This window comes from Cupressus sempervirens, chromosome 8 (genome assembly GCF_028749045.1).
Source record: "Cupressus sempervirens isolate cs-2001-9-10 chromosome 8, ASM2874904v1, whole genome shotgun sequence".
Classification (NCBI taxonomy): Eukaryota; Viridiplantae; Streptophyta; class Pinopsida; order Cupressales; family Cupressaceae; genus Cupressus; species Cupressus sempervirens.
In genome coordinates, this window is record NC_143125.1 from 334,895,788 (window position 1) to 335,184,145 (window position 288,358).

Below are 288,358 nucleotides of genomic sequence, written 5' to 3' on the forward strand. Positions count from 1 at the left end.
ATAGATGACGCTAAAGGGCTAGAATTAGGATGGATCCATCTTTTCTCTAGCAATTCCTAAATCATCTTTTCGATCTCATCTTTGAATTTCTTAGGATGACAGTATGTGTGGTTATGATCGGCTTGACTCTTGCTTCCAACTCGATAGTATGTTCAAACCCTCAATGAGGTGGTATGCCAGGAGGAATGTCCATGAAAACTTTATCATGTTTGCTTAAAATATCCTGGAGTTCATCATCTTGTGAAAGTGTCCATTGTCCTTTTATAGGTTCTATTGAGATAAACAATGTGCCACCCACGCAACATCATCACGCTGAAAAATTACCTCCATCTGATGCTTAGAAATTTCCTTCAGACCTTCATTTCTCATTCCATGGAGGACAACCTTCTTTCCATAGACAAAAAAAGTGAAGTCCATCCATTTGAAACTCTGAGTGTCTCCATCCACTATATGCCTAGAATAACCTCCATGTTATCAAGGTCCACTATGAAGAAATCCTCAGTCACTGTGTGATTCACCATTGTGATACTTAGCTGAGGAACAAGGTGCGTGTAGGGCAGAAGAGTCTATCTGGCAACCTTGACTTCAAAGCTTGTGTGCATCTCCATAGGTAGACCTCTTCACTTCACAAGAGATGAGTTAACAAAGTTTAGAGTGGCTTTGCTGTCAAGCATTACCAAAACCCTTTGTCCTTGAAGGATTCACTGTACACAAAAAATTGTGCATCTCAGGCTATCAGTTAAGGTAATAGTTCCTTAGTGTCGTATCAAAGTTGTAATTCTCTTCATATGATTTAAATTGACCATGTTGGTGTCATTGTGAGGTTGGTTGTCTTTGGCCAACATTTCTTCCTATTCATCCTTATCATCGAACACAACCTCAATGTAATGGATCTTCCCTTTTCTGAGGCATCTGTGGCCAAGCTCCCAAGGTCTCTTGCAATTGAAACACAACTTCTTCCTTCAATGTTCCTGTTTGGTAGCTTCATCTAACGATGACTTCCTGGGTAGAGGTTTGTCCCTCAAAAATGCTGGTGGTTTGAAATGTGAGTAACTTTGAGAGGATGACATCGATGACGATGCCATACTCTGTGCTTTATTGATTGCTTTCGATAGGGTGGCAGGATTGAACCCCTTTACCCAACCTTTGAGAGGTTTTGTCAATCTATCCATGAAGAGCACTACCCATCTTCTTTCGAAAATGTTTGTGACCAAAACAAAGAGTTTCTAAAATTCTACAATGAACTGATTGACTGATCTAGTTTGTCTTTGTTGTGTCAAATCTTTGAAATTGAGTTTCGGATCTTTACCATCAAATCACTTTAGCAATCTCTCCATGAGTTTCACATAAGTATTTATTTGATCAATGCCCTAATGTGATGGTGTTGTGATGTCACCATTCATGCGCAACTCCCTCCAAGTGCAACACCACAAATTTGATTGCTTCTTCTTTTGGCATATGATTCAGCTAGAAGTATCAACCTTCATTACCCATGCTTGCGCAAATATGGAACCAAATCTGTCAAATGGAGATAGATTTACTTTACCCAACTTTCTTTTGAGATCATCGTTAAAATATCCTCTATTTCTACCTCCCAAATATCTCATTCTCAGATCCGTGTAATCTTTGTAGTATATATCTTCCTCAAGATTTGCACTCTTCCAGTCTTCCCTCAGTTGTTCTTACATCTCTTGAAGGTTGGTTGTTTCCCTCCGTGTTGTGCCTCTGATATTGAGTTTGCACTATGACCATTTTGTTCTTAGAATATTTTATTATCTGCCAACTTCTTGAGAGTCTCTTCCGTGAGTCGCTAAGTATCAGTGATTTGTGCCCGATTCCTGGCAAGTTCCCTCAGTACTGGCATGAGTTTGGTAGTTGTCAGTTCTGATTCGACAACTATTTGATCAACGAAATGTGTCCTTCTTCTCTTCCGACTATAAACTCTCATTCACTGTCCACAAGCTAGTAGGATCAAAGCACTTTGATATCACTATAATGTTTCAACCTAGGAATATGATAGTTGTACAATCTGATTAGAGCAATTTCTTTATTTTTAGGTCATAGAGTTGGATCCGTACGGTAGTAGAGGGTGTATCAAGTGGCCATACGGTGGGAGTTACATGCGGGAGAGGTACGAAAGAGTCCGTACAGGAGTTCTAAGGGTTGTACGATGTGTGTACGGTGGACAAATGGAATCCATATGATATACAAAGAAGAGGCACAAAAAATCATACAACTGCAATTAGAGGGTGAGCCATATGGAGGTGTGTGGCTGTATGGTGAAGACACCTAGAGGGCCATAAGGTGGATTTGTCATACACCAAACAACCATGGGGAGTGCAGAAGGCCGTACGGTGGTCTTAGGAGGACCATACGGTGAAGAAGTGACAAAATGGAGGGTGAGAATGGGAGGCCATGATGACTAGAGATGGATGGTCAGAATGTGTATGGTAGTGCACAAAGAGTTTTGCAAAATAACAGATAATGTGACACAAATATCAAGATTTTATACAGATAAACAACAAATGGAAATACACCAAACAAAGAGTAGATCAAACTAACACAGTAGATATTTGCAATATGATGATGCTTTGACTTGCCAGATCTGAGCGAAGTGTTACAGGTGATAGAATAGGGTGAAGGTTGAATCCCACCAAAACTAGACAAAACCAAATAGGGAATGTCTTTCACTTCCAAAATAGTGATCAACAAAGAATCCCAACTAAAATTCATAATACAATAAATAATCCAAATTGCATATCTAAAGACTACTTCTATATCGTGCTTAAATACCCATTGGGGAAAACTTTCAGATGGTGTACAAAGATAGCTGACGATGACACAAACTACAGAAACAAAAATATAATGGGTCTGAGATACATAAAATCAATCGACCCATTACAATATTTTGATAAATGAGTTATTTTATAATGGGAACATTACATCTGCCCTTCTGGTTTTGTTTGGACCCACCTTCACATTTTTTCTTATATCTTGAGCATATAGACTTTATTTTTCACAAATGAGAAATTGCCAGAAAGCTGGTTCTAAGCCCATCACAGTAGTATAGGTAATTTTTAGTTTTGATGCTTGCTTGATGGCTTTTTCTGCTGTCAAAGTTAGGGGTTCTAATTTTCACTTCGAGAGACATATATTGAGCATTCGATCTTTGATTTGAGAATTCCTTATATCATTGGAAATATTTTTCAAAGCTCTTTTTAGTGATGTTGGTTATTTTTCTAAATTTTTCTCCAAGCACATTCTATTTAGTCTTTTGCATTTTTGCATTTTGGTAGATATCTTGGTTGTTTCAGATTCGGAGATCAATTTTATTGCTTCAGATGATTCTTCATGGTTTGTACTATGTATTATTTTAGCCTATGTCTCTTTTGGTCTATTTAGACATCACTTGTATGAGTTCTTGCAAACACATTGAGATAAAGTGCCATATTGCATTTATATTTTCGTTTCAGTAGTTTTGCTTTGTTTTGCCTTTTGTTTCGAGCAATCTCATCTAAGGACACTTGTACAGATTATTGTACTCTCAGGATTGACCATATCTTTTGCCTTATTGTAGATGCATTACTCTAATTAAAGTGCTATGGGGGGTTGATGTTTTGCCTTTGTTTGCCATCTTCCTTTGTTTAGTGAGTTTCCCTTCTGTGACATTAGCCACATGACGTGTCTAAGATTGATCACCTCAATACACACATATGTACTCTTTTGTGCATCTTGATCGTGGTTCCTTGACATGCAATTTTTTTAGCCCACTTTTCTAGTTGCCTATCACCTCACTCTTGTCTGCATTAGGGGGGTTCTTTTATTGTGTCTCATGCTTCATTGATTTGATAAAGTGAGCTATATATTTAGTATTTGTTCCTATGTACTAGGTAGGTGTAGTGGCCGAGTACCTAAGCATTTCAGTGAGATGGATCATTTACCATATAGACACTCTTCTTCTCATTCCAACTTTGGTTGTAGCCTTCTATGTTTGATTGATCAACTCTTTAGGCTTTGGTGTCTCATGTCATTTGTATCTTTGAGTTCACTTGTTTACCTTTGTGTGGCTCTCGATTTAGTGCAAATTATAGTCTCTACTTGACCATGTTCTATTTCAGTGGAGGTTCTTCATATCAATAATTACTTTTGATAGAACGTTGCAACTTCTACACGCTTCAGTGGTGTTCTTCATGATCTCTTTTGTTCCTATCTTTTGGGACATTCCTTAGTTTGGAGGTTTCTTCAGTCCTTCACTAGTTCTTTTCAACATTATTTCCATCTCTTTTTGGAGTAAGGTTTTTCCCATATGATTTTCTCTATTTCTCCTCTTTTTCAGAGATTTGGTTGTGCTTGGGTACCTCATCATCGGGAACTAGATTCTATTTTTAGTAATAGTTTCTAGATTTTTAGCTACTCCCTAAGTTTATCTTAAGTTGGCGGCGGGGGGGGGGGGGGTTAGAGTAATTAGATATTTTTAAATTAAATCTATTCTATTGAAGCTAAACTTTAGGCGTACAATAATTAATTCTTTTATTAATTATTATCATGCAACCTAGGTTAACTATTTGTTAGGGTTTTGATCTCCTTATAAGGACGATCTCTCTTTGTAATTATTACATTGATTTATTTTTGATAATAGCAATATATTATTTGCTCATCAAGAATGTCTTATCTATGGATCTGAGAATTCCAACCTCCACACCTTTTGCTTCTCTCTTTTTTGTGACAGGTGTTTGCATGCAAGTGATTCTTGGGAGCTATGGGGTTGATCTTTTATCAACTTCAACAATTATCATTTATATTTGGAGAAAAAAATAAATAGCAAAAATTGCGATAATCATAAATCCATGGTAATAGAAGCAAGCATGATTTCAAATTTAAATTTGAATGTAATATTAGATCCTAGCAAAATATTATTATTCATATGACAATATATTTTTTAATTCTCCTTTATTAAAATAAATTACAATTACATATCCACATAAATGATGCTCTTTATTTTCCCACTGGCTAAATTTAGATTATAAATGATTTAAATCCATTTTAACAATAGTGATTATAAAATAATAATTAATAAATTAATAAATTATTTAAACAATTAATAGATTCTCAATGTGCAAAAATTTGATGTCTTTCTAATGAAAATTAATATTACATATCACTAAGTACAAAAATTCACAACTGCTAGTAATATAAAGTTCAAAAAACTTTAGTAGGGTTCTTCTCATTTCCATGAACAAGAAAAAGAAAAAAACGACAATACTACTTGTCCTATAGATTAATTCATTCTCATAAACATTTAAAAGACTTAATCTATCTATCATAAACATAAATTATTCTCATAAACATTTAAAAGACTTAATCTATCTATCATAAACATAAATTATTAGTTCCTGCCACGACATGAAACTATAACATTCAATGCACTTTTACTTTTTATTTTGTTTATCCAATTAGAACACATTAGTATTTAATTACTTTTTGAGCTATAAAGTTCTCATGTTTATTGTATTTAAAATAATTAGCACAATATATTTAGTGGTTGTTTTGTGGTACACTAGAAAGTGCAACTTTTTCTTTTATTTGTTTGTCCAATTAGAACAATCTACTATTCAATTAACTTTTGGAACTATAATATTATATTTGAAATAATTCATAAAAAATATATTTATTAATTGTTATTTTGTAAGATTTTTAATTATTTATACACAAACAAATTAGAGACTTTATACATTTGCATAAAATTCATATTATTTTTCTTATTGGAAGGAACTAAATGCTATGCGTCTTGTTGATCTATCCGTATACTCTAATTAATTTGAATTATCTACTCCAATTAAATTAATTTGTTGATCTATCCGTATACTCTAATTAATTTGAATTATCTACTCCAATTAAATTAATTTGAATTATTTTCGACTCCCTAATTTTTACTCCATTGGCGTGGTACCCTCTAAAATTATATAGACAATATTATGGTAAAGTTAAAAAATCTTTGCTACCAGTCCACGTCAGGCTTGTCCTTTTACCCTCTCCCCCGTACCCCGACGAGAACATTTCACAGGTGAAAATTGAAAGCATTTTTAGTTCTCCTCCTTTGCCGTAAGTTGAGAAAGATTACTATAATGATCTGTAATTCAAATCTTAGGGGATATCTCTTCGGTTTAAGAGCTGTTTGATTGGGACGCCTGCACTAGTTCTTCGCTGTGAAGGCCGAGCGAAAAAATAGTGAACACATCCAATCCATTCATATTACTATTCGTATCAATGGAGGCAGTGGTAATTGACGCGGGTTCGCAACTTCTCAAGGCAGGCCTAGCTCTTCCTGACCAAGAGCCATCCATGGTATGTATGATCTCTCCATACTCGGTGAATTTCTACAGTCTGTCACAACTTAGGGTATTTTACATTCTAGTCAACTGCAAATACTGGCAATTTTTTATTTTCTTGATTTGATACAACTGATAATGCGCGCAAAGACAATTCATAAATACCAGTAGGCGAAGACATAGATAGCCTGTGAGAGAAAGCACGAGACAATGTAGAAAACACGTTGTGCAGTGAAAAGCATGGACATTTATTTCGTAAGCTGGAAAATAAGGTGTCCCATACCAATAGGTGTCTGTTTCTGTCATTACAGTCATTGTCAAGTCCGCTATGACAACTTCTTTCACACTGCACAAAGTTTAAAGACAATCAAACTTGGCCTATGCAAAGCAAAGAAGTATCAATTTAATATCCAAATGTCAAAATGTATGGGAACTATGTAGAGCATCTTTGCTTTAAACAATATTCTTTTGAGAAGGTACTAAATATGCACAATATTCTTTCATGTCTTATATCCGTGCACTTTTTGAAAAGATTGTTATGTGCCAAGCGTTCAAGTGTTCGCATGCCAAATATGGATTGCACAGGATTGCATGATACCAGATATAAATGAGATACAACAGTAGCATGGAATAACATAGAATCACATTACCCCATAAATGACAGTATGATATATCTTTCATAGCATAATTGTTCCAACATTTACCACACCTTCCACTTGTTTCAGACTCCATAGAAATAGACTCGACAGGGTTGGTTAAGTCTCCAACTGTCACCAACTGATGACACAATTGACACCCCTTCGGAAGATGTTTTATTATATTAAAGAACAAAAGTCTTATTTAACTATTGCTGACATAATTCCCACCTACAAAGATCGAGGGTTACTCTCTATCATATGAGCCAAAAGTATTTAGTTGGCTTGATAAACCCAGTGGGCTGTACATGTCAACAACAAACTGTAGAAGTGCTACTCCACTATGATCTGTGAGAAAAAACCATACTAGAAGATCCTACTTTTAACAAGATGAGTTCAAAAATCAAAAGCTCCAAATCGAGTTGTTCCTTAAGCTTCTTGTTATGGAGGAGTTTTCTTCCAAATTAGGAAGCAAAGGAAGGGCACTGAGTGATAGTTTAATGGCATCAATAGAACTCTCATCATGTATAAAGAGATAATGAATATTGTGCAGGAGAGGATAATAATTGGTGTGAAAAAAGATAAGTCCTTGTTAAAAATGGAATGCCATGATCATTAAAAGTAGAAATTTTGATAGAAAAGTTTCTAAAGTGTCATGTGCATCTAAGGTAGGAATTGTAGGATGAAAATTACTGTCATGCACATCTTTGGAAGAAATTATAGTTGGTAGAGTTACTAGAGGAGATAAATATGATTGACAAGTCATAACATGCTGAAATTGCGCTTCCTCATTATGTATTTGTTGTGATCATTGTGACTTAGGTTGACAAGTTTTGCCACAATAAGAACATTTAGGTGTAGTTAAACCAAAGCTTCCTTTGAATTCAACTCATTTTATAATGGGTCAATCAATATCTTCAAAGTGAAAATGTTGTTTGTAGCTAGAAATGGGTAATACAAGAAACAAAGTACTTTGTGAGGCTTGTTAAGCAACTTTTTGTCATTGCATTTATCTAAATGTACATGTTAATGTTGAAAATAAACCCCCAAATAATTGCATTGCTAAAGCAAATTGTAGAGTCATAATAAAACATTAGCATAATATAGTTTTGACTAAGGATTGTGATGCAGGAGCATCTTGCATGGGAAAATTAAATTATTAGAAAAAAAAAAAGAGAGGGAAAAAAAAAAAAATTGTGGAGGAGAGAGAAAGTGACGAAAATAGAAGGAAAAATAATTAAAAAATAAAATAAGGGAAAATGGAAAAAAGAGGAATCTCTATTTTCAAGGTGCATGGGTGGCATAAATAGAAAATAATAAAAATAGTTGTCATTCCATTAATCGAGGTGTGTAGGTGGCAAGTTCCTTAAATCATGCATTTAATATTTGTTGGGTGCTTAGTTGTATTTGGGTGGGAATTTAATATTTATTTAAAGGTAGTTGTATTTACCTTTTATCCCACATTGCTTGTGTTTGTAATGTCTTGGGTTATAAGTGCCTATTTAAGCAAGGCCTATTATCATTTGTAATCAAGTTGAAGGAATGGAAGTTCAAGAAATGGAAGCTCTTCTAATGGAAGTTCGAGAAATAGAAATTCTTGAATTGTAAGCTCTTCAAATGTAATCTCTTCTAGTGGATTTCAAGTATTAATGGATGCTTTATGAAGCATTTTTTTTGTCATCTCTCTATCTCCATCTTGTTGCATTTTTGGTTGTGAGTTGGTTTTCTTAACCAGCCTAGGATATATTTAAGGACTCTTGAACATGAAACATGTATGAATTAATTTTGGAAATAAATAAAGAAAACTATTTTCCCTTGCCTTCATATGGTAATAAGTTCTGTTTGTATTATGGTACTACTACTGTTATATGTTACGGTTGGTATTGAGCATTAATAGATTGAATTCATGATTTGGTAATTTGTGGTATAACCCATCTACATTTTTGGTGACGTCGCCTAGTTTCAAACTTGAAGGTCTTATGACAATAAAGGCAATGTAATAATGGGCTGGCCATTCCTACAAGTACTAGTCACAAACAATGATGGGGAGGAGGAAGAAGTTACAAGAGAGAATCAAGCAACACGAGATTTGTTGGAGACGTGGGAAGTTTCTATTGACTAGTACGTGCAAAAGGAAGCCTGAGAGAGCGGTTCCAGAGAGTATAATATAGGACGAACTTTCAAGTCTCACTAGTAGTGTACGATCTCCTTGGACTGATACCTCTGTAACTGGTAAGGAACCTAGTACGATCTCCTTGGACAAATACCTCAGTTTATGGCAAGGAACCTTGATATATTCTGTAAAATCCTCACCTACATCACTATTCCTTACTAGATCTGCACTATCTCTTAGTTCCTCCACACCCCTTGTGCTATATCCATAAACAATGTTGAAGGGACTCTTTTCCACACTTCTATTGATTGAACCATTATAGGCAAACTCTACCTGTGGCAATGTTATATCTCATTGATTTGGTTTGTCACCAAACAAAGAGTGCAACAAATTATCCGAATTCTAGTTTACAACTTCAGTCTAGATGTCTAACCATCTATTTGTAGATGGTATGCTGAACTGAAACCAACTGTGTGCCTAACTCATTCCACAATGTATGCCAAACATGGCCAACAAACTTCATATCATGATCTGAAACAATGTTTTTAGGCAAACCAAATGAGTTGGCAATATGGGAAGCATCACTAGTTTTTTGACAGGGAATAAAATGGGTCAGTTTAGAAAACCTGTCAAGTACAACAAAAACTTAATAATCACTTTTGATTAGATTCATGAATGTCATTACAAATTTTGACAATTTTTTCTTTGTCACGCCTTCTATCCTATAAATTTCCACAATGTCTCTGTTATATTCTTTTCAAAATGCATTGTATTAAACAAATGCACGATTTGGAGGTCCTCATAATAGGGGCAACCTACTAAATTGTTTGGGATAACATTTTAGTCCCTTCGGAAGGTGCTAAACAATGCCTTTACGACCTTCACGAACATCAATTACATTGTTAGTAAACAAAAGACAATTTCAAAGTATAAATTTCAAACAAAAATCATCAGATGGAATGATATTACTTTGACGATTTATTCTATTGTATTCCAACTTCCATAGGTGAGGTGTCATTCTTTGTGGCTTTGATGTTGTCTCTCCTTTCCCATTGAAAATGTGTTATTTGGTAGTTTGATACTTATGACTTCTGTGGAGGAAGTGCCTATACTCATCAAACACATGTTTTCCTAAACTTTTTGAATAACAAGATTTCATCTTTGGACCACAAATTGGACAAGCATATTTTCCCTTTGTTTGAAGACCTACAAGATAATGATACAACTAGATTAAATATGTTAATTTAAATAATTAGAATTATCATTTGCAACTTGAATTCACCACAACATATCACAAAAATGTGTCAACCCTGGGGCATCATGTATTGTCCATACAAGTATTGCATGGAATTGAAATTTTCTCTGTCTAATTGGTTTAGAGATGACACCATTCTATAACTCCACCAACTAGTCGATAAGAGGCTCAATATATACATTCATATCTTTAACTTGGTACTTGCCTAGTTCAATGAACAACAACATTATATAATTATTGTGACCATTTTGCTGCAAGACTTATAATTACATGTAGATAACTATAAAATGATAAAATACCTGGAACAATCATTGCCCACATAATGTGCTCTCTCTTTATTGATATCCATGGAGGAAGGTTATTGTTGATAACAAAAACAGGTCACACCGAGTAAACCGATCTCAGCTCTCCAAATGGATTAACACTGTTTGTTGCCAATGAAAGCCTGAGATTTTGAGGTTCTTTAAAATGTAGCCACTTTTCCTCTATGTCCATAAATGTCAAACCATCCGCATGCATTTGAATAATGTCATCTCGAGTTCTATTGTGTGCATGGTTATCCATAAATTGTGCCAGGCTACTGCACCTGAATAATTGTGCAAATGTGGAATAATGGGTTTGTAATGAAGAACCTTGTGAGGCACATTTTTTGTTATTGGCTCTGGTCAATATCTACTCATATGACATTTAGGGCATTCTATTGCAAATTCATGTTATTTATGGTAAATAATATGGTTATTGGGACAACCATCTATTGCTCGATACTCTATTCCACTATCTTTCATAGTGACACTGTACACATAATTCTTGGTATGAGCGAGGGTGATAACAGAAACTTGCCAATCAATCTACAACAAAAAGTATAAGTTGTTAATATAAACAATATTAATGGTACATGTTTCACCCTTTATTGACAATAATGATATATATATATATATATATATATATATATATATATATATATATATGTATGTATATATATGTATGTATATATATATACATACATATATATACATATATATACATACATATATATATAACGCTTAAGCATACGTGACATTATCTTGGATAAACCATTCATAATCTTCAAATTCACCAACAAGAATACAACAAAGAGAAGAGTTGTTTGGGAGCCTTCGTAAAGGGCTGTGTTTGTAGTCTCAAGTAGAGTTATATCATGGACGACATCAACGTCATTCATGATGATGATGATGATTAGTTGCGTTAGTACCAAATGTGTCATGGATCAATGTATTTGAGTCATCATCTTCAAATGTGTTTTCTGGCGCGTGATCTTCAACTTCCATGGAATCATGATCTTCAGCTTCAATATACAGACCTCCATGTTCCTCCACTTCCAAAACCATTTTCCCTGGGATGTGATCGCTCATATCACGCATTGCCCTGAGGAGATTGACCCATATAAAAACGATGAACATAAAGAAACCATGATCATGATCTCATCAGCGAGTGATTTCATATGTATATTAGTTGTTAAAACAATATAATGAACAACTTACCAATGGACGATATTTGAACCCTCCTTCAATGTGACCATTGCCCCTACAATGTTTCTTAGCTGTTTTATTAGGAGTCTTCTAGTGTTTAAGCCCTTACACCTTTTGTAGGAACAATACCATTTTCCATTGCCTTCTCTTTGAAAGTTAGACACCAATGTAGCGATTGTCTTCCTATTTCGATCTAATTCACTTCTATTATCTGACATGATCCTTCTTCATAGGAATATCTTATGCTTTTACCCTAATTCAATTGGTTGTACTTGCTAGATCTATCATTGATAACCATTTCACCAAATGAACATCCTTTCATGGAATTCTAAGGGTCCTAGAAATCACTCAAAATAATTTTTTGAAATTGTTGATAATAGTTTTAAATTGCATAACTGAATATTTTACGATGTAAGCTGAAAAAAAATCACAATAGGGATCATCCAGAATAGCCGAGAAGGGCTGAGATGATGGTGTGGTCCATATGAAATGGACAGATGGATAAATTGCAAAATTATAAAGATGAATCAAAACTAAGGAAAATAACATGATTGACAAGTCGAGTGGTGGTGATCAGGCTGTTCATTTGCCCATCTAAATCTTTGGCCAAGGTAAATTAAAGGCATGCTTGCCTAAATGGATCACTAAGAGGTTGGTGGTGCCAGTTGACAGGGAGAAGGTTGGTGGAGGTGTATCTTCAACCTTGTCTGTTGTTGAGCGGACACTCTAACACCATGATGCTCGGATGGCAGGACCAAAATGGTACATGTGCTTTAACCCAAGAGGGAGGGCCATTCTCAGTAGAGAATGAGAAGATTTCACTAGGTCCAAACGTTGAGGCTTTTAGAATACAAACCAGTTACCATAACCTTGATGCGGTGTTATCTAAACCTTGATGATGACTATATATTTCTTTTCAGCATTCCTGTTCTTGTGAGATGGTAGTTAATATTTTGTTTTCCATTTTTGGACTTGAATTAAAGGGAAAATAAAATTGTGAACCATGATTTTGAGAATTCTTTAACTTGAAAATGATAATCCTTTCTAATGTTGATTAAATGACAAGAAGGCCATTTTGTGCTCCAGTATAGAGTAAGCACACTTGCATAATTGAAACTATCAATGCTTATTTATAGAGGTAACTTTTGTTTGGCTTAAGTTTTCCTTGAAACATCACAACGACAAGATGGGCATGAAAGTCTAAGTCACGCAATTGGGAAAGATAAATTTCCAAACATTTATAGGTGATTGGTGAGCACGCTTAGATGAGCTACTCGATAAAAACCCTATGTAAATTTGTTTCAGATGCTTATGATCAATTCATGACCCAAGGATGGGTTGAGCTAAGAAATTTCAGCTCTAGAGTTCTATGAAAATGTGAGAGTTTTGTGGACTCAGAGTCTAAGCCACAATCGGAATATGGTAGACAAAACAAACATGCATCAAGGCTACACCCTATCTCAAGAATTGTGTGTGGGTATGTAGCCCAAGTACTAGGAGATTTAGATACATATTGTTTAGTACCATGTTAAACATAACCTAAATGATCTTGATTGGATGTATGATGATCTTTAATAGTATATCATGTTTTTACCTTTTGACACATTGCTATGCATGTATAATACACATGCGATATTGATTTTATGGTAAGGAAAGAACAAGACATACTGAACTGTTTTTTATTGTTTTAGAGATGAAGTATATTTTTATCACGAGATGATTATTCTAATGAGAATGCTATTATGATAAGATGGGCATGAAGGCCGAGGTCACATAAATGAAAAACATGGATCCACTAACCTTTTTTAGGTGATCTATGAGTTTATAAGGATGATCTAGTCATTAATGAGTACCATATGCCATATAGTTTGTATGAGTGATTTAAATTATGTGAGCAAGTTATGATCAAGAACATGTTAGTTGAGGAATTGCAATTTTAAATGTTTATCATACTCTCAATTATTGAACACTGAAAAATTCTGTTATATGAGATATTAATATGAGAATTGAACTAAAGATATTGTGAGTGTCTACATGAGTATGATAGGAATATGAAATAGAATATACTAAAACATGATCAACTTAAGTGAGGTTGAGGTGACTATAAGTACGGTAAAGTAAACTCAGGTAAGTGTGTGTTTAATTTTTAGTTTTATGATATCATACAAGCATCTTTTTGGAAGCATTTGTAACATCCAGTTTTCTCGGGTCTAAAATAACATCTAACATACTCAAAGGAGTACAGTTATTACTTCGTTTCATAGGAAGTAGTTATTTCTTTCACTTGAAATCATAATGACTATCTTACCATTTTGCTAGATTATAACAATTTAAACTGCCAACTGACTTCATGGGAACCTCAACAGCTATATTTCAAGCTAGGTCAAAAATTGGGATGTAACAACATTGAAGTAAATGATTAATAGACCTCAATTTTTGGTCATGACTTAGATTTTGATTCAATTTTGAAATGAAATGATTTCATGATGCTATATATACACCTTGTATTTGGAATATTCTTTTAGTGTCATCGAGGATGATGAAACACAAAGGGGAAGGGTATGTTAGATCCCAATTTTAAATGCTCCTTTATAATGTTCATTAAATTTTCGAGTTCATCAAGGACGATGAAACACAAGGGGAATGGTATGTTACATCCCAAATTTTGACCCAATTTAAAATGTTCGTATAGCCGTTGAGGTTTCAAATGAAGTTGGTTGACAGTTAAAATTTGTTATAGTCATGTGAAATGGTAAGATGGTTAATTGTTATAATTTCATATGAAGATGACATGCTAGTCAATTGTTATGATGATATTTTAAAGCCATCTTAGAAAGTTGGTTATTTATCATTGGAAGTGAAAAGGCGGTTAGCCATTGTGATTATTTATAATTAATAACCTGTTATGGTAATTATTATTATATTGAGGAATATGATTTAATTGTGGAGAATTTCCTTTTAGGGAACACGTCAAAGGGGTGGAAACATTTCCAAAAAAGAATTGGGCATAGGGGCACCACCATCATTGGGTAGATAGGTATGAGCCTTGAATCACCATGGCTAAGGGTAAATGAGTAGGCAAGGAAGAGTGTAAATTGGACGACCATGAGCTAACCTGTTAAATTACATATCATTTAATAGTAAAAGAGATCATTAACCATGAATTGAAAATTGAACAAGTTTGTACCTTTGTAATTGTGTTGTTGGTTGGAGCCTCCTGGTGTATAAGCATGTCTTATCATATTGACATCATGATACCTAAATATCTATAAATGTACACACACACACACACACACACACACACACACACACACACACATATATGTGGACATACGTAAACCAATTTTATATATATAAGAATGTATACGCATATTTGATATTTGGCATATACGTAAGAAATATATGGTTGGGGTTTACACATGTACATGTATATACATAGATACACATATAGGTATCTATAAATACCATGAGACTATATACTAAGACAATATTATTTCTTTCACCTTGGCTGTGGCCTAATATTTACTTCACGTGTGTCAACCTTTTATATTCTATTTTATTTTCTGTTGGGCCTTATAATTTGAGATGGCCATTTTAAATATTGGTGCTGATGACTCCTTGTTTGCATTTGTAGCTCTCACCGCTACCCTCTTCTTGTAATTAAGATTACGTACAAATGATTTTTCTTTATTATTCTCCCCGTTGCTTGGGAAGCAGGCCTCTTCCTCTCGCAATTGTCTGAGTTTATATTTGTTTTGCAAGGCACAAACCTTCAGAGCATGGATTATCTTCTATGTTTTGCTTCGTTATTCCTCAGAACTATAGCCGGAGTTCTTACATCTGCTAGACACAAATTCTTCCTACATTCTGTGTTCATATTAACCCCAAGTAGAGTCATTGGAAAGTGGTGCTTGTCGTGCATCTTGGATTGACAGAACACAACAAAAAGTTGTATGAACCGACTCCAAGCGGAGCACATTCCAGGTCTTGTTTTGCATTTCATGTTTGAATCTTGATGTGAACTTCGAAATATGTGCATCTAAATTTGAAGCCATTTCATGGCTCGTGTGGTATAGGCAGCCACCCGGTGGGTGAGTATGTAAGTGAATAAGGCCTCTTTTCTTAAAGCTCTGATATTGAATCAGAATGCCAATTTGATGGCAAACTTTGATTCATATCCGATTGATATCCACAGGAAGGCACATCCATCAGTTTGAATAATGAATTACAACTGATTGTTAGTGATTTCCATTTAGAATTAATCTCATAGCAATATATGATTTTGCTTAGTCAAATCTGTGAAATACACTTTATATAGGGACATCTACTCTTTAGTCTGTGAGTTAAGGACAATAAGCATAAAAAGATACAAGTCAAGTAAATATCATGATTTTGTGATGAGTCCAGAAGGGACATAAGAAATTGATTGTGACTATAATTCAGAAAGAACACTTAAACTTACACCTAGAAAATCCATCCAGGGGGGCTATCTTGGCTGAGATGAAGGGTGAGTCGAAAATAATTGAACCATAGGATTATTTCTGGCATGAAAAGAGATGAACCATTAATAATAGTAATTGTAAGCTCAAAAGAAAAGAGATATTAATTAGCAAGAGCCGGCTCATGGTAGTCCAATATTCAGAGCTTTATGCTTAGTTGAGCAGTGGGAATGATACCCTAGTACTAGGATGCTCAGTGGCTAATCAAGGTGTTCCATGTCTATTTCCAGGTAGGGAGGGCTTTTCTTGTTAGAGAAAGTGTGGGGATAAGTTTAAGGTTTATGGTTGGGAGGTTAAGCCCTTGACAATGTTTCCCCTCTCCAGAAGATGGCAAGACATGCACCAGACAAAAATAAGTTATGCTATAAACATTTGTTGGTAACAGGTTTTTTTACTTTTATGATGTTTATACAAGTAGAAGATATGATGGATTGATTTACATCTTCGATATAGTTATCTCCTTAAATGATAACAACTTTTCTTGTCAATGTAATTGGTAACTAGTTAAATTAGTTGATCTTTCAACTGAACATGGAATATATCTATATGCAAGAGATGGGGTTATCTGATGGATTGTTATTCTAGTCTTTCATTTATATGAATAATGAATATGGGCGTATCTTCTAATGATATTTTATGCCCTAAATGATACAATGGTATTAGTCATTTTGATAAAGTGGTATAGCTATTTGTTCCTAAGCGGTATTTATGGACTAAATTGGGTTTTGCAGAAGCATCCCTAGACGATTTTTGGTGTTGAATTCTATAGTATGTAGTTTTTAAATTCCTTGTTAAATTCATTGATGGTGTCTTCAATTGTTACTTATGAAATTTTTTGTTTAACTGATTGTAACCATTAATCTCATTCACATGAACATATCTGTTATAACAATCTTCCTATGAACATGAACTATTAATTGTATTTCCTTGATATAATATGATGTTAGTTAAAACTGGAGCTTCAATAGCCACAATAGCTACAATATATTTATATATTTTGCTTTTTTTGTCCCTGCCAATCTTGTTGATGAAATCTACTTGTGCAGGGTTTAAAGCAGTTCGTGTGAGAACGTTCAGATCAACCTATAAGAAGCTTACTAGCTCCATCCCAGAAAAACCCCATCCTTCCTAGAAGGCAAGCGAGGGCTTCAAGGTATTCTCCAAGGTACAATAGAGAAGCCTTGGTGATTTTATTAGGGCTTTAATGAACACCTCCTGGGACTGAAATACAGTCTTTAGAAACTCCATTGTGGGAAGAATGTTGTTCTCAAGGGTATTGCACAACAAAAATGGATTTCTTGCTGAAAGATTGGCTAGATCTGGACCCACAAAACCGAAATCTTCCAACAGTTTGAGCTTAGGTTCCATTTTTTAGAGCTAATAAGCTAGGTTTTGTTCCTTAAGATATTGACAACTTGGAATTCAGTACAGCCGTGCCGAATTGAAAACCTTCTCTACATTGTCGAGGGTTTGAAGGTTTAATAGTTGGGGTTGCAACTTGGAAATTTGAGCGATGTCGGCCTCAGACATGTTTAGTTTGGAGGAGGCAATCTGTGAAAATAGGGTCTCTGAATGGGATTCAGTTGAGAAAACATTGTGGAAATGAAATGGGTGTATAAAAGGCAATTTGCAGCATAAATTGGAGTTCATGGAAGCTGCTGCAACAACAAGAAGTTTGCGGCACAGCATGGAGTTCAACATGGAAGTTGTGACTATTGAAGCTCTAGTTTTATCTTTATATCCTCCCAAAGTATATATATATATATATATACACGTATGTTAATATATATGAGCTTGGGTAATTTAATACCATGGTGGCATTATACTTCTATACATATGTGCATTTATTTATGTATATAATGAAATGATAAGGATACTGACATAAATCATCAAAGGTATGAATTTTGATTATGTTTAAATATTTAAATGTTTTATATATTATCCAACTAGCTCATGGTATTGTTCAACGTATACTCTTGCTTGCCTAGTCGTTTACCCTTAGCCATGGTGATTCAAGATTCACACCTATTTGCCTAGTGATGGTGGTGCCCCTGTGCCCAATCCTTTTCTGACAATGCTTCCACCCCTTTGATGTGCTTTCTCCATAATTAAATCATATTACCGTAACAAGTTATTAATTATGTTACATCCCAACTTTTGACCTAATTTAAAATGTTCATATAGCCCGTTGAGTGTCACGTGAAGTCAGTGGACAGTTGAAATTTTTTGTAATCATGTGAAATGGTAAAATGGTTAATTGTTATAATTTCCTATGAAGATGACATGCTAGTTAATTGTTATGATGCTATTATATTATTATCTTGAAATCTTAGAAAGTTGGTTATTCATCATGGGAAGTGGGATGGCGGTTTTTCATTATGGTGGTTTATGAATAATAATTTGTTATGGTAAATTGTTATTATATTGAGCAATATAATATAATCGTGGAGAATTCCCTTGTAGGAGCACGTCAAAGGGGGAAAGCATTACTAGAAAGGAAATTGGGCATGGAGGGGCACCACCATCACTAAGCAAATAGGTACAAGCCCTGAACCACCAAGGCTAAGGATAACGACTAGGCAGGCAAGAGTATACGTTGGACGACCATGAGCTAACTTGTTAAATCAAATATCATTTAATAGTAAAAGAGATTACTAAGCATGAATTGAAAATTGAACAAGTTTGTACCTTTGTAATTGCGTCGTTGGTTGAAGCCTTCTAATGTATAATCATGTCTTATCATGTCGACATCATGATACCTACATATCTAAACATGTACATACGTAAGCCAACTTTATATATATAAAGATGTATATGCATACTTGATATTTGGCATATACGTAAGAAATATATGGTTGGGGTTTACACATGTATGCATATATGCATACATACATATATATGTATCTATAGATATCGTGATGCTTTATACTAAGGCATTATTATTTCTTTCACCTTGGCAGTGGTCTAATATTATTTCATGCGTGTCAACCTTTCATATTCTATTTTTATTTCCATCGGGCCTCATAAGTTGAGATGGCCATTTTAATTTATTTATGCCGATGACTTCTTGTTGGTATTATAACTCCTCCACTGCCACCTTTTTGTTCTTTTTTATAATCGAGCATGGATTGCTTATTTAGTTGGAGACTCTTACTGTTGTGGATATAGATATACCTCAACTTGCTCCCAATCGGAGAATCGATCAATTTAAAATCTCTTATTTTGTTTACACGTGAAACCGGATTGTAGTCCTGTGATAGCATTTGTGATCTTTGAAATGGAATCAAATTCTTCTCTTAGGTTGTAGAGTGACGAGACATCCTTGTTTGATATGGTGGATTGGACCACAAACCAAACACCTAGTAATGAACCAAGCTTTACCCATGATACGGGTTCAACTCCTGACGACATCATTTATGGTTCTTTGGTATAGCAATTTATTTACTTGATTATGGTTTGTTGAGCCTCAATCTTTGCCGCTTCTTCATATATTTCCTAGATCGCATTGTAGGTTTCCATAATAGATCAAGATAATCACACTACTATTCCTCTAACAAGGGGTAATCTATCCATCTTGAGAACTATCTATTCTACTATGAAAATACATTTGAATTGTCAACCCAGGGACGTAGGACTTGAAATGGGTCAGCACAGTATGGGCACCAAGTTCCTTAAAGAGTCTTAACACCTATGCTGCAGGAAAGTAAAATGCATGAAAGGAACCTATACTACTGATACAGAACAGTAAGCATACTTGAATTATCAATAGAGAACTGTAGAAACTACAGAAAAGGGAATTCTAAACTAGTTAACAGTTCAAATATTCACTATGACAGTTTTCCACAAGTGTTGCAGGAACCTTCACAGTAACTATGCTACAGGATTAACAAAGTGAATCTATCTTAAACAGGAAATTACAAGAAACAAATCTACTTTACCTAAATCTATTCCACCTCCCAAGTGGGCCCCCTTGGTTGGCTTTGACTAATTAAGAACACAACAGATAATCCAAAATCACTTTCTCATTAGAATTTTGTTTTTGTTACATGACTGAACAATTCATAAGGAACAAAGAAAACAACTTCAGAATCTTCGAATCCCCTCACTAACTCTAACTTTCCATATATATAGAGGATTGGAACTTATTACAAAAAAATAACATAAAACTTGTAAGCAAACATCATTAGTAGAAAAAGGGCAGGATATCAACCATGACTTTAGAACATTGATTGAGTAACAGAGTAACGGCCCGCAGATAATGTAATCAAGTTAGCTGTCTAAAATAACTCGCGGCTTATTACCCGGAACTGATCCGTGCTTCTTATGCCATGACCGGTCTTCATTACTACTTTATGTAGTGTTTGCCACTCTTCGTGCCACTTCCTCATTTCCTGTGAATTTGAAACATTAGAACATATACAACAACATTTCTACTCTCATTCAAATATTAAAACATAGCTTAAAACATTTATATGAAATACTGCACTTTATATATAATATTAAGCAAGGTACGTCATATCCACTATCCATAGGTTTAATAGGTTCTGACTGCATTCAACATAAGACATTTAAAACAAGTATTTGGAAATGTTTTCTTATGGCTCAAAGAGTAAGTTCAGACTATATAAAAACTATATCAAGTTTGAGACATTAATTTGTCTCATCACGTGTGTTAAATTTGTTGTCAATACTAGCTTATGTGAACTTGTATGTCTCACTGGGATGCTTCCCTGTTAATTTCATATATAAAATCGGCATGGAATTAGATGGGTATTGGTACATTTGAGTTATGCACCTCAATGGTCTGGGTCAGTTGTATTCGTATGCAAAGGCTTTCTTTCATTTTGGCTGTATATGCATACTTTCGTCAACAAATGGTGATTCACTTAGTGTTCTCTCTTAAATTGATTTTCTTTACCCCATATCATGCTGGTAACCTGGATTGTTTTCTTGTCATAGAGCTCTCACTATGATGAAGAGTAAATAAGTGACACTTTGGTTTGTTATGAGAAAGATATGTGGCCATTAGCTGCTACCATTTGTTTCTGAGGTATAAATTGTGGTTCCCATCTTTATGACAATAGCATTTAATCTCTATCCTTTTCCTTATCACATGGTTATGGTGCATGACTTTCATGATCCTACTCCACTACCTTTCAAAACACTGACATTAGCGGATTGCTACTGGAAAGTAATAAAAGTCTCATATGTAATGCTTCAGACTGGATTTGGGCATAATTGGGATGACTATATTTTATAAACAATGATCAAGTTCCATTCGAGGAACCACCCAAGAATTCATCCATGAGGACTAGCATGGTCAAGATGAAGGGTGAGAATAGAAATACTTCTGCACAATAAAGTAAACATAAATCAGAAATGAATAATTACATCTAAACATCTAAGTCAGCTCATGGTAGTCCATTGTTTAGTTCTTGATGCCCAATTGAATGGTGGGATGGCACTCTAGTACTGAGATGCTCGATGGCTGGTTAAGTTGCTCCATGTCTATTTTTGGGTAGGGAGGGCCTTTCTCATTAGAGATTGTGTGGGGATAAATTATGGTCCGAGGTTGGGAGGTTAGGCCCTTGACAATGTTTCACCTCTGCGTGAGATGTCAGGACGTGCATTAGCTAAAGATAAATTGAGCATTCAAACCTTTATTGGTAACAGGTATTTTTACTTTTATGATATTTATACAAGTAGAAGATATGATGGATTAATTTATATCGTTAACTTCAATTATTTCCTTTAATGAAAGCAACCTTTCTAATCAATAACCATCGGTTAACCTTCCAACTGAATATGGAATATATCTATAGGATTGTTATTTCAGTCTTTCATTTATAAGAATAATGATTATGAGAAAATCTTCTAATCTAATGTTATTGCCATAGTGAGCAATAGGAAGAAAATGAATGAAACAGAGGTATTTGACGCCTTAAATGATACAGTGGTATCTAATGTCCTAAATGATATAGTGGCATCTGATGCCCTAAATGATACAAGGGTATCTAATGTCCCAAATGATACAATGGCATCTGATGCCATAAATGATCCAATGGTAATTGATGCCCTAATTAACACAGTGGTATTTGATGCCCTGAATGATCCAATGATAATAGATGCCCTAATTGATACAGCGGTATGTGATGCCCTAATTGATATAGTAGTATTTGATTGTAATCATCATTTGATTTTGATATAGTGGTATTGGATGGAAATCGTCATTTGATCCTATGAGGTATTTGTGGACTAACCTGGGTGTTTGCAGAAGCATCCCTAGATTGATTTCAGTTTCGAGTTCCATGGTATGTAGATTTTAATTTCCATAGTAAATTCATTGATTGTGTTTTCAATTGTTAATTATGAAATTTCCGTTTAATTGATAGTAACCGTTAATCTCATTCACATGAACATAACTGATATAACTGTCTTCCTATTAATATGAAGTGATAACTGTATTTCTTTGATATGTTAGTTGTTAGTTAAGACCCGAGAAAAGTGGTTGTTACAAATCATAAACGATTATAATGCCTAACCGCCTTTCCAATTCCTATGAATTCATGATAAATAATGAACTTCCCAAAATAGCTTTAAAATATCATCATAATGGTTAACTAGCATTTAATCTTCATATGAAATTATAATGATTAACCATCTTACCATTTCACATGATTGTAACAAATTTTAATTGTCAATTGACTTCACGTGAAACCTCAACGGCTATATGAACATTTTAAATTGGGTCAAAAATTGGGATGTAACATACCATTCCTTTTGTGTTTCATCGTCCTCGATGAACTTGAAATTTTAACGAACATTATATAAAGGAGCATTTAAAATTGGACAAAAAATTGGGATGTAACATACCATTCCCCTTTGTGTTTCATCGTCCTCGACGATCTCTGCAATTTTAGACACTAAAAGAATATTTCAAATACAAAATGTATGTATAGTATCATGATATCATTTCTTAGCAAAATTGAATCAAAATCTAAATCATGATCAAAATTCAAGGTCTATGCTTCTAGAAAAAAGTCTGCATCATATCATAAAATAAAAAATGGAACACACACTCATTTGAGTTTACTTTACTATACTTGTGGTCATATCAGCATCACTTGAGTTGATCATGTTTTAGGATGTTCTTTTTCATATTTTTGTCTTACTCATGTAGACACTCACCATATTGTTAGTTCAATTCTCATATTGATATCTCATATAAGAGAATTTTCAGTGTTCAATAATTGAGAGTAAGATAACATTCAAAATTTGTAATGCCTCAACTAACATGTTCTAGATCATAACTTGATCACATAATTTGAATCACTTATACGTACCATCTAGCATATGGTACTCATTAATGAGTAGATCATCTTTCATAGATCACCTAGAAAAGGTCAATGGATCCATGTTTTCCATTTATGTAACCTCGACTTTCATGCCCATCTTATCACCATAACATTTCATTAGAATAATCATCTCATGATATAAATTTACTTCATTTCTAAAACAATATAAAGCAACTCATTATGTCTTGTTATTTACTCATCATAAAATCAATATCGCATGTGTATTATACATATATAGTAGTGTGTCAAGAGGTAAAAACATGATATACTATGAAAGATCATCATCCATTCAAAGATCATTTAGGTTATGTTTAACATGGTACTAAACTACATGTATCCCAATCTCCTAGTACTTGGGCTACATACCCACACGCAATTCTTGAGATGGGGTGCAACCTTGATGCTTGTTTGCTTTATCCACCATATTTCGATTGTGGTTTAAAGTCCAAGTCCACAAAACTCTTAAATTTCCATGGAACTCTACCTTTCATGCTGAAATTTCTTAGCTCAACCCATCCTTGGGTCATGAGTTGATCATAAGCATCTGAAACAAATTTACATAGGGTTCTTATCGAGTAGATCATCTAGACGTGTTCGCCAATCGCCTATAAATATTTGGGAATTTACCTTTCCCATTCGGGTGACTTAGGCTCTTAATGCCCATCTTCTCACCATAATGCTTCAAAGAAAAACTCAAGTCAAACAAAAGTTACATATATAAATAAGCATTGATAGTTTTTGTTAAGTGTCCTTACTCCTACTGGAGTACAAAATGGCCTTCTTGTCATTTAATCAACATTAGAAAGGATTATCATTTTCAAGTTAAAGAATTCTCAAAATCAAGGTTCACAATTTTATTTTCCCTTTAGCTCAAGTCCAAAAAATGGATAACAAAATATTAACTACCATTTCATATGAACAGGAATGTAATTGCATAAAGTATAATGCTGGAAACATGCAACTAGAAAAGAAATATCTAGTCACCATCAAGGTTCAAATAACACTGCATCAAAGTTGTAGTAATTGGTTTGTATTGTGCAAGCCTTAGCATTTGGACCTAGTTGAATCTTCTTATTCTCTACTAAGAATGACCCCCCTCTTGGGATAAGGCACATGTACCATTTTGGTCCTACCATTGAGCATCTTGGTGTTAGAGTGTCTGCTCAGCAATAGACAAGGTTGAGGATACACCTCCACCAACCTTCTCCCTATTAATTGGCACCACCGACCTCTTAGTGATCCATTTAGGCAAGCATGCCTTTAATCTACCTTGGCGAAGGATTTAGTTGGGCAAATGAACAACCCGATCACCACCATTCGATTTGCCAATCATGTCATTTTTCCTTAGTTCTGATTGATTTTGCAAATTTATTCATCTGTCCATTTCATAAGGACTACACCATCATCTTAGCCCTTCCCGACTATTGTGGATGATTCCTCGGTGTTTTTTTTTTTCTTTTTCCAGCTTACATTGTAAAATATTTAGTTATGCGATATAAATCTCATTCAACATTACATTATCAATTCCTCTAAAACAGTGTTGGGTCGAAAGTTCAGTGTCGAACTCAGAGCTCTGATACCATACATAACATCTACTTCTTCCGAGTCTTAACTAACATCATATCATATCAAAGAATATAGTTAATACTTCATATTCATAGGAAGATAGTTATAACAATTATATTCATGTGAATGAGATTAATGGTTTCAAAACAGTTAAAAGAAAAATTTCATAACTAACAATTTGAAAACACCATCAATGATTTTAACAAGGGAAAAATCTACATACCGTAGAATTCAAAACCTAAATTCATCTAGAGACACTTCTGCAAAACCTAGGTTTATACATATATGTCGCTTAGGAACAAATAGCTATACCACTTTATTAAAACACCATTACCATCAAATACCACTGTATCATTTGGGACATCAAATACCACTGTATCATTTGGGACATCAAATACCACTGTATCATTTAGGACATTAAATACCACTATATTATTTAGGGCATCAAATATCAATGTATCAATTAAGGCATCAAATACCACTGTATCATTTAGGACATCAAATACAATCGTATCATTTAAGGTATTAAATACCGATGTATCAATTAGGGCATCAAATACCACTGTATCATTTAGGGCATCGAATACCACTGTATCATTTAGGGCGCAAATACCACTGTATCATTTAGGGCATCAAATACCACTGTATCATCCCTTCTGCTTCCATTGCTAACTATGGCAATAACATTTAGTTAGAAAATACGGTCATATTCATTATTCACATAAATGGAAGATTGAAATAACAATCCATCAGATAAACCTATCTCTTGCATATAGATATATCCCATGTTTAGTTGGAAGATCGACTGATCTAACTGGTTACCAATTACATTGATGAGAAAAGTTACTTTCATTAAAGGAAATAAATGAATCGATGATATAAATCAATCAATCATATCTTCTACTTGTATAAACATCATCAAAGTAAAATACCTGTTACCAACAAATGTTTAAATCTATAACTCATCTTTGTCTGGTGCATGTCTTGGCATCTTGTGGAGAGGAGAAACATTGTCAGGGGCTTAACCTCCCAACTTAGACCTTCAAAATATCCCCACAAATCTCATTCGAGAAAGGCATTCCCTACCCGGAATATACATGGAATACCTTGTCCAACCATTGAGCATCTTGATTCTTAATTCCACCACTTGACTTGGCAATATGGTACATATTGGACAAACATGGGCTTATTGAATAGTTCTTTAAAAATAAAGTTATCATATCAATTCTGATTTCTGTTTTGCATTATTGCAGAACTTCCTTTCCACCTCTTCATCCTCTCTCTTGGCCATCTAGCTGGGTTGAGTCTTGGGTATATGTTCATAGAGGATATCAATTCATTTGCTGAACTTAGTTGATGGAAGATAATATTTTAGTACTGACATGAAGCCATCGTTGAGACTCAAGGACTTCTTTCAAGAAAAATCGTAGGATTATAATTCAGAAATTAGAAGACAAGCTGAATCGAAAATGGAAACATAACATGACATATTCATTCGGTTTTAGACTCAACATGGTTAGATAACTTGGTAAGCTTGATCGAATGAACTATTCGATAGTCTTATTTCACTTCACAATCAAGCATTGAACGAATAACATTGGAAATCCTTGAAACTTCCTTGCATCTAGATTTCAGATGCAATAAATATACCAAATAAAGAATAAAAGCTATTCACATATCTTGATCAATGATGGATCTGAACTTGGTTAATCTCGATTGGCCGGCTCTCAAAAATCTAGATTGCCAACACAAATTTCAGAATACTAAGTCCCTTTGATAACAAAAACAGTAAGCTTAGATTCACTTCCAATATCGGCCCCATGAAGGAATGAGAAAATGAGAAAAGGAAGAATGGTGAAGGAAAATAGTATCGATGATAGCTACCAAACACACTATCGAGTTCAAATGTAAAACAATATAGAAGGCTTCAATTGAAGCCGTGACTCTTGATGGCAGTTATAAGAAAGATTATAGGTTTCTGGGTTCACCGATTCAAAAGAAAGAAAGTTGCCAAGTGTACTCATTGTCTCTCATAGAGACTTACAATTTTAAAAGAAAGAATTCGAATGACTCCTTATTAAAAGAATAACTTATAATTATGTATATATATTTGCATATATATATTATTTTTGAATGATGTCATCATACTATTATTGTGTCCAAGGTTATACCTATTCGGATACACATCTATATATGTGCATAATTTGGAAAATTTATTTTATCTTCATAGCCTACCAAAGTACACACACACACACACACACATGTATGTTAATAGAGACGAGCTTGGGTAATTTAATACCATGGTGGCATCATACCATTATACATATGTGCATTTATATATGTATATAATGAAATAATGAGGATACCAACATAAATCATCAAAGGTACAAATTTTGATTATGTTTTAAAATTTAAATGTTTTATATGTTATCCAAGTAGCTCATTGCATTGTCCAATGTACACTCTTGCTTGCCTAGTCGTTTACCCTTAGCCATTTTGATTCAAGATTCACACCTATTTGTTTAGTGATGGTGGTGCCCCTGTGCCCAATTCTTTTCTAACAATGCTTCCATCCCTTTAATGTGCTCCCTACAAGGAAATTCTCCACAATTAAATCATATTATCATAACAAGTTATTAATTATAAACGGTCATAATGGCTAGCCGCCTTTTCAATTCCCATGAATTCATGATAAATAATCAACTTCCCAAAATAACTTTAAAATATCATCATAATGGTTAACTAGCATTTCATCTTCATATGAAATTATAATAATTAACGATCTTACCATTTCACATGATTGTAACAAATTTTAACTGTCAAGTGACTTCACGTGAAACCTCAATGGCTATATGAACATTTTAAATTGGTCAAAAGTTGGGATGTAACAAAACCATTCATAACGTTCAAATTGACCAACAACAATACAATAGAGAGGAGTTGTTTGAGAGCCTTCATAAAGGGTTGTGTTTGTAGTCTCAAGTAGAGGTATATCATGGACGACGTCAACATCATCGTGATGATGATGACCATCAGTTGCGTCAGTACCAAATGTGTCATGGATCAATGTATTTGTGTCATCATCTTCAAATGTGTTTTCTGGCGTGTGATTGTCAACTTCCATAGAATCATGATCTTCAGCTTCAATAAATGGACCTCCATGTTCCTCCACTTCCAAAACCATATTCCCTGGGATGTGGTTGCTCATATCATGCCTTGCCTTGGGGAAATCGACCCATATAAAAACAACGAACATAAAGAAACCATGATCATGATCTCATCATCAAGTGATTTCATATGTATATTAATTGCTCAAGCAATATGATGAACAACTTACCAATGGACGATATTTGAACCCCCCTTCAATGTGACCATTGCTTGTACAATGTTTCTTAGCTGTTTTGATTAGGGGTCTTCTAGTGTTTAAGCCCTTACACCTTTTGTAGGAACAATAACATTTTCCATTGCCTTCTCTTTGAAAGTTAGACACCAATGTAGCGATTGTCTCACTATTTCGTTCTAATTCGCTTCTATTATCTGACAGGATCCTACTTCACAGGAATCTCTTATTCTTTTACCCCAGTTCAATTGGTTGTACTTGCTAGATCTATCATTGATAGCCATTTCACCAAATGAACATCCTTTCATTGAATTCTAAGGGTCCTAGAAATCATTGAAAATAATTTTTTGAAATTGTATCTTGAAATAAAACTAGCCATTTGTAATAGTTATATTGAACACTCAATTGAGTCTGTATGTTGTCTTTGTATTCTTGACATTCATGTGGAAAATCTCGTTTTTTCACATTCTAAATGTAAAAGGTGCATATATATGTACATTCACCATCTAGTTTGTGTAAACTTTTATAAATATTTAGTCTCCCAATTCTAAGCATTGAGCTGCTATAATTTTTATATTAAAATGACTTTTAATATACTTTTCACATTTGTCAACACGTATGCTCCTAACTCTACTTCTTTAATTAATATTTCTTCAGTTAATATTGCATTATGATTCTCTTTTGAAAAATGTTAAAATTTTTCAAGCCAGAAAACTTAATAATGAGGACATATTGCAACATAGTCCTAATAGAGTTTCTTATAACATTGAATTTATTGAGTGATGGATCCAAACAAAGAATTGGCGGGATGACTTCGTAGAACCTCCTTAACAACCCTAGATTATTAAGGGAAAAGTATTCAAGGCCAATAAAAAAAATTCATTTTGTAGATTATAAACATGGTTCATTTTTCAATAGGCTTTTTGGACAAATTTTAATAATTAATTTTTTTATATTATTCAAATTTTATGACTCCCCTTTCAGAATGGATCCATCATGTTTGAGTTAACAAGATATTAAGCTCTTATGAGTTCCTCATTTGAAACTTATTTTGTTCACTTGGTTTACCAGGTTTGATTTATCCTTCAAAGGTTTTTTTTTGATGTTTTGGATGCTTGCTTTGAAGAACAAATGCAAATAAAAATAAAATATGGAAGTATCATGCAACATATAAACAATATCTTTATCGTACCTATGTTATTGCAAGCTGATGTAGGTTTTTATAGAGAAAGGTTGCTGCCTGATCTTCCTTCTCCATTGTTAAAGATCACTGCAGAGACCTAAATCACAAGGGCACAACAACAAACAAAATATATATTCACTTCTGAATCCTTAAAAAATGAATGAATTAAAAAACTAGGGCATAGCTTAGATTGACACAATTTTAGAAGTGGGCATGTTAGTAGAAAGAAACTATAAAGACATTGTCTATAGATGAAGGTATGAAATAGATGATTTTGGAGTACTCTGTATAGACAGCATTCAATATGCATATATCATCATCCGAGATCAAATTGCCCCATGTGAATTCCACAGCCAACAAAACCCTTCCTTTTCCTTTTCCCTTTCTTCCTTCTCGTCATTGTTAAAGATCACTATAGAGACCTAGATCACAAGGGCACAACAACATACAAAATATGTATTCACTGCTGAATCCCTAATAAATGATTATTATGAACTAAAATGAGCATGCGAGTAGGAAGAAGCTAGAAAGACATTGTGTATATCTAGATACTCACCATTTTGTATGCACGTATCGGTCCTAGCTAGGGCAAGATACACCAAACGGACGGCAGGAGACAAACTCATGGCAAGAGACAAAATCTATATTCACTCCTGAATCCTGAATGAAATGAATGAATCAAATAACCAGGTGGGGGCATAAACAATAACAAAGCCATCTGCAGATTTTAGCCCTTCAACAACAGTTTTACATGTTCATATTGATTGCAAATGTTAGCCACAGTCTTTCATATTCATGCGCGCTGCGAATTTGGGAATGTTTTTGTGTTTCACGTGCTCGACCTTCGCAGAAATATGTTTGGGAACTATGGTTTTGAGATCTCATTTCTTTTTTTCCTTATATTTGTGCTGCCGTCGCAATATTGACAACGCTGTCGCAATATCGACGCCGTCGAGCATAGTCCCTCGCAAAATGGCCCCTAATGTTGTAGTGGATTGTCTGTGGAGAGGTTGAGTGATCTTATCTTTGCTTATTAGAACCTCTGTCTCAGGACCAAACAAATTTTGGACACTAACTCCTCTCCGATCACTCTAATGGAGTTTGATCCGAAGTCTGAGTAGATCACTAAGTCTACCGATCCTGACTTTATCAAGGAGGACCATGAGTGGGTTGACCAAGCAGACAGAGAGGTTGAGTTTGTGGCTATGGGAGATGAGGATAGAGTATGATCAAGCACAACTAATGTTGATCATTGAGGCACCTCATTGATGGAGACTATGGCTACTCACTCATCTAAAACCTACCTTAGATGCCTTTTTAGGAGGCAGACAAACTACTCTGAGGTTGAGTTTGAGCTAGAGGCTGAGCCATAGACTTTTTTTTGTTTATAGGTACACATGTTTGAGAACATTTGAGGTCATGGATATTCATTGATTTTTTATATATTTGACAGTATTTGTAATTTTATATGTCTATGTTTTCTATTTCCTTCAACCACAATTTATGTTTGTACTTATGTGATGGATGTATGTTTATGTATGTAATCAAATTAGCTTCTATTTGATGGTGTTATTGTGCCTTTAAGCTCTATTCAATAATGGATGCATGGAACAAGTTTCAAATTGTTAAAAATCTCTTAACTTTTTAATATCCTAATGTATATTTGTCCCAACTTTTTCACCAACAAATTTCAAAAAACAACATATATCTTTTTGCAAATAAAACCAGCAATATTAACCAGCAAAATGCTCATATTAAGATCTTCAGAAAATGTTATTGCATCATAAAGCAATGATTCAATAACCTTAAATATGGTATTACAGTCAGATTGGAAATACTAAGAAAGAACATGTATGTGCATTGTGAACTCCGTTTCAAATCCATTAGAAAGCTGAACCGAGTTTGCGTCTGATAGAAAAGAAGAGCCTGAAGGTTTCCATCCTTAGGATCATGAAACCGAAAGCAAAGCTTCCACTTCCTCAAAGCGAAAACTGAAAACAGTATCCAAATCCAAGCATGCTGAAATGAGCTATTCCTCCCTCTTTTAAGCACCATTCAATGACTCACCACCTTCCCCTGCCTGTCTCTTCATTTCTATTCTCTTTTCTTTTTAATTTGACCTTTTTCCACTTAGAGAGTAATTCACCATATAATAATAAAGTGTAATGAGCCTTGCTGGCTCACTCTGTCAGTATGCTGAGAAGTCTTTGTTTTTTCTGTTTTGAGTTTTTGAGTATTTATGGTTTTTTTTTTTTTGAGTTTTGTCAAATATATAGGAAAATGCTAAACTTAAATGTAAGAATGGAGAACCAATTCAACTCGAACTTGATTGTTATAATTCACTTGCAAATATTTGCAAATGCACACACACATATATATGCAATGAATTTGTTTAAAGAACTTGTTGAAGAATGAAGATGGATTACAATTTTCAGCAGTATATATTTAAGTCCACGCCAAGCTCTATAACAGATTGCAGCCTTTGTATAGAATTTTCTGCCAGAATTTGGAATGAAACACTGCTATAATACCATAACCGCAGCCTGCGGGGAAAGCCACGCCACACTATGTGGCCGATTGCATATGGAGTAATTCAAACACTGCTATGGCAATATTAATTGCAGCCTCAATAAAATACTCCCAACAACATTAATGCTGATGAAACTTTGCAGAAAATCTAGACGCCAAAATAGCATATCTTCCTTACTCCAAATATCAGCAGTAGTAATTGATAAATCCTCAATTAAAATACCTTTACTCTCAGATTGGAAACACAGACTAGAATCAGTAAGAAGCACAATTCATTGGCAATGAAAGCCAATTCAAAGTGCAGTCCAGAAATGAGGAAATCTTCAATTCCTCCAAACCCCATGCCAAACTCTTGGAATTTTACCAATTTCAAATAACAAGCATAATGAGATGGATTGGTCCTTGGAAGGCATTATATTTATAATCATTTTAATGGAAAGGCTTCTTAACACTCAACGCCAAGATTCTTCGTGAGCACAGTTTTCACTTAGATGCCCTTTGCATTATACTTAGGTACATATTTGAATAATAACATCTATTAACCTTTCTTGCCTCAAAAAATGACCTTTTCATAAATATCATGATACTCTGACACGCAAGGTCATTGTTTCTTGTGCCCAAGATTTAAAACTTTTCAACTTGGTTCCAATGAGCTATGACACTAAGGTGACCAATATACAATACCAACAAAATTAGCAACCTTAGCGCATTTAATAAAATAATTATCATAATTCACCCGTCTTGCGAATATGATTGAAGAAGCATCAGAGTCAAAATCTGATAGCACACAAGTAATCATGATGAAAAACGATGAATGAACCTGATAGGGCAACTTACTAAAAATAGACTCTCCCTCCAAGATTCTTGGAGCCCAAATCAGAACCTAAAAATAAAAACTGAGAGCATCATTCAACTCCTCTAACTCATCTGAGCTCATTGGAACCATTCGTTGACTTGAAGCCAAAACTCACAATTTTCCACTGGAGAGCTAAACTCCAAAACAAGGTCCTCTAGTCACGAGTCTCAACCTACAAGGACCCAATGATAGGCTAAATCGATTAACTCTGATGCAATTCCAAAATGGGGACATTACATAAAGTGGACTTATTAAGATACACTTTAATTTAAAGGTCACTTTATTAAAACTATGTAGTCTTTGTGCATTAAAAAATAACTAGTTGAACTCTGAAAAGCACTTGTGATAGCTCATCGAAAAGGGCTCGTTGAGGCGCTTCAAGTCCAACACTAAAAACACTAGAAATGCGGATCCCTGCCAACTTACTACAAATATTAAGTATCTGCAAACCTTGTTATCACAACTCCAATATGCTTGAAAAATAGAAGATGCCAAAGTCGTATCTCACACTAATCCTTGCAAAGTCTTAGTTAGCCCATGAGACCATGGTGAAAAGGGCTAATAACGTTTTTAGAAATAATGGCTAGAAAAAGGGGACACTACAATTTTATGGTTTTTTCATTATGCCGAGTAGTTGCTGAGTTTGAGTCTAGGAACTTTGCATACACCAATGATTTAACAATTCCGTGGTGGTGAAGGTTTTCTTTGGCATTATACCTGACATGCAAAGAAGTATGCGAGCTCGTGTTTTTGATTGAAAGCTCACTTCTTTGCCATTGCCTTACAAGATGTAAAAAATTGTCTTGGGGCAAATAAAAAGGGTTGCCAAAGGAATAATTATTCACTTGTACCAAAAAACAAGAGGATGTTGACATGACTTTTATAGATAAAGGCTCTTGTACAACCCCTTGCCAAGAGAAGTTTGTAGAGACCTTCTAGTGGCTTCTCTCACATGGCTGGCCAACATCCTTTCATGTTAGCATCCTCGGAAAAAGAAAATGTTTAGTTTTTGCAAAAAAGAGGCCCATTGGACAAGGCCTTCAAAAATGAAATGAAGGAGGTTGCACATCAGAGCATTGCTTGTTGCATTTATAGCAGTGGTTTTCCTTTCAAGATTGTTAGATTAGCCTATTGGAGGGATATGGTGAAGACCCTTTGCAATACACCTTTTGATTATGCTAGTCCTAGGCATGAAAATGTGTGAACCACCTTATTGGTAGAGGAGAACATTTTGGTAGAGACATCGTTGAGAGCAATCAAGGATAAATGACCTAAAAAAGGTGTGTCATTGTTTTTGATGGATGGGAATATTGCAAAAATAGACAATTTCTGTAATTGCCACCCACAAACTTTTCAAAAATTGCATGAATTGAAAGTGACACTACATTGCAATGTCTTCCACACTTTTTGGTCACCTAGATCCCAAAGTGGGTAAGTTGAGAGCATAATACAACGCTTCTGACCACACAACTATCTAATTGATGCAATTACAAAGTATTGGTGACAAACCAAACCAAGCATGTAGGCGGCATAATCAGTCTTATCTACACCTCTTCAATGGATTGCATGAATACAATTAAGGATACTAGTAGAATGTCTAAGCTTGACTCCTACTATAATGGTTTATATCAGCTCATTCAATGCCAAAATGAGCTATATTGGCACAAATGGTGGATTGTGAAACGCAATTAGAATTGGTAGTAAAACATCCATTTTTACAATATCATTTGCATGAAAGTAGATAACAAACTACTTCAACTTGTCTAGTAGCGGGTGGTTACAATGAAAACCACTTGTTTAGTCGGGCAAGTTTTAACAAATTAACTAAATCAACTTATTTGTAGTATTGGCATCGAATGTTACAACTGAAAATGCATGAAGGGAATGATTTCCTATGGTATGCCCATCCAAAGCTTACAAATATATTGACATCATAATCAGCATAATAAGAGGATTAGTTGCTGATAACAAGTGTGTAATGTCCCCATTTTTTGGTGAGCTTTTGCGAATGGTTGAGTCAGTTCATTATAGTGACCCTCATGAGCCGACAGGTGGATTAGGGGGTCCCAGTTGTGGACTTACTATTTATAGTAAGTCTATTTTTGGTAGTTGCCATTTTTGGCAGTGCAGTGGGTGGCTCTGGCTATTGGATGTGGTTATCAATTGTGTGAGCTCATATTAATTAATTAATTATTAGAGCTGCATTATTATAATAATGTCATTAAGAGATATTATTAAAAGAGTTGTGTTGGAAAGTTTTTGGGGTTGAGTTCTTTTGGGAAACTTTTGCCAATAAGGGATTATAAATACGAACTCATTGCATTGGAAAAAGGCATCCGATTGCATTTTATTTGCTTTTGTGTCTTTGTGACTTTTCTGAGTTTTTGGATCTTGTGCCCTTGCTGAGATATAAGGGTCTGAAGCTGGAAGTGAATTTGAATCACTGCTGAGGTATAGTTATTCAATTTTGAATACAGGATTGATCTTGAGTTGCTTTGTAAATTGTTGTTAAGGTAAAATGATTTGCCATCACTTCCTTACTGTTATTCAGTGCGTCTATGGAAGGATTCAATTACTGTGATTGAGAAATCGTTTATGACTGAAGAAATCCTAGTAGTCTGGGAAAGAATTTTGGTTGTACATTGAAATATAGTACCTGCGATTTTGATTTCAGAAAATCAGTGTGCACTGTGGTGCTGTACAAAATTAAATATCACTTTTCTAATACATTTATTCATCATAGATATCAAGGCTGGATTGTTCAGAGATTTGATTGGCTACATCGTTAATTAGGCAAAATCTATTTGCATTGTTTTAAGAACTCCAACTGGTTCAAACTCCACAAACACTAAATTCTTTTCAATTTTAGATGTTTAACATTTTGTCAAACACTTTGCATGAACCCTTTATCTCGCTGTCTTTTATTTTCAGACTGTATTTGCTTGCTTGAAATGATTTTACATGAAGTTTAAATACTTGCAAATGATTACTAGGAAATCTAGGCAAAGATGAAACACAAATGCAATCCTTTTCAACCATTTGAATGCATACATATGATTTTTACATGTTAAATGTGCATCTACAACCAATAGACATTTTTCAAACAATTGGCATGCAATCTAACTTATTAAATAGAGAACCTGGATTGCCCTTGGTGTTAGATTTGTTGTAGTTGAGATAAAAGGAAAATTCCACACTAAGAGCCCATTTGATTGTTGGAATACAACTGGATCAGGAATAGGAAATTAGAATATGTTCTGTATTCTCTGTTTGGTGCGCCAAATTGGAATTGGGAATAGGAATACATATTCCCATTTTGCCCCTAAAATGAGCATATGTCCATTCCAAAAAATACTTGTTATTGGAATAGGCCATTCCTATTCTCAATTTGACCTTCCCAAGTTATATAGTGTTTTCAGGTCCGTGGTAAGTGTTGCATTTGCATCCTTCACTTGTGCTGCATGGTGCAATGCTGTTCTCTTCTGGCCGTCACATTCTGGCGTCCATTAGGAGTGTCGCTTGACCAGAGGAATCAGTTGCATGAATCCACTTTTGACTTCTTGTCTTGATCGTTCCACTAGTTTCTTTATCGTTCTGCTATCGCCTTTCGATGCAGCTATGTGCAACAAGGCCCTCCCATGGTCGTGCCTTTCACAACATAAAAAATGTGCACAGATGAAGAAGTAGACTCCATTATATTGCAAAAGACCCTCTGAATCACAATCCCCTTTCATTGTGCAATGAAGAATGTTTGTTGTCGAATATATTCTGACGTCAAATGACACTAGCGTATGAACTGCCATATGTTTGTTAAAGTAGGAGAAAGACTTGTGTGTGAAGCAAGGCATAATGGAAGTGCGTATTTTGTTTGTCATCCACCTCAGCTGGGAGCACATTTTACTTTCAAAATTCATTGCATGGTGATCAATTTGTCATTTGTGTTCAGGAATAGTAAATCACCCTCATACTCAGCTGCTGTAAATCAATATGTTGACACACATTTGGGGATTATGATTGTTGTCAACTTCTTTTTATTCACTTCTACATGATTCTTAATCATCATAATGATGAAATTTGTTGTATAATTCAAACTAGATTTGGTAATTAATATGCCTTTATTGCTTTGATTGAGATAATCATGTACTATTTTATATTTTTCAGATATGGACTTCAGTATACAGTAAAACCTTACGGTTTTAAAATGCATTCATATCGATCAGTCTTGTCAAATTTTGATTGCAGCTTTCAGCTATGTATGACAGTAAACATGAGTAATGTATTATGTTCCACTTAGTGATAAGTTTTATACAATTGTTATGCTATTGTTTTTCCACTTAAACACCCACTTGCAATGATGCCAGGACATGTGCAATTTAGACTGTTACTCTTGTAGTTACTATGAGATGTACTTCATTCTATGATAAACAAATGTATTACATTATCCCAATTCATATAAAAGTCGCAATTGTGATAGGCTAATGTTCACTGCTTTCTTATCCTTCCTAGCTTTTGCAAGTACCTGTTTAACATACAGGTGAATGCAAATGATTGTATTAAAAACTCTCTGTTTCTGGTTCAATTGCTTACTATTTTTGGCTTTTGTGAATGAGTCTGCATTGATATTACATTCAGAGAGTGGTAGCAAAAAGAATGATTTTAAGGCTTTTTCACGGAGTAAGCAGATAGTATTGGCTGCTTTTGATTTCAATTGTGAATGTTTTTTCAATGGGCATTTCAAATGACATTGGTGTGATATCCTTTGTGCAAGCTAAAAATATAAACTTAACCTTATTCAAATTCCACTTTTGTACAACCAAACATTGGATTAACATATTCCCAATCAAATTCTAGGTGAACCAAACGGGATTGGGATTGTCCTTTCCCATTCTCATTTTCAATTCTAATTTCCAATTCCTATGCCTGCAACCAAATGGGCCCTAAGAGTAAGAACCATACAATGCTGCACAATATAGGAATACAAATTGGCCTATGATCACAGGCTAAATTTAAACAGTCCCAAACACCAACTGTCAATGCTGCCCAACAATATGATATTGTGCAGATAGTAAACGTCAATTTGCAGCTCTCTTCAATTCACCTTCAAGCCATAGTAGAAACAATAATGTAGGTTGAATGTGAGGTGTTCAAATAAGTAAACCCTCTGATAATAATAGCAGCAATTAAATGCAAAATTGGTATACTTCGACACCGATTAATCAACTGAAGCCCAATAGCAGATATAAATTTCATAAACTCACAGCACCGAAGTCTTCTGACAACAATAATTACTGTATGGAGGACATCTGCATCTCAGATTGCCAAAATCAGAATATTTTAATCCACCATACCTCAGCAGTGGATAACACAAATAAATTCACTTCTTAGCTACAAAAATCACACTAGGAGAAGTCACAATCTCCGATCCAATCCGGCAATGGATAGAAACTCACAACTCAAAAACCCTCATGAGAGATAATCAAAAGCAAAATAGTCAATTAGATGATCTATTTGCTTCACGAAACCACCTTTTATAATGCACTTGACTTCACCAACACACCATTAATTAGATGCTTCCATTAAATTCTTTTATTAAATAACTTTTCTAGCACATGGTTTCATGAAGACGCTTTTCACTTAAGAGGCTTCAACTTTTAAATATAATAACTCTTCCATGTTTATATTTAAAACTTGACTTAGGCATAATTAATTAATAAATGACCCCTTCCAGTGATGACTACCTTGGTCTCCACCTCTGTTAGTGAATCCGGGTCGCTCCTTCGCTATTGGGTCAGGGCTTAACTCACTCCCTCTGTACTGGGCCTTGCTAGTGAAATTATAAAGTTAAATTATAACTTTATAATAAGCCATTTAATGAATTAATAATAATTTGGCCACTAAAATAATAATAACTCCCAAAATACTTATCCTTTAAATATGCCATTTGAAACATGAGTCACTCCTATTATTTCCCCATGTGATCAAATGCACTTTCAAAAAATAGAAAGGGCCCCTCTCAATCGCCACCCGACTTGCCATAAATAGTAGGTGCATGAAACAAAGCCCAAACGAAGTCCAATCTGAGTCAAATGAAAACCAAATTGGAATGTATTGAATTGTGAAGAAGACGAGACCCTCCCATAGCCAAGCCTCTGCCTTAGAAGACCGTCTATCCACAATGATTAGCCTACGAGAATCACAATAATAGGCTAATACCTCAGAGTCTGATGGTGTAAAAAATGAGGACATTGCAATTGTGCTCAAGACTTTAGCATTATAAATAGTGATAAAAAGATTTGCTTGCTAAGTGTTTGTTAATATGTCAACCTTATCAATGGGTAAGGAAATTGATGTTGATAAAATTAATTTGGTTAAGCCATAACCGAAATTGGGTTATTATAATGATATCAGAGTGGTTTCCTGCCAACCTGCAGAAATTGGGATCAGAATTATTTGATCAGTGATTTGTTTAGGAGTTGATTATTTGTTTGGTTTGACATTTAGTAGTTATGGATGGAGACAGGAGATTCATTCTGGGTAGACATTATACCCGCTGAGGGTGTACTTGACCACCTAGGTATGAAGAACTTATGATACAGTTTGGTCCTCTGAAACAGTTGAATGTGTTAATAAATGAGTTGAATCAAAATCATGAACAGATAATCTGATTGATTTCAAATTCGAGATTTGAGCAAAGCGTGATATCGCTCTTTCGAAGAGAGAAATGTGATGATACAGCGGTGGCTACAAATGTGCGGGATATTTCTTATGAGACACCGCATCAGTTGGACATAGTGGATGTGGATTGTGATGAGAATACATATTAGGTTGAGTTGGATGATGCAGTTGTTGGCATGAGTTCCCAGGATCATGCATTTGATGGCAATGCAACAATAGTGGGAGTAGAAGCATGTGATGATACAATCATATTGACAACTGCTTCTGTGCTTGTTGAGTCATCCATTGAGGAGTTTAGTGATATGCATGTGGTTGTTGATGTGTGTTGTGATGATAGGGCACATGTTGATGATTATAGGGTGAATGATGTCGAGACAAAGTCATGTTATATTACACATTAATTCAATCTTAAGATTCACCTTATGAAAAATCCGTTTTTTGAGATTGATGTTAATCGCTTACCTGAGTGGAGTTGGGCTCAGTTTTCACCATCTGAGATCCGGTTCAGTTCTCTATTGTGACAATTGGTGATTTTTTTTTGTGTCTACAAATTTTGATGTGGCTACACCTATTGTTGATACTGTTGGCATGAATGCATATGGTACTCCTGTAACTATATCATTTTCAGGGATTATTGATGATGATCAGGATTCTAGTCCAACATATATTATGTCGGTGGATACAGGGAAGAAGAGGATGCTAAGATCTTCTTTGGAGTTATCGTTTGGTGATATCCTGACTTCCTCATCATCAGCACAAGTTTTGGGTGCTAAGTTGTAGGACATGTTGGTCCTGATGATGGTGATATGCAATTGGTTCAATGTCGACAGGAATGTTACACACTTCTTCATTTGGGATCCAAGTGGCAGTTGGAGTTCACTGTGTTGCCGGATTGCTCGAGGACAATCAATCTCAAGGACAAAAGGCTGCAATGTCCCCATTTTTGGCAAGCTTCCGCGGATGGTCGAGTCAGTTCATTATAGCGACCCTCGTGAGTTGAGAGGGTTAGTAGGGGCTCTCAGTTGCGGATTTACTATTTTCAGTAAGTCTGTTTTTGGCAATGCAATGGGTGGCTCTAGTAGTTGGTGGCCACCCATAGTGGATGTGGTTATTAATTGTGTAAGCTCATATTTATTAATTAATTACTAAAGTAGCATTATTATAATAATAATATTTTATTATAATAATGTCATTAAGAGATATTATTAAAATAGCTGTGATGGAAAGTTTCTGGAATTGAGTTTTTTTGGGAAATTTTGCAGTTTCTGTAGTTGAGTTCTTGTGGGAAACTCTGGCCGACAAGAGATTATAAATATGAGCTCATCTCATTGGAAAAAGGCATCTGATTGAATTTTATTTGCTTTTGTGTCATTGTAGCTTTTTTGAGTTGTTGGTTCTTGTGCCCTTGCTGAGATATAAGGGTCTAAAGTTGGGAGTGAATCCAAATCACTGCTGAGGTATAGTGATTCAATTCTGAATATGGGTTTGATCTGGAGTTGCTTTGCAAATTGTTGCTGAGGTAAAATGATTTGTCATCACTTCCTTAATGTTATTCACTGTGTCTAAGGAAGGATTCAATTACTGTGGTTGAGAAATCATTTTTCGACTGAAGAAATCCTACTGGTCTGGGAAAGAGTTTTGGTTGCACATTGAAAGTTAATACCTGCGATTCTGATTGTGGAGAATCAGTGTGCATTGTGGTGCTGTCGTTCCATCTTGTACCAGTGTTAGAACATTCTCAGGGCCTGTGTTTCTTTTTCCAGGCCCGTGTCACCTTTTTGAAGGCCTGTGCTTCCTTATTCAGGTTCTACGTTAGATATATTGGGCGTCTAAAAGCAGATTTGTGACCAGTATATAATCACCTATGACCTGCAATTATTATCAGGAGGGCTGCGCCTGATATCAAAAGGATTATGTGTATGATGCTGGGTCAGTGTTGGGCATTTTGACTGATATTGTTATTGATGAAAGTAGCATCCAGCTTGGGGAGAGTCTATGGTCTGTTCGCCCAATTCTGGAGCTGTACATTGAGATGGGAGGAAGGAATCCTATGGATCATTAGCCGCTTGAGAGCTTTGATTCATTTACCAGTTTCCATTTCCTTGATTGTAATTTTCACTTGCATGCAATCAAAAAATAAAGAGTTTCATCTGGCTTTAGAAACTAGTGCATGTTTCAATATTTCACTGTGGCAAATAAAACTGCGATGGGAGTGAAGGGTCATATCCAATTATAAATCATTTGTCATGACTAGAGCATAATTTCAGAATTACAGCAATCCTGTTGTGACATACTTAAATATCAGTTTTCCAATACATTTATTCATCATAGATTTCAAGGCTGGATTGTTCAGAGATTTGATTGACTACTCTGTTAATTGGGCAAAATCTATTTGCATTGTGCTCAAGACTTTAGCATTATATATAGTGATAATTAGATTTGCCTGTCAAGTGTTTTTGTTAAAATGACAGCCTTATGAATGGGTAAGGAAATTGATGTTGATAAAATTAATTTAGTTAAGCCATAACCGGAACTGGGTTATTACAAAGTGCTGATATGGACGTAAATGCTGAAATACCTCCAACGATATCCCAAATCATGAAGCTAGTTCACTCAACTGAAATAACAATGCTATACCTTGAAGATAATTGCTAGAATGCTTAGAGGCAAGTATAGAAACCACTCACAATCTTGGTTTCGTAATAGCAGGTCCAATATAGCAGTGAATACTGCTGCTGCAAGTCTAGCATCCAAGTTAAATCCTCAAACATCACTAAATCTAGTGAAGTCCATCCTCTATTTATGCCAAACACCAAGTAACATTCTCGATGAGACCCAAGGAGTGATAGCCACCATAAGAAAAAGGGGTGAATCATGCTCTATATCTCATGCTAAACCTACAGGTATGTAGTATTCATGAACAACAGGTATGGAAATACAAATGCTATCACATCTTAATAGAAAACAGCAAACCTTTTGCCAAACCTCATGAAAACTTGTTTGCAGATCTGGACGACCCCTTTCATCAAGGGAAAATCCTTGAAATCTAGGTGCATTGCTTCCGTATAGCGCACTCCACCACCCAGCTAGGTATGACCAACAAATACAATGGTACCACATGGCATAAATTTGCTTGCTATGCTCTCATAGATGCTAAGCCTGCAAAGACAAATAGAGGCATTGACAAACAACGAGAATCACATAATTTTTTTCAACTTCAATCATTCAACATGAGATGTATGTTTTAAACAGGAAATTATCTGACCCACAAGGATTCAACTCCAAAATCTTTCAAGAAACTCTCTCAAAACCTTAAGGTACTCTGTAAATATCTGCAAACTAAACACACCAAAAACATCTGTGGTTGGAAACAACAAACTAAACTTCATTTTGCACCATGGTTATTCCTGAAATGAAACCACACCATTCTAGCTAGCAATTGTCTTTTAAATACAAAACTAGAAATCTAAAGAGGTTTTTCGTCCTCAAAAGCTTCTGGATGCACTCCAAGCTTAATCCAACAGCATAACAAATATTAATTAATCAACATATCCACAAAACCCCTACACCTCCTTGTATAGCTTGTTTGAGGGAATAAACCAATTAAAATAATAATAATTCACTTTATCCCTCACAAAGACCTTTTTGAAATCTGATAGCATTTTATATGCAAAGGCTCCCTTATCTATGCATCCTACTCTTATAAGAAAATTAATCACTTTCCATGCTATTACACTAAGTTTCCTTTTATTATATCTGAACATTAGGCAACAAGTAAAATATGAATTAATAATTCAATGACTAGATGAAGTTGCAGAGAGCTTCGAAGCTGCATTGAAATCAAATTATGATCATATTAATGCAATTCTCAAGTCTTGGGATGATGACAAAAGTCAACTGGCCAATTTTCTAAAAATAAATGACTTCTTCAAGATGTTTGGAAAACATGGTAAAGGTCAGAAACTAATTCAGAAAAAGCATCACTAGACTCAACAAAGCTACATGAGCTCATTGTCATAAACCAAAGTCATTAATGACATACCTAGAACGCTCCAAAGAGTTTGAAGTTCTATTCAACACAGCACAAAACCTTTTGAAGAACTTGAAAACTGAATAAACGTTTACAAATCAATATTGCTGAAATTCGGGGTTTTACAATTGATTGATGGTATAGTAGTTCCTTATAGGGGCAATGTTTTTAAAGGTTGTGGATTATGAGGCGCAATTAAAAAGTTCAAGTTTCATTGCCAATATCCTCATAGACTAATTGAAATGTTTGAAAATGTTTCCCAAGTCATAATATACAATGCTAAAAATTGTAGGTCAGCTGGGTCTATAGTGGAGCATAGATATAATCACGTTCTTTGGATGCTATGTCCAACATACTCACCCAGTTTTATATCACAAAAGATTGACACACAAATTGAGTGGGTCAAGCTAATCTACATGGAGGGTGGGGAGATTCAAGCATGTGTGACTAATCATCGTATGTTAGAGGGCATGTTTAGGATCTTCTTCAAGTTGGAGTTGTTGAAGGTAGTTTAATTTTTATTTTTTGACATTTTAATTTATTTATATGTGATCATTTTGTATTTTTTAACAATGTTAGGTTGTCGAAACTCAATTTGCATGTCAAATAATTGTCTTAAGATGACCAGTGAAGGTGTAGGAGACTCTACACTCTATGGTCATGAATAAACTATGGAGTATGTGGAGTTAGTCAGGCAAAAAAAGAGCCCAAAAAGTTAAAAACATTGATACTAGATGATGAGTGGTTGGCTTGTGTAGAATATGTTTTGAATTTCATTAAGCCCATCAAGAGCATGATTAGGTACGTTGATATTGATCATTCACATTTCGGTGGAATTTGTTATGGCATGGATTCCATGGTGGAGAAAATAAGAGCAATAATAGAAGTCAAGAATCATGCCCAATATAAATATCTTTTAAATTTGGAAAAGATTTTTAATGACTGATGGAATAAGATGACCACTCTCTTACATCTCTAAGTATTTTCTTTGTTGCCAAACTATATAGTAAAGAAGTAGTTTCATTGCTGCAAAGGGTGCCACCATATAGGAATTGGGGGGGTGTTGTCAATTGCTATAAGGCCGCATATAGAAAGTAAAATAATAACCAATTGATATTCAATATTAAAAAAAGGAGAGGAAAATTCCTTAAATTAGCAATTGCATGATCATTCCATGATGCAATCAATCAAGAACTAAAGATAGAACAAAAAGTTACTAAACTAACTAAACTTAAGAAAAAAAACACTACTACAAATTAACAAACTTTAAAGAATGTTAATTACATGACTATTATACTACATATTACAATATTACTCTAATATCTTCCCATACTGTTCATTCTACTAACTACCCTATAGAAGACTTGACATAATATGCAAGTCATTTGGCTGGGAATACATAGAAGGCTAACTTATCTTTAGAATGCTCTATGACATGAGACTACAAACCCTCCTTGGTTTGAATTCTGATCAACCAATTGCTTTCTATAGAACTTCTATTTATCAACATGTACAAAAACAAACTGAGTGTCTTCCAACATGATGCTGGGTAACCAAGCCATCCCTCTTGTTAACTAGAGATTGCGAAGAACTTCTCAATAAACTTCAATTTTTGTTAATAAAATCTCAGCCAAAAACTTTGAAACCCACAATTTTGCTAGATATCATCGAAAGGAGCTGCTATAAAACAACATTGTGATTTTGTGGGAAAATCACAGTAGAACATGGGGACATGCACCGCCCCCCCCCCAAAAAAAAAAAACCCCTCAGTTTTCAGTATGGGATATCCTAGGTAGGGACAGGTCCCTCTACCACTGCTCAACCTCTACTAGAATGTGGGGATGGCCTAGAGTCCCCTAGGTGTCTTTGGGAATTTTATAAAGCTCACGTACCAAGACATTTAAAAAGTGTTTTTTTCTAAATTTATTTTAAAATATTTATCAACAAATCAGATATATACCTAATTTTGGCTGATTGAAGTATTAACCTAATATCTCCTAAGTTAGATTATTTCTAGTCTAATGGTCACTCCTTGATATTGTAAATATCCTTTATAACAAATTCTTTCTTTCTTTTATTTCCATGTTACTTTTTAGAAATATCTCGTTTGTATTCTCTATAAGAACATTTCGTTCTTAGTAAATAATTCATTCAATATTCTACCAATTATTTACTAATATGGTATTAGAGTGGGTTGATGGGATATCATAAAATTTGTCAATTTTTTAAAGAAAAATTAGAGCCTCTTTTGATATCGATTTTTTTTCCAAAAATTTGTTTTTTAATTTTTTGAAATAAAAATTGTTGGAGGTGTTGGGTGGATATTTTGCAACTGACAACTTTTATAAATTCCGTTGCAAAACAAGAGTACTAGCCATGCGGTGTGAGACAAAGTCTCTTCTACCTTAAAGGGAAGGCATCCCCTTCTCACCATTCCTTGGTCCAACTCAAGGTAAATATGAAGTTTAGAGGTTCTTTTAAAGGGTGTTACTAATATTCTTTCCTCTTGTTTCAAGAAAGAATCCACTTACTCGCGGAGCGGGTAATGAGCAATATTGACCTTCTAACTACACTTCTATTTTAGAATTGAAAACAGTAATACCGATAAAGTCACACCAACTCACAGGCTGATTGAAAGCGTACCTTCTTAGATCTATGTCTATTTTTATATACTATAGGAATAACTATGAAGCATATAGACTCCTATGCAATTCTTCAAAGGTGAATCTCTACTATTGGGGTGCACAAACTTCCAGAGGTAGAAGATTTCTAAACTATAATCCTATAAGCTATTTCAGTTCACATACATTAAAGTTACTTAATTCTAATAAATTGCATGAATATAAGACTATAATACAAACTACAGTCACAACTTCTAGTTTGTGTCACAAAAATTACTTCTAGTCACAACTTCGACTTCAATTGCTTTTCATACTCACTTTGCTCTAATACACATACAAGACTAACATGAATAAAAGATAGTAGACACAAATTGCAGCCACAACTTCCAATTTGATTCACTACAATTGCTTCTCAACACAACATTGAAACAAATTGCTCTTTATATTCACTTTTCTTTCAAATTTGTGCTACAAAATCATAGTTGTGTTTGAACAAGTTTGGGAGAGCTCTCTTGCATATAAAAAGATGATTATTTACAATAAGGGCACTCCTTTATATAGGCAAAGGAGTGAGAGAAAAATAGAGAAAAAGGTGGGAGGAACTCAACCACCTTGACTAAGTCAAAAGATAAAGAAGACATTGAATAACATGGCTGAAGGTATGTATAATTGGGTTACATGCAAATGGATTACACGTAACATGTCTTTTGAGCCAAATGATGAAAATATTGGAGCTGTTGGGAGTTCCTATATTCTAATCATTGCATTCACTCTAATAACCGTGGTGGTGCTCTTTTGATAGCCTCCTGATTCTCTTTGATGAATTGTTGGTTGTCATTTGAAAACTTGATGTAATTAAGGTTTTTCTCATTTTGTAGTTGTCGTGAATTTTGACCATAGTAACATAGGGATGCGTCCCCCCTCTTTTTGCCCCACGTCTTGGAGACTTGGATGCACCGAGGACTTGGGGACTTCGTTCCCCCGTCCCCAACAATGCCACCAGATTCTGTCACCTCGGCTAAGGATGGGGGATGTCTAGGTGTTGACAATTTGCTGATTTGACTATTTATGTTCAATGTTCAATGTTCCAATGCAATACAATGTTCAAGTATTTACTTGTTTACATCTTTATATCTTATATTGCAATACATCTTTTCATAACTTGCATTTTAAGTACCTTATGTATAGTATACACAACCCCCTCCTGGTCCCCCACCACCATTACCCCTCGTCCCCCAACCTTCCCCAAATTAAGACCCCTTTTTCTCCCCATCCCAAAAATTTGTCCCCCTGTTCCGGCGTCCCCCAGAGTGGTGTAACTATGGAATTCTCCTTTATCAGGTTTGCACATTTTGGAATTTCCAACATTTTAAAAACCTTGTCAATGGTGTCCAGATGTAAACTCAAGACAACTTTCCCACCAACATCTTTTAACTGGTTTTATTAAAGTTATATTTGAAACAAATTTCTTGGTGCATTCCCACACGAACTCAAGTTCTAGGGCAGCAATTGGGAATGTGGAGACCAAATGAATATTGCTTTTTTTCATTCAAAGCATCTTCTTGATAGGATTTCTCTATTCTTTGAAGAAATTTTGACATTTCTTGACTTGAAGAGTTTGCTCAACATGAGAATTCTAATGGGATTGAATCCATGAGGGTTTCAAGATTTGGACAACGATGGCAGATCCATGGACGATAAGTGTTCTAAGTATGATTTGGATACCTTTTGAACACTTAGGTAGGCTGGAAATGGTACAAGCAGCTTCTATTTTGGGCAAACACGACCAAAATTGGGGTTTTCAAGGTGGATTGCATATGGCATAATGTGGATTTTGGCTTGAATGGACATGAATGCAAGTGGATGTAATTTGGAAGCATGTGGATAGGAGACTTAATGTTTAAAAGTAAGAGTTTTCCTCAAAATTGGGAATTGAGGAATGCATTTAGATGTGGTGAAAACTCACTATTTTTAACTTATGTAAATGTGTAATTATGTGTTAAAAGTCTGATTACATATTTGGGAAATGTGGAGTTGAGAAAATTTGGAAATGGAATGAATATGAAGGCTGGAAATGTAGATGGTACTTGCCTTCTTTGAGACAACTTTCATCATTTTCTTCACAAACTTGCTCTTTAAAAACACCAAAAACAAACAAACAAAGAAAAGAAAAGAAGAACACACCTCTTTCTTTGACACAAATGATGACTTTCAAATACTTCAATCTTGTAAGCAATTTTGTTTTTGAGAGGAAGAACCTTTTTGCATTTGCAAAAAATGAGAGTTTGAGTTTAACTTAGACCAAAAATCTAGGGCTTCAACCACAGTAACACGGGGATGCGTCCCCCCCTTTTGCCCCACGCACTGGGGATGGGGATGCACCAGGGACTCGGGGAGTCCGTTTCCCCATCCCTAGCAGTGCCACTAGATTCCACCAACTCTTTCGAGGATGGGGGGACTTCCCGACGTTAACTATTTGCTGATTTAACTATTTATGGTCAATGTTCGATGTTCCAATTCAATGCAATGTTCAAGTGTTTACTCTTTTACATCTTTATATCTTATATTGCAATGCATCTTTTCACAACTAGCATTTTAGGTACCATATGTATAGTATATACAATCCCCTCGGTCCCCTGCTGTCCCCAAATTAAAGTCCCTCTGCCCCCCCATCCCAAAAACTTGTACCCCGGTTCCCATGTCCCCTAGGGCGGTGTAACTATGGCTGCAACTAAACAAAATGGAAGATAGAGCAAAATAATGCAACAAGTAAGCAAAATGATCAAGAAATGCAAGCAAAATCCAAGTCTTCCTTAGGAGCAAGAAGAAGTTAAAATGGAAGTCTTCTCTCCAAAATCGGATTCCAAAATCGGATTTTTTAAGTGTGTGTGCATGTAAAGATCAAATGCCTTTGAAAAACTCAGAGGTCAGCCCCAAATTATGGTTTCTAAATGCAAATGCTTGTGTTGAGTGATGCATATGTTTTTGCAAATCCCCTCCTAAGTGCAGATTTCTCTTCTTGAAGTGCTTTGCATATTTGAAAATGTCTATTCAAGAGCAAATCGTGTTTTCCCAGCCCTAGCACATGTAATATTTTTGCATCAAATACCCAAATCAGGGTTTAGAGGAACAAATACATATGTTGGAGAAGATATGAATGTTTATCTTTTTCCTTTTGCCATTGAATTGGTTTCAAGAGGCCCTTTACATGCAATGTTTTCCCTAAAGAGGCCAAATCGGGGTTCACAAGACGAAACACATATTTAAAATATGTAATGAAAGTGCAATAAAACCCAATGTCCAAGCACAAATCAGGGTTTGGAGATGTCATTGCATGTGTAAAATATGATGTCTTTGCAAAAGCCATGTACTCCTTACTTGGACGCCTAGAAAGAGAGGAAAAATTATGTTTAAATATGCACTCGATGGTGAAAATTGGGGTTTGGAAACTCATTATACATATTTAAAATAACTCCGTTCCTTGCCAATCAGGTTTTGGAAAACTCATTCCATATTGAAAATAAACTCTCCAAGGCGAAAATGGGTTTTACAATGCATGTTGCATGTTTGCACATTGACCTTTCAATGCAAGTCGTGGTTTAGACATGCATTTACATGTTTTAAAAACAAGAAAAAAGGCGAATCTTGGTTCTTGGAGGCTTTTACATGTTTCAAAAACACGTATTTGGCAAATCATGGTTTGGAAAACCATTTGCATGTTTTATGTTCGCCTTCATATGTAAATCATTTTTCTCCAATGCATTTACATGTTTGTATATATAGCATGCACAGAGCAAATTGGGGTTTGGAAGTTGAAATGCATGTTCTAAAATGCATATAAAACTGTCCAACTAGTTGTTTTGGGGAGAAACTAGTGGTTTTGCTAGCCAAATTGTGGTTTGGAAAAGCAATTACATATTGCACAGTCAAAAAATGTAATTGACTTGCATTACTTAAAGTTTGTATTTAACACGTCTAATTGATTCACTTAAGTGATTCTCACTTTAGGGGGTCCATTACATATTTACGCTAACTTTTTTATGTGTTATGTGTAAATAGGTGCAAAAAGTGAGATTTGCGCTAAAATGGTTTAAGTTAAAACATTAAAGAAATTAGATTAAAAAGTGCACTACATAACTTAAGTCACTTAGGTTATGACTTAAAAATCACTAAGTGAAACTATATAACTTAAAAAACATAACACAGTGTGATTTTAAGTCATATATTTCAAAAACGCAACTCGACATCAAATTATAAGATATAATATTTTAAATATGCAAAGGGGGTTCTAAACCTTGCTTATGCATGCTCTTAAACCTTAATAACTTGACTAACAACTTCAATTTAGCCCGAAGATATCTTGGAACGAAGGTGTGATCGAAAGCAAGAGATGAAGGAAACAAAAAGCTAAAAGCAATCTAAACAAACACTCAAAAACACAAAAAAAAGACTTTTGAAGGCCTCAAAAATCAAGTATAGGCTAACAAACTGAAAAAACAAAAAGGACTTGATAAGAGCCTTCAGTAAAAAGACTCACTATATGGATTGAGAATAATTGACTGATCAATTTTTGCCAATCGAATGAGTTACCTTAGAGAAATATGAAACTTAATTGGAAAAGTTTCATAGTGTTGCCTCCATTTTGTCATCACAAAATGAAGGACAACAAGAGGTATTTTATGAAAGTTTTGTGGTTCATCTTGAAAGATTTTTGCTGAAAATAGTGAGACAGGTTGAGAGTTTTGATTGCATAATTTCTTGGTTTGAGCAAATGTCTATAATTTTTTAAGGTTGCATGTACTTACATGTGCTTTTTGTGAGCTGCATGTTCTTGCATGTGTTGTTTTACTACACAAAGTCTCATGTTTTGTCACATGAAGGTTTCTCTGATGGGTTTTGATAATGTTTTCCCTTAAAAAATTATCTTATCGGGTTTATGGTTTCTTTTTAAAAAATGGAACTTTTTTGGTTTACCATTTTCCTCAAATATGATGCTTTGTATACTTATCTATGCCTCGAACTTTGTTGTTTGGTTTTGATCAATTTCTCACCTAAAAAATTGTCTATTTTTTCTAATTTTTCTCTTAGAAAAAAATTGTGGCTTTTTGCACTTTGTTTTGGTGTGTAGTGCTATCTGCCTAAAGGGTTTGGCGATTTTTCTCAAAATTGTGGTTTTAGTTTCATCTTGGTGTCTCGGCCACAGGGAGTAATACCTTCGTTATCCAACATCATGGCTTCTTGGTCATTGACATTTTGTAGATCTAAGGAGGGTTTGCAGAATGTTTTGAAGAATTTGTGACCAAAAGACAATAGTTAGAAGATGACCATTAAAGGAGGGTATTGAAATATTGCAATGTTTATTTAATAGAATTTACACTTTCAGAGCATTTGCAAACATAATATGGGTAGTTTATGAGGGTTTGTAGTTGCTATTGCATACATTGTTGCTAGTTATGTTGGTTATACTAAATAAAAATTAGAACTAGGTTTTTTATGTTGGTTATACTAATAAAAATTAGAACGAGGTTTTTTTATGTTGGTGATTCTATGTTTGCAATTCATGTGGTGCTACTGTCGTAGTTTTGATATAATGTAAATCTTCCATTTGTTGATTTGACAATTTTATTTAGTATTCTAATTTCTTATAGTAATTAGTAATTCATATTTAATGTATAAAAGTTCAATGTTCAAGTATACTGTAGTCTATATATAGTACTTGGTTTTTGCAATTTCGCTATTTTACTTCTTTAATTGTTTCACAACTTTTCATAACTAACATTTCAAGTACAATGTGCATAGTATATAGTATACACAACACCACCTACTATCGCCATCCCCTTGGTGTTCCCCCAAATTGAAGCCTTTTTTCCGTCGTCCCAGAAACTTGTCCCTCGGTCCCTCCGGACCTGTATTACATTGGAAAATCACCAAAATCTCGATGTAATGTTGAGATTAGGTTTAACTCAAACATTCTGTCGGTAAAATCCATGATTTTCAAACAATGTAAAAAACCAGCTAATCCATGACAACGGAAACCAAAACCATCTGAATTAAGAAACCATTATTTTGGAAAAAAATAATGAAATAATGAAAAATCCTTTAACAGTTTTGAGAAACAAGTCATGTGAAAACTCTCTTGGATTAAAAAAATCACAAATTTTGGGAAAACAATATGTAAAATCCTTTAAGATTAGAAAAACCAACATAACTCTTGTAGATCTAATTGTTTTCATTTTGTTGATGAAAAAATCTTCTGAAAATTTCATTATGAAAAGTTCTGGGAAATCACCAATGTTATTCCTCAAAAAAACAAAACAAAAGACAAAATAGACCTCACGATTTTAAAAAAAAATTAAAATCAACCAAAAATCTTCTTAAAATTTCAAGGTAATTAAAACACATTTTATTTGTAAAATTCGCCAAAAACAAACCTTTCTCCTATACTATGAAATGATAATTGATTGATATTCAATATTAATAAAAGGGAGAAAAACTCCTTAAATAAGGAATTATAAGAAGATGTTTCCACATCATAAATGTTCGAGAATTAAAAACATAATAGAAAGTTATGGTTCAAGTGGAGACTTTATGATTGGTGGTGAATGTCTAACCAAAACATAGTATTGTTCCTACATGGATGTATGTTCTATGATAGCCGTTGGATTCCATTCAATACTCCATAATAACAATTTTTTAAAGATTTCAACAACAAATTATAAGATACTTGCAAATAAAGCTTTTTATAATAGAGATTTAGAGGAAATTCAATAACTATTTTACTCTTAGACACATTGTCTATCTCACACAGCTAATGTATAGGAGATATAATATATGAAATAATCAAATAGTATTATTGAACCATGGGCTAGAAAACCACCTAAAAAATGTTGCCCTAAAAATCTCAAAAAACAAATAGTTGCTAAAAAGTAAAAACTATCTGATTGACATAAAAGAACATTACATACATGACAATTATGCTAAATATTAGTGTTACTTTATTAGAAAGATATATTTGGCAGAATATATCCAAGCATTCTCTTGAGTGAATTTTTCAATTTGGTAGCTAAATTTCTTCGGAAAATCACACAGTCTCCACTTTTCTAGAAGAATACAGGAGAAATGTCGATGAATGGTAGTATCTAAATGGTCAAGGCTCCATTTGCTTGTAACCTCTTGCAATTAAACCTCCCTCCCACGTATGTATCTTTTTTTAAAAACTTTTTCTTGTTTTTCATTTGATGCTATCATGTTATACTTTATATTTAATTAATATTGAATCACAATAATTAAATTTTATGTTTTATGTTTTTATGTTTTGAATCTATAAAATTAAATACTAAATGCTGTATGGAAAATCAAGAAGTTGCAAGTTTTTCAGCCGAGTAGTAGTAGAGGACATAATTGTTAATCTCCTCAGTCAAGTGCAATTGTTTGGGTGCAAAATATAGTAGAGGATTTAGTCTGTATACACCAGCCTTCATCTCTTGTTACATATGAACCTTGAATACAATGAGGGTGTGGCAAGGAGTTGGGATCTAAAGCTTGAGTGTGATGATTTAGATGCTATAGTTGCACAACTTGCCAAACTCTCTGTAAATGAGGTGGCTTCTGGACTTGACACACCTAGTGGGACTGACAATCTGGTTGATTGTGGTTGAAATGAAATTGAACCAAATGTCGACTTTGATGCTTTTGATAAAGAAGCATATAAAGACTATTAAATACTGATTACAATTTGAATTTAATTTTAAACAATGAGATTTTGAGAGTTGAGAATTTTTCATTTTTGCAAATTATGAACATTCACACACATGTACCCATACTGAAGGAATTTTGTTTTTTTGCTGTATTGCCATACTGGCTTCTGGTAATCATAACTGTATCCACCACACACATACATGTACTCACCCATACCCACCCATTACCAAGGTTGTTTTTTGGCTGTACCACCATACCGGGTTCTGTTAACCGTAACTGCACCCATACCTGGACTGGTAACGTAGTATCTAGCTAATTATAGTGACTGCTTAATATATGGATTTTCTATTTGCTTATATGCTATTATTGTTATAAAGTTAAATTTTCTCCCAGTCTTCAGATTTGATGGCAGCAGCAAGCTTTTTTTTCTGGGGTTAGGAAATTAATGCCAACATCCAAATGAATTCTGGCTTCATGCAATGTGCAACCATGTGAAATAGTTCTAGAAATACCGCTTCTCTTAGCTTCTGAAACCATTACACAACTGCGGGAACAAACATATGCTTATTTACTTATTGTTCAAATTTATATTGTGATATGATGACGTAATGATTTTGATAAATTTTATTTTAGTCCATAATTGCACATTTTTTCTTGGAAAAGACTTAAAAAGTATACACAGGACACTTCAGCTTAGTTTTATTGAAGGAATGATTGCCTACTTGTTTTTTCATCAGCTTGAAAGTATAATTGGCACATGATTTGCTGTCAACATCTTTTTTTGAATTTGGAAGAAACTTGGATATTACTACATCTGAATTTCATTTGACTTTTGAATTCAGATAATTCCAACTAAAATGCAAGGCATTGTGGAGGATGATGAACATGCGGATAAGACTGACTTTCAAGATATTACTGTTGATCCCATTGTTAGGGGCATTGTCAAAAATTGGGATGCTATGGAAGACTTGTTGCATTATGTGCTTTATACTAGAATTGGCTGGGAAATTGGCAATGAGGGACAAGTGCTGTTTGCAGATCCTATTCTAACTCCCAAGGTAAGAAGACTTGATGAACTATCCTTAATTTATTCCATATCTGTTTAGATGATTTGGATTGTGAAAATATAATGGCTGCTCTTCAAGTGGAGCTTTTAGCTGTAATTTAACTGATAAATTTAACAGCAATAAATATTCATTTGTATTTTCATGCATATTCATGCCTACTTGTACAATCTCACAAGCACATACCAATACAAATTTTACCAATATTTCACATGAGAAATATAAACAATGAAGCTTCTTTCGATATTTGTACCAAACACGATAATTTCAACTTTCAATGAAACAGATACACATGTCTATTTAGATTGATGTGCATATAAATGTTAAAATGTGATCAAATAATGCAGATGTTTGTTGAAAGTTTTTCTTTACTAGACATTGTAGGTCTTACTATTTAGTTTTGCAATGTGTATGGGTGCTGTCTTTCAAAGCTTTTGAGACCATCATACCTTCATTCATGCAACACAGGGTTGGCTTTTCTGTATTATGTTCTATGACTGTCATCCTATTTTTCAACTCTAGCTTTGATATAAGTCTGCAACTATGTTCTTGAAGTTTTGTGTATAGATCAAATCCTTGCGTTTTTCCAAGGGTTTTAGGTTGTCCTAGTGATCTTTATTCAGTGCAATAATTGATACATCTCTTCCCAAAGAAATAAAAGGATAAATGATTGATCTCCTTTAATCAGTTCTGAAACTCATTATCAATTGGTTAAAAAAATTGCTTCATAAATCTGCTTATAGTCTACTGAAGGTTTGTACATATTCTCCCTTACGAGATGCAAAAGGCAACCTTCAAAATTTGCTTGACAATTAAAAAAATTTCTGCTCAAGTGGGTCCGATACAATCTGCTCACAAATTTGCTTAAATCTGCTCGCAAGTTTGGAAAATGTCTGCCAATAAATGTAGAAAATATTTTCAATAAATTGTTTCAGAATCTGCTTGTGGACTTCAATATTTTATACTCGTGTGATCTGCTAAATCTGCTCAGAAAGTCTGAAATAATTTAATTATTAAACCTTCAAAATCTGCTTACAAGATCTGCTCAAATCTTCTTTTTGATTGGAGTGATAATCAATCAAATCCATGATAAAATGATCTGTAATAACTTTTTATTTATACCCTTCAAACACTACCTATAATGTCCCTTAGGCTGGTAGGAATATTGCTTTGATACCTCCATAATGTTCTCTTTTGGGATCACCTTATACTTTGACCTGAAGTCACAAATCCTAAATGAAACAGGAGCAAAAATTTAGTTAGAGATGTAAGCATCAACAAATCAATCTATTATCTTTAGCAATCACCAACCATAGCAGATATTTCTTTACTGTATCTAGTCTTCATCAAAACAGATTTTTTTCTCAAGAAGGTTGAGATGGAACAAGTCCAAATCTTATGCTTAATGTATAGTGTATACACATACTATGTACTACTTACTAGGAATGATATGCTTAGTATATGTTTGGCTTGGGATGTCATGAAAATGTAAGTAATAATGAATTATTCTAATTTGTGTCTGGTTCAGGACCTGATTCAATGCTAGTGGGAAATCAAGCAGGGGCCAGCATGTAGTTTGTGGTTCGTATTAGACGAATCAAGGAAAACCCAGAACAAAATTGAGAAGATCCAACTGATACTTTGAGGGAACCCATGTGTTCTTGGGATGTTATTAAAATCTCGTTTTGCTTTCTTTGAATATTTTTTGCTTTTCATGCAATCACCAATAGTGACCTCTGCTAACTTTATTTCATGGGAAGCCTAACCAGTATTAAAGTTTTAATCAGATTTAATATAGAATCACATGAGACTGTTAAAAAATCACAGTATTATTAATTGAATTATTACTAAATAATACAACTGCAGTTCGCCAATCTGCAATCTATTTCAAATTGTGATATATTTGAATTTATATTGTACGAGTAAAACTCATGAGATATACAAATAAATATAGTTATTGAATATTAATCTGATATATAATTCTGCTGTGTGAATCTTCCTGATTGTATGTGTGTATATTGAATGTGTATATTGAACTGCTGCTGCTTATAGTCTTCCTCAAGCATAAGACATGGTGAATATGTATATTGCTCATGGGGGCTGAGAGGGCATGACTACTCCAGAAACTACGCTGGCAACCTATGCGGCGATCTAATTCATTCAAACCGCTGCCTACCTTTCGCAATGATTAATTTGTTATAGTCAATAACTATTTGTTAATGACGCAATTTTATATCCTGCGAAATAAGAGAGGTATTAAGCAGTCAAAGATAATTAGAGGAAATCTAAATAGAACAATAATATTTTATTAAGTGTTTATCTATATAAGTAACGATGTAATTCAAATGTCAAATTGGCCTATCGGCCTTTGACAATTGAATTTGATTTATGTACATTAAATAATTAGAGAATTAACACTCCCTCTTTATCTATGTAGATAAGTTTTTGAGAACACTTGATATTCATGATTTATCATGGAATCACTCAACATGATGTTTTGCTCAAGTGCATACTTGTAGAATATCTCAACTCAATAAGTTAGCCAAGGACTATTTCAATTTGACTTATCATGGACTCTCTCAACATGATCTTAGTTATGATAAGTCATGGACTCTCTCAGCATGACTTTTGCAACCAGGGTTGTCATGGAATCTCTCAACATGACAAGTGCTAAGGAATCTTTCAGCTTGACTTGTCATGGACTCTCTCAACATGATCTTAGTTATGACAAGTCATGGACTCTCTCAACATGTCTTTTGCAACCAGGTTTCTCAAGGAATCTCTCAACATGACAAGTCAGTGACTTTCTCAACATGACTCTTACAACTAGGGTTGTCATAGAATCTCTCAACATGACAAGAATAAGACTTAAGAATTCAATTATACCTCAAGAATTACTGATATGAGAACTCCCTCTCAGCAATAGCCTCATTTTGCACAATTCCAAGCTTGTCTCGAAAGTACACAATTTTTTCTCTAGCAAGAGGCTTGGCAAAAATAACAGGTGTTTGTTCATTTGTTCTAATATTCTTGAGTTGAATAGCATTCCTCTGAACCATGTCTCTTACATGGTGATACTGGATTTCAACATGTTTTGTCCTATCAGGGAACACAGGATATATAGATAGCTTGACACATAGTTACAGGCGCACCAAATAGTCCAACTAGGAGCTTTCTTAGCTATACTGCTTCTCAGGCTGCCATACATGCAGCCATATATTCTTCTTCTGCTGTGCTGAGTGCTACAGAGTATTGTTTCCTGCTACACTAGATAACATAAGATCCTAAATTGAAACAATAACTGGAAGAGCTTTTCTTGTCAGCTGTACTTCCAGCCTAGTCTGAGTCAGTGAAGCCTTGCAGATTTAGATCCACATTGCAAGAATATTTTAGTCCGCAACCAATTGTACCCCGCAGATATCTTAAGATGTGTTTGGCTGCAACTAGGTGAATGTTTTTTGGTTCATTTATGAATTGACTGAGAGCACTTACAACATAATAGATGTCTGGCCTTATGTTGACAAGATACATCAAGGACCCAATTAATAGTCTATACAAAGTAGGGTTCACAAGATCTGAATTTGCTGTTGGTTCCCTTAACTTTCTTAAGTTGGTTTTTACGGGTATCGACTTAGATTTGCAATCTAACATATTGAACCTTTTCAAGATATCAATAGTATACTTTCCATGACTGGCAATGATTACATCAGATTCTTGCCATCTCTCTATTCCTAGAAAGTAATGCATGCCCCCTAAATCCTTCATTTCAAATTCAGACGCTAATTCTTTCTATCATTTGATGATGAGATGCTCTTCACCGTCAAGGAATAAATCATCAATATATAGAACTAGAATCAGCATTACTTTTCTTAAAACTTAAGCTTCGTAGATAACAATCAATTCTTTCATACTAGGCCCGAGGGGCTTGTTTAAGGCCATATAGAGCTTTATTAACTTGCATACATGAGTATTTTTGTTATGTGTTATGAAGCCTTTAGGTTGTTCAATATAGACTTCTTCAATCACTCCATTTAAGAATGCAGGTTTTACATCCATTTGATGTAATCTCCAGTTCTTAGTTGGAGCAATTGCAATAATGGTTCTAATGGAAGTATGCCGGGCTATAGGTGCAAATGTTTCCTCATAATCAATGCCTTTTGGGAGAAGCCTCTGGCAACGAATCTGACTTTGTTTATTTAAATGCTACTATATGATGCATGTTTCATTTTGAATAACCATTTTGAAGAAATAATTGATTTCTCTTTGGGTCTTGGTATGATGTCCCAAACGTCATTTTTTTACGATGGATTAATATTCTTCAAGTATTGCATCCTTCCATACTTGTTTCTCTACTTCTTTAATTGTAGTAGGTTCTGATTCGATAATATTGCTCATAAATGCTACATAGTACGGAAATTTATGTGGACTCTTGCTTTCTCTAAAGGTCCTCTTTGTTAGTGTAAATAATTATTATTTACGCTTTACTTATGTTTACTTAGGATATATGCATTAGTTATTAGTTGCCATCTAGGAGTTAACATACTTTTACGTATTGACTTGTTGACAACACAGGAGTTTGTTCCTACCTTGTCATACTTATCCTCTCGTCTATGTGGAGGATAATCCACCTTTTGTGGACGTATTTTGAGTTGTCATGCTTATCTCGTAGTGCTTTCTAGCTCATTCTAGAAGCTTCCTAGAGGCCTTTATAAACAGGCTCTCCTAGTGTATTTACATATCATATCATATCATATTGTACAGCAATTTACTTTTTATCTGAGAATACAATTTTCTTATTTTTAGATCAAACCCTTGCCTCTTCTGGTCTTTTTTTTCACTGTGACAGGTTTTCTACATGCAGGTGATTCGAGGGCTTGTGGATTTGATTTGCGTATTTGCTCAAATCCAACACCCTTGGGAGCAGCAAAATTTTCGGACTCTTCCATTGTTTCCTGGCCCATAGCAGTCTCTTATAGTTTATCACAATGTCTCTAGGACCATCTGTGGAGTCCAATGGTTCAGATGGTTCATTTTCTTCTTATATTTCAATAATCTCCCTCGGCAACTCCAGAGAGGGATCAAGTTTTATATCTAGAGTAGGATCTGATTTTTCTTCCTTAGCTTCTATGTGATAGAATTTTGATCTTTTGAAGGCAATGTCTTCTTCAAATATAACATCTCTTTTGACCTCAATTTGCTTGAATATAGATTCTATAAGCTTTGGATGACTCACTATAGCCTACAAAGATTCTTCTTTTTCTAGAGGGCTCAAGTTTAGTTCTCTTGTCTTTGGGTTCATTGACATAGATAGGACATCTAGATACCCTAAGACCACTTAAGGGTTTATACCCGTGAAGGCTTCTTTGGGAGTCATGGTTTGCAGGATATGATGTGGGCTTCTATTTTGAAGATAGGCAACTGTTTTAGAGGCTTCTGCCCATAGGAATGTTTGAAGGTTTTAATCATGTAACAAAGCTTTTTCTACTTATACAATGGTTCTATGTTTTCTTTATGCAACCCCATTTTGTTGAGGGTTATAGGGGACACTAAATTCTCTCTTTATTCATGCTTCAATAAAAAATTGTGAAATTCATTAGAGGTATATTCTCCCTCATTATCAGATCTCAGGATTTCAATTATTTTCCCAGAAATTTTTTTCATTCGAGCTTTAAATTCTATAAACCTATTTAGGGCTTCTTCTGACTCTTTAGACTTAAGGAAGTAATTGCAACCTCTAGTAGGCCTGAACTTGCTCTAACAACAACATTGTAAATGACACCAAACTTTGTTGTAGATTGTCGTCTCAATATTGAAGAGGCTGCCAAATTAATTCCTTCGGTATACACAGCCACCGATGAAAGACTTCTCAATTTGTAATTAATTTTAAAACCACTCCCATCGCAAATAGATTAAAACCAATGTTACCGGAGTACTGGGGTATGTCGGGATGACGGGACGTTAGAACGAGTTTTCGGGATGGGGGGAAAATGGGCCTCATTTTCGGGATGACGAGGGGATGGCCAGGGGATGGTGGCAAGGGGAGGACAAGGCAGGGAGAGTGTTGTATAGTATACATATAAAACTTGAAATGCTTGTTATGAAATGATGTTTCTATAGAACATACCAAATCAAAATACTTGAACATAGCAAAATTGCAACATGAACTAGAACCATTGAACATTGAACATAGTAACATATTACACACCCAATAGTAACATTTAAAAAACAAAAGTCATATAGAAATCCAAAATCCTCGTACTAGTGGTAGCATGGTTGTGGAATTGTAGAGGTAGGGGTACTTGGGTATGTGAGTACCCGATTTAGGGACCCCTCGGGGATGGGTACTTAGAGGTTTGGGAGGGGGATGCTAGTCCCTGTGTAATACTGATTAAAACCCTATCAACTTCATAATTCTAACCACTCTAACAATATAAGCTAACTTCTCATAAACAATATGCCACAGTAGAGAAGTAACAATTGCAATACCTCAGTTGCAATTGCATAGATAAATTAAGGAGAATTAGTCTCTAGATAAGATCACCAAATCCTTATACCTTAGCAAGAGCAAAGAAAAACAAAACTCAAATATTCTTCACAGGCAAAAAAGCAAATAATTAATTAGATGTTTATTCCATCAGATGGGCTCATATTTATAATCTCCAAATGGCACAAAGTTTCCCAAATGCAACTTCACTCGAGAAGCATCCCCAACACAACAATCAAATATAAAAAAGTGCCATATAATATAATTATTAAATACTTTTGGCTCCCAAAAATGACCTTGACCACGACAACATAATATTTTGAGATACAAGGCCACTATGCCTTGTGCCCACGATTTAGAACTTTTCATACTGGTTCCAACGAGCTATGATACTGAGGTGACCAATGTACAACACTAACAAAAACAGCAACCTGTAATGTCCCCTTTTAGGGTCCATGGCTATAGATGATCATTTAATCAATCAAAATATTCGAAACCATGTCCTCACCTATTTTGGAATCTTTCCTCAAGGCATTGTAACCCATGTCCTTACCCATCTTGGAATCTACCTATCTATTTACACTGCTTCTTCCATGTTGACAATAAATCACATATATTCAATAGTTTGATCTTTTTATTGGTTAAAATGTTTATTATTTTATTCACCCTGCAGGATGACAAGATCATGCTATGATACCACTGCAGGATGACAAGATCATGCTATGATACCACTGTAATGTCTCCTTTTAGCGCCATTATTATAGATGATCATTTAATCAATCAAAATATTCATATCAATTAATTTAGTTATTAAATAATAGTATTATTTGGATTTGGAATCGAAAGGATATAGAGGTTATCCAAATTGCCTAGACACCATCTATGGACTCCCTCAAAGTTTATAGGTCCAAGCCCGTTTCACAAAGATTTATAGGACACTGACTCCCACCCTCTATTTGGATACACCCATTTTTTGGAATTTACTTAAGCCTCTCCTTGATTGCATTCTAGACTCTTGTCTATAAATACCCAACAATAATATATTGAGAATGATTTTCATAATAATAATAATAATTACATATCGCAATCCTAAAATTAACACAATTATTTTATTATAAGTTATTCAAATATATGATACATAAATTTATTCTTCATAAATTAATTATTTATGTTTATTTTATTTCACATATCAAATAATTCATTAAACCGAATAATAAAACTCTATATTCAATCTAATTCCTATCTTAGAATTATGTAATTTAATAATTTTTTTTAAAGAAAATACATAGTTGCCCTTAAGTATGACTTACCACTTAATTCTTGCTCCAAATTAGCTTTTAATTTCAAAGGAGTACTTTTGTTACGGTGAGTCATGTTCCTTCTTTTAATATTGCATTTTAATTTATTTAAGTCTCCTTTTTATTAAACATATACCTTTCATCCTTTGTTAGCTCCATGCAACATACATATATTTTCCTCTATTGTTCATTTTGGAGCTTTGATTCATTTGCTGCATATGCTATTCCCATTTTTCAATACCCTTCCACTTTGTAAGACTTCCTATACATTTTTTCCACCTATGATATTTTCCAATGTCTTTTTTATTCTTTGATCGTAATTGTAAGGGAGATATGATTGTTTGTTTCCTTTTTAAAAATATGATATGCTTTTGTTCGTGAGTAGTGTATTCAATGCAAACTCATAGTTTATATATATTGCTTCACTTTTTCATTTAGAAGGATTGTGACATGTGTTGCAGACCTCAAGATCAGACCTAATAATAAGTTATTTTAGGAATTAGTTTATTTGTTTGGAACTATTTATTTATCAATGCTTATTTGTTTAGAGATTATTTAGTGCTTACAATATTTATATGGAAAATTATGTTTGGTTATTTTATGTTTCAATATTAATATTTTATTAATTACTTTATGGGATTTTGATATTGATTGATCAATAAAATTATTTAATATTTTTTTTTCTAATTATCAATTAGTTATTATATACATATTGTTTTAATCAATTACAAATAAGAATGTCAATTATGATTTAATATAAGATTCTATTACTAGCGGGATATTACACAACCTCATCATATATAGATGAATAATACCATAGTTTGCAGACTTGGACTCGAAGAGTACTCGGCAAGCCCAAAATTTTCAACTCGGAAAGAACTCGGCATATTCTTAACAAAAACTCGGCAACTTAGAAAGTACTAAAATTTAAAATCTCTTAAAGAAACATATTTTTTTTGTAGAATACAATTCTAAAATGCATTAAATTAGTAATTGACATTTCAATAGAGAAAATGTATAGTTTTATAACACTAAAATGATGTGAAAAGTGCATCTAATCCAATGTTTTCCCTGCATCAACATGTTTACCTATGTTTTTAAACATCTATAAATACGCGAGAGTTAAACTTGAGAGTACTCGCCCAGCGAAAAAACTTGAGAGTACTTAGCAACTCTGAGAGTACTCGGAGAGTTTGCAAACTATGAATAATACTAATAATTCACCTATCTTGCGAAAACAACTGAAGAATCATCAGAATTGAAATTTGACAACACTAGAGTGATCTTGATTATGAAAGATGATGAATGAACTTGAGGGGGTGACTTACTATAAATAGACACTTCCTCCAAGATTCTTGGAGCCCAAACCAGAACCTTGAAATAAAAACTAAGAGCATCACTCAACTCTTCTAACTCAATTGAGCTCATTGGAACCAACAACTTGACTATAAATAGTAAGTCTCTCAAACGGAGCCAAAACACACCATAACCTGTTGGAAAGCTTATAACCCCACAATTGAGACTCTCAAATCCCACTGTCAGCTCACGAGGGTCGCGATGGTGAATTGACCAAGCTAACTGCAGGAACTTGCTAAAAATGGGGACATTATACATGAGTGAAACTTGTGATCATTCCTTGCGTTTTTCACTAAAATTGTAAAGGCAATTAAGTTGTCATTTAGTTAGACACATGACACTTAGCAAAGGATGGTGAACTAATACCTCTTGAACCAACACATGACACTGGACAATTTAGACAATTAGCTTACTCATGAGATAGAAGTCATTCCTTGTGAGGATGATGGATGTGTTGAGTTCCCTAACATTGACTCTCAAGAATTGGAAGTCAAAATGAATTTGGTGATGTAGATTCAAGTCACTGCAAGTCTATATTGGAAATTAAACCATAGAAAATGAATCAGAAAATGCACTTAGTGGTGATGGATCCTAGGATAGCTCTTTGGTCGAGCTTGCATCTACTTTGGAAGATGTGTGTTAAGATATTGTCAAAGCAACCACTTGTACGATGCAATTAGAGTCATCCCATGAGGTATATAACATTATTACCTTAGTTGATGATGTGTGCAAAGTTGAAGGCACACATAATCATGGTCACTCGACAATAATTGATGATGATTTAGCTTCTTATCAAAGTGTTGATGAAAAATAATATAACTTGTTTGCCAATGTTTTGTCATAGGGGCATCATGATTTGGCAAGGCAATTGAGGTTAGTAACAATAGGATTGCTACGACCTTAGAACATTTGATATTGCTCAATAGATGTTGGCTACATTTGGTTGCGGTACTGACCGTTGAGCACAATGATAGTGGCCTTTCCCTGTTAGAGTTCTATACACTTCGACAAGCCAATGGTATAATGAAACATAACTATTTATAATTATTGGTTGATAGAGACTACCTTGTCGAGTGAGATTACATATACTGTGATGCGGTGAGGGGAAAGGAGGATGAGGTAGCTGAGCTCACCCATGAGCTGGAAGTCACTATGGGTTCAGTGGAGAAAGCGCAATTGGCCCTTCATGAGTCTCAGTCATGGATTGAGGAGCCTTCTGTAGAGTTGAGGTTGGCACAATCTCCACTAGCTATAGATGCAGTTCAGTTTTCTACATTGGCAGTTGATGAAGATCTTATGTCCATGAGTTGTGGTGATGGACGTGTTGAGGATGTGGCTACATCCATTACAGATATAGGTGTAGTAGTCTCAGATGAGATGAGTGCATTTGTTGAGAGCACCAGAGAACCACATGTTGCATGAGGTTCTTGTATGGTTACGCCAACTACAGGTGTTGGTGATGATTTAGATGTCAAAGGTTATATTCAATACTATCTTAGTGCTTGACCAAGGCGGGGGATTTTTATAGTGACTTTATAGGGAAGAGTGCTTATCGCTACTTTTGTAATCCGCACATAAGGGATTTGATGATGCATACTTGTAGGTTGGCTCTAAGTTTGCTCTATCCTTTGTGGGATGCGTATTATCCATCTTTAGTAGATTGGATTGGTGGTTACAAGTTGGTGGGGGACCTCTTGCATAGTCAACACATCTATAGCAGTTCACTAAAGGATGGATATCATGGTTGTGATATAAATACCCTCAAGAGTTCTTATCTCCACAATATGATAGGATATTACACTCATTGGTGATTGATAGAGTGTAGAGGGAGTTTTGGTGTAGTAGATTTTTCCAAGTATTCTTACCTCCTTATTATGGATGGGTCCAAGTGTTTACAGGTTTAGCTTTGTCGGTTGGATGGGTCCCATTTGATTGCTTCTACATTTGCAGCATGGTGACATTGTGATCAGGTTATCACAACATAAGTATGAGGTTGTTCTTCTTGGCAAACTTCTATTCAGTATTTGGGATCCAGGTATATTTGGTTGGACACTCTTTAGTGTGTTGTGGTATCCTATGCGTGCATCATGGTTCCAATATGGGTTCACTAGGGAAAATTGTAGCAGGTACATGGTATGGATTACTTGTAGTTTCATTTTCAATTCTCATGTACATGATTTGTTTCAGATGTATATTTTCAATGTGCAAAGATTGGACATATGGGTTGTTCATTTATGTGCAATTGTGGTTATGCTGGTGTTGTAATTGTGTTTCAATGTCGGGCATTTCTTAGTCTTCCTTTGGACTTCCAGTGCAATGGATTTTCTTTGTAGTCGTGTTTTCTTAGGGGGACTGTAATGTCCACATTTTAGTGAGCATCAGAATTTGAGGGATTGGCCTATTTCTTGACCTCATAGGCTAATGGAGCTATTTAAAGAATCCAATTTGGGGCAGCACAAAGCTTTTCAGGTGGCCTTTGTAAATGTTTACCTCACCAAATCCTTCATTTGTTTTGAGGCATTAATATTTAGAGGTTTCTGGTTTTGTTTTGAGGGACTTACTATTTATAGCAAGATAGTGGGTGATGGAGATGGATCCTTATTTGTTTTAGTAAGGCGCCTTGAGTAGCAGTGAATGTAGTGGGCTACCTCCTGGTGAAGTCGGAATTGATTTGGGATGATTGATGATGGAGTTATAATTATTATTGAATTTATACTTGAATATAATTACTTATTAATTGCATATCATTTATTGCATCATGAAGTGACTATAATAAAGTAATAATAGAAAGTCACTTTAGTTGTTCCAGCTCGTTCGAGAAGCAACATGATAAGGAGGAATTAAAGTAAAGAATGTTTTATCCCACATTGCTAAAAGTGCAAGCATTCACCCACTAAAAAGCTGTACAAGAAAGCCCATCCTTTCATTTGAATTATGTTATGAGAATTGGACATTGAAACTATTTCTCCATGGTTGCTGAAAAATCAGTGACTGGATTTTCTAAGGGCAAAAACCCTTGGAATTAGTGAAGGCTGGATGAAAACCCATACCTTCCGAGATTGCTGGATTCAAATCAGAATTCATAGAAAAGCTTAATGTTGTAAGTTGGTTGAGTTTAATGGAGTTCAAGTTTCAGATTAAAATTAAGTAGCCTATTGATTGTAGAGGATTTAATATTCAACCAAGGAGACATCACAAAGAAACCAGTCCTGTATCTACTTGGCATCCTTGCTGTTTGTACATGAGACATATTGAGACAATTTGCAGCTACAACTGTAGATGATACTTTCATGATACAACAATATGGAACTGACTATTTGAGCTATAAATCTGAAGTTTTCAGTGCACGCATCTGGACAATGCGTTGTTCTTTGTACTAAAATCAGAGTTGCTGCTAAAAATCTGAATAATCTGGGATATCTTTTACACTAAATTCTGTCTACTGATATTGTGGACAGCACCTCTTAAGTCTAAAATAGAACATTTGTTTATCTTGTGGTTGAATGCAAAGTGTTTGATGTAATAACCATATGTTTATGCTTAGTGAGGATTTGTAAGAATGTCAGACAACTGTTTGTTGTATGAATGCACAATCTGTATACAACTTCTCATGAATGTTTAAATCAGAATTGCCATTATATCAGTTGTAATGGTTAGTGGTGTATTTGATAGAATTTCTATAGAAAAATATTCGTATTTTGAAATGTGTCTGGTGGCTCAAGAATTCAGGAATATCAGAACAGACCCTGCAAGCCAATTTATTTGACGAAATGTCAGATTACTGATTCATTGGAAGTTCAGCCATAGAGTCTCACTTTGACCAAGATTCCTATAGGGGATTTTACTGTGTGTGTGTGTGTAGAATTTTTATTTGCTTTTTGGTTGACAAAGTGGAAAAAAACTCTAGCCCAAAATTTTCTTTCTTCTTGAATCCACAAACTGAATACATGAACCAATACCTGAAACTAAACATGAATCAGCAACATAGTTTCACAATACTATAAATTTTTTCTTTATTATAAACACAAGTTATCATGAAATGGAAAGTGTAGAATAGTTTTCAGATTTGGCATCAACTGTGCAGGAGGATAACGTCTCATATGAGAGTATGCGATTGAACATTGGCAAGACATGAATCTTTGATTGATGTTGATTTATAACTATGCAAAATATGTGTTCATTTTATATTTGTATTGTATGTGAAAAATTGATGTGATATCCATATATGATTATCCAGGCTATAAGAGAGCAGCTGGTGCAACTCATGTTTGAAACTTTCAATGTGAATGGATTTTATGCAACTGAACAAGCAGTGTTATCTCTTTATGCTGTTGGACGAATATCCGGTTGTGCTGTTGATGTTGGACATGGAAAGATAGGTATATCATATTGCATACAAATTGTATCTAGGCTTATGTAATTGAGCATCTTTTGATGCAATATTTTCCATTTTAATTGTGGTTTGACTTCTGTTGCAAAATGTCTTGAATTTTGGTATAGAATGTTTTGACTTCCTGGTTTTGAAAGACGAAGGGTTATGAGGTTGCTTAGAGCATCTGTGATGTTTATTAGCAGATACTTCCATTGGCTTATGTTTTTAGCCATTGCTAAAGTCTTCTTAATTCAGAGAGTGGTTGAATTATGCCTCTAAATCAATCAAAAAACAAAAAAAAAGTTGGACATAGCTCAAACCAATCAAATCCTATCAATCACATTTTTGTAGACCCCAAACATATATCACAGTTAATGAGGAACGTTTGATGCATATTGTATTACTCTTTGTTATTTCATGCTTTAAACTAAGATATGTATAATACACTGCACCATGGGGATGTGTCCCCAGGCACAATCTGAATTGTAGGATGCCCTAGAAATGGGTTGATGGGGGCAAAATGTTCCCTTTTAATCCACTGACGGTGTTCTCTACTATATGATGTTAACTGAGTATGCGTTTTATGTCCTAAGGATGTAGTATGATCCCCAACATGCTTGGTCATGATTGGTTGTCACTATAAAGCACAACTCACTAAAGTCAAATAAAATACCTAATTTTAAAAACAAGGTTCACCAAGGTTCTCTCTCTTCTAGAACCATAATGCAACACACTCAAACCCTAAAAGTATTCCACTTAACAAGAATAATTAAAAAATGAGACAGTAAGAGGGATTTTTGGCCAAAGAGAGGTCCCTATATTGTCAGATATGTCTCTCTGCATTTTTGGGTTCTCAGTTAGTGGCCATTGCCATGCTAAATCTATGATTTTGTCTTGTTTTACAAAGAATCAATGATTTGACAAAATCATAAGTCTGATATGTTGAACCAATAAACAATGAAAGTAATTTATTGTCGATAGGCTCAATATGTGTAAGAATCAGATTTTCATTTATTAAACTACTGTTCATTTTGCTTGTAAATTCAAAATAGTAAAATTAATTGTTGAACATCAATATATTTTTGAATTATTTAAGGGATGGTTTTTGTTTTTATTTTGATGCAAGGCGAGTTTAGTTGGAAGTGCTACAGTTTTATTGCCGAACAAAAATTGCCCAATATGCAAAAGATCCATTAATGAAATAAACCCACTTCATTATTTTGGAATGACTCTTGAAACAAACAAGCACAGTAATTCAGTTGGGAGCTAGAATGTAAATGTATTATTTGTTTCCTTAATAAGTAGGGAAAAATTACTAAGTTCAATGCACACTTTTTGCACATCCCCTGTAAAGGCATTGCTTATTATAGTAAATTTAACATTTAGGAGAGAGCTAAAATGATGAGGTTTCAATGTCGTTTGCTTTGACCCTTCCTAAGACTTTAGACATTTGTCCACAGCTCCTACAGTTCTAACGTTTTAGGTGGTGGTTGTAGATCCCAAGTGGAAAAGATTAGCCATATGTTCAATTGAAAATCTGGTTATTAGATACAAAAGCTTGAGAGGAAGCATATGATGCAATTGGAAAACTCTCTTCTTTCACTGATATGCCATTTCATACCAATCTCCTCGTGGCCACGCATTTTCCATGTTATGCATGGTTGGAAGTTGGATCTTCTTTCATGACTCTTGGCAAAACCAAATTGAGAACCATAGTCTAAGGAATATAAATTATCCCAAATTTATTTGTTGGTGGCAGAGATGCTCACGTAGGTGACACATGGATGTTTTATCCATAGCTGGCATACTTGCTGAGAAAATATTTTATCCATAGCTGGCATACATGCTGAGTAAAATATAAATGGGTTTTTGTACCATTTACTTGCTAGAAAGACTTGTCAACTTTTTGGCAATTACTCACTAGAAACTTGCCAACTTTGACAAAAACAAACTGTTGGATACATGAAATAAGAAAGACATAAATCTGCCAAAAAAATGAAAGAAATAGTTTAAAAGGTCACAATTTTGCTTAATTAATGGATCAATGTCTCTCACTTTCCTTGCATAACACTTTGAAAGCAAATATTCAACATAAAAATGTTGTCAAATATCTAATTGCTCTCTTAAGTGATAAAATTGTGAAATGTGCTGCCCCTTGACTTTACAAGCGGCATTGTCCCCAAACTCTCATGAGGGTTGTCGCCCCTCCTCATTGGGATCTCCACTCTAGACATACACCAATTCTTGGGATCTCTTTGCACATAAGAAACTTGATTACAATGAGGGGATGAGAGAGTGGAGACCAGAGTTAACAACTTAGACAATCATCTTTATCACTATCATAATATTGTTGATCGATAATGAAGTTTTCTACTCTGAATATCAAAAACTCGTGCAATTATTATTATAGAACATAATACGGCCTTTGGCATTGCACTAGAAAGGTAGACAATAAATCAAAGGCGATCATTGATTTGGTTGAATTAGAGCCACAACCACATCTTGCAATTTTGAGTGCGGAGCTACAACAAAGTGCAAAGATTAGATCTCCCCAAGTTTTCACTAGATTAGCGAAGAGGAAGACATTAAATTTTGTAATATGCAATTTTAGAATTATGATGATGATTTCAAAGACGATCATCATAAATTGATAATAGTTGCCAGCTAGCTATTGTATCAGGGTTTCATATGATGATGTAGTCTTGTACCGAATTTTGATTCGAATAATTCAAATTTTATAGAAACCATTTTTTTGGTAATGTTTCCTTTGTAAAATCTTGCAAAAAATTGTGTGATTAAATAAATATGAGCATTTCTTTTAAGTTGCCAAGTTGCAAACTTTGTTTGCTGAGTTTTCCAACTACGGTGTTATCATCATATATGGGTAATGGACTTTTAGTTGCTGTTTACTCATCAATCTTATCAATCTAGCCAGGCTTCTAAAACACTCCTAGGTGTTCTAGAATGGAACAGTCATGTTGGTTTAGAGGACTGGCAATGTCATATAAGTTGCTTTTTTACTCATTTCTCGTATACAACGCGTGAAAACAAGACTTCCCTTTGGTGACAAGACAATATTGTTCCAATCTTTATGGAGAAACATAAAGGTGGATAGTTGAAGGGAAGCCACTTGTACAAAATAGATACTGTGATGGCCCCTCCTCGAAAAAGATTTAATCAATTAATAATACTATTAAATGTAAATAGATAAATAATAATATAATAGAAATAAATGATAATATTGAATAGTAATAATTCAAATGTAAATAAATGGATTATTAATAATAAATCTATTATTAATAATGTGATATATAATTATAATATATGGTATAGTTAATATTATAATATAATATAATTAATCTAATAATATAAAAGTGTGTGTTTATATATATATATATATAAATACCAAATGCTGAATATAATAATACGAATAATAAAGTACAAATATGACTACACCAAATTTTAAATATAAAGAATAACTATGAATTAAAGCGGAATGACGACTAACCTGGCGACTAAACTCTATAGTCGCAACTATATAGAAAATGCTATCACATGGATATATATGGAAAGAAATACGATGAAGCAATGATTTCTTCAAGATAGGTACGGGAATTTCTACAGTTTACACGGAAAGGCTCATAGTCTAATCACAATCCCCAACAAATTGTGGACACTCTCATTAGAAAGAAATTTGGTTGCCAAGAGATCATATGGCGAGGAACTAAGTTAGTGGTACTCAACAAATTAACCAGAGATTGGTCCCAACTACTTACTAAGCTCCACACATCATGATCCATGGATTTTTATGTGAACTATGGATTAAAAATATGAATCAATCATGTCCAAAATCTAATTTTGACATCAAGAGAAATATATATTTTCTGAGGACATACCTTCAACTACTTCCATTTGGACACATTCTCTCCTCAAACCTCATGACTTAAATGCAAAATCACCCGAGTGACTCAGCAACAACTTCCTTGATGATTGGATGAAGGGATGAATTGTGAGCACACTTAATTTTTCAGACCTCTAGAACAACCCCAAAAGGTCTGCGATACATACATATTAGTGTTGGATATCATTTGAAAACCCTGAAATTTTCTAAGGAAAACTGATTCTAATGAGGGTGTCTTCAGACTCTGTCTGAGAACTCTTATTTCCAGCGCCTTTAATGCTTCAAATCAATCAAAGAATGTGCATTTTATGATTGCAATCACTCCATAATCAAATCTCGAGTAGTTTAGACTTTGTTGATTTTGCATGAATTTTTAAAGAAAAACTGCCCATATGGGGGAAAAAAATCAGACTTTAGTATGAAGAAACTTACCAACAACTCGTTTGAAGCCTCTAAAATGATCCTAAGTTGCTGGTTCGGATTCGGGTTTGAGATTTGGATTTGAAATTTGTTCAATTTTTTTGGGTTGGGTTTTGATTCATTTTGGGTTCGTTTGTACAAGAATATACACACACACACACACATACAGCAAATAAGTTCATACACCACTATATATATATATATGTATGTATGTATGTATACAGCAAATAAGTTCATACACCATTATGCCAATTTTAAAGCAACATAGCAAAACACACCACCATATCAATGTTTCAGTTCGAAAACAATAATGTCAAACATTAATAATCAGCCATCATGATCAAATATCATGAAAAACCATCAAGCAAATCATCATCATTCTGCTGTTGCAAATTAGAATCACAAAAAGTAATGCTATAGGCCTGGTTAAGGCACACTGTTTTGATTGTGCCATATTGTAAGCTTCACACATTAATTGTCATACACAGTGATTCAAATAAAGCAGTTTTGGATCAGACTGGATGAAGCCCAGAAAGCAGGCTTTGTATCCAGATTTAACCACAGGAAAAATCTTTTTAAATTTTATTCAATTCAAAGTTTTCTATACATGTTAGCCTATATGCACAACATACATTCCATAATAGATGTGCGACACTTTTATACATCACGATTCTTCTCAAGTAGCATTTAATTCAAATTAAATATGATTAGTATTTGAATCCAATCATGTGCTTGAGTCTAATTTGGCATTTAAAACTTTTTGAAAAAGTAAACAAAAGGTAAACTTTTTTGACCAAATTTTCTGAAATTCTGTCCGGTTTCCTATTCTAGAATCCAAAGTCCCTCAAAAGTCGTATGAATTCTGCCAGGGTTCCTTTGAGAGAATTCCCAACAAAATTCGTTCTCTGTGGCAGACTTTTGACAGAATCTGACAAGGACTAGACTCTTGAGAGAATTGAACCAGGAATTCTTAGATTGAGGAGAGAATCTGGTAACTTAGATATTGATCTTCAAATCAGTAGTATCTCTTGATTGACCATTGATGAATTTCCTTGCTTATGATTTCTAAGAATTTTGCAAGAAATCGCACCATATGGGGGTCATTCTCAGGTTTGGTCTGCAGATACCTTGTTCACAGCCCTCTCTTGACTTTGAATTGGTCTTTGAAAACTAAGAAATTTCCTCCTTTCAATCTGTGATCACTCTTGGTATGATTTGGTGGCTAGAAAAATCCTCATCTTTTATTGCCAAAAATCACCTCATATATGGAGATATTCAGACCTGACTCTGAATACATCAGTAACTCTGCCAACTCTCCTTGTTTTCATCCTTTGGAGGTCCGAGTTTACCCAGCAATCAGATTGTTAGGTGTTGGTTGATTCTCTTCTATGGTTCGATTTCTGCCTCTTGAACTTGGGTGCCTTCCAAAACCAGCTTCTTGGCCTTTCTTATCTTCTTCCACCACTTAGTCATGTCCATATTCTTTCTAATGGCTGTAGCTCATCTTTTTAAACTGATTTTGGTTTTGATTTTCACCCGAACAAGCAACGTGGGATAAAATATTTGCTTTTTAAGCTTGTGAAACTCAATTAATTACTTTCCCTTCTATCTGATTAATTACTTTTATTAGAAAAAACAAGGGGAAAATCAATGCAATTGAGGATTTGCAAAATTTGACTAAGTACCTTTTTATCCTTTAAAAAAGGAAATCCACAGCTCCACAAGGGTTTATCCATGCCTTTTTCTCTTCACCCAAGTAGGAAAATTGATTTATGCAAGGAGAAATCCTCACATCTCATACTTGGAAGTTGTTGTCTTTCCTTGGTCACAAACGGGGAATTTTGACCTATGTTTGGATAGAATTGTTCCCACACTTAGAATTGTTTTTCATCATCCTTAGTTATTTCCAAGGGGAAAATTGACGTATCTCTAGATCCAAACATTTGAAGGGACAATTCTTACTTTGAGTCTCAAAATTTATATAAGTATAAAGGCAAAGAGGAAAATTGCTTGCATCTGCACTCTTCATTCACACTTCTTATCTTTAGTTTCCAGGTGAGGAAAATCGATCCATGTCTTGACCAATGGCCCAACACCTAGATTTTTCAAGACAGTACCATTTAAATTGGGGAAATTCATGTTATGTCTGTATTTTCATTATTTTAAATGGGGAATTTCATGCCATGCCATCCTTCCACTATCTCACATATAGACCTATTTGCCATAGGCATTCTTCCAAACTTAGTGTAATGTCTCTTGGGCACCTACTCTATGTAGATTATTTCTTATGATCAATGCTCTAATAAATTGACTATTTATATAGATTTTCATAAATGGCTATATGTAAATATCACTTATATCAATGGCTTGTAACAGAATGAATAAATCAATTGATGAGACTGCCAAAATGCTTTATAATAGAAGGGATCAAATTATTATAAGCTTTGAAATTCTAGCCGCAACAAGAATTGTAATATATTTTCCAATCTAAGAGATAGTATTGATGGAATCAATTGTCTTTGATGTAGATACTATAGAGTAGATTGGAGGATCTAAATTGGTTTATAAATAATGATATAAACTATCTTAGATTGGTATCAATTTGACTCACAACAAGCTTTTCTTTGGTGATTGAGCTAGATTTAACTTTATACCTATGTGTCGATCTTATCTAAATCTTAGTAATCTTCCTTTTAATGTTTGTTGTCCTGCATTCTGTCACCACAAAATGTAGGTAACAGTATGAAACTTTATTAGCTTGGTTTCATATTTATTTGAGATAGTTCATTATTTAATTGGCTAACACTGATCAATTAATCGACCCCAATTTGTGTAATGAATCCTTTTACTAAAGGCTTTCGTGAAGTCCTTTTCGTTTTTGATTTTATTAAGCTTATGCTTGATTTTTGAAGCCTTCAATGTCCTTTTTCGTGTTTTTGAGTGTGTTTATTTTCTTCTAGCCTTTTGGTTTTGTCTAATCCCTTGCTTCAGTCATCCTTCGATTTAGTATATCATAGGGCTTAATCGGACTTGGTAGTAGAAAGAGATGATCATTTAAGTGCCCTAAAGGTGGACTCTCTGAGTCTCTAGATGCAATTGCATATTTAAAATATCCTCTTATATTTTAATGTTCACATTCACTTTTTGGAAAATATAACATAAATTGACTATATTTTATGTTTTTATGTTATTTTATCACTTTAATTTATCACATAATTGACTATAGAGAACTTTATGTTATATTTTTTTTTGATGAATAGTCCTTTTCTATTAATAAAAATATACTAAGAATACAATTCACAAAAAAGGGGCCAGGGGATACATTATCACCCCGCAAAAGAGTTCACACGGCCGAAGCCGGATTTAATAACACGGCCTCAGCCGGAAACAACAACTATTCATAAAAAAGAAACATAATTAGCAACCTCAGGTCGCCAAAGCAGTGCTAGCCGAGGGAGGAGGATCATCTTTGTTAGGAAAACCCCACGCATCTGTGGGATTTTGGGGCAGGTTGGGAATAGTCCAGCCGTCATCAGTAGCAACAGGATCAGTGGCAGTCTCTGCATCTTTAACCTTGGGCCGTGGAGGAGAAATCGCCAAGGCCAAGCGAGGATACTTTCTAGAATGCGCCTGCCGAGGACCAGGGGGAGTTGGGGACTAGCCAAAACCACCACGGGGTGGGGAAGCAGAACGACGCCTCCATCCGCCATCACCACCACTGGGAGAGCGGTGGTGAGAAGCCTGGGAGTGTGGCGTGTGCGAGTGGCGGCTTGAGGACTGGCGCCGAGAATGGCGGCCATGAGGCGTCAAGACATTAGCTGAAGCATCAGGAGGCACTTTGGCAATAGTGCAGGGAGCATTGCCCCAGTGATTTAACAACTCCTGCAGGTGAGCAACTTCTAGGGCAACTTTGTTAGCTTGCACCTGGATCTGCATAATAACATTGTTACAAATGCATGCCTTAGTATACATAGCAATGTTAACATCCAAAAAATTGTGAGTGAACAGAACAACATTCTTATCTTTCCATAGAGAAAAAAAAATTTCCATCCTGAAGGTATGCCAAATCTGGGTGAACTTCCGAGGAATTCTGGGGGAATCACCCAGCAGGATCATGTGCCATGAAAATGGTTCGGGCCTAAAAGGCTTGAAAAAATCATGAATTTAGTGCCAATAATTTTGAGCACACAAAACCAGAATATATGCAAAAAGGACTCTGGTTGACCACAGAAAGGGCATCTGGGATCAGGAACCCCAATGTGCTTGAGCCGACGCCCCAAGGGAAGACCTTGGAAGGCAAGGCACCAAGCAAAGTGGGCAATCTTGGGTGCTGTAATATCACTCCAAATGGTGCTAAAACGTTTTCTCCATTGAGAAAGCAAAGATAGCAAATGCCAGTGCTGGTTAAACGTGTCCACCATCAGAAGATGGGGCGAAAGCCATCTGTACCCCATATTGGGCTTGTAGTTGGAAAATGGAGTGGTAGGATACCACTTCCAATCATGCCACCAAGGACAGACAGTTTGAATCCCCACTTTATGAACTAAATGCACAGGGATGGAAGACAGCAGAAGTTCAAAAGTTGACCGATCTATACTGACAAGGCAGTAGTGGACTTGCATATCTTCCCATGACCTGAAACTCATGGTGACTCTTGAGAAGAGATCCTTAGGAGTTCGGATGCCACGTTTGAAAAAATGCAGAGCACTGGCACCTTGAGTCTTGGCGATAGGAGTACCCTGAACAACAAATAGGGGAGACAACCAAATGTTCTGTTGATTCAAGGAGAGCCCATTGCGAAACTCATCTCTAGCCCAACGAAGCCAAGGCTTATAGCTTCCCAGGCTTTCCAGATGCTCTTAATAACAAATGAGCTCTGTATGGCCACGGGTTCACACAGGATGAGAAGGGTTTGAAAACCAATCCCCTTCTACGCAGGCTTGTTAACAGGGAAGCCGAAAGAAATACAGTGCCGAACCAGAATCTTCCAGGCGTCATCTCCAGAAATAGTTCAGATAATCCATTTTGCATAGAGAGCAAGGCCCTGTTTCCGAGTGGAAAGTAGGCCAAGACCACTAGACTCTCTTGGGAGACAACAAAAATCCCAAGCAACTCTATGAAAACCATGATGATCAGAACCAGAAGCCCAAAGAAAATCTTGGAGCAAACGTTCCAGCTTAAGATAGGAAGCTTTGGAGGGAGCCCAACAAGAAGAATAGTACACATGAGTGGCTGCCAGAATCTTCGAACAAATCTGAAATTTACTAGCAAGAGAAAGTGGCTTGGTGATCCAATATTCGAGCTTTTCGCTAATTTTGGCAAGCACAACATTCCAAAGCTCCACAGGAGAAGCCTAGAAGGCAAAGGGGATGCCAAGAAAGCGGAAGATTTCCCCGTGAGTAACCCATTTCCACTGAAACTGGCTAAGCCAAGGTGGAGCTAACAAGAATGACTGACGGTAGCAGAGCGTTTTATGCCATTGAATGGCAGAGCCAGAGGCTTGACAAAAGGTGTCCAGACAATTTAAAGCATTTTGGATGTTTTCTTCATCCTCAAGAAGAGTAAGAAAGGAATCATTAGCAAAATGACCATTGACTAACTGGGAGGAAGATTCAGGCAAGGAGATGCCGCAAACCAGCCCCAAAGACACAGAATTAGCTAGCAAATAGCCAAAACCTTTAGCAGCGAGGACATAAAGTGCTGGAGCTAAAGGGCAACCTTGCCTAATTGAACGAAAAAGTCCAAAAGCCTCAGATTGCGAATTATTGATGGTAATGCAAGCATTAGCATCATCAAAGAGCATCTCCACGGACTGAAGGAAATTGGAAACAAAACCCAAAGCCTGAAGCATAGCCAAGATAAAGGGCCATTCAATGCGATCATAGGCTTTAGCAAAATCTATCATTAAAAAGATAGCCTGCTGCTTGGACTTGCGAGCCCATTCCATACCTTCCCAGACAGCAATGATGTTGTCAAGAATATCTCTGGACTTGATGAAGCCAGTTTGCTCAGGCCGCACAATTAAAGGCAACATGTGCCTGATTTTGAGAAAGAGCACCTTGGCAATGATCTTATAAGACACATTCAGAAGGGTAATGGGCCTCCAATTGCATATGTCCTCAGGATCACCAGCTTTAGGTATGAATTTGGTATTCCCTTTATTTATAATTGCTCCTAAGCTTTTAGAATGATATGCTTCAAGATAGACTTTGTGCAGATCAAGACCTATTTTGTCCCAGAGGTGTTTGTAAAATTCACAAGGAAATCCATCACACCCAGGGGACTTGTCATCCGCCATGGAGTAAACTGCCTCTTTAATGTCGTTGAGGGAAAGAAGTTGCTCACAGAAAGCACGTTGCTCAACTGCTAGGTGGTTTGGAGTAACAGAGATACACATTTTGAGAGCTTCCTCCTGAGCAACCGAAGTTTCCTGCGAAGCAAATACGTTCTCATAGTGATGAACGAATGCTTGCAGGATGTCGGGGAGACTGGACAGAACAACCATTCCCTGTTTGATCTTTTTAATCCCAACATTGGTATGACGGGCTCGAAGAGCCTGAAAGAACTCCTTCGAGGCCTTATCGCCAACCTCCAACCAGTGGAGACGGGCCTTGATTTGGGCTCCTCAGGCAGCATAGTTGTTAGCAATTTGCTTGTCATGGCGAAGCTTGGCAAGTTGAATTTGCAAATCCACATCAAAGGGGTTGAGTGACTTTTAAATTTTCACGTTGAGTTGCTTTTAAATTTTTCACTTAAGTGACTTTATTAACTATATAGTTTAATTTATTTTTGAAAATTACGTTATGTTTTATTTTAAATCATCTAAGTTTAATATTGCTTTTTGAATAATATTTGCACATGATGTATAAACTATACAGTGTATACATTATTTTTGACCCAATTAAGTAATACTGACTCAAAAATCAATTAAATGTGCTTAATTGGTCTTTTAAGTTGTGCAAACTCTACTTACATGTCTATTACATGTTTACATGTAAATGTATTGCTAGAGTGCGGTTTGCACTAGAAATGCATGTAATGGATTTCCTAGAGCCCACTTTGCATGGAAAATCCCCTTTACATGTAAATCACTTTGCATGCAATTGCCTCTTTGGAGTGCAATTTGCACTAGAAAGACATTTTATGGACTTAGGAAAATAAAAGCTAAGTTCTTAAAACATATAATAGCCTTCTGAGGGTGCAATTTGCATAGAAATGGTTTTTTACATGTTATATGCAATATGTAATGCCTTTTGGAGAGTGCGATTTGGCATTCTCGAACATGTAATTGCATCCCAAGTCCACGATTTTGCCTTCCAAGGCCAAAAACCCTCAAAGCATATTACATATTGCATGTTTTAAACCATGCAATAGGGCTGCAAGAGTGCGATTTGCCTCTTCAACTCTATTTACATGCAATTTAAAACATGCATTTGCCCATGGAGAGTATGATTTTCTTCTTCAACTTTCATATGTATGCATTTTAAACATGTAAACACCTCCATAGAATGTGTTTGGGCATTTTAACTTATGCACATTCTATTGGAGACCATGGTATTGCATCTTGAAGCCAAAAACGACTCATGTTCATGCCAAAAGAGGACATGTTTTTGCCAAAAAAATGCCCACATTTCTTCCTTCCAAGTGACAAAATCTATCAAGGAAGAAGCGTTTTTAGTATTGATACACATACATGCTATTGGAGATCACGTTTTAACCTTTCCATGCAAAAAATAATTCATGTTCTTGCATTTGGAGGGCACATTGTTGCTCAAAAATGCCCCACTACATGGGTTTTTCTAAAAACATTTTCCATTTGAAGGTGTAAGGATAACGTTTTTGGCATTTACATGCAAAAATGCCCCATGCTTTGACCTTGGAAGATCACATTTGCAAACTTTGAAATAATCAAGAGCTGTTTGGGAAATTTGAATTTGGAGGAAAGTCATTCATTCCAACTTCTCTATCTTCCACATTTGGCTCTTTGAGCTCCAAGTAAGTAGAAGATTTCAACTTTTCTTGTCTTTTCTTACTTTGCTATTTTGTTGCATATTTTGCCTTATCTTTGTTCATTTGTTCAAAGTCATGCCATATATTTTGCAATTTTTTCTTAAATAAGGTGAAATCTTCTCTTTTCAAGTGCTTGAAACTTTCCCAAACTCCAAAAACGAAATTACATGTAGGAGAGCGTCTGGATATTTGTCATGTCCAAGTCTATAGCCAAGGGTATGTTTTTTCGTTTTGTGCATAGTTTTGTTTGTTGTTTGCTTGCTTGTTTGGTTTCCTTTTTTGGAAGAAAGTTGAACAAATTTTCACAAGAATGCAAGTGTATCCACATTCTTCCACATATCACCTTTCCATACGAGTGCATATCATGTCCATTTTCCTATATATGCAATCACATCCATTTTCTCATTTACATGTAATTACATTCTTCAAACCCAGTTACATGACTACCAACAATTACATGTAAATCACTTTACATGTAATTACATTGAAAGAACATGATTTTGGTAAAAGGTCACTCTTTTAAATACCAAAGTCATCATTTGCACACATCCCTATACACCTAGCTTACATTCTTGGCCATTTACATGAAAACACATCCTTATCCACATGCAAACCATCCTCTTGAATCCCATTTTGGCCCTTAATATATGCTTTTCATTTCGTATCCAAGCCATTGCATATGTTCCATGAGTATCTAATCAATACTTCAGACACATTGTTCCTCATAGATTGACCTTTGCCAATCAAAGATCAACATCTTCATGGAGTTGGTACGTTTTGATGATGTATTCACCCTTTGGAATTTTCATGCTGCAACACAAGATATACCTGCATCTACGAAGTCCAAAGAAAAGATGAAGTACCAGTATAACATGGAGTTAGCTCATGCATCTGCATCTCTTGTCTCATCTCCTTCGGATCAAGAATCTGACACTGAGATTGGACACGTTGACATAGTTGATTTCTTACAAAGGGTCGAAGCTCCTTCTAATAGAGAGATGAGACACATCAAGAGAACTGACATTCATCTAGTGTGTACTTTTCCTATGGTTGTGCTGGAACCAAATTTTGTCTTAGGATGTGCTTGACATTTCAGTCCTAAGACCAAAATTGATCAAGAATGTAGATGGTAAGGTTATCACCAGCCTGGACCAAGAGGTTATTGAACAAATCTTAAGAGTTCCTCATGGTGTAGTGTGTAGACCTGTCAAAAGAGACCTCTTTAGAGTTATGGAATGAGAAAAAGTTGGATTATCAAAGGTATATGAATGCATACTAGTTGGAAATTAAAAGAAGTAATTTTTGCAGATGGTCCAAGACAATACACAGATTTGACTTCAAACTGAAATGTGAAGATTTGATTACTCTCCTTAGTAGAGTACGTGTCCTCTAGGAATCTAGTGACTTTGAATCATGGATGTACAAGTTTATCTCTAAGATCTTTGATAACGAAGAACCCATTGTCTGGGGAGAGCTTATCAATACAACATTGTGTGATTAGTTGCTTAGTGTGGGAACTTGAGCGCCATTTCACATGAATTCATACTTGGTGTATATTGCTGCATCCATGGGATCCTTCTCAGGACTTTCCACGAAAGGGGATAGGCTTCAAGTTCCTATTTGGAACTATCACGATCAAATCACATTGACACAAAACAAACATCACTATAGGAGAGTCCAAGATACATTTTTTGGACATTTTAGGTGTTGATTTGATAAAGAGCTGGTAATCAAAAGAGTATCAGAGGAAGTGTGGAATCGAGTAAATCAACTCGGTTGCATCTTTTTGCAATTTCCGACTTCCACTTATTTTAGAGTTGGTTATTATGAAGGAGAACCATATACCTTGCCATGATATGCTACTGATAAGATTATTCCGATGGAATTGGCCAGACAACTCATGGAGGTGCAGTCATATCAAAACACTCAGCACAGGCCAATATTTGGTATTACCACTGCCAAACCCTTAGTGATTGGTCAATATATGCTTAATTGAATCTACAAGGCAAAAGCTATGGAGGCAGAACTTAAACTTATCACATTGAAGAAATTCAAAGCTAGGTTCGATTTTGACTACCAAGGAATGCATTCAAAGATCAAAAGAGCATTCACCCATGTTCATCGCATAGAGGACATATGGATTGACTTTCGCACAGAGTTGAATATCATGAAGATGGACTACTGCAGGCTCACATTGCAACAAATCATTGACCTCAACATGGTTGAGATTCCACCCAATTTTCAGATTAAGGATGATGGCGTCATTCTAGATCTAGAATATCATCAAGATGACTTTGACAAACATTGTCCTATTCCTATTCATTGGCAACAAAAGGAGGGTGTTTCTATCTTTGATAAATTCCAATCCATCCTGGCAAATACTGACAAGTGGCCGAAGATCAATCATCTTCAGAGAGTACATCCTAAGCTTTGGGTTGATTGCGATCGTTTTGGTCCAGTTGGAAGGACATCTTGGGTGGAGATTACAAGCAAACATGGTGCATCTTCCTCAGTTCCAGCTAGATGTTTCAAGTTTAAGCTCAAAGGCAGAAAGGGATCAAAATCACTCCAAGAATCCTCTTAAGTGCCTGTGTAGGCTTAAGAATTTGAGGAAGAATTCGAGGAAGAGTCTAATGTAGAAGATGAAGAGGAAGGAGGAGAGATCATGATCATATCTCCTCCACAACCAACAAATACTTAAGGTCCATTCACTCAAGCAATAACTTTCTTGGATGATATAGACAACGATGTGGATTCATTGTCCACCATTTTTACATCTACGATCCTTGCTTCAGAAGTGAACATGTTGTCACTCCGCATCTCTTCGACAACTCCCTTTCTCACAATTGAGCAATGTGAGAATTCAAGATATGTGTTTGAAGATTTCCCAACTCTTATGGAAGGTCAACTTTCCCAACTTGATACCTCTTTGGCTAGTTTCAAAATATTCATGACATAATCTCTTCATTAGACGCCCATGAGCTCAGCCGTTCAAACTGAAGCATGCATGGTGACAACGGAAATACAATTAGAATCAATGTCTATGGTAGCCACTGTCCCTGTTTCAGCAGATGAGAGTTTTAGTGTGTCCGCATGAATGTCCTTAATCAAGTCCTTCCAACATTCATCCATAATGCTTTTTAGTGATGTGTAATTTCTGCCTTGTAGTAGGGTGCCCTTAGCAGTTTTCCCTTCACTACAACTACAATAAGGAGCCTTTCACGACCCTCTCTTAATTGTAGCCTTTTTGAACCGTTTTTGGTTCATATCTTAAATGCTTACTAACAATGTGTGGAGGTTACATTATAGAGTTACATAAATATTTTAATTACTATATTTGCATTATTGACTAACTCAATCTTTCTAGTTTGTTGTCACGGCTAGGGCCTAGCCTCATCAAAGCTACACTAGCTTCCAGTTCCTTCTTTCTTTGATTGGATGTTGTTGAGATCCTCTTTTACATATTTTGTTCTCTTATGCAGCGTTCCTTTAGTTTTTTTGTCGAATGTTGTTTCTATTTTATGGACAACTCATTTTCCAACACTTGGTGCCTTGGTTCCCATGGTTCTCTTCTTTTGAAACATACACCTTTCTTCATTAATCCATCTCTCCCTTGACATTGATGCCCTATACAAGACCTTTGTTTAAACAACATTTTCTTCCCTTGTCATCGTTTCTTGATTCTTCATACCCATGTTGTGCCTTAGGTGGAAGATTCTTGGGATTTTCCTTTGAAGAATTGGATTCAACCTTCATAACCTTTTGTAATGTTTCCCCCAAGTTTTGTAGTTCTAGAGGGTTCTTTACCTTTAATTGAGTCTTTAGTTACTTCAATAAACAAATAGGTAAGCTCTCTCTGGGATAGGCCAGGAATCATGAGCGATAGTCATTGGAATTCGTTGGCAAAGTCCTTCAAAATTCCATGTTGTTTTAGTTGTGTTAGTTCCTTGAAGTACCATTCAAGATGTCTTTGGTCAAATCTGGTAATGGGTTTTTGAGTAAGTTCCCCACTGCTTTTTATAATTTGATGGCCTTGAGTAATGATGCCACAATGCCACCAATTGTGGGCTATCCCAAATAGACGGGGGATGGCAAATTTGATAGCATTTTTTTTCATTCATAGGGTTTATGATATAGAGTTATCAAGTTTTTGGACCCATGATTGAGTGGTGATTTTGATAAAGTCATCAAAACATGGTAGATTCAATTGGCTCGGGTCTTGACTTCATAATATTTCTCAAAGGGTATGTGATTTTTAAATCGCTTGGTCTAACTTAGCATATATTTGAGCAAGATCCTCTACATTGTTTATGACGGGCTCTTCGACCATAATAGGTTCTTCCCTTGGTAGAAATGGGGAAATGGTTTGCCTAATGATGGAACCTTGTGTGGAATGTTCATTCTCGGCATGATTTGAAAGAGTGTCCTCTTGAACTTGGAATGGTTCTCCCATTATTGAATAGCTTGGACGATGAATTTATTAGTATTCTCAAACCTTTTATTGGTTGGCTCCAAAGTTCCTAGTTCATTTGTCAATTGATCGACCATGGTTGCTGTGCCTTTCGTACATTGACATGCTTGCATGAACTATCCTCCATAGAATGGGGTGATTGTGCTCTAATACCACTATACTGTCCGCAAGTTGGTTGGCTTAGGAATTCATAATAATTACCTTGAATTTCTTTCCAATATCTGACCCCCTTGTAGATTTGTATAATTGAAGAATGATGATGTTTCAAATAACAATATATCCATTATATTTAATACATTAGTTTATAAATAGTACTGCTATCCAAGATTTGATGCTTAAATATATCCTAAGTGAATTGATTTTATATATAATTAATATTCCATATCTTCCTATTTGATTACTGTAATGTCTTCATCAATTTCTTACCCAAATTTTCATACTGGACTCATCTACTACAGATCAAGGGAAAGTTTAAGAGTCGTGGTTTATGTGAGATTGTCTTGCTAATGTAAAGTTCACAAAAGAATAACAATGATTCTGTGACAATCCAAAATCCACACAGCCCAGATTTGTGGCCTAGGTGGCTTCTTACACTAGTTAACCTCCTCCAGATGTACTTGGCTGACTGAACACTTAACAATGGTATAGCAGCTATATGCACTTGTCTTATAGCAGATTGCTCAACAAGGCTTCTTATATATGATGATAATCAGATCCTCTGAAATGTAGTGGCGATGACATTAACCGTGCTGAGTGATATAAGATGCTTTCATCATATTAAGTCCTCAGTAATGGGTTGATTCCAGAACTTCTGTGTTGAAAAACATATTGGCCCTTCCCAGGCACAGATTGAGACTAAATTCCTTCTGTACTATTCTTTCTGCTTGCATGTTTGTCCTTTTCAATGCCTAATATCCTTATCTGCTCAGTGTCAACGATAGATATATATTAGAAACAATATTTTTGATTTTGATTAATAGAAAAGTGGTGAAAAATAACTTGATGCCTCAATAATCGGATAGCATGCCTTCTCATATCGTGATCGTAGGTATGATGGATTGTGTTGCCTAAAAGACACCTCTTATTGGACCCATCATTGATTATTAATTGCTGGCATCTAGTTCCCATAACTATGATATAATTACTATGGCTTCATTTTTGAATATAACTGGTATTACTGCTGTTGCTGATGGTGGATGTAAATCCATCATTGCTAATCGATCATGAAGTCAATACTTATGCCAATCGCTACCTATCAACGATGACTGGTCTTTGTGAATCACTTCAAGCACATCGTATTACCCTGCATCCTTGTAGTTACCATTATAATTGTGCAATTGCTTTCGTAGAAGCGGTACCGCTATCAATATCATCTGTAAAAAACCTAGTCTTCGTGCCTTGGCATTAAGTTTGTTTTTGGACAATAGTTGACTGTGTAGTTGATATAATATTACCTTTAATGATAGTTATCATTTTAATAAATACCTCTGTAATGTCCCCGATTTAGCTGGTTCCAGTAGCTTGGTGATGTAAGTTCATCTTCGCAAACCTTGTGAGCTGACACTGTGATTTGAGGGTCTTAGTGGAGTGACTTGCTATTTATAGTAAGCTGGATATGCAAAGTTCCTATTTTTAGCAATACAGTTGTGGCACCCAGTGTCGCGGCTTCTTTAGTGTTTGATTGGGCCCCATTAATGAATTTCATATTGCTTGTCTTTATTCTAATTTGATGGTGCGAAGATGAAGCTTTGTTAGTGGAAAGTGAACTAGGTAACTAAGTGGTGTTTTGTGTAATGGGGAAGCCTTATGCTTTAAAAATGTTATAAAAACACTCATGAAGGGGATCAAACTATTCCATTATTGCTTTGGTTTTGTTAAAATTGAAGCTTCAAGGGTTTGGTGTGAGACTAGAGGAATTCTGATATTTCCTCATATTATTGGCACTTTGAATTGTTTGCTAGTGAATTGTGCTCTATCTGCTGAGTATTGGTCTGATATTCATTTTGAGGATTGAATGGTGCTATTGTATACCATTCACTTAATTATCTGGTCTACATTTTTAATTTGAAAGTGAAAGCTTTGTGGAGGAATTATCATTCCTGCTGCTGCAATTTAGAGAAGGGAATAATATTCAGCCTGGGTGTCCATTTGCTACTGAACTATTCTCATCAACATTGCCACTGGGAGGCATTATTGTGAGCTGCGATCCCATTTACAGAAGCAGTGTTACAAATTATACATCTGCATTTTGATCTAGGAGGTCTGGCTCCTTAGCGTCCATCTTGATTGGACTGTGTATCACTAACAACAAAGAGGCATTGCCGTTGGTGGTAGCATATTTCTGCTTTAAGGCTGCGATTGGGTTTGTTGGACATTGGCTTTGAGATTGGATATATGCTGCAACTTATTTCCAATGCCAAACTCCATACATGTTCCTTGATAAATTAGTCTTTGGTTGTATGTTCATAGTTTGTAATAATTGCAAATCTAGATAATTGCAATTAAAAATATTGTGCTGGCGTTTCATATTAGGTTTAGTTTGTGTTTGTTTTATGAGCATTTCTATATATAAGAAAAAACAAAAAAAAACAAAAAAAAAACAAATATATATATATAGTATTTTTTTTTTGCAAAACTTCACAAAAGCAAAACAGTTCTTTAACATTGTTCTAGAGTGAGCCAACAAAGCTCCTTACAGTGGTATAAAAGCGTTTTCTTGCCGGCCTACATGGAACTGGGTTCATTATGGAACAAAGGTTTATACTTGAGCTGATTACACTCGCAGGGGAAGTAGTTCACCACTAGTTGAGGGTGGAACAGGACATACAGTTTGGAACTATAGGCAATGGAGGTGCTGGTGGTTCAGGTGGTTCTGGTGCTTTAGGTAGTGTCAGGGATGCTAGTACAGGTTCTGACATTGACAAAGAGGCTAGGGAGACACTGAGGGATCTTGCACATGGCCAACACTATGTTGTTGATGTCCTGCAAGAGTTATCTAAGACTTTGTAGTGCATTTCTCTCCCTAGAGGATGAAGCAAGGATAGAGGTACCAATAGCATTTCGGTTAGCTCTCACAGGTCTAGAGCTGATGACAGGTATATATGATAGGCCACAACGACGTACCTTTCTGACCTGAGTTGGGCGTGGCGAGTACTGAGACTGAGGTTGCTCCATTTGTTGAAGATGTGGTGGCCCATTATGTCAAGTGGGATGCTCTACTGGAAGCAATTAAGCAAAATCTGAATTTTGACAGATTTTGTACACAGAAATAGAGCACGCTAGTGGTAGATTGCTCCTGAGAGATAGAGGCCTAGACAAAGTGTTTTGAAGCAGATAACCAACAAGACGACCTTGGCTCACTTTGATGGGAGTGGGAAGGTTACAAGGAGAGTTAGAAGCTTGACACTCCTTTCTTTACATCTCATGATTAAGTAGGATGCCATTCGCTTTGTTGTGTTACACTTGGATGGGATAACCCATGACCGGTGGTACCATGGGTTAGTATCACTGCACCATGATCACATAGTGTCCTACCAGGAGTTTGTTGATAGACTGATAGAGATATTTTAGAGGAAAGACCCTGAGATTTATTTTTGTGAGCTGGCATTGTTAAGAGAGACATGGGGTCATTAGGCATTTATTAGTGAGTTTCAATGCTTATTTGTGATTATGTATGATATTTATAGAGGACACTGGTTATTTTATTTATAGAGGGACTAGTTGAGCCTCTTAGAGGGTGGGTTAAATCCTTGGATCCACCTACCTTGTAGGAAGCTATGAAAAAGCAAGGAGCCTAGAGATGTCTACTCCACGAAGCAAGTTTGCTTCCAAACCTTCTACTTCATCATATGACAATGAGGCATCCCCTAAGAAGGATGATAGATCAGGATACTCTTAATGATTTAAGGAGGAGACTTTGTTTTTTCTATAGGGGTCCCTATGATGATAAACATGATTGCCTAATAAAGCCTAAGGGTAAAGACGAGATGATAGAGTGGTTCTATGATTAGGAAGAGAGTTCTGAATTTTCTGAATAGCCAGCTGATAATGAGCAAGAGACACACGAGGGAGTAGGAAATTGTGATGAAGTGATTGATGACTCTAATCTTAAGGTGATATACCTTTCTAGTATAAGAAAGGAGGGAGCATTCTGGGTATGTGGTATCTTGGAAAGACAACGTGTTATAGCCTTTCTTGATACAAGTGCTACTCACAATTTTATTGATTCGTAGTTGGTCTCCAAGAGGGGAATTATGATAAAGGAGTTTGAGGGCCTTAGAGTACAGGTGGTTGATGGTTACACTCTTAAATGTAACAAGATGATTTCTGAGCTTCTCATGAAGCTGAATAACTATTCATTCAAGGCAAATTCTTATGTTGCAGACATAGGGAGTACTGATGTAGTTCTTGGTATGAGCCAATTACATGCCATAGAGGAAGGCCATTTCTCTCAGCACCAAGAAGATGGAGATGAGGTTTATTAAGGATGGTAAAACTCACGTCCTTAAGGCTATTACAAACAACAATTTGAAGTTGATCTTTTTTAGATGTATGTAGCGTTTGGTTTAGCATGATAGACTTGATTGGGGAATAGAGTGTAGGATGTTGCCTATTTGATGGGATATAAAACCCAACCTACCATCTTGATATACAACTTAGAACTAAATACTCGAAAGTGTTTTGTGACTTGCTACCTGGTAGGCCACCAGATAAATGTATATAGAGAACATCGTTGAGATAGAGGAGGCACTAAGCCCATTATGATTACTCCTTACCAGCACCCTAAGAGGCTAAAATATGAGGTAGAGAACACTATTAAGAAGCTGCTTGCAATGGGACATATTAGGCCAAGTAAGTTCCCTTTTGGTTCATCAATTGTTTTGGTGAAGAAAAAGGATGGTATGCTCAAGATGTGCATTGATTTTTGGATGCTTACCATAAGTACCATTAAGAACCAGTATCCCTTCCCACACACTGATGAGCTTATAGGTGAGCTAGATGGGTCATGCTACTTCTCCAAGATTGATTTGAGATCCGTGTGTCATCATATTAGAGTCAGAGCAAGATGTGGAGATGGCAACATTTAGGTGTCATTGTGGTTAGTTCGAGTTCTTGGTCATGCCATTTGGTTTGACTAATGCCCTAGACACATTCTAGTCTGCCATGAACAAAGTCTTGCATAGTGAACTAAGGAGGTTTGTTTTGGTTTTCTTTGATAATGTATACAGTAAGATGTGGGATGATCATATGGCACTCTTGGATATAGTGTTGGACATTCTGGGTAGAGCTTCCTTGTATGCAAAGGGAGTTCACATGGATCCTGATAAGGTCCCTACTATACTAGATTGGCCTACACTAGAGAACCTGACACAACTTAATCGCTTCATTGGTTTGTGTGCATTCTACCACAGATTTGTGGTAGGTTTCTGTTGTCATGCAACTGTCCTCACTAATCTGACCCATAAGGATGCTTTTGAATGGACTACTCAAGAACAAGAGTGCTTTGAAAAATTCAAGTAGATTATAACATCATGCCTAGTGTTAGCATTGCAAGAATTTTTGAGGCTATTTGAGTTGGCTTGTGATGCCTCAACTGAGGGTATTGTTGTCGTTCTTTCCTAGGATTACCATCCCATTGCATTTGAGAGTAGGAAGCTCACGGGTCCTAAGGGGTCATTCTGTGTGTATGATAAGGAGATGTTGGTCATTGTGCATGATTTGGCCAAATTCAGGCAGTACTTAGCTGGCACTAAGTTTTGCATCAAAATTGACCATAACAACTTGAAGCATTTCCTTGGGCAATGGATCTCAATGAGAAGCAGCAGATGGGAGTCACTAAACTTCAACCATATGATTATGATATTTCTTATATTAGGGGTACACAAAATGTAGTTTCTGACACGCTCTCATAGAGACCCCACTTGTGTGTTTTTATAGAGATATCAATGGATTGGAGACACTTAGCCATTGCTTAGTATGCTAGGGATCAGTGGGCAATTAGTATTGTTTTGTTGGTAGTATTAAGGACAATAGGTATACTCTTGTAAATGAGCTGATCATTTACAAGAGAAGGATTTTATTGGTCCCACGATCGAGAGTCAAGTAGATTGTGTTGCGAGTCTTTTATGATTCTCCATTGGCTGGACTTCTTGGGTTCCTTAAGACCTATAGATAGATTTGAGAGAGGTTCACATGGAAGGGCCATAAATGAAATGTGCATCAGTATGTCAAAGAGTGCTCTATTTGTTAGTAAAACAAATAGGAGCATACTTATCTAGTCGGTTTACTACAACGACTTCCCATTCCTGAGGGGAAGTGGGAGCGTTTATCTATGGACTTTATTGTGGGCTTTCCAAAAGTCCAAGGTAGAGACTTTATGTTTGTAGTGGTGGATAGCCTCACCAAATAGGCACACTTCTTTCCTATCACCACTACATTTTTAGTGCTAGATAGCTGAGTTATTCGTCTAGGAGGTTTTCAGGTTGCATGGTTTACACCGAAGCATTATGAGTGACCATGATAGCTAGTTCATGAGTCATTTCTAGCAAGAGTTATTTAGATTGTGTGGGACTAAAATGATTCCGAGCACTAGTTACCACCCTCAGAGTGATGGTCAGACTGAGATTGTTAATAAATGGGTGGAGGGCTATCTACAAATCTTTGTGTTAGCACAACAAGGAGCCTGAGTGAAGCGGATATACTTGTGTGAGTATTGTTATAATTCAACTCAATATATGTCTATTTAGATGACCCCCTTTAGAGCCTTATACGAGTATGATACCGCGAGCTTCATGGATTTGTTATTCAATGATAACAGGGTACCCAGTGCTGGAGACTTATTGTAGGATAGTCAGGATGTGATGAGGACTTCGAGAGACAACATTCATAGGGCTCAGAATCAACAAAAGCAGTATGTTAATTAGTGGAGGATTGCTTGCTCTTTCTTGGTGGGTGATATGGTGTACTTGATGTTGTAGCCCTAGATGTAGTCATCTATCCCGAGTAGTGGAGTTGAGTTCAATCCTTGCTACTATGGTCCCTTCTGTGTGGTTATATGCGCAGGTGAGGTAGCCTATGAGCTTGATTTGCTAGAGAACAATAGAGTACATAATGTGTTTCATGTTTTGTGTGTCAAGAAGGCACTAGGTAGACATGTTGTCCCATCTTCTGCTATAGCCTTACTAGATGATAGGGGAGATTGGAGTTGATCCCCAAGGCGATATTGGATACCAGAGAGAGGCACTTACTCCGATGGGTCATCAGAGAGTTGTTGGTGAAGTAATAGGGTCTTCTGGCTAAGGATGCCACTTGGGAGCCTAAGGATATACTTCAACACCCTAGATTATGATTGCTTGGGGAGGGATGAGTGTAATGTCCCCGATTTAACAGGTTCTAGTAGCTTGGCAATGCCAGCTCATCATCACGACCCTTGTGAGTTGACATTATGATTTGAGGGTCTTAGTTGCATGATTTGCTATTTATAATAAGCCAAATATGCAAAGTTGCTTTTTTTAGTAGCGTAGTTGTGGCACCCTGTATCTTGGCTTCACCAGTGTTTGGTTGGGCTCCATTAGTGGGTTGCATATTGCTAGTTATTTATTAAGTTTAACTTAATGAATTACTCATAAATCTTTATTTGAATTTGATGATGTTAAGATGAAGCTTCGTTACTTAAAAGTGTTATCAGGAAGCTATGCGACGTTATTTGTAATGGTGAAGCCTTAATCTTTAAAAATATTATAAAAAACACTCGTGAAGGGGATTGAACTATTCTATTATTGCATTGGTTTTGTGAAAGTTGAAGCTTCAAGGCTTTGGTGTGAGCCTAGAGGAATTGTGATTTTTCCTCATACTATTGGCACTTTGAATTGGCCATTGTTTGCTAGTGAATTGTGCTCTATCTGCTGAGTATTGGTCTGAGGTTCATTCCAAGGATTGAATGGTGCTGTTATATTCCATTCAATTAATTATTTGGTCTTTTTTATTAATCTGAAAGTGAAGGGTTTGTAAAGGAATTATCATTGTCGCTGCTGTGATTTAGAGAAAGGAATAATATTCAGCCTGGCTGTCCATTTGCTACTGAGCTATTCTCATTGACAGCGCCATTGGGAGGCATCATTGTGAGCTGTGATTCCATTTAGTGAAGCAGCATTACAAATTATACATCTGCATTTTGATCTAGGAGGTCTGCCTCCTTAGATCCATCCTAACTGGACTACGTATCACCAACAACAAAGAGGTGTTATTTGTGGCAGCCTATATCTGCTTTAAGGCTATGATTGGGTTTGTTGGACATTGGCGTGAGGTTGGATACCAGCTGCAACTCATTGCTAATACCAAACTGCATACGAATTCCTTGATAAATTAATCTTTGCTTATATGTTCGCGCTTTGTAATAATTGCAAATCTAGATAATTGTAATTGGCATTATTTTGTTAGGGTTTCATATTAGTTTCAATTTGTGTTAGTTTTATGAGCATTTCTCTCTCTCTCTCTCTCTGTATTCAAAAAAACAAAAAAATTGCAAAAGTTTGCAAAAGCAAAAGCAAAAGCAAAACAATTCTTCAGCATTGTTCTAGAGTGAGCCAGCAGAGCTCCTTAAACCTTTTAATAGTTATCACCGACCAATATATTGAAATTTAGATATTAAAATATTTCTTTGAGATAAGTATTAATTATATATATATTAAAGTTTATATAATTTTTATTTTATTTTATCAATATAGTTATAATAATGTATATTTTATTATTATAATTGGAAATATATTTATTACTTTATTTAGTCTTATATATTTATCCTTATTAAACTTCTTCCTGAAAAGGAGGACATCACAAGGCCCTTAAGAAGAATCTGGACCTTTGGGATCTTCCTGTGCGGTCTGGTTGGCCCCTTCATGGCTCTGTAGGGCTATAATGATTGTCTCCGTTTTTAGTTCACTAACTCCTGCTTGAAGGGACCAATGTCAGTTTGTATCTTGCGATTTGTGGTTTCTCCACAAATGATAGCAGAAGCTATGTGTTCAGAGAATGCTGGCATGTGCAATGTTAAAAAGAGATCGGGAAACTACCAAAGCATCATTGACAAATTTTTGGAGGACAGTGAGAGCAACTCGAGAAATTTCAAAATGGGTATGATTATAGTTTACAGACTTGGAGTCAGAGAGTAATTAGCAAGCCCAAAATTGTCTTCTTGACAAAAAATTGGCAAATATTCGACAAAAACTTGAGAACTTAGAAAGTACCAAAATTGAAGTCTCTTAGCAAATTTTTGAAATGGATATCCTAATTAATATTGAATTTTAGAGTTTAATTTTAGCAATGTATAAATGATTCAAGTGTTTAATTAAAGCCATATCGTGTTTGCCCATAATGTATTGATCTTAGTAATCTCAAAGGTGAGATAACTAGTTTTGCTTCCAATCTTATTTTGCAATTCTCTGCTTAGTCTGTATCTGATTGAACTTTACAAGTATTTTGTGTTTGGTTAGCCTTGTGTTGCACTAGTAAAGTAGTGATTAAGTTTTATGGCCATTTTGGCACTGAGGGTTATCAATTGTTTAAAATCTTTAAGATGAGTCTTTATTTGTTCATTTTGAAGTGTGAATTGAAATTGTAAGTGTAACATTAATAATAAAATATCTTTTTCTTTGATGAATTCTGAATGCACAATTACATTTAGAATCACGATCCAAAAGTAAAGAAATGCCAGAATATAAATTAACAAGCAGCTATGGTTTGGATGGTGGATTTTGTATTCTGATTTGAATTATGTACTGTAGCACAATTTTGGTGGTTGACTGATGGGTCTAAAATGTTTACAATGCCCAGTTTTGTTTTAATTTCCCCAGATATTGCACCAGTATGGGAAGGTGCTGTTCAGCACAATGCTTCAAAGAAATTTGAGGTCGGGGGAATAGATTTGACTGAATTGTTTGCACGGGAACTTCAGAAATCAAATCCTCAAATCAACATTGACCTTTCAACTGTTGAGATGTTGAAGGAGACATATGCATACACTTGTGAAGATCAGGGAGCATATGAAGAGAAACAGAGAACACTCCATACTGAAAATCATACGCTACCAGATGGACAGGTATGGTTTACGAACAACTATCAATTTCTGTCTGTTATCTTGACAATCATTTTACTGGCTAGTAGTGTTATAGGAACCAGGTAAGAACAATTTTTGTGTTATTTGTTTTTGTAAAGTACATCCATAAAAATGTACACATGCTCTAATGTGGATTCTTTTCCTTCACTGAAATACTTCTTACATTCTGCCATGGAATACTCTTTTCTAATAATAAGTAGGATAAATAGAACTGGGAAGCAGACAAAGAAACACAGGTCAATATCAGAAATTCATTATAATTGCGATCCATATTCTCATCAGACACATGAGTCAAAGTATATACAAGTGTTGTGGACCAAATAATTGTGTAAGACAATTATTGAGAAAAGGGTCTTAAGAGCAAGAAAATAAAATAGCCTCCTTATCATTCTTATTTTTCTCCATAATACATCTACTCATCATACCTTAAAAAATATCTTATCTATTTTAATCCCTTAAAAAGTCAAACAGATAATGGCTCTTTAATGCTGACATTATATATTACTTTTGTCAGGAATATGCCACCCCACTTACAACCAAGTGAAGAATATTTAGCTGTCAAGCACAAAAAAAGGATAAATAAATGAATAGGTTTCCAAGAGAAACAAGCATCTAAATTTGATGGTGTCAGAATACCTGTGGCCGCCAAGCACAAAGAGCTGTTGCCCCCAAAAGATTAATTCCATACTCATTCTCTGACGAGGGTTGAAACTTAAACGCCATTCAGTTACACCTCAAATTTTCTTCTTAAATCCTCTGTGCCCGTAAAATCATCTAGTGCTGACCACTTCTGATATTGCAGCAATAATATTGAAATGCTGACTAGCCTTGGCATCAATGACGAAATATTCAACAAAGGATGCATGATCTTTTAGCTTAGGACATGAAACTTTGCCTTGTAAGAATTTTATATCATCTCATTGCCAAAATACTTCTTTCACTGTAGTAGGGGGTATCCAATCTTTTGTTTACTACTTATCTCTGACACACCCTCAAAGATGAACTATCTGGTACATTAACCAAGTTTTCTACTTTCATTTATTTGCTATGTTCCACTTTGTTTCTTGGATGGGGATACTGATATGGTAGGGAAAATGTTTTGGTGATGGAAGGTAGAGAGAGATATGGAGATTCCAGAAGTAAATTGTTTCTTTCCATAAGCCAGAAGTCAACAACAATAGAGTAAAGGGTGTTCAATCGGTGCCCTTGGTCTCAAATTTATCCAGTTTAATGAAACACGGTGTAACAGCAATAGCATAACATACACTGTTAAGATGACGTCAGAGGATGTTTGTAGAAGCTTGCTTGCCAACCATACTTTAAAACAACTGTTTCTTTGTACTTCTCACACACTACCACACTGTACCAGATGATGGCCAATGCACCTCTAATCTCTTTTGTAACCAATGTAATAACTGTCTCTGATACCATATCAAAGATCTTAAAGTTTGGAGACATTTTTGAATAATAAAACCAGAAATCCAAATTACTGCTGTTAATGCTAACAGTTATATCATTAACTATGAATCAGAATCATGATATATTTATTGCTGTTATACAACAGTTGCTGCTGTCACTTCTGTCTTGATTAATTTAGTTGCTGTTATAGTGGTATGATGATATATTTATTGCTGCTGTGATCATGCTGTTAAGATATACATAACAGTTATTTTCTTAATGCAATGAACAATTTTTTATAAAACATTATTAAAAAATTGCCTCACTGTACGGAATCATAGGGTGTTCCTGGGAAGGTTGATAGATGGGAATTGTGGGAGTTGTCTCCGTTTAACCTGATTTATTTTTCTATAGCTTCATCGTTGTCATAACTTTAATCTTCAACATGTCTGTTTCTTCTTTGTGTTGCCTTCATTGCATCCAATCTGGCATCAATTCTGTCCTATTTTTCTTGCACAACTCCCGTGCAAATAAGTCCCCTTGAGCTTTTTTAAACAACTCAATCTCACGTATTACAATTGTTCCAATTCTTGAATCAGGTGACATTCTCTCTACAACATCATAGAGTCCACTTCACACCTCATCATTAGCTTTGAAATGTGGGCTGAATGGTATGCTGGATTAAGGATGTAGGCTGCTGCTTGTATAGACCTCTGAAGTAGATTGTGCCAACGTCTATCAATGACATCCCATATAGGCCCACACCTATCTCGATTCCCTGCAAAAAAAGAGCGAATGGCCTCCTTCACCCTATCCATGCCCTCATAAATGTAGCCCATTGAGGGCTTCTCTCCATCAACAGTTTGTAGGAGAACAAGAAGCACTTTTACGAACTGCAATCATTATGAAAGTTGGAAGAGAAACAATCAGCTTTATGTTTTTTCTTTAAAAAATGAACAATAATTTATAACATAATTTCATAAACAAAATAAAGGTGAAATGAGGACAAAAAGGAAAATTACCGTCACAATATCAGCAATCGGTGTCCAAAAAGAAGCCTCATCAAAAACATGATTAGCTGCATCAATCCCTGCAATGGTCTTTGCATATGATGATGCAATCCACTCCTCACTAATAAACATGCGTCTCAAACTTCCCTTTGAATAAAGCAAAGATTTTAATGTGAGAAAATTGGTTGCAAATCTAGTGACCCTTGGATGAGACAACTCTTTTTGGTCATTGTGTTTTCTCATGAGGTTGAGGACCCATTTATGATTATATATGAATTTGCATACGCTCCTTCCTTGTTCTATAATTGTTTCTATCCAAGGGAGTTTACCAAGATCCTCTAACATGAGGTCAATGCAATGCAGTGAGTAGCACAAGCAGTCCAAAACATGTGAGGGTGTGTCTCCATAAAAAACTTTCTTGCAACAACGTAATTTGCTGCATTATCTGTAACTATCAACACCACATTCTCTTCACTCACGTCCTTTATCATTTCATCCATTACCTCACAAAGACATTCAACATTCTTTGTTTTTTTTGAGGCATTAACTCATTTCAAAAAAACTGTAGTACCTGAAGAAAAATGAACAAATCAGTATAATGATCAATGATGAATCATAATTTATAAACTTAATCACTCAAGTACAAGTTCTACTTCTAAATTTTTAATCTCTACGTACAATTACCTAATGAGGAGACAAGAAAGTTGATGAGTGTTCTACTCCTATCAGTCCAACCATCAGTCATGATGGTGCAAACTTTCGTCTTCCACACCTCACACTGCTCCTTGATTGCACCTTCTACATCAGCCACCATTTGGGTCAAAATACGGCCTCCTAGCTCATCAACACTAGGGGTTTTGAACCTTAAACCACAAACAGTAACAACATCGATTGCAATTTGCCAATAAGGGGAACCAAAACAAATTAAATAAAATTTAAAGTTAAACAAATTTGTATATTATAATTAAATTTGAAAACAAAATACAAATTAAAGTAATCAAAATAAGCATATATTGTCTCTTGAAAGCTGAAATTTGAAAGCAGGAGAAGTAAGGCATAAATTAAAATTTAAATAAATAAGTACCTTCTTGCATTGAGTGAAATGTTGTTGTAGATGAAGAAGTCTCCAAGTGCCAATTTTGCATAATCATGCTTCTCTTTGTTCCAATCCATGCTTTCAAGCGATGGTTGTGCACCTGGAGCCGTGCGTGGAACAAACATGGAATCAAGTTTCAATCTTTGCTTACGAATGGGATAATGGAGTGCGAAAACTGGAAAATCCTGTTGGGCTAGTTGTACCATTTTTTCTTGTTGCTTCTTTTTCAATTCTTTTTTTCCATTTTTCCTCTAGAAGAGTCTACATGTCTCACATAACATTTTGGGGTACATCTTTGCATTTTTTAGCATCACACCTAGGTATATGTGCTAGGTGATACTTCAATCTATTTATTCCTCCCCCATTATATACTACACCGCAATGCCAACATGTAACAACTCCCTTTTTGTGGCTCGGGATGGCATGTTTCCAAGCTCTATCCCTTGCTATTGCACTTGTGTCTGCATTAGGGTTAAATGCAGGCCTAGTTCTGCTTCTAGAAGGCTCACCCTGAGGCATTATGTCAGTGTGTTTGCTGCTGCAATATGAATATATTATAAATAGAAAAAAGTTAGCATCAAATCAAATTTTTATACTTTAGGGCCTTCTTAGTTTGTCATCAAGATTAATTAGAATAAATCTAGATTCTAAATGGTAGATAGTAGAAGTAGAGACTAAACAAATGTAAACAAAATGGAGAGTAAAAAATATGAATGTAAAATATATTACAAAACAACACAAAGAAATGCAATTTGTTGCTTACCTCTTCAAATTTTCACAAAGTCAAACAATGGAAATGCAAGTAAGTTTGTAGAAGCCTCCTCCAAATGCTTCCTTAAGCCCCTCTAAATGCTTAAGTGCAAGATACAAAGTTGCACAAACCATCAGCAATTGATACGGGAGAGCCAACCGATTTGCTGATTTCTCTCTCAAAACCCCAATACTCTTCTCTGACTCTTTCCTCTCTATCACAAGCATAAGCAAATGGTGGAATGACCTTTTTAGTTCAAATAAATGTTATAATAACCGGAAAAATGCAACTTAAGTCATTGATTTTTTAATTTTAGGCACTTTAATGTCTTTGCCGCTGGTGAGAGTCCTGGGCTCGGGACTTGGCGAGTCCACGTGGACTTTGCCAGGATTCGGTCAAGTTCGAGTCCAGAGGCCAATTGCCTCGGAAAGTGCGCCTCTGCCTCGGACTCGCAGAGTCTCAGAACATTGCATAAAAGACAACTATTTGCAAACTTGTAGAGAGTCAAGAGGTGTAACATTGGAGTCAAAGGTATTCAATTTCTTTCTATAAAACTATTGTAAATACATTCTACAACTTTATGCCATATAAATAGTATTTTCACAAAACTCAACCAGCACATAGAAATAAATGGTTAATAAAAGTAAAACTTTGAATGTGCACATCACAATGATTTAATAACACTATTGTAAATACATTCTATAACTTCATGCCATATTAATAGTATTTACAGAAAATTCAACCAGCTCATACAAATATATCTAAGTTGCCGATCAGGAAGTGGATGCGGGGTGTGGGATTTTTTTTTGGGGGATGCGGATGTGTGCATATATAGATATATATACAGTATACTGTCTATATGCAAAGAAATGAAAGAAATATACAAAATTAAAACATTTGATAGCTTGTAACTTCACCAATACATATTCAAATACTCAATAAGATTATAAATATAAAATATAAACTGGTTCAATGATATGAATATCATATGCGTTTGTGTTCATGATTTTAGCAAATCATCACAACTACAAAATCAAAGTATAGTTTTATCATCAACAACAAAATCAAAATATAGTTCATCATTCAATGTTTATCATTCCGAATCCCTATCATATGGATTCTTTTTAAACTCATCATCATTTCTTGGTTCCATCGCCTCCAACTGCTGCAAGTTCAAGATCATTTGATCCCAAAGCGGTTCCCCGCTTGTGGTAGATACACCACGTGTTAGGATGTTATTAGCATCATCATCCATGATTGTGGTAGTTGTGGGATCATTGTGATGTAGAACCATTTCCTTTTAATATGGTGATCTCACCAAATTGAAAGGAAGATTGTTGGCATAGAGACATTGTGTAATGGCTTTATCAGTAAGCTCTTTTGCCTCTCTTGCCTCTCTTGCCACATCAACTTCAACACTTTGAGCTGCTTGCCCCACTGAACTTTGACTACCGGTGGCAACCATCTTTAAGAAATTAAATATATTTAAATCTAAAACAAATATCAACATCAAGCATATAAGTGCAAGAAAATGATAGAAAGCTACTTAGATAGATTGTTAAACTTCTTGCTCTACTTAGTTTTTTCAAAAATATAAATAAAAATTAAAAAACATGAAATTAAATAAATTTAAATCAATAGAAAAACTATGAATATCAAACATACAAGTAAAGATACTCAAAGTTGTTTCTTTATTTCTTTCAAAAAAAAAAGCAAAAAAACTTGAAAAATTTCTTCACAAACTTGAAAGAATTCATCAAAATCTATAAAAAAATTCATCAAATCACTCAAGAATGGGATCAAATGCTTACCTCTAAGGTTAAACTCCTTTGTGGAAGCTAACTCTAGCCCTATAATCAATCCTCTTCGAAATAATCAAGTTGTCTTCAAAATGCCATAATGGAAGCCAAATGAGAAGAGAAAACCCAACTGAAAACAAAATGATGATTGAATGGTTGAAAGGCCTCTATTAGGGCTGTTTTAGGGTTTGGCTAGAAAGCAAATGTTTAAGTACAAAATTGCACATGTTTTAAAGTTCTCTCAAGTGAAATGATGTTTTTTTTTCTTTCGAGGTGTTAACCTATGGAGGCAACAGGAAGTCCCCCCAATGCCATGTGGGTGCTCGCCTAGATGCCACCCACAAGCATCCAGGTGTGTCCGGAAGCTTGTTTTAGGCTTCTGTCAGCATCTGGATGCATGTGGGTGGCTTTTGGGCGGTACCTAACTAACTTCGATTTGCATCGGCTTCCTTTTCCAGGCCAAAACAGCTAGTATCAGGATCTCAGAAATATATGTAAAATTCTAATCTGTAAAAGTAAAATTCTAAATGTGCACATTACCATGCTCTTTCGATTTGAAGTACCAAGGTAAGAAAACTTAAATTCATTTTATTTTGTTGGGGCTTCCATCCAAAGAATATTTTTATTGTTATGACAGGTGAGTCGTCTATATTCTAGAGTTTGTGGCTCAGTTTTCATACTTGTGTCAACTTTATCATGGTTCCATTTTATTCATAGTTAGATGCGAAGAATTTTGTCATTATTGTCATGCATGGTTTGATTTTTTGTCTACTTGTCTACATCGAATTTCAAAAAATATTTTTATGTTTTCGATAAAAGTAGCAACAAAAACGATTTCTCACCCAAAGTACACATTCATAGCAGACTAGAACTTGATTGACAACATATTAATCACAACTAGAATAACTAAGAAGTAGAAGATATACGACATTCATAGTCTTACCTCTATCAAAAACGATAATTAGAAAACTAATTAACTACCGGCTAGAGTTATATAACCAGTCATGAGCAAGTTTAGAACTTTTAAAATAAGTCTTAAACATAATTTTCAAACCATGTCACATAGGGCAATACCTACAACACTTAAACAAAGTATTAGAGTTATAGACAAAACTACTAGACCCGCCCCTAGGGCTACTAGAGCATAGAACTGAAAAACCAGTCATGAAATAACATCACTGGCCCCTTCTGAGCCCCTTGGATTAGAAGATATTGGCCCATTTCCCATTGCAAAATTTGAACAGGTCTAGATTGTCAACATTATCAAACATCATCCTGCCGAGCTCCTCTTGTAATATACAAAGTGTAGAGGTAAATGCATGCATCACTTTAAGGGAAAATTTTCTTACATCATCTATTCTGATCTATAGACCCTAGATCTCCCCTTGCAGCCATTTGATGTTCCCTTTAAGCCCAACAATCTGGAGCTTGAATGTATCCACAATGTCCTTTGGTTCCTGATTTGTTGCAGGGAAAGCCTTCTCTTGTAATTCTTCAGTAGGGGCAACCTTGGTTTGGACCTCTTCAATAATGACATCACCCACCTGCAAACTGGGAGGGGAAGGGAAAGGGGAAGGGGGATTGATAGAGGGAGTGGGGTACATTTTACGTTTGGGACTATTTGAGACCCTGTAGGAGGAACCTCTTTCTGAGTCTTTCTTAGAGTCCTCAGACTCCCTAATGAGCTCTTTGACAGCTTATTTCCCTTTTCCTTTGGCAATGTGGTTGGAGCAGTAGGGAGTCTCACAAATCTCATTCTCCAAATCCACATTATAGACCGTTTTGGCTTTTTTTTCTAGGTTTGAATTTCAAGGGTAGGATTTTCATCTTTTTTTCTCTTAGGCTTCATTGGGGAATCTACAACAAGGGAGACCTCAGGAAAACTAGCTTTCTTGAACAGGTTTTTGACACAATTTTTATGACCAGATCCAGAGGAAGGGAGGAGGCCCTAGTCACGAGTAGAGCCGAAGTTAACTGCTGGGGTGGTTGAGAAAATCTAGGTTTTTAATGTTACAAACCATAGGGGCCTTTCAATATAAATTATTAAGATAAAAAAGATTAAGTTTGTTTTATTTTGTTGGGACTTCTTTCTGAAATGATTGTATTTTACTATTGTGATAGATGGTCTATATTGTGAGGTTATATGTAATTGTGTTTTGTCTATTTTAGCATGGTTTGATTCTCTCTAATTCTTATGTTGATTTTCCACAAATTGTCGTTGTAAAAATTGGTTGGTTATTAACTTATTTGGTACTAAAACATTTGATGATCTATCATTTTCTGTGGTAGCCTCATGAATTCGTTCTCAGAAAAGAAACAATCCATATTCTTAGCTAAATGACTTGATTTCAATTCCAATTGAGGCTCTCTCAACTCATTGCTACGTCTGATGGATACGACAATGTTATAGTTTCATAATATTAGAATCTCATTACTAGAAGCAAAGAGGTAACTTTTTTGTAGGTGTAGAATGGTTATTAGGCACAAAGGATAGAACAATATAACACAGATTCACATAACATGCTAGAGACTCACTCGTACCAATAGAGTATTCATTAATTGTATCGAAATAACAAAATGGCAAGAGAACCTTATTCTTTATTAATACCACAAAACATGAGTGCATCATCAATATTCCAAAGTTCTTATATAAGGGTTGGTTGGGTGGGAAAACCAACTGATGCATTCCCTCACTTCCTAACTACCGAAACCTCACAAGCTTCACTAGATCTAATTACCATATTACTTTATTACGTACTACATCTATCCCCCCAAAAAAGAAGTCACCTTCCAGACGACTACCCAACAAACTAGAAGAGAAACTCAGACTTCAAGAAGAGGGTTGGGAAGACATCCTTGTGCTCGGGGTTCCACAGAGTCATTGCAGTTCGCGTTCAACCGCTTTCTGTTTGGCCCGACCTCCTTGTAAAACCTACAAAGCATCCATCTTCTTTGCTTTTGCTGCTGTGATTTTCTCTTCCAAGGCAGCTTTTTCTATGTTCCAGTTTCCTTCCAGGGCTGCCTTTTTTGCCTTTCACTATTCTGAGCAGCCTTTTGAATCTTCCACTCCTTAGCCAACCATTGTGCCAAGTTCTTTCCTTGCTAGAGCTCTAAGTATGTCCTATGAAATGCAATTTTCATGTCTGCAAGTGTTTGTACGAGGGGTGGTTGTTCCCGAGCTAGAGGTATGGTGTATCGTTTTATCCATTCCATAGCTATTTCCTCCTGTTCATACCCACTCTGCTGAAGCAACTCCCAGTCTGTATGACAACCTTGCTGCATAAATGCGACCAACGATTTAGCCGCCCTGACTATGGCCTCGAGATTCTGATTTTTAGCCCACGTGATCATTTCTTTGGTGGAATGCTCCATAGCTTGTGATTCTTTCAGCAACATTGTAGCTTTGTCCGCAAAGGAAAATGTCTCAGTCCGTCTTGCTCTCTTACTTTATATTTTTGTAGGATCTTCATCCTCTATTTCCAGAGGGGTGGTGGAAGGTGGAGAGACCATCCCTTCTTCCTACAACAATTTATCGACCTTCTCCAAAACTATGCCCTCAATCAACATACCTTTCGCGGCTGTAGTGTCTTTCGTCTGCTTCTCCTTTTGAGTGTCTATTTAACCTGTGGGTTGCACCACCAAAGCAACAAGGTGGACTGCTTCTGTACCCAATGGTGTTTGCAACCTCACCCTGTGTGCACACTGTTTCTGGCATATGAGGTCTATCACCTTAGTGCAGGGTTGCTGATCTGATGGAAACAGTTGCGCAACTTTGTGAAGGGAAAGGCTGATGGCCCCCCATTGCAGGATCGACTATTGGTGTCCACCGCTTTCCCCCTCCCGTGCATTCACCTTGTCCCTCTCCAAGGCATGACCGCTCTCACACTCCATTGTACGGGTGCTTCCTTGGGCTCCTTCTGACGGACACTTTCATCCCTATGCTTGTTAGCTATTACAGGGTCCCCAAGGGTACTTAGGTCAAGTTGGTGAATTTGGGCATACTCAGGTACCTCTGTGGGTAGTGGTCCTCTTATTGGTGGCAAGAAGGTAATATCGCTTGGCGTTGTTTTCAAGTGACTTAGACGAATTTCTGCATCCTGGGAGTCTAAAGATATGTTTGTGCTACTCTCCCCTTCTTCGAAATCATCCTCTCTAGCCTCCTCCTGACTTTAATCCTCAACAAATGTTATCTGCATTGTTGCCTGTTTCAGATTCTTTTTTTGAGGTTCTCCACCTACCCCGTAGGTGTCCAAGTGCACCCAATATCTCATTGCTGGCTTATAGGGTTCCACTTTGTTTGCTGGAACAAATGCCCCTCTATGCGCAATGGCCACCTGAGTCCGAACTGCTTCTAGGAGTAGTGCTATGGTATGATGCGACATGTAGAATGCCTTATGTTTCAACTCCATAAATTCTTGTAGCCTTTTTGAAAGAAACTGTGCCCAATTGTACATTAAGTCTACGATGCATTGCCACTCTTCATTAGCTATGAAAACTTTCTTGAAGCCTCTACTATTCTTCAGAATGCTTTTTCGTTCCTGCGTCGTGAGATCATTCCTGCACACTAATCCTAACCACTTCTTCTTTACCTCCAGTGTCATTAGGGTTTTTTATCAATTCTTGCCCTTGGTTGGGAATTCCAAAAACCTTGTTTATTTCCTTGGTTGAGTAGGAAATTGTTAGAGTTTGGTGCAAATATTGGATTACGGATTGATTGGCTTTTCTATTATAGCCAACCACCATGGTTCGTAATATAGATCCAAACTCTTTCAAATCAAACATGGGCATAGAAATAATTTTATCTACCTTGACTTTTTGCAACGCCTCTTTGAGAGGGTGATTGTCTTCAGCATGCTCCCATTAGGTGCAACATTCACTTTGCATGACGCTTTCAAAAGTAATGTTGATAGCCGTAATCTTTTCTGTAGATTTCTCTCTGTCACTTCTAGTTGTCATTTTCATCACCTTTTTCACTAAGCATAGTTGTGTTTTTCTTTTTAGAATCATAGATCTTCCTTTTGCTAGGGTTTCCTAGACTCGACTTAACCATTGTTCAATAATACACAAGTGCCCAATTGATAATAGTCTTGTCCTTTCCCCCCCCCAACTGCTTCTCCAACCCACGTGGTAGGAATTGTCTCCTCTACTGCCGATAAGTGACTTCTCCCTTCTCCTCCTTATTGTCTGTACTCTTTCAATGTTTTGTGCCCAAGTCAGGGTTTGTACAAACCACTTCTCCATCCCTTAGTACATTGATTCGTACGGCAGTCCAAATGTGCATCCAAAACTCTCACTCCATATGTTGGTCCGTATGGCAAGCCGTATGATAATTGCAGCCGTTCGTACGACAACAATGGCCTAGAAAATCCATATGACAGGAACAACCTATACGGTGGGAATAGTCCGTACGACAGAAACAAGCCGTATAGTAGTAGTAGATTGTACGACAAGGCCAGTCCATACGGCAATATAATTCGTACCCTGTACGGCATGACCAGTTCATACTAACATCACATAAACTTCTCGAGCTTCCACCTCCCTTCCTAGTGTACAAATTCTCCTTGTAGCCCTTCCCTATACATGCTCAAAAATTCTCTTCCTCCATGGATGGCCACCCCTTGCAATTTCCTCCCAACTCGGCGATATGCCTATCACTTCTGCTCTTCTTCATTCGGATGTGGTTCCAACCCTTCTCCTGCTTTCCCTGCAAAGTATTATGTGTGAGAGGTATCCTCCTCTTTTATAAGGCGCGGTGTAATTTATTGTCGCACATTTATTTTATTTTCGTGCTTCCTTAGAGCCTTTTATTAATTTTGTTGACTTTTCTATTCCCACGACTTTTACTTGTTTGACAGTCCTTTCCATTTCCAAGGCATATACGACAAGTGGCTCTTCCCTCTTCTTGTAAGGCATCAATTTAAACCCATTGACGAGATCCTTCATGATATTATTGTCCAAAGTTGACAAGCTTATTGCACCATTTTCTTTTACTTCGACCACTTTGTATGGGCCCAACCAACGTAGCTTTATTTCATTCTTACCATTAAACTTGAGTAGCAATTGTCTAGGCTTAAAATTTATTTTCTTTAGATGTTTATCATTCCAAAATTTTCTCTTCCTTTTTGCTACTTCCGTCATCCATTGAGCTAGGGTCCTTATTTCATCCAACTTTGTGAGAGTATCGAATCTTTCTCTTAAACTCTCCACATCTCCCAGCCTATGCTCAACTGCTATTCTTAGACTAGGTACTACATATTCCATAGACATTACAACCTCTTGACCATACATTAATTGAAAAGGGGTTTGCCCGGTGGTGACCTTGTAGATAGTTCTATATGCCCATACAACTGTTGGAAGTCTCCTCCCAATCCGCTTTTTCGACCCCACAAGTCTTGTACAAGATGGTCACCAATATTTTATTTGTGGGTTTTGCTTGACCATTTGCCTTGGGATAGTACAGACTAGAAAAAGAATGAAAGATTTTGTACGCACTTTTCATTATCCTAATTGCGTGATTTACAAAATGCACCTCTCTATCACTTGTCAACTAGAGTGGGATACCAGATCTGGTTACTATCTGTTCTTACAAAAATCTGGTCGTACTGAGAGCTGTGTTGTTTGGGAGCGCCCGTACTTATGCCCATTTTGTAAGATATTTTGTTGCTACTAATATGTACCTGCACCTATGGTTATGGCTTATAGACAAGGGCCCCACGAAGTCTCGTCCCCAACATTCAAATAATTCTTGTGGTTGTGATAGGAACAATGGCATGAAATCTCTTTTTAGGGGCTTTCCCACTCATAACATATTGTCTTGGTCATTGCTATTTTGTATGCTTATTTTGATATTATTCATACCTATGCTAATGTGTGCTTTGTGTCTATCTTGTAATTCCACTTTTTATGAGTTAGTAATTTGACTAAATTTGAAGGTTTGGTTTTGTTGCCTTGGTATTTATCATACCCAAATTTCAAAAAATTTCAATCAAAATGTGCAAGAGGACATAAAAATTCAATCTTTAAAGTGTTTGAAGACTTATCCAATTCTTGGTAGTCTCATGATTTCAAATCCTCCAGCTAATCACTAGCTCCGCCCTGCACTTTGAATTTCCAAATTCCACCATCTGAGTCTCAAGTTATGGAGGCTTAATGAAGAGCACCAAAATATGTATTTTTCACTCAATTAGTAAACATTAACCTTTAAAACAGTTAAGATTTGGGGGTGAAAACACGTATTCCGAACCATTAACCTTTAAAAAGGTTAAGGTTTGGGGTCCAAAACATGTGTTTCACTTTGAAATCTTAACCTCTCCATCAAAAAGAGGTTAAGATAAATTTCCAAAACATGTATTCCTAACCATTAACCTTAACTTCTCATCCAAAAAGGTTAAGGTTAGAGGCTCAAAACACGTGTTTCGGAGATAGTTATTAACCTGGTGAAGGATTGTGTATGTGAATGGCTCATGATTAGTGATAATGAAAACTCATGTATATGCGAGCAAGGAGATATTTCTGCAGAATTGAGCATCTCATTTCTCATGCATACCAAAGTATGGAAGCAATGAAACAATAAAATTTGCAGGTCTCTACCTATGTTGAAGAGAAAGCACGCTATGACAAGTTGATAGAATGTTTTATTGACCAATTTGACCAAAGCACATGCTTGAAGAAACAAATTGAATATGTTTGAGAACGTTGGTTTAGCATTGTCTGCGAATTGCCCAGAAACTCTGGAACATAACCCAGCCTTATGAATCACCATGACTGCAAAATAGCCACAACACTGGCAGGTGTTTTTAATCCAATAACCTTTACTATCATCCTCCAAGATCCTCCAATGTAGAAGTTCAGGGAAACATAGTATTTACACTAATTTGGGTGTAGTGTTTCTTTATATGATTCTCAGTCCAATTGAAACGTTGAAAGGCAGAATAAAGGGAGAGCGTGGCATGTATTTGACTGAACGTATCATGGAGAAGCTATCTCATTAAACACACTTTATAGTTGATGAGAGACTAGTGCTAAAATGTGAACTTTTTAGGAATGAAGAGTCCGTGTTCGAGCCATGAGGAAGGGAGTCTGTCCATATTGCATGTTAATTATATGACAAAATGTCATCATCATAGGCCAAGTGGAGATTTTGTTCTGCAAAGACAATGTGCAAAGGGTGACACGAGAATTGTTTGACAAAAGAATTTGAAGATGCGGATGCAAATATAGATGCACACAACACACATGAAGTTCATCCTCTATTCATCATGCAACATAGAAGTTAAAGAAGAGGAAACAAAAAGCATTCTATGAAGCCTTATAGAAGCTAAAATAAGAGTTGATGCTTGTGGGATTTATTTCCCTGTTGCCTACCATCTTTGTATGTTCGATCAACCATGTTTGCATACCAACAAGCTTCAACAAATACATGCTACCATGTAAGTCGCATGATTAAGAGGAAATTACCGTAGAAGAGCATCCTCCCCATATCATGGAAATCCCTTCTAGAAAATTGTTTTCATTGATAAGATCCAGTAGTCGACGAATATTGTTAGGAGGAGAATCTGGCTATTGTGAGAAGAAGGGAAAGAAACCATTTCTGTCCCAAGCTTGACTGCATCATTTGCATATCTTCATATTTGTCTTGGCTATGGTTCATGTGGTTCCAATAATACAATATGTAGTGTTTGCCAGATGGAAGTGGTTGAAAATCCAAATCATCTATGACTTGTGCTTGGGCATATACACTTGAGAAGTGATCACATTCAATAATTTCTGGTACATCAGCGTTTGGCATTTGCTCCTAGCATAGGCTCAAGTGGCTCAGAATTTGCTCCTTAGTATGATTGTTGGAAAGTTGGTTTTGCATCCACACAGTGGGGATTTGTTTCAGTATGACGTGCAGCAGGGAGATTTTCTTGTGTTCAAGTACGTATCAAAGTTATGTTTTACGGTGAAGATATTTGATAGAATAGGGTGTGCAAAAAAAAATAAAAAAAATCAAAGAACAAAAAGGAAATCCCCCTTCCATGGCAATTCATCACTGATCAATGGACATTCTCCGAGGGACACGACAACAGAGTCTAGTGGTCCATTTAAATCAGATAAACCCTCTTGTACATTGGATGTGAATTCATGGAAGCTAAATCACCGTCAACTGCCAGAGAATAATTTTGTTGAGGCAAGGGGTGATGGTGCTGAAGATGAAGCTGATAAAGATGGTGCTGGTGATGACAATGATAATGGCAATGTCAATTATGAAGATAATATGGAAAACGCTGATAGGGAAGAGGCAAGAGATGGGAGGATTTGACAGCTCTAAATAAACACTATGATCACATAACACAATAAGTGCAATATAGAGAGAGTGTGCGCTTAAGATAGTGAACACCAAATTGTTCAAATCAAATCCCTTAAAAAGACATGTCTCTAAGGAAATGCACTTAGCATATGTGGTTTGAATGTGCACAGATTTCAAGGCTAAATTGCTAGTAAGTTGGCCATGGACAGATTAGAGGAAATCTACACTCTCATGTCCACAAAGCTACCTAATTGATAGTTCTGTCAAATCTCATGTCTTTTGAGTATGATCTTGTAAAGAACAAGTTTTTCCATTTTGGGTTAATTTTGTAGAGGCTAATTAACCTCTCCAAAATTGCGTATTTTGGAGGTAGTTATTAACCATGAAGGGGTAGTTCTTAACCTCTATGTCTATATAAGGAGTCATGTTTGGCTTTGTAAAAGGCGGGGGGGGGAGGAACTTTTTGGACTTTTGAATAGGAGAAGACTTAGGTTAGGATTTGGTGATAAGATAATATTTGGAAAGTGTGTACAAATTTTATCTTTGTAATTGAAAATTCCTTCTAGGTTCTTGGTGCAAGAAAATAAGGGAAAATGCTATTTGAGTTCTCTTCTTTCAAAATCTTAATTGTTAAAAATGTTGATTCTCTTTGTAGTGAGCATTCTCATGGTATTGTGTAGATGTTTATGAATCTTTGGGTCAACATTGTGCGAGTAATAGTTCTCAAGCGTAGATCTTGATTGTTGTTATTAGCGGTTTTAAGTTAGTTTGGGAAAGCTTTGAAGTCGTTTGGTGCCATTCGTCATCAATGGCTTTCGATTTATCTTTAAAAGTTTAATTTCATTTTTTGAAAACTTCAAAATTATATCATACAAGGGAACTGCCCCTCTAAATGCAGAGTAAGGCCACATATCAAGGGCCTAGTCAATTGTTGTAAATAGTTTTCCACATACACTCCGTTGGGCCATTTTTACAGTGACAAATCTGTTTACCAATAGGTTTAATAACAAAGATTTTGAATGTAACTTGATTTAGTATCTTGAATCTTTGAAAATGCATAACTCATGTCCATCTGACTCTGCCTCTTATTAGAAATGGTTTCTTTTTCATCATTTGATTTGATTTTTATTTGCATGATATATTCTTTAAAGCTTCCTACCTGATTTTTTTTGTGATAGTTTTCTTTTTAACTTTTATCCTATTGGGATGCAAACATGTTCATTGTAGTTGTTTTGAGCTTGTTATGTTAGTGCAGTCTCCATGATTAAATACTCTTGTTCTATCAATAATAATTTGGAATGTAGTGTTATTTGTAACATTTTACCATCTACTTACATCATACAAGAAGACGAGGTTTACTTACATCTAAATCGGTGAAATATTTTATTGTTAACTTAGCAACAACTTTGTCTTCATGCTAAACATACCAAAGAACCAGTACGAGCAAAACTTACTGCACTGCATTCTATTATTTTAGACAAAACTTTTCATTTGGCCACCTCATGGGCTAAAGTCTCCATTTTACTTGTTTTCTATATCTCTTGTTATGGGAATGCCTTTAATGTTAAAAACATTTAGTTTTGTCTCTTTTTCAACAGTTTAAGTATTTATTTGTAAAATTAACTTTTCCCCTTCTAAATCCCAATTTTTCCAAGAATCTTATACTTCTAGGTTGTCGATTGTTTCCCCATAGGGTTTTTTCTGCAATGGGTCAATGTCATTAAATATTTTTGAGAATGAATCTTAACAAGTTAGGGTTGTTGACAAAGCATACATATGCACATGATTATTGAATAATCCTATAAATAGGCACACAGCTTCATTGGCAAGCCCCCCCTCAATTCTGTTAATAGCACTCGGCTAGTGCTGGAATTATTACTTGAATAATTCATTTGAGAAGAACTGGTGCACAAGAAAGAAATGGGTGTACTTTCAAATTGTAATAGATGGGCTCAACTAGAGTAATTATGGGTTTGCAGTATTATTATTTTGGAGTCTCCTTAAGTAAGATGATGGTTGAGATGGTTGATTTTCAATTTCATAGCCATTTTAATGTCCCTCCAAGTACAAGATTTCTTCCATTTTATTAGTTTGGATAAACAGGAATTGCATACATGCACATATCAACTCTCCCATTGAAGATCTGAGGATATTCCCCATATGTATCATGCCAGGGTTTTGTTTAATGGCACCATCAGTTTAATTAGTTCAGTGATGTGAAGGGTATTTTGTCTTGTTTTGATGAATATGCAGAATTTTATCTATTTAAATTTTCAGAAACTTAATGTTGGGGAGATAATTTAACATCTTTCATATTTGACATTCACATTATTTTTAAGTTCTGGATGGAGGTAGTAGTGGACTGTTTGCAGCTTTGTGCCTTTGCTAAATTGTATACAATAGTAGATTAATTACCTTGACCAACCATAGATAAGATCACTTTTTTGCTAGAAATGAGATCAATTTACCGAAGTAACCAACTGATCGTTCCTTTTTGCAGTAGCATCAAATGATTCTGCTAGATCGTTGCAATGTTTACTGCAAATTCTCATATAGTATGACAATTTCTAGTACATAATTTTACTTTGAAATTATTACGATTATAGATATCCGTCTATTATTAGTTAATGGTAATCTATTGTATATAGTTAGTTAGCTTTAGTTAGCTGTAGCTTCAGTTAGAATAAAATGTTTCTATTCTTTACGATCATTTCCTAAGGAAACATCGTTCCATTCTTTTGTATATAATGATCTTTCAGTCTTTGTTATAACAAGCAAATATTTTCCAGTTACTTCATAATATGGTATCAGAGCCAATGCTTAAAGTTTTTTTGACAAAATTTATAATTTCTTTTGAAATTATTTGTTTAAATTTTTCGAAATTATTTTAGTCAATTTTATCTACAATTCGACTAGGGTTTCTACCTTGAGAAATTCAAATACAAATTAGACTAAAATTGCAAGGTAGGGTTTGAGGAGAAATTCCTCAATGCAAATCGTGTCTGGTCTGGTTTGGCCATGCGACTGTTTGAATACCACCATCTCTGGTCGAGTCTGAAATTATTGTAGAGCTCGTTTCTTCTAAATCGCGTCACAAACATTGTTTTAAATCACGTATATGATATTTTTGGAATAGCGGCCTAATCTTATTTGAAGTGTTCACAATTTTCTTTGCAACTCACATTTTTTTGTAGGCTCTGCAAATCACGTTTTTTGCAAACAACTCTTGCTGCAGCTATTCCTCACACATTTTTTCTTGACAAATTTGCTATTTTGTGACTTCTTGTCAGCACTCTTTGGTAAGAATCAGCTCACGTCTCCAAAACTACATTTTGCATTCCTTTGGCCTCCATTTTGCCATTTTTCTTCAAATTTCGATCTCCATGGCTTCGACTAGGGTTTTCTTTGAAACGCTAATTTTTTACTTCAAAAATTTATTTTGGTTTCAGATTCTTGGTCGGTTTTTCAAGTGCTCAACTGGTTGTCGTCAGATTTTTCTAAGTGCGTTGATTTTCGTGCCTTGATTTTTGAGCCAGCGGATCCAGAAAATGACAACATTTTCTTTTTGGATTTTTCGCGCTCTCTTCTGGGTCACTCCAAATTTTTTGGGTCTTCCGTTTTTTTGCCTCGAAGAATGTGCCTTCACAGATTTTCACGTCTTTTCATTGGAAAATGTGCCATGACAGCTATGACAAACATTCTGCTCAAGCATAACTCCAATTTCAATGGTCGAAATTATGGCACTTGGAAGCAGCGAATCATCGCAATATTTAAATATTAGAACACCGATCAACTTGTTCTGGGTGTGACGAAGCGTTCGACTGCTGCTGGTCCTGATTAGGATTCTTGGGATTTGAATAATCGAGAGGCAGTGTTGCTTCTCAAATTATCAGTGGTTGATGATTAGCTTTCTCAGATTCCATCCAACAAGACAGTTGCTGAGATTTGGACACATCTCAAAGGTCTTCATGAGACGTCTAACAAAAACAGAGCTTTCTTTTTGAAGAACACTCTATTTTCTATTGTCATGGATGAGCTAACCTCACTCCAGGCACATGTGAATAGGATTTAGGAAATTTGTGATCAATTGCTTGTCATTGGTCACAAGATGGAGGAAGAGGATATTGTGGTTATCACTCTTTGGAGTTTACCAAAGCCCTATGAGCATTTTATCGAGACTCTCAACATCACGTCCTTTGGCGTTGATCTTAAGTTCACTGATCTCTACACACTTTTGCTTTAGCAAGAGCAGTGGAAACAACAGTTTGGTAGCAGTTCTAGCTCCACCTCCATAGAGCAAGCCTTTGTTGCTAAATCCTTTTAGGAGGATAAAGACAAGTTTCAACAGTTGTCTCAGCATAAGTCTTCTGCTCCAACATCAGATGGCTCTCGGAAGAAGAACATTCAATACAACTATTGCCACAAGTTTGGAGATATGAAGGTTGAATGTTTGAAACGCTTAGCTACACAATCTAAGAAATCAGGTTCGCAGCCCAAAGCGAATAGTGCAGAGCACACTGAGTAGACGAAATTGCCTTTTATGCCTTCATGGCTAAAAGACCGGTAGATCATGTCAAGTCGTCTGCCTGGTACATTGATTCAAGTGACTCATCATTTCACTCACCAAAAAGACTGTTTTACTGAGTACTAGCCTTATTCAGATTCTATTATTTTTGGTGGTGGAGAAAAGCACACTATTGCCGGCAAGGCAACATTCAGATTCAGTCTGTGGGGAGGAATCTCATTTTTCTTGATATGTATTATGTTCTAGGGATGGAATTAAATCTACTCTCAATCAGTCAGTTACTGCGACATTCTTCACACTTGGATGTCACCTTCAATTCACATTAGTGCACCATCATTGATCGGACGAATCAGTCTACTATTGCAGTGGGTCTTGAGGGTTATGGTCTTTTTAGACTTACTAATTCTGGTGATTCTCGGGACATAGCTTTGGCTGCTCGACGGTCTTTTGTTAGCACACTTTGGCATCGGCGATATGGGCTCTTAAATGTGCATTATCTCTCATATCTTGATCAGGATGAGCTTGTTCTTGGATTACCAGAGATTTAGACTCAACAACTTGGAGTTTGTGATGCATGCCAAATTGGGAGGCAACATCACACACCTTTCACAAGTGGCAATTCATGGCGCACTTCTCAGGTACTTCAGCTTGTTCATGCCAATGTCTGTGACCCTATGGCCACTCCTTCTGTTCTTGGGTCTAGGTATTTTCTGTTGCTTGTTGATGATTTCAGTAAAAAAATTTGTGTATTTGCTTAAAAAGAAATTAGATGCATTTCTTGTATTTCAGAAGTTTAAACCTTTAGTTGAAAAAGAGTTTGGGAAATCTATTATTACTCTTAGATCAGACAATGGGGGGGAATTTTGTTCTAATGTTATCTCTAGCTTCTTGGATACTCATGGCATCAAACGCTAGTTAACCACACCTCGCACACTACAACAGAACAATGTAGTTGGACATCGAAATCGGATAATTACCGAGATGGCTTGATTCATGCTCGAACACAGACATGTTCTGATTTTTTTGGGTAGAAGCAATCAACACTGTAGTTTATCTTTTGAACCGATCACCCATAGTGGTGGATAACGGTAAAACTCCGGAAGAGGCTTGGTCAGGTCCCAAGCCTAGAATCAGTCACTCGAAGGTTTTTGGCTCCCTTGCTTTTGTTTGCATCCTTGATGCGTGACGCACCAAGTTGGATGCCAAGAGTCAGAAACTCATGCTTGCTGGATACAGTAGTCTTCACAAAGCCTACCACTTGATTAATGTTGAGACATCTCGTCGCATCTATAGTTGCGATGTAGTCTTTGATGAGCAGCGAGGACCTTTCGTGCTTGTTTTTCCTCTTCCTGATCCAGCAGACCAGCCTATGACGGCTCATGATTTGGGAGTTAGGCTTCCATTAGGTCCACCTAATGGGAGGGCTTCAGTAGCTCCTGCAGCTCTAGTTATAGCGGTGATCCTTGTCTAGACGCCTCCACTTCTCCTGTAGGATCACCTCGATTTGTAGATGCTTAACCTGAGTTTGATCCAAATTCTTTTGATGAGGAACCTAATCACCGAGCATCTCCTAATACTAATGTTGGTCGTTCTCCTCTCCAGCCCTCATGGTGGGCTAAGACACTTGCTGATCTTTGTAAGGATGAGCTCATTGATGGGAGAATTGCTCGGAAAAAGAGAAAACGTACAGAGTCTGTTAACTTTGCGCTGATGGCCAACATTCGTAGTGTGTTTGAACCTCAAACATATTTTGAGGCTAAAGGAATTCCAGAGTGTGAACATGCCACAACCTCTGAACACCAGAGCCTGCTGAAGAATAACACGTGGGTCCTTTTTGATCTTACACCAGGGAAGAAACCTATTGGCTACAAATGGGTTTACAAAATCAAATACAAATCTAATGGTACTTTGAATAATTACAAAGCTCATTTGGTTGCGAAAGGCTTTTCTTAGCATCAAATCATTGATTATGAGAAGACCTTTGCTCCTATTGCAAAGGTGAGCACCATCAGATTAGTCCTAGCCATGGCAGCACAATTTGGCTGGAAGGTCCATTAGATGGACATCAAGAGTACTTTCTTGAATGGTGATCTCCATGATGAAGTCTAGATGATGCAAACTCCGGGTTTCAAGGTTGTTGGTAAAGACCATTAGGTTCTCAGATTGGTAAAAGCTCTCTATGGCTTGAAGCAGTCCCCTCAGGCATGGTCAATAAAAATTGATAAGAACCTTAGTGATTAAGGCTTTCAGAGGAGTTCTTCAAACTCAAATTTGTACATCAAGACTACTGACAGTGACATCATCCTTCTGGTTATTTATGTGGATGATTTGATCATCATTGGCAGCCCAACATCTTTGATTTAGAGAATCAAACATAATTTATGCCAGTCTTTTGATATGACTGACCGTGAGCTCGTGCATTATTGCCTAGGTGTTGAAGTTTGGCAACAGTGTTCCGATATATTCATCTCTTAGTCTAAATATGCTTGGGCTCTGTTAGACAAATTCCGTATGCAGGATTGCAAGCCTGCATCTGCACCTATGGAGAAAGGTTTTATGTTATCCACAAATTTTGATTCTTCTTTTGTTGATGATACTACATACATGCAACTAGTAGGTAGCCTTATCTATCTATCTGCTAGTAGGCCTGATATCAGCTTCGCAGTCAGCTATATCTCATGCTTTATGACAGCTCCTAAGGCTGTTCATTGGATGGCCACAAAGCGTGTGCTTCATTATGTGAAGGGCACTTTAGATTATGGACTTCTGTACCCTCGACATCCTAATTCTAGACTCAGTGGGCTCATGGATTCAAATTGGGTAGGCTCTATTGATGATAAAAAGTCAACTTTTGGATATGTGTTCAGTTGGGATCCGATGTAGTCACATGGACTAGTAAGAAGCAACAGGTAGTTTCTCTCTGCTCTATAGAGAGACTGTTAAGGCAGGATGTGAAGTTGTTTGGCTTCGTCAGATGCTTGGGGATATGCAGATGTAACCAACATGACTGACTACTCTATTTGTTGATAACGAAGGCATTATCAAGTTGGCTTGAAATCCAGTCTTCCATGAACGAACCAAGCATGTGGATGTTCACTGTCACTACATACGACAACTGGTTGAAGATGAGACAATAGATTTGTTGCTTTGCAATATGTTCCTACCACAGATCAAATTGCAGATATTCTCACCAAGCCTCTTGGTCCTGATAAGTTTGTCAAATTCAAAGGATACCTTGGTGTTATAGATAGATTAACCATTGAGGGAGGGTATTACTATAATAGATAATTGTCTATTATTAGTTAATGATAATCTATTGTATATATTTAGTAAGCTTTAGTTAGCTGTAGCTTTTGTAGCTTTCTTTCAGTTAGAATAGAATGTTTCTATTCTTTACGATCATTTCCTATGGAAACATCGTTCCATTCTTTTGTATATAATGACCTTTCGGTCTCTATTAATAACATGCAAATATTTTCCAATTACTTTGTAATAGAAATACTAGTACTTTCAGCACTGAAAGTATATGATTTAATTAAAAATTCGATGTTGTTTAATTTAGTGATTGTTATATAAAGAGCAATGATGAAATATGTAGAAGAAAATACTTTTTGATGCTGAATAGATTTGTGATAAATAAGTGGGAGGGCTCCTGATAGTGTGGATATTTATGTTGTGTTTATCTAGGTAATATCAATAGGCAAGGAACGATACACTGTAGGTGAAGTTTTGTTTCAACCATCCTTATTGGGAATTGAGGAGTATGGTATTGTTGAACAATTGATCCGTTGTGCTTCATGTGCTCCTTTTGAGAACCAGCGACAACTTCTAGAAAATACTGTACTCTGTGGTGGCACTGTGACAATGTCTGGTATGTTTCTCATTGTCATCTTTCATTTTAATGCATTTCAAAGTTAAGGTTTTAGTAATTTGTTTGGCAAATGCTTCTTTGAATTTTATAATACTATAACGTGATCAAGATGTTGGGTATTATGAAAACAAATCTTCCAGGGAACATTAAGATATGGGATATTTCATCGTTCTTTTGTGAATATCATTCTTGTATAGAATTCCCAAGGTTCTTGAATCAGTGACTGAAAATTATTTGAACATGCCAGTATTTTAGCTCTTGATGCAAGAGGTACTCCTCTCCAGCATTCAATATCACTCAAAACTCAAAACCTATAACGTTAGTGCATAGACTCTCTGCTTTTAAATTAACATAAATATTGTAACAATGAAATAAAATTTGTTTTTCATCAAATCAGAAACCATATCATAATTTTGGCATGCTCTCATGGCCCCTCTTCCTCTCTGTTATTCTCTGTGCACTCATCTATGCCTGCACACCTCCTCCAACATTGAAGTCAATCGTGCATCTTGACTGTTGGCATTGCGATGGCACCTTCTGTCCTTTGTAATATGCAATTCTTTTGGATAACTCCCTCTTCTCCCTGTTCCATAAACACCTCTTGTCTTATAGGGTGGCTTTTCTTACTTCTTGCAACCCCCCGTACTTCTCTTCACAGTCATACAGGATACTGCTATTTCCTTTCTTCTTTCTGGTCTTTCCCTAATCTAAGCACTGTTCCTTCTCTGTCCATGGGCTGTGATTTACCTCCATTCTGGAGTCTATGTCTCTCCCTTGACTATTGATTGCTGTTGGTGATTTATTTTTCCTGTGTTCTCTTTTTCATTTCAGCTGCTTCTTCGTTATTGCGCGCTTTCTTCTCTTGACTGGTACCTTTTTCTTTCTTCTCTACACAATTGAAAATTCTTCAGCTTCCATCTCAAATGCTTCCAACATCCTCTGTGGGGATTGAGGAGTATGGTATTGTTGAACAATTGATCCGTTGTGCTTCATGTGCTCCTTTTTAGAACCAGCGACAACTTCTAGAAAATACTTCGCAATCCATTCAAAATAAAATTTTGTTTTCTATATTCTTAAATAGTAACATCTCTTGAGAAATTCCGTCAAACATGTTACATGCCCTGTCACCTGTCTCATAGCCACTGCCAACTATCAAATGATTGAGATTAATCATTGCAAACGACAAATACGGGTGGTACACCAATCCTGCGAGGGGAGAATGGTGCAAATCTATCACTAGTTTGCTTGGGCTCTTGATGAAGATGAGCCTTAAATGCATTTTGCTGGACACATCACTATCAGCAACAGGTCCAAGAGATTAAGCTACTGCAAGAATCTATTTTGTCCTTTGTGACCATCAAGCATTACCTTCCACATTCCCATTAATGTTATTCTAAGACTCCCATTTGGCTCACAACAGGAAGATGCATGGCATAAGCATTGGTTGTAGCTCTACATACTCTTTGCACAGTAATGAATCTATAATTAACCAAAACTGAGCTGAAGCCAACAATATGGAAAGATGCCGAAGCCATTAATCAAAAGTGAGGAGGTACAGAGAAGGCGAGGGCAGAAATTACCATTGAATTAATAATGAATCCCAATATGGTGTTAGAATTATAGGAGGATATAGGGACATAGATTACAAGCTCTTGTTGTGGTCCATGAGTACGTTCACTTCCTTGAGCTATAATTGTATGGAAAACTGTTTTGATCCGCATAATGCTTTAGGTTTGTAGCATTGACTTGAAGTGTAATGTCCCCTATTAGAACAAACTTAATTTTTTTTGAACATTCCCAATTAAGATTTCAGATTGCATTTATTTCATACTACAAGGACTCCAATCCATAATTACTGAAGTGGAAATAAATGCCTTTGTATATCTTACAATTATAATGTGAGTAGTCTTCCAAAGGACTTACCTTATGTTTATTAATTATTATATTCTTTCCTTAATAATAGTTGCACTATTTCATGTCAGTTATGGATTATCGATTAGCCTTCAATAGTTATCTTCATAAGATATTTAATCGTTATAATCTCTTAATTACTAACGTGTCTCTTCATAAACATGCTGTTAATTTGTGTGTGACCATTCTTAATTTTAATTGATAAGATCGATTAGTCTCTTTCTCACTTCCATACTTTAGTACTGTAATGCCTCTATATGACAGTATTATAGTACCTTAGAAGATTTATAAGGGTCAGGTCCTGAATTATAATCGCAACCATATTAGAATCTTTAATGGAATCGTAACTTTCTTGTATCGATGAGACTGATGCTTTGTTTGATTATTTGTTACCATCCCTGCCTATTTCTTTGCCTCTTCCATCATTTGTGATTGCTTAAATCAAATGTTGGAGAACACAAAACCTAGATAAATTTTTTGCAGACTATGTATGTGTGAGGTGAGTTTTCTGGCTGGTCTTCATTAATATCGATGCTTAGTACATGTGTCATTTTACTGCCTAACTGGAGTATCATTTCTAATAGTGATTTGTTTTGATGTGACTGTAAAGGTCGCTGGCCTTGTCAAAGAGATGTTGACTATGTTCAATGAAATAAGACTTCATGCTCTGGCTCCAATCATTCATATGTGTAGGCTAATTCTTAGGGGGGCGGCTCCATCCAAACATTTGATCCAGATTCATCATCTTAATTCGCCTAGCATGTACAAAGTAGTCTCTTTGTATATTGTCCTGATCCCCTCCATCTGATAAGTTTACATTGGAATGTTATCGACTGACCTTCCCATATTGTTGTTCTACGCATGTTCAATCCTTCCTCATTAATCATTGCTGCTCACCTTAGAATTCTATTAGTATTGCTCAATTTTTCCCTTCCTTCAGGAGTGTTTGTTATAAAGTGGGCTCACCAGACCTGTCGTGGATCGTGTCTAGTCTCTAACTATCGGTCTAATGGAACCTTCTACAATCAGTCACAAAGTTACCAATTTCTTTAAACCACGAACTCCCCATCATCATGTGTTACCAATCGCTCGGTCATAGGTTTTCAGAAGCCTATAAGCCTCGATTGCTATTTGTCAGTTTAGGTTAGCGAGTGACCGAGCGACTGCCAGGTCCCAAGCCTTAGTCGTAGTTCTATTGTAGACATCATTCCCTTTGCCACGCTAGTCCCTTCGCCTTACATTTGGAGATTGGCACACAAATTTGCACGACATTCAAATTGGAATGATTATTCATTAAATGAACGTCACACCAAAGCTAATATATCTTTGGGTGGTGAACTTTAAAGCATTATTCCTTAACGCCTTCAGTATGCTTTCTCTCCGACTCCATTCTCAGCATGCAAACTGCAATCTAGAGTTAGTTAGCCAAGGTAAGGAATATTGAAATTGAGTATGGGAGATTTCGATCAGTTTGTGGAGAAGTATAAAGGTAATAAAGGTCATAACTCCTACGAATATCCACTTATCCAAAGTGGCCTAGTACATGTAGGAGGTTTTCCTTCATCCATGCAATGCCCTAAGCTAGTAGCCACCTGTGTGGACATTATCATCCGACTGACTAGGAAATTAGAACTTTTGATGGGAGAGCAATAGCAAAGATCAATTCCGAGAGTACTGTACAAACCTTGGGCATCCCCTATGATCACATAATGGAGAGACTTTCCGTCGAGGTTGGACATAAATATTTTGAGGACCACAAGGATTTTTGCTTCAACGTCACTAAGGGCTGGCTCAAGCTAGAAAGGCAAGTCCTAAATGTCCACTAGATTGAAGAAATCTTTGAATTTTGCATGTTTATGTTTATCCCATTGGTTTGTGGGAAAACTATATTCACTGAACTGGTCTTATAAGTTCCCATCTCCATGCTCAATTGAAGGATTTTCACCAAAAAAAAAAGTTCTATTTTTCCTCTGTATTAACATATCTGATTACCGATCATAAAAGTATGTGGGAAGGTTTTTACTCCACAATCTATACAAATTGTCAGGGCTCCTATTTATAAAGTACTTCCCCAACTCACTATATACAAGAGTGACCCCCATTTCTCCTTGGTAAATGCCTTCTTCCTAATGAAGTGGGTTAAAGAATTGGAAGGAAACCCTACATGAGATTATCCTAGGAACCCGTTGGTAGTGTGTTTACCCAATTCAGAGAATTTACCTATTTGAGAATAGGGAGCTTTAAGAAAGAACATTTGTGATTTCCTAAATACTCTTCCGACTTTTTGGTGTTTTTAACATTCTGTCACCAAATGGTTGTGGTGAATGTAAAATATTCTAATATGGTGAAGAAGTGTTTCAGCTTCCCTGTTTCTATTTCATTCTATTATTGTAACATTGCTATGGCTGCTAAAGGCATTGAGAAAATCCAGGAAAGCTATCACCTCTCCCCTCTATTGGAAGAACTTAGTTTGACAGTAAGGATTTCGCTAGAATGCACTTGTATGGCGGCAGGAATTACATCACAAGCCTACATTGGAAGACTTTTGGGCAGATTACGTCGATGAAGTGGAGATGTTTAGAAGGAATTTTAGTAGGCTCACTCTGCATCATATTTGATCCTTCGGGGTCAATTTGAACATCTTTGTCAAAGCATTGGAGGAGGATATTATTATTGATCTTGAATTTTAAATGTTTATGGATAAGGGCATTCCCAAAATAGATTGGAGTAAATATGAGGTCTTTGATTTGGAAATAGAACAACCCTTGTAGTCAAAAGAAGGATGGATTGGTTGGAAGGAAAATGGAGGAAGAAGTTTGTACATACCAATGAGGAAACACCTGCTGGTCCCTCTAATCAAGGTGAGACCCCTGATACTCTCGTGGTGACTAATGAAAACTCAACTATTGAGCACACTAAAGAGAACACCAAAAGTGGGGAAGATGGAGAGCAACCAGATTAAGATAGGGTTGGCATTAAGAGTGCTTGTGAACTTGATGAAGAGGTTACTCTTGCAGAACAAAGAGAAGGTGATGATGCCCCCAATGTAGTATACCAACAGATCATGCAGGATGCCACAATTGCATCCATAATGGAGATCCCTTCCTCTCCAGGGCCTACTACTCCCATAACTTTTCCATCTTCATCAAGGGAGGGTAGTATCAGAGTTATTCTTACTTCCCATGTTTGTTTGATTCAAGAGGTAGAAAAGAAAAGAAGAAAGTTCACCTCGAGCAATGGCTAAGTGGACATTGTCACCCTGCTCTTTCAAATTTCAAAGAAGCCCAAAAGGGGTAAAGCAATGGCTAGGGTTGTTGCAGATGCTAAGATAGGTTACCATATCCTAGAGTTAGTAGAGTCCATCAGAAGCACAAGTACAAATTTCATCAAAGAGGCTGATTATAATGTTTCACCCATTGATATGGGGCTTGCCAATCTAGATACTTCGCTTATCGTAGCAATCTCCATGTTAAAGTACTGATTGAGAAAGCTCAAGAATTGAAAAAACATGAGCTACAAGGGCTTCTTAGATAGGTTCAGCCCTATAAAGAATTAGCCACCTTTGTCATAAGCTCTCTCAAGGTCCAACTTACACTCCTTCCCTAGCCATTCAGGATACAAAATGCCTTGATCAATTCAAAGATGAAATTTATTAAGATTCAAGCTTTAGTACAATGGATAGAGCGAATGCAAGATTAGAGTATTGCATGCATTACCTCTCTTACGAGTTTATATATAAGCATTAGTAATAAAAGGCTAACCCTAGTCCTGGACTTGCAGAAAACAAGAGAGGAGCAATGTACCTGGTATGTTCTCTTTGCATGCTAGAATTGAAGCCCACAATATTGGAAATCGAGAGGATAGCATGTAATCCCGCAGAAATCAAGCCTTCATGGTTATACTCCACTGAATGGAAGCTCCTGTTGTACAATGATTTCATTAGTTGCCTCAACCAAACCCTTGATAAGTTTTTCCACCGCCTGGTTGACATTAAGAGCGACTTCAATTCTCTAGATGTAGACCTAACTGATGAATTTGAGAAGTTCAATAAGATGGAAGAGGTGAAGAAGCAATATGACAAGCTGCTATTAGAGAAGATATAAAAAGTTCTAGAGGGTGACATAGAGGTACTAGACCGACTTAGCAACCTACATTTAGTATTGAGAGGCCTCAAAGATGTGGACATGGTTGTTCTGGAGGGAAGTCATAGATGTTGAAAGGAATTGGCTAGGTGGAGAACTAAGTTACAAGTTACTACTGTCCCTAACTATGAAGACATCAGATTCTATGTCAACAAATACTTAAAGTATCATTCAAGGGTGAGGGAAGTTGAAGTGGCTAAAGGAATTGTAACAGTTTGTGCTATAAATATCGAAGGCTTAGGGGATATTGTTGCAGGAAACTCTTCGAGAGTTTCATGATTTTCATTTCAATGCTTTAATTCTTTTCAGTTTCATAGGACTAGTTCTTAGTAACGATTCTTGAAACTGTTACTAGTGTTTATGTCTTAGAATAACTTTTTCATGATCTTTTGTGTTAAGTATGTAACCCGATAATCTACAGGTCTGAATGTGCAGACTGCACTTGATCTTCTTACCTTAAATATCATACGTATGGCATTAGGTTATATACTCCTCTTGTGAGCCGACGTCTTCTTAAGGAGTTGTTCGGATAATCATTACCAATCTAACACATTGTTTGTGTTAGTAATTAAAATGATTTATCTTGCAAATCGCCTACTTCAAGAGAGATTATAAATGCCAACTTAGGAAGGGACATGTCCCTTTGAGAGACATGCCCTTTAGTGATGATATTTAGGGAGGTTATTGTTGTAGTTTAGAGAACACACAATTACATTTCAGTCTGCTCTCTTGAGCAACAATATCCAGCAAATATATATTGCAGAGATACAACTATTTCAGATCTAAACAAAGGTTGATCATTCCTCCATACATCAAAGTTTAAGAAGTTCATTATTCACCAACAAAGAATTGTTTAGAAGTTTGATTAAAAGCACAAAATTAGTGTTATTTTCAGGGACCTTTTGCAAATGTTTACACTCCTATAGATGATTCTATTTGGGCAGATTGGTAGAAGAGCAGACTTATAGATTTCGGTGTGTCTTCTAATCTGCAATTTAGCCCTCTCTTATACCTAACTCAAGGGGTATGTTCATTGAATGGACATGTCCAGTGAATGGACAGGTTGGCCTACTTAACAACATAATTGTTTTCTCAAGATTGGTGCCCATTCCAAGAGTTACTAATGTTTAGTAACTAACCAACCACATTAGTAAATAAGAAGGCTTATAAAAGCCACAAGGAAGATGCCGATCTGTCTAGAGGGGACAATATGTTCTAGTGACCAATACTTAAGGGAACTCATGCATCCAGATCAAACTGATCTGAAAATCAGAACACTTGTCAAAGTTACAAGGAATTAACACTCCCTCTTAACTTGATAAGATAAGTGATAGAGACATATCTAGCAACATCAATAGAGAATAGCAACATCAATAGAGAATACTAAGCATAGATATACACTCTATTCCTTTCTGAATTTCAAGCATGATATATCATTATACAAATGATACCTGAAAACACATCATATTACAAATCTTGTAATATAAGTTATCACCTAAGCTTGTGATCAAATCACTAAGCATCGTTCATAATACAAACTATCAAATCACCTAGGCTTGTAACACAGGGTGTTTGACAAGGCTTGTGATATGAAGTATTACCTGAGCTTGTGATAAAGACTAGAGAATGGTTAAATTCTCCCTTTACCCGAGTTGTGACGTGTGGAGTTTTAGAAATGTCACTATCATAACATGATCTTGATTTCGTCCAAGATCTAGATTCTACCAGCAATCCATTACTAGAATGCCTTACACAGGATAAAATCCAGAGAATAATTAAATTCTTCCTTTATCCACGTTGTGACTCATAGGCGCGCAATATAATTCTGAATTAAGATCTGCGAGTACACTGGATAAAATCTGGAGAATAATTAAATTCTTCCTTTGTCCAAGTTGTGATTCATAGACATAGAAATGCCTCCATCACAACATGATCTTAAATTCATCCAAATCTGCTAGTAGTTCTCTATTGGTCAGAACATTATCTTAGAGATCGTCACCTCTTATAATGTCTTTATACAAGTGTTCATTATTTCAGAGATCGTCACCTCGTAAACAACAAACACAAATGGTGAAGCCCCATAACAATCAATATCCTAACAATAATATAAATTATTATAAGAATACAAAACAATTCAATCATACTTGGTTCTTTCCTGAGATGATCACTCTCAGAGAGGTTTGATAAGAATACCTGCTTTCTAATTTCCAGTACTTAAGGATAAAGTCTAGAGAATAATTAAATTCTCTCTTTATCCAAGTTGTGATTCATAGACATCGAAATGTCTCTTTCACAACACAATCTTGAATCTATTCAAGATCCTCTACTGATTTAAAACACCATAAGATCATTTGCTATCACAGCAAATTCGTGCTAGAAGATTCTTTTTTGTTATTGCAAATTGATGCTGCAAGACTGTTTGCTGAAAAATGTTTCGACACCATGATGTTTATAAAGGTAGGCCCATCAGATGGTTGCTCACTTCAGATTTTCAATACTCCTATTGGATATCAAATCTTCTGAGCTCCTTATTCAAGGTTGCCTTGATGAGATGTTAGACTCCCTTTGAATCCAAAATTCTTTCCTACAAGAACATTCTTCAGAAAAGAAAAATCAAGGCATATACTCTTCTTATATAAAAAAAATACAAATGAAAGATATTATAGACAAAGTAAAAGAAGAGCTCAAGTACAATAGATACTTATCTTTCCATCATGACCTTGATAAAAGCTTTTGTACTTTATGATTATACACCATCTTGACATGGTACACTCAGTCTGAGTTTGTATAACCTAGATCCTAGGGAGTCAACTTGATCTTCTAGGTACTCTCCTTGACATATAACCTTCTTATAAGATGATACTTATGATTCTCTGCTACAAATTCTTTATTACTCGGGGATCAATAAAGCATGGTCTACTCCCTCTGAGTCAAGATTCACCTTTGCAAATCATTTAGCTTCTCCTTTTTTCATGAAGGCATACCATGCTAGTATCCATGATCTTAGTGTCACAACATGATGTCACTTTCCTCCCTTCTTTCTAATAATTTGAATAGTTATAAGATTATATAGGATGCATCTTTTCTATGTCCACAATCATTAACACTCCCTCTTGGACTTGAGGGAAGATCAGAAGTGCCTTGAGTAAAATGTTTATCTTAATGATCTGTAGTCTCATGATGTAATCTTTATCCATGTGCATCTCATTAGTGATTCTATCCACAAGTTATCTTCATTGATGAACTCCCTCTCAAACAAAATAATCGAGTTTGTCTAAGATGATAGAATCATTTGTTCTTATTCCAAGGTTCCCTTTTATAGTGGATCAAACTTATTCTTTCAGTAGAGCGGCATTTGGCTTATTCATTGTAAATTCTCCAAATGTCTCCATATCCAAGAACTGACAAACAATTCCATATACTACTGATCACAGAATGGAATTCATCAATCAACCCAGTATGTCAATTCATGATTTGCATTACCACTTATCTTCAATCATCCTCTTAATCTAGTTATGTTTTGTTGATTTTGCACGTTGAACACTACTGGATGCGCACGACCATTGATTGAGTGTTGTTTGACAAATCTTAGTAATGTTTTCTAATCAGCTTAACATTTCCACTAGCTTGTATGACTATTGTTATAAGAGTTCATAACTCTCAATTAATCTTTCATTAACTGGTCTCTTCCTTTAACCAATAATCTTTAAGTAATTTCCTTTTTATTACTTATGTAATGAATGAACCATACCCTTAAACAGTGCAAGATTTTATTTGAGAACTCGTCTGTGCACTGGATGTGATATTACTCACAGTAATTCATGTTTTACGCCAATCAGTATTCCCCGTCTACTATTGGTTCTAGCACAAATATTCTCATATTATCATCTTATTGTCAGGTGTTGATTATTTTATTTCTTATAGCTTCTGCAGTCAGGTGTTGTGACCACTAGTCTGCCACACATTTCAGCTTGTATATGTTGACAGGGCTGTCAGGCGAAGACTCAGATCTGCAGGGTTGTTTATACATTTCAGCACTAGACAGATAAAGATACTCAATCAAGTCATTGAAAGAGAAATGTTACTGAGCTTCTTATGTATCCGACAGCTATGGCTTGTACACCTCTCCTTGCAATCCTCAACATGCAGATGAGGAAACTTATAAGCCCTTTAAATCTATTTAATCAGACTTTCAAATAAGCATTCCACTTCGAATCAGAGCGAACAATCATAGAAATTCCTCTATGGTTCAGAATCTTCAAATGCTAATCTGGAAATAAATCCTCATAATGATTCTGGCAGATTCTGCAACGAATTGGCGCCAAAGATGCTCAATTTACATAATGAATGAAGTCCACATACCTGTTCTGGCAGCTCCTGCATTCTATCCCATTCATCCAATATAAAAACCTTGAGACCAGTTAAGTGATCAAGCCTCTCGGGCAATATTTGGAGAGTTCTCATTTCTTTTAAATCCAATTCCTCCAAGGAAGAATTTAGGATGATGTTGGCAGGCATGGACTCTTGCAAATTTGCAGACTCGTCACACTGGGAAGTGGCTTTTATTACTCGTATCCTATTGGGCAACCAATACAAAGTCACATCATCCTTAAATACAGGGCCATGGAACACAGCTAACCGTTCAAGGGACTCCAAATCCACTTGCCATGAAAAAGAGTTTTCTCCATCTAGTTGGAGGAATCTCAGTTCTTTGAATATTGGCGTCTTTCGGCCTGATCGTGACACGTTTATCCTTTTCCCCAAGGCCATAACTCTTAATGACTTTTTCATTGAGAGAATGTGATTCTCATCAAGTTCATACACAGCTTTAGACTCTTCTCTACTAAGCCAAACGCCTCTAATTTGGTCAAGCCTTTGATTCTTGTGTATAACATCGATCCAGGATTGCATATCTATTATTCTATTGGATTCAAACATACTCTGCCCTTTTGCTCTGAAGATATTGAGAATGATGACGTTGCCATTGTTAGACATCTTGAACAATGCCACCTCTTCCAGATGTGTCACCTCGTCGGCACTGACAATGCACTCCACATCGTGACGATTCCAGCTACCAAAGAAACAACAAATAGCTAAAATGCTTCTTGTGTCAATGCTTCCAAATCATTATACATAAAATTTAAAAAAAAAACGTTTGCTCAAATTTTCTTCAACGACATCCCTTCCAGTCTTTAAAGCTTCAATTATTTGTGTACATCTCTCCACAATGAAGTTCTGCTTGCTAAGCCGAGCGCCTACAATTTCTAGGACTAACGGAATCCTAGCGCAAATCTGTAGGGTTTCTTTGATGCTGTCTGTTTCCTTGTCAACTATATTAGATAGATCGTCTTTCAGCAAAATTTTGATAGCCTCTTGATCGGGTAGAGTATCCACAATATGTTGATGACGTGCGAGGCTGACGTCTTTGAGCATATCAATCACACCCAGATTTCGAGTTGTGACAACTATTCTGTTGCGACTCAGAAGACCTATCAAGCGTTTTGGGAAAAACTCTTGCAAATGTTTTGCTCTAAAAGCATTGTCAATAAATAGAAATACTGGCTTGTTTCCTGGTCTTTGGCAAGCGGTGCTAAGATGACCCGGACCCTCTGCACTATTTCTCAATGTTACATTCCTGTCATAATTCTTAGTTTTCTCATTGCTCCATAAAATACTAATTTTCTCACATTTGCAGTTTGGCTTTGATACCATGTTATTTTCAGGGATCTTCTGCAAATGTTTACACTCCTATAGATGATTCTATTTGGGCAGATTGCTAGAAGAGTAGACTTATAGATTTCGGTGTGTCTTCTAATTTACAATCTAGCCCTCCCTTATACCTAACTCAAGGGCCATGTTCATTGAATGGACATGTCCCTCTCTAGGTTGGCCTACTTAACAACATAATTGTTTCCTCAAGATTGGTGCCCATTCCAAGAGTTACTAATGGTTAGTAACTAACCAACCACATTAGTAAATAAGAAGGCTTATAAAAGCCACAAGGAAGATGCTGATCTGTTTAGACGGGGACAATATGTTCTAGTGACCAATACTTAAGGGAGCTCATGCATGCAGATCAGACTGATCTGAAAATCAGAACACTTATCTTGTCAAAGTTACAAGGAATTAACAATTAGCAAAATATTTACATGGTATTAGAGCTTTGATAGTTGAACCTAGGCTCTGCAAATTTCAGTTATCAGACTTCATATATATCTAGCAACTATCTCCTATCTTCAATGGCATACACAATCAGACTCGAGGACAGGTTTGATGGGAAAGAACACTTTGATGCCTGGAAATTAAGAATTATGATGATTCTTGAAGAGAATGATGTAAAACAATTTGTTGATGGAGCATCCAAACAACCTCCAGTTGAACCTCATAAATCTATCTGGAGCAGAGGAAATAGAAAAACCATTCAAATCATTTTAGATGGAGTAAAAAATCATATCATACCCATGCTTGCAAAACATCAAACTGCATTTGATATGATGAAAGCATTATGAAATGCATATGAGGTCAACAATGCAACTAGGGTTCTCGCACTGAAAAGGCAACTAAATAACATTCAGATAAAGAAAGGAGAATCAATGAATTCTTACTTCCTAAGGGTTGCCAGCATTAGAGATGAACTGTCAAGTATAGGAACCATTATTAGTGACACAGAATTGACACTAATGGATATAGATGGATTACCAAATTCATAGGAGACTTTTGCACAAGGAATAATTGCTAGAGATAATCTTCTTGACTTCAACAGACTTAAGAGCAATTGTCTTCAAGAAGAATCTAGAAAACTAAAGAAAGGAGGGAAATTGAAAACAAACGATGAAGAACTTCATGTTCTTAATACAAACTCCTATAACGACAAGAAGAAAAAGAGAAATCAAAAGAATGAAAAACCCAAGAAAGATTTATCCAAAATAAAGTGTTTCAAATGTGAAAAGTTTGGACACTACAAATCTAATTGTTCTGAAAATTCTAAACAACAAGAAAACTGTACAAATGTTACTAGAGAAGAAGATATCTATGATCATGAGAATCGTGTATTCTCCTCATCACTATCAAATGAAATTTCAAGTAAAGCATGGGTAATTGATAGTGGATCTTCTAGACACATAATGAGATACAAAGAAGTACTAGACTCTTTATCAAAAAAGGTTAATGGTGAAGTCACCATTGGTGATAATTCTACACATTTTGTCGAAGGAATTGGAAATTGCAACTTGAAGCTAAAATCTGGGAATTCTCTTCTTCTCAAAGGTGTACTCTACGTACTTGGAATTGAAAGAAATCTAAACTCAATTACAATACTAGAAGATGATGGGCATAATGTTGCATTTGTGGATGACAAAGTAATAACTTGGGCAAAGAACTCCTCAATCAAGAAAGCGAAGTTGATTGGTCAGAGAAAAGGATATTTGTATGAATTGAATACAGAATCTAGTCGACCTATTCAAGCCTTAATTCATGAAGTTGCAGACATAAATGAAATATGGCACAGAAGATTAGGGCATCTAAATTTCAAAACCTTATCAACTATGGAGAAGATGGTTACTAGGTTACCTAAACCAAATAAAGACCACTCAAGCATATGCAAAAGGTGCGTTCTGGGTAAGAACACTAGAAGTCCATTTCATGATAGCACTAGAAAAACAAATAATGTATTAGAACTAATTCATTCAAATTTATGTGTACCTATGTCTGTTCCTTCTCTTGGAGGATTTTGGTATTATATTTTGTTCATAGATGACTTCTTAAGGAAAACATGGATTTACTTTTTAAAATGCAAAGAATCAAAAGAAATCTTAAAGAGATTTAAAGAATTCAAAATGTTCACTGAAAACTTTTTAGGACATAAAATTAAAACTCTTAGAATTGATAATGGAGGGGAATATACCTTAGACTTGTTTAAAAGGTTTTGTAAAGAATCAAGGATTAAGAGGGAGTACACCATTCCTTATAATCCAGAACAAAATGGGGTAGCAGAAAGAAATAATAGAACAATTATAGAAGCTATTAGAGCTATGATTTTTTATCAAAATCTAGAATGTTATCTTTGGGCAGAAGCCTCTTGTACTGCTATCTATATTCAAAATAGAAGTCCTCACTCTTACTTTAGAGATAAAACTCTTGAAGAAGTATTTACTAAGGTTAAACCCAATATAAGTCATCTTAGGATTTTTGGGTGCCTTGTATATATCCATGTTCCAAAAGAAAAGAGAACCAAGTTGGAACCCTTTGGGAGGAAAGGCATTTTTGTAGGGTATAGCGAAATATCTAAGGCATATAGGATTTTCATACCTGGACAGAAAAGTATAGAACTTAGTAGGGATGTGATTTTTGAAGAAGATCTTGCATTCAAAAGAGCCCCAAGTTTGGAAGAACCTTCTCCTTTATCTAGTTCTGAAAGAAATAGTGAATCTGGGTTCCAGAGGGAGAACTTAGAAGAAATTGAAGATGAAATTCAAAATCTGAATCTTAAAGAACTCAAAATTCAAAGCAAAGACCACTTTGGGCCATTAAAATAGTTGAGGCATCTCAAGACTTTGCTACACCTTCTAGAACAGTCAGAGAAAGCAAAAGACCTAAAAGATTCTCTAGTTATATAGAAAACATGAGTGATTTATCCAAAACAAAACCAACCAATCCTTTTGATGCTATTAAACATACAGCTTGGAAAGAAGCTATGTTAGAAGAATACCAATCTATTATGAAAAATGATGCTTGGGAAATTGTTCCAACACCTAAAGGAAAATCTATTGTTTCTTCCAAATGGATATTCAAAATAAAGAACGCTGCTGACGGTAGCATTGAGAAGTATAAAGCTAGATTTGTGGCCAGAGGATTTTCTTAGAAAGAAGGGATTGATTATGAAGAAACCTTTGCTCCTGTTGCCAAATATACCTCTGTAAGAGCAGTCTTAGCAATTGCCACATGAAAGGGATGGAAAGTACATCATATGGATGTAAAAGCAACATTCTTAAATGGAAAGATTACAGAAGAAGTATATCTAGAGCAACTTAAAGGATTTGAAACTCATGATCCTAACATTTTCGTTTGCAGGCTCAAGAAAGCTCTCTATGGGCTTAAACAGGCTCCAAGGGCTTGGTATGAAAGAATTGATAAGTATCTCATCGGCTTAGGATTCTCCAAGAATGAAGCCGATCCAGATTTATCTTATAAAAGAGATAAAGATGATATGGTATTTTTGATATTGTATGTTGGTGATCTATTAATAATAGGTGATGATCATCTTATAGATCAATGCAAGACAGATCTAATTAGAGAATTTTTGATGAAAGACTTGGGACTACTTCATTACTTCCTAGGGTTAGAAGTACGACAGAATTCTGATAGTATCATACTTAATCAAGGGAAGTATACATCAGACATTTTGAAGAGATTCAGAATGTGGAATTGCAAATCTATGTCTTCTCCAATGGAGACTAATCTACTTAAACTTAAAGAAGTAGTTGCAGAATCACCTTCCATAGATTCTACTCTCTACAGACAGATGATTTGGTCCCTTATGTACTTAGTAAATACCAGTCTTGATATATGCTATGCTGTTAATGCATTAAGCCAGTTTATGTGTGAGCTAAAGGAGATTCACCTAGTTGCAGTTAAACACATTATGAGATACTTACAAGGCACTCTTAATTTTGGACTCAAATATGAGAAGGTTGGCTTAGACTTACATGGATTCACTGATTCAGATTGGGGTGGAAGTGTTAAAGACAGGAGAAGTACTTCAGGATGCTGTTTCAGTTTAGGATGAACAATGATATCTTGGATATGCAAAAAACAGTCTACAGTAGCTCAGACCTCCATAGAAGCTGAATACATTGCAGCTGCAATGGCCGCTCTAGAAGCAGTCTGGGTAAGGAAGTTACATGTGGGATTATTTGGGCAAGCCATGAATCCTACGATTATTCATTGTGATAATCAGAGTTCCATCAAGCTTTTAGTGAATCCAGTTTTTCATGACAGGTCCAAGCATATTGAAATTCTTTACCATTATGTAAGAGATATGATAGACAAGAATTCTGTAAAATTAGAATACATTTGCACTGCAGGTTAGGTTAGACAATAGACATTCTTACCAAACCTCTATCTAGAGTAAAGATAGACCACTTTAGGAGAAGACTTGCTATGGTTGAATTGTAATCCATTTGTATTCTTCAGATTATTAATAAAATAATTTTATTTGTCAAGCTATTGACTGATGGGCTCCACCATTTTGTATTTATTATTTAAGAGGTGATTATCTCTAAGATAATGAGCAATTGTATAAAAGACATTATTAGAGATGCTGATCTCTTACATAATGTGCTAAACAATAGAGTTCTACTGTAAGATCTAAATGAGTTCAAGATCATATTGTGATATAGATATTGCTATGTCTATGAGTCACAATTTGGATAAAGGAAGAATTTTAGTATTCTTCGGGTTTATCCTATTTTTTGGTAGATCTTAAACTCAGGATCATGTTGTGATATAGAAATACTAGTATCTATGAGTCACAATGTGGATAAATGAAGAAATTAAATTACTCTTTAGATTTATCCTGTATCTTATCACTAGTAGTAGTGATTTGTCATATCACAAGTTTAGTAATATGACATTGTATCATGTGTTCTATGATATTACATACTAATAATATTCAGACATATATAGAGCATTAATTCTTGCTTATTCATCTTTATTGATGTTGCTAGATATGGTATCTCTTTGTATGATTATCAAGTTAAGAGGGCGTGTTAAGTATGTAACTTGATAATCTACAAGTATGAATGTGCAGACTGTACTTGATCTTCTTACCTTAAATATCATACGTATGGCATTAGGTTATATACTCCTCTTGTGAGTCGGCCACTTCTTAAGGAGTTGTTTGGATAATCATTACTAATCTAACACATTGTGTGTGTTAGTAATTAAAATGATTTACCTTGCAGATCGCCGACTTCGAGAGAGATTATAAATGCCAACTTAGGAAGGGACATTTCCCTTTGAGGGACATGCCCTTTAGTGATGATATTTAGGGAGGTTATTGTTGTATTTTGGAGAACACACAATTACATTTGAGTTTGCTCTCTCAAGCAACAATATCCAGCGAATATATATTGCAGAGATACAACTATTTCAGATCAAAATAAAGGTTGATCATTCCTCCATACATCAGAGTTTAAGAAGTTCATTATTCACTAACAAAGAATTGTTTAGAAGTCTCATTGAAAGCACGAAATTAGCAGAATATTTACATTTTGTGTGAAATGTGATAGACTCATTAGAGCTCACGATAATAATATTCAACAATACAATAATATGACTAGTAAAGCTCATATAAATTCTTCAGAACATGTTATTGCATTATACATCAGCAACACAATAATAAACACCAAATATCTAGTCTTAAAAACAATATTACAGTTTGATTGAAACACTAAGAAAGAACTTGTAAGTGCGGTGTGAATTTCGTCTCAAATCCACCTTAGAGCTGAACTGAGTTTGCATCCGATTCACCAAGGACAACTTGAGGGTTTCCGTGCTGAGATCCTGAATAGGAGCTAAAGCTTCCCAAATCTCACCAAGAGATATTTGAAACAGTACTGAAATCTAAGCATGTCAAAATGAATGAAGCTTCCCTCCTTTTAATGCTCAAAGTTGTAATCCTTCAACTACCTTCTTCTTTTTGTCTTATCCCTCCTTTGTCACCTCTTAGCCTGCTTTATAATATTAAATTGGCCTTTTTATAAATTTGAATTATGCTTACATAAATCAATTTTAATATCAGATGAATATGTTTGTAAATTTCCTTATGTCCCCTTAGGGGACATTACAATGACAAAGATAATTAATGGACTCAAGAAAAGGAAAATAAGATTGGAGAAAATAGTTACAATAGTTAACACCTGGAATAATAGTTCCTTTTGTAATGGACAAAAGGAAGATTGGTTGGGCATAGCCATTAGGAGTAAAAGTTGTAGGCCAGATGGACTTAGGAAAGACTACTAAGGGAGATAAAACACAATCCATGATTCAAACTCATAAAGGTGGCCATGAAAAGTGATAGCGGACACTTATATTTTAGAGTTTGAATGATAGTGATGTTGAACATGGTGGTAGGAGATAATGGATGATGACTCATTTAAAGATGCCCTATGCCAATGCTTCACATTTGACAACATAAGATACCCTTTAGAGCGATGTTTGAAATGTATGGAAGACAGTCAGAAGTTCATCTTTCAGCACCAATGGTGCTCATTCACCATTTCATTTTGAGCCCTTGCATTCACTCATGTGTTTGACATTCCTGGATAGGGCTGAAACGTTGATTAATCAGCAATATGAAGATGAGTGCCAAACAAAACATAAACTCTTACAGTTGGTTATATTTACTTGCATTTTGTTATGCTCTGAACGTAGACCCTACAGGGAAAACAACCCTAGTCATGGAAGCTTAACACTTGTAAGTCTAAGCATAGTTTGCAAACTCTCTGTGTACCCCTCGAGTTGCTTAGTACTCCACTTTTTTTATTGGGCGAGTACTCTCAAGCTTAACTCTCGCATTTTTATTGACACAAAAATCTAGGGGCAAAAAATGTTAATGCAGGTAAAATGCTGGTTAGAATGTGTTTTTCACATGCCATTTTTGCTACAAAACCATACATTTTCTCTTTCAAGATGTCAATTTTTAATTTAATTCATTTTGTAATTGATTTTTACAAATAAAATATGTCTTTTTAAGTGAATTTCATATTTAGTTCTTTTTATGTTGTCGAGTTTTTGTTGAGTTTTTGTCGAGTTTTCTCCGTATTTTTGCCGAGTTAATTTTTTTGGGTGTGCTGAGTACTCTCTAAGTCCGAGTTTGCAAAGTATGAGTCTAAGTATATGGTGTTGTAGTGAGTTATCACCCAAGGTGAACAAAGAAGTATTAAAATCACCACTTTTAAATTAAATGGAAGATGTTTGGTTGATAAGTTAATGATTGAAATAGAATAATTGTAGTGGCCAAGGGGCATATATTACATAAAGATTATAAAAATATCCAAGGGAAAGTACAAGCTCCATTTATAAAGACCCTTTAAGTGGTTGTTGCACCTCCACTAAACAATCTGAGATAAAACTCATTTGATTTTTTTATAACGTTACTTTACTTTTATAATTTTGTTTTATAACATAGAGTATCTTTAATAATATTAAGCCGATTAAATAATATTTATCTTCCCCATTCTCCATAAATAAAGTCATGACTAGAAATGCATCCGTTTTGACAGCCAATAATCCTACCAGGATGACATGAATAAGCTACCCAAGCGTCCCATGTGATTATTGAGAAGGAGACATTACATAAACTACCAAGCAAAAGAGAGTGTTCCCATTTGCAATGGGGTGATGATGTGAAAAGGTCACAACAAGTTGCACTAGAGAGAAATCAATTACATGCATTACAGTAAATGAGCCCATGAAATGCCATTTATACCTTTTTGATTAAACTTTCCGAAAAGGTTTTATCATTTTCAATGTGAAACATCCCACATTTGAAAGTTGAAACAGTGAAATGGTTTTCAGTCACATTAAATTCATGTTCCGTTCTTTAAAAGTGCTAGGATGTGAGCATTTAGTGCTAGTAAGCTTTTAACACTGTGTTGTCTAAAACATAAATAACAGACATGCTAGTTATCCACTGAGTCCCTGGGAATCCTTTGTTATGCAGGTTTAAATAAGGCCTGCCTGTTTTAAAGTCTCTGCAGGTCTGGCAAAGTGTAAGATAAATTGCTCAAAAATTCATATTTTTTGTATACTGTTTTTATATTATGTCTTTCTAAAAGTTCCTGCTCTGTGCCACGCCCAAGACCAAGTTAACCATCAGCTTGCCGAGTCTTTGTTTAGTCTGAGTCTGGTGACTACACTTTTGATATTTTTAAGAGCTTCTACAAGTTATAGGATACTTTAGCTTCATTTTGCATGCCATGGAAGATATTGTTTCTATAGCAACCTCAATTGACTGTGGAAAATCTTTGGTTTTGCCAATGTCTTAGTTGCTTTCTTACAATAATGAATGTTTGTGGTCTTCACAATTTTTTCTATTGATATCTAGCATTCATATGGTGAAGGGGAAAATATGTTTTTGTCTAGAATGTTACAGTCCCTGATATGTTTTGCAGGCTTTGATGATCGCTTTCAGAAGGAAGCCATTCTAGCATCACCATCATCTATCCGACCTGCACTTGTAAAGGTATTTGAATGCCAATGGATTCCTCCTCTTGCAAGAAAGACTAATTATGTGGTTTTATTTTCTTAAGAATTACTGAATTTATTCTTTGTTTTACTTTTTGCTTTTTAGCCTTTTGACAAGATATTGATGCATTATTAATCTATTTTGTGATTGGAATAGTAACACAGTCAAATGAATCTCTAACTGTAAAGGGCTCTATGCTTTATCTCTTCATGATAAATAATATGAACAGTTGCTTAAGTATGAAGAACAGGGTTAAATGGCTCTTGGTGCATGCCAAAGGTAAGGTGCATTTTTAATGAAGTTAAGGAGCACAAATATCTGCTCAAACATAATGGAAGTGGCAACAAGTTGAGAAATCTGCACTCAAGGGCTTAATCATGCAATATCAGTCAGTTACAGAAAGCTAAAAGGCCACCAGTGTGTGCCAAGAGAATCAGCCATTAAGGATCAAGATGCATACTTTCTATTTGGCTTAACCATTATAATTTTATGCTCAGCATCCAAATTGACACAAAACAAAAACAATTTGTGAGACATTTTTTATGGCATTGCCTTTCAAATGTTCTCCAAGCACACTTTCTTTGTGTAATATATACTCCTGGTATTTTTTTGAAAGTTGTTTTGCTGCTTTTGAAGATATGAAGGAATGGATAATGCTCTGTTTGCTGATTGTCTTTGTTTTCAGTTTTCATTCACCATTGATCATGATCATTTGGAGAACAGAATGCATAGGGAAAATAAAGCAAACAAAAGTTCATGTTTCCAAGTTTCACATTCGAAGAAATCTTTGGGTCACAATGCAGCTCCTTTTACTGTGTTTCTGCATTTGGATGAGGAAGGAAAGTTGATTCTAATTCCAGAGGCCATCATTAAAATCAGGGAACATACTCTTAGGAAGCATGTGATCAAAGAGTACTTTGTGAAGTGGAAAGACTTGCTGGTGGAAGATATGACTTGGGAGAATGAGAATTTTTTTAATGCATCTAGTTCTGAAATCACTTGAGGGCAAGCAATTTTAGGGAGGGATGACTGTAATGTCTCCTCCCTGTTTGTGAGATCATAAAAGATAAAAATTAATTTAATTTTAAGTTTCCCCTTATTAGCAGTTAATGAATGTTAACATAATATATTATGTGCAAACAAAATATGACATTGAGACAAAGCGAAATATCAGTTAAACGCTTAGTCGCCGATTCGTGACACGAATCCGATTCGGGCACGTGAATCGGATCCGTGGATTCGGGATTTTTTTTTTTTCCCAATTATGATTCGTGGAGGATTCGTGCATATATATATATATATATATATATATATATATATATATATATATATATATATATATATGCATTATATATACTAAAAAAAAGAGAAATATACATAATTCTAAAACTAAATCATTTCATAGTATGAATCTAGTATACTTGATCAATGACATTGATAATTAATCTATTTTCACGATTATAAAGAAAATCAACACATTCACATTGAATTACTGAAAGTGAAAGCTTGTAACATTCAAAATATAGATCATTAAACTTAAAGTTTATAACATGATTTACTCATAAAAGAGTCAAGAGTCAACACTAAAGTTTTTTATTTAATCATCAAATGGATTTTCAAGAAAATCCGCATCAGAGGGGTACTGGTGAGCTGCAAGTGCTGCATCTGTATTAGTAGAGGAACCCAAACCACTAGTAGTAGAGGGGATTGTTAACTCATAATCCTCCTCCTCATCATCCACATCAATCAAAGTGGATCTAGCAAGATCTCGGATGGTCATATCTAAATCAGGAGTCTCGGGTGCTACATCCCAAAGCTTTTCGGGCCCCTTCTTGTACTTAGGATCCTTCTGTGACAACAAGCGCAAATTGTTGTGAATGAACACAAGGTCTTCTGATTTTTTTGGAGCCAACCGGTTGCGTTTGATTGAGTGGATAAAGGAGTAAGTACTCCAATTCCGCTCAGCGGCAGAAGCGCTGGCAACCTAAAGAGAAATTAAAAATTATCAATAGAACAATCAAGATAAATAAATTAAATAATAAATTCAAGGAATTGAGAATGTTAACCTTAAGCTTAATTTTACAAACTTACTTGGGATAGGACCTTTATGGCAAGAGGTTGGAGGTACGTGAAGGCTTGCCCATGAAGGTACCACCATTTGATGGCACCCATCCTGCTTTGGTCTGCTATGGCAATAGGGTCGAAATCCTCACCTGAGTTGAAAGCAGCAAATTCACTCCTCACAATTGCCCCAATCTCTGGATCTTGGAATATCCTAGCTAGTGCCCTCTTATACCCATCTGCAACCTCTGCATCTCTAAATGGTGGCACTCTACCTGGAAGGCGAAGTACATCTGCACTATAGTACCTGGGGATAACAAAAGACAATTGAACACTATCAAATATCAATAGCACAAACATTGGATAAAATAAGCACAAACATTTGATAAGAACTACAGTACCTCGGGGATAGAGCATATGCAAGGAGGTGCAAAGGTGTGGTCATCTTGTTCCATCGATGATGAACAATTTTTTCCACCTTCTTGTAAAGGGTGTCCTCAGGATCATTCTCCCTCCTCTGTATGACCTAAGATATGAAATATGAATAATAATTATAATTAGTGAATATGTCAATTTAAACTTTAGAATCTAGATATCTCTCAAATAAAAAATTGTTGTAAAAGAGCGTAAAACTTACCATTTTAATTTTTTCCAGCATACTATCCATGGAATCATAAATATCCCCAAGGCATGGCTCATCACTATCTGCGAAGCGAAGCATTGCCATTATTGGATCGGTGATTTCCAACACATAACTCACAAGACCCCACCAATCCTCATCTAGTATTATTCTTCTCACATTTAAAGCCCTTGCTGTATTGGAATTCTTCCAAATGCCCCATTGGGGGCTAATGACCATATGCTTCAATGCTTCTTTTACCTTCACAAGTCGTCTCAAGACGATTGTGTGAGAGGCAAAGCGGGTTTTAGCAACCTAAGAACATGTTAAACTCAAGTTAGTAAAACATTTAAAAATTAAAACATGTTAATGTAAACAACAACAAAAATTAATAATTGTGGAATCCAATAATATTCAATTATATATTAAATATAAAAATTTACCTTCAATAACTCCAAGTCCGAGAAACTCCTAAAAATTGCTTGTGACATGTGGTGATTTGTCACAAACATTTGAATCTCTTCAGCTTCCTCATATATCATTTTCACCCAATCTATTTCGGTGCCAATTGCTTTCATCACTAAATTGAGAGAGTGGACGGTGCATGGTGTCCAAAAGATATGATCATATCTAGACTCTACAATTATCCCTGCAGCCCTGCAAACTTTTGCATTGTCCGTGACCACTTGAACAACATTATCAGGACCCACTGACTCTATAGCATCAATGAGAATGCGTGAAATAAATTCTGCATCTTTCACTTGCCCTTCACAATCAACTGCCTTCAAGAACATTGCCCCCTTAGGGCATACAGCAATAACATTGATCAATGGATGGTTTCTACAATCTTTCCAACCATCCGAAATAATAGACACACCCGATTGAACCCAAAAATCTCTTATTGGTTGAAGTTGAGCCTCTACATTTTTCCTCTCATCATGTAATATGGTAGTGCGCAACTTTTCATAACCAGGCGGTTTGTAACCATGGGGTGCATCATTTATTGCTTCCACCATCTCCCTAAAATAAGGTGATCTAGCAAAATTAAATGAAACACCATTTGCAATTAAACAACGTCCAATTTTGTGATCAGCAATGTCTCTCTTTTCAATTTGGAATGCCCTATCTAGTGGGCCTCTCTTGCGGGTGAGTGGAGATGGGTCTTCATCTTCATCATTTGTAGTTGGCATAGGCAAAAAAGGATGTGTTCTTGTGTTTGTTTGATCAAATGATGGTGTTGGTATATTTGTTTTTTGGGAAGCACCACGTTTTGCTTTTGCAACTGCTCTATCAGCATCATCTTGCTCTTTTGCTAATGCTGCTATTTGTGCAGTTGGTAATCCCTTCTTATCACTACCTTGACACATGTGAATTCCTTCACCCGCAGGGCCCAAAAAATGTAGTTTCACTCGGGAATAGGAGCTTCTATGTTGTATGTTGCAAAAATTACATTTCCATATGTATGCCCCACCCCCAAGACATTGTGCAACTCTTGTTGTGTGTCTCCATAAAGGAGACCCCTTATCAATTTTGAAGCTTGGTGATGCAGCCCCACCCCCACCCACTGAGCTTTGACTACTCATTGTTCTATTCTTGCAATCTAGAAAAAGTGAAAGAAAACCATACTTCACACTTGCACAAAAACTTGAAAATTTGGAAAACTAAAAATAAATCAATAATCTATGAAAGAATTCAAGAATATGGTTGAAATGCATACCTTAAACACTTCTTGCAAGGTATTTGAAGCTCCACAACCGATCTCCTTCGAATCCAAGCACTTCACTTCAAACTAGCAAGTATGAGAGAGCAAAATAGAGAGCAAAATAGAGAGCAAATGAACTTGCATTGTGATTTAGAGGGTCGTTTTTAGAGTTTAGGGCCTTTAGGGCAAAAAAAAAACATTAAAAAATGATAATGGGCCCACGTTTTTGCATTCTCCTCCTTCATTGCCGCGGATTCACGCGGATCCGCGCGTGGATCCTCGAGGATCCGGACAGGATTCGTAATCCTGCCTGGGGATCCGTAAGGATCCGCGGCCCGCGGATCCTTATGGATCCACAGGCAGGATTACGAATCCTGCCCGGATCCTCACGGATCCATACGTGGATCCGGATCCGAATCGGACCCGAGCCCGGATCCGGCCTTTTCCAGGCGAATCCGGTAACTAAGGTTAAACGTGCATGGAAGAGTTTGAATGAAAATAATTGAAATAAGGGGAAGTAAAGAGCCAGTCATTAGTTAATCTGGGGGAGGGGTTGAATATAGAGGACAATGGTATTGTTTCAAACTTTCAGGGGTGAGACTGGAAAATTACAGATTTCTTCATCAAGAATATTGCAGAGAATATCTCATTTTGGCTTCTAGAGAATTAATCACTTTCCAGTGTGTTAGTCAATACATTGACTTTTTTGAATATAATGAAAAAAATGACTCCCTTCAGCCCAAATGTAAAAACCAATTACCGCTAACAGTTGGAGAAGTCACTGTGGAATCAGCGATTTTCCTCTTAATTTTAGAGGTACAGCTCCCTCTTAATATTTAATTCTTTCTAAAGATGCTTATGCAGGTTAGAATACAAAGATCTGGAGCCATGTATACACAATCAGATATAATAGAGCCATCACATGCAATTGATAATTTTCACGGGAAGAATACAATTACAAAGAGATCAAATGAACACACAAATTTAATTTGCTTCCTGTCTCATGTTTAATCTTTAATTCAAAATCCTAACCCCTCTATTACGAAAGATTGTTTCAGAAATAACACCTTGTTTACTCCATCGTCATAGAACTATAAAAATAAGAGGCCTTTGACTTTGATCGAGTCTCACTCATGCCTTATAGGGCAAGGGGGATCAAAATTTGGACCCTCTTTCTGTACTCTGATTTTATAAGTAAATAGTATTCTTTCTTTAACCCCTTCTCTTCTGTCTCGTAGTCTTTTTGGTTCTCATAACCTTTAAATGAAAATTGATCATGAAATTCCCATTCTTCACTTTCCTATGGATTTTATAATAAACATTTTCTCTAGGTTGAAATGTCTTAGAATCATACTTATATCGTCCAATAGGTGCCATTTACATGCATTATTTTTGAGATCAGCACTCCTGCACTGCCATCACATTGGAGTAATTTGAGTAACTGGAAGAATAGCTTGGATATTCACCCCATTACGCATACTATAATGCTAAACAACAGTATTCAAAGATTCAGATAAAATATTTACAATTTCTCAATCCTTGCAACACTAAGAACCTTCCTTCGTGAATAAGAGCTTGCTATGGATTATTTTCAACTGTCGCTTGGTCAGGTCTGTGAGCACTTAGTGTTGACACTTTCTTCTGGACTCATCAGGGAGTTGGAACAAAAGAGAATTGTTGAAGGACTCTTCTATTTAGCTTAGGAAATAAGCTCTAACCACCTGATATGGTGTGTGATTCTAAAAACTAATTCAACCTCTTTTAATGTGCTTTGTCATGTTTTGGAAACATTCTTGGAACTGTGTCAGGTTTTGATTCATGATTTGGAACCGAATCACTTTAACCTTGCACATTGAGCTTTGATATAATGATAGAAATTTGGCTTTTAGTTCTATCTTCCACTTCAGTCTTTGGAGTTCTTGACAATGTCGATGACCTTAAGATATAGTCTAACTGGTGTGTCAGGATCCTAATATTGCGCTGGAACTTAATAGTGAAATTATTTTCACTGGCCACAGTGATCCTTTTGTTTGCCTAAATAGCAACTTTTGATTTATCTTGTGCATGGCACTAACAATGGTTCCACTTGAGGTGACAAAGATGAATATGAATTCCAGAACTCCTACCAGTTTTGAGAGTCATTCAAGAAAAAATTGTCAATACTGATGAATTTTTAAATACTAACCTTTTTTCTCCGATAAAGTTATCTTGTTTGCCTGTATTGCTCACATGTCTTGGATCACTTGATGCCTTTAATATTTATTGGTTTAACAGTTTGTCTTCCCTTTTAAAGCGTCAGCCTCTTGTATGATTGTTGGGAATTGCTTTGCCTTCTATGTGTGTCGAGTTTCAAAACCATTCTAACAACCTTCAATATTTCCAATGGTGACTTCATATTATATGTGTGCATACAACATCATTATCAGCGTGAGCTAGGTGTTCCCAAACTTCTTTTGAGAAATTTATTTCTTGCTTCAAAATTTCAAAGTATCAATTGAACCAAAAGTTCCATATTATGTGCGGGGCTCCGACAAGATTTTAAGAACCATTGGACTTTTGAGTTTTCCTGACCACCATGTTAGGTTCTGACATTAGGTTTTAAAGTTAAGCCAAGGCATTCATTTAGGATGCACTATGTTGAATTCAACTTTCTTTCTTCCGATTGGAGAGGAGAATATTTCTGAAAATAACTATAGATCTAGACAAGGATATCTAGAATTAATGTAAAACACCGCCTAATTCAGATTTACTGCTTTCCATCGGAGTGGAAATGATCAGCTGGGCCATTTCATGGTTGAATGTAAGATTTCCCTTTCTAATCTGCTGAAGGAAGTTAAAATTTCACCCGAGGTATTTTAACAAAATAGAACTGAAACACTGTGGTAATCCATAGAACACTCTGAAAGGAAGCATACTAGTGGAAAGGCACATCAGACTTCATCAAGCACACCCAAGAAAACACTGTAGGAGACGTCATAACAATTTGATAATCAATTTCAGATCAAAACTGGACTATAACAGTATGTTGTGTTGCTGTTTTTGTCGGTACAGCATGTTTCTATCATTATGAAGCTCATTATAAAGTCATTTTCCCACCAAATGAAGACTTCAAATTATCAATTAGCTCATGAAGATGACATAAGAGAGTGTTGTAGATCTGATATCTCTCTGTTCTGCTGCTTAGATCACTACTGTCACAAAACTAGACTGATGTACTTTTGACAATTAACAAGAAATGCCATCCTTATAACAGTAGCCACTTCCTTGATGCATTAAACACATCACAATTGTTCTCCAATTGAAAATGCACTCCAAGTATCCACAAAATACACCTGTAAACAGTTGGCATACAATATGTCGGCTGGAAATGTTTAAAATCATTGTCGTGTCTGGTCTATGTTATTATCAATTTTAATGGACTGCTGTTCAACAATTTACTTCAATGCCTCCAATAGTTGATATTCATAGTGGCCCAAATACATCAGAATCATGAATATATGAAAAGCAGGTTACATTTAATACCACATTAACAATCCAAACGTCTGTAACAATGGTATGAATCTTATGTACTTAGGAAAGTCTTACAACATAAACACAGTTTGTAAGAAGTGAATGGTTATGAGTAAACAGACCCGTTATTTCCCAGGTGAAGTGTAACGTTGCATGGATGATAGTCTGTTCTGGTTGCAGCCGCGTGAGAGTTCTGTCATTCCACTTTGGTATGCCTGTTGTCCTTGTATTGACGTTGCACCTCGGCATTCCTTACACTCTTATCTGGATGGGTGCGGGATTGCAGATGTTCCTTTGTTGCAGATCATGGGATTCACTGTAGGCTGAATACAGTGCTGGCTGGAGTGTTTCTACTTCCTTTCACATACGAATTCCACTATCTATTCCCATGTCAGAAGGACTCTCAGCTAACTGAAACAATTCTGAAATAAATCGCAGGAGTTACCTCTATAGTACTGCCATCAGAATGCCTGTTCCTTTTGTCTGCCATTTTCACTGACCTCCACTTGTTGGCATATGTATGTTAATGACACCCATGATTGTCATTCAGCTGCCTTACTCCTATCTGCCGTTGAAGCTTAGATTGTTCATACTAATCCCAATGGGCATCTCCAAATTCAGTTCTGAGTAACAAAGTGAGATACTGGGTTTGTGTCCAACCTCTCTAATCTTCTTAAGGGATTTCATCCTTAAGAAAGCCAGTTACATTTAAGCAACCAGGATTGTCTTAAAATATTGATATATCTCATAGTGTCAATCCCAATGTAGCTCCATGCTTTTATAACCTCAATAAAAAGCCATTTTCATCTTTTAGTCACTTAAGTTACTTTTGTCATAAAGAGGACGTTAAATCATAAAGTAACTTTATATTTGTACTTTATATTATTAAAGTGACTTAATTATTATAAGTTACTTTATAACTTTATAATAACATTAAAATATTTAAGTAAATCACTTAAGTCACTTGAACTTTAATATCTCTTGAAATACTTGTCTAATTGCCATGCCATCTGAAATAGGAATCTCTTCGCATAATTCCCCATGTGACCAAATATACTTTCTAAACATAGAAAGTGTCCATCTCTATTACTCCTGACTTACTATACATAGTATGGCAAATGGAGTCCAATTGATACCGAATGAAGGCTAAATCCATAAATCTTTGAATGTTGGAGATGAATCAATCCTCAAAAGGCCCTCTAAGCATCCTCATTAGCCTATGAGAATCCAATATTAGGTTAATCCCCGAAATTCTAACACTAGCAACAAATGGGGACATTACAGTCCTCCCTTCCCGAGATTGCTTGCCCTCAAGCAATCCAGCAATCACAGTAAACTCCAACCTCCACCTGGATCCCAAATGAAGTAGTATGTGACACCGCTATTAGCACTGAACCAAGTGCATACCACTAACATCATTAGGACCAACAACATAACCTGCTGTATAGCACTTGACTTTTGGTAACGATGTAGGAGTTAGAATATCACCAGAAGAATCCCCCGCAAGAAATATCTTCATCCTAGTCCCCACCCATATAATATAAATTGGACTGGAATCCTGCTCAACAATTTCTTGAAGAGATGTAGCTACAGGAGAACCATATGCACTCATGCCAACTGTATTAGCCATAGATGTAGCCACGTCAAAATCTGTGGACACAGGAACATTACTAACTGCCACAACATAGAACTGAATCTTTACAGATGGTGAAAATTGAGCCCAACTCCACTCAGGTGAGTGATCAACATCAACCTCAAACAATGGATTGTTATAAGACAATGTTGCATCCATGTCAAACGTAGGACTATTCATGAAGTGAACATCGACACTTTGTTGATCGATAGTATAACATGACTCTATCACTACATTGCTCAGCTCATCAACAATAACAAGTGTATTATCATCAGAGCACACATATACAACCGCTTGCATACTGCTAAGCTCCTCATTGGATGGCTCAATCGACACAGAAGTGGCTGCTGATATGACAATATCCTCACATGCTCTGACTCCCACTATTGTTGTATCGCCATCAAATACATGATCCGGGGAACTCATGTCAACAATTACATCATCTGACTTAACCTGACATAAATCCTCATCACATTCCACCTCAATTGTGCCCAAGTCATGCAATTTCTCATAAGAAATGTCTCGCAACTTTGAAGCTGCAACAGTATCATCACATTTCGCTCTTAGAAAAAAGTGATCTCATTTTTTGCTCAAATCTCGTCTTTGAAATCAATTGGGTCATCCGTTTGTGATTTTGATTCATCTCATTCACTAGTACATCCAACTGTTTCACAATACCCTGTATCTCAGAATCTCCCTTTATTAGTGAAGAAGTACGCCCTTTGTGGAAGCAATGAATACCAAACCTTCTGTCATCATCCATAACATTGAAAACCAAGTTCTCTACCTATGGGTCAAAAGAAAAATGATGAGCACTCCTTATGGTGTAATGTCGATAAAAACACTCAATCTCTGTCAAGGGCTCATCGTCATCAAACTTGAAATCAAAAGATGGCTCCAACCTCTGACTTTGAACTATTGGTCGGGCAAGATCTTGGCCAACCCTCTCAGCAAGCCCAACCACAAAATCCCTATTGGGAAGCATTGTAGCCAAGGTCTCTACAATCTTCCTCATCAATTGTCGAATAGCACGAGAGCCTCAAATGAGAGCACCCTCAGATATACTGTATGAGACCTCCCACAAATTCGAGCTCTCAAGAAAATACTCCATGAATGACTCAGTACAGTAGAAATTATATATCGAAGCATCAACTTGTTTCCCCGCAATCCACAACTAATCTCTTTGAAATTGTGATAATGCCAACTGTCTAATGCTACTAGCTATATAAAAAGAAGAAATAGATTCACTTCCAGTAGAAGGAAGCAAATCACCATGAGAGCTCATCTCCATTGATGCTCTCACCTCCTCTGTACATACTACACTCATATCCTAGATGAATGTGTTCGCCACATCATTGCGTCCCTCATCCTCAACCATAGAAGCAAATTCACCACCAACCACAATATGTAACTAAACAGAGTATAGGGCTGGTGTTGACTGTGCCTTTTCTAACTTCATGGTAACCTCATCCAACTATGACTTTGATTCTTGAAGAGTCAACTGAGTATACTGAAGAGAGTCCACCGTCACCTCAAGCTCCTGGGTGTGCTCAACCACCTCCTCCTCTTTCCTTAACAACGTCTCATAGCAGGTGCTACCCCACTTCAACTGGTAATCTCTGTCATCAACTAACTGAGAATATTTATGCTTCAAGATCCTAATAGCCTCTCGAAGCGCATGAACCTTTGTTAGGGAAAGACTACTATCATCGTGCTCATTTGACATAGGGGCACTCTAACCAGATGTGGCTAGCATATGCCAAATAGCATCATAATGATCAAGAGATGAAGAAATGTCATTATCACTCACCTTTAGCTGATAAGTCACATGATGCCTTTGTAACCCCTAACTCGTGTGCAAGCTCCGTGTCTCACTAGCTGCACTGTGATAGGAAACTGAAGCAGAACTGTCCACCACAAGATCACTCATACATGTGCTATCGTCCGTGTACAACTCTGCATCCAAGATACAACTACTATGTACCTCAAACAACTCCTCCGAAGAAATAGAAGCCCTCGCAATATCAATCTCCCCACATGTCTCAGCTTCCACCTCAATAGTAAGATCCTATAAACATCGATCCTGGGACTCATCCAAACCCTCCTTAGAGTCATTACCCAATATCTAACAAGGGGTATCATACTCAGTGCAACTCATAGCATCATCCAACAAATCACCAGAGGTGTTCATACTGTCTACATCCCCATCACCTAATAGAGCCTCAACTGTTGTCACTTGACTCTGCACACATGACTCTATGCTAGGTTGTAAATCAATAAGGCTAGAGCATGAACCCACATTTACTGACTCCGCTATAACACCCAATTCATCGACATCACAACTGGGTGACACTATTCATGCATCGGTCTCATCTAAGTAAGCAACTGTCTCTTGCACTAGAGCAACACTATGACAATTCACATACAAATCTCCAATAATAATTCCCTCCTCAAGAGAGCCTGAAGTATGAGTAGTAACAACTGCATCAACTGTCCTTGCACTAACTGCAACAACTCTAGGGGCCTCAACGTGTTGAAGCTTAGTGTTGCTATCCACCAAGGATATTAACACATCTACTGATCTCTGTGAAATGGGCCCATCATCAACACTGCAGATAGAACTAGCAGGTGTCGTACTAAATATAGGTACATCTGCACCATGGACACTTGTCTGGGAAAACTCAAGCTTCCTTCCCTGCAATCTCAATGTTGGCCTTTTAAGGGCACAAACCATATACCTCAGTGTCCTCTCAACTGTCTCTGGATCTGACAAGCTCTCCGCCAACCTCTGTTGATGAAGTTTAAGTTTTTCCATACTCTCCTACAAAGCATTCATTTTCATGCTAAATTCCTCATTACTCTGCCAGCTTCTATAACTACCAGTCCAACTATGTCTGTCCATAGGAAAAAAAATCTAGAGTGCTGGTCACTCCAAATGCAACAACAAAACTGAAAATAAAATAACTTTCCTACCCCACAAGATGGTAGGAAACTAGGCTCTGATACCATTGTATGATTCCCCTTTCTAATCTGCTGAAAGAAGTTAAAATTTCACCCGAGGTATTTTAACAAAATAGAAGTGAAATACTGTGGTAATGTATAGAACACTCTGAAAGGAAGCATACTATTGGAAATGCAAATCAGAATTTATCAAGCACACCCAAGAAAACACTTGTAGAAAATGTCTTAACAATTTGGTAATCAATTTCAGATAAAAACTGGACTATAACAGTATGTTGTGTTTCAGTTTTTGTCTGTACAGCATGCTTCTATCATTATGAAGCTCATTATAAATTCATTTTCCCACCAAATGAAGACTTCAAATTATCAATTAGCTCATGAAGATGACATCAGAGAGTGTTGTAGATCTGGTATCTCTCTGTTCTGCTGCTCAGATCACTATTGTCACAAAACTAGACTGATTTACTTTTGACAATTCACAATAAATGCCATCCTTACTAAAGTAGCCACTTCCTTGATGCATTGAACACATCACAATTGTTCTCCAACTGAAAACACACTCCAAGTATTCACGAAATACACCCGTAAACACTTGGCATACACTATGTCAGCTGGAAATGTTTAAAATCACTGTCAGGTCTGGTCTATGTTATTATTAATTTTAATGGACTGTTGTTCAACAGTTTACTTCAATGCCTTCAATAGTTCATATACATAGTGGCCCAATTACATCAGAATTCATGAATATATGAAAAACAGGTTACATTTAATACCACATTAACAATCCAAACGTCTGTAACAATGGTATGAATCTTATGTACTTAGGAAGTTCCTATAACATAAACACAGTTTATAAGAAGTGAATGGTTATGAGTAAACAAACCTGCTCTTTCCCAGGTGAAATGTGACGTTGCATGGATGATAATCTGTTCTGGTTGCGGCCGTGTGAGAGTTCTCTCACTCCACTTCGATATGCTCGTTGTCCTTGTATTGACGTTGCACCTAGGCACTCCTTACACTCTTATCTGGATGGTTGCGGGATTGCAAATGTTCCCTTGTTACAGGTCACGGGATTCACTGTAGGCTGAATACAGTGCTTGCCGGAGTGTTTCTACTCCTTCCACATACAAACTCCACTATCTACTCCCATGTCTAGGACTCTCATCTAACTGAAACAGTTCTGAAATAAATCACAGGAGTTACCTCTGTGGTACTGACATGAGAATGCTTGTTCCTTTTGTCTGCCGTTTCCACTGATGTCCACTTGTTAGCATTTGTATGTTAATGACACCTAGGATTATCATTTGGCTGCCTTACTCCTATCTACCACTGAAGCTTAGATTGTTCATACTAATCCCAATGGGAATCTCCAAATTCAATTCTGAGTAACAAAGCGAGATACTAGGTTTGCATCCAACCTCTCTAATCTTGTTAAGGGATTTCGTCTTTAAGAAAGCCAGATACATTTAAGCTACCAGGATTGTCTTAAAATATTGATATATCTCATGGTGTCAATCCCAGTGTAGCTCCACGCTTTTATAACTTCGATATGAGGGAAGACACAAATGACTAGGCAATGTGGGATAAAAGGCCAATTTCGTCCTTTAGTCACTTAAGTTACTTTTGTCATAAAGTGGACTATAAATCATAAAATAACTTTATATTTGCACTTTATAATATTAAAGTGACTTTATTATTGCAAGTTACTTTATAACTATATAATAACATTAAAATATTTAAATAAATCACTTAAGTCACTTGAACTTTAATATCTCTTGAAATACTATTCTGATTGCCATGCCGTCTCAAATAAGAATTTCTTCTCATAATTCCCCATATGACCAAATACACTTTAAATAGAAAGGGTCCATCTCTATTACTCTTGACTTACTATACATAGTAAGTATGGCAAATGGAGTCCAAATGATACCGAACGAAGGCCAAATCCATAAATCCTTGAATGTTAGAGATGAATCAATCCTCATAAGACCCTCTAATCATCCTCATTAGCCTAGGAGGATCCAATATTAGGCTAATCCCTGAATTTTTGATGTTGACAACAAATGGGGACATTACATTGAAGGATTCAGCATAATTCAGTACAAGAGAGACAACATCTATATGAGCCTTTGATCATCAAAATAGAAGGAAGAAATCCGAGCACATCATCATTCAAAAACCAATGTACAATAATCCTAGGCCTAATATTGCCCTAATCCATCTACTGGAATCACCTTTGCATATATACTTTGCTAATAGTGCAAATGTTGGATCACATTCATTTCAGATACAACATATCATAATTCTCACTACCAACAATGCTCTAATACTGAAAAAATATGCTTTTGAAGCTGTGGAAAAATAGAGGCAATACGAGTGAGGATAGGAAACTTAAAATTTTCAAGGGTCAAAATTACATGGAACATAGTGGAAGTATGTCTTCAAATTTGAAAGATAAGCTTTGGGCAACATTGAGCTACAACCGAACATAATGAATATGCACACTTAAGATAGTCAATTTCATGGAGGTGTGGGTTGAGTGTTAATATTCATTAGGAAGTTCATGTTAATTCCAACAAGCATCATTATAACTCTGGTTTTCTAGTATATGAATTTGTGAAAGCGTATTAGGTCATGCCTATCTACAACTAGGAATAATTCACGCTAGAGAGAATGAGGTAAAGTAACTAGTAAGACTAGTCAACTTGCCTAGACTGAGGGAAGTTTGTGCTCGCAGAAGTAAATCGGTGTTCACGGGGTGTTTGGGAAGACATAAGTCTGATTTTTTGAGTGAGGAGAGCCTTCAACATTTCTCTGTAAATGTTTTTTGGAAGGCTGCTTAAGAAAAAGAAAGCAAAGATTCTTTCATCCCTAGGTGTTTCGTATTTCCTAATCTTAATGCTTAAGACAAGTAGGTTATATTTAGGGAGAGCTAAATTCTATCTCCGTAACTACCAGATGCCATTGACTGGGGGGTGAGATAACAAATAGAGATAGATAAAGAAAGAGTACATGTAGAAGTCAATAGGTCTATGCATGGTGAAAACTAGGGGAATCACGTTGTGTGGCATACTCTCAACATTTTAAAAGGCACAAAAAATACATATATCCTATGTTGGGTGCGAATTTTATTGCTTTTTGTTGTTTAATTGAGTAAGCTGGACATTCACTTGTTTGTTATTTCTGGACTATGCCAAGTTTGCATTTAGTAATCTCCATTGACTAAGGCTAAGTACCAAATTGGAGGAGTTGGTCAATAGTTTGCAAATGATATGAAGTGATAAAGTTTGTGTCTTCAATAACATTGGGAGAGAGACATTCAAGAATAACGTGCAGGATTGTTGTGGTTTTGGTCGTCACAACCTTATGGATGAAGAATTTAAAGGTTGGGAAATAATGTTTTGGATGCTCAATTGTGCATGAAATCAATTTTATTATGCAATGTCCCCTTTTGGGGACATTAGTGGTCAGTTAATAATTTAATAAAGTATCAAAATGACTTTTATGGAGCCTAAAGAAAAAAATAATAAAGTCATTCTAAGTTAAAAAGGGAAATAAAGAGACAAAAAATGAATATGAAGACACAAGTAGAAGGGAAAATGAAAAGTCGGAGGGTTGTCCTTTAAAGGAACATTGACAGGCTCATTCTCAACATGGTTGGTGTATGTTTTGTTTATTGTTCTTTTGAAGAATTTAGACGCTTCAGTCTTTTAGCAAGTTTGAGGTTGAAAATTTTGTTTATTGTTCTTTTGAAGAATTTACATGCTTCAGTATTTGAGCAAGTTTTAGGTTGGAAACCCTTGATCTTGAAGACAGTGAACGAAGACCTATTGTTTGTTGGAGATATCACCCAGGTGTCTCACTTGTGCTTCAAATTCATTTTTGGTTATCCAATTCGATTGTAAGTTGTGTTACTAAAATTGGATTTTTTGATGTTCTATTGAGATTTAAATGCAATATTTAGATCTCTTTACAAAACACCATTTTTGATAAATATTTAATAATTTTTAGTATAATGTGCTGGTTAAATTAAAATCAATAGCATGCAAATTATTTGTTTATATTCATGTGGTCAGAATCTAGAAATAATATCCTAGGGGAACATTTCAATGGTATTAGCGTTGGTTCTTCTCCAGCTTGTGAATGAGTAATAGAAGTGCAAATAGACAGTATAGTGTAGTACGCATACAAATTCAACATTTGAGAATTGGTGATTCACATAGGAAATATATATACTGGCGATCTTTCTGTTCAAATGTGATGTCACCTTCTAGCTAGATACTTTAGTTTGGCTATGGTTTGGCCTATTATTGGACCCTCATAGGCTAATGGGGATGGTTAGAGGGTCTTCTGAGGATTTATTCATCTCCAACATTTAGGGATTTATGGATTTGGCCTTCGTTCGATATCATTTGGACTCCATTTGCCATACTATATATAGTAAGTTAGGAGTAATAGAGATAGACCCTTTCTATTCTTAGAAAGTGTATTTGGTCACATGGGGAATTATGGGAAGAGATTCCTATTTCAGACGGTATGGGAATCAAACAAGTATTTCAAGAGATATTAAAGTTCAAGTGATTTATTTATATATTTTTATTTTATTATAAAGTTACAAAGTAACTTATAATAATAAAGTCACTTGATTATTATAAAGTGCAAATATAAGAATATCTTTTATCCCACATTGCAGCTATTAGTAGTTAGCAACTTAGCATTGTAATCTTAGGCATATAATTTTGCTGTTGTAAGTGATAACCCAGAATCAGATTTGGCATTGTCGTAGTCATTATTGTAAGCCCTTATGTCTTGGCAAATTCATAGCAACATTGTACATGGGCATGAATTCAATAAAGGAGATATATGTTGCTTATCATTTGTTTGACGAAATGTCCATCTAATAGCATATATGATCAACATAATAGTTGTATGCCAATTGTTTGTCAAAATGTCAATTAGCTGCAGGTATGCATTCCATATCTAGTTTTCATGTATATGCATTGAAAATACCAAAAGGAACTGCACTTGTATATTAGCTCATTGTAAGAGGTATTGTAATATCATTTGTGAACATTCTAAATTTCTTAGCATCTATATCAAACAATCTGAAACACAAAAAAAAAAATCAGAAAAGAGAAAGGCAGTATACAAGTGTTTGACAATATTTCTTGAGCCAAAATCAGTCAGTTTGGGAAAGGGATATTACATTGGTATCAGAGCTAAATCGTGCCATTTGAGGGTTTAGCAATCACATGCAACCACCTGGGGTTGGCTCTCATAGATTTTACACTTGTAGGTGAGCTCTGTTTGACAGGGAACAAGAATTTGACAGGCAACTAGACACCATGGGTGATAGGCAAGTGGATAGCCCACCAAGAGACAATAGGAATGAGGATCAGGAGACAAGGGAATTTTTCAGAGCAATGGTTACAAGACAAGAGCAGATGACTCAGGCTTTGCAGGCACGCACAACCATGGTTGATGGCATGAACCCACATTACAGACATAATCAGGAACAAGGGGATAATAGCAGTGCAATGGGATCACCTAGAGCTCATAGAACTCTTTCCAGAACAACAAATAGGCCCACACTTCCTACCATTCTTAGAGAGGAACTAGTACATGAGCTAGTAGAGGAAGCTGAGGATGGGACATTTGTAGATGGCCTTATGGCTGCTAATGATGAATGTGAATTATTGGTGCTGTAGGTGCGAGAGAGAATGGATTTTGAGAGGTTTGTGAAGCAAAGAAGAGAACACTACCGTGTAGTCAGACAGGACAGGAGATGTAGGGGACAAAATAATGCGCTGAAATGTGCTACGGGCAAGCTTACTTTGTCCACTTTTGATGGGAGTGGTAGATTGATTGCGCAAGCTTGGATCCACAAGCTTGATACTTTTCTAGCACTAAAGCCTATGATGGAGATTGAGGCAATAAAATATGCAACTTTATATTTGGAGGGAGTAGCACACGACCAGTGGTATCATGGGTTGATCACTCTTCAGCACAATCAGATGAATTCTTACCAAAACTTAGAGGACAGATTGGTTGAGAGGTTTGACAAGAAAGACCCAGAGGTTTACTTTAGAGACTTGGCACAACTCAAGAAGATAGGGAGTTTGGGGCATTTCATCAATGAGTTTCAACCTACGTTACTGGGTTCGGACCTTGGAGCTTGGGTTCGGGTCTGCATTCATCTGGGTCCGGATTTGAGCTCGAGTTCGCGGCGGGTCCGGGTAGGGTCCTTATTTGAAACAAGTATGAGACATCTTGTTGGCACAAGTCAATCATTCTTCAGTTCCACCCAAGATAATTTGGGTCACTATGGTCTCTTCACAACATCTATATGTGTGCTTAATGATGGGTTTGTAGTGAGTTGTGTTTGTTGGAAGCCAACTATTGATGTCATGTTTTTAGTGATTGACTACAACGACAATACTTGGTCCTGATTGGCATGGAGTTTTCTGAGGTGATTCCCCTTGTGTTATGTTGGTAGAAATATATCATTGTATTGATCTTAACTATAATGTTCTTGTTATAAAATAAATCATTAATTATTTTATTGTTAATGGGCATATTGATTTAATATATCTTGGACCCATTTTTGTTTTGTTTTCGTAGTTTGTGTTGTTGTCGGCCATCTTTGTACACCCTTGGTAAGTTTTCCCTGATGGGTATTTAAGCACGACTTGTAAGTTGTCATTAGGTATGCATTTTGGATTATTTCTTTGTACTGCGAATTCCAGTTGGGATTCTCTGTCGTTCGCCATTTCGGAAGTGAAAGATCTTCCTTACTTGTCTATTCCAATTTCGGTGGGATTCAACCCTCACCTTATTCCGTTGTCTGGAACACTTTGCTCGGGTCTGGCGATTCAGAGCACCATCATATTGTGAATTACCCTTGTGTTTTATTGGTTCTACTGTCTTGTTCTATGTAATTTCATCTATTGCCTATTTGCATTGATTCTCATTGTTGTTCATACCATCAATTGTTCTGCAATCACTTTCCGTGTCCCTATGGACTCCTGCATTCCATTCCACACCATGACTTCACATGTTACGACCTCCAAGCTTCGTTTAAGTTCACCGTACGACTCTCACAACTACAATCGTACAACTACTTCTCCACTGTACGATTGCCATTCTCCAGTGTACGACCTCCATATTTCCCTTGTATGGCAGCCCCAAACATTTGCTCACCGTACGATCACACATCCTTCCATACGACTCTTTACTTCCCCACCATACGGCCACATCCCATCCCTTCTGTATGGCCTTTTACTTTCCCACTGTACGGCTTCACTGCTACCGTACGGACTCTCCTGCGCATTCCCTTGATACCATACGGCGTTTGCAAATAGATAACAAAGGACCATACAACATTGTTTCAACAATTTAGTCTTCTTCGGGGGAACGAGGGACATCATAGTGGTATTAGAGCTTCGATCCTGCCAGCCCGTGAACAGTGAATGAAAGTTTATAGCCAGAAGAGACAAAGAACTTGTTGGTGTTTTTCAACTATTGAGCAACAAAATACTCAATACCAAGACAATAAATTCACAAATAATCTAAGGATCAACTACTTTCTTTAAACAATTATCTGTGTTTTTTATCAGGTCCCAACTTCAACAAAATCAAGATAGATTTTTTGCTCTTTAGGCTTTGCAAAACCAAGGTGGGTATACCTTAGGGATGGAAGAAATTTCAACTTGATACTACATACATATTTAGTTTATTTCATGACATTTTACTACAAACACGCACCCCTTACAACAGATTTGGTCACAAATCTTCTTAGGTTTACAAGTACTTCTGGCAATAGTAGCTAGCTAAGACTCAAAGATCGAATGCAAACAAGTGCTGACCAACATTGATATTCTTCACACAGTAAGGTAAAATTGATTTTGAATTTAAGCTTGATGCTTATTTATGATCTTTCCATCTGCAGACTAAATCAATCAAATCAGTGCCTCATCCATTGGGACTCAGAGTCCATTCAATTCTTAGATCTAATTGATTGCATTACAATCAATACTATCAACAATTCTCATTGAAACTCATTCTTACAAACATCCTTCCCATTACCATGGAAATCCTATCAATCTCACTGGAGCACTTACTTGATTTATTTTTTAAAAGCAATAGTGAATTGACATACAATTAGATTTAATTGCATTCAATTGAATAAGCCTTTCTCATACAATATCAACATAACTAAATAATAAAATGGAGACAAGATTCAACCAAAACAGATATGGGGACAGTTCAATTTTGTATTAATTTCCTTCGAAAATTGTATACAATTGAACGAGACTCAGAATGACTCAAGATAGAACATCTAAATCCTGCCAAATTAATGTATTCTCATAAACTTGCAGAGAAAACATGTCACAAAGTATACATCAAGAAAACTGGACCGAACAAGTCTTTGTAAAGATTAAAATATGCAATAATTCGGACCCTTTCTCTAGCCTTGGAATCTCACTCATATGATGTGAGATGCAACAAGCTTTAGGCATAGAGAACTGACAGCTGTCCTTTTGACAAAAAGATATTTACATTTGTTGCTGTCACAAAAAAGAAAAATTTATGTAACAGAACAACTTTATGTCAAAGTATTATTCTTGGCAGGTCCATTTTCTATTACATCTTCAAATGCTTTGAGTTCCATAATTGGCTTATGTGCTATTCTGATTCCTCGGAATATGTAGCTATCAAACTTGCTAATGATGTGTCCAGTTCTGATGTTTGCAAGTTTACCTCAACTCGAGGATCTTTATTGGCCTTATCATGAACTGTTAGGGTAACAGTTACTTCTGAATCCTTAGCTACTACATCATCTTCTTTTGCTGCCACCTATTCTAATGACAAAAGTTCTTCCTTCCATTTGTTGAAAATAGTATCATCGGGCCAATCAAAATTTAGGATTTCCCATTGCTTTTTTATTACAAAATTCCCAATCTTTTCAATTTCAACAAAATCTTTTCTAATAGTATTATAGAACAATTGTACTTCGACAAATTCTTCATTAGTCATTGCCCATAGTACATGCCCCTTTTCATTTATAACACTATTCATTTTGTGGCATAACAACTCATCTAATTCCTTTCTCCATTCTTCCTTTTCTTTTCTTTTATCAATCTTTTCAAGTGCACTGGGAAAGACATCAAACTTCTCTGCTATATACTTAGAAAAACAAATTGTTATCCTCTTCTGAACAAAAACCCGTTTTTCATCAAATTCTGTCAGATGATTAACTATATCAAAAATCTTCTCTATCCGATCACATGATAATTCGATGACAGAGATACACATGGAAGTAACATCATTATCCCTTTCCTTCCATTTTTGCACAATGAGCTTCAATGTGTCTTCATGTCTCTTTATTTCATCCCACATCTCTAGGATTCCTGCCAGCTGATTATAAAATGCTGGCCAATCAATCTTGTCTACTAAGCACAAAATTGTTTTCCAGAGCTTTTCTTCATACTGATTGTTTAGTTCAACATACATTTCCCATAGTTTGTTCTTTTCTTCTTCAAATTCTTTTGCAGTGTAGAACTCAGGTCTCTGTGGTGTATTAGGTAATTCAACTGGGGGGCGAGGATATGCAATTCTTGGCTTGTGGACTCTCCCACTTTCCTTTTTCCAAGCTGTTTGTTCATCTGGGATACTTGATTTTCCAATAATTGTATCCTCCTTCCTCTTTCCTCATATGCCTTAAGTATTTCTTCAAACTTGGCATTGAGCTCTAAGAATCTGCTCTTTTCTTTCCCAGCAACCACACATCCAAAAGTTAGCATTTCTTGAGCCATTTTGGTGACTTCTCCACTATCAACCTCATCTGCTCTGTACACTGTGAGTGTACCAGTATGCTCAACACTCTGAAATTTCTTGCATCTTTGTCTTATTTCTTTTTTCAATAGACCATATAACCAGAGTTTGGTGATCATTATTGAATTTTACCCCTCTATGTGTCTGTAATATTTCTTCTTCAGTCTTATATTGCACATCCTTCTCCTTTCTAATGGAGTCAAAAATCATAGCATTAGCTATGTCCCATTCAGGAAGAACCAAAACTTCTGATTCTCTAACCAATTGTCTCCCGGCCTCAGGTGTTAGATTGGCAAAATCCTCTAAAAATTTGGCTTTCACCTCTTCCTCAATTTTAGAGTCCAATTTGTTTGGTTGCTTTGCTTTTATTGTTTTACATTTTTATCAAAATTGCCAATATTTCTCCTCCACAAATTTTTCAAAAGCCCTAGATTTAACAAAATTTTCATCATCTATAATTTTTGGGATGCTTTTGCAATGATGGGATTGATCTCTTTACCTCTATGATCAGCATTGGTAAGGTCAAAAGATGGCATAGGAGGCTCCTTAGGCACTCCTCTTTCTATGTCAGCAATGGTGACGATGATATCTCCCTCCCCTCCCATTTGTCTCAATTGCTCTCTAAGAGATGTTTCATCATCTATTCTGAGTGGGGTTCGGGATGGTGAATACTCTCTTGCATGAGAAGAGGATCCTTGTTCTAATCTTTGTCTCTTAGGTGCACTAGTGTCAAGTGGACTCTCAGATCTTGGCCTTTTACAGGGGGGAATGTGCTTTATATTTTAAGCCACAATATATTCAGCCCTCCTTTGTAGAGTATACTGGCCTAGAGTAACTACCATTCTGCTATTTATCCTCATCTCCACCTCTGCAAACTTATTTGGATATGCTTTAACTATGATGCTCTTCTTCTCATTCAAAGTTTGCATTATCACAGCAAAATTATTCATCAGTGTGTTCATTTTGGTCCCCTAATATTTCTTATCTGCCAAGGGTTTATAATTGGGCTCAAAAGCATTGATAAATTCTAAAACTTTACTGAAAACTACCCACTTTTCTTTTCTGACTTCTTGTTCCTGTAATGAAAAAATATTTCTAATAACATCCTTTGGGAAATATACAGCTTGTTCAATAACCTTAGCTTTGGTTCTCTCCCTAAGGAGGTCATAAAATCCTTTTGGATCAATGTACCTAGCATGAGATTGGGCCATACGATATCTATCCAAAAATAAACTTAAATTTCTCCACCCTTTCTTAACAAAAAAATGTCATGTATGACAGTCACAACAGGGAAGAAAGTGCCTTTGCCTTTGCCCAATATATCCCTTTCCTCAACTGACCCAATTTGCCATAGCAACTCTGCAATTCCTATCTTCAAAGGCACATGGAAAGGTAATACATGGGGTTTTCCCAAGAAACCATAAACTCTGATTATAGTAGAAATAGGGTATGGAATTATATCCCCCCAATTGTGATTGACCAATAGCCCCTTGGCATGGTCCTTGGGTCTAATTAGCTCTAATAAAGGTTGTGGGATTCTTGGACTATCCCCTTTCAAAAGAAATCTAAGCCTTGAAGCAAAGTACCTATCAAATCTAACATAGGTGGCATTTGTGACTTCCCAAGTCATGTCAGTGCTCCATAACTGAACTGGGAGCTTCTCTCCATCTCTTTCTAGTTCTAATTTCATTTCCTTGGAGAAAAAAGTAACTCCTTTGTAAAGACATATGTACATCAACAAGGAATACCAGCAAAAAAGCCCATTCACCTTACCTTGAGCTATTCCCACTAAACCATTGCGAATTTCCTCAGCTAGGAAAGTAGCAAAATCAAGAATTGTGCTCATTCCAAATTGCAAAGTCTGAGCCATAATGAGAACAACAGAGCCTTGGATATATTCCTCCTCATCCATCCCAAATATTTTCCAGAGAGTAAAATATAGGGCCTGTGCCCTAGGATTAAAGTATTTCTTCATCAGAGGTTCTAGGGTATTAGGTGTAACCAGAGGTAATGACGCAATTTTTACAACATGTTGCTGTACTGGCCCTGTCCTCAAGTATACCCTCTGTGCATCATATCTTGCCTGAAATTGTCCATATCAATTTTCTCATGGATTGCCTGGTTGGGGTTAAGCTTGAATACCTCTGTAATCAAGGTAGGCGAAACTCTAAAGAGATTATCCCTAGCATGGTTCTTCACAATTCTAGTGATAGAGTCATACTTCTTGGCCATGTCAAATAATAGGTCACTGTCAAAAAATACCCCAGGAACAACCAATTTGTCAATGTCAAGCTCCCAAACATTACACAATGGGGTGTCCAAGTTGCATTCTGAAAGCCATTTTTTGAACAATTCTAAACCTCCCACAGAAACTTGTGCATCTCTTACCCAATTGGCTTTGTGATAGAAACCCTCACCTACAACCAACCTAGGGTTTTTGGGGATGAGTTCTCTCCCTTATGTTAATTCATTCACACACAAAGGCAATTGTTCCAAGAAATCGTCATGAACAAACCTTTTAAGAGAGTCAGTCAAACCAGAGAATTCCTTTCGTGGAGGCATTTTAAAAATTCAACTGTACACAATTATAATTCCTTTGATTTTTAGAAGTCATAGACCACTTACCCGCTGATTTCTGCTTCTTTTTCTCTATAAATTGTTCTGTAAATCATTGAAAACCTTGCAGAATTTCGTGCCCTAGCTTTGGAAACCCTTGCACTTTGAGAAATTTGTGATTATGTGGCTCAGTAATGTGAATTTGCAAGTTATACTGTAGTATTAAAATCACACGAAGGAACTCTGAGCACATTAATGTTCTTTAGCCGTTAATTTTCATGTCACACTTTAGATTTGAATTTCATCTGTCAATCTCACAGCATCGAACGACTCTATTTGAAAGAGAAAAGCTTTTTTAAAGTTTTGAGATCCTTGCCAGATGTCAAATAGGTGCTTCCCCGCTTTGCTTAAAGTTCATGCATCTTCACACTGCGGTGAAGCGCCAATCGTTGATGAGATAAAGATCAACGGTGCTATGAAATCATGCCTTTAAATCATCCAACTAGCCAGACTAACCAATAGAATGATTCCTTCCTCGCCAACATGTCTGACAACTACCACAGTATGCTGCTGCATTTGAAAGAAGTCTATCTATGACATCACTATGTGCCACATGTCTTGTTGGTGCTTCCCCGCAAAGTGTAACTGTTGAGCACTTTCTTATAGCGGTAAAGCGCCAGCCATTGATCATGAAAAGATCAACAATCTAAGACTTGCAGCTTTTGAACTGTGTGAAACACCAATCATGGCATCATCAGGGACAGGCGTCATCAAGGCACTTGCCCGCTTTGGTTAAAATCCTTGCATCTTGGGGATTGTTGGTAATTGCCATCCGTTGATCTTACCAAGATCAATGGTGGAATAGATTTACATTGTTTAGTGCTAAGTCAGTCATAGTAGCCAATGAGTGCATTACACTTGTCACAATCGTATCTGACAACAATCAATAGCAGTAACACCTTTTAGAGATTGCGTTGATGAGATTATAATGTGCTAGATGTCAACAAGTTGCTTAATGGTGGAATAGATTTACATTGTTTAGTGCTAAGTCAATCATAGTAGCCAATGAGTGCATTACACTTGTCACAATCGTATCTGACAACAGTCAATAGCAGTAACACCTTTTAGAGATTGCGTTGATGAGATTATAATGTGCTAGATGTCAACAAGTTGCTTGCCTGCTTTTTTTAAATACTGCTCACTTTAATTTTGCGGTAAAGCGCTAGCCTTTGATCATGAAAAGATCAACGGTGCATCAATTTTGAAACCAAAACAAGCCCGCTGAAATGAGCCAACCAATAAGATCGTAGGAAATTGGGACGCGCACTAACAGGTACTAACAACTCTGAAAAGGGTTTGATGAAGTATTGAGAAATTCTTAATGGAGCCGTCAAGACCTATCATTAGCAAGTGCTACGTGGCGGAATGGCGCTTCCTCGCTTTGCTTAAAGTTCATGCATCTTTATATTGCGGGCAAGTGCTTACTATCGATCTTGGTGAGATTGACGGTCAACCAGAATAAACCGTTAGAGTTTAAATGCTTCGTAAAATGCTTACGAGATAACCATGGTCAGGGCAAAAATTAAAAGGTTTAATTCACGAGAAATAATAAAGTAATCTTTGCGAAAACAAAAACTTTGGATAACCATGTCCCGCATACTTTTGAATAAGGAAAATATATTCAATTATCTTTTTTGAAACTAGGGCACACAACGAGGGTTTAAAAAAGGCCTTTAGGAAATTTGCACTAGGGTTTTCAATTGAAAAACACCAATTTTTGACTATAACCCTAGGATTTTTCACTACAAGGTACAACACATGGCAAAGGGTGAAAAACCAGGCCAACAGAACCCATTCCATTGATAGAATGACTACCAAACTGGAATCAACAGTTGCTGAACTCATGGCACTACTAAGAGAACTTGCGAAGAACTAGGCACAGATCAGTGATACTCAACAATTCATGGAAGAGACCCTCAAGAAGTTGGTAGACAATAAAATATTTGGAGAACAAAATGGTCACCGTGCGGACTCGGTGTCGGGTAAAACAAACTCTCATCTAGCATGCTCTCGACATTCCATGCTGTCTTTTCAGACACCAACTAAAGGTAAGCAGCCGACCTTTGAAGAAATGCAAGAACAAATGAGAGAAGACTAGAAGAATGCGAAATTTGAGGAAGATATATCCTACACAGATTATGCAGATCTAAGAATGAGATATTCGAGAGGTGCAAACAGAGGATATTCTAATAATGATCTCAGGAGGAAGTTGAGTAAAGTAAATTTGTCTCCATTTAATGGATCTAGATCCATATTTGCGCAAGCATGGGTAATGAAGGTCGATACTTACTTCTAGCTTAACCCCATGCTAGAAGAAGCAATTAAATTTGTGGCATTGCACCTAGAGTGAGTTGCGCATGAATGGTGGCATCATGACACCATCACACTAGGGCACGATCAAATAAATACTTACGCAGAATGCACTGAGAGATTGATAGATTGATTTGATGGTGAAAATCCAAAACTCAATTTCAAAGATTTGGCATAGCTGAGACAAACTGGATCGGTCGACCAGTACATTGCGGTATTTCGAAAACTCTCTGTTTTGGTTACGAACATTTCTAAAAGAAGACAGATAGTGGTCTTCATGGATGGACTAATAGAACCATTGAAAGGTTGGGTAAAGGGGTTCAATCCTACCACCCTATTGGAGGCCATTAAGAAGGCATAGAGTATGGCATCATCATCGACATCATCCTCGTGAAGTTACTCACATTCCAAAACACCTATATTTCTGATGGACAGAGATAATAAACCTTCACCTAAGAAGCCGCACGAAGCCAGTAGGTAGGAGCTTCGAAGGAAGAAATTGTTTCAATTGCAAGGGACCTTGGGAGCCTGGCCATAGATGCCTCGGAAAAGGGAAGATCCATTACATTGAGGTCGTGTCCAATGATGAGGACAAATAGGAAGAAACACTCTTCGAAGATAACCAACATCACAACACCACCAACATGATTAGTTTGAACTATACGAAAAGAATTGCAGCTTTGATATGGCGCAGAGGAACTATTGCACTAGTCGGTAGCCCAAGGGCTTAGTGTTTTGTGTACGGGGAACCCTTTAAGGACAAAGGGTTATGTTGATGCTTGATAGTAGAGCTACACTAATCTTCAAAAACTCATCTCTGGTGAAACGAAGAGGACTTTCTACGGAGACACACATAGGATTTCAAGTCAAGGTTGTGGGAGGGACTCTCCTACCCTACACACACCTTGTTCCTCAGCTAAGTATCACAATGGTGACCGAGGATTTCTTCATAGTGGACCTTGATGAGATGGAGATTATTCTGGGCATATAGTGGATGGAAACACTGGATGAATACACCCAATGTTTCAAACGGATGGACTTCACTTTTGTTGTTGATGGAAAGAAGGTTGTTCTCCGCGAAATGGCAAATGAAGGTCTCAAGGAAGTTTCTGTACATCGGATGGAGGCAATTTTTCGGCATGATGATGTTGTGTGGGTTGCACATTGTTTTGTCTTGGCAGAACTTATAAAAGGTCAACGAAAACCTCCCCAGGATGATTATCTCCAAAAAATTTTGAGCGACCAGGATAAAGTTTTTGTAGACATTCCCCTCGGCATACCACCGCATCGAGGGTTTGAACATACTTTCGAATTGGAAGCAGGAGCCAAGCTGGTCATAACCACACCGTACCGCCATCCCAAGAAATTCAAAGATGAGATCGAAAGGACGATTCAGGAACTGCTAGAGAAAGGATGGATCCGTCCTAGTTCTAGCCCTTTCATGTCATTAGTGGTATTGGTCAAAAAGGACGAGACAATGCGCATGTGTGTGGCCTACTATGTGTTGAACAAAAAATAAAAGAATAGATATCCCATTCCAAGGATAGACGAATTGCTGGATGAATTGCATGGCATGGTCTATTTTTCAAAAACAGATCTTCGTTCCAGATACCATCATATCCGCATGAGGGAGGAAGACGTGGAAAAGATGACTTTTCGTTGTCACTACGGACATTATGAATTTCTGGTCATACCATTCGGATTGACAAATGCACCTGCTACATTCTAGTCATGCATGAATCACATATTCAACAAACAATTGCGTAAGTACTTATTGGTATTTTTGATCTTATTTATAGCAGGACATGGGAGGAGCACTTGAAGCATTTGGATGAAGTCCTAAAGATCATGGAGCAGTCTTTGTTCACCAAGCAATCCAAGTGTGAATTTGGTATGACAGAAATATTGTAGCTAGGGCAAGTTGTCAGTAAATACAAAGTTCAAGTTCATCAGGAGAAGATTTAGGCTATCCTTGATTGGCCTCCATAATCACTCACGGATTTGCGAGGGTTTTTCAGAGTGTGCAGCTATTACTGGAGGTTCGTTAAAGGATTCTCTTAGCTTAGCGCACCCTTAATGGATCTTACAAGGAAGGGGTCTTTCCAGTGGAATGAAAGGGAACAACTCACTTTTGATAAGCTGAAAAAGGCAATGAGCACTTGTCCCATACTTGCATTACCTGATTTCACTCGATTGTTCATTTTGGAGTGCGACGCGTCCGGAGAAGGCATTGGCGTGGTACTGATGCAAGATAGACACCTCATAACTTATGAGAGCAAGAAGCTTATGTAGACAAAATGCCTATATTCCATTGACGACAAAGAGATGTTGGCCATCGTACATGCACTAACCAAGTTCCAACAGTATTTGGTAGGTGCCAAGTTTGTCGTCCGTATAGATCACAACAGTTTGAGATATTTTTTGGAGCAATGGGATTTGAACGAGAGGCAACAAAAATGGGTAAGCAAGGTTCAGGCCTTTGATTTTGACATTGAATATGTAAAAGGAAAGAACAATGTGATTGCAGATGCTTTATCCAGGAAACTCGTCATCTGCTCACGAACCCAGATTTCAGCCGATTGGAAATACATTTATTGGTAGAATATTCCAAAAACACATTTGCCTGTGAGCTAATGGATGAAAACACCAAGGATGATCGGTACAAAGTGGTGGATGACATCATTTACTATAAGAGTTGGATATTTTTAGTGCCGAAATCCAAATTGAAGTAGAAAATCCTAAAGGAGGTACACGACTCTCCCCTGGCAGGACACTCGGGCTTCCTCAAAACTTATAGAAGTCTTCGGGAGAGGCTTTCATAGAAAAGACTTAAAGGAGACGTGTTGCAGTATGCAAGAGAGTGTGCGGTCTGCCAACAGAACAAGTTCGAACATACTCTACTTGTTAGGTCATTGCAGCCTCTGCTGATTCCAGAATATAAGTGGGAAAGTATCTCAATGGATTTCATAACAAGGCTTGCCAAGGTGAACGAAAAGGATTGTGTTTTCGTGGTAGTTAGATTGACAAAGTACACACATTTCTTCGCCATCCCCTCAGATTTTTAGGCCACGCAAGTTGCCAATCTGTTTTTTCAGAGAATTCTTTTGTCTGCACTGGTTACCCCGAAACATTGTCAATGATCGGGATGGGCGATTCATCAGCATCTTTTGGACATAATTGTTTCGATTGGCAAGGACAAAATTGTCATCAAGTACTAGTTACCACCCTTGGATAGATGGACAAATGAAGATTGTGAACAAGTGGCTCGAAAGTTACCTTCGAAACTATGTTTTAGCACAACAACGGGCGTAGGTCAATTGGATACACTTGGGAGAATATTGTTACGATACCACGTATCATATGTTCATTGGGATGGCACCATTCAAAGCTCTATACGAGTACGAACCCCTCTCCTTCATCAACACAGTACTGGGAGACAGCCGTGCACCAAGGGCAATGGATTGACTTCAGGAGGGACACTGATGGACGCTGACAGACATTGAGAGGAGTATGTCGATAGATATTGTATGGAGTGGAGTTTTGAAGTAGGGAACTTGGTTTATCTCAGGCTCCAGCCATATCAACAATCTTCATTGAAGAAAAAGGGAAAAGAAAAATTTAAGCCGCGATTTTATGGCCCCTATCGCATAATTCGTCGCATTGTCAAAATTACTTACGAGCTGGAACTTTCGGAGGGAAGCTGTATTCATAACGTCTTTCATGTTTCATGCCTAAAGAAGGTTGTGGGGCAGAACGTCACAGTAGCCACAGACCTTCCGCCGTTCAATGAAGAAGGAAAACTCATATTGGAACCAACCGAGATCATTGAAGCATGTGAGAAGACCCTGTAGAACCGCATGGTGAAGGAATATTTGGTGCATTGGAAACACTTGCCATTGGACGACGTGACTTAGGAGGGCGAACACTTTCTCTAGCACCCGACATTGCATTTGCTTGAGGGACAAGCAAAATTTTGGGACGGGAGGACTGTAATGTTCCCGTTATAAAATAAATCATTAATCAAACTATTGTTAATGGGTCGATTGATTTAATATATTTCAGACCCATTTTTATTTTTGTTTCTGTAGTTTGTGTCGCTATCGGCCATCTTTGTACACCCTCACTATATTTTTCCTGACGGGTATTTAAGCATGGCTTGTAGGTTGTCATTAGGTATGCATTTTGGATTATTTCTTTGTATTACGAATTCCAGTTGGTATTCTCTGTTATTTTCCATTTCGGAAGTGAAAGATCTTCCCTACTTGGCTATTCCAGTTTCGGTGGGATTCAACCCTCACCCTATTTTGTCACCTATAACACTTCGCTTGGGTTTAGCAAATCGGAGCACCATCATATTGCAAATTACCCTTGTGTTCTATTGGTTCTACTCTCTTGTTCTGTGTAATTTCATCTATTGTCTGTCTGCATTGAATCTCATTGTTGTTCATACCATCAATTGTTTTGCAATCACTTTCCGTGTCTATACGGGTTTCTGCATTCCATTCCACACCACGACCTCCCATGTTACGACCTCCAAGCTTAGTTTAAGTTCACCATACAGCCCTCACAACTACAATCGTACGACTACTTCTCCACTATACGACTGCCATTCTCCAGCATACGACCTCCATATTTCCCTTGTGCAATAGCCCCAAACATCTGCTCATCGTATGGACACACATCCCTCTATACGACTCTTTACTTCCCCACCGTACGACCACACCCCATCCCTTCCATATGGCCTTTTACTTCCCCATCATACGGCTTCACTGCTATCTTATGGACTCTCCTACGCATTACTTTGATACCATACGATGTCTGCACATAGACAATAGAGGACCGTACAACATTGTTTCAACAATTTCCTCTCCTTCGGGGGAATGAGGGACATTGCATTAACGTTCCTAGACTTTTCAGAGTTGTTATGGATTACATTAACAACTAAGGATGAGTTGTTCAGAGTTGTTATGGATTACATTAACAACTAAGGATGAGTTTTTCAGATTTGTTATGGATTACATTAACAACTAAGGATGAGTTGTTATGTTTTATTGTGTACCTATGGTAGCTATTATGCACTTCCATGGGAGATCGTTTGTAGTTGAGAGTTTCTTAGTGTGGATAGCTCCTTGAAATCATACACTCTCTTTATATTTTACAAGTACGACAACATGTTATTTGGGATCCTAACATTGGTATGTTTGGTGCATTACTTCAATGGGACTTTGATGAGTGGCTTCGCAATTCCCTGCATGGTGTTATTTATATTAGAGTAGTAGACCGACATTTTTGAGGTTGATACGAGTTCGAGGTGTTTGGTTTTTAGTATATTGATATAGATTGCTTGAAGGCAAGCAATCTCCAAGAAGGGATGACTGTAATGTACCCTTTATGGGACATTAGTAGCCAATTAAATAACAAAATTCTAAGTTGTCAAATCATATCAAATTAAACGATAGCTTACTTAATTATTTAATGAAGTATCAAAATGACTTTTGTGGAGCCTAATTTAAAATTAATAAAGTCGTTTTAGGTTAAAAAGGGGAAATAAAGAGAAAAAAATCGATAGACAACCAAAAGGGAAATTGAAAAGTCATAGGGTTAAGACACTGAGAGGCTCATTCTCAGCATGCTTGGTTTATGTTGTGAGTATTGTTCTCTTGGAGAATTTAGAAGTTTCAGGCTTTGAGGATAGAGGATAGAAACTCTTGAAGTTGGAGATAGTGAACGAAAACCTATTGTCTGTTGGAGATGTCACTCAGGTGTCTCACTTTCGCTTCAAATTCATATTTCTAGTTATCCAATCTGATTTCAAGTTCTGTGACTACAATTGGATATTATGTTGTTTTACTAAGATTTAAAAGCAATATTCATATCTCATTTCAGAATCTCTATTTCAACTGATTATTTAATAATATTCAGTATAATGTGCTAAACAAATTGAAATCAATAGCATGCAAATTATTTGTTTAAATTCATGTGGTAAGAATCTAGAAATAATATCCTAGGGGATACTTTACATTTGTTGAATCCATAGGTGAAAACTATTTGCAATCAAACTGAATGTTTCATTAAGGAACAAAACAACAGGGGTGTTGTTGCTTACAATCTTTATTCATAGGAGTGTAGTGATTGTTTCCTTTTTCAAAACAATATCTGTTATTACAAAAATCTGTTTTACTGAGAATATTGTTTCTGTAGACCACAACATTTGTTTTGTTCTTTTGAGAGTGACTAATTTTAAAGAACTTGAAAAAAGGGGGTAGCCTACTATAATCTGTGCAAATCCTATCACTTGGGTAAAGATCAGATTCCAAGATGTGTAATAGATAAATAAATAAAATCCACTTTTATAGAAACATGTTCAGATCTCCTAAGTGGAGCAATTGACAAAGGGGCACACATCATAAATGAAGTAATTTGTCAAATGATGAAAATATTTAGAAACAAACATAGTTGATCAAGTGCATTTTATGCAAGTGAAAGTGGTCAGATAGAAGCTTCAAATAAGTGTATCTTCATAGTGGTTATCTATAAAAAAATTGTAATTGAAAAGCAAGATTGGAACAAGAAATGCAAGTTATATTATGGGCATACATAACTTCTGACACAGTTCAAGGTAGGAGAATCCGTAAAGGAGATGTCCTAGCCCCTTACAAATAACCACACAATGGAAACACAATACAAGATAGAAGGTTTGATACCAAACAAAACTCTTTATTCATAAAACAACTGATTACATGCAATGTGCTGGGCTGTAATGCCTTCCTTGTTACGGCCAAATACAATAGCAATTACAATGACAGTTCTACAAGATCCCTCAAGATCCAATCCCAACACTAGCTAGCCCAGATCCACATTGGTAGAAACCTTCAAGGAAGATCTAAACTTGTGCTCGCAAGCCCACCAAGCAATCCCATCCTCTTCTCCAAGCTAGATGAATATATGACTCAAGACTCCACAAGGCACCCCTATTTATACCCAACTAAGCCACAGGTCGGCCTAGCCCTTTACAAATTAAAATAACCCTTACATTAAATATATGCATAAGCCACAAGTCAACTACAACACTCATTAAATACTTACAACCCAAATTAAATGCCAAAAGGTCGACTCACAAACAACTCGGGCAACACAAAAAACCAAGACATGATTGAGTGTCAGAAACCACTACCAAGCATTAGCATATCCTCAAGCATAATTGAGCCCCTTCATTGATCGAGCCACTCTGTCAACACAACAACCAAGCAGGTTGAGCTCCCTAGTATATGCCGAGTTCCTCCTTTGATGACCGTGTCTCATCAATGACCAAGGTATTCGGTCAACATTGCAACCAAGCATCATTGAGCTCCTAGTGCCTTTGACGACCGAGCACCTCCTTTGACTAAGTCCTCCAACTCCAAGATCTAACCACAATAGCCTGCAGGAATGCTAGCCAACCAAGGATGCTCCTGCATTAGACACCCCAAGTTTGAAAAAGATGTTGAAGGCGTTATACAATAGCAATTACAGTAACAGTTTTGCAAGATCCTGCAAGATCCAATCCCACACTAGCTAGCCGAAATCGACACTTGTAGAAACCTTCCAAGAAGATCTAAACTTGTGCTCGCAAGCCCACCAAGCAATCTCCTTGTTTCCCAAGCATCAACGACTACCCCTTCTCAAAATTCGCTCTTCAAGCCCATCCTCTTCTCCAAGCTGGATGAATATGATTTAAGACTCCACAAGGCACCCCTTCTTATACCCAACTAAGGCACAGGTCGGCCTAGCCCATTACAAATTAAAATAACCCTTACATTAAATATATGCATAAGCCACAAGTCTACTGCAACACTCATTAAATACCTACAACCCAAATTAAATACCAAAAGGTCGGCTCACAAACAACTCAGATAACATAGAAACTCAAGACATGACCGAGTGTTAGAAACCACCACCGAGCATCAGCAAATCGTCGAGCATAATCGAGCCACTCGGTCAACACAACAACCGAATCAGCTGAGCTCCCCAATATATGCCGAGTTCCTCCTTGGTGAGCGACTCCCTCCAATGATCGAGCTACTCGGTCAACACTGCAACCAAGCATCACTGATCTCCTAGTGCATGCTGAGTGCCTTTGACGGCCGAGCACCTCCTTCTTTGACTGAGTGCTCCAACTCCAAGGTCAAACCACACCATCCTGCAAGATTGCTAGCCAACCAAGGATGCTCTTGCATGAACTTCATTTAAAAGTATCATTGGGTAAACACATTGAATTCATGTGTTGGGAAGATGTAGTACTAGTGTGATTTTTGGTACCACACTTGATGTGATATAGTGAATATTTCTCCGAGATTGAGGAATATGACGTGAAAGCCCTTCAAAGATGTTGCTTTTTAATGCATATTTCTGTGAGATGGAGAAAGATGAGGTGAAAGCCCTTGAGAGATGTTTCTTTTTCCACACATGGAAGTAAGTATGGTGGACATCATGTTGCGAGACTTCCTGATGACATCACAATAAGTGATTTCGTGATGGGCACTTTTGTATATACTTCTTACCACACATTGGTGTAGCCATGGTGGACATCATGTTGAGAGATTCCATGATAACATCACATTGAGTGATTTTGTTATGGGAACTTGTGTATATGTTTCTTTCCACACATGGGAGTAGCCATGGTGGACGTCATGTAAGTGATTCAATGGCTTGATCACATTGAGAAATTCCGTGATAAAATCTTTCTCACACATAGTAGCAGCCATGGTGGATGTCATGTGAGTGACTCCATGGCGATATCACATTGAGAGATTCCGTGATAAAATCATTTTCACAATGGGTGTCATGTTGAGAAACTCCATAAAGATATTTGGGAAGATACCGCGCTAGCTAAGAGTGAGTGAGGATGTTATAGCATTGGGAGCTATCTTTCTTTCCTAAATTCAAATTAAATAAATGACTGTTGAATTCATCTTTGTTTTGTATTACCGCTTCATTATGCAGTTGAAGTTGAAGCATCACAGTCACCGTGGATATATTTCTATATTGGCAGACGCTTTCACTTGTAACAACTGTCTTTTCATTTCTCGCAAAAGGCTTCATTTTCCACTGCAGTCTCTTTAATTGACATGGACAACCCTTGGTTTCCAGACAATGAAAAGTCATCGGTTTGCATATAAAAAGAGTCCAACTATGAAGGGTTCTTGGCTTATAGAGCAAGACAAGTTTATACGTTTGAGCTAGTTTTCTGTGAACTGTAATTCTGATTCATGCTTATTTAGTAATAAAACTGATATTTTTTGTGGTTGGGGTTTTCTCCCTCGAGTTGGAGGGTTTTTCATGGATAATTACTGTGTTTAGTTTTTTGTATTAATTATTTTTTGTGTGTTCTTTATCATGAATTCTTGTAATAAATCAACATTGAGAAATCACCTTAGCTGCAGTTTTCTACTCAGGTTTGTAGTTCAAAAATCATAAGTGACGGTCATATTAAGATAGAAGGCTTGACATGCAACTTTGGCCACAAGGAGCCATATAGTGGTGCTCATTTATTGACAAGCAATGTAGACCACAATTCAAAATATCTATTAGAGAAATTGGCAACCTAAGTTTCCAAATCTGATTCCTGTTGACTCACGACTTCTCCCTACAAGTCGCATGTGTTTTTCTTGCAACTATTGCCTTTTTTTCACCTCTCATCATCAAATGATGGAGGAAAACAATGCAGAGAGTTTTAGTTGGATTTTTTAGGGTTACAGTTTGGCATTTTTTATTTTTCAAGCGACAAGTTTTTGATATTCAATGTGATTTCAATGATTTGATATGGCGATATCATTGACTTGAGTACACAATTTTTGACTGAATTATAGGAGAAAAAAAGGGCTCAAAGGCAATTTTATAAAATATCAGTATTTTTGCATTTTATTTTCCAGATTTTATATTGTTCTTTAGAACAATACCAAAAATCCCCTAACCCTTTAAAAAAGGCGATCAATAAGAATTACAACTAGGGTAAAATGACTGTGCGAATAGTTATAAATTGCAAGTTCATTCACCATAGAACTTCTCCAAAACCTCTGGGAACACTCCAAAACAGAAGAAAAACTTGCAGATCAAAAGACTTAAAAGATCTTTTCTTTCTGAAGCCCCTAATCTCCAAACTCTATGAACGTCAATTTATCTCCTGAATGAAAATATCAAATCCAGCTATGGTGATCTCTAACCACTAAAACTATTCAAGTTGTAGAGGATTTTTGTTCTCAAATCTCAACAATATTTAGAAGAACTTAGAAAGTTCATTTCAACAACATTGCCATATATGTGCAAAGTTGCAAACTTAGATTGAGGAAATGGGAGTCCAAATCCCAATATACAAATTTGGAGGTAGAAATTAGGGCAAACTCATATAATATATTCTGTCAAAACATATCTCCATATTAATTTTCTAAATAACTCATAAATATTTATTCACTTAAGTATTAAAAGTTGCTTTTGAAATACTTATGTAAATTTGTAAAAATAATCTCCACCACCTTATGGAACCTTGCTAGGGCATCAAAAACAAAGAATACAACATGTCAGAACCAATTGAAGTCGATAGAGGATAACTTATGATGATACAAGCACATACTGAAATAATAGTTCTCTTTGAGAAGCAAAGAGAAAAAATCCAAAAAGATAAATGCCATGCAATCACTTACTATAAATAGCAATGCTTCTCGAGTACCAAAGAAAACAAACCCCAATAAACCAAGAAAGATTGGTCTTCTTCAAGAAACATACTATAAATAACAATGTTCTTTAAAGACCAAGGAGAACAAACCAACAAAATAAACCTAGAAAGGTTGGTGTCATGTAAGCATTACTATAAATAACAGCCACTATCAAAATCCTTTGAAACTAAGAATTAAGCTCACTAGGGAAACAAGAACCCTCCTAGTGCATCTGGAATCCGACGATCAACCCTAAAATATGGCTAATGGTTGTAGAACAAGATGGTGTAAATGGGAACACTACAATTGCTTTGCGATGCAAAACATCCGCCTTTCCCTATTCATTGTCAACCAAAAATTAAGACTAAAAATAATGCAAAAAGGAAAAAGAAAAAGAGTTGAAGGCATGTAAAGTATGTCCTAGTGCCAAAATATTTCAAAAACCTTGCACCAAGATTCAAGGACTTAGGCCTAATTCTAGGTAGAGTTGAAATGACAAAAAACATCATCATTCTCTGATAGCAAGACGTAAACGATTTTGGCTTCAATGTAATGTACATCAGTGCCATGAGGCCATTTATGGGTAAGGAAGCAATTAGGGTGGGAGACTATAGGAATGGGGTGGGGTATGGTCAAACAAGCTTCAAGGAGGACTATGTAGGTTCTGAGGTGGGATGCAGGAACTTCAAATTTGCACCGCCCAAGATATAAGAGAACCTTTATCAGTAATATCTTCAAAACTCTTGATCCCTTTTGCTGTCAAGACCTTTGTAGTGAACCCTTGAAGAAGAGCCAAAGGCCTCATTGTATAATAGCTTCCACTACATGTATTTATGTCCCCAAACCTTCTTATCTATATTAATTGTTTCACAACCCCTAATAAGATGTTTGACCAAGTCCCAAGCCTTTCAAATGGATTTATATACAACTGATCCTTTAGGTGCCACTGAGAAATGACTAGCGACAAGGTCATTGAGTGCAAAATTTTGCATGAAGACCCTCTTTTTGAGACTTCCCTGAAGATATTATACCTCACCAACACTTTCCAAGGCTCATTCCTTGTTAAAGCTCCAATAGTTCACTTGACTGCCAGGGCAGTTATTTGGGTTCTCAAGTCTTTCAGACCAATACCCCCTTCAATTTGTTCATCATTCACCATTTTTAAGAACCCTTGTTGTTTTAACTCATGACATTAATGGGTTGTTTCAATTTTGGATTTTGACATTTTGTCAAACACTTCGCGTGCAAACTAATAAGTCGGTTTCACCAGTAATCTGGTTTTCTATGAGATAGACTTGCAAACTACTATGTAACATCATTCAAATTTTCTAAATATTCAGCATGGCATTTTATCAAATACTTGGCAGTTACTTCATTTTGGAAATGCACCAAACTATTTAGAGGCATTTCGTCATACAGTTTGCATATAAACTAACTGCTGCAAACAATTCACAAGAACTCCTCTATTTCAATTCATGACGCTGAAATATTTAAAATGATACTTCATTTTGGAAATGCACCAAACTATTTAGAGGCATTTCGTCATACAGTTCGCATATAAACTAACTGCTGCAAACAATTCACAAGAACTCCTCTATTTCAATTCAAGACGCTGAAATATTTAAAATGATAAATTGTTGTCCTCATATATCAAAATTGAGGCAATCCTACGGATTTTTCTCATGGATTTGTGAGTGTATCCTCTTTGTTGAAATGCATTGATAAGGTCTCATGAAAACAATTCATTATCCTCAAATTGTCCTTTGTGTAGTCTTATTTATGCGTTCTTTTGAAAGTTTTTCGTCGAGATTATCCCCAATTGTTTGTACGTAAGAGTTTGCCTTGCACTACAAACAGCCTATTTTTGGTAATATTTCATGTCTTTTCTTTGTTTTTCTTTGTGTTGTAAATATTTTTTCTTTTTATTTTTGCCTTAGAGGAATAGCCCTTGGAATTCCGCTCGATTTGAGCTAACTTAGGTCGAAATTGGAGTTCTCTAGCTCAACTTATAAGGGAAAAAGTGGGGTTTTTTCAGGACAATTGCATATTTTTATTGAAAACCTCATAAAAGTGGGCTTTTTATTGGCAATTGCATGATATCAAGTTATATTTGATATTTAAAGTGGATGTTGTGGTCCATTTTAAAATTTCAGCTCATTCTAAGTTGATTTGATCAAAGTTTTTTATGTTTTATGAAAATAGCCTTTTTCAAGACTATTTTTCATGTTACTTTATTAAAAAGTCTTGCTTTAGGGTCTGCTATTCAGTGGCACAAAACCCTCTGCTATAGGCAGTCTTCCCTTCCCCTTCCTGCTTGGCTTGGGGAATATCAATAGAAATGAGTTCAACATGGTGAAGTTTTTCGTTTTTTGGGCATCCCTTTTGCCTTCCAAGCTTCCGCTGTCGAGCTTTGGAATGCGGTTCTTGCAAGAATAGAGAAGAAGTTGGAGTATTTGATCACCAAACCTCTCTCCCTTATGGGCAAATTCCAGATTTGTTCCAAAGTGTTGGCTGCCACCCATGTCTACTACTCCTCTTGTTGGGCTCCTTCAAAGGCCTCTTATCTCAAACTTGAGTGCTTGTTACACGACTTTCTTTGGGCTTCAGATGCTTCTCACCAAGGCTTTCATAGAGTTGCTTGGGATTTTTGCCGTCTTCCCAAAGAGTCTGGTGGCCTAGGCTTGCTGTCTACCTAGAAGCAAGGTATTGCTCTTTGTGCCAAATGGGGGATCTGAGCTCTTTCTGGCAATGAAGCTTGGAAGATTTTGTTAAGACATTGCATTTCTTTAGGCTTTCCGGTTCATCGGCCAGGCTAGAAGGGGATTGGTTTTCAAACCCTTCTTGTGACCACTGAACCTATCCAAATTCAGGGCACTTTCTTTGCTAAGAGTATTTGGAAAGCCTGGGAAGCAGTTAAGCCCTGGCTTCGCTGGGTTGGTAAAGGTTCAAAGATGGGCTCTCCATTAACCAACACAATCTCTAGTGGTCACCATTATTTGCTATCCAAGGTGTTCCTCTGGCTAAAGTGCATGGGGCTAGTGCTTTGCATTTTTTAAAATGTGGCATAAGAACCCCTAAAGATCTTTTCTCTAGAGTTATCATGAGCTTGCAATTGTGGGAGGACATGAAAGTGCAATTCCGGCTCACTCATCCAAATCGATAGACTTTTGATCTTCTAGTTTCTGCAGTGCCTCCACATTTGTTACATAAAGTTGGCATTCAGTCCTCTCGCCCTTGGTGGAAAGACTGGAAGTGGTATCCAGACACCTCGGTAACCAGCTGTAAGCCTAGGTTGGGCTATTGATGGTTGGTTCCTCACCTGCCCATGGTTGAAGTTCTCAATCAATGATGGCATTTGCAATCTTCTCATCGTACTTAAAGTCATAGGTTCTCCACTATGTGGCAAACCATTATTGAGCCTAAAATTGCACATTTTGCTTGGTGCATTCTTTTCTAGGGCTTGCCTTTGGGCCCTCGATTGTGGTACCTTGGTGTTCCTGACCCCACTGCCCTTTTTGTGGTCAACCAGATACATTTCTGCACATATGTTTGGTTTTGTAGACGGGCTCAGTGTTACTGGCGATGGATCCATGATCTCTTTCCCCTCTTCCGCTCGGAACCTTTCTCTTGGCATATGGTTGTTTTGGGTGACAACACAGATTCCCTTAAAGTACTCGTAGATATGGCATGCTTTCGGATTGGAGATCTTATTTACCATTTGGAAAGATCGCAATGCAGTTATTTATTCTAACAACACACTTGACATTAATGTTGCTATTTACACTAAAGCATGTATTTATAACAATGTCATGTTGCAGATTCAAGTACAAACAGATAAAGTGGCTCTGGAGGTGGCTCACTTACAGGAGCTTTTGGCACATTGGGGAAATGCCCCCTGTATGGTAGCTCATGTCCTGCCAGATTTGGTCTCCGGAGACCGTACCCCTTCTCATAGTTGCCGTCGAGGATGTAGCACTTTTGCTCGCCGCTCCCACATGCCTCACTCTCAGCCGCACCGCTCTCCTAGCAGTGGTGCTTTTGGTCGGCACCACTCTTCTAAAGGCTTTGGTGGTTGGCACTACTTCACCTCGCCTCCTCGGAGGTCTGGCTCGGGGTGGTCCCCAATGGCTCCTTCAGCTGCTCTTGCTACCGGTTGGCCCTCTGCACACTCAGACCTCAAGTGGGTGTTTCCTCGGCCGGACTTAGCCATTTCTCCTCCCAGGCCCGAGGGAGAAAAAGATGAAGATAATGCTGTTGCTGATGATGGATGGGCTCCCCCTGAGCCGTTTGCTCACCCCACCACCGGGTGGGGATCTGATGATAAGGATCCTCCTCCCTTGGTTGGCGTTATGCTGGCAGCTTGAGGCTTTTTATGTTTTCTGAAGTTTTTTTTTGATGAATAGTTGATAGCTGGCCTTAGGCCGTTTGAACTCATGGGGTGATCTGTTTACCCCGGCCCCTTTTTTGTGAATATGTAACTTTATTGTATTTTTTTTAATATAAGGGACTATTCATAAAAAAAAAAAAAAACTATAGTCAAATATTAAATATAATTACATGAGATAACTTAAGTGCATAGGTGGATTTTTGCTTCATATTGCATGTATCCACAATCAAAATACTTCATGAAAATTCACTTTCAATAAATTCTAAGTCCCAGCATCATTAAAAGTGTGCTTTTAAATTATGATTGTGTTTAAAATACATTTTTAATAATTTAATGTGTTTTAAATCATCATTTAAAGTGGGTTTTGAGACCCATTTACATGTAAATGTTAAACTATAATGAGTTCTTTATTCATTTTAATTTAAAATGGGGATTTTGGTCCCAAATACATATGTTTTTAATTACAAAATGTGTTTTCCTTTAAAGAGGCGATTTTTAAGTCAATAGCATATGTTTTAAAAACACATGTATTTGCCTTTAAAAAGTGTGTTTTCCACTTCAAGACCTAAAGTGGCAATTTTTGTGATTGCATATGTTTTACATGTATGTATATTACTTCCAAAAACGCGTGAGTGGCAATTTATTTGCCATTACATATGTTCTAAATCATATGCATTTGCTTTCAAATGGTGTGTTTGTCTTTATAAGGCTTGAAGTGACGATTTTTCAAGGAAAAACACATGTTACAACTTCCCTAAAATCCGTTTTTGACTTTAAAAATCCTTAATCTTCTTGGATGGTGATTGTTGCTCAAAACACATATGCAAAGGCATTTCTTCTAGGCTGTGAGTTCATCATCCAAGGGAAAGCGGCGATTTTTACAAGCATTGCATGTGTTTTGATTAAAACAGCCTGTCTAGGTCATATTCTCCATCATAAACAGCTCTTACCTATGCATTTTGGCATTGAATTTTTGCAAGGAAAGTTCTAAGGTAAGGGTCTTTGGATTTAAGCTTGTCTTTCATCATTTTGCAAGCTATTTTCTTGTCCTAGACATCTTTTTTATGTCTTTGCATTTGGAGTTGCTAAGTCAAAATATGTTCCACATTTTGGGCATTGCATTTCTCTAACCATATCCACTTGTCCAAATTTGAACCATGTTATGAGTATTTCGAAATCTATGTGAGTCCTGGTTTGGGCAAATCTAAAGTTTAAACAACTCTTGGATTTTTTCAGAATTGCTCAAGATTTGGACAAGGTTTTGTCTTTCTCATTTTTGGTGGAGTTGAGGTAAGATTTTCTTGGTTATCTTCTCTAAGGCATTTATATATATTTGTTTGAATGATCTTGCAAGTCATTGACATTTCCATTTTTAGATTTGCACGATTTTCATTCTTTAAGGTGTTCCTTCTATCTTCTGTCTTCTTCTCCAAGTTGCATATGCAAGATCTCATCTTACTTGCATATGTAGGCGGGTGTAAAATCATGATCTAAAAAGAAAGATATGTTTGCCTTTCCCTTACATGCAAATGCGAGTTAAAACGTTACCATTACACGTTTCATGTACCTCCGTATGGCTGCCCTATGGGTGAAGTCTTTCCCACATGCTTGCCGATAGTATCTCATATTTTGTACTTGTCTAAACATGAGATGGTCAAAGTATTATTCGTTTTTCTCCTTACTCACTTAAATCTGAGGTTGCTGATCGTATATGTAATTCATCCCAAAAGACCCGTTTTAGGTTATTACTCACAATTTAGCCATTCTGCGCTTGACCCATTTGTTCATTATCTATCCTCAATCATTCCATCCATTTTCCCATTTATACCTTATTCAAAATCCATCAAAATCTTGCTATGGATCCTTCACATGATGATGTTGTCATTTTATGGGATTTTCATGTAACAGTTGTGCAAGCCTACCATTTTGTGATGTCAAGAGAATCTACTCCAGCAAAAGGAAAAGACAAAAAGAAGAGGAAGTACCAATATGATCAGTATCGTAAGTCCATTCCTTTATCACAAGTAACCTAATATTGTGATGAAGTACGAGATCCTAATATTTCTCATATGAACATTGAAGACTTTCTTACAAAAGTCGAGGTTGTAGCTACCAAAGATATGATGTGGATCAAGCAGAATCATATTCATCATCTATCTACTTTCCCCTTGGTAGCTCATGAATCAAAATTCATCCTTGCATGTACAAGACATTTTGATGTGGCTTCACGAACCATCAAAGATCAAGATGGCAATACTATTAGTAGTCTTGATCCCGAGACTAGTGATCGTATATTTCATGTTCCTCACACTCCAGTTGTTATGAATATCAAAAGAAATAAGGCTATGGAGCGGTGGAATGAGGATACTCCATCTTGTACCGAGTTTATGAATGATAACTGTTGATTAGTAAAAGACAAAATCTTGTCAGATGGTCGGTCAAGGGAGTACGCAGATGTGATTTCAAAGAAGAAATCAATGACCTCATTACATTTCTCAGTCGCTTGATAGGGCTCAAGGATTGAAACAACTTCAAACCCTGGATATATAAGTACATCTTACTCATAATACGGTAAAAAAAGAACATGTTTTGGGCTGAATTGGTGAGTGACTCAATATGTGAACAATTGGTGAATTTTCTGTCAATTGGTGTGGTCAACATGAACTTCTACATGGTATACATTGTTGCTTCTTTAGGCATCTTTTATAGTTTATTAACCAAGCATGACAGCTCTATAGTTCACGTGTGGGAATATTATGAACAATGCCTTCGAAATGAAGTCAGATACACTTCAGAAGAGTTCAGGATGCTTTCTTTGGGCATTTTATATGCTTGTTTGATAAAGAGCTTCCTAATAAGCGAGTATTAGATGAGGCATGAAACAAGGTTAATGAGTATGGTTGCATGTTTTTACAATTTCCCAACTTTACATATTTGCGAGTCCGGTGCTTTGAGGTAGAGCCATACAGATTAACAAGGTATCCCACTGATAGAATTATATTGATGGAGTAAGCAAGACAGCTTATGGAAGTCTAGGCTTATTAGTCTAGTTTGCACCGGCTTGGAGTGGGGACTTCATCTCGAAACCCATTGAAAATTTGAGGATACTCAATAGACACTATGCGTAAGGCCAAGAATATGGAGTTTGAACTCCAAATGATCATGCTGAAATTTTTTGCAGCCAAGGGTTGTTTTGATTGGAGGGGATTATATGACAAGATGATGAAGCAGTTCTTGCACATACATCGTCTAGAAGATCTCTGGATTGATGTACGTACCAAGGTGGATATACGACATATGTATCATACCTGGTTAATTGGGAAGCAGATTGTAGATTTTAACTTGGCTTCAATTCCTACTAGTTTTGAAGTTGATGATCAAATTTTGGATCCTAAATATTTTTAGCATGATGTAGAGAAGTTATCCATTCTTCCTTCTACATGGTCATGCAAAGAAAATGCGTTCATTTGGGATAGATTCTAGTCTATTCTCGCTAACACCAACAAATGGATGAAGAGAAGGGGTTTTAAATGCATAAAGATAAAGTCTGGCAAAGATTTTGATCCTGCTGGTCCAATTGGTTTGAGTTCAGAAATAAATGGTAAAGGTCAAGATGACACATCCTCATCTACATTTGAACCTCTTGTTCAAAGTTTGCCAAAGTTGTCTATCAAAGGAGGAAAGGATTCATGAGTACTTGAGGTGAAAGAGATTGAATGTCAATTAATTCAAGTTGACTCAAGTGATGATGAAGTGAGAAAATCAAAGGAGTCATCACCTCTTGCTTCATATCCTCTAGAAGTTCTCGCTGCAACCTCTCTTCCAAATTCAGCTCCAGTATCAGATGAATCTCATGATTCGCCTGTAGGTGTTGCTATGTGTGCATTCTCCATTAAGCATTCGTCTTTTACACATTCTATGACTATTACACTAGCATTGTCTGTATCCTCAACTGCTCCTGCATTAGAAGCACAAGGAGATACAGTATGATTTTGAAAATGTTTTTGATGCATATTTTTTGTCTACTCCTGCCACTGTTTGGTCTATAGCATTGCTTGATGTAACTTCAACTCAGGTTGAATAATTAATGATTGAGGTCACACAACACTCCTCCTGTGGCCATTCAGATTGAGACAATAGCTATATTTACTACTGTAAAATGCAAGGTAATCCTAAGTTGACTATGGTGACTACTGCTTCAGCTAGTGCATCTTCTTTTAGTCTTCCTCCTTGGTTGAGCACTGTTACACAAAAATAAGAAAAAGAAAAAGAAATTCCTCTTGAAGAAGATGACAAACAAGTAAGCAAACCAAGGGTTTCAAGGAATAAGAAAGCTAAAATAGTTTCTTGAGTGGTGGTTGATCATAATCACATCAAATATGTTGAAGTGGCTAAACCACTTGTGAAAAAATATACCAAAGACATGCAGCGTGCTAATTACAGAATCACAAGGGTTGAACTTGGTAAGCAAACAAGGCTAAGTTATCAATAGGATGCACATGAGGTGGTAAATTTTGTTTCTCGAAAGAATGATGAATAATGGGAAAAGAAAGTGAAACTCAAAGAAGAGAATGGTCATTTGTTGATAACAATTGAAGAGATGAAGAGCTTTTCTACAGGTAGTGAACTTGTTTTAGTTATGTGCATAGAAAGGGAGAAGCAAAAGACACATATTGTTCATGAATAGGGCAGCAATATTGAAAAAGAGGGAATTCAAGTGATTCTAGAAGTGTATTGGGAGTTGAGGAAAGAAAGGAATCTCAGCTAAACTCAACGACAGGTTGAAATCACTTAACTATCAATTTGAGTTACTAGACGAGGATCTTGGTGCTTGGAACAATATGATGGAAGTTGATTTAGACTTGTTAAGTGACTAATAATGTCATAACATTTGTTGAAATGTACCATGATTTCATGTATATGATGGAAAACAAGAAACAAGTTCTCCAAAATCTCATTGAAGAGATACAGGCAACAATACTTATGGTATCTACTCAAGAAGATAAGGTCAAAGGAGCTTTGGGAGAGTTGCCATGTGAAATCATGAATGAGGACAACGGAGTAAGAAGTCAACAAGAATTTCTCACAAAGTTTGCAGAAGCTATTAGCCTACAATTTTGAGTTGGATGACTTCAACATCAGTTGGCTTGACACATTTGCATATTGGAAGTTTTCATTGAAGAATTTGCATAATCAAGTGGAGGATTCTAACAAGGAAACATTTAGGGTAGTAAGTACACTCACGAAAGTTATCATGATTTTACAACACTCTGGAGAACTAGATGTTGTGGTTGTACAAGAGTCCCTACGAAAGTTTGGAGAGTTGGTTGATACCATGTGAAAACTTCAAATCATATTTTACATGCCTTGAGTAGATTAGTGATAGGAAAGCTACATTTAAAGAGAATCTTTGTTGTAAGTACAAGATAACATGTACCTGTACAATCAGCTCATGTACTTAAGTTGCAATTGCATTAGGTATGCAACTTTGAATAATGTCAAAGTAGTTAGTTAGGATAAGTATTGAGAGTAGAGGTTATTCCACTTTTTCCTCCACCTTTCTCTATTTTCCTATGTAAAGGAGAGAGTTCCTTGTAAATAATCATCTTTTTCTTTATTGGAGAAGGTTGGGCTTGTAACTTAAAGGCTTTGTATTTCTTGTTACAAATCTCTAAAGTGAATAAAGAAGCAAGTTTTTCCCAAAATGTGTTGAGATACTTGGAATTAATCATTGTTTCTTATGTTACTTCTCTCTTTTAAGGCATTTGAATGTTTGATGTTTTTGGAAGATTTTGAGCTTTCTTGAACGAGATTAATCTAGTTTTTTAGTGGTAGCAAGTACTAAGATTTGAAGACTTTTAGCTTGATTCCTTAGTATATTATTTCGTATTTGAATAGTTGAACAAAGACTTTGAGCTTTGCTAGTTGTTCGTCCTTTTGTTTCAAGAAGGTTGCTTGTAGGAGACTTTGGGTTCTTGCTATCAACCATATAAGTCAAGTATAGCTGCTGTCTTAAGGTTGTTCTTACATCGATACTATTACGATAATAGATAGTTTTTATTATCTCTGTTTAGTATCTAATGGTTATGTATTGCAATCTTCAGTAAATATTAGAATGTTTTTAGTATTTACTTTTTTGTTTCTAGAATAGAATGTTTCTTACGGAAACATCGTTTAGTCTTTTGAATAAATTGACCTCTTGATCATTGTTAATAACAAGCAAATATTTTCTAGTTACTTCGTAATATGGTATTAGAGCCAATACTCTAAATTTTTTCGAAAATAATTATAATTTCTTGGTTAAAATTATTTGCCTTTTATTTTCGAAATTATTTACCTGCATATTTGATTCCAACTCTCTCCATTATCCAATTAGGGTTCTATTTTGAGAGATTCGAATCTGCCAACTTTTGGTTCGATTCAACAACCCATTTGTGTTCAAATCTGTCTATTTTTTCTGCACGTTTCTGCCTTTTTTTGTGATTTTTTTGCAGCAGGGTCTTTTTTGTACAAAACTCTAATTTTATGTACCAGATCAAAAAAGAATTAGAGATTCTTGGTGTGTTTTTTGAGATCTCAACTGGGTTGTCTATTTTTTCTGGGTGCCTCAATTTTTGATGCTTCAATTTTCAAGCTAGCTGATTTAGAAACCGACAACATATTCTTTCTGGGTTTTTCAAACTCTCTTTTGGGTCACCTTTCAAATTTTTTGGGTCTCTACTTTTTGAGGGTTGCATGTACTTGCATGTTGTTTGCATGTGCTGCTTTACTATGCAATGTCTCATGTTTTGCCTACCTTAAAAATTCCGATGGGTTTTCATAATTTTTTCCTCAAAAATAAATTTTTTTATGGGTTTTCATATTTTTTTCCCTAATTTTTTTATGGGTTTCTATAAATTTTCCTTTAAAATTTTCTAATTCTGTAATTTGCAAAGTTGTGTGGGATTCCTTTGTGGATTTGTAATTTTTTCTTCAAAAATTATCTTTTGGGTTTTACCATTTTTCCTAAAAAATGAAGCTTTGTATTGTCAGGTTTTGATTGATTTTTCACTTTAAAAATCATGTTGGGTTTTGATTGATTTTTCACCTCAAAAATCATGTCGGGTTTTGATTGATTTTTCACCCCAAAAATCGTATTCGGTTCTTTTGATTTTCTCCTGAAAATCATGGCTTTATGCGATTTTTTTGGAGCATTATGCTCATACACATTTTTGGAGCATTATCCAAAGTACCATCTACAGTCTTCTCAGTAGACATCCTCTGCTCTTGATTTAGAAGGCTCGCGGAAGAAAAACATTGAATGCAAGTATTGCCACAAGTTTGGTCACATGAAGGTTGAATGTCGGAAGCACTTAGCTTCCCTATCTAAGCAATCTGGTTCCCACTTCACAACGAACAGTGCGGAGCACATTGAGCAGACATAATTTGCCTTTTACTCTTTTTGACAGCGTCGTGCTCTCGATAGATTAACCATTAAGGGAGTTTATTAAGATAATAGATAGTTTTTATTATCTCTATTTAGTATCTAATGGTTATCTATTGTAATCTTCTATAAATATTAGAATGTTTCTAATATTTAGGTTTCTATTTCTAGAATAGAATGTTTCTATTCTTTACGATTGTTTTTTAAGGAAACAGCGTTTAGTCTCTTGTATAAATTGATTTCTTGATCACTATTAATAACAACCAAATATTTTCCAATTACTTTGTAATAGATACTTAAGCCACTGGTATTACCGTAGTAGTAGATTCTTTTTGTTTAATTGCAAGTAGTAGTTGGTAATAGAAAATGATTCTTGAAACAAGAGGAATTGATTTAGTGATCCATTCCTTTGTCAATTCTAGTTAGGTCTTTGTTGTAGCCACCTACGGTAAGAAGGGAGTCTCCCTTATTGTTGAGAGGAGAGATTTATCTAACTACACCGTTGCCTAAAGTTCCCATTTTGTAAGCTGTGGTCACAATGACTTACAAAAATTTTAGCCAACATAAGCATACGCATTAAAATGTAACTTTATTTGTAATATTAAAAACTTTGAGATTATTGCAACTTGCATTCAAAGCCTCAACATGTATTGCAGGTATACTCTGGAATTAATCTGAACGTTGGCACCAATGTAGAGTGTCTATTGATGCATAAAAATCCCCAATGTGCCTGTATAAGCAACCCATGTTTTCTTCTCTATGGCTGCATAAATACCTTGCGGCTTTCCTCAGTGATTACATACACTACGAACATAGGCTATGATCTGCATTATTTATTGATCTTCTAACCTTTGCAAACAATTTTAGGATGAAATTATGAAATATATCACTAAGTTCTTCACCAAATAACCCAATCATGGTCTTTGTATAAAGCCATCGCCAATGCACAATTCACTGGTTATTTCACCAAATCAAAGTGCTGAAAAACTTTTCCAAGCTGAATTTTGCAATCCCTTGCCAAATATCTCTTCATGCAAATCAACAAAATGCAATCATCAATAATGAATTCTTTTCTCACCCTTTGGCATTTTATATTTTTCGAGCAGCAAATCGATCAAGTGTCTTCTTGATTACATGTCACATTACTTGTAAGTATATTTTCTTTTGTTACATTTGAAACATTCTCCTCCTATGTTAGGCACCAATTTTAAAATAAATATTTAATGATGATTTAGGTCCCATTAAAGTTATAAACTTAATAATTACCATCTAAAAACTTGACGTCAAAACCACTTGCTATTGAATCAACTTACGATAACAAATATATAGGCCCCCACATTATCACATTCATTTAATGCACTTTTACGTCAATTGGCCTCATTTAGTTAAAAACTTTATATTATAACTTTTAATAATTAAATTATTTATAAAGAATCATTTATTAATAATTAATACCTTAAACATTTTCCAATAAACTTATTCCACTTAATCAATTGATGAAGTCAACTAATACTATGTCTAGGTGCACTACAAAAAATAGCAACGTGGGCATAATTGACTTACTATAAATAGTAAGTTCCTTAGATTAAGCCAACCGAGGAATGACTCAATCACTATGCATACCATGAGTCTAGGTGCCTTTGCTAGGTATAGTAACTCCTCTACAATGACTCACTATAATAGTAAGTCTCTGCATAACTGCTCCAACCAATGATACTAAATCTCAACATTGCCACCAAGCTGTTCAGGTAACTTGCTAAAGATAAAAACCTCGACTTTCCTAAAAGAGATACTCTAGAAAATAGAAACCTTGACATTCGTGAAAGAGACACTTACTGTAGATAGTAAGTGTGCCAAACAAAGAGCAATTTTGAACATCCCTAACCTCTGGAGTGGGTATTGACCCCAGGTTCTTCCAATTAAGACCCTCTAAGCATTTGAAAATGTGCGTGGGCAATTGATAGGCTAATCCACGCTACAACCCAAGGTGAGCTAAAATGGAGACATGACAATTCACCCTTCTTGAAATTGCTTGTCCCCAAGCAATCCTAGAAACAATAATACTCCAATCTACCTAGATACCAAGGGTAGAATTGTGTAATGTTATTGTGATCACCAACTAGCTCTTGTAACATTGCCACCAATACAATTGACAAAACCTACTAAACTAAATTGAATCTATTTGCAGATGTCATAAGAGTGAATATCTCATAGGGAAGCAACTGTGAAGGCTAACAAAACTTACTTCCCAAAACTTGGCAAGGTGAGCTATAAGACAAACTATCTAACACATGCGCCATTGAACTATGCTTCTAAAAGAGACCATGCACATGAGGGTCAAAAGTAAAACTATATGCACTCCTCAATTAGCTTTATCTGAAATCCCAATGCACAAGAAGGATCCCAAACACCAAATAGAGGCCTATCAATAAAAACATCCTCAAATTCTTACTTCTTAATTCTGAACTCAACTGTGCCATGCCCAAAGTTGCAAAGCCAATCACTTAGACCTACCTAAACTTTACTACTAGCCTTGTTGTCACTTAGGTCCCAAAGCACTTTGAACGCACATCCATTCGTATTGTGGAAATAAAAACATTTAAAGGCATCTATAACACAACCACTATCTCCATCCTCAGCTAGGATCCCCTGGATGTGCTGATTTTGCAAGTAATCCAACTTTATAGCCATTGATCCCATCTACTACAAGTGACAAATACCCTTCCCACAAAGGATGGTAAAGCCTCAGAGCCAATTGACGCCGATGCATCATTGAATCTTGTGTGTGTGGATCAGAAAAAGTAGTAATGAGTACTCTCCTTGTGCAGTCATGATAGAAAGATCCCACTGTCAGGCACTAATTGTCAAAGCTCTAAATATAACCTCTATCATTTGAATTGTGATAGGAGTGGCCACATCCTCAACTTGATCATAGCTATAACCCATAGGTATAAGGTCATCATGAAATGCCACTATGGACGAGTATATTGTATTTGTAACTGGTGAAGATTGTGCCAATGATAACTCCACGGAAAACTTTTCAATTCGTGAGTAAGACTTATGAAGGACCATGTGTGATCTCTCTAATGAGTCTATAGTCACCTCAAGGTCATGGCTGAGACTGTCAACCTCCTCGTCCTTCCCCTTAAGTGCATCGTAGCAAATACAATCTCATTCGAGAAGTGCGTGCCTATCAAGAAGTATCTACAAGTAATTATTTTTCATTATCCCAATGGCTTCTCTTAGTGCATCAGACTCTGTGAAGGAATGGCTACTATCACCATGCTCGTCTGACATAGGAGTATACCCCAACCAAATGTAGCCAACATCTGATGAGCAACATCAAAGTGCCCTATGGTTGCGTAAATCATGCTATCTTTGTCCTTAAGTTGCCCAACTAAAGGATGTCTTTGAAATTCCTGATTCCCATGCAAGCTCTCTGAATCAACGTCTGCACCGTGATATGAGGTTGTATTCGCAATCCTCACCTCATTGTCAAGAACATTATGTGTGCTATTTGCACACATCATTAACCAATGTATTGCTGCTAAGTGCCTCAAAAGATGGCCCAACCAACATTGTAGAAGCTGCTGTTTTGACAGTATGTTCATACACTTCCTCCATAGTAATTGCATGTCCATCCAATAAATGATCCTAAGACTGGTCGCCAATAAGTGAATTTTCTGATTCGTTGTCTATGGTATTGTATGAAAAATCAGACTCATTGCGGCATGAATCTTCATCATAAATGCATTCACAGGTGAAACCTCTGTTGTCTCATGTTGATGCAAATATAACTCACTACTGTCATGAAAATCTGAATTTTCATAGGTGACTCCCACCACATCTTCTGCACTTCCCATGACTTCAACACCATCATTACTCTCAAGCAAAGGGCTGCTGTCATAGAATTCAGAATTTTTATTGTGACTGATAACAACTTGTTGAGTGCTAATAATGTCAACTCTTGTCAAAAGTCACCTTCTTTTCCATATTTTCTTTGTACCGATAAGATTATTTGCATAAGAGTTTGCTTCCTTTTTCTTTGCAAATAAAGGATCCATGATTTCCGGATGTTATAGAAGCCTTGATAAATTCTTATTATAGTTTTGAAAGGCCTGCATGAGCACTGATATGAGATCCTGTATAGACTTTGTTTGGCCCATGATCCACCACTTAACCTCTATTCTTAATGTAAGAAGCTTCACCAATAGGATGGGAGGAAACCGCTCATATACCACTGTAAGAACCCATGTGGTTCTAATTCATGACAAAAACTGGATTGTTTCAATTATAGATGTTTGGGATTTTATCAAGCACTTCACATGCAAACTAATAAGTTGATTTCACCAATAATCTTATTTTCAATGAGATAGACTTGCAAACAACTATGCAATATCATACAAATGTTTTCAATATCCTACATGGCATTTTTTCAAATACTTGGCAATTACATCCTTCCGAAAATGAACCAAATTATTCAAAGGTAAATGTCTTACAGTTTGCATACAAACCAACCGCTGCAAACTATTCACAACAATTCTTCTATTTCAACTCGAAGCTGAATTTTTTACAATGATAAACAGATGCATCAAAATATAACTTAATTAAATTATTTGCAATATTAAAAACCTGAAGATTATCGTAGCTTACATTCAAAGCCTCAACATGTATCACAGGTATATTCTGGAAATAATCTGAACATTGGCACCAAGCCTATTCATGCATCAAAATCCCCAGCGTGCCTCTATAAGCAACCCACGTCTTCCTCTTTGCCTCGTGCAGCTGCATAAATACCCTGTGACTTCCCTCAATGATTACATACACTGTTAATACAGGCTACGATCGGCATTATTTATTAATCTTCTAACCTTTGCAATCAATTTCAGGATAAAATTATGATCTATGTTCTCATACATTGTTATCATACCTATTCCTCTATCCTCGTACTCTTATCATTTACATCTTTCACTATACAAATATCTAGAGGATGGGTCGTGACCCATCTATCCTATCCCCATCTGAGATGATGTCTCTTAAATCTTATGTTGTACAAGCTTTTTGTAGCCAGATACGATAGGATTTCCCTGGTGGGGTCAGGATTGCTACACTTTCCTACCAACAGCATCGCCCTTTTCAAAATGTTAGCTTGTTCTTAGGCTAACTCTACTTTGGATTTATATGATAGTGCTCAAGTCTTGCCCCATTTATATAGAATTGTAATATTATGCCATCTTATGTCCTAATTTGTATTGCTTCTGATTCAAGAATATCATTGATTTGATAAGGGCCCAACTACTTGACTCTTAGTTTACCCTGCTTTTTGAATCTTCAATCATATAGTAGGATCATAGTGTTGACTTTGAACTGCTTACACCTAATGATTTGTGTAAGAGCCCTACTAGCTCACACTAGCAATGCTGATGAATACGTATGTATTTTTTGTGGTTTTATCAATTTTTTTATTTTTTTACAATGTATGTTTTTTTCATACTTTCAAATATATAAGCAAATGCTGGAACACCACTGAATTGAAATATTAAGTAATAAATATGCAAGATCACAATTTTGACTCAAAACTCAACACTGCAATTTAATCCACTACACAGAAAATTACCAACATAAGAACCTGTTATGATTGTTGGTGTTGATTTGCAGCAACATTCAGGTTGAATGGCATCCAAGACTCGTAGTTCGATTGGGATGAGAGATTCCCAATCTCACACTGTATGCAGAGTGTAATCACCACCCAGCTAGGTAGTAACGGCAGATAAAACTGTGACAAATGGATTTTCATATCTAAATCAAAGACGGTTTAAACCAAAAAAAATTCCCAGCATTTGTAAATAGATAACTAAATCCTTTTCACATGATATTAACTACTTTTAACAATTAACAGAAAATAACTGTAATCATATTCAATTTAACTTACTAGATCAACGATTAACTATTCATAACTGTAATTCATGTTCAGCTGAAATAACTAGATTAACGACGAACTATCATAACTATATTCATGATCAATTGATTAAACATTAAAGTAAATGCTTGACAAGAAAAGAAAGGAACATACAAGCATCATCGGAGGATCTTTAGTTGGTTGTGCAAGCCTCGGCTTTGGTGAGAGGAGAAGCATTGACATACGCTTAACCTCTCAACCTCAGACCATACTTATCCCCACACATTCTATTAAATTAGAATGACCCTCCCTACCTTGAGATCGGGCTTGGAATGTTCTTCAGTTCAGCCACCTGAGCATCCTGGTGTTTTCAGTGTCTACTCAATTATGAAATGGACATGCTTACATAACTGGCGCTACTGACATCAAGTGATCATTAGATGGCAAACATGCCTATAAATTACCTTGGCCAAGGATTTCCGATGGGTTCAATGACCCAATCACCATCGCTTTACTTGACAATAGGATTCATTATAGAGATGAGCATGAGCTATTAGATATATTTCATTTGAGGTATTCTTGTTTGATTTCTCTTTTGTTTTCTTGCAGATTTATTCCTTTTCTTCACCATACTTGGCTACACAGCCGGTGATTCCTAGGTGTATTAAAATTATGAGCACTCGGCGCTTTTTCACCTTTTCTCCATATCATGGCTATATTGCCGGTGAATCCCAAGTGTTTTGGAAAGACTATGAGCAATTTGCTCTTAATTATCGTTTATCATAATTTGAGACAACATAAGACTTGTTATTGTTATCAATAACTTCATGAAGGCTTTTACACATCTTGAGACTCCTTTTTAAGAGATACTACTTGACTTCTTTAAAAGATGGTTTTGGATACAACGAAAATACAAAGGAAAATCTCATTATAATTCTCAGAGAGTAGTCAGCAAATTGCATAATATAATCACAGTCTTAGAGGAAAGAGACTCCTAAGGTTAGCTGGCTACAATGGAATATGCAAACAAAGACATAGAAAAGTAACTCATGACTTGAAATGTATTCTTTGGAAACTCGAATCTGATTGGCTCCCTCTTGACTTTCTTCAACGCTTATCCTCAGTATTTTAGCTGGAATCACTTGCTCGGCTATGTTGGAATCGCACAATCAGAACAAGGTTTATAACAAAGGTAAATTGTAGATGACTCAATGGCGGATTGTAGATGTTTCAAGGGCAAATTGCAAGACGTTTTTAATGGCAGATTGCAAGACGTTTTAATGCAAGGTCAAGTTGATTAATGAAACAAGAGAAATCTGGTATGTAGCAAGTAGGAAGAAGTTTGGATACCAAGGAAAAAGGTGATCCCGTCTCTCCCTCACAGCTCCCTTAAATGGAGAGTGAACATGACTCCTTGGCTCTCACCGGTTATGAAAGATTATAGTCGATTCAAATTTCCATGTAATAAATCGATTATGAAAAGAGAGGGAAAGAAAGAATAAAATAAAAAGTTAAAAGAGGAGTTGGAAAGATTATAATTTTCATTTATTATTATAATATATTCTTATATACGTTCATGTAAATATTAATGTGGTGACATTATTAAATTACTTTATTATAATTTATTGGTGCCATTTCATTTTTAAATTTATATGTACGTAAGTATTTATTATAATAATATGATGAAGATCAATTAAAAATCTCTTGAGGTATGTTTTATATTTTAAATTAGGTTATTTTATGTTTTCTTAGATTATTTTTCTTAATAGCTCATGCGGTCCCAAAAATGTATCCTATGATCAAGTCGTTGCATCCTTTCCAATGAAGTTTAAGGTCATACTTGCCAATCCTGATGACTAAACTTAGGCGAACATCCCATTCCGATGATCCCGTTTAGCAATGCTGTCGTCCTCTTCATCTTCTCCTGCAATCACCCATAAAAGCACTTCTGCCATAATAATAATTCCATAATAATTCATAAAAACATAATAATCTTTATTTTAAATCAGACAACTGCTAATCACCTAATAACAGTTATTGGTTAATGACCATCTTCATTAATAGTTAATACAACGTATATAAATAACTACCTATTTCACATGATCATGAAAGAATAATTCGTTAAATCCAATGGTTATGAACAAGTTTAAAATTAGGTCAAAAATTTGGGATGTAACAAAAACCCTCAGTAATCTGAAGTGTAAATTGCCATCAAGATGCAGATAATATGACGCCAAATTGGCAGTCCAAACTCCAGCGGTTTTTCCACTGATTCAAACACAGGCTGTAGAAAATGATGCAGGCCCTCAAGTTACAATCGCAACCCACAATCTTATAACAAAATTATCAAAGATGAACGCTACTTGCAGAATAGGATCGCGGCCTGTGAAAGAGAGATTGCAGCATGTATTCAGATCTTGCACTGTAATTAAAATGACCACCCAGGCAAGGAATAGACAAAAGCAAGTTCACGCCAAAATTTCAGATACAAATGGCACCCAGTAGCAGTGATAATGTGCACCCAGCTGTGTATCCTTAACCAGTAAAATCCCATGCCAAAATACAGGTAAAATTGATGCCGAAAAGAAGAGATATTAAACACTTAAATGCAGGGACAGTAAACGCAAATTTGTAGAGATAAAGTCACCTTCTCAAATACAATAGCCATAGTAGAGAAGTTAATAGCATAGATGCCCAAAATCAGATTGGAGAAACCCAATACAATTCACTATACAACAACAGTGAATCGAATGTGAAGTCCAGACTTAGAATGCTGATTCAATTGCTTTACATCAACAGCAATTGGTGCACAATTGAAGAAGAATCAGTCATCAAGAAATTCATGAACTCAAACCCTCACCAAGAAATATATAAAAAGCAATAACCAAGAACGAATCCATCTCTTTCCTGAAGCCTCTTTAATCATGCAACTTGGCTTCTCCAATACACCTCATTAAATATGCTTCATCAATACACCGTTTAGTTAGAAGCTTCCATCAATCATTTTAAATAAATAACTGTCAAACACATAGCTTCATGAAGTCATTTTTGCAACTTGGCTTCTCCAATGCACCTCATTAGAGATGCTTCATCAATTCACCTTTTAGTTAGAAGCTTCCATCAGTTATTTTAAATAAATAACTCTCAAACACATAGCTTCATGAAGTCACTTTTCACTTAAGAGGCTTCTTCAACAGACCATCGAATTATAGCACTTAAATGATAAAGTCATTTATTAAGATAAACTTATAATATAGAGCTCCATTAATTTAACCAATCAATCACTGAAGAAGCCAACACCTGATGCCTCAACTGCATTTCTAAAAATAGTAATTGCCCACAATTGACTTTCTATAAATAGCAAGTCAATCAACAAAGACCCTCAAAACACACTGTCAGCTCATGAGGGTCTCAAACATAAACTAAGCCAAACTACAGGAGCCTGCTAAAATGGGGACATTACAATTTGTTCATGCAATGCTTTCTATCTTTAGCATTTTGTCAAATGATTGTACTCTACAATTATCTTGCTTCATCTAGCTTATCCAGTTCTTCAAGGAACTGCTTAATGGATTCATCGTCATTGAGTCTCAATATCATTGTTGTACGGAGTTTGTGGACAGTAAAATTCAAAGGTTAGTTGGCCTTCATATCTTCATAAGGGAACTTTTATACTTTAGTTTAGGTGTCTGAGAAATGTCTACAAAAGAGTTAGTGGGGCCATTTCAATAGCTAGAAGGTTGCAATAGAGTGATGGTGGTTCTCTACGGCTTTGTAGAAAGAATATAGAGCTAAGTACATGAGAGTTAGCAGGAGTATAAGAAAGTGAGTGAAAAAGAGAGAGAGTGACAGTTTATATATAGATTTTTACTAAATGATTGTATTATTGCCAAAGCTCTCTTGCCAGCTTCCTGTTATCTTCTGCCCATTATTTTCCTACAGCTCTATTTTTATTGATGCGTTAGTTCATACTTTTTACTTTATAATACAGTATGGTACATTTGGTCCAACATCATGATCTTATTATCATAAGATATCTATATTCTTTTTCGATCCCATGTTTGATATCCTCAGGGCCGGGTTGAGGAATTTGGTATTCTAACTCAAACCTACCCAAGGCTTCGTAGTAGCTGAGACTGGATGTGGCAACTAGCTTCCGAAAAACCTCACAGTTCCTGTATTGTGAAGCATCTTCCTTTCTCTGGACATTGGTTGAGAGGTGTAGTTGCCTGAGCCAACTCACCTTGCGAGAGTCAATCCATGGTGGAACTCTGCGTCTATTCAGATTGTGCCTATTTTGCTTGTACCATCCATACTTCTTGTTTTATTGTAGTTTTCTATCTACGCCAACACTATGATGGAGGTGTCTAGGTTGGAGTTGTTTCAATGACCATGGACATCTGTCCAACTTCCTTAGCATCAGCCTTGCCCCTTCTCAAGACATGCCGATACTGTCTTGTCAACTTGTTGCTATCCTCAGATCTTGGCTCTCATGGGATCTGTCTTCCCTACATCCCCCGGAGTAGTTGATTCTCCAATGAAACAGAAACCAAACCAGGAAAAAAGATGACCCTTGCCAAGGGAAAAGAGTCTAACATTAGCACAAATCTGCAACTACCATCAGAAGCCAATAGAACTAAAAAAGCAAAGGTACGTGAACAGTCACAATTCTAGATGAATGAAAACAGCTACTACATGACTTGGAAGTTGTGTTTCCTAGGAAGAAATAAAACTCACTGGCAAGTGCAAGGTGGTTACAGACATAAATTTTGCCATGTCATTGTAAAGAAGCAAATAATTATTTTTGGCGATACAAGATTGGTTGTGAACAAGGATGCTCTCGCATCACAATTATTGTAACAGTGATAATAACAGTTCAATAATCATAACATAGGTTTCAGGTTTCTATTCACCCTAGTTCAAATTATATTGGGACTGTGAATTGAATGCTAAGTTACTGATTTGGGTTTGGATAAGGGAATTGGGGTAGCCAGTACAGCGAGTTTTGGGGTCTGCAACTGTTTTGGGCATATCTGTGCAAAAAGTATATGACAATCATAATTATTAATCTATATACATAATTTAGCCTATAAACTGGAATTAAGTTCAGAAAACTACCGACAGATTGCAGTGAGATATAAACATGTTCTCTCTGATATCTTCTTTGACAAATCAGCAAGTTTGAGCAGGTCTTTGGCAATGATAATATCACCACTTTTACAAGTTTCATTGGTGGTCATTTCCTTAGATCTGTTATCCTTTGCCCCTTGTGAAGACTTTTCATTTGTCTCTCCTCCTTTTCAATGGTGCTTAATAAAGATAAATCAAAATTTGTCAATTTCAATAGTGCAATTTGTTGGGTGGATATTTTGCAACTCACAGTTTTGAGTAAAATCCAGTCGCAAAATAGGATGACTAGCCATAGTGTGTGAGACAGAGTCTCTCTTTTGCAACTTACAGTTTTGAGTAAAATCCAGTCGCAAAATAGGATGACCAGCCATAACGTGTGAGACAGAGTCTCTCTTACCTTAAAGGGAAGGCTCCCCCTTCTCATCATTCCTTGGATTAACTCAAGGTAAGCGAGAGGTTGGGAGATTTTGTAAGGGGTGTTACCAATATTCTTTCCTCTTAACCATTAAGAAAGAATCCACTTACCTGTAGAATGAGTAATGGGCAGGGTGAAATCTCTAACTACACTTATATTTAAAAGCTGAAAATAGTGATACCGATAAACCAACACTAACTCAAAAGCTAGCTTTAAGTGTAATGATTTGGCTCTAAGTCTGCTCGTAATTCTATATGAATAAACTTTACTATTGGGGAACAAAGACTTCCAGAAGTAAAGATATCCTAATTATTTTGTGAATCAAGAAAGAGATATAAGCTACAGACGAAGCTTCTAGCCTATATATCTCTATAGTTGTTCCTAATCTAAGCTCCGGCTCAAATAGCTTTTTAACTTTTTTAAACTCAATTATCAAGAACACAAGATCACATGAATCAAAGATCAACATATGCAAATCATAGACAAAGCTTCTAATTCGCACAAGTAACAATTGCACTCAATCAAAGTTCAGTTTCAATTGCTTTTTTGTATTCACTTTTCTATCAAAACAATGCTAAACAATCAAAGTTTTGCTGGCACAATTTCTCCAAAGCTCTCTAATAAAAGACGATTTTACAATAAGAGAGCACTCCTTTATATTAGCACAGGATTTGAGAAAAAGATGGAGGAAAAAGTGGGAGCAACTCAACCAACTTTGACCTAGTCTAACTAAAGAAGAAATTATAGGGTTACATGCAACTACACGTGCAAGTAGCATTACATGTAAGTACATATGTAAGTCGTATTACATGTAATGACACATTTTCATATAATACATTCTCTTCAATTACAAACATGAAAGAATAGGAAGAGGAAAAACAAAAGAGAATTGAAACAATCCTAGAGATTGTTCTAAAGGGCCTTGTACTAAGTTTGACCGAGTCTAACTAGAAGAGAAATTATTGGGTTACATGCAACTCGGAATACATGTAATTACATAATTCCACCCAACGCATCTTTTTAGATCTACAATCAGAAATAAAAACAAAATAATGATCTTAAGGATTGTTCTTTAGTGCCTTGAATTTGATGATAACATCATGCATTGTAGGAAGATTAGAAATCTCCATTGTGTTTGATATTGCCTCTATTCTTGGTGCATCTGCATATGCTGATTGCACAACCTTGGAATTTGCCACCAGAGAATCTTGCAAGTGTTTTACCAAAGATTTATGCGAAGCAAATTTGTTCATTGTGTGAGAACCAAAATCCTCAGAATCTAAATTAGTATTGACTGCAATTGTATATCTGAAGTCATTCTTTCAACTGCAATCAGATGACTGTGTTCATCAAGAATTTAACATCCCATTTGCTCTAAATCATATGTGATCCCTGTTTCTATTGCCTGGTAATCTCCAAGAGCTGTTTGCAACTTTGTTTTTAGTTTTCTTAGTGTTTCTTCTTTGTAACCCATAAGTCCTTGATATCTGAAAAACATTTCACAGGATGGGAGAATGTCACATGTAACCATAGCATCTAGATCAAACTTAGCAATCTCGTTACAGTCATTAAGAATCCCTTTCAAATCATCAGCTTCTTGAGTCAAGGAGGAAATCAAACCTTGTTCCATCTCATCTATGTCTTTGACACACCTAAGGACTTTAACTGTATCTGTAATAGCTTGGACTCCTTCAGAAATAACTTCTACCCAAGACTCGGTAGCTTCAACTATCCTTTTCTCCCTAGATGTCATAGACATAATAACAACATTTTGAGAAGATTGTTGCCAAATGATTTCATTTAAACGAGCAACCTGACATTTGAACTGATTTTTCTTTTCCCATAATTCATGGTTTCTCTTTGATATATTGGGAAGTGCATCTTGAGCATTCTGTAAGCAACTAAGTTGTTGTTTACTGCATAGGTTAATTAAGAATTGCCCACATACAATGAACACGAACACGAACAACAGAAATCTTCTTATTATTATTCGCATATGCCAAACAGTACATTATGCTTGAATGATAAGATCTGATGAATACAATGCTTCTTGAAGGGGTTATAAATACTTTCCAAAGAACTTTCCCGAAGGAGTCCATCGACCACATACAACATGTCGCTACATAACAAAAACCTTTTCGAAGGGACCCGTCGGCTACATAACAAGAACCTTTTCGCAGGGACCTGTCGGCTGATACACAATTTCTACCGACGACATCATCCCCCCCAAAAAGAAAAGTCGTCTCCTGACGACTAGCAAAATTAGGAGACAACCCAAAAACAATAAAAGAAATACTAAAGAGAAGAAGGAGGTGTCCTAGAAGATTGCTGTTGACGACGTAACTCATACACTTGGTCAGTCCAGATGTGCAGATCTGTCTGAATCTGAGAATTAACCTCTACGGCCTCCTTCAGGAGAAGCGCAGCATCCATAGCCTATCTCCTAGCCAACTGCAACTCATGCTCTGTTGCATCTTTATCCCGGATAGCCATGTCCTTATCCTGTACAACTGCTGCCATATCCTTCAATAGTGCTGCCCGCTCTTTTGCCCATGCTGCCTGCTGGTCGGCCAAGTCGGCGGCTAACTTTTCTCTTGCCTCTTTCTCAACTGCTAGGGATCTCTGAGTTGCAACACTGTTTGCTGCCTTATCCACCTCCGCGCGCTGCCGAGCATAGTAAACCTCTTTGTACAATCCCACGATCTCATGTGCCAGCTTCATCATTGGAGTGTCACTTGGTCCCAACTCTGGCTCAGTGGCCCAATCTGCCAACATCTCTGGTGTCTCAACCGCCAGCTAACCTCTATCCACAAAACAAGTCTGAAATCGCTGAGGACAACCTCCACGAATATACGTTCGAAGTAAATGCCACTCCCTCCATCGAGTCAGAGCCTGAATCGCCACATCATACCCCTTCTGCAACGCAGACTTCATAGTCCTGAGGTAGTCCTGAGGTAGTCCCTGCACCTGTCCTCATCCGTCCCGTAATCCTCCTTGGCAAAGTCCTCCAATGACCATTCCACATCACTATTCTCCTCCTCATCAGCAAGAGCCGTGCCCACATCCGGTGCTGCCTCCTCTGCTGTCGGCGCAACCACGGCATGTGGCATTCCCTCCTCCTGAGATTGAGGCTCTGGTACAGGTGCTACTCCAGAATAGCTGGGAGACTGAATGGATGGGCCACGCCTGTCAGGAACGAGTCGGAACTGTTGCCTTAGAAAAACACTAGCTCTATCCATCACCTCTGGTTGTTCGGACTGCGCTGGGTCTGTACACTCCTCCATTCCTCTGTCTGGTACATTCTCTACTGGATGTTCCTGAACTTTTGCTGATTGTGCTACGGTAACAACTGCTACTGGCTGAATTATAGCAGGTGCCACGGGTTCTGCTACCAGAAGAGCTTCAGCAGGGGCTGAAGAAGTCTCTTGGGTGACGGGTGCTGTCAGGTGGGCAAAGCCTACAGCAAATCCAACTCCCGGAGGGACAGGAGAAGGCCATACCCCGTGTTGCCACGGTGCGGCTAGTGTGACTGCTTGGTGGGATCCACCAGTCATCAATATCGGTCTCCGTGTCTGTCCAAACCCAGGGATGTGAGCCAAGTGTGAACCTCCTGGCACCAACTCGGAAGTCAGAGGAACTGCAGCATGCGGAAATAGCAAGGGGGTAGCTGTGACAATCTGAACCTCCTCATCATCCTCGCCTTCCCCTTCTTCCTCCACATTGTCTTGTTCAGAAGATGTCTCCTATCGGCCGCTGTCCGTATCCCCTGCCATGTCCATCTGAGGCCTCTTTTGGCCTACAAAACCCTTCTACCTAGTGGTTGTATCCAAGTGCTTCCACCGCATGATAGGAGGTTCTCCCGGAGCCAGTGGTCCAGGTTTTGCCTCTAGCTCATCCGTGGGAATCATCTGTGCTGCTGCATCAAGAAAATGACCAATCGCATAATGGGGCATATAGAAGGTCCTATGCTGGAGAGTCATAAACTCATGCATCCGTTCAGCCAGCACAGACGCCCAATCATGCACTTTCCCAGTCATTATTTCGTTCATCATGGACACCTGCAGAAATGAGATATCGGATGCCCTAGAGGATCCCGTGAGGCTGCTCTTGACTAAGTCCATCAGACATCGCCATGGCCCCTCCTGAATGTCCGTTTTCTTTAAACCCCTCCCCTTCGATGTCTCAACTAATGCCGCCTACTCTGCTTCAGTCAAATCTCCACATACTAATCTGATTAAAAATAGCTTCCCATCCTTTGGAATTTTCTTCGGTTGAACCTTTTTGCCCTGCTGCCCTGGAATGCCAAAAACACGTGTGAAATCGGCTGCCTTAAATGATACCACCAAGTTCCTGCCCAGATACTGAAATGTGCTCCTCCGAGAAGCTCTGCCATATGTCTCAATCATGGTACGCAGATACCCTTCATAATCTAGAATGCAAAAAACAGGCATTTGAATGGCCCATTCAACCTGTGCCCTTTTGATGCTTGCTTTTATTGGATGATCATTAGGGGCTTCTTGCCACCATTTCTGGCAATCCGTTCCATTCAACCCTTCAAATTGTATAGTCTGTGGTGTGACTTCAATTGCTGCAGGTGCTGTAGTCTTACGCTTCTCTTTGCTGCTGCTCAAGCCTTCATTCAGGTTACCTGTACCTGTCATGCTCCTGCCCTCCACAACTTTAGACTGTGCTAATTGTTTTTTTCACTGTCGTTTACCTGCAGACTCCATCAGTTATATCTTTGTCTTTTCCTAACGGTCTTCCAAATCCGTACAGTGGAGAATTCTTTCAAACACGTATGGTGAATTGCAACCTTTGAAATGTAAATCCGTACTCTAAAAAAGTTAGAAGGAAAATCAAATAACAAAGCCGTACCACCAGAAGACCACAAATTCGTACAACAGCTTCCCTCCCCAAATCTGTACGGTAGTATTTTCAATGCCCTTTTCTGATCAGCCGTACAGGGACCATAGTATGCTGAATCCGACTAGAACTGATACACTGTAAAAACCGCCTTGTTTACTGCTGAAATCCGTACTCCAATCTTCAGAACCTGTGATCTCATAATCCCAATGATATGGATGGAAATCCGTACAATTACCTGGCTCCAAAATTTCGTACTAAGGAAGAGGCCATATACTGCTTTCATAAAAATCCGTACCTTGCATTCAAAATGAATTTGCTGGAAACCAAATTTTATATAACCATTTGCTGAATTCAAAAGAACCGTACAGTGGTTGGTAACTGAAATCCATACATTGCTCTTCACAAGGAATCCGTACGCTTGAAATGATGGTAATCTTCTGTATGGGTAATGATTTAACAAACCGTACAGTGCCCTATAGAGTTGCGTATGGTAACTTGACCCTTCCTCCTGTTATAAAATCCGTATGGTAGCTATTTGCTAAAAAAATCCATACGATATGTAAGCTTTTATAGCAAGCCGTGCGGTATCTTCTTCTAGGAAAAACCGTACATCAACCCTGTGATAAGACGTACACTACATATAAACTTTTACTCGTGCTGTTTAAAAGTCCGTATGGTCATTAAAACCTCAAGAAACTCCCGTGCTGAGACTCCAATTTCCGTACGGTGGGGATTGTCAATGATGGAATCCGTACAATAGTTTGAAGTGTCTCCCAGTTCCTGTATGGCAATCAATGCTTCTAGACTTTTTATAATATGCAACTTTGAAAAATCGTACAACAGCTCCCAAACTTAAAAACCGCACACAATCTTAAGATCTCACAAACCGTACAACTCAAAAAATAAGTGAAAACCGTACGGTGAGTAGACTAAAAATCCGTACGGTACTTTTTTCCTTTTCATTTTTTTTTAAATTTTTGATTTTTTTAAATTTTTAAATTTTAAATTTTAAATTTTTAATTTTAATTTTAATTTATTTTAATTTTTTAATTTTTATTTTTTCCACAGCAAAGTCAGGTTTCCCTTCAACCGTCGGCATTGTTGGTCTGCAACGACGAAGGGGTCGCCCGAAGGCCATTCTCTGACGCAGAAGTCTTCCGGCCGTGGTATACCTTCAGCTTCGAGCCATTCACCGCCTGAGGCACTTCTGGTCCATCCAAAGTCCATAATTTTATTGCTCCATTGTCCCCTACTTCCCGGATCTGATACAGCTTGACCCACTTAACTTTGAACTTGCCCGACTTGATCTCATTTCGGCCATTGTACTTCAATATCCACTGTCCGGACTGAAACCTATTTAGTTTTAGGTGCTTATCGTGCCATGCCTTTCGCTTGTTCTGCGTTACTTCAGTGGCCCACTGTGCTAATAATCGCTTCTCCTCCAACCTGTTCAGTTTGTACAACCGGTCCCTTAAGCTTTCCATGTCGCCCAACTTGTTTTCTAGTGCTATCCGCAGGCTTGATATCATGAATTCCGCTTGTACTATGGCCTCCTGTCCGAACATCAGTTGAAAAGGCGTGTGTCTTGTTGTAACTTTATACGCCGTACGGTAAGCCAACAGTGCAGAAGGTAATTTCTCCTCCCAATCCTCCCCTTCGACTGCACAGGATTTGTATATAATTGATACCAGAATTTTGTTGTTAGCTTCGACCTGTCCGTTTGCTCTTGGGTAGTATGGACTTGATAGTGAATGATAAATTTTGAACTCCGTGGTGAGCAGTCGGATCACATGGTTTACAAAATGTCCACCTCTATCACTTGTTAATTGTAACGGAATGTCGTACCTGATAATTCTTTGTTCATAAATAAACTTTGTTGTACTTACCGCTGAGTTGTCCGGTAGTGCACGCACCTCCACCCATTTAGTCAAGTATTTCGTCGCGACGACAATGTAACGACACCTTCTGGTTTTGCTTGTCTTGAGAGGTCCTATGAAGTCCAACCCCCACCGTTCAAAGAGCTCCTGAGCATGAGAAGGATTCAGAGGCATGAAGTCTCTTTTCAAGGGTTTCCTAGCTCGCTGACATGTATCGCATGCAACAACCCATTCCCTGGCGTCATTATATACCGTTGGCCACCATAATCCTGCTAGAAGTATCTTTCGTGTAGTTGTGTCCGGCCCCATGTGTCCTCCTGCCGGTCCTTCATGCGCTTCCTTCAATACCCGTGGAATTTCTTTGTCCAGGACACAACGCGTCAGGATTTGATCAGGTCCCATTTTATACAACAATCCATTAATCAGCTGAAATGTTTCGCTTTGTATCACCAACTTCCGTCTTTCATTCGGTGGCATGGCATTTGGAAACTGTCCCGTCGACAAGTATTCGCCGATGCTTGTATACCACTTTGGTAGTGCAGCAATCTAAAACAACTGTGCATCAGGAAAGTCATCATTTACACCGTTTGCCAGTTCTCCTATTCTGATACATGACAAATGATCCGCGCTTACATGTTTCTTTCCTGGCCGTACGATGATCTTGAAGGTAAACTCCTGCAAGAGGTTTGTCCACCAATGGCTCAACAACCTCCACAAACTTTGTTTTTTCTTAATCAACTAAGATCCTTGAAACAATCTTATCTTTCAAAGATTTAGACTTTGTTTTCTTTACAGGAAGGTTATTTGAAGGTACGACCACTTTCCTTCTCTTCATTGTGATCTTGCTTAGCCATGCAGGCAAGCTGAAACTTTCATTTGTGGAAGTAGGTATAGTGGAGACTATTGGCATTGATCTTGATTGTATCTCCATTGTAAGTAAGCAAGATTCAGTTTACACAGTTGAATTCATAGGTACATGACAAGAGTATTCTGTCAAATAATTCAAAACCTGTTTATGATGTATCAAGTTGAGAAACTTGACCTTTTGTGAGAGTTAGAAAATCCTCAAACACATTTCCCAAATGCTCATATTGTTCATTTGTTAAATGCGAGGAGCTGCTGAAGATATAGGACGAGCCAATGTATTGACTTATGAAGTCGGGGTGGAAGGTGTGAAAACAGTGGAAAATGAATCCACATCATCATCTATCTCATCTAGAAAAGGTGTTTTCTGCATGGATGGTTCATGAGTTTGTGCAGGTCTTGGGGGAGATATGATCATAACTTCCCCTTCTTCCTCAAGTTCTTCGTCTTATTCTTCCTTTGACTTCTGAACTGGTTTAGGGATCTAAGATGATTTAAGTCCCTTTCCACCCTTTATCTTGAATTTGAGAGATTTCTTCACATCAGAGGAAGCATTATTTTTACCTATGATTTCCAATTGTGACTTCCTTCTAGGAGGACCAAAACTTCCACAATCCAAACCCAATTTCGGATTAACCCTTTTCAGGCCTTTAATTTCCAACCACTTGTTGATGTTTGCCAAAATGGATTGAAATTTATCAAGGATAGATGTTCCTTCCTTTTTCTGCCACTGAATAGGGAAAGGGCATCTTTTATCAAAACTAGCTTGATGATATTCTAGATCAAGAATATTGCCATCCTCTTCGATTTGAAAATCTGATGGGATCTCAAGCATGTTAAGATCAATGATCTGCTACAAAGTCAATCTGCAGTAGTCCATTTTCATTATATCCAATTTGATCTGCATGTCAATCTTAACATCTTCGATACGAGAACATGTGTAAAGGCCCTCTTGATTTGAGAATTCATTTCTCTGTAATAAAAGTCAAATCAAGCTTTGAATCTCTTCAATGTGATCAACTGAAGTTCCGCTTCTATAGTTTTTGCTTTGTGTATAGAATTGATCATATAATTACCAATTACCAAAAGGTTTGGCAGAAGAATTACCAAAACTTGGCCTATGCAAAGCATGTTGATCAGATTGAACTTCCATGAGTTGTTTGGCTAGTTCCATCAAAATGATCCTATTAGTAGCATACCTAGGTAAGCTATATGACTCTCTTTTAAAGTACCAAACCCTCAAGTAAGTAAAGGTTGAAAACTGAATAAAGATACAACCATATTGATTTACCTTCTCCCAAGCTTCATCGGATACCCTTTTAACACACAACTGTCTATCAAACATACATCAAAAATGTCCAAAGAAAACATCTAAACTCTTTTGTAATGGTACTTACTATTAGTTAGATTAATCTGATCATAGTAATCCCAAACTGGAATATGAAGATGATCTTTTTTGGTTAAGAGTCCAGAAAAAGATCCCATGGCAGTAGCAATATAAACAAGGTAGGAATTCATGTAGAAAGGTACAAAATTCCCTACATTAAAAAATTGCTGATAAAGTGGAGTGCTGATTAATTCTCCCCCAAGGATATGCTCCTTAATATCCATGATCTGGAAAATAAACTTTTACATCCATGGTTCAAAATCGCTAGAATCTTTGAGACCATAGATCTTGCTGAGAAGGATAATAAGGTCTTTGTATTCCTGCTTGAAATTAGATCTGTGAATGGTCTTTGGCCATCTTGAGAAGTTGTTTCTCTTGGAATCCAACCAATATAGATTCACATACTTTTGATAATTTCCTTTATTCTCATTCCATTTCTCTAAAGATGAGTCTTTAGTCAGATCTATGCACTTTTCACTTTGTGGCACTTTGAAAATCTGCTCAATAACCTCTAGATCAAGGCTTACAATAACATTGACATTAGCATCCTTTATCATCCTTGACTTTGGACTGAAATGCTTTGCACAATCAAGAACGAACTCTGGTTCCAGGTCAGCCATGGGAAACATAGATTCCAAGTGAATATGACTTCTTTTGATATGTTTCATTTCATGACTAATAGGAGCTTTTACACTTTGCAAGAAATTAGTCATGCTTACATGTCTAATTTTTGTATATAACACATTGTCAAGATTGGATGTGACATGAGATTGAGTTGCATGAGCCAACTTGTTATCAAATTGGTATTTCATTTTACCCTTAGATTTTGATGGTGAGGGTATCTCTTGTGCTTGCGCTTCAACACAAATTCCAAAATGTGAACACATCATCAAAGGATATTGCCATAAAAGGTTGATTCTTGATAAGCAACAAAAGTTCAAATATGGATTAGATACTTTGAGGACTTGATGAGGTGATCTCAAAAAGAGACATCATGCATATGCAGAGGATAGAAAACGGTAGTTGGAGGGAGAACCATGAAGTGAGAATAAAAGGAGATGGATATGCTTTGAGACATGAAAATGGAACGCATGAGAATTCGTGTAAATTAAAACTCTTGACTTTTAAAAAGTGACTTGGACTTTCAAGATGTCATTGCATGGAAAGTGGATTACATGTATATGCAACATGTAATGAGGAATGGAAGGTGAGATGACATGCGAATGCGGATGGAGGATGAGCTTACATGTAAGTATGTGTAAAAGATGAGATGAAATGCGTCATGACAAGGAAAATGGAACTACATGTATTTTGCTCATGAAGTGTAAATGCATATGGAAGAAATGAACGCAATATGCCTTGAGGCAAAGTGAGCTTTTTATAGATGTCTTTGAGAAAAGGTGAAGTCCAAGTACATGAGAAAACATGCACATGACATTTTTTGACTTTTTAAAAGTATCTTTCAATCAAAATCAGGTTCTCAATATGCAACAACATGTAAAAGACTTTTCATGTAATCATGACATGCGATTGGGTGCAGAAAGTGAGATGAGTGAAAATGAAAATGGAAAATGAGATTACATGTATGTGCAGATGATGGATGGAAATATATGTAATCGCATGTGAAGAATGAGATGTGAAGTGTTATGACATGGAAAGATGGAAATGGAATGAAATGATGCTCTTGCATGAAATGAAAGGTGGAGTGAAATGAAACATGCTCAAGTTCTTGGGAAAGAACTTGCAACTTCTTCAAAATGAAGAAAAACCAAAATGCAAACAAGCAAAACGCAAAAAGAAACACAAAAGAAAAATGTACCTTTGGCAAAAGAATCAAACATGTCAACAAGCAAGCTACTTCAATATGCAAATTCAAATTTGGAGTTTGGGAAGAAATCAAAAAATGAAAATGAAACATTTCATCATTTTTAAAAGAAAAATGCACTTTCCATGGCATCTAAATGAACAAGTGTAAACCGTCAAGGTAAAACATGCATAAAATCAGCAAGATAAGCATGAATTTAATTAGCAAGAGAGAAAATGTCCACTTGCTTTATGATTAAATGCAAAAACTGAAGGAGAAAGTAACTCCAAATTTGGAAATCTTCAAATAACTTGGACTTCTTCAACCTTGCAAAGATGAATTCGCAATGAGCAGAAAATGAGGCATTTTTCAAGCCATCAATCCCAAAAATGTGCCCTAGAAATCCTCCCAACTCCAACATTTTCATTCAATGCAAAACAAGGGACGTTTTTCACTAAAATCGTGATTTCAAACTATCATCAGATAAGTCATTTTTGTCATTTAGGAGTAAAAACGTGTTTTCAATGACCAAGACATGGATTCATACCACCAAACGCTTCTTCGAATGCAAAAACGTGAGCTAAGAATGGCAAAATGTGGGCTTTTTTTGTCAAAATGTACCCTAGAATGGAGTGTAAGAAGACGTTTTTTGCATGAGATTTCAACGTTTAATGCATGGAAACACTTAGAAATACCAAAATGCTCCTTGTAGAACGAATTTCATGCATGAAATGGAGAGATTTAAGGATTCCAAGCAAAACTTGGAAAACAAATGCATGTAGTTTTTCTTTCAATCTTCAAAAATAGGTTCTAGAGAGGCAAATGCATGTTTTTGAAAGCAAATGGCACCTTTTTGGTGTGATTGCATGTTTTAATTATGCATCCAAGGCTAAAACGCACCTTTAAGGTGAAATGACATGTTTGAAAAACTTGCAATGAGCCTCCTTAAGCCAAAACACGCCTTTTAGGTGCAATTACATATTCTAAAAATATGCCTTTTGACAAAGAACAGGTTTCTGGGATGAATATACATGTTCCATGGGTAAAAGACACTTTTTAGGTGCAAGGACATGTTTTAAAAACTTGCAATGACAACCACCAAGGCAAAACGCACTTTTTAGGTGCCTTTGCATATACATGCATGTCTCAACTTTTTGATGCCTTTGCATGTATTTTATGCACTTTATGCATTCCCTTTCAAAATCGCACCTTTTAGGTGCAATTGCATATCTTCTATGTAATATGCTTGTAGACATGTTGAAAACAACTTAAGTGATGAATTAAGCACATGTTAATTTGATTTTAGATGAAATGGTACTTAAATGGGCCATAAATAGTATTTACACGATCATATAAAAAATATAATGTAAAAGTATCATTTAAATGGCTCACAAAGAGCCCACCAGGGATCAAGTCTATTTACACGATCATATAAAAAATATAATGTAAAAGTATCATTTAAATGGCTCACAAAGAGCCCACCAGGGATCAAGTCTTGCTAAGTGCAAGGCTTCGACACCATAAGGAATGAGGCCAGGATTGTGCCCTAGGTGATTTTGATGGCGTGGATGCCCCTCGGTCCTTGGCTCTAAGCCGAAGAGGTTTTAGGCATGTGTGGTTCCGTATTTGGTTCCTAAAATTGTTTTGTGGTGGCCTCGGTGGTTGGTAGCTTGCAGGCTTCATGCCTCGCTGGGCTGCCTAGTGGGTCCGAATCCTCGATCAAAAAATTAAAAAAATAAAAATAAAATCAAACTATATAGTTAATATAGTCACTTAAGTGAAAATCAGAAAACAACTCAACTTAAAAATATAACATAAAGTGCACTATAGTTACCTTAAGTGAAAAATTCAAATGACAAAGTAACTTCAAAAACATAACATAAAATGAATTTAAGTTATATTTAAAAAAAATGAATGTCAAATTAAAAATATAGCATGATATTTTTAATTTGTGCAGGTGCATAAAAAATGTCCACTTTTTGGGCTCTAAATTGGTCATATCTTTTGATTTCCAACTCTGATTAAGCCCTAAGATAGATCAAATTGAAGGGAAAAGTGAAAGTGATGAGTTGAGCAAAACCAACAAACACACACTCAAAAACGAAAAAAAGGACGCTGAAGTCCTTAAAAATCAAGCATACGCTTGACAAACAGGAAAACAGAAAAGACTTGACGAAAACCTTCAGTAAAAGAATTTGTTATGTGAATTGGATTTAATAGATTGATCAACATTAATCAATTGAAAAACAAATCCAACTCAGAGAAATGTGAAACTAGTTTGAAAATGTTTTGTACGTTTACCTACATTTTGTGGTGACAAAATGCAGAACACAATTAAGTTCATGCTCCTCAATGATCAAAGTTTCTCAGACTTTCCAGGTACTGTGAATGCCAGCTAGAAAATATTAAAGATGCAGATAATTTATCTATTAAGGTACATCTAATCTAACAAATAATGAAAATATTTCTGCCTCCACTACCTACTGATTAACATAAAATAAGCAAGCACAAATCTCACATATTTGCAGTGTGTTTGTTATTCTGGTTGCAAATTTCATTTCCATGCTGAAACCTTATAACTATATCTGGAGCAAACTAGCTGAGCATCCAGGGTGTGCGACAAGTGAACCTGTAACTCATGTTTAATTAAGCTTTTAGATTTTTGAGGGATGGCTCTTTTTGTTGCATTTTTAATGTATACTGAGAGCTTTCTTACATCCATTGCCAATTGAGAGCATGCACGGTTATTAGAAATTTCGTGCTGAGAATAAACTAATTGTGATTCACTGAATAACATATTGTAATGGTGTAAACTGAGTTTAGTACAATGCATTTTTATCTATTTATTCGTAGGATCGACTTTTTTATTTCCAAAAATTATCCTTATTTAAGCATATGCAATGTACTTGACTTTTGTTTTGTCTCCAATATGGGTTGTTCATGCAGCCTCCAGAATATATGCCAGAGAACATGCTGAAGAATTCAGCATGGATGGGTGGTGCAATCTTGGCAAAAGTTGTGTTTCCTCAGAACCAACATATTACAAAGGCAGAATATGATGAATCTGGGCCAAGCATTGTTCATAGAAAATGTTTCTAGAAATAAGATTTTATTTCATGCATGCCTTTATCGGCCTCTCATTGCATGAAAATGGATCGCCACCAAATTATCATGAAATGTAGAGAATAGATATTTTGAACTTTTGACATTGCTTTTGAAAAATCTACTTATCCGCTCAATTTTCCTCTAGAGCTGCTCATAGTATATATTGACGAATTCTATTTCTAGTTGAGTGTCTATGCGAACCTTTCTTATGTTTGGTTTAATAATTTACTTCAATGTTTCACTATCTCTTGAGTATCTTTTTGTTAGCTAGAGATTATAATAAGAGTACTATTTATCCAGTCTCAATATTCAAAATGAGATTTAGCATTGCAGGACAGGCTTCCATTCTCATGTACAAGACAAACTATTGAATCGTTTATGGATTAAAAGATTTGAATTTAATATGTTTTATTTGTTAGAATCATGGATCCTGAAGTGTGTTTTTTTTGTTTCTTTTGTGCTTAGAAACAGTATATATTTATTGTGGTTATATTTGCATCTTCTACAACCACGTTGATTATTTATAAAAAAGCTTCCTTGTCCCTGATATATGTGCTTGTGCAGTGAACCTGAAACTAGATTGCTTGTGATTGAAGGAAATGGCAGATCTGATTCAGTATATAGGTATTTTAAGATTTGATTTACTGTTTGGATGGTTTGTGATGAGCGAGTTCAATCTATCTATAGTGATTTCACATATTATATTTATACTTCCCCTTCTGGTTTCTAATATAACCTGGAATTGGGAACAATCTGTTAGGATGCAAAATGACATTGGTTTTATGGGAGAAAAGGATGCTAAGAAAAGAAACCCTTGCACATACATTGCATTGTTTTCACTAGTAGGGTATGGTACTTGGAGCTGATTTCAATATGTATTTTTTTTTCCGACCTTAATGTTTAGAGTGCGAATAGTATTTCTGAGTCCAGTTATCTAAAATGGGAGGAAAACATTTAAAGGTATCTTCATCGGGTGTTTATATTCCACATTTAATATGCTCAATTATCAATGACATGCACTACTAAACTTCTTTTTCAATGCTTAAGAATAGCTTGCTTGTGCTATATTTGGATTCATTCCCTATGGGATACAAATTCTGAACTGAAAATAGATTCACTTGAAGCTGAAAAAGTGTCATTAGTGGCAAAGTGCATGAAAGCTGTAGATTCTGACTATCGATTGGCAGTCTATCCACAAAGATATCTAAGTCCTTGCAAATTACCATGTTCTTACTAGTAATAATAATGCACAAACTTGAAATTGGCACTTCATAATTTGTATTTGACAATTTTTTTAGTGTTATGCAAGTTGGTTGATGTGATTTTGACACTCATAAAGTAAAGACGCAACTTCAGACACAGAGCATGATTATAAGACAATAGGTGTGCATTGCCACATTAAGGAAGCTTTTTGATTGATGCATGGTATCATTTTGATAAAAAGACAGATTTGTTCAAGATATTGTGCTGATTTGGAGTTTGAAGTTAGCTGTGGTATTTAAAACCGTCCTTAGTATATGGGTTTGAATATCCCTACATTGTTGGTTTCAATGTGACTTCAAACTTTGTTGGGATTGTTGCAAAATTTCAACTATAGATGTTCTCATGTTGCTTATAGCCATGATGTTGTGCTATGTACATGGATGTGTGGTCGATCACATGGTATTGGATTGGTTACTAGAGGGATGGTTGTGGGAGGAACTACTCCTTGAAGGTAGTAATTTGAGAGCTTTGCCTTATAGTCGTTATAAAAATGTTAGAGCTTCTTTTATTATTAATACTTGAGTGTGATTTGGAAGACTAGCATTTATTAGGATATATCACGTTGTGCATTTTTTTTGTTCCAATTTAGTTTTAGATTTGGACCTATTTGCATGGCATCTATCATAGCATCAGTGCATGTGTTTTAAGTTCCTTTTATTTGTATTATAACTTATTTTTGAGTTTTTGATATAAGTGCTAATAAAACTTTTGGTTTTAGAACGATGATTTTGGGTGGAGGGTTGTCCCCTTGTGATTTTAATATTGGTTTGAGTATAAGCTCTATGTAGGTGATCTTGCTTTTCAAAGACACAAAGGAAACATTGGACTAGTTACATATGTGCGAATTTTGGACTTTGGCTTTTGGTGACAAAGAAACCCTCATAGCAATTGCCTTTCTTTTGTGTGAGGAAGTGGAGTTGGTAGTGTGTCTACTTGGAACTCTTAGACAACACCTAGACAAATAGTGTGTGTTCATGTTTTTGATCTACTATTTGCGACTTTTTTATAATCATTTGGAACTTGACTATTGTGTTTTCACATTTCTAGTAGTTTAAAGTGTCATAGAAGATTGATTGGAGGGTTTTTGGATGGAGATAGCAGTAGATATATTCTACTTTCTTGTTGGGTTGATGGAGTTAATGTTGAGTGGAGATAGTTGTTGAATGTTGCACTTTCTTGTTGGGTTCTTGCTTAAGTTCCAAGATGCAACATTTTTGGCGTATTGGATTTGTATTTTAGATCTAATGTTCATGACATGGGAAGGATTTGTATGTTGCTTATGACATACCTCAAGATATCATAGTGTGATATCTTTAAAGGCATGGACTTTGGAATTCACTATTGGTAAACAAGTAGTCAAGAAGAGCTCTTGAGGATTCAAGCTATCACCCATATGTTTTAGGCAAGGAGAAATTTTTTCTCAAGCCATTAAGCCTTATGGGTTGGAGAGTTTAAGTTGTTGCAAAAGGTTTGGTTCAATTTGTCACTATTGTGACCTTGGAGAGCATGGAGTTTAAGTGATATAGAATTGTAGAGGAGCATTGTTGTGAAAAGACCTCATAGAGTGTTTTGGATTGTATACAATTTCAAAACAAAGTACCTAATTTTGAGATGTGTGAAATTTATGGCTTTTATAAGCTTTATCATGAAATAAATGTGTTAGTTATTGTGTATGCACCACCTTTGGGATGGGGACACCATTATATGTTGCTATTGAAATAGGAGATCTAGAGGATACTAAAGAGCATTACTATGATGTTTTATCATGATTATATAAAGAGAGAGGTATTCCCCAACAAGTCACTTGGAGGAGCATTTAAAGTACTTTTCTTGAGCCCCACCTCAAGTTGCTTTGAAGAAAATCAAGTTTATGCCATTGTAGGACCTTAGTGAATGTCCCATAAGCTCTAGGGGACATGAACCGCTCTACCATGGAGAATTATTTATCAAGATTTGGTGGGATTTTTGGTAGTGATCTAAATAAATAAAATTGAGTTGTTGCTAAGAAACCTTATTGTATATCATTTAATTTTTAGGGCATGGACTAGTTTTTCGTGAGAAGCTCTAGATCACTTTTAAGTGGGAGTTTTGGTAGCGATAATGATGATATGTGTTTTATTATTATTATGGGGAAAATAGGATATGAAAGAGCCGTGTAACCCTTTACAATTCCATTAATTAATTAGATGAAGTATTAATCCCAACAACAAAATTATGCCAACAGAGACTAAAATCTAGCATCAAAGAAGTCAAATGCCAACAAAATGCCAGTACTACAAAAAATACACAGAGAGACCAAAAATCTAGAGACATTGCACTTAGATAACATGAGAACACAATAGGACTATAGACGTCGACCAACAACAAAACTAAACATTAGACTAGCTCCTCAAGGGTGCTAGGCACCTCTTCTCCAGTAAGATTAATCCTTTTGACCACCTTCTTGAGCTCCCCTAGATCACTAGGCTGACAAGTAGCATGCATCTTTTTTTTACTTGCCCTAGTCCTTTTTCCAAGGGCAAAGAAATCCTGAGTAAGTGTGACTGTGTAAGCATCCACCACAATGACTCTCTTCTCTTGGCCGAAGTTCTCAAGTTTATTAATCAACACATCCATGTTCTATGTAGAAGAGTGCATAATCTTGAAGCTATGCCCAAGAGTCTTCTTCAATGTAGCTTCAATTTTATTAGCCCTCTTAAAAAAAGTATCAAGCTTATCCTCCAACAACCTCATTGTCAACCCCTCAGTCTCCATCAAGTGCATCATCCACCTTCTCTCCCAAGTTGGCTATGACACATCCTTCTCCCCTCCAGTCTTCAAAGAAACTTGTTGCAACTCTACAAATTTAGCAGAAAGAGCCTGTATATTATATTCTAGTGTGCACTTTGTTGACATGTTACAATTGAGGTCACAATTCACCAAAGCTTTCTTAAGGAGATAATAAACCGTTGTGTATTGTGTTCATTGTTAGGAGATTGTGGGTTTAGTTTTAGTTTTGGGAACTCTTGGGATGTGGTTTTTGTTTGGAGTTCTTTGGTCGCGCTAAATCCTTAAATGATTTTTAGACTAAGATGTTTATGTCAATGTCATAGAAAGTTTTGAAACACTTTAACGCGAGTTGTGAAAATCATGTTTAATTGTGTCATGGGAAGCTTTGGAACACATTTTATTGCCATTTATTTTATTAACCCCACACATCATGACCAAACCATCGTCAACAGTTACACATCAAAGACTTTGCAACAACCTTGCGATATTACTATGCAAGCAGCTGGCAAATATACAAGAGGAACCAATATCTAGATGTATCTGAATCAAGCCTATTATGACTAAGAATGCCTTAAGAAGATAAAGGATATCCAAAATTATGACTACTTTTCTTAAATAGCCTCAGGAATTACCTTTTGTTTAAAAGAGACGTTTCAAAAGTGATGAAGAAATGATCAAAAGTTATGAAGGAAAGGTCAAAAGCAATCTATGTATCAAAGGTATGTTTTATTGATTGAAGTCAATGCTTCATTAATCACATGCTTTGAAACACCTACTAAAAATGATACACTGAATGATTAAGGTGAAAACTCTAGTGTGAAGCTCAAGTTTGAATTCAATATGGGTTCTAATATCAAGGAGGCTTGTCGACTCCAAGTTACAACTAATAATGTAGGTTTGTTCTACATTGAGACTATTAGATTCATGGAAATCAAGGCATTACTCGCCCTATTGCAATTAAGAACATAAAACAATAAATTACTTAGCTCATATATGTACACATGCATACAAAGATCAAGTGTTTTTAATATATAGGCACACACACACATACGTGCATATATGCATGTGTATTTGTATATGTACATATAGATAAATACATCCATGCATACATATGTCAATGAATCTAGTCTAGACATGAAGCTAAACGAACATGAATGTACAAGCAACATGAGTCAAGTGAAACATAATATGGAGTACCCAATGCTCAATCATTTACAATCTGGAGCAAGCCTGTCGCCTTTACATCAGTTCCCAACAATGGTATAGTGGAATACCTCCCTACCACATGGAAACCTTAGGGCAACTACATCGTGCTCGTAGAAATAGTAAGTCAACCATGAACACAATGTATGACACAAACAAGGAGTGACAAGCACACATGATAAGCAAATACATAGTCTCACAAGTAAGGTATGATTGGTCCAATGCAAACTCATATTTTAGGATACAAGGTACATAGATAATACTCAACGTGTGAACCAACATCCAAACTCAATCATAAAACAAATCTCAAATTTTTAAGGTGTTACAAAGAACTATTGAACCTAGACACAAGTATAATGCAACCACTTATGGGCTAGGGTCTTAACAAGGACCTACTCCAGAAGACTACTCCACATACCTAGCCCAACACTTAACATCCCAAGATGAAGACCAACAATAAGATTTGTTGTCTTGCATTTTGTCACCACAAAATGTAGATAACAATACACAACTTTTTCAACTTAGTTTCACATTTCTCTGAGAGAGTTCATTATTTAATTGGCTAACATCAATCAATCAATCGACCCCTATTAGTGTAATGAATCCTATTATGGAAGGCTTTTGTCAATTCCTTTTCATTTGTCATTTTATTAAGCTTATGCTTGAGTTTTTGAAGCCTTCAATATACTTTTTTGCATTTTCGAGTGTGTTTATTTTCTTTTAATCTTTTGGTTTTGTCCAATCCCTTGCTTTCAATTTACCTCTGATTAAATATATCTTAGGGCTTAATCAAACTTGTAAGTCAAAAGATATGATCATTTAAGTGGCCAAAAGGTGGACTCTCTAAATGCAATCGCATATTTAAAATATCATGACATATTTTAATGTTGACATTCACTTTTTGAAAAATGTAATATAAAATGACTTTATGTTATGTTCTCACGTTATTTTATCACTCAAGTGACTATAGAGCACTTTATGTTATATTTTCATATTGAGTTGCTATTAAATTTTTCACTCAAGTGACTTTATTAACTATATAGTTTAATTTGTTTTTTAGAGTTACTTTATGTTTTCTTTGAAATATCTAAGTTAAATAATATTTTATGAATAATATATGTACATGATATATAAACTATATAGTGTAAATATTATTTTTGACCCAATTAAGTAATATTGATTCAAAAAATAATTAAACATGTGCTTAATTGCTCTTTTAAGTTGTGCAAACTCAACTTACATGTCCTTTACATATTTTTATGCAAATGCATTCCTAAAGTGTGATTTGCACTAGAAAAGCATGTAATGGACTTCCTAGAGTCTACTTTGCATGAAAAATTCTCGTTACTTGTAAATCACTTTACATATAATTGCCTCTTGAGAGTGTGATTTGCACTAGAAAGGCATTTTATGGACTTAATAAAGACTAAGTTTTTAAAATATGCATTGGTCATCGAAGATGTTATTTGCATAGAAATGGCTTTGTCCCTCCTAGAGTGTGATTTGCATTCTTAACTCAAATACATGCTTATTTTAAACATGTGTTTGTGTCTAGCGAGTGTGACTTTGACCAAATGCATGCTTTTCCTCCATAATATGTTACATGTAACGCCCTTTGGAGAGTGTGATTTGACATACTAGAACATGTAAATACATTCCAAGGCCAAAAATTGTAATGTCCCCACTCCTTGCAACAACTTTACCTATAGAATTTATAAGCAACATAGGCTATTAAATTGAATTCTAATGATTGAAAATCAAGAAAATTCCATTATTTCTATCCATCCTTAAAGATTCCTTTAATCAAGCTTCCTAACCCTCTGGGAGGATTCCCAATGTGCCAAGGAATGATCCTCGATTAGTTGGCCTTCCTCCTTGAAACTACCTTTCTAGTCAAGCTTCATAATCCTCTGTGAGGACCCTCTATATTCCATAGTATGACCCTCAATTAGTTAGCCATCTTCTTAAAGGGTTATCTTTTAAGGTCTACGAGATTTGTCTATTCAATCTTCTACATTTGGTCTTATTGTAATCAACCATTATTTCTTATAATTCTCGATCTCAATAATTCAATCTATTTATATTTATTTATATGATCTAATTCCTTTTTATAATATTCTAATGATCCTAAAAATCCTCCCATTTAAATTATTTAAAATAGATTAATAATAATACTATTACTATATACTAGTAATAATACTGTTATAAAATAACTCAAGACAACTCACATAATTAATAAATATTACTACGTTAACTAAAAACTCCTACACTCCCATTACATACTTACCAACTTACCTTAGCCTTAGGCGGCAACGGCTACCCAACCAGTTATTTCAACTGGCTGGGTATGACGTCATTTATCTCCGTTCGTTTATATACCGCATTATGTCAAATCAACTCATGAAAAAGAAATATAAGTCAAAAGTGGTCAGAACGTGTGAAGAGAAAGTACGTAGAAAATTAATGCTATACTAACTGCAACTAGCTGTTGACGCTAATGTCTATCCAGCTATGAAGAATATTAGAATTATCAATGAGTTTTAAAAACAAAATTAAGTCCCCTCTTTTGTAAAATTTTAGATTCTGAATAAAATATTATGCAAACCGTTTAGGGAGAAGTACTTAGTTAAATTACATTAATCACTATTATGGTGCTAATAATTATATTTTTTAAATTTATTATATTATTTCTAAAATCAAGTGTGAATGTTTTAAGAGTTTATACTTATAAATGTATATAAAGAGTTTATTATGAGGTATATAAAACAATCAATTAAGCATATATAATTTCTTATCTATGGTGATCAATAGTAACATATCTTGATAGATCATTTGTAGTGTGGAAAATTCTTAAACAACAAAACTATTTTATCTTATTAAATATTATGTAGTGCTTAATGTGATCGAATCATACAGCTTAAATTTATAAGTTAAAATCAAATATTTTATACTTAAAATAAGATAAAGAATCTCTAATAAATCAAATTTGAAAACATAAGTTGGTAGCTATTTGAAAATACCAGGAACATAGAATATAAGTACAGTAGATATCTCACAAAAGATACATCTTGTACTTTGAATATGATCATTTATTACAAACCTTATATTTGCTTAAGGTTTTTCTATACATTATCCCTCTCTTTTATCATTTCTAATCTTTTCAACAACTCTTATGGCTTTTCAAAATCTCCTATGCTCTAGATATGTGCATGTTAGATTTAAAAGTTATACATAATACAATATATCATGTTATGTATTTTGCATCATCTTCAAAATACATTGGACATCCAACATAGTATAGATGCAAAAATCTTGACTAAATTAAATATAATTTCTTTCATTCAATGTATAAGACACATAAGTAATAAATTTTAACATGTAAATGTAGATTAACCAAAAAAATACCCATACATACAAATGTTGAATGTGTACAATAGAAATGTTGAATGTGCACAATACAAATCTCAGATATATATATATATATATATATATATATATATATATATATATATATATATATATATATATATATATATATATATATCTATATATATATATATATATATATATATATATATATATAAAGGTTGAATATATGTCAATGCCATGTAATGATCACAACTACATATGTATATCTCTATAAATATCTATGACTATGCTAGATTATCAAACTGAGCTTCTTTGATGTAGTTTGTGACTTGCCAGGTGTTTGTAGAAGAAAAATTAAAATGATATATCAAATATCTCATCTATAAGTATATGAAAATAACTAAAAATTTGGTTCTAAATTGTGTATAGTTGAGTTGTTGATTACCTCATCTCTTTGTCCCACACTTGGACTGAATGATAATAATAAGGGGCTCCTTTGTGGATGGGTAGGACTCCTAAAAAAATGGTGAGGTAGAGTGATGATGGGAGACACAACGTTTACTAATGAATCAGTGTTCATGGGAGGCATAACTAGTGATGAAATGGTACTAGTATGGGGCATAATCAGTATGGTAAGTGATAAAATGTTATGTTTTTAGACATAAGTTTTAGGAATTTCTAAATAGAGTAAAAAAAAAGTGTACTGCAGCTTGAGTTGGATTTCCTGTGTTAGTAGGAGGCACAACCACTGATGAATCAGTGCTAGTATGAGGCACAACCTATATGGTAAGTGGTAAAATGTTAGAATTGTAGAGTGGCATTGGTGATTCCAAATATGTTAAAAAACACATATGTATTGTAGCCTGAGTTGGATCTCCCTTGCTAGTAGGAGGCACAACCACTGATGAATCAATGCTGGTATGAGGTACAACCTATATGGTAAGCGATAAAATGTTAGAATTGTAGAGTGGCATTAGGGATTTTAAATAGAGTAAGAAAATAAATATATACTACATCTTGAGTTGGATCTCCTATGCTAGCAGGAGGCACAACCACTAAAGAATCAATGTTGGTATGAGGCACAACCTATATGGTAAGCAATAAAATGTTAGAATTGTAGAGTAGGCATTAGGTATTTCTATCATACACACAAGAAATCCAAATTGAGATTACAAGAGGGATTCAACTAAAAATCTACATGCATACATCTAGCCTATGTCATGTTTGACCTCATCTTTGATGCTCAAGATTCCTAACAAAATGGAATGGGAAAGGATTTGTACAAAGTCTTAAAGGGTATTGTAGTAGGTAAAAGATAAATAACACATGTTAATAAGCCAAAATTGTTGATAATTAGTATAAAATTGAAAAAAAAACATGCACTCATTTGTAAATGCAACTATTTAATATGTATATAGAACAAATTACTATGACCTAAAGATTAATAGAAGGAAAATATGAAATTTTACTTAGACCCTTTCTTGAACATCAGTGTCAGGTGCATTCACCAACTCTACACAACTCAATTATTTCTACATATATTCAACAAAAAAGTCAACATGTACTCATTAATATTAAGTACATGTATATACATTAATTCATAATAAATTTTAAAATATAAAGTCGACTTGCATTTTATACCTTTTTTGTTTGGGTGTTCTTGTTGATTTCCTTCCCTTTCCTCTTGACCTTGAGCTATGAAGAGTACCCTAAAGTAGAAACAAATATAACATAAGAGGAACTAATAACACATCATGAGTTCAACTCAAATTGTAAACTTGGTAGGTGTGCAAGCTATGATACCACATAGCTGTGAAGGCAAAAGTTAATGGAAAAAAGTGTGGCATCATCAACTTGAGAAATTTCAGCCTCTAACAAGCCTTATAAAATAGTAAAGAGTATTATTATAAATATGAGATAATGTTGTAAATGGAGGGAAAGAAGACACAAGAAGGACTTGAAGGACAAGATTGGAAGGCTAGTTGAAAGATAGAAAAATTTGGGGCTCAAAATGGCTACAAGGCTTAAATTGAAAACAAAGATATCAAGAAGGAAAAGAGAGATGAGAATAAAATTTTGGCACTTTTCAAGAAAAACAAGTGTAGACTCATGACCTCCATACTCTTTCAAGACACCCTAGGTGATATGGAGGTTTATAGGTACTGCAATGGGGATGGGTATATGGAGGATGAACTCATGAGGTTCATTAGGTGGGGTTTGGGTAATGCTAGGAGCAAGAGATGTAGATGGTAATTGGATGGATTTTATGAATGGGAGGTTTTCAATGATGGTAAGAGATGGAAGAGGATTTATAAGAGGGGTTTAAATAATGGTACAAATTGAGGAGGATTTATAAGTGGGGTGAATGAAAGAGGGATGGTAGTTATGGGACATGGAAGAGGAATGATGGGTGAAAGAGGTGGAAAGGTTTTAGCATGCTAGAAACTTTAGATGATGTAATTAGCTGACTTCACTCATAAACTTAATTTGGACATGGATAGTCTATTGTCTTCCTTGTGAAACTTCTTAGAGACAATGTGTTCCTTGTAAAAAAATTAAGAAACAACATTCAATGAACTTTGTATTATTAGTGTCATACCAATTAGGAAGAACTATTCAAATCCAATGTATTATTTTACTTTTAAGAAAATTTAATAAAAACTTTACCTCAAGTGTTCTTGCTCCTAGCCTTGTACCTCTAGTAGGATGAGTACTCTTTTTTATTCTTGTACCACTTGTTGCACCCTGCATTGCATATTATTCACATATCAATCTAGAGTGCTCTATAAAATAAATAAAAATATCTACTTTTATGATATTTAAGTGATTAAATAATATCATGAAAAACTCAAACAAATAAACTTGTGTCTCCTCTCCACCGAAGACGATCGTCATCAAATCATCTGTGAGTGTAAAATTCCCACCTCTGTATGTATAACAAGTCTACCCACAATGTACAATGGGATGAGATGAAACTCCATCTTGAGTCACCTCACTATCCATCCCATCATATACATGTTGAACACTAAAAAAAAAATTTGATTGGGCCTTGAAGACTGTAATGATGCACATGATGATAATGCAAGTGGCATAAGTAGGGATTGCACTGGTGGTGTAGGTGATGAACCTAAAGGAACATATGATGATGGTTGAGGTGCCATGGGTGATGATGACCCTAAAGGTGCATGATGATGGTCGAGGTACCGTAGATGAAGTCATGCCAGCTAACTGTGGGCAATGCTCAATGATGACATTTGTCAATGATGCAGTTGCATGAAGAGTTTATAAATGAATAGACTCCTTTATGATTATTGGGAGAAAAACATGAGGCATGATTTTTCATGCTATACATCACCTCTCATGTTGTGGTACCACCCTACAAGCCTCAGGTCTATCCTTCATAGAGCCTCTCCCTCTAACCTAGAACTCACAAATGTCAAAGTAAGTTGGCTTCTTTCCAAGGATGAACTCACAATATAGCTTTCTAAAAAATTATAGAGGCACCTCATAATTATGACAAGGTGGTAGGTCAAATACCATATACCACCTATCTCAAAAACATGATCTCATCCTAGCATCAATGCACCAATGAATATGATTTTTTTTGGTTATGTGTAATAAGGAGTTGCCAGATATAGGATCAATAAAAAGAGCACATATACTATCTTTCTTTATGTCATTATCTTTCACTTTTTGATATGATAATCCATTGGCATAAAATGCACAACACCTATCCCTCCATGAACCCCATTTTGTAACCTCCCTAGACACCTCATTCTCATTTTGGGTCATTTGTTCAAGTGTACTCACTAGGGTTGAGTGGTGAGAAAGTGTAGATGATCACAACCTATTGACCATTTGGGTAATGTAAGCAATATTTTGTGTAAGGAAATTTATGTGGTCCTCTTGCACTTAGTATTAAAATGTTGTAATGGTATGTGTAGAGGGTTTGTTGGTGGTGGTGGTTGTTCAACAGGAACATTGAGTAGAGGGTTTTGTGCTTGTGTAGGAGCGGGTGGAGGACTTTTTGTTTGTGTCACAATGGGTGAATTTTTTTGTGCTTGTATCACTATGGGTGGAGGGTGTGATTGTGGTGTTTGTGTTGAAGGTGCTCTTTTAGCTCTACCACATTTTCTTGGATTCATTGATGCATCTGATATTAAAGAAAATTAAAAATAATTACAAATTATGAAAACAAATTAAAAATCTTATAAATTACAAAAAAAATTATAAATTATGATGAAAAAAATACATAAATGAAAAAGAGAATGAACACATACCATGTTTGTGGGGTGCCATGGGAAAAAATGCACTTTAAAAAAAAAAAAAATTACAAACTTGATCAAATTTTGGCCTGTAGTGCCTGTCCCTAGTTTACTTTCAGTTATTATTGCTAAACTCTTTTAGGCTAATTTATGTTTATGCTTGATGATCAGTAGCATTATTTTCCAAATTATTGGATATTGTTTTCATACTCAGTTGATTATATGATGAGACTACTTTGGTACTAGTTACTTTATGTATGCATGATTATACTTTGATGATGATGAATTGCAATGATTTTAGTTATCTAATGATGTTAGTTAGATGGATTATTTGTACATGTTTTCTATGGATACTTACACCATACTTTCATGTGTATGGTGTGTGTGTATGTTTTATTTATGTATGACATTTTTGATGTGGTTAAGGAAGGGATTCATAGTCACCTACTAGTTAGGATCTACATGATGTACCACTTCCTACCATTGCCTGTTTAGTTTAGAATATATGTGTTTGTACATGCATAGATTTTATGCAGATTGCAGGTACCAAGTATCGGCTTCCTTGAATTTTCAAGATGAGTGTACCCTATCACAATATCTCAATGGTAAGAGAGGAGAGATAAATTCTTGAGTCCAAATCTTTATTGAGATTAAATTAAAAAGATCATTGTTGAATTAGATTGAAAGATGGAGATTGTTGAAGAAGGCTATGTGTTTCAATCATTGTTTTGTCACTGATGTCAAACCTACTATTTTTTGGTAAGACAATTGCTTATAACATTTAAGTACTATCACTTATTTGATTGATGAAGAGGATTTGATCAAAAAATGTAACAATAGCACCAAGAGGAAATGTTGAGTAATGATTATGTAATGACATACAAGAATCAGTTAAGATAGTGATAACATGATGTATTGATAATCTACTTAAAGTTACAAAGTCTGGTTACACTAAGAAAGTTATGAAGAACAAGTTACACAAATTTTGTTTGCCAAGCTTGACCGAGTGGATATCAGGTTCCAAGAAAAGTTAGTGCAAGCCGAGTAGAAAATTAGTTGGAGCTGAGAAAAAGTTCATCCTAGTGTATGATGAGCAGAACAGTGGATGCTAAGTAAAGTTTAGTTGATGTTGAGCACCAGTAAACTTTAGTTCATGCCAATTAATTTCATAGTGGATGTCGAGAAATGCAATATGAGTCGAGCATCAGAAGCTTGATAATGTCGAGCTTCTGCATTATTTAAAAGATCATTGATTCGATGAATCTAAGCTGACAAGTTTTTTTTTTGGATTGTGTGAACAAGGTGAAAGATAAGGTTGATGACCTGGTGGCACAGAATTCAAGGTAAACCATTTTTAGGAGAATTCAAAGTGGATTCTAGGAGAAGTTTCTAAAAGAGATATGAGATATGGGGTAGATACATTGTATCCTACCTAATCCATTCAAACCCTAAATTGGATGATGGAGAATGAGCGGAAAAATATCTTAATTTTCTATTTATAGGAATTGCTAGTCATAAAGCAAGGTTGTTATGTGTAAGAACCTAAGGGAAACAAGGAGTCGAGGGTTTTGCTTCATCAAGTGACCTAAGAGAAGAGTCTGTAATGGCATACTAAGCAAGAAGGCTTAAAGAGATGAATGTTTGAAGCATGAAAAAGCTATTAGAGCTATAAAGTATGAAAGCCAAGTAGATTTAAGGATTTAACAGAGATCTATAATCTAAAAATGAAGTTGTAAGTTGTATTAGATCAAAGCCTTACTATTACTCTCTAACAATTGTATCAGTTTAGGGTAAATCCTTTGGTTTAAGGTTGACCTAACAGTCATTTGTAAATCCTTTAACTATGTGAAATTCCAAGTGAATGGTATAAAGTCCACTAAAAAGGCTCACTCCTAATAGGGTGATTAAAATCCTTTAACGGGGTCAAGTTAATTAGTGTATATTGTAACCTTTAACAGGGTTGGTCTTTCACAGGGCATGACTTCAAAAGAGTGAAAAGAGTAGCATGTTATTGGTGGATTTTCCAAAATTTGGTTTCTATGTAAATCATTGTGTCAAGTGCGTTGATGAATCTATTATGTTTCATGCTTTATTTCATGATTTACATTTCTGCAAGTTGATTTGATAGTAACCTACAAGTTTTAAGTGATTGCATAATCTTATGGATGCATGTATGAGTATAAATTTTTTATGGGTTCATTAAGTTGTGAAATTTTTTATTTATACATCTGGACCTTGGATAACTGATTCAACCCCCCCAGTTATTCTAAAGTATTTCAACAATTGGTATCAGAGCCATCTGCTTAAGAGGAATCGTTTAAAGGTACTAGAAGCACAAAGATCAAGATGTCAAAAAGAGAAGTACCCAAGCTCAATAGAGATAACTTTCTTGCATGGAAAAGTTTGATGAAGCTACACCTTGGAGGACTTGGAGATCATGCACAATCTACCATTTCTATGGAGCATGTTGATCTTGTTGGTGCCCCAAATGCTAAGGATATGAAAAAGAAAAGAACACAACCAAGCAATGCTAGAGATTGTCATTGCCCTAAGTTATGGAAAATTTGATGATATCAAAGGTCTTGACAGTGCAAAGAAAATGTGGGATGCCCTAACCACTATCTATGGAGGAGAAGCAAATTTAATAAGAGCCAAAGCTGAAAGTCTTAGAGGTAAGTTTGATGATATGAGAATGGAAGAAGGTGAGAATATTGCACAATATGTTGAAAGGATAAAAGAAGTTATCAATGCAATAAGAGGAGCTACTAGTAATATAGATGATGGTATTGTAATAAGCAAATTTTAAAGGAAATTATTGCCTATATATGCTATTAGATTTTTTGCAATTCAAGAACTAAGATGTATTACAGGGAATAAACTATCACTTGAAGGTCTAGTAGGTAGACTCACTGATTTTGAGCTATCTAACTTAGATAATTACAAACTTGAAAAGATTGAATCTGCTTTCAAAGCTAAGATATCATTAAAGGAACCCAATGAGAAGAAAAAAGAAGAAGAAGAAGAAGAAGTATGTGTCCAGTGACACTGATATAGATGAGGAGGATATTGGACTTAAAGCACTACTGGCAAGAAGATTCTACAAAGGTAAAGGCAAGTTCAAAGGTAAGTTACCCATTATTTCTTTCAATTTCAATGAGGTTGGTCATATTGGAGAAGAAGAACTATAGAGGTGGTGACAAGTACAAGAGTAGAAGAGATGAAGATAGAAAATATTACAAAGAAAAAGGCAAGAAGTCTTGCTACATTTTTGAAGAGGAAACACAGGAAGAATCTAATGAACATGATGATGAGGTGGTATATGTTGTAATGAAGGATGAATCTAATTAAGATAAGGCAACTGCACTTGTGACTTGTGTGAACAAGAATGATAGATGGATCATTGATAGTGGATGTTCACATCACATGACGAGAGACAAAAGTAAGTTCATTACCCTAAATTTATGATGAAAATAGTGTGAGATTTGGTAATGATGCACCATGTTTGATAAAAGGAAAAGGTTCTATCAAATTCACAGATAAGATTTTATGCGACAATGCTTATTATGTTGAAGGACTTAACTAGAATTTTTTGAGTGTGTCACAACTAAATAATTTGGGATGTAAGGTTGAGTTTTAAAATAAGATTGCTAAGATATATGACACAAATGGGAAACTGATTGGAAAGGGTGATCAAACTAGAAGTAATCTATTCTATCTTGATATAGAAGATGCTACTTGCCTTTTTGTAATATTTGATGATGTATTGCTATGGCATAAGATGTTATGTCATGTTAGCTTTGATAACATGGTTAGTATTAGTAACATGAAGAAAGTTAGAGGTTTTACTAAGTTGAAGAAACCTAATAATGTAATGTGCAAACAATGTCAGTTAGGAAAAATGACATAGTCAAGTTTTAAGAGTAAAATGTACACCTCCAAAGAAATACTTGAGATTGTTCATACTAACTTGTGTGGACCAATTGATGTGCAAAGCTACAAAGGAGATAAGTACATTATGTTATTTGTTGATGACTATTCTAGGATGATGACAGTTATGTTTCTGAAATAGAAATCTAATGTTTTCCAAATGTTTAAGTGGTACTTAGAAATAGTTGAAAAGGAAATAGGTAAAAGTCTAAAGTGTTTGAGATCTGACAGTGGAGGAGAATTCACATCAAATGAGTTTGAGATGTTCTATAATGACAGAGGAATCAAAATATAGACATCTTCCCTATAACACCTCCACAAAATGGAATAGCTAAAAGGAGGAAGATATCTATAATGGACTGTGCTAGAACACTCATGATGGAGAACAATGTCACTTTGAAATATTGGAGAGAAGATTTAAGTACAATTTTCTATTGAATCATGTGCAAACCAAGAAAGGTACTCATTCAACACCTTTTGAACTATGGTATAGATAATCACTCAATGTAAAATACTTTAAGATATTTCAAAGTAAATGTTACATTCATAAAGATCTTAGGAATGGTAAACTTAATGCAAAAAGTGAAAGTATATTCCTAAGATACTCCACTAGAAGTAAAGCTTATAAGTGTTTAAATACTAACACTAACAAAATTGTGGAGAGTACAGATGTGAAATTTGATGAATATACAAAAGTTTATGAGGTTGAGCCTATGAAAGAACTAGAAGAATACAAATCATTTGTATAATTTTTTGTAGGTATGCCTGTTGAAGAAGATGTTGCATATCAAGCTACAAATCAACAACAAGTTTTAGTGATTGTCGAGTCACAACCTATGAATTTTGAGTTGCATTTAGGAACTGAGCTACATTTAGATGTCAAGTTATAGAATGAAGTGGATGCACAATCTGATTTTGAGATTAGTGAACATGAAAGAAATGTTGAGCTATCTGATAGAGATATATATAGTGATCCTAAAGTTGAAAGACGAAATGAAGAAACCAAAGTTAAACCAAGATTGTCTAAGTATGTCAAAAGACATCATCTTGCTACTCAAATCATTGAAGATAAAGATGCTAGACCAATAACAAGAAACATATTGAAAAGTGATACATGTTTGATGAGCATGAAGGAACCCAAAATAGTGAGAGATGCCTTAGAAGATGATGACTGGAGTAAAGCCATGGAAGAAGAGATTGAACAAATTGAGAAGAACAAACATGGAGTCTAGTTCCTAGACTAGAAGACAAAAATGTGATTGGTACCAAGTGGGTGTTCAGAAACAAGTTTGATAAAAATGGTGAAGTCACAAGGAACAAAGCAAGATTAGTTTGCAAGGGATATGCATAAGAAGAGGGAATTGACTATGGAGAGACATTTTCCCTTGTTTCTAGATGGTAAGGAGTAATAACTCTACTTTCTTATTATGTACACAAAGGTTTAAAAGTCTATCAAATGGATGTTAAATCTATATTTTTGAATGGTATATTAAAGGAAAAAATTTACATAGAATAGTTAGAAAGTTTTTTTGATGTTAACAACAAGAACATGGTATGTAGAGTACACAAGGATCTATATGGTTTGAAATAAGCACCAAGAGCATCGTATGAGAGACTTCACAATTATCTTGTGAAGATTGGATATGAAAGGACTGATGATAACAACAATCTATACATGAAGACAAAAAGAGGAAAAGGTATTTTGTTATCTGAAATTTTTGTTGATGATATCATATTTGGAGGTCAAGATGCTTTATGTAAGGATTTTGCAAATCAGATGAAGCAAGAATTTGAAATGTATATGTTTAGAGAGATCAATTTTTTTGTGGTTTTGCAAGTATATTAGATAAAATATGGTATATACATCTATTAGTCAAAATATGTCAAGGAGATATTGAAAACTTTTGGATTAGAGGATTCCAAACTAGTAAGTACACCTATGGTGATAGGACACAAGTTGTCAAAGAATGATGATTCAACTAAGGTGAATCAAACATTGTACAGGTCATTGATTGGCAAATTGCAAAATGTAGTGCATAGCAGACCTGATATTGCATTATCTGTAGGGATAGTTACAAGATTCTCTGCTAATCTTAGGGAGAATCATTTAATGGTTGTGAAAATAATAATTAGATATCTAAAAGAAACATAAGAGTTTGGTATATATTATAAGAAGAATGAAAAAATTGAATTGAGAGCCTACACTGATATTGATTGGGTTGGTAACATTGATGAAAAAAAGAGAACCAATGCAGAAACATTTTTCTTAGGAAAGAGATTAGTTAAACATGGACTAGTAAGACACAAAATTGCACTTCACAATCTACTATTGAAGCTAAATATGTTGTTGCTACTATAAATTGTATAGCCATTGTATGGATCAAACAACTACTCAAAGGTATGAAGGAAGAGATCATAGAACTAGTGATACTTTATTGTGATAATACAAGTGCTATCAATATATCAAATAAGCTTGTGATGCACACAAAGAAATAAACACATTTAATCAAGTATCATTACTTGAGAGAGTTAGTTCAAGATAAAGAGGTGAAGATGGAATATGTCAACACAAAGGAAAAAAATTGTTGATATCTTCATAAAAGCATTACCTAAGGATGCTCATGAATATCTAAGAGGTAAAAAAGGGGTGATACCCCTACCAAAGGCTATCTAAGTAACAAGAGGAGTGCCCTGCATCAAACAAGCTAATGTTCATATATTACACATTGATGCAAAGGATCTTACTTTAGGGGCTACCTAAAGTAATCAAAGAGCTGAAACTTCAAATCACTCACAAGAAAACTGACAGATGGAGAAACTGAAGAAACTAAAAAAATTTACCTGTCATGTAAAGATGACAAGTCTTTGGCATTTTTGTCAAAGAGGGAGATAATCTACTGATCAAGAGGGAGATATAAGAGGGAGATATCAAGAGATAATTTCCAAGAGAGAGGAAGATTATATCAAAAGATTGTTGTCAAAGAGGAAGAGTTTACTAATCCTAAGAGGGAGATAATCTACCTAGTTAGAGAGAGATATAGAAAGAATTTTGTAACCTAATCAGAAGATGAAAGTTGTTGATAGATGGAGAGATTTCAATACAAGTTTTCTTTTTGGTATTGTCTTACTATTCTAACCTAGTCAGTTTGGTTGAACAAAGGTGTTTACCATTTGGTTGATTAGTTTGGTTTGTCGTCAATGCCAAAGAGGGACATTGTTGAGATTAGATTGAAAAGATCATTGTTGAGAGATTTTTGAATTAGATTAAAAGAGGGAGATTGTTGAAGAACACTATCTGTTTCAATCATTGTTTTGTCACTGATGTCAAACCTACTATTTAATAGTAAGACAACTACTTATAAGATTTAAGTAATATCACTTATTTGATTGATGAAGGGGATTTGATTAAAAGATGTAACAAATAACACCTAGAGGAAAGGTTGAGTTATGATTATGTAATAAAGTACAAGAATTAGTTAAGATAGTGATGACATGATGTATTGATAATCTACTTAAGGTTACAATGGCTGGTTATACTAATAAATTTTAGAAGAACAAGTTATACAAAGTTTTTCTACCAAGCTTGATCGAGTGGATAGTAGGTACCGAGAAAAGTTAGTGCAAGCCGAGTAGAAAATTAGTTGGAGCCCAGTAAAAGTTTATTCTAGTGTATGCCAAGTAGAACAATGAATGTCGAGAAAAGTTTAGTTGATCGACAACACCAGTAAACTTTATTTTATGTTGAGTAATTTCATAATGGATGTCAAGCAATGCAGTATATGTCAAGCATCAGAAGCTTGATAATTTTGAGCTACTGCATTATTTAAAGATCATGGATTCGATGAATTTGAGCTGACAAGTTTGTTTTCTTGGATTGTGTGAACTAGGTGGAAGATAAGGTTGATGAGTTGGTAGCACAAAACTCAAGGTAAACCATTTTAAGGTGAATTCAAAGTGGATTCTAGGAGAATTTTTTAGAAGAGATATGAGATATGGGGTAGATACATTGTATCCTACCTAATCCATCCAAACCATAAATTGGATGATGGAGAATGAGTGGAAAAATATCTTAATTTCCTATTTATAGGAATGGTTGGTCATGAAGCAATATTTTTATGTGTGAGAACCTAAGGGAGACAAGGAGTCAAGGGTTTTCCTTCATCAAGTAACCTAAGAGTAGAGTTTGCAATGACATACTAAGAAACAAGGTTTAAGGAGATGAACACTTGAAGGGTGTACAAGCTGTCAGAGTTGCAAAGTATGAAGGCCAAGTAGAATTAAGGACTAAACAGAGATCTGTAATCTAAAAATGAAGTTGTAAGTTGTATCAGATCAAAGTCTTACTATTACTCTCTAACAATTGTATCAGTCTAGGATAAATCCTTTGGATTTGTAAGAATTTTTCTTAGGCATAAATTCACTCAAGACCAAGGAACTCAAGCACAAGCACAACAGTAGGCCAAAAGAGTATGATCAGAATGATGATATAATATTCATTCAATGTGAAAGTATACTAGTAGTGCTTGTATATAAAGGCCTTTGGAATGCTTCTAGAATGCCTAAGAATCAACAACATGATAAGTAATACAACCAAGCACATGTCCACCAGGGGTGGATTTTCCTCCATTAAGCACAGAAGTAAGTGTGATGATGAGAGGATAAGCCTACAAAGGTGTAGCATGAAAATTATGTTGTAGACACCATGTGCTAAAATAGGAGTGCTAATAACTATGTTGTCTACATGAAAACTCAGTTAATTATGCAAACTTTAGTATTGTAGACACATGTACTCAATTAGAGTTGCTTACTCTAGTGTTGTCAACATGACAACTCATAAGAGTACACAAACTCCTAAGTGTCTCACCTAAGAAATAATAAAATAATGCATAATAATAAAATAAAGCATTGAACTAAGTAAACTTAAGTAAAGTGTAAATAGTAAATACTTATTTATAGAAACACCCCCCCTTAAGTTCAACTTAGGGGAATTCACTTAGGCTTATGAAAGCCAGAATGAAATGCAAGATGGGTCCTAGCTACTAGGCCATGTTAGGTACCCATGTACATAATGCAATACAATCTCTCATAAAGCAGAGAAATAGGAAAAATCTCATGGGAAAAACCGTCCCCTAAAAGAGATATGAAAAGACAAGATGCATGGATGGATGGAGTGATCAAGACCCCCCCCCCCCACATTATGACATACATCAACTATATACAAAAGAGAAGAAGGAAAAAACCCCATAAGAGGAAAATTTCATCCCCATAAAAGAGAAGAAGAAGGAGACAAGGTAGTCCCCCCCCCGAATGTAGAGTGTCAATCGGTGATAGTTGCTCTAATGTAGAAGCTGATCCAACGCTGCTGAATAATGTTCCTCCCTTTTGGAAGAAACAATGGCAAAGTTAAAAATGAGATGCTCCCCTATGTGTAGAAAGAATCTCAATGATGAATGGTGTCTCTAAAACTTTCTCAACTGTCCCTATGTCAATACTGTTTGTCACCCTTTCTAACACTATTGAAAAGAACAAGTGCAGATCTAGCAAGCATGGATGTAGAAGCTATCCCAAAGAACAATCTATCTCCTCAAATGGTAAAGAGACCTCCTACAATTGTTCTACATAAGGATCTACAATCACATCAACCTATGAAGATTGATCATGTAGAGAATGGATAGGAGGGTTAGAGTGAGCCCTCGTGACAACTGGAGAAGGATATTCTTCATTAAAGAGAATATGTAGATCATCAAAGATGTCTCCCAAATCTACTATGTGTGACTCCATAAAGAAACCTAAAATATCTATCAAGAAGTCATCCACTAATATTGGAGGTGTAAGACTAGGTGTACCCTACTGTGCTAGACCTATCACTATGGAAATGGATGAAGTATTCACATCAACAAAGAGGAGATGAATATCATCGATGATGTCTCCCACATACTCAATGTGAGACTCCACAAACAGACCTACAATATTTGAAAGGAAGTCATCCCATGAAGCTAAAGTAGGAAGACATGGTGTTTCTTGTTGCATTGAATTAGAAGCATTTGCAGCTAGAACTCGATCAGTAGTAACAATAGGAGCATCAGGAGGTGGGATCTCATCTAGAGTTGAAGGAACCATTGCTGAAGTGACTAAAGAGAAATTAGCCTCTAGAAATGGAGGAACTCGTGGATCTCCATGTGCTTCCAAAAGGGCCATCTAAATATCATGAGGAAAACTTGCCATACAAAGAGGAGCAAAAGATTCCTTAGTCATATTGCTATACATAAAGTGAAGAAGAAGATGAAGATGTTGGAACCAAGTAGGACTAGGTGGCACTATCTTTGAAGATAGATAAGGAAACACTTCTAGATATTCTCTACATAGATGATTAATGATTAAGGCATTCCATTTCTAATAGTTCCTCAATGTCAACTTTTGTCTTATACCAGACTAACATATGTGACAAGACTCAATGAGATCAATAAATGTACCCCCCCCCCCCCCCCCCCCCCCCCCTTCCAAAATATAGAAATAATCAATCAACCCCCCCTAATATATGAATTGGCACTTTATAAGTAGTTCATTTACAATAGCCAATTTAGGGCCTATTTCTGAAAGTACTATTTCTATCCATAGAAGCCTATAATCTGGTTGTAGATCTGGAAAGTAGACAAAAAATTATTCACTTTCAAAAAAAATGGAACCTGATTTGGAGTCTAGATGAGCCTATACAAAGCATTTGAAGTGGCAAAAATTGAGATTTGCGAGTTGAATACAACTTCAAGAATAGAGATCTCAAACCACCTGCATCAATGTGTAGATCATGAAATTCTACCCCAAAACAAAAAAAAAATTCTGAGAAAAAGGAGTCTGTATGAGGGAGATATCACTATTTGAAAATCACCTCTATTATTATTTTTCTTGAATCGTTGTCATTGCGCATCCAAAAAATAAATGGCTGTAGATTTGGCCTTAGATGCCTAATTTGGATGAAACAAAATCTGATTTGGGGGTTTTTTGACCTTCTAAATGTGTTGCAAATATTTGATTTGCACTAGCAAGCTTCAATCTTCACCTGCAAAAATCTCTCCTACTGGCCTAATGGCCAAAAATTTCCTGAAAAATAATGCAGATCCAAAAAACAATCATAGAGATGCAAATGACACTAATACATTAGGGGTGGATTTGCGATGCCAATTTGCGACGGCAGGTAGATGTAATGTGTATTTGGGATTTTTTTTTCAATTATAACCTGACAATGTCAAAATTGCGATGTTAATTTTTTATAATATCGCAATTGCGACGTTTTCAAGTTATAAGAAAAAAAAAGGGGCACGTTGGTCACAATGTTTAAGCTTATATGCATAATGTTTAAGAGTAGCCGAAGAAAAATTGTGAACCAGATCTCCCAGGGTCGAGGTATTATCTGTATGGAAGGGTTTCTGTCAAAGTGGCATGAACTTCACTGCATCTGACTGTAATAGGTATCTGCATCAACATCGACATTTCAGAAATTCACCATTAATGTGCTTGAAATTTCTACTTATCTACGTTTAAAAAATGCCCTTGCACAGAAATGTTTTGGCATTGTTGCTTCTCTTTTTGTAGCACATGTGTTTTGATAAATATTATTATGGACCAGGAAATTAATTGGTGCCAGATACTTGTACGCGGGACATGAGGCTAGAGATGGGTGTTTCGAAAATGGAGATCTTGCTACACCACGAGACATAGAAGGGCACGAATCTCACACTCTGTCCATGTCATTTGGGAATTTTGTGAAACATGCGAGTTTGTATGGATATGTTGAAGGGGTTGCAAAGGGAGGAGCTCCTCATGTGAGAGTTGTATCCTACAAAGTTTGTTGGAGCGAGGGTTGCACTGCTGTAGATATTCTTGCAGCATTTGAGGCATGAGAGAAATCATTAACGTGTATGTTATCTTCTCATCCCATATTGTAATTCTAGATTCTTACTACTTTTAGAAAAATAGAGATTGGGTGATTGAAAATGTGTTAATTATTGGTGCCCATACCATACTTAATTGATTGAAATGGGTCTTGCAATTATGTGGCCTTCTCAATCCTTTTAAAGGATTTAAATCTTGTGTCTTGGAATCTCATTTCACACAGACCAAGTCTTCATCATAATACAAGAGTTCCTCTTCTTGCAAACTTTAAGCCTGGATAGGGATTTTCTTGAAAGTCAAGTGGTTCAACAACAAAAAAGGACACCAATGAAGTCTAATAATCTGGTGGATGTTGATGATTACCTCTTGATTCATTGCCAAATCCTATCTTGAGATAGTAAGTAGAAAAAGGTGGTAATGGAAGCTATTGTGAGTGGTTATGTTGTGATGGTCAGTTTTTAGTAGGGTGTGGAGCATGGTTTGATTCATTCTGGTAGGGCTTTTGATAGTGTGAGTGGGGGTTCACTAACTAACCCATTTTCTAGTGTGGATATGTACATCTCTCTCATTCCATCTTGGGAAATTCCTCATTGATGACCATGTCATCATCAACTTCACCAAGGAGGAGATAAAGCATTAGTTCATGTAATGATGTTTGGGGCTCTTGTCTCTTTCTTTATCTTTTCTATGCCATGGTTGTCCTATTTTGATCACCCGGTGATCTTTTTTCCTTATGAAATGTAAAGGGTAGAATCTTCAAGGATAGGTGGTTGTCACTATGGGGATCTTACTTATCAGATTGTGGGACTATCTTGGTATCCCAATTTTGTACTTCTTTTTTAATGTTTAATATAAATATATACCATTACAAACCAAAAAATAAAATGAAAAGAGAGCATGAGTTTGAATAATAAATTTACATTTCCCAAACCTTTACATTATTTTAATCAAGCTATCTATAACAATGATATTGATTTTACTAATAGAGGATAGAAAATATTTAAGAATAATTATTTTCTACATAAATAATAATCATGGACTGAATCTACTCTTCACAAATAAAAGCCTAATCTACACTAAAGTAATTATTGATCTTTACAAAAATAAGGATTTCCACACTTTGAAAGTTAGTTTATAGATGCAAATCAATACATGATGGATATGTAGTCATTAGAACCAAGTCTCCATGGTAATTAGTTGATTATGTTTGAATCTCAAATGTAGGATAACTCAAGTGGATGAGTTGGAACATTAAGGAATATTTTTTATTAGGGAAAAACTAGTCTTTGAAGGGGATCCAAAACCCTTTAAAATAAAATGTTTAAGGGGACGTGGTACCCCACTAAAATAAATAGCTACAATAGAAAAAGTATTACAAGACAACAACCCAAAAAAAGAAAACAATTGACAACTAAAATAAAGTTAAACAAAGATCCACTTGCCCAAAAGTTAGCACAAGGTTAAAGCCACACATAACATAATGATTCTATCTATCAAGGAGACCCATGGGGTTTAGAAAGGCTCCCTGAACCTCATCATTGGGTTTTTACTTGGCTCCGATAGCCACTACTATGGTTTTTAACATGGCTCTCAAAAACATCATCACCCACAACCTTAGAAGATCAATCATCAAAAATCCAACTAAAACTTTGGGGTTTTGGAATGCTCCCAAATTTTGAATTGGATTGCACAATTATTTTGATAGGATTCCCAAGTCTTTTAAAAATCACATACCTTAGAAAGTGATTTGAAACTCTAGGGTTTAAGAAGACTCCCCAAACCTCCATGGGATTTATTTTGGATCCCACAACCATAATGGGATTTTTAGAGGATCTCCAAAAGAACACAATTTTTTTAAAGGATCCCCAACCCTTCAAAATGGGATTAAACTTGGCTCCCATAACCAAAATGTCACCAGAAAAAAAGAGACCCCACCAATCATCCATAGTTGTAATGTGTATTTGGCATTTTTTTTCAATAAATTCCCTATGTGAGCAAAATCATGATTGATTTATCATATCTCTGTTTTATGCAATCTGAGACAACTTTTCATGGTTTTTTTTGATCAAATACACATCGATTCTTGTCAATGGGTTCCTGCAAAGAAGAGGGAATATAATACACTTTTTCCCCACTATCTATTTGAATTTGGGGTCTTGGTCCACATTTTATATTACAGATTTATTTGTACAAAGTTACAGATTACCCTAGTAAGGGTTTGGACAACTTACACAAAAAGTTGAATATCTTTTCATCCACATAATGAACTTGAGTGCTTCACAAACCAAAATAAAGTAGATTTGACCCTCTATCATCTACAACAAATGGATCATCAGATGGGTACCAATATTGCCTGAAAAGGACACAGAAATCAGACTTCTTTTTTATTGATCAAAGTAAGGATTATGCAAGAAACCTTGTTTGCATTGATTGCCAAACTTCATGTATCAATTTGGGGGCCTTTGTTTGCTCATTACAATATTATTTAAACTTTGGCTTAAAAATATTGTTTTCCATTACGTCAATTTGCGACAGCAAGCAAATGTAATGTGTTTTTGGCCTTTTTTTTCAATTATAGCTTAACGATGTCACAATTGCGATGCTAACAGGATATAAGAGAAAAAAAAAGAAAGACATTGCTCATTTGTTTGAGGGCAATGTCGATGGATGGAGGCAAGGGCAAGTTTGAGGGCAAGTCTATGATGGTCGCACGAGAATTGGGGCAAAGGAGCATAGAAGAAGACCAGCCATCGGTATGAGTGTAGACAGCTTAGTTGGATGGGGTATCTAAGGGTGGGGTGCGAAGAATTGGCGGAGGACAGAGAGAAGCGAATGTAGGTTCGCCCTACTATTCGCTCAAGAAATTGGCATGTCTTTTGCATCTTTTGAACAGTTTAGGATTCGGTGTTTATTATTTACTGGAGTTTTGCAACTATTACTAGTGCAGTCCAATTTGCAGATGTATCTAAATGAAGCCGTTTTAATCTAGTATCAGAGATTGCATGGTAGCAAGGTTCCCAATCTTGACTTTAGCAAGTAAAAACTCTTTCTACATAATAATTTCATCTACTAGGTTGCATTACAGTTCTTCATTCCAGGTTCTTTGATATTGTTGTTTGTAGGCTTGTCTCAAACAAAGAGTATTAATATTGGTCCAAACTTGCTAGGCAACTTTCTTGTTTCATCAACATTTGTTCAAGAATCAACCATTATCATGGCTTGGTGGATGCAATCTGTATGGGTTGTACTAACCTGTTTGAACCTTGGTCTATATCGTCTTGGATTTTTGATGGTTTCATAGTGTCACAAAAGGTCAGTGGTCATGAATTAATGGATTAAATTGTTTTAATTTTCCCTTATATCCTAGCATTGATAATGTTCTATAGTTTTCTTTATCAATGTTCTATAGTTATTAATTTTCCACAGTTTTCTTCAATTTTTACATGTACTTCAAATGATGGCAAAAATAATGGTGAAGAAAGCATCTAATTTGGAGTGTGAGGTGATCAAAGATACAGATTTTCCTAGATCAATATGTGACTAAAAGCTAATAGAATTGAAGAAAGCATTTCTGCTAAAGACAGATGTCGAAAAGCAACAAGATTTCCAATTTGGGTTTCTTCCAAGTGCTATAATTATCTTGAATTTAGTTTTTTAGGAGATAATGATATACTGACATAGTATGAATGTTTCGATGTTATTTTATTCTAACGTCTACTTCTGCAATTGGAATCAATAAACTCACATCGATATGCATTAAGAGTAGAGTGAAATGAATTGAAATGCTTCACATTTGGTCCAGTAATGAACTGATAAGATATATTAGAAGTTAGCTTATGTTTTAAAGCCCTTGTTAATGCATTGAGGTACAAGTTGGCGATAAATTTTAATCACTTTTGCAAATTAAAAATTTTTGTATGACCTCACAAATTACTAAGTTGGGCATGGCAAGAAAATGAAAACTTCTTGGGCATCATTTTGGTGACAATTTGTCATACCCAAAATATAAGGGCAAAAACACACACAATTTTTTTTTTTTTTTAAATATAATAATTAAGTTCACCAAGTTCGATAAGTTCATTTACACAAGTTAAAAATACAAGAATAAAGTAAGATAGAATATGCTCTCCTATGGATAACTTTACATTCCATTACAAGTTCAAAAGTCAATGTGTACAAGTAGACCAATCAATTTGAACATTCGTTATTGGATTGATTTCGATGTTTGCTTCATTACTACCATATTTTGAGACAACATTTTCTACCCTTAAAGCAAAATAATTAAATTTAGTTTATATATTCAACATTTAAATTTTTCATCTAATAGTCTATCTCAATTTTATTACCTGTGCTAATTGGAATCATAGCAACACTATCATTCAATTTAAGAACTATATAGCTGCTAACATTAAAATAACTAATTACTAATCTCTACAATTAACTTTAATTAATATTAAAATTAAACTTAACAAACACTATTTACTACCATAAGGATTCTACATTAATTCTTTAAATGAATTAAATAAACCCACTAACTTAACTTAAACATGGAAAATTAACTTTTCTAATTTCATTCCCATATTAAATCAATTCTAATATGATATTATTCAATTATTAAAATAATTATCAGTCAAATACTAGTCTAACACAAACTTAAAATGATTTCCAATATTAACTTATACTAATTACAACTTAATTAAAAGCGAACACCAAACTACAATTAAATCTAATTAAACAAATTTATAATAGCGAATATCATAATTATATTAATTAAGTAAAATTTAAAATGTAAAAATTAAATTACCAAAAAAAAATGAACTATCTAATATTCTTAAACTTAACATCTAAAACTAACACACTAAATTAGTCTACATTAGCACTAACCATAATTCTAAAAATATATATATCAATTTACTTGCAAAACATAAATCTCAACTAACACCCACTTTTTCTTAAAAACAAAAAAAAAAAAACTTTATATAAAAATACTTATTGATCAATAATTAAAAATATATAATTTAAAACTAATTAATTTTTTTATAAATTACATCTATCACCAAACTACATTATAAAACTAACAACTAACAATTAACTAAGCAAAACCAAAAATAAACTCAACTAAACTAAAAATAAAACTAAATAATAAATAAATAATAAAGTTACTTAACAAATAACATTACTAGCTTAAGTTCTTCCCAACTTAACCCCCTACACCTACTAACATTATAATCTAATCCCAACTTTATAAAACTTTAACACGTAGCCCCACATCAACCCATGGCGCTAAAAAGGAAGTATAGCCGCCAAGCACCCCACGTGGCTCTCTGTCCAAAGTTTTCCCCACCCTACACACATTGACCAAGGTTAAGGAAGAACGCAGCTCAAGGGATTATGAAGAAGTACGCCTAGAAGAAGGGAAGATAAAAAGGTAATGAAAGGAGTTTTAAATCTCCATTTATAACCAAACCTTCATACCCCAAAATCTCCCTTCATTTAATTGGTCAACATGTCCCTCCTTTCACATGGTCCAAGGAAAATAAATTTGCTGGCAGGAAGAAATTCGCAGCCAAGGAGATGGAGAATTAATGGTCCCATGTCAAATCATGCATAGGGAGAGATAAGATTTAGGGAAGAGGGGTAAGAATTAATATTGGGAATTATGTTTAAAAGAAAAGCGCATTTAAGATTTTTTTTTTAGTCATTTTAATATATTTACTTTCTTAAATGATTTCTCTTTTTCTTAAATTAATTTTCTTAAATAATTAGAGAATATTCTCTGTTTGTGATAAGGCATTTAAATCTTTTGCCATACAAAAACTAGAAACTATTTTTGCTCTTGAAGACATTTTTTTTTTTTTACTAAGTGTAAAATTTTCTAATCAAATTATTTATATAGCAAAGGAGTTTAATATTTTTTTTAAAAATTAGATTTGCCAATTACATGGAAAACAAGGAGATTATATATATATATATATATATATATATATATATATATATATATATATATATATATATATATATATATATATATATATATATATATATATATATATATATTTCTTCTAAGTATGAATTTCATTTTCAAACTTGCATAATTTTCCAAGGCTTATATGATCTTACTCTTTCCCAATTGAATTTGCTAAAATACCTAATTATACCAAGGGATATAATAATGTGTTTTAACAACAATGTAGGATTTGTTTTATCTCCTAATAAGCACGAATCCAAATCAAGTTCCCAACATAACAAAAAATTTGTCTTAACATTTTTGAAAAGTGAATTTTTGCATAATTGAACATAATTATTTATCTCATTTTGATATTCATTCTTATAACTAAAAAGAAAAATACGAAAATATCAAGAGAAGTGATATTACTCAATCATTATTTTATTGATGACTTGATTCAAAGGCTCAGCCGAGAAAGAACTAGGAAGAAAACCCGGCATCGTTGCCATTACAACAAAGGTTTTAAATACAATTTTCATAGGATTCCAATCCCAAAATTACAACAATCAACTTAAATTTCCTTCATGACCCTTATCAAGGGATCCATATCATTTTTTGCAATACATTGCTAAGATCGTGGAGGGAACGAAAACTAACCAAGTGACAAAACAACATAACTAGAACTAAATCAGACATTCATGTGCATACTAGGTTTTCACATCAGGATTCAACATTGAATAAAAACTAGGGAAAGGTGGATTTTTCCATCAGGAGACGTCAAACACAACACCAAACCAGGTGCCCAATCGGGGCTATAAATCAAGAACTTTCGTTCTTCCATTCTTACATGCCAAAACTCATACGTGGTTTGTGCTGACAGGTAGGGGCCCATAACACCCTACCCTCTCTCTGTCTTCTCGTCCTGAGAAGAGACTCTACACTGTTGGAGTCCAACTAAAATACCCTTTCTCGAAATTGGCCACTTTTGCCCTCTCCAAGGGTGAGTAATGCCAAAACACCCATGCAAGAACATCTCAAAAATTCAAACAAAAACATGAAAGGAAATCATTCAAAATAACATGGTTTTCAAAGCTTCCCAACATACCCACAAACATACAAACATTCAAAAAACAACAAGGTAGCATAAGCATGAAACAACATGAAAATTTGAACAAGGGAGATAAGAATTCCTACCTGCACAAAGAGGTAATGGCAAATGAACAAGTTTGAGGAGAGCTTTTCCCTTCCTTGCTTCAATCTTCCAAGACTCCTCTCTAAATGTAGAGATTGGGTAACAACCAAAACTACTCCAAAAAGGGCCTCTAAATAACATCCAAACTCAACCACCAAAAAGGGCAATAACTTCCCCCACTTGCCTAAAGATCTAGAAGTTTCTAACTCAACCTAACCTAAGGTTATCCTCTAAGTGGAGTTGAGGTTATCCAACCTATGGTAACAACTTTCAATTTTCGCACTAAGGAAAAAATAGACTTTTTGAGTGACCTCAAAAGTCAACAAAAGGGGCTTAGGGGTTGGAAAATGCCCCCAACCCATACCCATACCCCTTGGGTATAAATATTTCATTTTTTAAGGCCTTAGGAATTGATTTGGAACCAAACAAATGCTAGGAATAATTTAGGACCATCTAACAACTCCAAAATGCAGATTAGGGGTAACTAAATTGGATTAAAAAAATATATTAGCAAAAAGGTCACTAAATTAGTTCGACTTAGGTCCAAAGGTTACACAAATAACCCTTACTAGCATGCTGGAATGCATAAACAATTCACGAGTGTCAAGCGACACTATAAAAATACTATTACAAAACGTTAACATTTACTAAATTACAAAAAGATACATTCATACATCTCACAATACAATTAAGATACCAACAACAAGGTTTCCACCAATGGCACATAGGGATTAGTTTCGTTCCTTCGTCGGGTTTCTCGACTAAAATATCTTGCACACTCATTGCACACATCAGTAGCCCCATAAAATCACATGCACATATATTCAAAGCTTATTTGGATCATTACATAAATCAAAACATGAATCTCTCACATAATTAACTGTTTAATTATTTTCTACTCACATTTAATGATCAAAAAATCACATAATCAATAAAAAAAAACTTATTCATTAATTTAGATTATAATGCTAGAAAAATCATCATTAGGCATGCATATACCAAACATCATAAACATTGCCATTTAAGGAATATGGAACTATTGCGACATAAAAATTAATCATCAGGATATGAAAATCAACACCCTTATCATCAGGTGAAAATGCCTCGTATCATTGTTAGTAAAATTTTAATGTTTAAACAGTCGAGATAATGTAGTTGGTTCTTGAATTAATTAATTATTTAAAACATGAATGTAATAGGATCTCAATTCTTATTAGGACATCTAACCATAAAACATTATTTCATATCCATTCTAATCACCTACAACTAAATTAACAAGGAAATTCATATTTAACAAGTACCTACAAGGAGGAATCTTACACAATTTTTGAGGATTTTACTGAAAAAACCCTTTTACTTTTTAAATTTAGGTTTTTTTTAATGGAAAATTTAGTATTTTTTAGGGAAGTAATTTAGTATCTTTCAAATGAAAAGTAATTATAAGTTTGTTAATGGATGATTGATAAGACTAATTTTAAGTTGTAAAAGGTTATTTGGGGAAGTTGGAAAGCTAGCATAATATTTCATTTTGAGTTTTGAAATTGAAACTTTACCAAAATACTTCTAGTTTTGGTGATTTTCTAGGCCATTCTTGGCATTTTGTTGTGAAGTCTGTCTGTATTGTCTCTAATGATACCGCATAATATCCAACAAGGGAGATACTACTTTAGATGGAGTAGCATCCAATACTTGAATCACCTTTTTTCTTCTTTTTGCAAGGGTGTTTTTTTTGGGAAGCAATTGGTCATATGGTCAACACATTTTCTTAACTGTAGGATGCGGTGCAGTCAAAATATTATTATAAAAGACTTGAAAATAGTTTCATGTGTTGTAATTGCAAGGACTTAGAACACAAAGAATGATTTGTGCTTATATTTACTTTTCTTATTTAAATTTGAGTTCTAAATCTTTGGTTTTCTATTTACAAGAGGGATATCATCTAAAAAAACTTGGAGGATATTCATTCTCTTGTCAGAAGCTCAGTGAAATTGTGGTTCATATCTTTGCTAGAGAAGGTGCAGAAGAGTCACTGCCATCTATTGTTTTATCACTAAGTGGTGAGGACGGTTATCGAAACAATTCTGTATCTGCTCTGGGTGGAGAATTTAACTTTGAGAATCTATTTCCTAGGAGTTTTTTCCTTCATCCACTTTTGAAGGTATGCATAAGGTTGTTGATATTGTGGTTATTGTTAGTCTTTAATTTTATTGATAGTCCAAAACAAGTTTCAGGCAGCAATTGATTCCATGAAATAGTGCATTAATAATGAATTAGTTTCTTCCATTGTTATACACAATTCATTTTCATATTGTATAAAGGAGGGAATTTGAAGATGTTAAATGCATCATAGCTATGGATTTCCAATGCTAAGTTTCCTTCCTAGTATTTCGTGAATTTGTTGAACAATCTTAGGAATAAGCAGGTCCCCAAGCATAGTTTATTTAGATATTTACTCTAATCACTCCTATTACTGATTAAAATGGGACTGTGTTATCTTGTCCAATCTTTTCATAGACTCGACTATATTGCCTATGAAGGCTATTAATTGTCATCACATACGTCTATTGCAAACGAAAACATAAGAAATTAAAGAAAAAAATCTTGCCAAGTAATGCAATTTGGTTTCATATTTCTTTAATCACTATCTCTATACTGCTAAATGTTTTCCTATCCCACACCCTTTTATCAAGATAGCACATGTACGCATATCCAGACTCCTGGTATGTGTACCAGGTACTAGTAGGCCTATCCCATATTGGGTACTTGCCTGGGTACATACCCTGCAACCATAAATGCCACATCAACTCACAAATTCCACCCCCCTTGCAAAACGATAAAAATTGCCATGTAGATTAAAATGTCTGATATTGTTTTCAATTTTACATTTGCATATCAGCTTGTTGTTTATCAAGCTTAATTCAATATGTAATCAGTTAGAATCTTTGATACAATATTGAGTATCAGTAAATTGTTAAACATTTTTTGATTTTCACTGTTCAAGTTAGAACTGGAAGCTTATCGTTTGCAGTATGTCGTTATATGATTTATGATCCTCTTGTTCATATATAAAGTTTTCCTTCTTTGTTATGCATCAAAATTTTTAACATTCAGCACATATATTTTGACTCGTGAATCATATTTTCAGATTTTCTATAAAATATAAAATCTATATTTAATTTTCTTTTAGGCAACCACATACCCCCTTTCCTTGTTTTGAAAGATAACTATACTTGTACCCGTACCTATACCCAAGTACCCCCATACCCATGCAACCTTTCCTTTTATTATACATTATCATCATTAAATCTCTTGCAAAGCCAAACATAAGCAATTAAAGAAAAAGATCTTTCCAAATGCAATTTGGCTTCATATTTCTTCAATCAACATATCTATACTACTAAATTTCTTCCTATCCCAAACCTTTTAGGTATACCCTAACAACTCTTTTACTTGTCATCATTTCAAAGACAAACATGTGCAGTGAGGGATTCCTGTACAATTTTCTTCTAGTGTGTGGGGTAGCAACCTTGTAAACACTTCCATAAATTAGCTCTCACCTTTTCATGAACCTCTCTCATTGCTTCTACTATATCTTCAGCATGAGAACTCCTCTTATCCATACTCTTCATATCCCTCAATTTAAAATGTCCTCTATCTTTTTTTATATACTATCTTAAAAGGACTAATACCATTTCTCCTATTTGTCCATTCATTATAGGCATATTGTTCCTACGGTATTAATGCATCCCATTCTTTCCCATGATCCTTTGTTGGACACCTTGACATGTTTTTGTTAAATAACTAAGGAGGGAGGGGGGCTCAATTTTCTATCTTCTCTTGTTTAACTAAAGTATCTATTTTTGTTTGGATTACCAGCTTTCTATCTACTCATTACTAACTAAAACATATAGTATATTTGTATGCATATTACCTAGGACCATCTGTCAGTGTCTATCTTGTAGTATAAGTCTCTTGTTTTCTAATGACCAAAATTGTTGTAGTTGTGCATTAAAACCTGAAAAGACCTATGATAACAATATCATTCCTTGCCACTTTACCCTAGAAATAATCTAAGATATTTTTGTATGAGGCTTTTCAGTATTTTTTTTTTGGGGTATAGTGGTTTTGTACAAATTAAGTCAAACCTTCATTTTTGAACTTTCTCAAGTTGCAATTGTTTTACAGTGGAAAGGAGAAAAAAGGTCCCCTGGGTGAATATTATTAGCCTTATCACTATAGACTAAGATTTTCCTGATCAGACTATGATTTAGGTGAAGAATTCTTAGATTGTAGTGTTTGTCTCATCCTTGGCCCTTAAGGCAATGGCCTATTGTCCATATCCATATCTTTTTTTGAGAGAAAATAAGATGGCCTCTATTAAAATAATATCCTCACTTAGTTCAAATAATTGAAGTTATATAACCTCAGAAATGCTTGATCCTTTAACATTTACTAAATTTGGATGGTGCATTCACCAAATGGATGTGAAGATGCATTTTTGAGTTGGAATCTCCAAGAGGAAGCAAATATGTAAGTAATCGAAGGATTTGAATTTCAAGAAAGAAAGAAGTAAATATGTTAGTGTCCACAGATTATCAAAAGTAGGTCAATGCATCTCAAGAGTACAATAGATTATAAAGAAAGTTCAAGGAGATTCCTAGAGCATCAGTTATGTCAATTGATCAAATCATTGTATGGGTTGAAGTAAAATCCTTGTGTAGGGTACAACACAGATTGATTAACACCTTTGAGCTCATGAATTATGTCAACATCTTTTAGACAACAACTGAGATTGTCATCCTGATTGTTTATGTTGACAATCTTGTGACCACTGTAAGAAGTGAAAACTTGACTTCAGGTGGATCATGATTTAAATAATTTGAGATTACATATCTTATATAGTTGCATTTTCTACCTTGAAGTTAGATGTATAACAAATCATAATCATGCAATTGTTTCTTGGACAAAGTATCCCAAAGAGTTGATTGAAAACTTTGGGATGGCTGATAGCCAAAGAATAGTGGAAAACCATGGTTTTCCAATTATTATTTATCATAAAAGGTTAGTGAATCTCACTATAGATATATGGTTTGGATCCTCGTCCATCTTACAAATACCTGATCAGATGCAGGATTTTTTTGCAAGTTATCTCTCCAAGATAATGACAGAACCTAGGCAAACACATTAGAAGACAGCTATATCTATTGAGATATGTGTTGCGTACTCTAACCTTTGGACTAGAGAACATAAAGGATGATGACTTCTCCCTAATTTTTTACGTAGATGCAAATTTGACAGGATCTATTGATGATTGCAAGTAACAATTGGGTATATTGTCAACATGAGCTCAAGAGCAGTTTCCTAGGTTTGTAAGAAGAAGATTACAAGGAAGCACATTGAACAATATGGAAAACAATCTGGTATTATAGAATCTGAGGTGATGTTTTATTTTCTCCAATCGATCTCCAACAATATACTGCAATGCTCAATGTTTTGAAGATGGTGAAGAATCCACCGATGTATGAATGATTCAAACACATTAAGTTTTATTTTCATTAATTAAGAGAGAAGATGCAAAATAATGAAATGGAGATGTTGTCTTTCATGATCAACTTGCAGATGACTTTATAAAGTCAGCATCTCAAGCCAAATTTGCACAATTTTAAACTGGACTCTTAGTAATTAAATTTGCACAAATTAATATTCAGTGTGTGTGTGTGTGTGTGTGTGTGTGTGTGTGTGTGTGTGTGTGTTGAGAAACTTGATAGAAATTTTTTTCATTATAAAACTACAGTGTTAGAAATATAGTAACAATAATCTTTACAATTCCAACTCTCTTGTTGTTTAATTACACTTCTGTATCAGACACAGCTTTCAAACTGCTAGTTTCTTTTGTATATTAATATGTGCACATGAAAATACTATCATGCCATTTATTTTTTAAATAGTGCATGATGCCTATTTTCTTAGTACTTGCTTCAATTTATTGAAATCCATTAATGCCTTGTATTTTAATCATATAGATTCTGAGATTTGGATTTTACATTCAATGGAGTCGTAGAGTATATTTCTAACTTCTACCAATTTTTTATTATAATTTTGCAGGTGCAAATTGGTACGCATTCATTTACATTTGATCACGTGTATGGCAACACTGGTTCTTCATCATCAATGATTTTTGGAGAATGTGTTGCTCCACTTATTGATGGTTTATTCCAAGGTTATAATGTCATAGTTCTTGCATATGGACAGGTGTGTGTCATCTCATCATGGCACATACATGTTGGTTGATCGATTTCTTTTTTAAATCCCTTTTTCTTTTGTAATTCTGTCCAAGTTGGATCATAAATAATTATGTTGTATGAAGGAATTGAATGATAACACGTTTCAATCTTTCTCAAACTGATTCCTAGCTCCATTAAAATTTTATATTGACAACACTTAAATAAAAAATCTATTCAATGATAGCTAAAAAAGGGGTTCATGAGATTCTGAAACCTTCTTTTTAAAAAACATATCAGTATTGAATTATTACAAATGAATAATTAGTTTAAATATGACACAAATCAGTTCATGACATTCTATGTCCCATCACCAATATTTGTTTGGATTCATAACCCGTATGTCCATTATTTCCCTTAGTTTGTGGGTGCATAAAAGTGACATCTCCAGTCATAGATCTAATCCCTAAACATGTAAAACTAAATTTCACAAATCCAATCTCTAATCTCTAAACTTTTAAAATTTAATAAAATTCATATTCTAACTTGTTTATTATTTGACAGGTTGTTCTTGGAATCATGATTGTAACTTAGTTTCATCACAATGATCCTTATGAACTTACATGTACATTCACTAACAAGTAACTCTAGATGAAACTTTAAGTTTATTTATCAAATTTCAACATTCTCACCAAAATCTGAACTACATTATCTCATGATTGTTGCAGAGTACCACTGCTCACATGTGAAATAGGCATCTAGATTATTGAACCCTTCTTAAAATTAGTTTCATTGAATTAATATATGTTATGCTATCACTAGGTGTGTAATTTGAGCATGAGAATAATGTCATATCTATCTACATGTTTTTCCTAACAAACTTTTGAAATATAATCTCTATAAGTTTTTAAAATTAGAGTAGATGAATTATTCTATAGGAAAAGGTGTTGCATTTAGGCATTTATTGATAGGTTTGGACATGAACAATTTTCTATTTCTAGTAGATTATAATGATGATAGTATTGGATTTTTTTCCATGTTTAATTTTTCTCGTGATTCTTGAACTTTCAGGTTGTTGCTTCACAAGATTGGCCTAAACTTATAAAGGATGCAGGTTTTTTCTATGTATGCTCAAGCACATCGGAAAGAATTGACTCAAGAGATAGAAAGATCATATGAGGGGCACTGTATCTGCACTTTCAACTCCCATGCATTGCTATATATTTCATATTCTGAACAAAGGAAAAAATCATATATTCAAAAAAACACAAAAAAACCATAAAACTTTCTTTCACCAGTATGAGTATATTTATCTATATTGTTTAATTGAATCACCTATTGCTTATGAGAAGAGTCTAGTACATAAAATATTTGGTGGCCAACTCATAAGTCAAGTTGTGATTTTTAGGTGTTTATATTTTCAAAATAATTTGTACTTTGTTAACAAGGATGAGTGAATGTAAGAAGATATCAGAAGAAGTTATTCATATCTAAACATCATCTTTTTTAATATTAGCAAGGGAATAGAGAGGGGCATATAGACAGCTCCAAGATTTACTGTTCATTTCATAAATGGGATTTTTTGAGTCACTTAAACCTTTCAAAATTATTTTTATGTTGGGAACTCTAGGTTATAGTCTTAGAAAAGTATTTTATTCATTAACAATTGCTTCAACCTGGCTTGTAGGTGAAGTGCACACAATGTTCTTATTACTCAAATAAATTTGATCCTTTCTTAGATTTGGGCCTAGAGATCATTTGAGCAGATTCCTTGTTGAAAGCATTATCCCATTACATGGCAGTGGAGCAGTTAGATGGGGGTGTGAAAAGATATCAATGTGAACGATGCAAAGTAAAAGTGAAGGCTCTAAAACAATTGAAAATTGATAAAGCACCACATGTTCTTGCAATTCATCTCAAGTGCTTCAGTGTAGTTGGATCTGGAGGAAAAATTGACAAAAAAGTAGACTTTGGTTGTACATTGGATCTCAAATCATTTGTTAGTAGTTCACATGTAAGTAGCCCTTACAATATTATTTGCCAGTGGACCACATTTTTAGTGGAATGTACTAATATAGTTTTTGTAATATTTACTAATTTTTAAATAAATTTTGCACATTTGAATGATATTCTAGTTTCTCTATCTATTGATCAATCATAGGAGGGCAATTTTAAGTACACTCTTTATGGTGTTCTTGTTCATGATGGCTGGAGCACACATTCTGGTCATTATTTCTGCTTTATTCATTCATCCATAGGCATCTAGCATGCTTTAGATGATAATCAGGTATACATTTGCTACAGTTGTAAAGACATGTTTAATTTTGCAAAGCAAGCTCATTATAATTTGTGCATAACAGAATACACAAAAGAACTACAATTTTATGTAGAACCTTTTCTTTCTATGGTAACACTAATTATACTAAAGTTTCTTAGACTGATTGAAGTTATTCTTATGAAATTTTGTACTCTAGGTCTATTTAGTCAGTGAGAAAAGTGTGCTTTCCCAGAAAGCTTACATGCTATTCTATATACGAGATAAGAAAACTAGCATTCAAACAGCAGGTGGGTTTGAATCTTAGTATAATGGCTCTAAACTAAAGAAGAGGGTGTCATTGAACATTGGACATCCAAAGGAAAACCACTTACAAGATTCATATGCCCCCCAGGTGATAGAAAACATGCATTCTTTCCAAACGACAACAATCTCTTTTAGTGTTGCAGGTGTAAACAAGATACCCCAACAGGTAGAAAATTTGTCAAATGTCAATTTCATTTCAGAAAGTCTAGAAAAGAACACAAGTTCTGGCCAGTCATGCAGTAAATCCAGATCATCAGTAGATCATGATGCTACATTACAGATGGTGCCTCCAAGAACCAATGGTATTCAAACAAATAATGTCTTCTAGTCAAGTCATACCATAAGTAATGGATGCACATCGAATGGGTCTAGTAATAATGTTAAGAAGCAGGAATCTGAAATAAAGGGAACTGATTCTATGGGTAATTTTAATGATATGGTTGTTAGACATTCTCAGAACTGTGATGTGGGCAATGATAATGAGAACTATATTGGTAGAAATTTTGAAGCTTATTCAAAAATTAATGGTAATAGATCATGAGAATGTCAAACATTCTACAAATGGTTTGACAGGTATTATTAGTCGGCATCATGCTACTAAACTTCCAAAAAATGATTCAAATGGTAAACTTGTAGCTGGTGAGCATCTAGAGAATGGTAATATGGTCCACAATTCTATAGATAATGAGATTGAGGTTTCTAAGCTCCTATCCCTTGAAGATGGTTCCTTATTTCAGGTGCTTTTTGATATTCTTTAATGTTGCAGTGTATATGTTTGTTTTTGAGAAAATTGCTTTTAGTCCTAATGAATCTTTATATGTTCCTTTTGGCAGGGAGGCAAAAATGGTACTTTTCTCTATAAGGGAAGGGAAATGAATGGGTCATGTGTAAAAGCTATGCATCCACATAGGTTGTAGAAATATAGTCAAGAAACTAAATGTATTTCCAACCAAAAGTACCAAAAACACCATGAGGACAACCACTACCTCGTTAGTAGAAACAAATTGAAGCTTATGAAGCATCTTCCATGTCCTCAGTTTTTACAAGCATTGTCTTTCAGGGGGCATTTTCTTCAAAGAGCAATGCATATTTTGAGGAAGAAATGATCCAATGAAAGGAAGAAATGCACGAAGTTAGAGCTTAAGAAGGCTGATATTTTTCTTAAGAAGAAACGCTCTGCAAAAATGCCTTTTGGAAAAGAGTATCCAGCTACGAAAAGTTTTGCATGTTTAGTCGCTTCTAAGTATCCACAACAATCCCATGGAAAGGGTCTGTCAAACAAAATAAATGGTTGTGTTTCTGTGTAGCAAACCAAGACATCTAAAATTATAGCTGGTGTGGTTTAGAATGGGTGTAACATTGCTAAATTTTGTGATACTCTGATGCCTCTTGTAAACAGGCAGATTTCTAGTGGAAATGGTACTAAGCTAAAGAAATGAAGAGAAGTTCCTGGCAGACTTGGTTTAAGTAAAGCTAGACAATATTCTGATGTTGTGCAAGACTCTAACATTAGCACAAAGAAAAACTTGTCTGCTCTCTGTGTTTCTGTGCAGCAAACTGAGACATCAGAAATTGCAGCTGGTGTGGTTCAGAATGGGTGTAATATTGCTAAATTTTGTGATACTTCGATGCCCCTTGTAAATAGGTAGCTTTCTAGTGGAAATGGTACTAAGCTAAAGAAACAAAGAGAAGTTCCTGGCGGACTTGGTTTAAGTAAAGCTAAACAATATTCTGATGTTGAGCAAGACTCTAAAATTAGTACGAAGAAAAACTTGTCTGCTCCCCGTCAGTCAAATAATAGCTTTACAGATAGAGGATAAACATGCCAACAAGATGGGGCTCTATCTATAAATAATAGCATAGTAGTCTATTTGTGCATAAAGTGTTTCTATGGACAATAATCAATTATCTATGTCTATGCTGTTGTGTTTCCATAATCTTGTGTGGTTTATGCAAGGATGAAGAATATGACCATGGTAGAAGGAAAAAGGTTAAACAAGTACAGGATGAAGATGGCATAGATGAATCTTATGGAAAATATTCCAATCGACAGAGCAATCCTTTTCAATCACTTTCAAATAGAAAAGCCAAGATTGTGGGTAAAGGGAATTCATTCACGAGAACAAATCAAGAGAAACTACAACACAATGCAAGATAGAGTTTTTTGTCAAGCTCAATGCCAAACCAATGTTGGGGCAAAACCTATAAAATAGAGGGAAAATCACATTACTGGAAACCATTCAGAAAACATGGCAAACACTGCAAAAAATTGATAATGAAGTCAAAATATCATGAAAAGATGCATTACTTCAAACTTTTTCAATTATTCAACATTAGATCCCTACAGCCAATATTTCCTTATACTTCTGAAATTCATCAAATAAATGTGAGAAATGGAGATATATTTCTACTTTTCAAACTTGCAAATATGTTTGTGGTTGAAGTAGCAGGCTAAATATGCTTGCAGTGAGGTCGTTGTGGTGGCAATAGTAGTTTACGTCACCGCCATAGCGGCCTCGTCGCAATGTTTGCGGCGAATGTCGCAATTGCGACATCCTCCCCAACCATTGTGACAACCTTTGACGTCACTGGCATAGTGGATCCATCGTAATGCTTATCGTGGATGTCACAATTGCGACTCCCACAACAAGCATTGCAATGGCCGTCGGCGTCACTGCCACAGCAACCCTGTCGCCAGATGCCATTGCAACCCTGTCGCAATGCTTGTAACGAACGTCGTAATTGCGACATATGCCACAAGCATTGCGATGGGGTTTGTGTCATAATAAAGTGGTTTCATAGCGATGGATAGGCATCATAATTATGATGACATAAGATAGATGTCATAATTTGTGACTAAAAAACAACGACGTCTATTACTGTTGTAGTGGCGACACATTGCAGTCATAATTGTGACACCTAGCCATCGCAAATTGATGCCAAATGTATTAGTGTGAAAAAAATGAAAATCTAAAAATTAAATGTACAGATTTGAAATGATCATACATATTTCACAAATTGGGCCTTTGGGTTGCTAGTTTGCAAAAAAAATATTGCCCCAATTTTGATTATGGGCCAACATAGGCAAATTTATAGTCAATTTTTACCAAATCAATGTTTTAGATGCAATGGTGAGATCCACTTTGGCTCTAGACTATCTCAATATCTAAAGATTCTCTAGATTTGGGTCAAGGTGTTGAAGCAAGAATGGTCTCGAATGGCTATGTTAAAAGTAATTCTCCAAGCTCTAATACCATGTAAGCATTTTTCCCTAGGAAAAATTCACCCAAGGCCAAGGAACTCAAGCACAAGAACAACAGTAGACCAAAAGAGTATGATTAGAATGATGATATGATATTTATTCGATGTGAAAGTACACTAGGAGTGCTTGTATATAAAGGCCTCTAGAATGCTTCTAGAATACTTAGGAATCAGCAATATGATAAGCCATCCAACCAGGCACATGTCCATCAGGTGTGAATTATCCTCTATTAAGCACAAGAGTAAGTGCAATGATGAGAGGATAAGTCTACAAAGGTGTAGCATGCAAAATTATGTTGTAGACACCATGTGCTAAAATAGGAGTGTTAATAACTATGTTGTCTACATGACAACTTAGTTAATTATGTAAACTCCAATGTTGTAGACACCATGTGCTGAATTAGAGTTTCTTACTCTAGTGTTGTCAACATGACAACTCATAAGAGTATGCAAACTCCTAAGTGTCTCACCTAAGAAATAATAAAATAATGCATAATAATAAAATAAAGCATTGACCTAAGTAAATTGTAAATAGTAAATACTTATTTACACCAACACCTCCCCTTAAGTGCAACTTAGGGGAATGTACTTAAGCTTATGAAAGCTATGATGAAATGCAAGATGGGTCCTAGCTACTAGGCCATGTTAGATACCCATGTACATAATGCAATGAAATCTCTCATAAAGTGAAGAAAGAGGGAAAACCTCATGGGAAAAACCCTCTCCTAAAAGATATATGGAAAGATAAGATGCATGGATGGATGGAGCAATCAAGACCCCACCCCCCCCCCATTATGACATACATCAAGTATATACAAAAGAGAAGAAGGAAAAAAACCCATAAGAGGAAAAAGTCCTCCCCATAAAAGAGAAGAAGAAGGAGACAAGGTAGTTCCCCCACCTAAATGTAGAGTGTCGATCAGTGATAGCTGCTCCAATGTGGAAGCTGATCCAATGCTACTGAATAATGTTCCTCCTCTTTGGAAGAAACAATGATAGAGGTACAAATGAGATGCTTCCCTATGTGTAGAAAGAATCTCAATGATGAATGGTGTCTTTGAAACCTTCTCAACTATCCCTATGTCAATACTAACTATCACCCTTTCCAACGCTACTGAAAAAAATGAGTGTAGATATAGCAAGAATGGATGTAGAAGCTATCCCAAAGAATAATATGTCTCCTCAAATGATAAAGAGACCTCCTGCAATTATTGTACATAAGGATCTACAATCACATCAACCTATAAAGAATGATCATGTAGAGAATGGATAGGAGGGTTAGAGTGAGCCTTTGTGGCAATTGGAGAAGGATCTTCTTCATCAAAGAGAATATGTAGATCATCAAAGATGTCTCCCAAATTTGATATGTGTGACTCCATAAAAAAACCTAAAATATATGTCAAGAAGTCATCCACTAATGCTGGACTTGGAAGACTAGGTGTACCTTGCTATGCTGGACATATTACTGTGGCAATAGATGAATTATTTTCCTCAACAAAGAGAAGATGAATATCATCGATGATGTCTCCCATATTTTTAATGTAAGACTCCATGAACAGACCTGCAATATCTAAAATGAAGTCCTCCCATGAAGCTGAAGTAGGAAGACATAGTGTTTCTTGTTGCACTAAATCAGAAGCACCTATGGCTGGAACTAGATCAGTAGTAGCAATAGGAGCATCAAGAGGTGGGATCTCATTTGGAGTTGAAGGAACCATTGTTGAAGCAACTAAAGAGAAAATATCCTCTGGAAATGGAAGAACTCGTGGATCTCCATATGCTTCCCAAAGGGTCATCCAAATATTATGACGAAAACTTGCCATACGAAGAGGACCAAAAGATTCCTCAATCATATTGCTATACATAAAGCGAAGAAGAAGATGAAGATGTTCGAACCAAGTAGGACTAGGTGGCACTATCTTCGAAGATAGATAAGGAAACACTTCCAAATGTTCTCTACATAGATGATTAATGAGTAAGGCACTCCATTTCTTATAGTTCCTTGGTGTCAACTCAATCTTATACCAGATTGACATATGTGAGAAGACTCCATGAGATCAATAAATGTACCCCCCAAAATATAGAAATAATCAATCAACCCCCATTAATGTATGATTTGGCACTTTATAGGTAGTGCATTTACAATAGCCAATTTAGGGCCTATTTCTGAAAGTAGTATTTTTTTTCATAGAAGCCTATAATCTAATTATAGATCTGGAAAGTAGACAAAATAATATTCACTTTCAAAAAAAATGGAACTTGATTTGGAGTCCAAATGAGCCTGTACAGAGCATTTGAAGTGGCAAAAATTGAGATTTGCAAGTTGAACAAAACTTTAGGAACATAGATCTCAAACCACCTACATCAATGTGTAGATCATGAAATTCTACCCCAAAAAAAAAAAAAAAAAAGAATTGCTCACAAAAAAGAGTCCATATGAGGAAGATATCACTATTTGAAAATCACCTCTATTATTATTTTTCTTGAATCGTTGTCGTCACGCCTCTAAAAATAAAATGGCTCTAGATTTGGCTTTAGATGCCCAATTTGGATGAAACAAAATCTTATTTGGGGGAATTTTTGACCTTCTGAATGTGATGCAAATATTTGATTTGTACCAAAAAAATTCAATCTTCACCTGCAAAAATATTTCCTACTGGCCTAATGGCCAAAAATTTCTTGAAAAATAATGCAGATCCAAAAAACAATTGCGGAGATGCAAAAAAAATGTTGCATCAATTTTGGCTATGGCCCATCATAGAAAAATTTATAGTCAATTTTCACCAAATCGATGTTTCAGACATAATGGTGAGGTCCACTTTGGCTCTAGATTCTCTTAATATCTAAGGATTCTCTAGATCTAGGTCAAGGTGTTGAAGCAAGAATGGTCTCAAACGGCTATGTTAAAAGTAATTCTCCAAGCTCTAATACCATGTAAGAATTTTTCCTAGGGAATAATTCACCCATGACCAAAGAACTCAAGCACAAGCACAACAGTAGACCAAAAGAGTATGATCAAAATGATGATATGATATTCATTCAATGTGAAAGTACACTAGGAGTGCTTGTATATAAAGGCCTCTAGAATGCTTCTAGAATGCCTAAGAATCAGCAACATGATAAGTTATACAACTAGGCACATGTCCATCAGGTGTGGATTATCATCCATTAAGAATAGGAGTAAGTGTGATGATGAGAGGATAAGTCTACAAAGGTGTAGCATGCAAAATTATGTTGTAGAAACCATGTGCCAAAATAGGAGTGCTAATAATTGTGTTGTCTACGTGACAACTGAGTTAATTATGCAAACTCTAGTGTCGTAGACACCATGTTCTGAATTAGAGTTTCTTACTCTAGTTTTGTCAACATGACAACTCATAAGAGTATGCAAACTCCTAAGTGTCTCACCTAAGAAATAATAACATAATGCATAATAATAAAATAAAGCATTGACCTAATTAAACTTAAGTAAATTGTAAATAGTAAATACTTATTTACACCAACACCTCCCCTTAAGTGCAACTTAGGGGAATGCACTTAAGCTTATGAAAGCTAGGATGAAATGCAAGATGGGTCTTGGCTACTAGGCAATGTTAGATACCCATGTACATAATGCAATGTAATCTCTCATAAAGTGAAGTAAGAGGGAAAAACCTCTCCTAAAAGAGATATGAAAAGATAAGATGCATGGATGGATGGAGTAATCAAGACCACCCCCCCCCCCCCCCCCCCCCCATTATAAAATACATCAAGTATATACAAAAGAGAAGAAGGACAAAATCCCATAAGAGGAAAAAGTCCTCCCCATAAAAGAGAAGAAGAAGGAGACAAGGTAGTCCCCCCCTAGATGTAGAGTGTCGATCAGTGATAACTACTCCAATGTAGAAGCTGATCCAATGCTACTGAATAATGTTCCTCACCTTTGGAAGAAACAATGGTAGAGGTACAAATGAGATGCTTCCCCTATGTGTAGAAAGAATCTCAATGATAAATGGTGTCTTTGAAACCTATTCAACTGTCCCTATGTCAATACTAACTATCACCCTTTCCAACACTACTAAAAAGAATGAGTGCAGATCTAGCAAGGATGGATGTAGAAGTTGTTCCAAAGAACAATATGTCTCCTCAAATGATAAAGAGACCCCCTGCAACTATTGTACATAAGGATCTACAATCACATCAACCTATGAAGATTGATTATGTAGAGAATGGATAGGAGGGATAGAGTGAGCCCTCATGAAAACTAGAGAAGGATCTTCTTCATCAAAGAGAATAGGTAGATCATCAAAGATGTCTCCCAAATTTGTTATATGTGACACCATAAACAAACATAAAATATTTGTCAAGAAGTCATCCACTGATGCTGGAGCTAGAAGACTAGGTGTACCATGCTATGCTAGACCTATTATTATGGAAATGGATGAAGTATTTGCCTCAATAAAGAGAAGATGAATATCATCGATGATGTCTCCCACATTTTCAATGTGAGATTCCATGAACAGACCTACAATATCTGAAAGGAAGTTATCCCATGAAGTTGAAGTAGGAAGACATAGTGTTTCTTGCTGCATTGAATCAAAAGCATCTGTAGTTGGAACTAGATCAGTAGTACTAATAGGAGCATCATGAGGTGGGATCTCATCTAGAGTTGAAGGAACCATTGCTAAAGCAACTAAAGAGAGATTATCCTCTGGAAATGGAGGAACTCGTGGATCTCCATATGCTTCCAAAAGGGCCATCCAAACATCATGAGGAAAGTTTGCGATATGAAGAGGAGCAAAATATTTCTCAGTCATATTGCTATACATAATGTAAATAAGAAGATGAAGATGTTCAAACCAAGTAGTACTAGGTGGCACTATCTTTGAAGATAGATAAGCAAATGCTTCCAGATGTTCTCTTCTTAGATGATTAATGATTAAGGCACTCCATTTCTAATAGTTCCTTGGTGTCAACTTCAATCTTATACTAGACTGAAATATGTGACAAGACTCCATAAGATCAATAAATGTACCCCCAAAATATAGAAATAATCAATCAAACCCCCCAATGTATGATTTGGCACTTTATAGGCAGTGCATTTACAATAGCCAATTTAGGCCTATTTCTGAAAGTAGTATTTCTATCCATAGAAGCCTATAATCTGATTACAGATCTGAAAGTAGAAAAAAAAATATTCACTTTAAAAAAAAATGGAACCTGATTTGGAGTCTAGATGAGCCTATATGGAGCATTTGAAGTGGCAAAAATTGGGATTTGCGAGTTGCACAAAAATTTAGGAATAGAGATCTCAAACCACCTACACCAATGTGTAGATCACAAAATTCTACCCCAAAGCAAAAAAAATCGTTGATAAAAAGGAGTCCATATGAGGGAGATATCGCTATTTAAAAATCACCTCTTTTATTATTTTTCCTAAATCATTGTCGTCGTGCCTCCAAAAATCAAATGGCTCTAGATTTGGCCTCAGATGCCCGATTTGGATGAAACAAAATCTGATTTGGGGGGTTTTTTGACCTTCTAAATGTGATGCAGATATCTGACTTGCACCAACAAGCTTCAATCTTCACTTGAAAAAATCTCTCCTATTGGCTTGATGGCCAAAAATTTCTTAGAAAATAATGTAGATCCAAAAACAAATTGTAGAGATGTAGAAGAAAAAAATGCAGATCTAAAAATTAAATTTACAGATCTGAAATGATCATACCAATTTCGTAAATTGGTCCTTTGGGTTGCCGGTTTGCAAAAAAAAATGTTGCCTCAATTTTGATTATGGCCCAACATAGGCAAATTTATAGTCAATTTTCACCAAATCAACATTCTAGATGCTCCCAATATCTGTGGATTCTTTGGATCTAGGTCAAGGTGTTGAAGCAAGAATGGTCTCGACTGGCTATGTGAAAAGAAATTCCCCAAGCTCTAATACCATGTAAGAATTTTCCTTAGGGAAAAATTCACCCAAGACCAAGGAACTCAAGCATGAGCACAACAATAGACCAAAAGAGTATGATCACAATGATGATATGATATTCATTCAATGTGAAAGTACACTAGGAGTGCTTTTATATAAAAGCCTCTGTAATGCTTCTAGAATTCTTAGGAATTAGTAAAATGGTAAGTCATACAACTAGACACATGTCCACTAGGTGTGGATTATCATCCATTAAGCACAGGAGTAAGTGCGATGATGAGAGGATAAGCCTACAAAGGTGTAGCATGCAAAATTATGTTGTAGACACCATGTGCTAAATTAGAGTTGTTTACTTCAGTGTTGTCAACATGACAACTCATAAGAGTACGCAAACTCCTAAGTGTCTCACCTAAAAAATAATAAAATAATGCATAGTAATAAAATAAAGCATTGACCTAAGTAAACTTAAGTAAAGTGTAAATAGTAAATACTTATTTACACCAACAAGATTTAGGTTGACCTAACAATCATTTTAAATCCTTTAACCAGGTGATATTCCTCTAACAAGGCTCACTCCTAATAGGGTGATTGAAATCCTTTAATAGGGTCACATTTAACACAGTGTATTGTAACCTTTAACAGGGTTGACCTTCCACAGGGCATCACTTCAGAAGAGTGAAAAGAGTAGCATGTTACTGGTGGTTTTTTCCAAATTGGGTTTTCATGTAAATCATTGTGTCAAGTGTGTTGATGAATCTATTATGTTTCATGTTCCACATTTCTGCAAGTTGATTTGATAGTAACCTACAAGTTTTAAGTGATTACATAATCTTATGGATGAATGCATGAGTATAAATGTCTTATGGGTTCACTAAGCTGTCAAAAGGTTTATTTATACATCTGGACCTTGGATAACTGATTCACCCCCCCAGTTATTCTAAAGTATTCCAAAAATTATATCCTTGAAACCAATTGTCCTAGAAAATTAGGACAATTATCTGAGATGATTACCCTTCCAAATTTGTCATATGATGTAAATTTGTGATTTTAACCCTTGAGTTTGATTTTGTATGTTATATTTTATGATGGGTTTCCACATTTTGTCTTGTAGGTCTTTGGTGAATTTTGTGTTAATTAAGTCAAATTAAAAGATTAATTAAAAATTTAATTTAATAGAAAATTATTAAGCTAATTTCAATACTTAATTATATTTAATTAATTGGGAAATTAATTAAATAAAAAGAATTAAATTTAAACAGGAAATTATAATTCTAATTTGAGAGAGTAATAATATTTATTTAATTTAATTATAATATATTTAGGAGATCATTTTTAAATAAATGCTAAATATTATTATTACTTAAGTTAATAAATATTTTATCAAAAAATGCTTCGAAAATTAAATAAAGAGAGAAAGAGAAATTAATTTATTAAAGATATTTTAATTTGTAAAAAGTGTGCATGAATATCGAAAAAGCAAATAAAGAGTTAAAATATTGTAATCAATGAGTTCCCTCACGTGATTGCAAAATGAGTGCCTCGAATTTATGAAAGAACTCCATATCAAATATTCAGAGTTCTTTTCACAGGGACCGAGAATTTTGGAGAAGGGATTTTAACTGAGAGAAGTTTTTGAGAGAAAAGAGAATTCTCTCACAATCTTCAGGTGGTTGCATATTAGCATCAGATTTAAGTGGAATCTTGTGCTTTATTCGCATAATGAATTATGTTATTCAATATTCTTGTCTACATTATGTTTGCTAAATCTATTTTCTAAATTTCATTTGTGATGAATCTTTCAATCCTTCATTGTGAATTTATTGGTATTCATATCAAACTTTTATATGTATGTGAGGATTGAAAGGTTAGTAAATCATTGTTCTACAAATTGGATAGTTGTTAATTATATCAGGAATAGTTTTGAAATGAAATCAAAATTTACAATGAAAATTTGAATAGTTTATCTGGGTTTCCCTATTAGACTAAAATTGCAATGTTTATATATATATATATATATATATATATATATATATATATATATATATATATATATATATATATATATATATATATATATATATATATATATATATATATATATATATATATATATATATATATATATATATATATAAAATTTGTAGGGTGGGGGGGTTGTTTTAAAAAAATAAATTATTAATATTAAAAAAAAGAAAAATTGGGTGGGAGGCAGGTTCCACACCCCACCTCGCCACACAGTGGCAATGTTAGCCATGGTTGCTCACAGTAGATACTGTGGCATCAACAACAGTACCTTGTACTACTGCTATGACTGTAGGCTATTGCGGTAATAGTCGTTAATGGCAGCAATCTACCAGTTGTGCAAGCCCTAAATGCATGCTATATTTTCATTTTTATTTTATTAGATTTTAATTTAGTGAAATTTTAAATATAGTTTTCTTTTAAAATTATTATTATTAGTAAATGTTATTAAAATTAAGTTTTATAATTAGTTTAAATTAATAATGATTAATTTAATAAGATTATTATTATTAGTTTTAATATATAGTTATTATATTATGAAATTTAATATTTGTTAGTATTAATTATTTAATATTAAGTTTTTATTTTATTAATAAGATAATAAATATTATAATTGATAATTAGTAATTATTATTAAAAGTTGATAACATTGGGATACATACTTATTTATTTAATAAACATTTTATCAAATACTTTATTTGTAATAATTTAAATAAAGTAATTTGACGATTCTAACTTATTAGGAGAAATTGATCATTTTAATTAAACTCAAAATTATTTTTGGTCTAGTTGGTTTAGTGTGATACTTAGAACAGATTCATTCTCTAAAGAACTTGAATTAATTCAAAAACTTTAATATTTATGATGCTTGGGAAATGGAAACTGAAACCCTAGTGTTGAAAATTGAATCTTGTGGCTGAAAATGGAAATGAAAACTTGAAACCTTTAATGAAAATTAAATCACATATTTTCAAAATGTAATGAATTGGAAAATGACTTTTGTATGTACTCTTTTTATGACATGTGACTTTATTGTTGGGTGTTGAGTTGACTTAGCTTTGACCAATCAACTTATTTTACCAAAGGCTCAAGAGTTCTATTTTTGTGGTATTATGATGATGATTTGATCTTGATCTTTTAAACTCAACCATGGTAATGAGTCTGGTATGCTCTATGATGAATTTGGATCTATTGTTCGTTATTTCTTTCAGTGTTCTTGTGTGATAACGAGATGAATGGTATGTCATATTTAACTTAACCTTTGAGTCTTTGATTAGTTATTTTTGGATGCTTTCTAGTTGCTTGTAAAGGGCTAAGGTGTTATTGTGAGTTATCTTTTGATGCTTTCCAGTCACTTGTATAGGGCTAAGGTGAAAGCTATGATTCTTTGATTTGTACTTTTATGAGCCTAGGGTAGGTAATCTAAATGTTAAGTTGGGAAGTGGCTTGCAATGGAAGCTGAGGCCCTAAAAAGGCTAATGGGTAACCCATTGTAAGTAGTTAGTAAGTGAAAAACACTACACTAAATGAGAGTAAAATGAACCTAATAAGAGTCTTGTCTTTCCTTGCCCATGCCTCAAGTGCTAGTACAGACTAGGATGGGAGTAGAGAGGATGTTTGGTTATGACCATGCATCGTTAGTATGCCTTGCCATTATGATAGTAGACTAGTGCCACATAGAGTCACTAGGGGGCCAGAAGATTAAAAGACTAGTCGGGTAACACTAGAGTTGGTTTGTGTGATGACACTTTCCCACTAGCAGTATAGATTTCCTACGTGTCTTTGTTTGCCTCTAGATTTAGATGTCAATTTATCTTTGAACCTTTGAGTTAGATTACTTTTAGGGTTTTCCTTGACCTAGATATTACTTTTGATTTTTGGGATTGATATCCTATTTGGGACTTGAGACTATCTCCTCAGTGCAGTGGGAGTGGACCATTTTTGGGTTACCACAAGGTTGGGTGGTAGTGCTTCTCACTTTTACCATTGAGATTTGTTTGTTGATGTCATGGCTAGAGTTGCTTGTTCTATATTTCCTTTCATTCTATCTTTGTGTATTACGATGGATGGTTATATCTATATGATGGATGATTTTACTTATTGTATTGTACATTTTTCATGGATCCGAAAGGGATGATGTAATCTATTTTATAAATGTATATTCTTTCAACCTTTCATACCCTGTGACATGTACAGTGGATGATTGTGCATTCTGAATTAATGCCAAGTGGCATTCAGAACAAATGTATATTATTTAAATGGATTGAAATTGTAGTTATTCTTTCATGTGGATGTGTTATTTATTGGACTTGGTATTAGTTAAATTTAAATGTGATTCAACATCTTCAGATCCTTAAGGAATGTAATCTATTATGTTTTCTTATGTATGATTATATGTAATTAATTTTGCTATTTTGTAATTGTTGTATATGTTATTCTTTAAATAAATAATTTTTTTTTGGAAAACTTAGTAAAACTTTAGGTTAATTCTTTTGGATCCCTTGACGGGGTGTTACATGGCCTCTTACTGTTGCCTACATGTTGTTGCTATCATTTGAGGGTATAAAAATTCCCTCAAACATGGGCAACATATATTATTTATACTTCCTAAACCTAATTAGGTTTTCAAGTATTATAAATTTTTAAAACCTGATCAAGTTTTAAGTAATATAAATTTAAAAAACTTGATCATTTTTTTAAGTAATATAAATTTTAAAAACCAGATTGGTTTTTAGAAAACTTAATCGAGTTATTGTTTTATTAATATGGGCACACTTGGATGCCAACCTACATTTGAATTTTTGAATAATCGAATCGTGTTATTTGATTTTTTGTTTTTTTTGGTGGGGTGTCCACTTTTTTTGTACACCAACTTGGTGTACACACCTAACAAATGACCCACTCCACATCTTGTCAAACTTAGTATGTTGTCTTGACCTTCTTTTCAAATCATCTCGCTATAGCACAACATCTTCTTCTTCAAGAACCTTTTGAGTAGCCTTCTTTTCAAACTTCCACTTCACTTAGAGTTGATTATACTCCATATTCTTCATAGCTTGGTCTCTAGTTTCCTCCAACTCCATATGTTGAACATATCATGCAACTATGGGATCTTTCTCTTCAAGAATTTTTAACTGATTAGTAAGCACTAGTGTTGGTAATTTGATTGATAAAGGATGCCTAAATTCTTTCCTATTTACCAACATATATGGGGAATTAGCAATTAATCTCTTGTAATTACTCTTTCTATCCATAATGTAGATTTTAGTCCACATGCCAAATGCTCTAATTATTTTCTAGTGTTCTTTTGATAACCCTTAATAGATTTTATTTGTTGATTCAACCAACCATTTCCCTATGGATAATAGTTTTATGAGATATTCATACAAAAGTTGTGTTGAATGACCCATTCACTTATCCTCATCCCCATAAATGTTATGGCATTAGTACAAATTATTGGCTTAGCAACCCCAAATCTAGTAACCAAATCATCGTAGAAATTTAATACATCTAAATCATTAACATCTTTGAAAGTCACAACTTCCACCCACCTAGTGAAGTTATCGATAGCTATGAGAGTCCACTTACACCCAATGCTTGATGGTAGGTTTATAGGACTTATAAAATCTAGCCCCCATCTCTTGAAGTGTTGTTCTACTTGTATTGGTTACAATTGCATAGTTGTGAGCCTCTATTTTCCTATAAACATAACACACTTCATAGGCTTCCTTAACCATGTGCATGAATCCTTCAAAAATTTGGTCCACTAATATCCAAATCTCATAATCTTCCATGTTGTTGTCCTTGGAGAAAAATCACCTTCAGAATCTCCATCATGAAACTCATGCATTACCTTTTTAGTTTAATCATTGTCAAAACATCTTACCAACATGTCATTAAGGTTCTTTCTGAACAACACATTCTCAACTAGCACATAAGGGATATATTTTAGTCTCAAATATATTCTATTTTTCTTATCCATGTTAGATGGATGCTCACCCATCTCCAAGAAATGAGTCATGTCTTTCACCCAACTTGTTTTCCTAATTTGTTCAACTCCCTACTACTCATCCTAGATAAACAAATTAACTCTTGAATCTATTGCTATTGTTCCTTCAACAAGTTATTCACATAATCCTTTTCCCTAGACTAGGTTAGTTATCTTGATATCTAGCTCAAACTCCATGACCTTAGTTATCCATCTTACACTTTTCTCATTCAGATTCTTTCTTAAAATGAACTCTTTAACACTAGAATAAAGGAGAAAAAGATGAATTTTAATGTAAAAATCAAAGGTTTAATTTTTTTCAAAACTTTTGATCACTACCAAAACATGTTTCTCTAGAAAACTATACCTCTTCTCATATTCTTCCAACCCTTTACTATAGAATGTGATAGGTTGCTAAAATCCATCCTTATTCTATTGCACCAAAACCACTAAAATAGAATCATAAATACCATATGTATAAAGAGTGAAATCTTTGTAAAATGTGGCCTTAGACCTCCACAACATACTTCAACATAGTCACTCTATGATGGGTTTCATCTAAGAATGAACATTAGATTTTTCATCCTAAAGGACCCATTCATGCTAAACCGTTTCCTTCTATCTAGATGGGGTTTGAAAATGTGCTCTCAAAATTGATAGTTTTAGTGACCAGACCAACTAAAATAAAGGATTTAAGCTTATTATGAATGCACAATCAAAGTAGATTTTAAGGATCTTTTGTGCATGAGAAATGAATTTAATCTAGATAAACATGCAGATTTAAGCTTAAAAAGTAAAGAAAAAGTAATCTAGAATGATTGCAATATTAAACTAATATGCAATAAAATCTTTTCGAATGCAAGAGTATTGAATGCTCAAATTGACAAAGTTTTTTTACTCATCAATTGTATCCTCCCAATGAGAGACAAAAGTCCCCAATTTATAAAATCCCAAAACCAATCAATGGTGGAGATTAAATCAAATGAATGGTGGAGATTAGATGAGAGTTCAATCAAAATGACAAGTTTCCATTTTCAAGAGAAGTTTCAAGAGTTTAGAGGAGTTAACTAATTTATTTCTATTTCTAATTTGATTTAACTCATTGTTTCCAATTCTGAACTAAAGAATCAGTTTGGAGATACTATTTGAAGATTGAAATTAAATATAACCTCATAGTTGAATATTCTCAATTATTTGAATAATTTAACTAAATAATTGAAATGATGGTTTTTAATTTATTTAATTCATTTTTCATGTGTATTCACCTAAAGGGGTGATTTTAATTTAATCAAATGCACTATTAGCTAAGTTAAGTTGATATGAGGAATTAAATAGAGTATGTGGTTATTAAATATTAAGGGTTTTCTTCTTTTGACACATAGGTCAAGTAGAGTCAAGTGATAAAAAATGCCTAGTACATTAGGAATTTTTTTATTGAGAATTCGACGATTTGAGAGTAATGCACCAAAATTGGTTTAGGTTGTCAATGTTCCAATTTTGGGGTATTACATTTTCCCCTCTTTAAATTTATGTGTGAATAACACATTGGTTCAAATAATAGTTTGAATTTGAAAGCATATAACTAGAACTGTGATTGGTTATATGAAAGCCAATTGATGATATATAATTTATTTTGAACAAAAGTCAATACTCAAGAGTTTAGTTGTTATGGATGTTAGAAATTGAATACCTGTCCTTTGAAGAGAGTTTTAGTATTATCTTCAAAATGAATGTTAATAGTCTTGAGTCCAAATAAAACATCTAGATACTAGTCCAAGAGAACAAAGATTGTCATGATTCATAGGATTGTCCCCAGAATGAGGCTTGATCCTCAAAAGTCTATGTAGAACATCCAGATTCCTATCCATTGAAAAGATGAAAAGACTAATTACAATTAATAGGATTATCCCTAGATTGAGGGTTAATCCCCAGGAATCTAAGTAGAACACAAAAATACTTGTCCATTGAAGGGCGATTGAAAGAGATCTTAAGATTGCCTCTAGAACAAATCTTAATTCTCTAAAATCTAAATAGAACACCTAGATATCAGTCCATAAAAGTGATGACGTGACCTATCATGAGTCATAGGATCATCCCCAAAATGAGGCTTAACCCTCAAGATTCTAGTTAGAATGCCTAGATAATTTTCTATTGAGCTATGATAAGGATCATCATGAGTTTTATTAACATAATCTAATAGAAATTCATTCACCTAATTGATAGATAAGACAAAAGCAAATTGATGTGAGATGCAAGGAACAATGATTCCCCTAGATATTTGAGATCATCAGAGATAGATTACGAGACACCCATTTTTGAAATGAGTTATGAGTACTAGATATTCTCCTAGTGATGAAATGCCTCTAGTAATGAGGACCTTGAGTTCTAATTAGATTGATTTGAAGATAGATTGACAAGGTTTTCCAACTTATTAGAGTTCTTAATTTGAGAAGTTTTCTTTTTGATCCTTGAGAGACATTTAGTAGGGATGTTTCATGCCCATTTTTTTCTACCAAAAACTCATTTAAATTTATCAAATAACTATCATAACAACACTTAAACTCCCTTCCAAGGCTTAACACAATGATTCACCATTGGAATCATGAAACAATGGGTGAAGGTGGGCTCGCCAAGGAGGAGAATCTCTCAACTTCAATTTTGAGCCCAACTAAGCCCTTCACCCAAGGCATCTCTTCCCTCCCAAGGGTTATTGAAGCCTTCACACCCATTTCCATCCTATACACTCATACACAAGCCACATCACTGGGATAAACACATTTTTTTTCTACCAAAAACTCATTTAAATTTATCAAATAACTATCAAGATTTAGATTCAATATTTAGATCCACAATAGGCATTTTGATAACATGATCTTGAGCATTAGCCACTTGTTTCTAATGAAATAAATCATAAATTTAACATCCAAAATAATTTTTCTTAACTAATAGTACCATAAATAACAATAGCTTTTAGAACAGATCTACACTATCTCAAATAACAATAGCATCATTTCTATAATCTTTATCACAACTTCTTCTCTCATACACAAGTTTAAATATATTATCAAAAACTCAAAATCTAAATTTTTATTCATATTCATTTGCAAGATTACAATAATAATTATCAAAACCATTCACACAAGTGCCCTTTTCCACCCTACCATAATGGCATCATGAGGCTGCTTGTGCCCTAGCCATACCCCAGGGCATGAGAACTCATTTCAACCAAGAGATCATGGATGCAATCCTAAGAGTCCTCTCTAAAACATTATGTAATAAATTTTCTAACAATATTTCATCTCAATAAGTAAGAGCTACTCTAAATGCATATAAGTTACTTATGTTTTCAAGAGCTCTCCCTTTAGATGGATCTTCATCTTCAACCAAGAATCATTCCTCCTCTTCCTCCATCTCCTTCTTCCTCTCCATATTTTTGTCATTCTCCCCTCCTCTTCTTCTCTCCTATTCTACATATATCTTCCCCTTTTCATCTCCAACAATGGTGAAAAGTCCCTCCTCCAAAGTCTTCCTCCCTTTTTTATGAAGGGACATGGCTCTCTTATCAATGTGTCATAACCCATTGTTTCCCACTATTCATTTTCGTCACATTTGAAGTGGGGCCCTTTTGAGGTTTCATAATGTAAATTTTAAACATGATTTGACCCTCAACTAACCCCCAACCTTAGGTAGTATAAGTGGGTTAGGTTATTTTAACCCGGAATGCACTCTAGGATCTATTTTAACCCCTCTAAAGTCCAACTTTAGTTCATATCCGATTTTACAAAAAGTTTGCATTGAGGTCAACTTTAATTGTTGTACAAGAGTGGGCATAGTTTTCTCGAAGGTCTTCATAATCATCTGATTAGGCCTTCATAATCATCTGTTGCACAAATTCAAATTTAACATCAGTAACTCAAACATATAAATATAAGACTATAAACATTAATACATATCCCTGAATTAACCATAGATCAACCCATTAGATCAATATCATATCCCAACATCATTTCTTTAGAATCATTTGCATATGAAATTCATTTACAAATAAGTATCATTCTTTCTACTTCAATTTCTCTAATTAAAAACTTTTCAAGAATAATAACCACACTAATAATTTATAGCATATGTATCAAAACACCTTACACGTTACACATACATTAATCAAATTCATCAAGAATAAGTACTTACTCTCACTAATTATAGGATTCAAATCATAACATCTCTTAGAATAACATAACGAGTATCACTAATATTCATTGTGTTATCTATATTCTATTCATTTCTGTACTTCTTTATTTTGAATTTAATGATACATAATTTACTTCAAAACAATAATCACATAACCCAAACTTGATTTCCATTCCTTATGTAGAATGTATTTACCACAACACAATATCTATTCAATTCAATTGGTCATAATTTCAATTACTAAAACTATCTAATTATCATGATGAGATAAGATGACAATCCATCATAGTGTGAATTAGTTCTAATGCTACCAGTCTCATAAACTATCTAAACTATCGTATCATATGTAAAGAGGTCTAACCATTTCTATTTATAATTATTTTCAATTGTATGAACAAAATCCACAGTTGATCATAAGTTGAGCCTAACTTTGCACATTAATTAAATAAGTAGAATTCTACTATACAAAGTATCACATACACATTTGCACCTAATATTGAGATGGTTACAAATGATAAGTCAATCTTATTTAAACAATACTAATCATAGCAAGTCACATAAGGATTCTCCCTAGTCATGTTGTTGCATAAGTTGTATAATGTTCTTCTAATGACAAAATTAATATTTACTACTAATCAAATTATATTGTAGACAAGTTAACAATCATTCTAGTCCTTACTTGGATGGGACCTTACAGGATGCAAATAGTAGTTGAAAATAATCCAATTAAGGAAAAAGCAACTTGGAAGGACGGGGGTAGTCTTGACAATATTTTGAAAACTTGGATAGTTTTGACTCAAAAGAAATGCATTATCCCTAGAAACATAAAATAGCAGAGAAGGAAAGGTCTTTGACTCACATCTTATGTGTATGCATTCACCTCACACAACCATGCCACCCCCCTAGAGGGTGCCCATGGTTTTGGTGTTTTCAAGGACTCAATAATATATGTTTAAAAGTTACCCTTGAAGTAGGGGCCAATTTCATATACCACCTTCAAGCATCCAAGTGTATACCTATGGTGAGGAAGTACATGAGAGATTCTTCCCCCTTCTTGAGAAAGATTATTCCCCCTTTTGGAGGTGAACCGGGTAGGAAAATAACTAAAAAGTGTTCAATAGGATTTTGTTCACATTAACCCTTAGTAGCCCTACAATTAAGGTTTAGGCCTCTCAACCACACTGACACCTAAAAGTGTACACCCTAGGAAGTAGGGAATAGAGAGCAATGGCACTTGGTACAATAGTCAAGGCTTCCTCAAGATATGCGATATCAAGAATCAAGAGGAATAAATTAACATTGCTTTGGAGTCTTTAACTCTTCAAAGCTTGTTTGTTATAGTGAGTTAGAATCATTGGCAAAAGGTTTCTACTCACTTGGGTCATTCTTAGAGGTTGATTACTCTGGTAGGCATGTTAAAGGTTACTCAAGGAATTGGTTTGAATTCAAGGGTTTTGATTCTCTTAAAAGGGAGATGATCATACTCATATACCTCTTCACCTCACCCAGACATGATAGACATGTTCATCACTGAGCTAGCACCTCTTTGAACAAATCCAAGAGCTTGTAGGTTTTTTATTCTCTTAGAGAAAGCAGAGAATAGTCCCCTCATTAATGGACAATCTAAGTAATTTTTTACCTTTCCTTTCTTTTAGAGGGTACCATCATCCAAAGCGGTCTAGGTTTTTTAGTTACTTTTCAGAATCACTTCCAAGTAGTAAAGAGAATAATCCCTTATCTCTTTGTCTAGAGCCCTAGAGAAGTTCACATGTCCTAATTAGACTAGTTTGAAAAGAATAAAAGCACACACATTGTTTGAAGTGGGTTTTAAATGTATTATTTGATAAGTGTATCTTCGACAAACATCCTACAATCAAACCATCAATAAGTATCTATTCATTTCAGAGGAGTCTTCAATATGTGTCATGTAGACAACATTTGTGTTGTTTCAGAAGATCAAATAAATGACACAAAAACTCATATTAACATGATCAATAGATATAAATACTAGTAAAATTTGAAACACAAATCAAGAAAATGAGGGAACTGATGCCTAATCTCACATGAGAATTTTCTACTTCCAAGTGATAAAATGGTCTCCTAGGTGAGACAAAATGAAGTGCCACGTGAGAGAATGTGGGTCTTAGGTGAGAAAACACTCTATCACATGAGTTTTTGCAAATAGCCATGCAAGCTAATAGGGAACTCACACAAGGAAAGAAATATGACAAAAATAAATAGAAATGAGGCTAGAAATTTGGTTTTTCTAACCCACTATGGGTGCTATAAATGTGAGTGCTAAATGTGACCTCATACCTTAGTGACACACTTTAACATAGTCATTCTATGATTGGTTTCATCTGAGAATGAACATCACATTGTTCATCCTAAAGGAACTACTCATGTCAACCTGTTGCCTTCTATCTAGATAGGGTTTGAAATTGTGCTCTCAGAATTGAGAGTTCAGTAACCAAACCAACTAAAATAAAGTATTTAAGCTTAGAATGAATGCAAGATTACAATAGATTGTTAGGATTTTTTGTGCAAGAGAAATAAATTTAATCTAGATGAATGTGCATATTTAAGCTAAGAAGGTAAAGAAAACTAATATAGCATGATTGCAATATTAAACTAAAATGAAAGTACTAAAATGCAATAAAATCTTGTTGAATTCAAGAGTAATGAATTGTCAAATTCATAGAGTTTCATTACTCATAAACTGCATCCTCCTAATGAGAGATAGAAGTTCCCAAATTATAGAATCCTAGAACCAATCAATGGTGAGATTGAATCAGATGAACAATTGAGATTAGAGGAGAGTTTAGTCAAAATGATAAGTTTCCATTTGCAAGAGAAGTTTTTGAAAGTTTAGAGGAGTTAACCGATTTGTTTCAATTTTTATTTGAGTTAACTCATTGTTTCCAATTCTGAATTGAAGAAGATATTTGGAGGGAATATTTGAAGGTTTAGATTAAATATGACCTCATATTTAAATATTCTCAATTACTTGAATAATTAAACTCAATAATTGAAATGAGGGTATTTAATTTATTTAATTCCTTTTGTCATGTGTATTTAGCTGAAGGGGTGATTTTAATTAATCTAATACACTAGGGCCTTTAATTATATTAATCATATCAATAGGATTTATTAGCTAAGTCAAATCGATATTAGGAATTAAATAGAGATATGTGATTTTTTCAAATTAAGGGTTTTCTATTTTTGACACTTAGGTCAAGTAGAGTTAAGTGATCATAAATTCCTAGTACGTTAGGACTTTGTTGATTGAGAATTTGATGTTTTGAGACTAATGCACCAAAATTGGTTCAAGATACCAAGGTGCCAATTTTGGGGTATTACAAGGTGCTTCAACCAACACTTCCTTTATTTCTTCAAAAAAAAAAATTCCTTCCTAGTCCAATTGAAAAAAAGAAAAAAAGAAAAAAAAACATTTTTCTTCAACATTTTTGTTAGTGGTTTTAACAAGTTTTCATTAATATATGTATAAAACTTCGTAGATAATTGATTTTTCCTAAAAAAAATCTACAACCCCTTCATTTGATTAGGTAAAGACAACTCCAATATGGCTTTAACTCATTCCAAGTCAATAGTAGTTCCTTCTTTTGACACAACATACATAATCAATCCACCTTCATGCACTGTAAAATACAATTCTTGGGATTCAAAGATATCCCAAATTCACAACACCTCTGAAAATTTTGCCTGAAATGATCAATTCGATCAATAGACTTCTTAGAGAAAAATGTAATGTCGTCTAGGTAAACTAGGACAATCTTATATATCAAATTATAAAATGCTATATCCATAGCCTTCTGAAAAGTAGCCCAAACATTAGACAAACCAAAAGGAATTTTTTGGTAGGCCATGACACCCCACTTTGTAGTGAATGGTGTCTTATATTGATCATATCTTTAACACAAATATGATTGTAACCACTATATTCATCTAACAAAGAGAAACACTTAGAACTTGATATAAACTATAGGATCTATTCCATAGAAGGCAATGAACTCCCATATTTAAGATTCTCTATCAAAATCTTTGAAATCCATGCAAATTCTTAACTCCATATTCTTTTTTTTTTAACTAGAACTAGGTTCAAAACCCATGAGGTATTCTTGATAGAAAAAAATGTGTTACTCTCTATCAATTTATCAAGTCCCTTTTGCATTAAAGGTTCCAACTTAAGATTAACAATCCTCTTCTTTTGTCAAATATGTTTAACATTATTCTCCAATTCTATTGTATGTTGAGAAAATTATGGGTTGAACCCTTTTAAGTTTCCATATTCCCATAAAAGTATATTGTTAAACTCCTAAAATATCTTATGAAAAGATGCATTTTCCTCTTTTTTGCAGACTTTTTCAAGTTTTAGCATCTTATCTTAATAAAATTCTACCTCTTCATAATGTTGTTGTCATTCCTACAAGATGGCTTTATGCTTATAAGCCTCATCATCACTATTAAAATTTGATTCCAGTGTTACTATTCCTTTAGGTACTTTGTTATTTTTAAGCTATAGTATTTGAGTATCATATTGATATATAATCTTCTCTTGGTTAGCATAAGAAAACTTCATGACTTCCCTCAAGAAATTCACCATCTCCTGATCACTTTCAAAAGCTTTCCAATGGATGTCATTATCTAGAACAATAGATTTGTTAATTACCTTAATATGTAGATTTCACTTATCTTTTCTCATTTCCTTTGGAATATCACATTTTGCACCTATAGTAGCTAACCAATCTGCATGTTATTTTTTGTTTTGTTGTATGAAAATTAAAATCTTCTTTCAGACTCCATGCACAGTGTTTATATGACTTGAGAAGATTATTCTTAGTAACATGGAAATGAGTTACTCAATTCACAAATAACTCTCTTTCAATATAAATTTTCAAGTTGTCAATCCCCATTCTCCCATTCCATACCAAAAACAAGAATCTCATATTCAGTCATGTTGTTAGAGCAACTAGAGTAAAACCTACATGTTGAATAGTACTTTTTACCACTAGGAGAAACTAACATACATCCCCCACCTACACCTACCTTATTCTTGGACACATCAAAATACGACTCCCAAAATCCTAACTCATCATTAGAATCAACATCTTTACAAGACTTGAAATAAATTCACCAAGTTTATGAATAACAAAGTTTCTCAAATCTCTCTATTCTATCACTACATATTGAACCTCTAGCTGATTTTGATTAACCCATTCATCTAAAAAAATTCCAAGTATATCATTTACTTAAGTTTGATTCTCTTGGACAACAAGATGATCTTTTAAATCAGAAGTGAGAAAAATTGAATTGATTGGACTCATATCATAGGGTTCTATATGGTATACTACTATAGGCTCAGATTGAATGATGACTCTAATTCTATACTAGGTCCTAAACAACATGTGTGACCAATTAGATGACAAGTATCCACTTACCTTTGCAGTAAAATATCTAGAAAGGAAAAGGGACAAGTGAGGTGGTAGCTCAATAGTATAGATATATTGTGGAATAGATAAGTTTGGGCATGCATGTAAAATAAAGTTTATCACATTTATCACTCCCAAAGTGCTTACTTTTGTGCCATCTAATTGTACTACACCCTTCTCTAAAGGCTAATACTTGATTTCCAATTCATCAACTATTCTTTTTCTAGCATTACTAAATTTCTAGCCCCTAAATCTATCATGTAATCTTGTACAAGATTATCTCCTATTATAAGGTATATATAAAAAATAAGTTGCATGGGCTTTAAAGTTATTCTTCAAAGCTATCCACTTCAGCATTAGTCAACACTACTTTGGGCCTATCATTCTTAGGTTCAATATTTGAACTCAAATAAGATAAAGCTAATTACAATAAATTATTTTGACTTGAATTACTTAATGTAGCCCACATTGAAATTGAAATATTTTATTTTTTCACATGATCAAGAATGTTAAAATGTAGGATACAAATCTTACTTTGAACGTTTGGAACAAAACTTTGATCACTTGGAATGACTGGTGTTATTGGTTGAGAAATAGTTTGCAGATGAGACTTGACAAGAACATAATTATCCTTTAGGCTTGTAATAGGAATGAAATTCCCATGTTATCTTATAGAATCTAAAATTTTTCTAACACTATCATAGGCCTTGCATGTAATCTATTATCACTTTGTTTTGTTGGTACATTATGACTAGCTGATGCTAAATCTTGACCAACTTGATGCCCTTCATCCAATGCTCTTTTCTCACCTGTAGTATTGTTAGGGACTGAAAACTCACCATGAATAATTCCACAAAAGTCATCACCCTACCAATTTAGAAAGTATTTTTTGTATTCTCTTCCTATCAATGAATCAAATTTTCTCCTATAGGATTGTGTTGCACAGATGGAACACTTTTCACTATTAGAGCTTGATTTATCTCAAAATTTATACATATATTCTAATTGTGGGGTTGATTTCTTGGGTAAGACCACTCTAAATTTTCATCCATATTATTCTAAATAGGTACAATTTCTTTAGATGTACTTTTTCTATTGGGATTGTACTTATTGTGTTGGATTTGATTATTCCACTAGTAAGGTGGTCTATTCCCAACTTGATTTTTCTAATAGTATTGTAAATAAGGATCCTGATAAAGCCCATAATTATGATTTTTTTGTCCCTTGATACTAACAAGCTCATTTCCAAAGTTTTATGGAATTCCTTTGATCTCCTATAGATCATTCGTTTGAGATGGAGCTCCATTTGTAGGGGTAACTTGTTGTGTATTTAGGGATAGTAATATTGGTGTCATTGGTATTACTTCAAATGAAGTCTATTTTAATTGTACCATAGGTTGAGGTATTGGTGCTACAAAAAAAATGGACACGAGTGGCCTTGGGGCTACTTTTCTAGCTTGCAATAGATTATTTTCAACTCTAATAGCTAGCTTATATGTTGTAGGAAGTGTATTGAATCTAAGTGTTTGAATCATGATTTAAATGTTGTTGTTGAAAGACCTTAAATAATATAATAATACATGCTCAACAATGAGCCTTACTACTATAATAATTCACTCCCAAGTTTTCTAAAACCTAAAATTGAAGTTTGAAACTTTCTCATGTGGTACTCTCTGAATAGTTGATAATTGTTGAACTAGTGATAAGTGAACTAAATTATCCCTAAAAAAGTAACATGAGGTTGTATCTAGTTGGTCCCAACTGGTAATTGTCCCTGCAACTAATCTTCAATATCATTCTAAGGATTTTCCTTTAAAGGATGCTACTAATAGTCTTACAATAATGTTGTCTTGTATAACATGATGTAGTGCACACAAATTGGCCACATCTTGAATGTGCTCAACAAAAATAACTTGGTCTTTTCCTAAGGAATACAACAAGCTCTTGAGGGTCATAATTTTATTTCATCATGTTGGGCCAAATTCAAGGGACTACCTTGATTGAAAGTTGCAAAATTGTTATCCATTTGGGTTTGTAGAACTCTCCTTCTTGGTAAATAAAATTGAGTAGCTCTAAAACTTGATACTACTATTGTGCTAACTCTTTCTATAAGAGGTGTTTACCTTTCTCTCCTAGTGTAAACAAGAGTCTCTTCAATCATTTTTGTTGTTCTCTTTCTTCTCCCATGTGGAGATAACTCTCTGTATTGAAATGTTTTGAAACTTCTTCTTTATATTCTTCTCATATATTTGTGCTAACCTTGATACCAAAACATAGATTCACCATATGTGTAATATGTAATAGCTCTTAATAGGTCAATTTTCTATCTTACACATCAAGAAAACTAAAATAAAGATAAATAAAGCTATAAATAACCCCTTTTACCCCAATGGACATGCCAAAAAATGTTCTCTTAGATTTTCACCCTATGCTATTTTTTTACCAAATCTAGACATAATCTAGAAAATCATGGGATTATTTCAAGATGATGGGTGACCTATAGCTGAAATAAACCTCTAGACAAGGTTGACTTCCTTATGCATCACCTAAAGATAAAAATTTTCTGAAGGGAAAGGGTAAGAAGTAAACTTGACAAAACAACAACTTTGCATAACTTGAAATGCAACCTACTTCCACAAGAGGTGATACACCAAAATACTAAATAATTTCAAAGTGAAATAAACTATCTAAATAATCTTTATTTGAATTTAGAAATGACACAAGTTATAGCTTCAAGCTTGTGTATAAATATTTCACAAAAAGGACTGGGAATTCATGAAATAGAAAGGAAGTGTAAATCTTCACTACAACAAATTGTAATGAAATCTCCTATCACTAACTGCAACCTGTAATAAGACACCTTGAAACTAAAAAATAGGTATGCTTATGAAACACAAATTAGAATAAAAATGAACTTTCACAAAAAATTCCTATCAATCATTTTTTGAATACACAAACTTTGTAATATATGAGAAGGTCTAAAATGTAAAACAATGGCTCTTTGTGTGTGTGTATTTATATGTAAATATATCTACAACAAATGAGATATAGACTCAAAAAAACAAGACCCAAAATTGAACAAAAATCACTTAGTGTCTTCACTACCAAAAGTATGAAATCCTTTCAAAGTGAATGAAAAACTCACTAAATACATCTCTTCAACCAACTAGGGTTGAATGCATAAAATAACCCAAAAATAGACCACTCTTCTCTCTAGAAAGTAAGTCACACACTTGAAAAATTTTATTTGGGTCATAAACAATCTAGCGACTTATCAAAATTGCCCCAAAAATGCTCCAACTGGTCTCAACTGTCTTCCAAATCATAGAGAAAAGTCAAATGTAACCCCATCTCTTCTCCAATCCCCCTATATAACCTCCATATATTGGGAAAATAAAATAACTTCTAAGAACAAGTTCCTGACTCATTAATATATCAATATTTGCTCTAATCATGGCTTTTACTTGCATTCCTTTAAGATTTTAATAATTAATTGACTATTTTATAACATCAACTAGCCAATATTTATTGTGTTACAATAATAATATGTGGAAAAAAGTAATATTATATTAATTCATCTAATTATATGGTAATACTAATGAGAGGATACATTATTACCATATTATTGAATTAAATTACACAAAAATAAAACAACATGCTATAGAAACGTATTTGGCACACCCAAAATATACTTCAAAATTGTTGAATAAAGCATAAAACATGTTCGATAACCTAAAATTATTCATTTTAATCCATTTGACTTTTGTAAATCTAGAGAAGTAGTATATTGAGGGTTTTTGGAGAAGAATGTTGGCAGTCATTATTGAAAATGCTTGCATATTTCTTTGTATTGTTCAAATCAAATAGGTAACAACTCTTCACTAAGTTTTTGAACCATAATGGCTTTTATACATTCCATAATGTCTCTAAAGATTTTGGGTCATCATTTATGTAGGTTCATTATATTTTCACTTGTCATTTGCAAAAGATCAACTATACATGAGCCCCATGAGATTTTTTGGCCTTTTTCTCACATAATTTACAACATGGGCTGTACATTATTAAAACTCCTTATGTGGGTTTCACATACTTCTTGTTTTTCCTTGATTTAAAGCTTCAACATGAAATTTCTCCCTTTTTGTTCATTTCATGAGGCTTTTCAGATACTAAATTTTTTATGGAAGAACTCACAAACATTTTCCTTTATGCATTATATGTTTACATTTACCCATTTTTCTCTTCTTTTTTTTTATCTTGCTCATGTTTGGCTTTCTCTTGAGACACCTCCAGGCATAAAAAATGAGTAAAGATATTTTCTACACATTAAATATTCATTATTTTTCAATGAGGAGTGATATTTTCCATGCTTTAAAATAATTTATAATTTTCATCCTTTTGCTGGTTGCGTTACAAATGTAATGATCATATTCCATTTTTTACTACAATAATGTTTGCATGTTAAATTGGTGAACAAAAATCTATTAAAAATTATTGCATCGGTGTTGTCGTTCACTTTTATTCTTCTATGAATGTAGCTTAGCATTTTTTACTCTTCTTGGATAGAAAAAATCATGCTTACCACCATTTTGCATAATGACATATCTTCTTTTTAACTATTGCAAAATTGTTCCCTTTCACCCCCCATGTTGTTTAACTTCACAATATCTCATAATTTTTTGGAAAATAAAATAAAGAATGCACAATTTACTATTTCAATATGTTTTTTGGAAACCAATATTATGAGTGCTTAAATGAATGAAGCCTTATGTTTGCTAAAAGATTTTTCCAAAAATATATTTTCTTGTCCTTCTGATTTCCATAACATTTTACATTTATTCCTTAGCAACTTGGATGAATGTCTTGCTACACTCTTGTTATGCATAACCATCCACTTTGATGTCTATGACATGACAATTGTTGTGGTGGTGGTTGTTGCTCCTTAAACATATTGTTGATGCTGAAAGTATTATTTATGTTGCATGAATGTAAATTTATTAATTTTTTATTGAATGTTGAAATTAAAATTTACTTAATTTTGCATTTACTAACAACAGATTCAATAGGTGATTTGATTCCTTTAGAGAACTTATTAGTGCTGAAATTAGAAGCATAGTTGATGTAGTTGAAATGTGTGGTCAATTGATTCATGTACAAATCTGATTTTACAATTCTCTTTTTGGTGTACATATATGATATCCCTTCTATTGTATTCTACGTTCTATAGCAGCATACTATTTCAAATTTCTTGTAGAATGTTGAATGACATTTTCAATTTTTAGTACTTCACATGTTATAATTGAATTGTTCTCATTTTTAATTAATGTCGATGCATTACCACTTTACTATTTAACCATTAGGGGCTGGTATTAATTTTAGCTTTGCATTGCATTTTCAGCCACCTTTCTAATGTATGACTAGATTCCTTTTACTATATCATTGATGCTGAAAATGGAGTTTTTAATTGATATAGCTAAAATAAATATTCACTTGATTCAAAAATCTGATTTTCTTGCAACCCTCTATTGTAGTCAATGGATTTACCTTCTATTACTCCATCTCCTTTCCTATAGCATCATTCATCTTGGTTGATTGGATTATTAGCTAATATAAACTTTGAGCTTTACACTATATCTTCAACATCAACTCCAATATATGAATTGGTTCTCTTAATAATGGTAATGATGTTGAAATTGTGTATCATAGATGTAACTACAATTCACATTCTTTTGATTTGAAAACCTCTATAAATATGTTTTGTAAACATTCTATTTTGGTATATATGCACTTTTTTTTTGTTTGCTACTCTATTTTATTTCTTTTTGTAATATAGCTTTCAAATTTCATGTTGAATGCACATTCCTATAGTATCACATATCTCTTGTAGTATATCATTCTTGCTAAAAAAAATACATTACACTTCCTTTTCATAAACAATTCCATTTTTAGCCAATCCCTACCTACTATCTTAATTGATCTGTAAGGATTCAAGTATGGAATGTTGTCTCTTAAATATTCAATCATTATATCTCCTTGTATTCTTTAATTGAATACAATAAAAGGTTTCACACATTGTTTTTACATGTCTCTTTGATATTTTTCTTATTTGTTCATACCCTATTTGTTAGTGACACGTTGGGCTCAAACTCTTGTGGGTGTCACATTTACATCTACATGTCACTAATTTTTATTTTGTTTCCAATGACATGAAGTATTTAGAAAAGTAAAATAGTTTTTTGGATTTAGACAATGTGGATGCTTGTATGAGGTGTAATGATGATAGGCTGATCATTTATTAGATCCCCAGGATCTAACCATATTTCTCTCTTGTGATTGTAGGGTTTTGCAAGTAGAAAGAAGGAAATGGGAAAATTTTGAGCATACACAATCTAAACCTCAACAAATTCACTAGTCATTTAGGAAATGGCTAGCCCCTATGACTCTTATGCCTCATTTTTGTGTATCCACACATGCATTCATACTATAAATTCAAACATTGAATTTATTTTCCTTATCTAGTTTCATGACTTGTGTGAAGCATTTTGAACACTGTGATGAATTATATTTATATTTTTAGAAAATATATTTGATGGTGTATCAATTTATGTCTTTTTGTTTCTCTTATTTTCATAAAATATAAAATCTATGCATAACAAGGATCAAAGTAAATGTTTTCATATTTTGACATAAGACAATGAATTAGATTTTAGAATGACTATCTTGTAGCAAACATGGCTCTGCCTGATTTGCAGTTGTAGGTGAAAAATAGGTAACAAGAATCACATATGACTTTACACAAATTGAGGTATTCATGATACAAATTCAATGAGTCATTGAGCACCAAAATGTGGCAATTCAATCAATTATAGTGAGCATATGATTGAATTTCTTGAAACTAATTTGGAGTGAATTCCCATTCTCATAAAATTTCAAAGTGAAAAGTGATTTTATAATAACTCTTTTCTCACAATCTAAGACACTTTTTGCAAAAAAAGATCAAAAATAAAAATAAACAAAATACTTAAATAAATTAAACAAACTATGGACTTTTCCCAAGTTTACCCAAATCAATTCCTATTACATGGTATTTAATGATAAAAAAATAGATAACAAAATTAAATCAAAAAAAAGTAAATTATATCTCCAACTAATAAATTCAAAATTTGAATTGAATCATTCTTCTACAACTGCTAGAACTCTAATGTAAAAAAAATTCACTAATCAGGAATCTTTGCAATTATTTTAGAGATAAATTATTAAAAGTTAGCAAATGATATATCCATCAATATAAAATACATAATAATCAAGAGTCCAATAACATCATCTCGAAACATAATCAGTTATCTTGAATGCAAAATACACTAGACGTCATCATAAGGCCTCATCTCACATCATGGTACAAAGCTACACTTCTGGAAGACTCTCCAAGGAATAATCAATTCAAAAAGTCACATTAGAAGTCTCTAACACCATTATAGTACCAAAATTTTCCAAAAAATTGTGAGATACAACTTCTTACATCATATATCATCTACCAAAACACTATTCAATTCATCATGATAGAGGATAATATCTTGTTCCTTAACCATTCACTAACTCGATACCCTCAGATGGTCACTTGAAATACAATACTCTCACTATGTTTTTTATTAGCATTCCTTATTTTCAAAATTCAACATTCCTTGACTTGAATCTATCCTTAATTTTTAGACTCCCGAAACCCATCCATATGGAAATATCTTATACTTTGCCTTCAATGAACAATCAACTCTCTAATTTGTTCAATGACAACCTCTCACATGACTCAAATCAACACAACTCACATACTTTCGAAATCCCCTTCAAACTTGGAATTTTCCACAAAATTTCTTACATTCCCCACCAAACATCTTATGTCAAATTATGAAAATCACATGGTCTATTATTGTCTCATACCAAACTCTAGACTATCAGCACCTGTCATGCCCTTCAAATTTGATGATATTGAAACTTGAAATTCTCAAATATGATGAAAACATTATAAAAAAATTTCTCAATTTTTGAAAACATTTTGGCTAATTGACCAAAATGGTCTTGATTCAAATCTTCCATCTTCTCA

The 288,358-nt window shown here is 35.4% G+C and overlaps 2 protein-coding genes across 2 annotated transcripts; one reads left to right on the forward strand and one right to left on the reverse strand.

The window, feature by feature from the left end:
• The first annotated feature begins 6,055 nt into the window (after window positions 1–6,055).
• On the forward strand, window positions 6,056–215,060 carry ARP7 (actin-related protein 7). Its single transcript, XM_089797591.1, has 7 exons — window positions 6,056–6,345; window positions 55,035–55,250; window positions 68,632–68,773; window positions 95,417–95,661; window positions 119,238–119,421; window positions 139,649–139,719; window positions 214,658–215,060. Exons 1-7 carry the CDS (start codon window positions 6,268–6,270, stop codon window positions 214,808–214,810), a joined length of 1,089 nt encoding a protein of 362 aa, XP_089653717.1. The 5' UTR covers window positions 6,056–6,267; the 3' UTR covers window positions 214,811–215,060.
• LOC149542714 (uncharacterized) lies at window positions 141,229–142,702 on the reverse strand. Its single transcript, XM_089797590.1, has 4 exons — window positions 142,421–142,702; window positions 142,185–142,309; window positions 141,814–142,090; window positions 141,229–141,706 (listed from the first exon to the last, which is right to left on the reverse strand). Exons 1-4 carry the CDS (start codon window positions 142,640–142,642, stop codon window positions 141,320–141,322), a joined length of 1,011 nt encoding a protein of 336 aa, XP_089653716.1. The 5' UTR covers window positions 142,643–142,702; the 3' UTR covers window positions 141,229–141,319.
• Window positions 215,061–288,358: the final 73,298 nt, after the last annotated feature.

Excerpts from the sequence above, each read along its gene's own strand:
- ARP7 (XM_089797591.1), top strand. The coding sequence starts at position 6,268 with ATGGAGGCAGTGGTAATTGACGCGGGTTCGCAACTTCTCAAGGCAGGC. Across the intron at positions 55,251-68,631 it reads ATCCTATTCTAACTCCCAAG|GCTATAAGAGAGCAGCTGGT; the intron begins GTAAGAAGACTT and ends ATGATTATCCAG. Across the intron at positions 68,774-95,416 it reads TGTTGGACATGGAAAGATAG|ATATTGCACCAGTATGGGAA; the intron begins GTATATCATATT and ends TAATTTCCCCAG.
- LOC149542714 (XM_089797590.1), bottom strand. The coding sequence starts at position 142,642 with ATGGTCATTAGCCCCCAATGGGGCATTTGGAAGAATTCCAATACAGCA. Across the intron at positions 142,310-142,420 it reads TGCTGGAAAAAATTAAAATG|GTCATACAGAGGAGGGAGAA; the intron begins GTAAGTTTTACG and ends TTCATATCTTAG. Across the intron at positions 142,091-142,184 it reads GCATATGCTCTATCCCCGAG|GTACTATAGTGCAGATGTAC; the intron begins GTACTGTAGTTC and ends TGTTATCCCCAG.